This window comes from Myotis nattereri, assembly GCF_964212035.1.
Source record: "Myotis nattereri genome assembly, chromosome: 11".
In the NCBI taxonomy this organism is placed as follows: domain Eukaryota; kingdom Metazoa; phylum Chordata; class Mammalia; order Chiroptera; family Vespertilionidae; genus Myotis; species Myotis nattereri.
The window spans coordinates 12,566,410-12,781,091 of record NC_138086.1 but is presented as its reverse complement, the minus strand read 5'-3'; the positions used below and the strand labels follow the sequence as shown (position 1 = coordinate 12,781,091).

Sequence of the window (214,682 nt, the reverse complement as noted above, 5' to 3'; positions counted from 1 at the left end):
ATAGTTATTAAGCATCTACTATATGCTGGGCCCAGGGAATTAATAGAGAAGAAAATAAGCACTATCCCTGCCAGAATGAATGTTACAGCCCACATAAAGAGTTAGACTTTGACAACCAATGACAAGCGTGTTGAGTCTACAAAGGACAAAACCAAGATTCTAGATGAATACGAATCTATTCAGTATTCAACAGTTCTTTAATGAGTGCATACTATGTATAAATAACACTTTTTAAGTGCTGGGAATTCTACAGTGGAAAAGACTAGCAGAATGTAACCTGATGAGATTTGCAATCTAATATGGGAAAGAGAAACAACAAATAAACAGATAAATAAGCCACCAAATCTGGGAAGCATAGCAGTCTTATCCAACACAGAGAAACAAGAACAAAGAAAAAGCAAACACAGGGAAACAAAGAAACAGGACCCAAATGAAAGAACAGAAGGATTCTCCAGAAAAAGTGCTAAGTGAAATTCAGGAAAGCAATTTATCATAAACAGAATATAAAGTAACTGTTTTTAGACTTCTCAACAACATGAAAAAGAACATAGAAACCATGAATAACAACTAGTCCAGCGGTTCTCAACCTGTGGGTCGCGACCATTGGAAAACTCATATAGCATAGCAGATATTTACATTACGATTCATAACAGTAGCAAAATTACAGTTATAAAGTAGCAACGAAAATAATTTTATGGTTAGGGGTCCCCACAACATGAGGAACTGTATTAAAGGGTCACAGCATTGGGAAGGTTAAGAACCACTGCCAACCTTGATACTCAAGCAGGCTAAGCAGTTTCTTGCCTCGGGGCACTGAATTTATTTCCACTGCCTCGAACATTCTTAATGACATAGCTGAAATAAAGGATACCCTGGAAGAGCCTGGCTGGTGTGGCTCAGTGGTTGAGCATTGACCTATGAAATAGGAAGTCATGGTTCAATTCCCTATGGGGGGTGTGCAGGAGAAGCCGATAGATGATTTTCTCTCATCATTGATGTTTGTATCTCTCTCTCCTTCTTCCTTCCTCTCTGAAATAAAAAATATATATAGTTTAAAAAAAGAATACCCTGGAAAAAATTAAGAGTAGATTACAAGAAGTAGAGGATCTAATCAGCAAATTAGAAGAGAAGACAGAAAAGAAAAATCACTAGTTAGAGCATCAAAAAAAAAATACTTCAAAACCATGAGAATAGTGTAAGGGCCTTTGGAACAACATGAAATGGAACAACATCTGTATCATAGGGTTAAGAAAGTGAGCAAGAGATGGAGGACCAGTTAGAGGAAATAATGACAGAAAAATTGTCTAACCTGAGGAAGGAAAAAAGTCAAACAAGTTCAGGAAGAAAAGAGAGACCAAATCAAGATGAACACAAACAGACCCAAACCAAGACACATAATATTAAAATGGAGAACATTAGAGACAAAGAGAGAATCTTAAAGGCAGCAAGAAAGAGACAGTAACCTACAAGGGAGCTCCCAGCTGATTTCTCAACAGATACACTACAGACCAGAAAGGAATGGCATGAAATATTCAAAGTCATGGAAAGCAAGGATCTGAAAACAGAAGTATTCTATCCAGCAAGGCTATCATTCAAAATTGAAAGTGAAATAATGAGCTTCCCAGACCAAATGCCACCAAACCAGCATTGCAATAAATGCTAAAGGGGTGGGGAGAAGAAGGAGGAGGAGGAGGCGGAGGAGGAGGAGGAGGAGGAGGAGGAGGAGGAGGAGGAGGAGGAGGAGGAGGAGAAGAAGAAGAAGAAGAAGAAGAAGAAGAAGAAGAAGAAGAAGAAGAAGAAGAAGAAGAAGAAGAAAGAAGAAAGCAACAAAGGCATAAAGAATAAAAATGGCAATAAATAAGTACCTATCAATAATAAATTTAAATCTAAATGGATTAAATGCTCCAATCAAAAGACATGATCTATATATATGCTGTCTACAAGAGACGCACCTCAAAACAAAAGACTCACAAAGGATGAAAGTGAAGGGATGGAAAAAATATTCCATGCAAATGGAAATGAAAAAAAGTGGGGATAGTAATAATTATATCTGACTAAATAGACTTTAAAACAAAGGCCATAACAAGAGACACATAAGGCCACTTCATAATACTAAATGGATCAAATCAACAAGAGAATATAACTTGGTAAACATATATGCACCCAATATAAGAGCACCGAATTATATTTTAAAAACTCTTGGAGGACTTTAAGGGAAAAATCAACAGCAAACTCCCAGTAAACAAAAATCCTGGACCAAATGGTTTCACAGGCAAGTTTTACCAAACATTCGAAGAAGAAATAGCATCTATCCTTCTCAGACTTTCCCAAAAAATTCAACAGGAAAGAAGCTTTTTTTTTTACGAGGCCAAGATTATCCTAATTCCAAAAACAGATAAAAACACTACAAAGAAAGAGAACTACAGTCCAATATCTCTGATGAACATACATGCTAAAATCTCAACAAATATTAGCAAATCAAATCCACCAATACATTAAAAAGATCATACATCATGCCCAAGTGGGATTTGTTCCGGGGACGCAAGGCTGGTACAATATTCACAAATAAATAAATGTGATGCATCACATAAATATAAATAAGGATAAAAAAATCACATGATCAGATCAATAAATGCAGAAAAAACACTTGACAAAATATGGCACCCATTTTTTAAAAATATTGATTTTTAGAGAGAGAAGAAGGAAGAGGGAGAGGAGAGAGAAACATTGATGTCAGAGAGAAACATTAGTCGGTTCCCTCCTGTACACACCCGAACCAGGGATCAAACGCAACCTGGGTATGTGCCCTGACTGGGAATTAAACTGGTGACCTTTTGGTACACAGGACTATACTCAACTAACTGAGACAAACCAGCCAGGGATCCATCACCCATTTTTGATAAAAACTCTCAGCAAAGTTGGAATAGAGGGATCATATTTCAACATAATAAAGGCCATATATGACAAACCCATAGCCAACATCACAGTCAATGGGCCAAAAATAAAATTGTTTCTCTTAACAACAGGAACGAGGCAGGAATGTATGCTCTCACCAGTCTTATTCAGCATAGCACTAGAAGTTCTAGTCAGAGCGATCAGAAAAGAAGAAAAATATATAAGGCGTCTAAATTGGAGAGAAGTAAGTTAAATTGTCAGTATTCACAGATAACATGATATTAGACATAGAAAACCCTAAAGATTCCACCAAAAAACTTTTAGCTTTATTAAATGAATTTGGCAAAGCAGAAGGATACAAAATTAACCTTCAGTAATTGTTGGCATTTTTATATACCAATAATGATCTCTCTGAAAGAGAAACTAAAAAATATATATATTCCATTTACCATTGCAACAACAATAAAAGATACCTAGGAATAAACTTAACCAAGGATGTAAAAGACCTGTTCTGAAAAAAGTATAGGATATTGAAAAGAGAACTATAAAATAATAATAACTACATCACAGTGTTATTATAAGGATTAAAGAGATAATGCAAATGAAAGTGCCCTGTAACTAAATATACAAAAGTAAGGTATCATTACTGCTCCCTATTTGGGCATTGATCCAATGGCAGAAGTGGGTAAATTACTTGCTTAATACCACAAATGCATTCTTAAATGTAAATTTATTCTTGTATTTTTGCCTAAAATAGGTTTTACATATATCAAAGAAGTCAGAAAACTCATGTGCTTAGGTGAATTATTTTATTTACTGAAAAGTATCCTCCCCCTCTCTATACTTATTCTATTACATATGTTTGAGTTTATATAAGGTTTTAATAAACAAACCCTACGATGTTTGAAAAAAAAAATACAGTTGGACCTGCAGTCCACCAGCTATCAACCTACATTTAGTGATAGACTACAGTTGAAAAGTCTACCACTAATCTTGTCTAGCTAAGGTAGGGGGTTAGAGTAGGAGAGGCTGTAAAATATATAGATTCCCCACATATTTAAGGAGAATAAAGGTTACATCATTGCTTTGGAATATGGATTGAAATTGATGAGTTAATGCTAAGAGCCCTCTAATATCCATTACTTCCCAGTGTGGTCCATAGACCAATGGAAGCCACAACTGAGAGATTGTTAAATGCAGAGTTGCAAGACCCATCCAGATGTATTGAATCAATCAATATCTATTCTATATAATGAAAGCCTAATATGCTTTCATTATGAACAGTATCCAACTGTTCATTTGGCCATTTGACCCATAGCTTTGACACGCACTGACCACCCGGGGGCAGATGCTCTGACTGGTAGGTTAGCTTGCTGCTGGGGTCTGGCCAATTGGGACTGGGCAAGATGGGCCCAGACATCCCCTGAAGCCCACCCGCAGTCCCTCCTCGGTCCCGATCTTGCACCGGTGGGGTCCCTCAGCCTGGCCTGTGGGCGTCAGAGGAAACCAGCTCTCTGACATCTCCTGGGGGGTCCTGGATTGTGAGAGGGTGCAGGCCAGGCCAGGGGACCCCACCAGTACAAGAATCTGTGCACCAGGCATCTAGTATTTTTATAAGCTCCCCAGGTGATTTGTAGATACACTTTGGTTATACAAGCATTACTTTAAAAAATCCGACATGGGAAATTAGACAACTCAGTTCCCCCAAACATCAAGCATGCATCATCCTCTGTGGATCCATGTCTATTTTGATCCCTTGCACTTCTCAAATGGATTCAGACTGTTGCCAACTGCATGCATACACATGCTCTCAATTTGTTCATTCTTATATCCTTGGCCACCTTTGGGGTTTTTTTTTTTCCTTGTTTTATTTTTTTTTAATTTATTTTTTTATCCACCTTTGGGGTTTTAGCAGCCATTCTAGATTTCTAGGTAATGATCTTAGAGGTTCCAACATGAGTGTGGCCAGAAGGTAATCACTATTTATTTTTGCCATCCTGTCATTTAAAATGTGTTATTTCTTGGTTTTCATTATCCTGAAGAATAGTTTACCTGGAAATAAAAGGGTTAATTCATAATTCATGAAAACTGGTTTCTTTTGTGCTGAGAAGGCTGGCTGGCTCATCCTTTTGCTGAGAGAGACAGTTAATCAGTATGCAAGAGGTGTGGTTGATGTGGCATAACAGCAAAAGGTGCATCGTTTACTCCTCAATGTAAAGGCCTACTCCCTGAGAAGCAGGCCAAGAGTGGGGCTCTGTGAAGACCACCTTCTCTCATCTCTTCCAGGACCTGCCTGATTCTTTAATGTCAAATCATCTGTACCTTTATTGCCCCACTAGAGGCCCAATGCACGAAATTTGTGCAAGAGGCTCGGCCCTCGAAGCCCTGGCTTCATCCGGAAGGTCGTTCGACTGTCCGGTCTAATTAGCATATTACACTTTTATTATTATAGATAGCTTTCCCTACTTCAGACGCTCAGTGTCCTCTTTAGAGCATGTTTGTGTTGGTGGGGCAGCTTGTTCTAAGGTGAAGTTGGCACCCAGGACTGGTAAACCTCGGCTAAATTGCGGTTCAGATCCAGACCTCCACAATAAAGCCAGTCATAATCTTGTTGCTGGTAGAGGATCTTGCCTTCAATTTGTAAAAAAACGCAACATATGTGAAGTGAAATAAAGTGAGGCACAACAAAATGAGCTATGCCTGTACTTAGATTCACTTTAAATCAGCTAGGGGTTCCTTTCATTAATACCCCCTTTACTTTTTTTCAAAAGTGTCCCCACATTTACAATCATGTGAGTTATCACAAATTTATATGCAGTCATTTAAATCTCCAGCCAAGAATTAAAACAATTTCCAAATAATTTGGTAGTTTGTTTGGAGAATTATTCCATTGTGAGGAAAAGGGATGTACTAGTATTTCACATAAAATGGCAAATCTAAAAATAGTTCAGAAAAATAAGGGTTAACTTGTGAGGAATTAGGTGCTAAAAAAAGACTAGAGATTTTTAAAAGCTGCTTAGGGAAACTGAAAAGGTTTTTTAAAACATGTTCTAACCTCTTGAGTTACTTAAGAACCCCTGCTTAAATTTCTGGCTAATCTATCTTTTTAGAAAGTACATATCAGTAAGGTGGCCTCCTATGTAATATAGGTGAATTAGACTTCTTATGCACAGCCCCATAAGCAAAGTAATCTGCTGCCAAATAACCCCACAATAATTTTTATTATGTAAAAATGCATTGCATTTAAAGTTAGTATGTTTATCTTATTAATAATGCTAAAAGTATCAATATGCAAAATATGTCATTTTAAAGTTATACTTTTGTTTGACTTAAGGGCTCAGTCTCATTATTGTAAAGTCACAATTCATGTAATGGTCTTAAAAAACAATCATTAATAAATTCTAAGAGGTTCTTTGAAACATAACCACTAAATAGTTAAATAAAAAGAGTGAGCCTTTTGTAGATTATCTACTCTTACCTAAAAGACTGTCTCTTGTAGAAGATACTGAAGAGAAGATACTGAAGACAGTTTGGGACTTGAGTATCCTCTTAGGAAGACAAGGGACGAATGTGCCGTCAGCAGAGCATGATTTGGTTTTTTGAAAACTGAGATTTTTATGTGTTTTGTGTGTGAAAAACGTGTTCTGTGAAGGGAAAGATCATGGTGGTTGGAAGTTTCAGAGTATGTCTAATGAAGGCGATGGAATGGAGAGCTGAGCATGGGAAAAAACAGGAAGAAGCGGAGATGGAGGGAGCATTTGCACAGCAAAAGAACGTGGAGGCAGAAATGAGCTGACTGTGTGTACAGCAGCTGTTGGATGCTTCCCCAGCACACTTTTCTGGCCCATTTGTCCTTGTCTGCTTCTGCTTAGGATCCAGAAAAGCTAAATACTGTCCCAGGGTTTGCAGCCAGGGGTGGCCATCCGGAGACTTTGTTCTGGATGACAAGTATATGAATAAAATTCTGCTTAGAGTTTCTGCCAAAGCTCTTGCTTTCTTTTTAAGAGGAACAGCTATGGTTTATATTAACCTTTCCCCTTTTTCTTTCATTCCTGCCTCGAATATGAATATGATGGCTGGTTCTGCAGTAGCCATCTTGTAACCAGGAAGGAAAAGCCTAGAGAATGACCTTGAGGGAAAAACCTAGAGAATTCAAGAAACACAAGCCTTGTCTGGTTTGACTCAGTGGATAGAGCATCAGACTGTGGACTGAAGGGTCCCAGGTTTGATTCAGGTCAAGGGCATGTACCTTGGTTGTGGGCACATCCCCAGTAATGGGTGTGCAGGAGGCAGCTGAATCTATGTTTCTCTCTCATCAATGTTTCTAACTCTCTACTCCTCTCCCTTCCTATCTGTAAAAAAATCAATAAAATATATATATTTTTAAAAAGCTTTGAATTGTTAAGTCAACATCAGTAGACATTCACCTCCCAATTCCTTACTGTAAGGGAGGAAAAATTAACCCTTATTTGCTTAAGTCATGTAGTCAATATCACTTATAAGCAAATGCTATCCTCCTTGATATAGTATATGAGAGAAGGAGTAAAAAAAATTATCTGAATGACTCAAAAAGAATGTACGGAGTAATAGAAAATAAGATTGTCTTGAAGAGGAGGGCTAGGTTATGGAGTGCAGAAGAATCAATTTGACACTGTGGGCGTTAGGAAGCCATTGAATATTATTAAAAGAAAGAGAGAATATAGAAGAGTTACTTATTGGAAATCTTATCAATAAATAGATTATTCTAACAATAATGTACCAGATAATTTGGAAAAAGAATTAATAGTACAATATACTGAAGATGAACCCCATATAGTGTACATTTAAACTATTTTTTACTCCTCTCATTGTTAATTTGAGATAACCAAACAAGTTGTGATTTCTACATCCAATGCATGTGTCTTAGTCAGTTTAGGCTGCTAGAACAAAGTACCAAAGACGGGGTGACTTATAAACAACAGGAATGTATTTCTCACAGTCCTGGAAGCCGGACGCTTGAGATCAGGGAACCAGCATGGTCAGGTGCTTGGTCAGTGCCCTCTTTCTGACTTATAGATGGCTGTCTTCTCTCTGTGTTCTCACCTGGCAGAAAGAGAGTGAGCTAGCTCTCTGGCATCTTCTTATAAGAGCACTAATACCATTCATGAGGCGCCATCCCCCCCCCCACCCGACCTAATTACTTCCCAATTCCGAAAACCATTGAAAGGTGGGTGCAGGGAGCGGATCTCCCCCTTGCGAGTTCTTGCCTCACAAAGTTTGAAGAATAAAATTCGCGGGGTAAAAGGACTCGTTGGTAAAAGGGTGGAAATTTATTGGAAGCAAATAGACTCCCACGTAGGAAGGAGTTCCCAAGGGGGTAACCAACCAGCCCCTTTTTCTAAGGTTTATAAAGGCTGTGGTTCTTTGTCTCTTCATGTTCCCTTCTCATTGGACCCCTTCCCCATTTTATGACCCTGTGCTTTTCTCATTGGTCACTCTTTTGCAGAATATCAACTTCTGAGTCCAAAACCCACATAGGGTCCCCGCCTCTTTCTCTCCCCTTATCTTGTGTCATTTCTCTATCTCCTGAGAACATATGTTTCCCTCCTTCCAGCATCTGTCCACATTTCTCTGTCCTCTGTGAATGGATGCCTTCCTCTCCCCTTATCCTGTGGCCCCTTTCTATTCTCTGTGAGTGTATGCCTTCTGGCGGCTCCAAACCCTCACCGATGCATCCCTCCCCCATGGACCCTCTTTATTCCTAAGACTCCCTAAACCTGCCTATTCTGTCCCTAGAATTCCTGTCCCAACATATGAATTTGGGAGAGCGGGGAGGACACATTCAGTCTGTGGCAGCATAGCATAAGGTCTAACGTCAGTGTGTTAAGCTAAGAATTGCATATAGTTCAAAACACCGTGGAGAATCCCTTAAGATTCAAAGGACAAAACTTTTTGTGTTTATTTTTACATCCCCCCACCCCGCTCTGTGGTCTTGTTTTCCCTAGTGTAGTGCTCAGCAAACTTTTTCTAAAATGGGCCTAGAAAGTAAAGATTTTAGGCTTTGCAGACCATACAGTCTCCATTGCAACTACTCGATTCAGCTATTTCAGAGAAAAAGCAGTCATAGATAGTATATAAATTAGCCACTGTGGCCATGATCCAGGAAAGGGTTTTTAAAGCTGGATTTAGGCTGTAGGTCATAGTTTGACAATACCTGACCTAGAGCATTGGGAACTGGTCTTCTTCTTCTTCTTTTTTTAAAAATATATTTTATTGATTTTTTACAGAGAGGAAGGGAGAGGGATAGAGAGTTAGAAATACCAATGAGAGAGAAGCATTGATCAGCTGCCTCCTGCACACCCCCCAATGGGGATGCGCCTGCAACCAAGGCACATGCCCTTGACCCGAATCGAACCTGGGACCCTTCAGTCCGCAGGCCGACGCTCTATCCACTGAGCCAAACCAGTTAAGGCGAGAACTAGTTTTCTTTAAAGTGGAGAAGGGCCATGAATAAATTAAGGGTGGAGGCTATATAATTTAATTTGCATAATATACTGGTAAATGTACATGAAAATCAATTCTACTTTGTATAATGTAGTAAATAGTTATATTTATTTCCTGTAAATTTCAGGGTCTTACTGATAAATAAATTGTATCTAGATTCAGTAATTTTTTAAACCAAAAGTTATTAAATCTTAGATTAGGCAAATCTACATCCAACTTCTAAAAATTTATTGTTTGTATACTTTTTATGCATCTAAGGTAGTATTTTTTCTCATTAACGTAGTTCACTATCTCCAGGTAATGAATAGCATAGAATTCCACAAAACTATATTTATTTTAAATATTTTTTTCTAATTGAAACTTTTAATTTTATAATTTCCCCAGTAATTTAAAGATCAAAGTACTTCTTTTCTTTTTTTTTAAATTCCCTTATTTGCCTGGAGGGAATAGGTGATGCTGTGGTTGTAATTGCCCATATCTCAGTGGTGAACACGATGAGCATTGTTTTTCACACGCAGAAGATCTCTGAGGCTTGTGTCATCGAGGTAGTGACTCAAGGATATGCCTGTAGCTTTGCCATGTGGGATTGTCTACTTCTAGATCCCAGAGCAAGGGAAAGAGGTCACAGCCAATCTCTGTGCTTTGGCCTGGAGGTTATATGTGTCCCTTCTGTTTATAGACAGGTTACCAGACTAACTAGTCACTTGACCCCAAACAAAGTCCCTGGAAAGCTGAGAAATGCCATCTTCCTGTGTAATCGAACGGCCTTAGCAAACACACAGCATTGCCCCTGACACATTTTTATTCTATCATATAAAAGGCCATAAAAAGTTATAGTGATTCGGTGAAGGTTTAAAATTTAAGCTAAATACCCAACATAACATAGAACAGTATATGAAGACATAATATAACCCTGTAAAAAGTCAAAGATCATTACCCAGTTTTGTTCCCCCGTTAAAATGGAATTCCTTGATGAATCACCAGAAGGATGAGTTGAGAATTATACTGTAGAGTGAGATTTCTATTCAAAAGATGTCATGTTACTTGACAAGCACAAAGGCTATGTGGTAGGGTACTAATACTTATTCCACTTCATTCCCTATGCGGATTTAACGATCATCCTTAGCCAGGCATAGTTAAGAGAATACCCTTTGTTCTGCACCATCCTTCTGCCCCCCTCCCCCCACTGCCCCCCCCCGCCTCCATTAATCCCGTCAGGAGTCTCACACCGTTATTATTATCACTGATCTGCATGCTAGTCCTGTTTCTTTAGATGACAGCCCCACGTTTCTATTTTCAGGATATCTCAAGTCTTTGATTATGCTTATAGTCTGAGGTCACTTTTAAGCATAAGATCGTTGTCAGTAGGGGGGCCAAGGATGCCTTACTTCCCTCTAGTGAACTATGTGAATCCGCCGTGTGCTTTGCATATGACTCCCAAAGTGGCAGAATGCTACCATGTCTACCTGTTCTCTAAATCTGAGCCTGTTACTCTGTAAACAGCCCCAGGTTTTCAAGCCAGGGCTGGTGCTAGATTCAGTTCTCTCAGGAACAGTGATGCTCACCAGGGAGGCATGGATTTCTGGGTTTCGAGGTGGAAATTAGAATCTCTGGAGGTAAATGCAGTGTGTGTAGTCAGAAAAAGCATATTTAGCATAAGAATGAAATTTTTTTGTTTTGAAAAACAATTGTTTTTTGTTTTTAAAAAAATATTTTTATTGATTTCAGAGAGGAAGAGAGATAGAAACATCAATGATGAGAGAGACTCATGGATCGGCTGCCTCCTGCACGCCCCACCACTGGGAAATGAGTCCGCAACCTGGGCATGTGCCCTGACCAGGAATCAAACCGTGACCTCCTGGTTCATAGGTCGTTGCACAACCCCTGAACTACACCGGCCGGGCAAAAAACAATTGTTTTTAGGATTCAAAGTCCTGGAAGTAAACTTTAACCATCTCCTTTGTGCTGGAAATACACAAATGCCAGTGACTTTCAGCAGGTTTGGGAGAATGTGTTTCTGAATCAGCAGGGAATCAGAGTTTTATATTTATTAAAAGGCGCATTGGGTTTAAAATGTGGAGAATTTTTTTATGGTGGAAAAAGCTAAGAATAGATTCTCTGCTGCGCAGAAAAAAAAAGGAAGCCATGGCATGATTGGGAAATCTGAGGACAAGGAGGTCAAAGGTAAGGCTTTTGAGCAGCAGGGAAGGGACTAACATCAGGGGACTGAAAACACCTCTAGGAAATCCTTAGAAATAAAAAGGAGGGCACTGGACATACCAGAGTGGTGTGGGATGAGAGCTCACATTATTTCATTCCGATGTTAAAAGAAGGCTGTTCACGTTGTGAGCACTAGAACTGCATTTCTGTTTGAAGCATAAAAGGTGCCCTCCTGTGAGTCCAAATCACAAGCCCATCTGGGCCTTAGTTTCACCTATAAAGTTAGAGGATGCATGACAGCCAAGGTCTCTTCCATTTAAAGGTTCTGTCATTTTCTGAGAAACACCCCCCACCTCCCACCATCACATATACAAAATCAAACAATTAGCCAACAGTCAACAAACAAGCATTCATCAAACCCACATAATGATCAAAACATTGTAGGCCGAAGTCTTACCAGGGTTGCAAAATAGGATATAGACTTTTCTGTCTACAGGGGATTTACAATCTAGTTGGGGACACAAGGTTTAATTGTAAATAAAGCAAGACAGACATAACTTCCTGTTAGGCTAGGGGTAAGCAAAACGTGGCTTGGGAGACAAGTCTGGCCCAATACCTACAGCAGTCCTCACATCGCATGCGGCAGAGTTGAGTCACTGTGTCAGAGTGGCCCACCAGCCTAACTAATTACTACCTGGAACTTTATAGAAAAAATTTCCAATACTTAAATTTGGATAATCAAACAATGTCACAGGGCAAAGTAGGATTGATTCCAAGTGGCTAATAGGACAGAGGTATTGGAAATGAGAGAGGAGGACCAGCCTCTGAAAGAGTTGAGGCAGCCAGATCCTTGAATCAGAGAGGAGAGCATGGAGATTCCAGGTAGTTTCTGGAGAAAAAAGAAGGTGGAATAGGAGGATCCTTATAATTAGTAGGAAAATGCTGTATAACTGCATATTGTGGTTGTTTTGTTTGTTTTAAATATATTTTTTATCTCAGAGAGAGGGGGAGAGAGATAGAAACATCAATGATGAGAGAGAATCATAGATAGTTTGCCACCTGCATGCCCCCTACTGGGAATCAAACCTGCATGTGCCCCGACCAGGAATTGAATGGTAACTTCCTGGTTCATGGGTGAATGCTCAACCACTGAGCCACACCAGCCAGGCTACATGTTGTTCTTATTATACCCTTTTATTATTATTATTTACCCTGCTGGCCCTCAAAATAATTTGGAAAAATCTAATCCTTTTAAAATTCTTCACAATGCTCTTCCAAAATCAACGTTGATTAAAAATTCACCATCCCTCTCCTGAGAAGCAAGAAATATTGCTGCATAAATGCTTTTAATAACGGAAAATTTGTGATTCACTCTCAAGATAATTAGAGGAATATATAAATAAGTTTCAAGGGAAATTAAGATAGAAAAATCTGGAGTTCTAGATCAAATATCAATATTTATTGTATTTTTGAGAATTCTATTACTATCTGTCCTAATTTGTAGATCTATTTTATTAACCATCATAATTTTTACAAATAAAAATACCTGAAGATAAATGGTAATTGTTACAGATTCAGGGCCTAATTATTTTTCACTGTGTCAAACTGCTATTGTGGAAAAACAGATATGTTTCTTTTGATGCCTTTAAATATTTCTCAGGGCCTCAAGCCCTTTAAATGCTGTGAGGTAACATACTAAAGGCCACTCATCCAGGCCTGTCCTCCCCAGACAATGCCCTGTTCCAGAATTTTCCTTGCTCTTTTCTCCTTGCCCCAATTCAAATTTATTTTCCTGTATTTGTTCAGTATCTTGTGTCTTGGGGACCTTGCTATAGCTACTTAAAGACAATTAGGTGAAAATGAGTTAATACAACTTTTAGCAAACATCTTCTAGGGTTAGGATACAGCCCTAGGATATGGAAAATTTCATTCACTCCTAAAGTTTCCTTGTGCTTGGTAATGTGCTGAACCCAGGGGACACAAAGATAAATATGAGCTTTTTTGGTAGCCTTCTATCTTTAGCAGTGTGCCCCAAAAGGTGGTTCCTTGGCGATCTCCAGCTGTATATGCTAGGCTACTTATTAAAATGCTAGAGGCCCAGTGCACAAAATTCATGCACGGGAAGGGGGTCCCCTCAGCCCTGCCTGCACCCTCTCCAATCAGGGTCCCTGGGATCAGGCCTAATCTGGCAGTCGGACATCCCTCTCACAATCCTGGACCGCTGGTTCCTAATCGCTCACCTGCCTGCCTGCTTTGTTGCCCCTAACTACCCCTCCTGCTGGCCTGATCACCCCTAACTGCCCCCTCCCTGCCGGCCTGGTCACTCCTAATTGCCCCCCACCCCCACCAGCCTGGTCACCTCTTACTGCCCCTCCCTGCTGTCCTGGTCGCCCTCAACTGCATCCCCCCCACCAGCCTGGTCGCTCCTAATGCCCCCATTCCCTGCTGGCCTAGTTGCCTCTTACTGCCCCCCCCCCCCTGCCAGCCTGGTTGCTCCCAAATGCCCCCCTCTGCTGGCCTGGTCGCCCCTAACTGCCCCCCCTGCTGGTTGCCCCACACAGCCGGCTGTTCAGTTGTTTGTTCATCCCTCACTAACGCCCCTGCCAGCCTGGTTGCCCCACGCAGCCTACTGTTCAGTCGTTTGGTTGTCCCTCACTAACCCCCCTGCTGGTCATAGGCAGCCATCTTGTGAGGGCATGAGGGTTAATTTGCATATTACCTCTTTATTATATAGGATGCCACTGCTTAGGCCGAAAATGGGGCTTACTCAATGGGGCTACCTGGGGAGGCGACTTGGAATCCACATTTGAAGTGTGCTGCCTCTTTCTGTACTTTAAGGCCAGGGGAAGATGATGAGTGGAATAAGGGCATCCGTCAATCAGAATACTGGTAGCCATGGTCAAAATTGACTTGCAGATATGTTTTTAAAATGGGGAAATTTCATGTAAACATTTTTCTCCCTTCTCTTAAAAATTAGAAGCTCTGATATCACTGGATTTCATCTCTTGACTCCATTCAAGGAATTTTCAACTTTAGTTGGGCAGGCACTGTGTGTTCCTGATGGCTCAAGACCCCACCATTCTCTATTGTCTTACACATTTGTCCAGTTACTCAGATGTCCTACATACTGTCATCATTTGATTTAATAACCTGCGATTTAGATTCAAGTGGATAACTACACATTTTTAAAGAATCAACCCTGTTAATGTTATTCCAGTTTACCTGTGTTCCAGGTAACGTTGAGCTGGGAATTAATTCTATGCACAACCTCTTGAGTGATCTTAAGAAGTGGGAATTTTATATTCTAGAGCAGAGAGTGGTCAAGGTATTTGAGGCAGGTGGTCACTTTCAGTCATCTGGCTGACATTGGTTTGGCTTATGATGTTGAACATGGGTAGCAGGAAACAATTGAAATCACCTCATTCCTTTCTAAATCCAGCATTTCTATAGTGATTGTCACCATGGTATCTTGATGTACTCTGAAAGGGGAAATTTGACATATATATTTTTACAAAACAACCACGTGGTAATGAGAGAATGAGAAACTCCTTCCATACTTTAACCCCAGAGGCATTTCCTTAAGGGAGAACTCAGAATGTGTGTGTATTTAGGACAGACGTTCCTCCATGCTCTGACCTTCCCAAGGGCTGGTGGTGTCTTTTAATGATGATTCTTTCAGGCGTCCAGCTGAAAGAGTCCTTGAATCTGAAGCTGGAGGGTAACTCAAGGCCATTAATATTCCTTGTGTAGCTGTTTTCAGTATTTGAGGCACTGCTGCATGTAAATCGTATTTAATCCTCGCAACAACCCATCATTTCCATTTTACAGAGAGAAATGAAAAGATATTTACTGAGGATCATTCATTTGCTTCAGGTCAAAGAGGTCTTCTAATACCTAATCCCTATGCTTTTAAACTACAGCCGGTGTTTTCTTATGATATTCAGCCTTCACAGTCTTCTGTGGATTATGGATGGGTGCTATTTACACAGACCACCAGACAAGTGGAGTTGTACACTGTGGGTGGTTCTGAACCCTGGCACATTGATGGGAAATATCTGTATGTGAAGTACACTGCAGTCATAAATAAGACATGTGACAAGTCTTATGCAATTCATGGAGGGCTGGCTGTAAATCCTGTTTTTCTGACTCATGAAAATATATCCAAAATCAAGAAAATGAGATGATATAGAAATGAGCCAAGTTCAGTATGCCCATCATGAAGGACACATTACTTGTGACAAACTTGCACATAACAAGCCCATATGTCAGCACACATGCACTAGAAGCACCAAGGCACCCCATGCTGCCTCAAATCTACCCATAACTTCTTCACCGAGCTGGTTGATATAAAAAGTCTCCTGTGGGAGAGTAGAGGAGAAATGAGTTCATTCAGAACAGATGCTACATGAGTTTGCTCAGGCTGCCATAACCAAGTACCACAGACGGGAAGGCTCAAACAACAGAAAATAATGTTTTCTCACAGTTTTGCAGGCTAGACGTCCAAAATCAAGGTGTTGGCCGGTTGGTTTCTGCCGGGAGCCGGTCCATCCTTGCTGTTTCAAAGGACCTGGCATATATGGCATACTGTTCTTAATATGTTTGCTCACTTTCTTGGCACTATGTGTTTTAACCAAGGTCTCTGAGAAAGGTTGTTTCCCCAGGTAGGGATTTTCCCCTGAAGTTAGGGAGGGAATAAAACCTCTTAACTAAGTGCCAGGCGGGTAATTAATCACTTTAACTGTGAACAATCATGCTTAAGCTACATAATCTTTTACTCCCTGGAATGGAGATAAGAAATGCCCTAACCTTTGGAATAGAGATTGATAGGATTGGAATCAACTGGTATAAATACAGATGTAACAAGACAGAACTTAGAAGACAGAACTTAGAAGACAGAACCTATACAGAACCTAGAGACAGAAGAACCTTGCTGGAGAGAACATGGCAAAAGATCCTGGACTGAACCTGACTACAGAAATTGGCAAGAGAACCTGACTAGAACCTGGTGACTGAACCTGGTGACTGAACCTGGCTGGAGAACCTAGCGAGGGAACATGGCTACAGAACCTGGCTGGAGAACCTGGAGAACCTACAAGAGAACATGGACACAGAACCTGGCTGGAGATACGAACCAGAACTTCGCTGGAGATCCAGACCAGAACTTGGCTGGAGATCCTGGCTAGAGATCCTGGCTAGGCTGCTGATCAACTGAACACTGTCTCCGTGTCATTCCTTCTTCGCCGACTCCGTCCACACCTTTGGGGACCCCTGGACCTGCTGGGGTTGGACCCAGCAGGTTTCCCCCTGAGGCCTCTCTACTCTGCTTGTATATGACCATGTTCTCCTCTCACAAATGGTTTTCCCTCTGTGCCCTAATCTCTTTTTCTAAAGACACTAGTCATATTGGATTAGGGCCCACCTTAAAGACCTCATTGTACCATAATTACCTTTGTGATGTTTCTTTCTCCAAATACAGTCACATTCTGAGGTACTGGGTGTTAGGATTTCCACACATGAATTTTGAGGGGGACACAATTCAGTCCATCACAGAAGCATAGATCAACCTTTTTCAGAGGATTTAGGAATTGTTAGCATGCATTTTGATGATAAATGGCAAGATAGTGGCATCACCAGCACTTAAACATGTTTTTATGTCCAACTTTCTTCTATTTTTCTTATTTAAATAAGATGTAATAAGTCTTAGTAATCACATAAACTACAATGTTTTGCATGAGGGATTATAAATGAAAAACTTATGGAAGACAAGCAAGTAATGTCTAATGGGAAACACTAAAGTCAAGTAAAATATAACAGGTCAGATATAAATTCCAGCCTGCTGGAGAGGGCATGGCTCAGTCTCTAAAGGTCTCAGTGTGAGCCCAGTGGTATATTGTCCTCGGAATTTTTGAGAGGTTGGAAAGTTGAAATTTTATGTGAATGAAATTCCTCGTTTTTTAAATGTTGGATTTAGTATTTTTTTTTTTTTAAAGAAAGACATCATATGAGTCCAACAAAACATGTCTGCTTCCATGATTTAGCCTGTTGGCTTGAATTAGGCTAGCTAGATTTGAATCTAATGGCCTGGGCTAGATCAGAGTTTGTGATCCTGGCTCTACATAACCCTAGTTATATTTTTGAACAAATACTATGTATTAATAAAGATTTATGTTCTCATTTAATAAAAACAGGCATGCCCTAAATGTCGCAACAATCAATTTGACCGAAACTGGTTTTTAAGACCTATCGCACACTTCTCTATTATGACTTTTGCAAGTACTTACGGAGAGTTCTTACTACTTACTCTAAAATCTTGAAATATTTGGTTTAAAATGAAAAATTTATACAAATAGCTTTGTTAAGACTGTTGTGCCGTTGTAGAATTGTTTTACATTCAATAAATTATTTCTGAAATTGCATGTCTTTTAGGGTGACTATTCCTTTTCTTACAGGTTGTGTTAAGTAATGAGCTGAAAACTTCACAGTGGCCAGACACTGTTGTAAGTGCTTTAAATGAATTTATTAATTAAATCTTCTCAACAACCATAGAGGAAAGAGCCATTATGATGACCACTTAAGTGATAACTGAGAGAAGCACTTGTCCAAGATCACACAGTTAGAAATAGGATCCTAATCATGTAACGCTGTACTTAGCCATTACTCTGCAGTACCGGACTTGAGTTGTTTTGCTTGGAATGAAGGAGGGATAGCATTTGAGAGTCTTTCATCTCTCTCCTCTGCATACCCTACTTTGCCTATCACATCTAAATTTTAATCTCCACCCTGATAATATATATATACCTTTTGCATAAATGTACATTACATATAATATACATAATTCATATATGTCACTAAACATTTAATATTTTAATTAACATGACATCCCCCTAATATCTATAGTGTAAGGTTCTTAAACAATGGAGTTTATGGATAGAATTCCATAGGAACTCCTTGACAATAAAAAGTGAATAAATTACATTTTCAGGTTCACTAACCTTCAACAGTTAGAATTTACTTCAATTATGAATTTAGGTAACAGACCACAACAGACCTGGCAGTACATGCAACTTTGTCACATGGAAATCATAGATATTTTAAAATCTCAATATACCACTTATAGTCATATAAACTTCAAAATTATATTAATTATTGAGTCCACCATTATATCATGTTAGTTATTGAGATAATAAAAATACATCTATTACTACGTGAGAAAATTTTTATATGCAGAATTTTGATAAATAAATTTGAATATAACAGTTTTCTTTATGATTCTTTGTTTTGCTTTATGCATTTATGGGTTTTTTTCTGAAAAAGAATAAGTTTCACTACAATTACAAAGAGGCCAATGTCATAAAAAAGTAAGTAATAATATTTACTTCATCCATTTATTCATCTATCTTTCCTACTATCCATTCATCAGTTTCATTGAATTAAGTTGATTACATATTTATTGACTACCAATTTGGTTGGAGTTAATATTCTTCTGGACTGACCTAACTTCATCAACCTTTAAGTCCAGAAAATCTGCCAAAGGTTTCCAAAATGTACCAGGATCTTCACAACCGAGATGCCTTTTTTCTTTGAAAGACATCCATTTAATCATCAGTCTCTTCACTGAGGGAAACCCAAGGCTACCCTCACACTATCTTCTCTCCTTTGCTTTTCAATCTCTAACTATTCTCTCATTTTCTAAAAACTATGAAGGCATGCCACTCCCTAGAAATAAGAGGAATATTGCTACATTTTTAAGACTGGTTATAGTTTGTCCATCACAGCATTAATATTCTACTGCTGCAATGGCATCTTTTATTGTCAATATGGTTTTTCATGTCTTACTATAGATGAGTTAGCTGATCAGTGCCTTTATTTTGTTTGCCAATGGCAACTGGAGAGTCTGGGTAGGTTTACTCCCATCCCTACTCTGCAAAATCAAACAATACAGCCCCCTGGATACAATCCATTTAGACAAGGGAACATTAAGAAGTTTCATTAGTTGTAAACACTCTTTCTAAAAGTAAACACATGTGGTTTTCAACTGTAGTTCTAGTCATATTGGGCCAACTCTTCTACTGAAAGAAAGAAACAAACAAAAAAGTGAAACAATATATACAAAACAATTGGTAGAAGAAACTGGCATGCCATGAATGCTGGCAGGACCTGGGGAGCCATGATTCTGGAGAGAAGGCCTAGGATGGCATAGGGACAGTTGAGGAATAAAGATGAATTTACTGAGCTAAGGAGATAGAGGTCAGGACTTCAGGGTTACCAAAGTGTCTGGGATTTGAAGGACAAAGTGCCATAAAGGAAGAAATTTAAGAGAAAGAGTCCAAAAACTCTGTACACAATTTCCTCTCAAATTTTAGGCTGAATTCTAAGCGAAACATGTGCAGGATGAGAATCCAAGAAAGCCAATAGAAAACAGCATCGAGGAAAGCAAGGTGCTGAGCAAAGACTCCACAAACAGGACACCAAACACTAACCACACAAGAAAAAGATCGATAAGTTAGATCGCATTATAAGTGAGACTTTATGCTCTGATTTACAGGTTCATGAAAATATTTTTTAGAAGAGTTGTTGCTTTAACACTCACATATGAATCTATGATTCCATTTTCTTTGTTTGTTTGTTTTTATATCTCTAAAAATGATTTATTATAGGAAATAGAACCATATAATGTGATATTTGTAAACGAGGTGCCTTTACCCATTGCTCAAGTTCAGGGGGTCTTGAGTAGATCCAGTTCAACTTCTTTCCTGCCACCACCTCATATTTTAATTTCTGAGAATGGGGCTCCCACCACCATTCCAATGGGTACACATTGGGGAGAGGTGCAGGGCTATCCAAGCAGAAAATGTCAGGCAGAGGTGTCTTATGATCCAGATGGCATTATGCCTTTTGGATGGCCAATGGCCAGGAGGTGAAGGCTGAAAGCTGATAAAGTGATGTCCTTTGCAAATATGGAAGGGAGGAAAAAGTAGTGGTAATTACATCTCAAGTGAATTGATTTTTTTTGAAAAAAAACGTTTTATTGATTTCAGAGAGGAAGGGAGAGGGAGAGAGAGATACAAACATCAATGATGAGAGAGAATCATTGATCAGCTGCCTCCTGCACGTCCCCTACTGGGGATTGAGCCCACAATCCCGGCATGTGCCCTGACCAGGAATCGAACGGTTATCTTCTGGTTCATAGGTGGACCTCAGTCACTGAGCCGTGCTAGTCAGGCTAAATAGATTCTTAACAAAGAAGATGTGAATGCTAAAGTGAAAAGTTATGAGCATTAAGTGTTGATGTAATGACAAAGAGATGCTGATTCTGACAGTAATGGGTAGTATGGGCTAGTTCTGTTTGTCCATAAGGAAAATATATTGTATTGCTAGCATAAAACTACTTCAGTGGTTAAATGTTTCCTTAATTGCCAGAATAAAACATTCCATTCCATTAAACCTTAATGTTGATTTGTCAGAGTTATCTTTGTTATTCTTTAAATGACTTCACCTTCCCTAGAATGAAAATAACAACACCAATTATTTTTTTCCTTTTCAGTTCTTAAATCACAAATATAATTAATCTTTCAAGTCTAGCCATGACATTTTTATAAATATTATGGATTAAACTTTCTTTTTTTAAAAAAAATATATTTTATTGATTTTTTACAGAGAGGAAGGGAGAGAGACAGAGAGTTAGAAACATCGATGAGAGAGAAACATCGATCAGCTGCCTCCTGCACACCCCCCACTGGGGACATGCCCGCAACCCAGGCACATGCCCTTGACCGGAATCGAACCCGGGACCCCTCAGTCCGCAGGCCGACGCTCTATCCACTGAGCCAAACCGGTTTCGGCTAAACTTTCTTTTTATTTGTTGATTAATTGAATAACTTCTGCTATGTGTATTTATGTTATTTCTTTTCAAATAATGACATCACATTTCCAGGTGATTTTAAATGAACCCAACTGATTTGAATCAATCAAAAATGTCTTGGGTGGACAAAAAACTATGGTCATCAAGTGGGCTGTTGGGCAGTGTAAAGTAGCACTTATTCCAAAAAATTCCAAAGATATTTAAAAGGGCATTCACTTGGTATATGCCTAATGACTACGATTATCTGGGAAATGTTGATGTATTGGTTTATTTCACAATTTTACATGGGACAGCTATACATTTATGGCTTTTCTCCTGCTTTTTGTATCATAAGTAAATCATCACTGACTCAATCATAAATGTCATCTGTATATTTATTAAAATTCAAAGGCATAATCTTTAGTTCCTTACTAATGCTTCAAATACCACATTTCCTTTTGAACTGAACAATACATACCCACAGTGAAAAGAAAATCTCAGCTTTGGTTTTGTAGCTACCTCTACATCTTAATCAAAGGAGAAAGGGATCTGATCTCACAACCTATTTATATAGTTTTAAAACTTTCTAAGAAAAATAAAGCTTGCTATAATTAATGCCTAATGGCATAAACACCCCTGCATTAGTGGTTGCCTAGTAACTACATACTGCAGGCTTGTGGGGTTGCCAAAGAGGCTGAACACACAGAAATATTCAGATTCCTTTCTAATTCAGGTGGATGAGTGGCAGCAGCGGGCCAGATTCTTTATTAAAATCGATTTTCCATAATGGTTTTCCACTAAAACACCCTCCTGCACTAACACTTACTCTTGTAAATGACTTCTACAGATAAGAGTCTAAACCAACAAGTAATGGTATTAAAAATATTTAATAGAGCAGAACCAAGACTGCTTTATTGTTCTGCATTTGTCCCAGTTTCTGTTCTTAGCGTGGCTAGACTGGGAAAAAAATGTTATCACTGTATTTTTGTTGTAACGTACCCTGTGAATCACAGAAGGACGTCTCAAGAAGTCGAATTAAAGAATCACATTTATTGCAATCCGGGACAATGAGGGGCCATTCCCAAATCTCATAGCCATAAGATGGTGGCAAAACCATTCTTATTTAGACAAAAATCACAAAGGTATTGATTACATCCCAGGGTTTGGAATGAGGCACCTGGCTCACAAAAAAAGCAGATTACAGAAGCAGAATTAAGCATGTTAATTACAGTTTCAGGTCTCAGGATCACTGAGTTGATAGAAACACATTATCTAGAGCCCTCGGGTCTCCCGACCACTGAGTTGTCAGGACAATTTAGAGTAATTGTGCTGTCCTGGTCTTGGGACCACTGAGTCACCACCTGTGGCCACTAAAACAATTTAGGGTAATTGTGCTGTCCTGTTTCCAGGTACAGAAGAATGTGCTCTCTAAGACCAGTATGATAACAGTCAATGGGATAGTCATTCAATCGATAAGGCATTTAATTGAATGGGATGACTTATACAATTTAGAAAATCAAAGTAACTTGTCCATTGTTAAACAAAGCAAATAGGTACATAAGCCAAACAGTAGGGTTAAACTATAGATGGTAGCTATCATACTTCATTTTAAGTCTTCAACGAGGTCTTATATTTGGATATCACTTTAGCATTGAATGGTCAAATGCAGATCCCAGCTAGAAGTTAGTATTAAAAGGGGCTGGGAGTGATTATAATGTCATATTTATGTTAAGCTCTGGCTTGCTTCCTACCCAGCAGATTTCATTTTCTAATTACGTTTTTCTTTAGCTTAGGTAAAATTAGCTTGCATTCTCATGGCGCAAGCCAACTACAGTGGTGGAGGAGGCCTCCCAAAACATAGGTTGTTGACAAGAGTGGCTAACTAAATTAGGACCAAACGTACTGAGTAAAATCCACAAAGAGCTAAGCCAATGTAGATAATGACTAGGTGACTGTGAGGGAATGTAGTTCGGTCATATGAAAACTCGTTTCTGGCAATGTCTTGGTTTAAAAAACGTGTGATAGAGACATAGCACTCAAGCTCATCTGTGCTCTTTTTTAGAGTTCCCCATGTCAAGCTTTGGGACTTCTTAAATTGGTGGCAGTGGTGCAGACAGGGATAAGCGTAGTCTGGAATATTTAAATTACATAACTACAGCCTTGTAGATACAGTCAGAAATTATTTGCTACTCCATAATTTTGTCATTTGGCAATACTAAGACATGATATGGTTTGCTCTTTGGAGTTAATGTAAATGTTGTTATTTGACTGAAATAAAGAATTCTCTTATTCCACAAGGGAAACTGTTTTAGGATGTGTGCATGTTCCTTTATCTTTCCACATGAGAGGAAGCATCCCATTGCATCATTATGCATAACTCTCTGAGTTTGGGGTTTAGTGGATTGGAGCATGTGGCTGAGCCCCCCCCCCCCGCCCCCCTGCCGCACACACGCATGCAGTCTGCATTCCTAGTTTCAGCAACCCACTTCATTGGTGTTAAAAGAGAACTTTGAAGAGTGTGCTCTGGCTGAGCACAAACAGGGGTCAGAAAATAATTTGTGTAAATTCATTTGTCGGGTCATCTACTTCATTATGTTTAAAGTTGAAAAAAATGTAACTCGTTTTCTCTGCCTGCAATATATTTAGCATCTCTCCTTCCATTTTAAAGCTGAAGTTAATTTACTGATTAAAAATCATTTTTCATTTTTGCTACAGGGATTTCTTCCTGCTTATACTTTCATCTTTCTTCTTTTCCCCTGCCTTTCAGAAGCTTTCACTCTAGTCCTGGGATGTCTTTTTTTTTTTTTAAAGCTGAAAAATGAAACTTCAAAAGATTTAATTTCTAGAACCATCAAGTCACTACTCTCTCAGATCTATTTGGTTTGACTTTAACAGTGCCCATGTCTTAGGGCAAAGAAAGTCTCTCAGAAAGAGTTAATTTGCGATCTCAGCCTCAACAGAGGCTAATTCTCAGGAGAGAATGGAAATTAGCAGCAAGTGTCCTCTCTTTAGAGTAAACTCCTCATGTGCCACTTCTTACTGTAGGGTGGGACATCCCTTCTACCCCGGGCGAAGGGCAGTGGCAGCTGTAAGGCGGAGACCAAACACTGTTTATTTTCCTTCCGAAGTTCCTGGACTTTGGCAGTTAAAAAATGTGCCATCCTGTGATTTTTCCCCACCTGTTTATTTTTTTATTTTACAATAAATACATAAATACATAAATACAATTTTTGAAAAAGATGAGAGGGAAGAAACCAACCACTCAGGAACTGGCTAATTGATGCCTTTGAGTTGTGATATGCTTGAATTTTACTTGGACTAATAGAAGCTATTTCATCCCAATGATTTTTAAAAATTGAGCTGCACGTATGAAATAATTTGCTTCCAAGAAATATTGCCATGTTATGTTCTTAGTCCTTAACCCCAAGTGAAGTTGATTATTTTATTCTTTTACCACCCCCTCCCCCCCCCAGAAGTGAGTTGGTTAATTTCTTGGGTAGCAATTTAACACCAGGATCAAGTATCAGTATCAAAAATATGCATTGCCTTGTTATGTGTGAATATACATTTTGAAAACAACAAGGAATGCTTTTGGCTCCAACTTTAAATTTTTGCTGTCAGTTCAGCATCTAAGTTTAAATGTCAAATACTTCTCTTTCATCTTATAAGGAATCTAATTATTCTAATATTGAGCAATAGCAGAGAAAATGTTGGATAAAAGAAAGTAGTATAATGAACAAGGATGAAAACCATAGGGTGAAGGGTGGGTAGCTATAAAGTCAAAGAAAGTAAATCACTGAGCACCTCTGCTTATGCAGCGGTTCTCAACCTGTGGGTTGCGACCCCTTTGGCGATCGAAGGACCCTTTCACAGGGGTCGCCTAAGACCATCCTGCATATCAGATATTTATATTACGATTCATAACAGTAGCAACATTACAGTTATGAAGTAGCAACGAAAATAATTTTATGGTTGGGTCACAACCTGAGGAACTGTATTTAAAGGGCCAGAAGGTTGAGAACCACTGGCTTATAGGCTACCCCTGAGGAGATTTCTAAACCTGTGACCCTTAACTCCAGAGTTCCAGGTGAAAATTCTCTCCGATTGTAGACCTTTCTGGGAGGGAACTTTTCACAATTTATTGAACAACCCTTTCAGAGCCTTTGCAGAAAATATTTTGTCTGCCCCGGTTGGTGCCATATTTAGATCAGTTTGGGAAGTGAAGAAATTCAAGTGCCCAAAACTTTCAATAGGAGTCTGCCATTTTTGAAACTCAGCTTTGATCTGTAACCGTTGCACCGAATTTTCCAGACATTCATCTTCCAGAATTTCAAGTCCAGGAGTTGGTTGTAGTTTGATTTTACTTCTTTGAGACACAGCTTGAATGCCTCCATTTGATTTTGTGCTTTCAACACAGTTTTGCGTCTGGTGATTGGGAAGGCCTGTACCATCTGGTCTCGATAAGGTGATAGATTTTCATATCTTGGGAATTGGCAGGAAAGGGTAGCAACTGAATGAGAAGTGAGAAGGGGAAAATTGAGAATTTGGGCTTAACTCATTAATCTCATGTCTTTTAAGATCTCTGATTCTCGTTAAATCGCTTTTTGGTAAAGTTTTTGTTTTGTGTGTGTGTGTGTGTGTGTGTGTGTGTGTGTGCGCCCATCGCACAGAGATAATTCTTTTAAATTGTCTTAAAAGTCGAGATTCTCCTTTTATAAGCAATGGCACTTAGCATTTCTTGATCAACTCTCCATAAAACACCTGAGATTGGAGTCAAAAGGGGCCCTGTTTCACCATTCTTGAAAAAGAGATTGTACAGAAAGGTATGGGCCGAGCGTGCAGGTGCAGTGAAATAGTGTAGCAAGACGCATTTTGATTTGGGAATGGATGGTTTTTAGAGGACAAGATGCAACAATACAATAAAACAAAGCCAGATAGATATAACAAGAAGGTTTTAAAAAAAAAGAGCCGCCCTGGCAGCAGCCTTGCAAAAACCAAATAAACAAAAAAACTTAAAAAAGAACAGCGTGCCTTCTGCGGTTCCCAGCGGCGGGAGAGGGCAGGGGAGGATTTCCTGATCTCACCGAGAATTCCGACCCGAGGCCTGGCGCGGCCCCGGCCTGTGTGCGCACCTCGCCCAGGTGGGGACGGGCTCGGCTTCCTGCCTCCGCCGCGGGGGCTGCGGTTCCCCAGCTGCACGCGGGGCCCCGCGGGGCGGGCGCGCGCCCCGGGCCGGCATCTGCAGGACCAGCATCTGCAGGACCAGCCCGCGGGCCCGCAGCCGGGCGGCGCTCCGGCGCGCAGCGGGTTAAGGCGGCGGGGGCGGCCGCGAGGGGCGGGGAGAGCGCGGCGGCGGCGGCGGGGCTGCGAGGCTGTGAGCGCCCGCGCCCGGGACCGCGGCGGGGGAAGCGCCGCCCGCGCCGAGAGGCTGAACCTGGAGCCGCCGCTCCGAGCTCGCGCCGGGACCCCGAGGGCTGGAAGATGGCGACAGACGGCGCGAGCTGCGAGGCCGGCTTCTTCCGCGGCCCGGAGGACGCGGCGGGGGCCACGGCGGAGGCGACGGTAACCGAGGTCCCGGGGCGCGCGCGGGGGGAGGGTGGGCGCGGGCCGGGGTCCCGGGGGGAGCCCGCTTGCTCCCGGGGTTTTGCGGGAGCCGGGTCCCCCGGGGCGCCCCTTGCCCGACGCGCCCCTGCCTTGGGGTGTCCTCCTGGTCAGTGGCCGGGTCCCCGGGGGGCGAGGCGGCCGCCTGGGCTGGGGGTCCGCCCGGTGCTTTCCGAGCCTGGCGGGCAGCAGCCGGGCCGCCCGGGTCCGGGGCTTCCTACGTGCGTCCGGCGCCCCCTGCGCCCCCTCGGTCGGCCGCTCGGCTTCGGCCCGGCTGAGGTGGGCGTGGGTTTCCCGGCAAACTCGCCCCCCTCCCCATTGTTCTCTCGCCTCTCGGTGGCGGTGGGCGCTTGTCTGGAGGGTGTTGGGCATCTCTCTGCGGACCCAGGAAGGCAGGTGCGGGGTGCCCAGTGGGCGCGCGCGGGAGGCCCCCGGGCGAGGCCCGGTGCCCAGCGGCGGGCATCGCTGTGCGCTCGCCCCATCCCTGGCCGGCAGTGTTGGGGGGAGGGTCCTCGTTCTTCCGGAGAAGGCGCCCGCCCGCCCGGCAGCGGTGGAAGCTCAGCACCTGGTACCGACACAGCGGTCTTTGGGGTCCAGAAACCCAATGAGCTTCGGCTCCTCGCTGGTCCCCACTTTCACTCCGGAACGTCCGCGCGCACAGGCTCAGTGGCGGTCTGCAGCCCTGCCTGGAGCGCTGGACCCGCATTTCCTAGGAAAACAAGCTTCTCGGGATTTGGAAAGGAGCTTGGCGGGAGCTGCGGGCTCTGCATAAAGGCAGCTGGGGTGCGCCCGCCGCCCAGGGCGCGATCCCACCCGCCAGGTCCCGCCGGGTGCCGGGGGGATGGAGCGAGAGGCGCGTGGTCGTCCCTCAGCTGTTCTGGTGACCTGAGCACGGTCGGTCCCCAAGCAGCAGAGGGAGGGCCAGCCCTGTCCTGCCAGGGCGGCTTTGCCTTCCCCCTCTCAGTTTGGAGGTGAGGCTTTCTGGAGCGGGAGAGGACAGAGCTGGGGGAAGCCACGGGGACGCGAGAGGAGCCAATCCTGGAAGGAAAATTGAAGCAGCGGGAGGGAGAGGAGGAAGAACGGAGGAGGAGGAGGAGGGCTGCTGATTGCCATTTGTGAAACTGGCAAGTTTTGACTTGAAACTTTAAGAAAAATTGATTTTTTTCCCTGAGAAAAAAAAAGAGAGAGAGAGAGAGAGAGCGAGCGAGCTTTCTTAAGGTTTCAGATGAAATCTGCCCCCTTGTGATGCAGTGAATCAATCCCCTCTGTGAAGAGCAATGAGGAAGCTTGCTATCAATACAAGCCTCTCTGGGTCGCTGGGAAGTTGAAATGATTGGGTAGCTTCATCCCCAAGGGATGGTGAAGGGGAGGGAGTGGGGGGAAAAAGAGGTGATGCGTGTGTTTCTTGTTGTTGTTTTCAGGAAGGTTGAATTTGTCTGTTTGGTCGACTTAGAACAGGCTTCTTTCTACTACTCTCGGTATTTTAATCACTTGACAAACCAAATAAAAGCACCTGATTTATGGTCTGTCGTTTTATTTGGTTAGATTGTGAACAGAACCATGGGTTTTTGTGTTAACAAGGTCCGTGTTCCCTTTCTGATGTTGACCATTTCCAGGAGTCTGATATTCAGACTGCGTATAGGTGGGGACTGGATCATTTCACCCTGGTTAGTTGGAGTAGCCATGGGAAATGTGTGACAGTCAAGTCCTCTGTTTTTGCCATAGAATTCTTTAGGGTTCTGAGGAGATGCAGTAAGGATTCTTAATCTAATAGTCTTTTAGTTTTTTAATAACTTTGGACTTTATAGTAAAATTTTGATGATGCCTTCTATGCTGTTTTTCACTTAACAAGGTATATGGTCTCCCCATGTCAACCACTTGTCCGGTAGACTGATTTTTAAAGAAAATCTACGTTGAGGAATGCTATTTGTCATTGTAACTGTTCCTTATCTAATGATTAAAAAATCGAAGACATTTTAATGCATTTTGCGTTTGTGGCAACTGAGGGTTTACTTTTTTTTGTTTTTAGTGAATAAATTTTTTTTTTGTTGCATTTAAGAGATGTATTTCACTTCAGATGTATTTCAGTTTACGTACGACGGGTTTTTATACGTGCATTTGACAGTAATGAGCCAGTGGAGACTCGGAAGCAGTAGGCTATTTTTGAAAGTAAGTGTTTTTACTAAGTTTTGACCATTTAGATTGTTGCTTAGAGACAGGTTTTCAGCATAATATGCTTTTCAGTGGAGGAGTGTTTTAAATTTAGTTTGTGATCCTTATTCTTAGCTGTTTAAACCCTGAAAGCATCCCGAGTGTAACGCTGGGGACCAGCTACATTGTTCAGTAGGATCACAATAATAGTTCTTTTGCCGTGAACCACGCCGAGAGACCTGGGTTATTTTCAGTGCCTTAGCCAAATGTGATGACTTTTATAGGCTGCATTGCTCTTTCTACTCTGAAAATAACTCCTAATGGGTAAGGCAGTATGGAAAACAGAAAGCTTTCTGCCCTTTATTGTCACCAGAGAATTATTTAAGAGTGAAATGAAAAGGGCGATCTTTTTAGAGCTGTGTTTAGGAAGCTGACCAGCATTCTTGCCATCGTGGCCTTTCCTGGAGCAGCTACTGTGCAAAAAGTAGATGTAAATGTTATTGTCATGGTGATCGTGACAAGAAAAAAGCTTCAGCGGTGAATTTTTTTAAAAAAATGTACAACAGTGATGTTAAACAAATACACAGCTAGTACCTTTAAATTTTTGTTTTCAGACACAGTGCTGAATGTTAATGCAGTGAAAAGAACCTTCTTAGCCAGTTTTGCGAAGCTTTCTTTAAACTCAATTGAAGTAATATGGCAGCTTTCGAACATTGAAAGTTTCCCAGCATCAATAATCTAGATTTAACACATATTACTGAATATTTACTGAGATGGAGGCATCATGAGTAACATTTTTGCTGTCCGTGAAGTAACATTCCAATGATAGAAACTGACATATACCAAGGAGTCAAATCAGAGATGATGGTGTCAGGAGAGGTGCCAGTAATTTTCATTAGGAGACTGGAGGAAGAATTATGGAGAGGATTCCTAGTGGAAGATTCGGGAAACATTCCACATCAGGATGGCATTTGAGCTGGGCCTTGGACAGGGAGATCACAGGGCTGGGATTTTTTTTTTTTAGAATTCCTTGAAAGGTGAACCTGGACCACATGTGAGGGGCTCTCAAAGATGATCATGTAAGTTTTAATTTCAGTATCAATTATGTGCTTTAGAAAAATAGCCTAGAAGCTGAGGAAGTAGACTAAAATACTCCCCCAAGATTAGACTATAATTGCTTCCAATGTGATGCTTTTCACTTTTCTTCTTCTTACATAATAGGTTGTGCATATCTGTTTGCACCTGTTGTTTAGACTTTATTATTGTTGTTGGTATCCTTGCTATTATTATATTTCTCACAGGAGCAATTTTGTTTAGAGAAAAGCAGTTAATTTATCCTCTCTGTGCTTGAATGCACGCCTAACCTAGATTGCCAGTTGGTTCTATTCTCTTGTGTTTCAGGTGATTTTTCGAGGTGAGAAAATGTTTCACAGACTTAGTACTGAGCCATTGACAAACATCTGCTGTTTATCATATGGAGAGCGAGTCTGTGGCTGGGAGGGGACAGCTTCTTCCTTCAAGAAGACCTGTGTGGGTTTGTTTTTAAAAGCAAGCAGAGGTTGCTTAACACAGTGTCAGGAACATGGTAGGTGTATTTATTGAACGAAGAAAATGTGCACTCACCAAGGAGCTGTGTCATGACAATTAGCGTTGATTGCCTAAGTGGAAAATTTGTGTGTTTTCAGATTGTAATGAAACGATTAGCCTGTGATTTGTAATAATTAACATTATAGATATCACAGATCTTGTTTCAGAAGTATGAACCTGATTCTTTTTTTATTTTCATTCGTATGTGGTCCTTTTCTGAGCTGCTTTTGTCAATAACATTTCAGATATTTTACATATTTTTTTAAAATTTAATATCCAAAATTATTAGTTTTTCATTTATATTTTTTTTCTTTTCAAAATACTGATTGAGGCTGGAAATGTGGTGGGATGCAATCCTCCCATCCTGAATTCTTCTTGTAAGAAGATCAAGGCCCAATCACCCTCATAGTGTCAAGACAGAAATACAGGGAAGTTTGGAAACAGGAAGAGGTAATGAAATGAAAAAAAAATGAGCAGGAAGCAGGAGTTGGTAAGGTGTTGGAATCATCTTCAAATGCCCAGAAATATGGAACTAGAATTCCACTTTGAATGTGCCTGGGAGGGATGGGGCAGTGTCTCTCCCTTCTACCCCACATCCTTTGCCACCTAAGCACTAAGAACATCTGATATCGATTTAGAAGACTTCATTTGAATGTATTTAATTGTATTCTCTGTTGGAGCTCCTTTGTAAGACTTACATAACATGGAAAAGGAAACTTGTCTTTTGTCTTTGACAATTACATAATGAAATGAAGACCGGTTATTAGATGATGATGGTGATGATGACATTGATAGCAAAGGATTTTTAAATTTTTGTTTTAATTAGTTGTAAATAACTTATACAGAAATGAGATCATGGTATTAGTGCCATGCACAATATGATGCCATCCCTGTAGAAACCCCGATTTTAAGGGGAAAAAATGTTGTCTGGGAATAAATTCTTAGTAAATAACCAAATAGGTTGAGGATGATTACAAGGTTATTACTTGTCAAGGTGACTCTGCTCTGTGGAGGGAATACTTTTTTGTAAATGATTTGGTTTTGGCCTTTTCATCTTTCATTGAAAAGGCAACAAGATGATTCCAAAGACAACAAGATGATTCAGAAGGGCTTTGTAACTGTAAGACTACACTTTAGCTGTCCACGTCTCAGCCTCTTTAGTTGAAAGTCGGCATGCTGATGTTTGCCACCTGCAGATAATCCTAGATGATCATCTTTGGTGCATTACAAGCTTCTTAAGGGACTATTACGGGAACTGGATGCCAGCTTGCACGTGGAGATGATCCATGTTGCATCTAGGACTGAGGTAACATTGAGAGGCTGAGTTAGGATGGAAATAAACATTTGTTTTATCTGAACTCTGGTCCTTTTAGTCCAAAGAGAAGGTAGAGATCTGAAAGGAGGAAAAGAGTGGTAGTTGTCCTTAAGAACTGAGTCTGCCTTCCCTGACCGAGCCAGTTTGCTGCTTTTCACTCCAGTTTTCTGGTAATACTTAAAATTAGTTACATCCTTTACCAGGTTTCCTTCCTGACATTATATTTATTTGTCAGTTTCACCTTCTTCCAATATACTGAGTTATTATTCTCTTGCTCGAAAGACCCTGTGCAGGTTTGAAGTCTGTGGTCATAGAAAGCTGACCTCAAGTTTTCAGTGTGTTGCTTCAAAGGCACGTATTATTATTATTCTGAATGGTTTTTGAAGCAGTGAAAGGAAATGATTGAATTATAAGTTACTTAGTTGCCTCTATGATTTACATGCTTTGTAAATAGTAGGGCATTTTATACCAAAAGGAGAGGCATACATGTTAAGTAAAATCACGTAAAGATGTAATGCTCTCGTCCTGACACATCTAGAAGAGGTGAGAAAATAGAGAGTTAATACGGACCAGTTTAATATAATGAGGAAATACACACTGCAGGACATGATTAATTGCCAAATGAAGTAATAGAACAGACTCTGAGTCTGAATTGAGAGCTTTCTGGAGTGTGGGAAGACATATGAAGGTGGGATTTGAGCTACGTCCTGAAAATGAATTGGAGGAGGAAGTTGTTTTAGAAAGAATGAAATCAGGAATATGCAAACCCTGTCAGGAACACACTTTCCTCTGTGTAGAGAAAAATCAGGAGAAATAATCTCAAACTAAAACGTAGCTTCAGAGATTTGAAATAGTTTTAGAGTGTGAATACATGTACTTTTTCTTCATGAAAATCTTCATAATTGTCTATATTCAGATTTTATTAATATTGTAAATGTTCTCTGTACTTAGAAAGTTGGATTTAATTTTTTCATGTTTATGATGCAGTTTTCAAATCTCAGGGTAAGTTTGCTTGCTTTTCCCTCCTTTACAGCCTTTCTTATTCATCCCCAAAAGCATAAATCCTGGGTACACAGAAAGTTCTAAATACATTGTTATTTATTAGAATGCGCTATTAAACTGGGAAGGAAATGCATTTCTGTAACTTCTGAGCAAAAAAAGTAAAAAGAATTTTCCTCAAATATTTCTCAAAGTTGGAGGGACTGACCTAAATGTCCTCAGCCCAGTCATGCAGCCACCCTGCTGGTCTGTGAAGTCAGGACAAATAGAGGCTGGAAGAGATTTTAGAGATCACTTAGTACATTCTCATTTTACTGCTGGAGACCTCAGATCCACAGAGGAGGCCAATCTGCTTCTCAGGGCCCACCTCCCTCCCTCCCATGTGGTATATTCATTGATGAAACGTAGGTACAACTCACTAGATTTGAAATTGGAGGAGATGTTCTTGGTGTTTCTGGAAAGAGCCAGAGGACATGTCTGGCTTTGTGTTTGGTCACTAGTATTTCATCATAACCAATAGGTTTGGGCAAAGACCTGAGGATCACTTCTGTCACTGTAGCTCATAATATTTTCTAAAGCTTTTTGACAAACATCAATGTGCTAACTCCATTAATTCTTTTTTTAAAATCTGTATTGTTGAAACTATTACGTTGGTCCTTCTTTCCCCCATTAAGCTCTTCCAGCCCATTCTTGTCCTCCCCACAGCCCCAGGCCCTCACCACCCCATTGTCTGTGTCCATGGGTTATGCACATATGCATAAAAGTTCATTGGTTGATCTCTTCCCATCCACCCTTCCCTTGCCTTCCCACTGAGGTTGAACAGTCTATTCATGCTTCTATGACTCTGGATCTATATTTGATCATCAGTTTATTTGGTTCATTAGATTCCACCTATGAGTGAGATCATGTGATACTTATCTTTCTCTGACTGGCTTATCTTGCTCAGCTTAATATTCACTAGGTCCATCCATGCCCGTTGCAAATGGTAAGAGTTCTTTCTTTTTTATTGCCACATAGTATTCCATTGTGTAAATATACCACAGCTTTTTTATCCACTCATCTACAGATGGGCACTTGGGCTGTTTCCAAATCTTAGCTATTGTAAATTGCGCTGCTATGAACGTAGGGGTGCATATGTTTTTTTCTGATGAGTGTTTCAGGTTTCTTAGGATGTATTCCTAGAAGTGGGATCACTAAGTCAAATGGAAGTTTCATTTTTAATTTCTTGAGGACACTCCATGCTGTATTCCACAGTGGCTGCACCAGCCTGTATTCCCACCAGCAGTGTATGAGGGTTCCCTTTTCTCCACAACCTCACCAATACTTGTCATTGGTTGATTTGTTGATGATATACATTCCGACAGGTGTGAAGTGATATCTCAGTGTCATTTTGTTTGCATCTCTCGGATGGTTAGTGACTTTAAGCATTTTTTTATATGTCTCTTGGTCATCTGTACGTCCACTTTGGAAAAGTGTATATTTAAGTCCTTTGCCCATTTTTAAATTGGATTGTTTGTCTTCCTTTTGTTAAGTTGTATGAGTTCCCTATATATTTTGGAGATTAATCCCTTATGAGATGTTTCATTGTCAAATATGTTCTCCCATGTAGTGAGGGTCTCTTTTTATTTTGATGATGGCTTCCTTTGCCATGCAGAAGCTTTTGATTTTCATGTAGTCCCATTTGTTATTTTCTCATTAGTTTCCATTGTCTTAGGAGATGTATCAGTAAACATATTGCTATGGGAGATGTCTGAGGTGTTACTGCCTATGGTTTCTTCTAGGACTTTTTTTTCAATCTTTTATTTATTTATTTATTTATTTATTTATTTATTTATTATATATTTTTTTAATTGTTTAAAGTATTGCACATAGTAGTGCATATATCTCCTTTTTCCCCCCATTGCCCTTTCCCCAGCCTCCCCTACCCGCTGTCGCATGCCTTCATCCCACCTCCCCAGTGTCTTGTGTCCATTTGTTGTGCTTATATGCATGCATGCAAGTCCTTCGGTTGATCTGTTTCCCCCCCTCCCCAACACTCCCCAGCCTTCCTGCTGTAATTTGACAGTCTGTTCCATGCTTTACTGCCTCTGTATCTATCTTTTTGTTCATCAGGTTATAATGTTCTTTATTTTCCATAAATGAGTGAGATCATGTGGTATTTTTCTTTCATTGCCTGGCTTATTTCACTTAGCATAATGCTCTCCAGTTCCATCCATGCTGCTGCAAATGGTAAGAAATGGTAAGAATTCCTTTTTTTTTTTTTTTTTTTAGTAGCAGCGTAGTATTCCATTGTGTAGATGTACCGTAGTTTTCTAATCCACTCATCTGCTGATGGGCACTTAGGCTCTTTCCAAATCTTAGCTATGGTGAATTGTGCTGCTATGAACATAGGGATGCATATATCCTTTCTGATTGGTGTTTCTAGTTTCTTGGGATATATTCCTAGAATTGGGATTACTGGGTCAAATGGGAGTTCCATTTTTAGTTTTTTGATGAAACTCCATACTATTCTCCACAGTTGGCTGCACCAGTCTGCATTCCCACCAGCAGTGCAAGGGGGTTCCTTTTTCTCCACATCCTGGCCAGCACTTGTCGTTTGTTGATTTGTTGATGATTGCCATTGTGATAGGTGTGAGATGGTACCGCATTGTCGTTTTGATTTGCATCTCTCAGATAATTAGTGACTTGGAGCATATTTTCATATGTCTCTCGGCTTTCCTTCTGTCTTCTTTCAAAAATTATCTATTTAGGTCCATTGCCCATTTTTTAATTGGATCATTTATCTTCCTTTTATTAAGTTGTATGAGTTCCCTGTAAATGTTGGAGATTAAACCTTTATCAGTGATAACATTTGCAAATATGTTCTCCCATACAGTGGGCTTTCTTGTTGTTTTGTTAATGGTTACCTTTGCTGTGCAAAAGCTTTTTAATTTGATGTAGTCCCATTTGTTTATTTTCTCTTTAGTTTCCATTGCCCTAGGAGCAGTATCAGAGAAGAAATTCCTTCGGCATATGTTTGCGATTTCGCTGCCTGTGGATTCCTCTAGTATTTTTATGGTTTCCCGTCTTAACGTTTAAGTCCTTTATCCATTTTGAGTTTATTTTTGTGTGTGGTGTGAGTTGGTGGTCTAGTTTCATCTTTTTGCATGTATCTGTCCAATTTTCCCAACACCATTTATTGAAGAGTCTGTCTTGACTCCATTGTATGCTCTTGCCTCCTTTGTTGAATATTAATTGGGCATAGTGGTTTGGGTTGATTTCTGGGTTCTCTATTCTATTCCATTGATCTATATGTCTGTTCTTGTGCCACTGCCAAGCTGTTTTAAGAATAGTGGTTTTGTAATACAGCTTGATATCTGGTATTGAGATCCCACCTACTTTGTTCTTCTTTCTCAGGATTGCTGCAGCTATTCGAGGTCTTTTTTATTCCAGATGAATTTTTAAACGTTCGTTCTAGATCTGTGAAATATGCCGTTGGTAATTTAATGGGGATTACATTGAATCTATAGATTGCTTTGGGTAGTATGGACATTTTGATGATGTTGATTCTACCAGTCCATGAACACGGTATGTTCTTCCATCTGTTTATGTCTTCCTCTATCTCTTTTTTTCAGTGTCCTGTAGTTTTTCGCATATAAGTCTTTTACCTCCTTAGTTAAGTTTATTCCTAGGTATCTTATTTTTTTTGGTGTGATGGTAAATGGGATTGCTTTTTCAGTCTCCCTTTCTGTAAGTTCACTATTGGTGTAAAGAAATGCCTTAGATTTCTTGGCATTAATTTTGTATCCTGCTACATTGCCAAATTCATTTATTAAGTCTAATAATTTTTTGATGGAGTCTTTAGGGTTTTCTATGTACGGTATCATGTCATCTGCAAATAAGGATAGTTTTACTTCTTCTTTTCCAGTTTGGATGTCTTTTATTTCTTCTTCTTGTCTGATCGCAATGGCTAGTACTTCTAGTACTATGTCAAACAGGAGTGGTGAGAGGGGGCATCCCTGTCTTGTTCCTGTTCTTAGGGGAAATGGTTTTAGTTTTTGCCCATTGATTATGATGTTGGCTGTGGGTTTGTCATATATGGCTTTTATTATGTTGAGGTATGATCCTTCTATTCCTACCTTGGTGAGGGTTTTTATCAAGAAAGGGTGTTGAATTTTGTCGAATGCTTTTTCTGCATCAATTGATATGACTGTGATTTTTATCTCTGAATTTGTTTATGTGATGTGTCACGTTTATTGATTTGCGGATATTGTACCATCCTTGCATTCCCGGGATAAATCCTACTTGGTCATGGTGTATGATCTTTCTGATGTATTGCTGGATCTGATTTGCTAGAATTTTGTTGAGCATTTTGGCATCTATGTTCATGAGGGATATTGGCCTATAATTCTCTTTCATTGTGTTGTCTCTATCTGGTTTTGGTATTAGGGTGACGCTGGCTTCATAGAATGAGCTGGGAAGTGTTCCTTCCTCTTGAATTTTTTGGAATAGTCTGAGGAGGATATGTTTTAGTTCTTCCTTGAATGTTTGGTAAAACTCCCTTGTGAAGCCATCTGGCCCCGGGCTTTTGTTTGCTGGGAGCTTTTTGATGACTGCTTTAATTTCTTCCATAGTTATTGGCCTATTGAGATTTTTAGAATCTTCCGGATTGAGTTTTGGAGGATTGTATTTTTCTAGGAATATGTCCATTTCCTCCAGGTTCTCTAGTTTGTTAGAGTAGAGTTGTTCACAATATTTTTTTAACAATTCTTTGAATTTCTGAGGGGTCTGTTGTTATTTCGCCTCTTTCATTTCTAATTTTGTTTGAGTCCTCTTTCTTCGCTTCTTGGTGAGCCTGGCTAGAGGCTCATCAATCTTGTTTATCCTTTCAAAGAACCAGCTCTTGCTTTCATTGATCTTTTGTATTGTTTTTTTTCATCTCTATGTCATTTATTTTTGCTATGATCTTTATTATCTCCTTCCTTCTGCTCACTCTGGGCTTTTCTTGTTGCTCTCTTTCTAATTCTTTGAGTTGTAGAGTTAAATGATTTACTGTGATTTTTTCTTGTTTTTTTGAGGTAGGCCTGTAGTGCTATAAACTTCCCTCACAGGACTGCTTTCATTGTGTTCCATAAATTTTGGATTGTTGTGCTGTTATTGTCATTAGTTTCCAGGATGTTTTTAATTTCTTCTTTGATCTCATTGATAACTCAATCATTATTTAGTAGCATGCTATTCAGCTTCTGAGTTTTTTGGATTGTTTTTATTGTAGTTTATTTCTAATATTATGCCATTGTGGTCTGAGAAGATGCTTGGTATGATTTCAGTCTTCTTGAATTTGGGGAGACTTTGCTTGTGACCCAATATGTGGTCTATTTTTGAAAATCTCCCATGTGCACTTGAGAAGAACGTATATTCCGTGGCTTTGGGGTAAAATGTTCTGAAGATGCCAACTAAGTCCATCTGATCTAGTTAGTCATTTAGGATTGCTGTTTCTTTGCTGATTTTTTGTCTCGAGGATTTATCCAGTGATGTCAGTGGTGTGGTTAAGTCCCCTACTATGCTTGTGTTGTTGACCTCTCCCTTGTTATTTCCAGGAGGCTTTTTATGAATTTGGGTGCTCCTGCATTGGGTGCATATATGTTCATCAGGGTTATATCCTCTTGTTGTATCGATCCCTTTAGTATTATGAAGTGGTCTTCCTTATCTCTTATTATGGCCTTCACTTTGAGGTCTCTTTTGTCAGATATAAGTATTGCTACCCCAGCATTTTTTTTCATTTCCATTTGCTTGAAAGATATTTTTCCATCCCTTCACTTTCAGTCTGTGTGAGTCCCTTGTTCTGAGGTGGGTCTCTTGTAGACAGCATATATGTGGGTCATGTCTTTTTATCCATTCAGCCACTCGATGTCTTTTGATTGGAGCATTTAGTCCGTTTACATTTAAAGTTATTATTGAAAGGGACTTGCTTGTAGTCATTTCTATTTTTGTGCCTGTGTTCTTTCTTACCTTTATGTTTCTTCTTTTTACAACATTCCCTTTCGCATTTCTTGCATTGCTGGCTTGGTAGTGATAAACTCCCTTAGCCTTTTTTTGTCTGCAAAGCCCCTGATTTCCCCTTCAATTTTGATTGATAGTCTTGCTGGATAGAGTATTCTTGGATTCAGTCCTTTGCTTTGCAACACTTTGTATACCTCCTTCCATTCCCTTCTAGCTTGATGTGTTTCTGTTGAGAAATCATTTGATAATCTGATGGGGGAGCCTTTGTAGGTAACTCTCTGTCTCTCTCTTGCAGCCTTTAAGATTCTCTCTTTGTTGCGTACATTTGCCATCGTTATTATGACGTGTCTTGGTGTGGGTTTTTTGAGGTTCATCTTGCTTGGGACTCTCTGTAATTGTATAACTTTTTTCTTACCCATATCTTGGAAGTTTTCTGTCATTATTTCTTCAAATAGATTTTCTAATCCTTGTTGCTCTTCTTGTCCTTCTTGCAGCCCTATTATGTGTATGTTACTTCGTTTCATGTTGTCCCAAAGCTCCCTTAGGCTCTCCTCCTGCTTTTTAATTTTTTTCTCCGGTTGCTGTTCAGATTGAGCTTGTTTCTCTACCTATCTTCTAACTCACTAATTTGGTCCTCGGCTTCTTCTAGTCTACTGTTGATACCTTCCATGGTGTTTTTGATTGTAGCTATATCACTTTTCATTTCTTCCTGATTCTTGCATAGGTTGTTGATTTTCTCATCCATCCTGTGAATGAATTGTACAACCATTACTCTGAATTCTTTTTCTGTAATGTTGCATGATTCAATCTCATTAATTTCCTTTCTTGGCGACTCCTCATTTTCTTTCCTCTGGGGGTTGTGTTGTCTCCCCATTCTCATTATCTCCAGATGGTTCAAACGTCGAGTTGCTGGGGCCTGGGCCATGTGCAGTGGGAGCTTCGCACCACCCTAATGTCACTGAAGAGCTCTGACACTAAGATGTGTGGTTGTGGTGGGTTGGTGGGAACCAGGCTCGCTCAGAGTCAGTGTTACCAGCGCTCAATGTGGCCTCGTGGGCGCTCTTAGAATCAGGGACCCTGCCTGCACCGTGCTGAAACAGATCCCCCTGGAGAGTGTTGCAAATCAGAGCCCCCCTAGCGTGCGCCAGGAGTCAGAGTTCCCCAAGAATCCAGTATCAGAGTCTCTGTTGCTTCGCGCAGCCTCGCATTGGGAATCAGGGTCCCTGTGTGCACATGCACCAAGAATTGGAGTCACTGGCTCTTAGTGTGAATGCACAGGGAATCAGGGATCCCAGGCGCAGATGATAAGAAACACAGTCAAGTCACTGGTGTTTGGTGCTGCCTCCTGCCCGGAGAATCGGGGCCCTGGGGCCCGTGCTGCGCGGGACCAGTTCCCGGTGTTCTCGCACTTCCAGGCTAAGGTTCCTGCAGCAGCACTGAGGCCTGGGCAAGGGGTGGGTCTACCAGTTACTATGGCACTGCCCGCAAGCCTGCGCGGAGGGGGATGGGCTCTGTTGCTCACGGATCTGCTGCGGGGATTTCTGGACTCTTGGTGTCCGTGGGTCTGTAGCTGTGGTCGCAGGTCTGTGTCCCCAGTGGCTGCAGGGTCCTGGTTTGCGTCTGAGACCAGACTGGGTGGTGCTGAGGCCAGGATCCTAGTCTCAAGCAGCTCTGTTTCTCAAGGTGGCGTGGTCTCTGTGCCCGTGCTGGCAGCCCAGGAGTGTCCGCGCAGGGAGCGGGACTCCGCCGCCTAAGACTGCCCGGTTTAGCAGCCCCTTAGGAGACCTGCGGAATCTAACTGTCCCTAGCTCATACACACACACCACACACGTCCACACACTCCTCTATCACTCCCTCGCGCTCTCACACCTAAACAATACTTTCTTAGTGATTTCTTCCTCAGTTCTTTAACTGTCCTTTTGTTCTTTTATTTTTCTCTTTCATGGATGCCATGTTCTTTGGAAGCTTGTTTAGACCAAGTTAATGGCCTTTTAGCCTTCCTCCACGTGAATAGGACTTTACTTTTTGAATAATAAGAATTATATTCAAAATATAATTATATTTCAAAATATAATTATATCCGGGGGACATCAGGGTTTTAGAGATGCTTAGGTGGGGGATGGCCAAAAAAAACTTGGGGACCACTGGTCTAATGTATGTGCAAAAGGAAACAATTTTAAAAGGAAAATCCTAAAGTCTTCCTTTGAAGAAGCAGCTATTTCTGGTTTCTTTCCCCTTAAATTATTATAACCTTCCAGAAGAAGGTTTCTTTGAAATTGAGAAGGCCAGTTTCTGATCATGCCTGTTTGAAAGCCCCTGGGATCATTTATGGGCTTTCTGTGTTTACTTCTGTCTTAAAGGGATGGTGTAGGGTCAGGTGTATAAGTGCTAAAGTAGTTCTTATTAGCTGATTGATAGAATGGCGGTATTTTTCATCTGGAACGTTTGCACTGTGCCACTAAGTGTGCAGACAAGTCAGGCCCTTAGCTGTAGTTCTGCCATTTCCTGGTTGCCTGATCTGAGCACATTATCCAACTTCTCTGAGTTGTGGTTTTCTTAACTGATGCATAGGATGATTTCTTACAGAATAGATTTGGCTCTTTGAGAATACCTTGGAAACCGCTGGGTGCCATACAAATGTGAAGAGACTTTTTGTTGGATGGGCCAACACTGTAACCATTTAGTCACACAGGCCAGGGCCTTTAGAATTTTTTAATGTTGGCTGAATAAAAAGGTAGAACACTTTGTGGCCCAAGGAACACACATCTGTGGGCCAGATTTGGCTGAAGGCTGCCAGCTGATGGCCTCTGCTGCAGTGTTCTATAAACATGACCTGTTGTTATTGGATGATCTGGAATTTAAATAACCTTCCAGGAGCCTTTCCATTAGGGCCCTTCTAGGAATATTTTCTTGTGCTCTCTTGGCTATCCTTGCAGTGTCTCCCCAATATACTCTGGGCCTGTTTTGTTACAAATTCCAGGGATTTTCAGTTTGCATCTCCATTTGAAGACATTCTGAACCTAGATGTGCAGGCAGGCTGGGAAAACAGATCTCCCTAGCGGAGAGACTCACTATGTTGGTGTGAATGGTTTCTACCCCTCCTTTTTTTGAAGGTCAGGGCATAGATTGTCTGCTGCCAAACAGGCCCCGGTGCTTCTTGAATTTACTGAGCCACTGGGACAAAAGATGATCTGTTGCATACCTGTGTCTTGTGTGTGTGTCTGCAGATCTGTGTGTGTTGGGGTTGGGTAGAGCATGTTCCTTCTAAAGGGGCTGCGTACATGGACATGTGTGTTGTTCCTAAAAATAGTTTTTTCATCGTTTTTTAAAAATTTGTGTTACAGAAAAAAGAGTTTGACGTGGACACGCTCAGTAAATCAGAACTCCGTATGCTCCTCAGCGTGATGGAAGGGGAGCTGGAGGCCAGAGACCTGGTCATCGAGGCCCTGCGGGTAAGAACTTTCCAGTGCCGAGTCCCATTGCTATGGCAACTTCTTTTGTCAAAAGGCCAATGGTGAAGCTTCTTTTTCTTAGTTTCTCAATCATGTAGATTTAAAATGTTTCCTCATGTTAAAATGTGCACGCACTCCAGACATCAACCCGTAATCTTTGTAAATCCAAACACTGAAGTTATGGGAAACTTGAAAATTAAGTGCTTTTGGTTCCCCAGTCCTTTTATGTTTCATGCATTTATTTGGTTAAAGACGTAAGTTTTCAGAATATTGCTAATTTGGTATCCTACATGTATTATGAGGTCAGTAAAGAAAAATTAAGAGAATCATTTGTAAAAGATATTGCTGATAATAGAGCCTTTTCCTTCCTATATAAATTATAAATTCTTATTTTCAGAAACTCAGAAGAGTTAAAAACTAAATGTTTATATTTATCTTCAAATGGTTTTGTTACTTTTTCATCTGATCTTACAGTAATTTTGAAATGTTTATAGTAGCTTGTGAAGCATTATATTCTAACATATTTCTTAAATACCTTAATACAGTTTGTTGTTGTTTTTAAAAAAATGTTGTTAAACTTTCTCAATGAAGAATTTTCTAACTGGTTGTTCCCAATCTTTCAGTTGTTTTGGTTTGTGAGCCAAAGTTAAACTTGTTTCCTCTCTCTCTTACATTTAGCACTTTGTATGCAATCAGATATTTCCTGGCTCTTGGTCATTTTGACACGATGGGTATATTTATTATACGTGGAGTATGGATATCTTTTCTCACCAGGGAGTACTTCCTCAAACTTTGCCTTAGGGAGTTCATTTTAACATATAAAAATCTGAGGAATGTGAAAAAATCATTGCCTCCGATTGGCACTAATATGGTGGGGGGAAGAGGTAATAGTGGAGGGTGGTCAGACATAATGGAGAAGGTGGATATGCTGAGAATCCAGGTGTGTGGCGAAGGGGAGACACAGTTCCTGAAAAAGACTTCAGTACATTTTCACAAACTGAAAAATGAATACAATGGGGATATGGATTATTCCTGTCTGATGACAGAGCATGATTGCCTCAGAAAAATGGGAGTATAGTTATATCATCTGCAAGCCAGTGTTTCAGCTGAAGGTGTTGCCTTTTGAATGACAGGTGTTGCTAAGTAGACGTGGGCAGTTGGTTTATGAGAGGTTTTCGTCCTGCTCCACATTTGGAGCGTTTGCATTGCTTGCAGATGTATATTTTCTTGAATGAACTTGTGGGAGAAATGCTAAGGCAAGTGTATCACTAAATTGTATGACCCCCAGTCTAGGAGAGAACAGGGCGCCATCACCTGTAAGGCCAATAGGTAGCCTCTTGAGACCAAACGGATGTGAAGGTTCCAGTTCTGCCTTAGGTATTTCCTTTCTTTCCTTTTTTCAAATACATGATTTTCTTAAAGTTGATTTGAGAGCGAGAAGCATCGATGTGAGGAGAGAAACATCGCATCGGTTGAACCAGCAACCTTTCGGTGCACAGGACGATGCTCAACCATCTGAGCCATACGGGGCAGGGCTGCTTTAGTTATTCTTCTGTCTGTCTCTATTAACCTGTAAAAGGCATCATCGCCATGACATTTTCCACTGCTCCCACAGATGTTTAAGAGTGTAGTGGAGTCCGTACTTTTATGTATCACCTTAGCAACCACATGTATTTCTCTTTTTAACTTAATTGCAATACTTTCAAATGTAAAAGTAGAGGTAAAGAGTTACTTAGGATCAGGGCTTGCCAAAGTGAAAGTTTTTCACAGAATCAAGGAGTGTTGGAGATGCAAGGCGCCTTACATGATATTTTAGGTCAATGTTTTGCATCCCTATCAGATCTAGTGTTTCATTTTCATGAAGTACTGTGTATTACTCTTGCTATCCTGCAATGAAATTCATGGATAATTGCACGTGTAAGTAGGTTGTGTTAAAAGTAACCAATATATCGCCCTAATTGTGATAGAAAGTAACAGGAAAGAAATTTATAGCATAACATTGTACATTTCATTATATAAGTGCTCAGGCATGATTCTACTGGAAGACATGAGAAGGTAGGTAGCTACTTGCACCTCTTAATAGGGTTGCCCTGAATGCAACTTTTGTAGAAGAATCCTGATCCAGATGTGCCATGTTGTTGACTCAGATACAGTGAGCAGATTTGTGGTGGGAGAGGTGAATTTTCTGAAATAGTGGTGATTCTTGATAAACTTCATACAGAAGTGCATATTTTAAAAAATTTATCTTTATTGTTGAAAGTACTACTAGTATAGTGGGGTACTTTTTCCCCATTGCAGAAGTGCATATTAACATGAGAGGTGAGTCCCTGGAAAATTCAGTGTTTGTTAAAACTGAAATATGTGAAAAGGAGTTCCTCTCTAGGCTCAAATAGGCATACTGAAAGTTCAAGTGAAAGGAGTGAACAGAAGGACATTTGGAAGTTATTGGGGACATTACTGGATGTATGGCAGACCCCTAGCTCCGCCCCCTGGTGCCAGTCACTGGGAAGAGTGAAAATGCTCTCACCTATTTCCAAAATGCCTTCTAGGTACTGCCCCTATGGGGAACAAGTGGGTAATACTAGTCTCCTTTGTTTATATCAGTGGTTCTCAACCTTCCTAATGCCGTGACCCTTTAATACAGTTCCTCATGTTGTGGTGACCCCCAACCATAAAATTACTTTCGTTGCTACTTCCTAACTGTAATTTTGCTACTGTGATGAATCGTAATGTAAATATCTGATATGCAGGATGTATTTTCATTGTTACAAATTGAAGATAATTAAAGCATAGTGATTAATCACAAAACAATATGTAATTATATATGTGTTTCCCGATGGTCTTAGGCGATCCCTGTGAAAGGGTCATTTGACAACCCAAAGGGGTCACGACCCACATGTTGAGAACCGATGGTTTATAGATTAAAATCAAACAAACAAAAAAGAAGCCCCAAAAGATTATTACTTATGTCAGGTCAAAATATGGCATGCACAAACTGGGCGTATTTGGAGATTCTTAAGGCTTATTGTCTTTTTTTAAATTGAGAATCGTGATTGATTTAGATGATTGTATTGTTAAGAATACGTAATAATGTCCTACTCATATACTAGTCATAGCTGTCATAGCCTCACTGGGGTGACTTACTGATTGACTGTTATTCTTCTGGGGCATTCCCTGGAGCTGGTGAAACTAATTAAATATTTGGGTCCAGATGTGTGATTATGTTGCCTTTTCCTTTAATAATAGAGTATAATTTAGTGTCTGGCCAATGCTCCAGAAAGAAATTGGGCAGGAGAGAGGATGGGAAAGTTTTATTTTTATTTCATATTATGAGCTAAACTTATTCCTAAATTAAAAGTCAAAATCTACTCTATCAGTAATAAGTATGCTGCTATTCAGTACATTCAGTTGTTTTTTTTTTTTTTTAGATATATTTTTATTGATTTCAGAGAGGAAGGGAGAGAGAGAGAGAAACATCAATGATGAGAGAGAATCATTGATCGGCTGCCTCCTGAATGTCCCCTACTAGGGTTTGAGCCCGCAACCCGGGCATGTGCCCTTGACCAGAATTGAACCCGGGACCCTTCAGTCCATAGGCCGACACTCTATCCACTGAGCCAAACCAGGCAGGGCAGTGCATTCAGTTTTATTAAAAGAAAGCAAAAGTAATATTTTTCTGAATATAATAAATGTTTTTGAACCTAATATATAAGTTGTGGGAGTTTTTAAGATATAAATATACCTAATTTGTACCATGAAATTTTCTGTTGTTGTTGTTAATCCTCAACTTAGAATATTTTTTTCCATTGATTTTTAGAGAGAGTGGAAGGAAGGATGGGAGGGAGACTGGAAGGTAGGGATTGAACCCACAGCCTAGGTATGTGCCCTGACTGAGAATCAAACCTGCAACCTTATGGTGTATGGGATGACACTCCAACCAACTGAGCCACCTGGCCAGGGGTAGAATTTTAGAAAGTTTAAAAAGATATTTTATGCCAAGCTATTTTACTTTTAAAATCATGTTATCTTGATGCTTTTGATTTTCATATTATCATAAAAATTGCATAGATCATTGAATTGTTGGCGATGCACATTTTAGTTCAGTCCATAAATGTGATTTTTGGAGGAGGGTGTTGTTAGGTCTGATCCAATAATCAAACCAATACTCCTTCCCCTGGGAAACAGACCTTTAGATCATTTCGCAACGGACATTCTTTTGCTTAGATCACATTCCATTTACTAAGACCAGTCACTGTCCCCTCCTGACTTGCCCAGGATCCAGACCTGCCCAGATAATTCCCTGCCAAAAAGCCCGCCTAGAGTCCTTTAAAAACTCCCACTCCTGGTTCCTGGGTGCTGATGGCATTTGGGGGTAGCCTATCTGATTTCCAGATGATTTAATACATTTATTATTCTTTACCACTTTTGGCCTTGTGCGTAACTCTTTTCCGCGACCCTAACAGGTGTTATGAAATTACAGTATATATCTTGGTACAATGTTAGGGTTGCTGAAGGAGGAAGGCACAAGGCCAAAAGCGGTGAAGAATTATGAATTTATTAGGTCATCTGGAAAACCAGATGGGCTGAGCCCCAAAATGGCTCCAGCCTCAAAGATGGGGAGTCAGAGGTTTTTAAAGGACTCTAGGGGAGCTTTTTCTGGGTGGAGAATTCTCTGTGCAGGTCTGGATTCTGGGAAACTCCAGAGGGGAGAGAGAATGGTCTTAGCAAGTGCAATGTGGTCTAAGCAAGTGGAATGTCCATTGTGAAGTGACCTGAAGGTCAGTTCCCAGGGAAGGGGGTATCGATTCAATTATTTGATCAGACCTAACAGGTACTTTGTTACAATTTTTATAAAAATATTTCTCAATAAGTTCTTTTTCCTGATGAACATTTACCGTTAGTGAAGGAAAAAAAATAGAATACCAGGTAAAATAATGCTTTTTCATATATTAAGAAGTGAAGGTGATGTGCCGTGAAAGCAAAATATTTGTCACTACCATTTAATAAGCAACTGAAGTTACTCGAGCAACATTTTCATCAGGGTATCTTTGAGAACAAACTAAAGATGGGGCTTTTCCAGCTCAATGATGTACTATTTGACCCCCACCGGGTGGAAGATAGATTCAGGGTTACAAATGGGACGAAATCAGGAATATATTTTTGTACCCCTTGAAAAGGGTCCTGTCAGTTTAATTAATAGTTCCTTTTTAGAATTAGCTCCTTCTGATCTGAAAACACAGGGTGTTCCCTTGAGGCAGTGGTTCTCAACCTTGGCTGGGAATCTTTTTAAAATCCTGATTTCTGGGCCTCATCCTCCAGAAATTCTGTTTCTTTGTTATGGGGTGAGACCACAACATTAGTAACAAAGAAACAGAATTTCTGGAGGATGAGGCCCAGAAATCAGGATTTTAAAAAGATTCCCTTCTAATGTGCAGCCAAGGTTGAGAACCACTGCCTTGAGGCATTCTGACAACATTTTAACCACCTGGTCAGAATTTCCTTGGCCACATTGCTGATTGTGTGTCTTGATTATAAGAGGAAACAAGGGGCTGAAGTAGTTCTCTCAAAAGCCTACTTACCTTTCTTGTTTTTGGTTGTTGTTTTGGAAAGAAAAATTAAGAGCATTCACCTTCTTCCTCTCTAGTTTTCTGAGTCAAAATGTAAATAATCGTTGAACAAATGAAATAAGAAAGGGAAGGTTATACCCCGTATTTCCAATGGTATTTGAACAGGATGGGGATCCTTGCACTTATTTATTCAGCTGATGTTTACTGTCTTTGGCATGTCTTGGACTTCAGGGATGGGGAACGCGGGGCATTTCATTTCGTTCTTGGGGGATCTTAGGATCTAGTGGGAGAGATTGACATCAAACCAGTAAACAAACCGTCTAGGTACAAATTATGTTCATGGAAGAAAAGGAAAGAATGCTGTGAGAGGGTTTAGGAGCAGTTGTGCTCTAGGTTGGTCAGGAAAGGCTCCTCTGAGGAATGACATCCCTGAGACCTGGAGGAGGGATATCGTGGATCCAGTTGTTGGAAAGAGTGTTCAGGCAAAGGGATCACATACACAAAGACCCTAAGAGAGGAAGGAGTTGGCAACTTACAGGAACTGTGAGAAGTCAGAGTTAGAGAGAGAATAGCGCAGTGTAAGGTGCAGAGCTGGGCTGGGACCAGACCGTGTGGAGGGTAAAGGTGAGGCTGGGTTTCATCCTGCATCAGGTGGGTAGCCACTGATGTGTTTAAGCTTGATGATGCCAGGGATTTGACATGCGTTTTCTAAAAGATCACTCTCGTAGCACAGTTATATAGTGTTGTATTTTTTGCATTAAACGTTTTAACTTATTAAGCGTAGATATGTAAAATGTGTCACCACTTTCAAGGGAGCATTTACAAAGATCACCCTCACTGCTAGGTGGACAAAACTTGCAGAAGAGCCAGAGCGAAGACAGAATGCCATAGTGACTGTCTAAGGAATGTGAGCATTTCAAATGCTTCTAATTATTGCCCTTTAAGAAGGCGTGGAAAATGTGCTTCCCATTCCTCACGTTTGTCACCTAGCCGTGAACAGTGTTTTTCTTCAGACTGTTAAGATGAGCCGACTATGGATTTTAGTTAAGGTGTTGTGCACCTAAAATAGGATTGGGAAGGTTAAGTCCTCCACTTGAACTTTATTAAAAAAGGCAAATTGGTATCTGCAGTTTTATTTTTCCAGCCCAGTTCACCTCATTTCAGTTTAGATATTTAAGTTAAATGAATTTTATTGTTAAAAGCTCTCTTCTTTCAGATTTTAGGATTACTATATATTTCTAAAGGCTTACTTGTTATAAAATCAATTTTTAAAAGCTTTTCAACATATGGTTAGGTAAAGTAGCAGAACATTGCTTCACATGGTGCCAAAGGTGACCTGACAAGAATGTGAAATATATTTCAGCAGTGTCTGACTTCGCTATAAGCAAACACAGGCATGTGGCCTATTTTTAAGTGGAAAATGGCAGGGGTTATGTTCTCATAATTACCCCCTGCAGAATTAAAAAATGCTAGAGCTGACGAGCTCTTCAGTAGCCCTGAACTCTCCCATGAAATTCTTCTGTGGAAAACAGACAATGGACAGGGTCCTGTCGTGGGGTCAGGTGCTGTACTAGAAACCTTACCTGTATCAAAGTGGAGACGTGGCTCCTATGGCTTTGGGTTCTAATGGTTAAAACATGGCAGATGATAAACCCTTGGGAAGCTCTGCACTTATCCATAAAGTACTTTAAACATGGTTTTGTATCTTGAGGTAGTAATGTTTACGCACAGTAGAAGTTGAGACTCAAGTTAGGGGGAAATGACACCTCCATTTGCTGATGTCTGGGCATTGCAGCCATTCTGCCTTTAAGGTGGCCTTTAAATCCCTACATAAATGCGGTTTGACAGGTGCTTTATTATCTCAACTCTCTGGTCTTAATACAGAGCTATGGTTTTGTTTGAATTGTAAGGATCAAATGGGATAATGTGCTACACAGCACCTAGTCCAGGATCTGGTACAAGTAGGCGCTTGAGAAAATATTTGTAGTTGAATCCTAGTCTGTCTGAGTGGAAAGATTTCCCCTTGAACTTTCTCCGTCTCACACTTTGAAAACTGTAGGACAGATCTTGGCCGCCTGCTTCCTGTCTCGGGAAGTGAGCATTACCTCTTATTCCTCAGGGTGGATGCCGTACTCCTCGAGTTGGAGGCTGCCAGATGGAAACAAAGGCTAAGCTCCTCTATTAATTTACCTTCACAGCAAGCCCACGGCGAGTGGGAAAATATGCAGGAACATGAAATCAGATGGTAAGGCTGTGGGCTGGAAAGAGCTGGGGATAGCATTATTTTCACGGGCTCAGGAGAGAGAAGAGTGACTTGTCAGGTGTTGTCCAGATAACAACATTCTCTAGAGCAAAACTACCTGTCCCCACCCTGCCCCCTCCCCTCCCCCCAGCCAAGGAGGGCTTAGGAATTTTGGAAACTTATAAAGTGTATTGGGAATATGATAGGCATTAGTTATTTTTAAAACTAACGTTATGTGTGTAGGAATGGCATAAAAATTAGACCTATGATTACTATAAACATTTATTCTCAGCATGTCAATCCATTCCCCACATCTCCATATTTAGGCAGCATATTCTTTATTCTGCTCAACCTCTGATTTTCAGTGGCATTATTTTAAATTTTGCATGAATAATGCTGTTTACAATGATCTCTGTTCACAGCCATCTGTAAAAGTGAGGAAGAGGGAGGTGATTCAGTCCTTTCAAACTAAAACAGTTTTTTTTTCTTCAGCCCCCTCCCTCCACCCCAGGATTATGGGTTAGGCAGCAGACAAACCAAAATCAAGAAAAGGGGCGATTCCCTTTGTCTCATGCGCTCAGGACCATCCTGAGCTTATCTGCTGTTTTCAATAGGCTGATGTTGGAGCAGGTCATGGAGGTGGCATGGGACTTAACATGGTTGGGTTTTTATTATGTGCCGGGCACTTTGCATGCATTATCTCTTGGCACCTCTATGAAATCCCTTGAGATCAGTGATCATACCTGACTTTTTATTTTATTTTATTTTTTAAATATATTTTATTGATTTTTTACAGAGTGGAAGGGAGAGAGAGATAGAGAGTTAGAAACATCAATGGGAGAGAAACATCGATCAGCCGCCTCCTGCACATCTCCTACTGGGGATGTGCCCGCAACCCAGGTACATGCCCTTGACCGGAATTGAACCTGGGACCTTTCAGTCCGCAGGCCGACGCTCTACCCACTGAGCCAAACCGGTTTCGGCGATCGTACCTGACTTTTAGGAACAGAGAAACAGGCTCAGCATAATAAGCCATTTTCTGTCTGACTCCTAAGCTTGGCTCTTACCATGCCTCTGCTTCAAAGGCAATGGTAGTGAAGTTAAGCACTTTGCTAGAGCTGGAGGTTGTCATTCGTAGATTCTTTATTTACTTTAAATGCTGTGAATTCCCATAACATTTCCTGTTATGTGTTGTAAATATCAAAAGCTGCACAGAAATGGAAGTGACCCCGTAATTGTTTATTAGACAGTCTTCTATCTTTAATCATTCATTTGCTCTTCCCTCTCATTGACTGCAGCTAATTATAAACAGAAGTAAATCCTGAAAGACTTCTAAGGTCTTATTGAACGATTATTATGATATTAGAAGAACATCATTGATCTTTTAATGTTTTCTTCTATCACACAAAGTACAGAAAAGTTTGTGCTTTTCTGTACTTACGATATTCTGTCTCCTGGATGCAGACATGTTGGAGCATGTGTGAATGCTGCATGACCCAAGTTTAAGGAAATGAAGATTTATGAAATGGACAAGGATACAGTAGCTAAGGAGCTGCTGTTTTATACCCTGATTATCTTTCTACATTTCAGTCATTAGAGCTATCTCTTATAGTTACATTTCCTATTTTGATTTTTTTTTTCTATTTGATCAACTTGTTTTTCTGTTTTCACTTGCATCCAAAAAATGGCAGATGGTAAATTGAGTCATCAAACAGGAATTTAGTTTGGTTTGCATGAAAGGCTGTTGTGCTGATTTTCTTGAGGTATATAATCCTTTGATTCTTCCAATCAATAGAGGTAGCAGAAAATTTGGGAAATCAGATTATATAATCATGATAATGTAGATTCACCACCAATGATGAATTTAATATTCCTAATAATTAGTGCAGTGAAATGCAGATATGTCATTGGTTTTGTAAGAAAGTTCACATTTCCCTTCACAAAGGCTAAATCAATAGATCTAATCTATATATATATAAAAGGCTAATATGCTAAGTGCCTGACCATACAGATAATGAAGTCATGTAGCAACGCCCGGCTTCCTCCCCCTAGCAACTAGCCTCCTTGCGGTTTCTTTAGCCCAGGAACATGACTTGTTTTATAGTCAGGTGCAAACATTTCACACTGTAACCAAATGTCTATGAAGCATTTTCCCATGCCTCATCGCATTTGATCCTCACAGAAGTCCTGGAGTAGGTTGACCCGACTAAAAAGAAGTTAGAAATGGTGGACCTTGAAAATGACTTCAGGTTTTCTCGATGCATAGAACAGTGATGGCGAACCTTTTGAGCTCGGTGTGTGAGCATTTTGAAAAACCCTAACTTAACTCTGGTGCCGTGTCACATATAGAAATTTTTTGATATTTGCAACCATAGTAAAACAAAGATTTATGTTTTTGATATTTATTTTATGTATTTAAATGCCATTTAACAAAGAAAAATCAACCAAAAAAATGAGTTCTCATGTCACCTCTGACACGCATGTCATAGGTTCGCCATCACTGGCGTAGAATATAGTCAAACACTGCTGCAGTTAAATATTTTACCTTTTGTTCTTCCTGTGTGATCTACAATAATAATCTGCTACATGCTGATATTTACTGCTGTGTTGCTGACAATTATCTGAAAGAGAAGTTGGGGTGCTTCACTGGGCTGGGAAAAGTTTGGCTAAATCAGGAAGCAGGTCTAATTAAGCAAGTTTATTCTTAGCCTTCTTATCTATAGAAGGCTAAGTTGACTCGCGCATGTGCAATACGTATAAAGCTCTCGCTGGCACCAATCGCACATGTGTGTTTCAATCTGTCATTGTCAGTCGTGAATTTGGTTGGCACTTCTGTTATAGCGAATAGCGATATTAAAATATTTCTTCTAATTAATTTCCTTTCAAAGTGCACAGATTCGTGCACCGGGCATCTAGTAGTCTTAGATAAGATGATCTATAATAATAAACGCGTAATATGATAATTAGACCGGACGTCCTTCCATACGACCTCCCATACAAAGCTAGGGCTGCAAGGGAAGCCCAGGTCCCAGGTGCCAGAGGGAAGCTCCTGCAGGCAGCTGGGGGAAGGAAGGCCTACGCTTGCATGAATTTCATGCATTGGGCCTCTAGTTTTATATAAAACCCTAAGTAATGCCTAGAAGTTAACTTAGAGTTGATAATGATTTTCTATTGATGACTCTCTTCCCATGAATGACGGGGGGTAAATCTTTCATAGCCACTCTGAAAAGTACATTGGGCCTTCTTCTGGAGTGTCATGACAAAATAATGAGACTTCACTGTTGTGATTGAGAAGACATCATCCATCATCTCTGCTTAGCTACATCAGAGGTTCTATGCATTTTTGTGCTCATTTGGCAGGTGGAAATAAGATATGAGTTTGGTTTGGAGAGGTGGTAGGTGCTGGGACTGACCAGCAGACCCTGAGCAACGAATGAATGGATTACTCTGACACATGTTTCTGTGAAAGAGAGGCTAAGGGACTGCTTGGCTATAGCAACCAAACAGCCCTGTTTGCCCGCCTCCTTAGGCTTTTCTTGTAACAACAGCTTGAACTAAAATTAACTATTATATACTATCAGCAGGGTAAGCACCCTTGAGAAGACACATGCATCTGCAGTGTCCTTTAAGCAAGGACGTTTTGAAGTCTAAATATAAAGATTCTAGTAAAACACCCGGGGGCTCAGACTTGTTTGGAAAAGTCAAGGCAGGGGCTGCTGCCTTCGGCAAGGTCCCCCTAGAGGCCGCCGACCTTTTGGAGATTCCTCCTTACAGACTTTCCAGTCAAGTCTCGTGCTTCCCCACAGGCAGGTAGGACAATTAATGGAAGAGCTTTGGAAACCCTTAATGGGAATTGTTAATGTGTCAAACTCTTTTTTTTTAAAAAATATATATTTTTTATTGCTTAAAGTATTACAAAGAGTATTACATATGTCTCCTTTTTTTTCCCCCCGCCCTTGACAATCCCCTGGCCTCCCCTACCCCCCAGTGTCTTGTGTCCATTGGTTATGCTTATATGCATGCATACAAGTCCTTCGGTTGATCTCCTACCCCCTTCCTGCCCCCCCACCCTCCCCGGCCTTCCTGCTGTAGTTTGACAGTCTGTTCGAGGCAGCTCTGCCTCTGTATCTATTTTTGTTCATAAGTTTATAATGGTCTTTATTATCCATAAATGAGTGAGATCATGTGGTATTTTTCCTTCATTGACTGGCTTATTTCACTTAGCATAATGCTCTCCAGTTCCATCCATGCCGTTGCAAATGGTAAGAGTTCCTTCTTTTTTACAGCAGCATAGTATTCCATCGTGTAGATGTACCACAGTTTTCTAATCCATTCATTTACTCTTAATGAATTTAAATTTCAAACAGTTGACAATTGAGATTCACGTAGGCTCTGAGGTGGGAAAGGATGTGATAAAAACAGTGTTTAAGGGAGATTACTAGTATGTTAACAACTTTGGAAGCAGGTTGACAGAAAAAGGGAGAGAATGGTTCTGAGGAAGCAATTGCAGTTGACATTTATTAATGGATGGGTTTTGTAAAACTCTGAATTGTGGTAGATAAATCTGAATGTAGGTGACATCCTGTTGGGGAGTATTAAAAGGACTTGAATAGATGGAGAGGAGATTGTGAATAAAAATAATTCCTCCAACATAAGAGCTTATTATTTTCTCTAACTTGTGACAGTAACCAGTTACTTCTAAAGCAATTTCAGTGTTGAGGTCTAAACCTTATTTATTTATTTATTTATTTATTTATTTATTTATTTATTTATTTATTTTTAGGATATTGTGTTTCTGCTTCATGTGAATTCATACTTAATCTAGGAATCATAAACTTCAGTTCTTTAAATTGCCTTTTTAGTGCTAGTCATTCAACATTCACCCAACAAATATTTATGGAGTGTATTCTGTCATGCCATTTGCTGGGCCTTAAACTAGACATTCCCTGTAGTTGAAACTGGACACAAAACAGGTCCGGGCCACCTGTCACTACTTGAGCCAAATTAAGTAAAGATGGGGTTGAATCATATATGAGCATTTATTCCAAAAGTGCTGGCAGTGTAGAGAGCAGCAGGTCATCCTACAAATTCTGCTCTAACCTCCCCTACCAGCTGGCTGATTATATATGGACTAGAGGCCTGTTGCACAAAAATTTGTGCACTCGTGGGGGGGGGGGGGTGTCTCTCAGCCTGGCCTGCACCCATTTGCAGTCCAGGACCCCTTGGGGGATGTCCACCTGTCGACTTAGGCCCACTCCCCGGAGGATCAGGCCTAAGCTTGCAGTCAGACATCCTTCTAGCAGCCAGGGAGCCCTTGGGGGATGTCCGACTAAAGGCTTAGGCCCCCAAGGGATTGGGTCTAAACTGTTAGTTGGACATTCTTAGTGCTGCCACGGAGGTGGGAGAGGCTCCTGCCACCACCACTGCGCTGGCCAGCCATGAGCCAGCTTCTGGCTGAGTGGCACCCCCCATATGGAAGTGCACTGACCACCAGGGGGCAGCTCCTGCATTGAGCATCTGCCCCCTGGTGCCAGTGCACATCATAGCAACTAGTCATTCTGCCATTCAGTCAATGTGCATATTAGCCTTGTATTATATTATATAGGATGTCCCTATTTCCCCTTTTGCCCCCTCTACCCAGCTCTTGCCCCCCACTTCTCTCTGGCCATCACCATACTGTTGTCTGTGTCCAGGTGTTGTGCATACATTTTCTTTGGCTAATCTCTTCTTTAAATTCACTTCTTTAAATTTGTATTTTCAGATAAGTGCTTATAACTGCACTATTATATATTTTCTATTATATCATTTAGAATTAAGATATTTTTTAATTGAACCCTTGTAAATTTTAGCACAATTTAATAAATTATGCTAGAAGCAATTAGGAGATTTTTCATGTAATGCATACACATTTCATTTAATATTTTATTAATTTTTAATTTTTTAATATTTTAATTTGAAATAATCTCATACATGTAAAAAAAACTATAAAATACTACAGCATATTATATGTACCCTTCACCCAATTTCTTAGGTGTTAATAATTTAAACATAACCATTATACAACTAACAAAATTTGGAATATATTTTTCTTATAATCTCTTTAATGTTACTTAATCCATTTATTTTGTTTTGTTAATCTTCACCCAAGGATATTTTTCCATTGAATTTTAGAGAGAGTGAGGGAAAGGGAGACACATTGATTGGTTGCCTCCTGCACATGCTTTGATAGGGACTGGGGATCAAGCCAGCAACTGAGGTACATGCCCTTGACTGGAATCAAACCTGGGACCCTTCAGTCCATGGTCCATGGGCTAATGCTCTATCCACTGAGCAAAACAGGCTGCAGCTTAATTCATTTACTTTTAATCTATATGTGTCTTTATATTTAAAGTGGGTTTTGTTTTTGATTCACCCTCATAATCTGTCTTTTAATTGGTGCATTTATGCCACTGACTTTCAGAGTGCTTACTGATAGAGTTACTGCCATATCAGGTGGCTTCTGGAGCTTCTGTTGCCGGCCTGTGGCCCAGGATCGGATCTGATCAAGGGCAGCTGGCAGGCGGCTTCTGGGGTCACACAGGGGGGCCTGGATGGTAGTTTGCGCTGTCCCGCCCTGCCTGCAGTATGCAAATTAGCCTCCATCTTTGTTGGTTAATTTGCATATCACACTTATTAGCCAATGGGAGGTGTAGCGAAGGTACGGTCAATTATCATGTTTGTCTATTATTAGGATAAGGAAGTAAGGCTACATGCAAGGGGGAGGAGGGGCAGGATAAGGACTGTATGGTCTGTGATCTGTATGTCTCCTTCTAGGATCTTGAAGTTCGATAACAAGGTAGTTAATTTTCAATGGTGTTAAAAACAGCTCCACCCATACCTGTGACTGGAGAATGATCAGCATTCCTGAGGCAAACTCCTGGAGGGGGTCAGCATCCAGGCACAGCAACCAAATCAAAACCTGTCCTGTTTGTTCCCAAAATGTATTTTCTTTTCTGAGTTATGGACCCATCTGGACTCTGAGGCATCTCTTGTCTTTTTACAGCTCTGTTTTTCTCCTTGCAACACAGTCTCCTGTTTCCCAGCGTCTGTAAGAACACCTCTTATCTATAGTTAGTAAAGCAAAGAATCATTAAACAACTGTGCATACCCTTCCCCCTATCACAGTCATGGGACTTACTTTCTAGGGGAGGAGCCTAGCCATGGCTGACAAGCCCCATTTGTGATAAGTGCAGCAGTGAAGTACTGGGCATTATGAAATGTACCCTAATTAAAAGATCAATGATGCTCTTCTGCATTATCATTAAGTACCATAACTGATATGTTTCTAAGACCCACTGTGAAGGGCTGTGTAAAAATATATCAGGGACAATGCTAGTAACAGCAGAATGTTAACATTTTAAATACATTTAATGAAAGGAAAATAATGCCCTAGCCAGTGTGTCTCAGTGGTTGCAGCATTGTTCTGCGGACTGAAGGGTCCCTGGTTCGATTCTGGTCAAGGGCACATACCTCAGTTGCAGGCTTGATCCTTGGCCCCAGTCAGGGCATGTGTGGAGGCACCAATCGATGTGTCTTTCTCACACTGATGTTTCTCTTTCTCTGTCTCCCCCTTCTCGTCCACTCTGTCTAAAAATCAATGGAAAAACATCCTTGGGTGAGGATTCACAACAGCAACAGCAAAAAGGGAAAATAACCATGTTCCCCTGTTTTAGTCCCTAGATTTTGTGCAACAACCCGAAAGTTATTTCTGAGTGTGTGTGTGTATACCAATTGCTATGCTGTCTCCTTCTCTTTCCTTAGATGCAGATGGTGGCCTCCTGATTCCTTGCTTTGCAAAGTGGATGTTAGGCTCCCCTATTTAGCATTCATTGGGTTATTTGAGATCATTATAAAGCAGAACTGCTATTTGTACTCCTGACTTTGTAGAGATTTTTTTTTTATAAAGCTCCATTATGTTTATCAAAGCTTCAGTTTGTTAGGGTTCTGCCACAACTCTGTTGTGGGTTAGGTGAGTTGTATTTTTCTCAGATTAAAATGAATTCTTTCCCAGGGAGTTCTGTGTTTATTCACAGGAAGAAATCTCCTGGGAGGATTTCCCCTCTGGAAATGTCTGAATCTTATTATGAACACTCTTACAGATCCTAACCTGCGATCCTCTCTGCTAGAGAGAAGAAAGTCTGCAAAGATAATGACATGTTCCTGCTTGTCATCTATTGCTTTGCCACAAACCACCCCACGACATAATGGTTTTAAACAACAACATTCAGTCATTTTGCTCACAGATCTGCAATTTAGGCTGGGCCTGGTGGGGCCAGCTCATGATCCACATCTCATGTGGCTGAGGGAGTGGTGAGGTGTTGGAGGAGCTACTTCCAAATGCTGGCTCCCTCATTGTTTGATTCTCTGGGGGTGGGGGAGGGGATCAGTGGGGGTGGGGGAGGGGATCAGTGGGGGCGGGGGAGGGGGTCAGTGGGGGCTGAGCGCTGGCGGCTTGGGTTCTTTTCCATGGACGGCTTGGACTTCCTTGTCACAAAGTGACTGGGATCCACCCGCGAACATCCCAAGACTCAGGAAATAGGATAATCTGCCAGTTCTTTAAAGTCTCAGTCACAAAGTCATTTTCCATTATATTCTATCTGTTAAGTAGTCACAGGGCTCAGATTCAAGGAGAAGAGACCTAGGCCTCATCACCTGGGAGGAGTGTCAGAGGATTTGGGGATAATGTGTTTCAAACTCTAGTAAACGGCTGCTCTTGTTTACTGAGCCCTGTCTGCCAGGAGAGCTATTTCGCACTTTCTGTGGATTATCTCATTTCATCCTCACCCTTCTCCTTGGGAGGAGATACGGTGGAGGAAAAGGAGCGACCTGCTAACCTGACTAGTAGCTCAGGGGAGGCCTGTGCAGCGACCTTGCAAACTCAGAGACCAAACATAACCACAAAGGATGGTCTGAAATTAAGATTTTTTAGCTAAAAGCAGTTTATGGTGGGTAGTCATGTCCTAGGCCAGTATCTTCCCTGACAAAGGTCAATCTTTACCTTAATTGAGCCTTTCTGTGTCTTTTTGCATCTGTGATAACATATGGTTGGAATGTCAAAGTAATTTCCCTTTCCCGGACCCCTCAAAGCACAGGAGACTGGGTACAGTAACAAAGCAATGGATTGCCGCCGGGACAACAAGCTAAGCTGGCTGTACGCTGGACTGGACTAAGCATTAATATGACACAAGATCTCTGGACATTGACTGTGTTTCTGGCCCTGATTTTCATGGCAGGACGGGCAGAGATGGGACATTGGGGAACCAGGAGGGAGACTCCTTTATTTTGCATCACAAATAAACCTTTCCACACCACAGTCTCCCACGGGTGGGTCATTGCAATGCCTTTCTTGAGATCCCTTTGGAGAGCCTGTTTCCCACCAAAAACACTTCTACTGGTTCCTGTTCTGGTTTTTATGCTTTGATTTTCTATATTCTCTTTAGTACCTCCGTTATTTTTCAACCATCATGGGTGGGGGGGTGGGGGGAGTAATCTTTTATCTGACCCCACCAGTTAGTGTCTCTAGCTTTCTGCATGTGGCATATAATTGTGCACTCCCCTGGCCCTTCCCCCTTCTTATGCATTCATATGCATGCGACTGCTGGTGGGAAGAAGGGTTTCCCCCAAAAGCCCATAGCTGTGCATTTGAGACTTTATTCTTGGAAAGGTGTGGGGCAGGTTCTTTTAGGGTCCTGAGGCTACCACCACAGTGACCTTGGATGTTTGAGGGTTGCTGTTCTCTCACTAACTTTCTAGCACCAGTGTATACAGAGGGCTCTTCATTCTCTGTAGCAAAACTGGTACATGTCTGAAGTCTTGTGGAAGACTTAATGAAAGGGTAGGGATAGAGGGAAAATAGAGACAGAGAGTGGTAGAGTGTAGACCAGTGGTTCCCAACGTGGGGCACATACCCCATAGGGGGGCAATTTGATTTTTTTGGGGGGAGGGGGGCTATTCAAGAATGAGTTATTAATAGTGATTTTTTTGCATTTCTTATGGTTCTAGGGGCCTCAAATACAGTATATAAATGTATATTGTGACATTTATGCATTTCAGTTTTCTCTTATATGTTTTGAAACTTTATTTGTTATTTTTTTCATAACACTCCATGTAATTATTATTTTTTAACAATTTCTTAGTGATTTCTTCCTCAGTACTTTTCTTTTTCGTGGATGCAGTGTTCTTTGGAAGCTTGTTTAGACCAAGTGAATGGCCTTTTAGGCTTCCTCCATGTGAATAGGAGAAATTAGGACAATTATAAGTCACGGGGGGGTGGGGGTGGGGGGGGTGGGGGGAGGGGTGCATCAGGATTTAGAGATGCTTAGGTGGGGCCAGACCAAAAATGGTTGGGAACCACTGGTCCAGACCATCTTGAGAGCTGTCCAGCATCCTCAGAATCCCCAAGACCTTTCTCAGTAGTCCAGGAGATCAAAACAATTTTCTTAATCGTAGACATTATTTTCTTATGTCATCCCTTTCTGTCATGAGTATACATTGGAGTTTCCCAGAGGCTGCATGATGTATGACTTTGCAACAGATCAAATGAAGAGGCGGATATGAAAATCTGTTATGCATTAAGCCAGATGTTAAAGAAATTTGCAGAAATATAAAATAGTGCCATTCTTCTCACTTAACTTTGTTTGGTTTGGAAAATATAGTGATAAAACATATTCATGTTAATATGCGATGGATTTGTTATAGTTTTAAAATAATAAGTAGATTTACATTGTTTTAATTCTAATAAGATAAATAGCTATAACCCACATAGACAAAAGTTCTTTGGGCCTTTAATAATTTTTTAGATTATAAAGGGTCCTGAGACCAAAAAGCCGGAGAACCACTGGTCAGGTAATTTGTCTTTTGAAATATACTTTACTCATGTCCAACCATGTTCTCCTCCTCTGGAGCCCACGCCAAACAGTCTCTCGGTTACCCTCCCAGTTTAGATTTTCTGCTGGAAAACATAGCTTTTCCCAGTGATACTAGAAATAATTACCTGCAGGAGAAGCCCAGGCTCCTTTCCAAAGAGATAGAACCATACTCCTCGCAGCTGCAGAAGCTAATTCTATTAAATGTCTGTGCAGCATCCCTGGCTGTGCTTATAAACGATGTGCCCGTGTGATAATATTTTACGTATGTGGGGAGGCTGTTAGGGGGCAGGAAAAATGCATTTGTACGTGTGTTTCTTTTTGATCCTGTGATGTGCCTGCTTCAGTTTGATGCTGGAGATGCTGACAAGGATTAGAAATACACCCCTGCTCTGACTCTGACAGAGGGGCTAGTTGTTGCTGAGTGCCCTGCTTTGCTCAAATACAGTCCCCCCCTCCACCCTCCTTCTAGCTTATTTCTAGGACTAGAAACCTTTCAAAAGCCAATGGGTTCAATAAAGCTGTGATATTTAGTTATGGTTTTGTACTTTTCAGCTTTCAAAAACCTTTAAAATATACCCTAAATATTTATGTAATCTATGAACAGGTATTTATATGTGTATGTGTGTATGTATTGTGTGTATAACACACAAATATAATTATGCAATTGCGTTTGTTACTAATTTCTACACCCCCCATAAATTAGTGAATCTTTTAGTCAGGAAAATAATTTGAGTCATAACTTTAGAAGTTCAAGTTAATCAAATTTTATTAGTTGGTGATTTTTTTTATTATTATAGAGAGTAGTTAATGGTTATTTAAAAAACATTTAATAGCTAACTCCTGTTTTAAAAACCATTTTGGGGGAATTTTATAGATGTAAATGTGTTACTCCATAGGACCCTGAGGTAATTGTGCTGTAGGTGATAAAGCTGAGGGTGGAAGGCAGGGCTGCAGGTCAGAGTCCTGCAGTTGGCCAGGACTGGAGCAAGATGTAGATCTGGGATCTTGCCACTCTACATGTTGCTCCTGAAATCAGAGGTTTTGACCTATTTCTTCTTTAAACAGAAGTAGCATTTTTATTAAATTGTGGCCAAAATGCTCATAAAACACATTAGTGAAGATGGCTGCAGAGCAGGAGGAAGCCGCACTCACCTCCTCCTGGTGCCAGACTGGACTTAAAGCTAACTTATAGAGCAATCAACCTGAATAACCGGCTGAAGGCCAGCTAAACTGAAGTATTAGTAACCAAGAATTTACAGAGAAGCCGCATAGAGACTGGTAGAAAGGGTGAAGACATAGAAAGGACTCCCCTGCACACACATGCAGTGACGCAGAAGCCAGAGGGATATCTCGACTGCGAAACTCCCTTCCCCAGGAGCATGTGGGCTCAACCCCCTGCAGGGATCCCTGACTGAAGCAACAGAGATGGGAAGAGGGGCCCACATAGCATCTGGTGGTAAAAACCAGTTGGGATTCAGTCCACCTGGGAGAGAAGGGAGTCTGCTAGAGACCCAGATGCCACCTCCTCAGGGTTAAGCACTCCTGTTATTATAGCACCAGCCTGGGCAGTACACTACTCATTGTGCCACCTTCTGAGGACACCACGGTGCCATGCTCAAATCCTGCAGAGGGGTCTGCTGACTGCACTCCGCAGGGGCCTTCGAGGGGCTCTTTTTCTACAGAAGCTCTTAGTGGAAACTCAATGATTAATGATTAGTTTTGGAAAGGGGACCATTCTTCCCCACTTTGCATGCAGCTGGCGCCTCCCCTCTCTCCCTCCACACACATACCTCCCTGTGGCCCCACCCTGCTGAGGACAGTCACCCTGGGGAATCCAAGTTCTGTGCAGAGCAGTGACCTTTGGAACTCAACTCCTTAGGAAGCTTTTGTCAGGGAATCAGATGGGCAGGTGCTGGGCTGTGTGGCTACATCACAGGGGGAACCCCTGCTATCTCCCCAGGAGCTCAGCTTGCTCTATTCCCCCCAATGGAAGACTCATTGACCTGTCTTTTCTACTGAGCTCCGCCCCGCTGAGCTCAGTCCCATGGGGAGGAGTGGAGAGCTGCTTGGAACAGAGGCCTTTGGAGAGTATCTCCCTCGAAGGCTCTGGCTTGGAAATATTTCTCTGGTATATCTCCTCGGGCAAGAGAAACAAAGGGAAAAATAAACTTACAGCACAACATCAACTAAAAGCTTGCTGTACAGCAAAGAAACCATCAGCAAAATGAAAAGGGAATCTATTTTGTCAGGTATAAGTATTGCTATCCCAGCTTTTCTTTTCATTTTCATTTGCATGAAATATCTTTTTCCATCCCTTTGCTTTTAGTTTGTGTGTACCTTTTGTTCTGAGCGGGTCTCTGGTAGACAACATATATTAGCATTTAAGCCATTTACATTTAAAGTGATTTTTGGCAGGTATGCATTTACTGCCATTTTATTTTTTTTTTTACTATAATTCTTTGTTCTTCTCTTTTCCTTCTTTCTTCTTTACCCTTTAACATTTCTTGTAATACTGGTTTGGTGACACAAACTCGTTTAGGTTTTTCTTATATGAGCAGCTTTTTCTCCTGCAATTTTAAATTATAGGCTTGTTGGTTTTAGGTTCTTGCTTTTTGTTGCTTTGAATATCCCATGATTGGAATCAAGACAAGGATGGCTGCTTTCCTCACTCTTATTCAACACTAGAGGTCCAATGCATGAAATTCGTGCATGGGTAGGGTACTTAGGCCTGGCTGGCGATCAAGGCAGATCTGTGGGGAGAACAGTGGGGCAATTGGGGGTGCCCCCCACTGGCGCCAGCCTGGTGCCGATCTCTCGTCCACCCCGCCCCCTGCTGCTGCCAGGGGGCGACTGGCAGGGTGATTGGGGGCAACGCTGGCCTGCTCACCAGCCAGCCCCATCCCCCAGCACTGCCTGTTTGCCTGCTGGCCATTCCCCCCACCACAGCTACCAGTCGCCTCCCTCTGTGGGGTGATCGGGGGGAGGGCCCCCGCTGGAACCTGCCTTGGCTGGCCTGGGACCTGCGGGCTGGGGGCAGCTCCTACATTGAACATCTGCCCCCTGGTGGTCAGTGCACATCATAGCAACCAGTCATTCCAACGATTGTTCGGCTGTTTGGTCTATGGGCATATTAGGCTTTTATTACATAGGACTAGAGGCCCGGTGCACAAAAATTTGTGCACTCGGGAGAGAAGGGGGGCTCCCTCAGCCTGGCCTGTGCCCTCTCGCAGTCTGGGACCCCTCGGGAGATAACAACCTGCTGGCTTAGGCCTGCTCCTGGGTGGCAGAGGGCAGGCCCAATCCCTAGGTGCAGCCCCTGGTCGGGCTCAGAGCAGGGCCGATTGGGGAGTTGGGGCGCTGCCCCGTCATGCACAGAGCAGGGCAGATTGGGAGGTCGCAATGCCACCCTCAGTCACGCTCAGGGTAGGGCCGATTGGGGGGTTGGGGCACCGCCCCCGTGACACTCAAGGAAGGGTCAATGGGGAGGTTACGGCGCCAACCCCTGTCACGCACAGAGCAGGGTCCATCAGGGGGTTGGGGAGCTCCCCCCTGTCACGCACAGAGCAGGGCCCATCAGGGGGTTGAGGAACTCCCCCCTGTCACTCACAGAGTAGGGCCGATAGGGGAGTTGGGGCACTGCACCCTGTCACACACAGAGCAGGGCGGATCAGGGGGTTGGGGCGCCGCCCTCTATCACCCACAGAGCAGAGCCGATCAGGGGGTTGGGGCGCCGCCACTCTCACACTCAGGGCAGGGCCGATGGGGAGGTTATGGCTCTACCCTGTCACACACAGAGCAGGGCCTGTGGGGGGCGGGTTGGGGAGCCGCACCCTGTCACACACAGAGCAGGGCCGATCAGGTGGTTGGGGTGCCGCACCCTGTCACACACAGAGCCGCAGGGCGATCAGGGGGTTGGGGAGCTCCCCCGTATCAGGCACAGAGCAGGGCTGATCAGGAGGTTGGGGTGCCTTCCCCTGTCACGAACAGAGCAGGGTGGATAGGGAGGTTGTGGCCTCGCCCCCTGTCACACAGAGAGCCGCAGGGCGATCAGGGGGTTTGGGTGCTGCCCCCTGTCACGCTGATCCCGGTGCCGGGAGGCCTCTCTGCTCCGCTGATCCCGGTGCTGGGAGGCATATAACCCTTTTACTATATAGGATAGAGGCCTGGTGCTTGGGTGGGGCTGTCTGGTTTTCCCTGAAGAGTGTCCTGGATCAGGGTGGGGGTCCTCACTGGGGTGCCTGGCCAGCCTGGGTGAGGGGATGATGGCTGTTCGCAGCTGGTCACACACCCTTCAGGGTGGGGGTCCCCACTGGGGTGCCTGGCCAGTCTGGGTGAGGGGCTGAGGGCTGTTTTCAGGCTGGCAGGTGACTGAAGCTCCCAACTGCTCCTTTTTTTCTTTTTTTTTTAATTCTGGGCCAGCTTTAGCTCTGGCTCCAGCTCTAAGGCCTCTGCTGCTGAAAGCAGGTATCTGGTTGGTTTGGGTTCTATAATCGAAACAATGTATAACTCCAGCTCTGAGCTCACTGAAAGCAGGTTTCTGGGGTTTTGTTTAGCTTCTATATTTGTTACAATGTTTCAGACTGCAGGCTCAGAGGCCGGCAAGGCAGGCGGGGAACGTTGGTTTCCTCCGTCACTGAAGCAAGCAAGCCTCATGTTAGTTTCAAGCTGCCTGGCTGCCGGCCGCCATCTTGGCTGGCAGTTAATTTGCATATCGCCCTGATTAGCCAATGGGAAGGGTAGCGGTCATACGCTAATTACCATGTTTCTCTTTTATTAGATAGGATAGTACTGGAAGTCCTAGTCACAGCAATCAGACACGAAGGAGAATAATTAAAAAGCATCCAAATTGGAAAGGAACAAGTAAAACTGTCATTTTTTGCAGATGGTATTATACTTTATAGAAAACCCTTAAGATTCCACCAAAAAAAATACTACTAGAACTGACAAATGAATTCAGTAAAGTAGAAGGATGCAAAATGAATATCCAGTTGCATTTTTATATGCCAATAATTAACTATAACTAAGAAAGCAGTCCAACACACAATTGCTTTAAAAAGAATAAAATACCTAGGGATAAATTTAACTAAGTGTGTAAAAACACTTGTACTTGGAAAATTATAAGACACCGAGGAAAGAAATGAAGAAAAAACAAATAAGTAGAAGCATAAACCTTGTTCGTGGATTGGAAGAATTAACATCATTGAATTATCCATACTACCCAAAGCAATCTATAGATTCAGCACAATTCCTATCAAGATACCAATGGTGTATTTCACAGAACTAAAACAAATATTGAAAAAATTTATATAGTACCACAAAAGACTATATAGACACAGTAATCTTGAGAAAGGAGAATAAAGTTGGAGGAATCACACTACCTGATATCAAACTACTAAACCATTGTAATCAAAACAGCATTGTACTGCATAAAAGCAAATATATAGATCGATGGAACAGGATAGAGAGCAAAGAAATAAACTCCCACTTTTTGGTCAATTAATACTTGAGGAAGGTGGCAAAAACATACAATAGGGTACAGATAGTCTATTCAATAAATGTTATTGGGAATATTGGGCAGATACATGCAAAAAAATTGAAACTAGGTCACCTTTTTATATGATAGACAAGAATAAACTCAAAGTGGGTTAAAGACTTAAATGTTAAGGCTGAAACCATAAAAAAATCTCAGAGGAAACATAGGCAGTAATATCTTGGACATTTCTTATAGTAATATTTTTCGCTAATATATCTCTTTGGGCAAGGGAAACAAAAGAAACAATAGAATATGGGACTACATCGAACTAAAATGTTATTGCACAGCAAAAGAAACCACCAATAAAATGAAAAGACAACCCACTGAATGGGAGAACATAGTCACTGATACAGCTGATAAGGAGTTAATATCCAAAATTTATAAAGAACTTAAAAACTCAACACCAAAACAAGCAAACAAAAAAACACACAACAAAACAATCCAATTTTTAAAAATGGCCAAAGGACCTGAATAGATACTCCTCCACACAGGACACACAGATGGTTAACAGACATATGAAAAGATGCTCAACTTCACTAATCGTCAGAGAAATGTAAATTAAAACCACAGTGAGGTATCAGAATGGCAGCTATCTATAAATCAACAAACAAATGTTGGCGAGAATGTGGAGAAAAGTGAATCCTCGTGCTCTATGGGTGGGAATGCAGATTGGTGCAGCCACTGTAGAAAGCATAGAGTTTCCTCAAAAAATTAAAAATGGAACTGCCTTTTAACCCAACAAGCCCAATTCTGGGAATATATCCGAAGAAACCTGAAACACTAATTGGAAAGTATATACCTACCCCTGTGTTCATTGCAGTGTTACTTACAATTAGCCAAGGTCTGGAACTAGCCCAAGTGTCCATCCGTAGATGAATGGATAAAAAAAGCAGGTACATTTAAACAGTGGAATACTACTTGGCCATAAAAGAGAAGGAAATCTTACCTTTTGTAGTAGCATGGATGGACCTGGAGATTATTACGCTAAATGAAATAAGCCAGTCAGGGAAAGACAAATACCATGTGATCTCATATGTTGAATCTAATGAACAAAATAAACTGACAAATAAAATAGAAACAGAGGCATGGATACATGGAACAGACTGACACCTGTGAGAGGGGAGGGGGTTGTGGGGCTGGATAAAAAGTTGAAGGGATTAAGCAAACAAACAAACAAACTAAACCATAGACAAATAGACACAGGCAACAGGGTGGTGATAGCCAGAGGGAAAGGGGGGAAGAGGTAAGTGGAGGTTCACAAAGGGGGCATAAAGAGGGATGGAAAGAGACTTTGCTTTGGGCAAGGGTGCACAAGGCAGTGTGCAAATGATGTTGTTTTGAGTGGTACACTTAAAATCAATAAAAAAGAAGGCATAAGCAAGAGTCAAATGCTTGGATACAAATACAATTAATAATCTAGTGTAATAAATATGATTTGTCCCATTATAAGTGTATTGAAGTTTCTCATTTATTGTGATCCCTTTAGTCAATTACTAGAGTACCAACTACCGGATGGTACAGTTCTTTAAGTCAGTTCTGGGGTACTAATTAGGGCTTTGGAAATAAGTCCAGACTTTGCTCGTATTAGCTCTGTGACTGTTAGGAAAATTATTCCCATATTTTAAATCTCAGTTTACCATTTTGACAAATGGGGTGTAAATAGCTATCTTAAGGTGGTTGTCGGGATTTATTAGTAATGAGGCTGCATATGCAAACTCTAATAGTTAAAGCTGACGGTTTTCTGGCCCTTGTGATGTGCCAGATAGGGAGATGGGAACAAAATGTGGAAAAATATTAGTAATTGTGACAAGATTTTGTGCTAAGAAAATAATAGGTAGACTCCTAATTTAAATTGAGTGGATAGAGAGGACTGAATATGAATTTTAATATGTTTCTCTGGGAAATGATCATGAACTTGTAGAAATTGCAATTTGGAGGGTTGTTTTTTTTAAGCCTCATTTGGAATATCCATATACATTATTAAACTTGTGGAAAACACTTTAAAAAAATGAAGAAATTCTAAATAATAAAATGGTGCAGTGGTTCCCAGATGCTGCATAATGTTTATTTATTTATTTATTTTTTATTTTTTATTGATTAAGACATTACATATGTGTACCCTCTACCCCCCCCCCCCCCCGCTCATCCCCTCACCCCCCCCCCCGTTGTCCGTGTCCATTGGTTAGGCCTATATGCTTGCATATAAGTCCTTTGGTTGATCTTTCCCCCTTGCCCCCACCCTCCCCTACCTTCCCTCCAAGGCCCGACAGTCCAATCAATGCCTCTCCGTCTCTGGATCAGTCCTTGTTCATCAGTTTATGTTATTCATTATATTCCACAAATGAGTGAGATCCTGTGGTATTTATCCGCTCTCCAGTTCCATCCATGCTGTGGCAAATGGTAAGAGTTCCTTTTTCTTCTTCCTCTTCTTAAAGAATACCTTTCAGCATTTCATATAATGCTGGTTTGGTGGTGATGAACTCCTTTAGCTTTTTCTTATCCGTGAAGCTCTTTATCTGACCTTCCATTCTGAATGATAGCTTTGCTGGATAAAGTAATCTTGGTTGCAGGTTCTTGCTATTCATCTCTTTGAATATTTCTTGCCACTCTCTTCTGGCCTGCATGGTTTCTGTTGAGAAATCAGCTGACAGTCGGATGGGTACTCCCTTGTAGGTAACTGACTGTCTTTCTCTTGCTGCTTTTAAGATTCTCTCTTTATCTTTTGCTCTTGGCATTTTAATTATGATGTGTCTTGGTGTGGTCCTCTTTGGATTCCTTTTGTTTGGGGTTCTCTGCGCTTCCTGGACTTGTAGGTCCATTTCTTTCACCAGGTGGGGGAAGTTTTCTGTCATTATTTCTTCAAATAGGTTTTCAATATCTTGCCCTCTCTCTCCTTCTGGTACCCCTATAATTCTGATGTTGGTACGCTTGAAGTTGTCCCAGAGGTTCCTTACACTATCTTCATATTTTTTGAATCTCTTTTCTTTTTTCTTTTTCGGTTGGGTATTTTTTGTTTCTTTGTATTTCAAATCTTTGACCTGATTCTTGGGATCCTCTTGTCTGCTGTTGGATCTCTGTAAATTATTCTTTATTTCAGTCAGTGTATGCTTAATTTCTAGTTGGTCCTTTTTCATGTCCTCCATGGTCTCACTATACTCCTTGAGGGATTCATTAAATTTATCGGCAGTTTCCATAAAATTCTTGAAAAACCTTATAAACGTGGCCTTGAACTCTATATCCAGTCGTTTGCTTTCCTCCGTTTCTGCCATTTGTGACCTGTTTCTTTGTCTCTGCATTTTGGCTGCTTCCCTGTGTTGATAGAGTGGCCCTGTGCTCCAGGTGTCCTGTAGGGCCCAGTGGCTCAGCCTCCCCAGTTACCTGGGGTGGACACTCTTGGTGCACTCTTGGTGCCTTGGTTGTTGTAGGATCACTGGGAGGAATTGACCTCCAGGCCAATTGGCTGTAGGAATCAGCTGTGTCTGAAGTGGGAGAATGGTCCCCCTCTGACCACTGGGTACAGTGGCTCCTGGATCTAAGGAGGTGCTAATTCAGCCCCTGCCTGAGGCCACACAGAAGGAGCCACGAAGAGGCTCAGCTGTGAAGCAATGCAAGCCGCTGCGGGGCCTTGGGCCTTCTCTTGGAAGTTCCGGGTCTGCCTGGCTGGGTTGTAGTTAGGTACATTCACATGCAAAAGCCTCTGCTGCAGCCTGGGTGGGGCGGGGTCTCAGGGAGTCAAAAGGGCGGAGAGAGCAGCTATGGTGATTCTCCGCGCCGGGAGCAGCGCATCTCAGTGTCCCGGTAACGGCTGCAAGCACCTCTGAGGGAAAGCCGCCCTCAAGTTCGCCCGCTGCCGCCTGATAGACCAGCCTCTCCCCGTATGAGTCCTGGGTCCCCAGAGACTCGCCGGAACCGGAGTTCAGAGCAGTCGGGAGCTTGTGATCCAAAAAGACAGCCGCGTCCTCAGGTGCCACCCCCTTTCCGCGCGCACGAGACGCCGTACCTCTGCACTTCACCTCCGCAGCTCCTCTGGCTCTCAGGGTGCTTTTCTTTTCTTCTAGTTGTAGAAATTACACTCAGCCAGTGTTCCTGTTGTTCTGGACGATGTTTGCTCCGTTCTTTGGGATATTTTTCAATTGTTGTGTGAGGCGACTATTTCCCGGTGTTTATCTATGCCGCCATCTTAGTTTCTCCCCTGCATAATGTTTATTATTAAAAAGACTTATCACCCAGCCAGAGTGGCTCGGTTGGTTGAGCATTGTCCTGTACACCAAAGGGAGGGCACATTCCTGGGTTGCGGGTTTGATCCCTGGCCAGGGCACTCTCACATCGATGTTTCTTTCTTTTCTCTCCCCACAACCTCTTTCGCTCTCTCTCAGCATGTCCTTGTGAGGATTTTTTTTTTAAAAAAAAGACTTATTATAAGAACAAGCCTAGAGAAACTATAGTTAGTCCCAAAGTCTTTATTTTCATGCAGGTTTCTTTCGTTTTTTTATATGCCACTCTTTTCATTACATTTTCTGTAAAGGCACAATCAAAGGTGATATGTAAGAATTGGACCCTGTAAATGAAAGAGTAGATTTTGGAGAATTTCTGTCCCCAGTCCTCCAAATTGGATCACTTGTTAAAATAGCTGATCATTTGTTAAAAAAAGACTGAATTTCATATCTATAAATTTGTTTAATAGCTAGGATAGTTTTCAAAGATTGGCCTATAATTTTGCAGAGTTAATATATGTTAATGAATTTTTAAAATTCTTCTTTCTGTGCTTGTACAATGATTAGTGTCTCAAGCGAAGAATTACTTATAGTTTTCTAAGTCATTCCCCCAAACAAGGCGTCCTATACTATGTTAGACTCTTTAATGGTAATACTTGCAATAGAGGCTATGCTGATGTTTTGTACCCTGCGTTCTGTATAATGTGCCCATTTTACAGGGGGAAACTGCTGCTCAGCAGGTCAACACGACATTGGTTGTAGTGGCAGAACTCTGATCTTTGGGCTCAGAGTCTACGTTTTTTTCCATTTTACCCTGCACCCTGGTGGCTGCTAACACCAAAGATGGGTTCCGATGCTTGGGAAGGAAGTCTGTGTATCTCCCCTCAGGAGATTGTATCCATTAGGCTGATATTTTAGTGATCTGTTGCCATATAAACAATACCCCACATTTTTTTTAAACAATGATTTGTTCCTATCATGATGGTCTTTGTGAATTGGCTGAGCTCAAATGTACTAGTGGGAGGGACAGGGTAGAAGGAGGTGAGGCTGAGAAGGCTGATAAAGGTCAGATGATGGAGGACCTTGTGGGCCACAGCTTCAGGCAGATGCCAACTTTCTGGGGCTTCTAGGCCATTCTTTAAATATGGGTAGTTTGTCTTTCCTTAACTGGGAGAGATTGGTTAGGGTAAGTAATAGGAAGAATATAAGAGCAAAGAAGGTAGCCGAGGTGTATCAAGAGAGAAGTGGAAATCAGAAAGAATCTGAAAAGGCTGCTGCCAGTCAGGGTGAGAAGGCAGCTAAAGTTTCTTGGGCTGGTGGATGTTCATAAGTGAGCATTTGTTGTTATTGGTGGTATTGTTGTAACAAACATGTGGAATTAAGTGTCACTGTTAATCAAGAAATTTTTTTGGTTGCAATTGACCAAAGCCAAATGCCCGCCTCCCCAAGGAATATATTGGCTCATGTAACTGAAAAATCACAGGGATAAGTCTAGCTTGTAGGTGTGGCTAAACCCAAGGACTTAAGCGATGTCCGTCAGAACTCCGTCTCACCACGGTAGGCCCTGGCTTCTCTGAAACGTACAGTGGTAAAATTGGAGCATTACTGAACTCAAGGGGCTCACCACTTGGAGTGCTCTATTCAAAGTCAAGACGTGGTTGCCGCACATAGTTTTATTTTCTCGCAGCAACTAAAGGAGATAGGATTCATATCCAAAGCTCTGCTTCCCTGAAAGGGGGCTGAGCCATGCTTATATTCACTATTTAGTCAACTGAACGTTGATTTCAGTTGGCTACATTTGCAGGGTTGGGTTCTTGTCAGACTCATCCTCCTTATAGCTGGTTTGCAAAATACAGTGCTTCATTTTAACATGTAGCATGAACAGCATCAGTACGAATGGCCCAGATCTTGAGACCCTTGTCCTAACAGTATCTTCTGCAAGACTTACATTTATTAATCCTCTCAGTCAGTATTCATAAAGACCATTCTTAAAGAGAAACATGTAAGAGGGGAAAAACATGAAACTGTTACTGGTGAATCTGGAGGTCTTGGGCTGCCACGAGGAAAAGAATTTCCTGAGGCCCCCATGGGAGGAGTGGCTTTTGTGGAAAGCTTTACTGATGATGTAAAATTAAGGGGGGGTCCCCTCCAAGGTCCCATCTCTGTCCACCTTGTCTTCAGCAGGGGCACGGCCCAGAATTTATGTTCCATATTAAAGTATAGTCCAGTCCAGCGTCTGGCTAGCTTAGCTTGTGTTCCCAGCCGCAGTCCATTGTGTGTGGAGTCCACAAGGCTAGCGGCCATGCAGCTGCTTACGGCCACATGGCTGTGCTGTGGAGAGAGAACAGGCCAGCGCACTGGCAAGTGCGGGTCACGGAGCCAGAGAGAGCAAGCACAAACAAGAGCACAAGAGCCAGAGGACTCTTTGGGGGTTTTCACCTTCCAAGATTTCATGCACTCTAGCCCAGTGGTCCGCAAACTGTGGCTCGTGAGGCACATGCGGCTCTTTGGCCCCTTGAGTGTGGCTCTTCCACAAAATACCGACTTCTGCGCATGGGCCACGAAGTTTCAATTGCACTGTACACGCGCGCCCGCACGTGGTATTTTGTGGAAGAGCCACACTCAAGGGGCCAAAGAGCCGCATGTGGCTCGTGAGCCGCAGTTTGCCGACCACTGCCCTAGCCAATCTATTGTTCCCAGGCTAGTCTGACAGGCAGGCATTTTCACTGCATCACTCTGACTTTACTCCCGCTTTGTTCGATCCCTTCCCCCAGTGATCTGCAGCGGGTCCCTGGGGAGAGTGAAGCTGTGGCTACCTGGTGCCGCTGCCCAGATGACCATGCTTATCATGTCTGGTCTCCCCATTGCTCTCTTCCTATTGTTAATACTAATAACTAGCTAATTATGACAATTATAAAATATGTAGAAGCACTACACACCTATGAGAATGCCAAAATCCAAACGCTGACAATACTAAATGCTGGCGAGGATGTAGAGCAACAGGAAATCTCACTCATTACTGAAAGAATGCAAAATGATACAGCCACTTTGGCAGACAGTTTGGAGGTTTTTTACAAAACGAAACATACTCTCACCATTAAATCCAGCCGTCGTGCTCCTTGGTAATTACCCAGAGGAGTTGAGAACTTATGGCCCACCCCCAAAAAAACCTGTATACGGATGTTTCTAGAAGCTTTTTTCATAATTGCCAAACTTGGACACTACCAACATGTCCCTCAAAAGGTGGAACATTAACCAGACGATGGAATATTAAGCAGTGCCAAAAAGAAAGGAGGTGTGTCAAGCCATGAAAAGACATGAGGAACCTTAAGTGCATATTGCTAAGTAAAAGAAGCCACACTGCGAAAGCTGCCTGCTGCGTGATTCCAACTATATGACATTCTGATGTAGGCAGAACAGGCACAGTCCAGGGATCCCTGCTTATGGCAGGAGTGAAGAGAGGGGGAAGGATGAACAGGTGGAGCACAGAGTATGTTCAGGGCAGCACATCTACTCTGTCTGATACTATAAAAATGGGCATATGTCATACATTCGTCCAAACCCATAGAATGTACAAGATCAAGAGTGAACCCTAAGGTAAACTTGGACTTTGAGTGATTATGCTGTGCCAGTGTAGGTTTATCAGTGTGTCTTGTCCATGTTAAAAGTAAGTTGTAGCAAATGGAGCACTCCGGTGGTGGGTGCTGGTCATGGGGGACGCTGTGCAGGTGTAGGGGCAGGTGGTGTATGGGAAATCTCTGTACCTTCCTCTCAGTTTTAATGTGGCTCTAAAACTGTTCTAAGAAAAGATTCTGAGAAAATTTAGCAGCAGGTCTTTGCTTGCTAATCCAAGAACATTGCTTGTGTTTAAAACGGGAAGTAGCAGGAGGAAGTAGGGGCATCAGTCTTGGTAATGCCTCCTGGAACCTCTCTTTCAGCCCAAACTTAGCCTGGGTAGTTTGTAAGTGGTGTGTTAGTGATCTCATCCTCTCTTCCTGAGAGCAGCAGAACTGAACACTTGTCGTCGTGTCAGGCAACATGCTATGTATGCACTGTCCATTAATTATTTTTTTCAGCCTTACAGCAATCCTATGAGCTAGGTGTTATTATCTCTATTTTACACATAAGAAACCGAGGCTTAGAGTGGTTAGCAACTTGGCAGAGGTCAGAGAGCTAGGAAATTTTGGAGCCAAAATCCAAATCCAGGCAGTTGGCAACTAGGGTCTTCACTCTGGAATGAATTCTGTGGTTTTGCATCTCCAGAATCTCCAGTCCTTTTCCAGATGCTCAGCCAGACCCTCTAGCTTTAAGCAAGATGAGCCATGCACGTTCGTGTACTTATTTTTAACGTGGACAAGACACACTGATGATTCATTGTGCCCTCCTCGGGGCTCAGAGAGAGGATTGCTTCTGCAAACACTTCCCAAGGCAACCTTAGCCGCCCCTGTGGGAAGCTTGGTGGTCAGAGCATCCATCCACACATGGCAGCTGGCCTACTTGGGTTGAGAACTGCACCAAAGGACCTGAGCACCATAAGCCGTTTTCCTTTATTGATGCTAGCAATTATCTAAAGAGAGTCGGGAAATTAGAACACTATTGCATAACTGTGAGTCACCTCTAAATAAACAAGTAAAACCTGCATCTTTTGGCTTGCGTAGCTTTGGAAGGACCAGAATTCTTTTGTTTTGAGAACATAAGTAAACTCAACCTAGCACCTTCCTTTTCCTGTGTTCAAAACAACATAGATCAAATTATAAAAAGCTCATCACTTCTTTTTTTTTTTTAAATATATTTTATTGATTTTTTTACAGAGAGGAAGAGAGAGAGATAGAGAGTCAGAAACATCGATGAGAGAGAAACATCGACCAGCCGCCTCCTGCACATCCCCCACCGGGGATGTGCCCACAACCCAGGTACATGCCCTTGACCGGAATCGAACCTGGGACCTTTCAGTCCGCAGGCCGACGCTCTATCCACTGAGCCAAACCGTTTCGGCTCATCACTTCTTTAAAGCAGTACATTGAATGCCCTAGATGAGATTTCTCCAAATGTTAAGATGCATAAACTTATGGTCAACACTTCAAGAAGTAATGTTTGTTCATTTTTAATGTTAACTTTATTACAGTTCTTTAATAAATTGACATAGGTAAATACTATTTTCTCCAAACTATGTGCTTACCCTGAAGTCTAACAGCGTAACATTGAACTTTTAAATTGCTTTTCCTGAGGAAGAAAGGAGGCATCAGTTTGTTTAGATGTGTGTTTTATATAGTTTCCTAAATGGAGTGAATTACCAAAAAAAAAATCTTAAGCAGTGACATAAAAAGACAAATAATTTAAGTTCCCAGTTAGGTCAGAATCAGATTGTCTTCTCTGATATTTGAAGGTATTGTATTGTGGATTCTAAGGTCATATCACATACCCGTAGCCAAGTATCTGTATAAAAACACATTCTGAAGTCACTCTATTTGACTGGTTGAGCCACCAGAAAATGTTAACCATATCTATCTACTTACCTATTTATATTTTTTGATAGTTTAAATGATTGAAAGTAAGCTGTATAAGGTTATGACTAGTCAATTTTTTCTTCCAGCTGGACATTCTTAATCAGAACAGTCTATTTCGAAGCAGCAAAGCTGGTCATTAGCATTCAATACTAACACTATTGATGTACATTTAACTTAATTTATAAAGAATTCATTGAGATTTTTAAAAAAATATATTTTATTGATTTTTTACAGAGAGGGAGAGGGACAGAGAGTCAGAAACATCGATGAGAGAGAAACATCGATCAGCTGCCTCCTGCACACTTCCCACTGGGGTTGTGCCTGCAACCAAGGTACATGCCCTTGACCCTTGAGTTTGCAGGCTGACGCTCTATCCACTGAGCCAAACCGGTCTGGGCTCATTGAGATTTTTATTGTGTACTGGGCTCAGTACTCATAATAAACATGAGTATGGCCTGATATCTTTCCTGTAGTTTGCAGCCTAGTTTTTTTGGAAGAAAGGAGAGAGAGACTTTCAAGCAGATACCTATGTTGTGGTGGAATAGCAAGTGTTCAGCCAAAGCTGTGTGCAAAGTACAGTGGTGGCACAGAGAGAAGGGGTTCATCGTTGGGCTAGTCAGAAAAGGCTGTACAGAGAAAACAAACGAGAAAGTGGGTCTCATAGGAAGCGTACAACTTACGGCCGCTCACAGAGGTGTACAGCAGCATGGGAGGCTCGGGGCCTTGTAAATAGTTTTGTTGTTTGAGCATGTTTTAAAATGTACCTAGGATTCTTTTCATCAGATGTGGAAAGACACACAAACATGAAAATGACTGTTGTGAAGGAAGGTGTTTTTATACTCAGATCCCTAGAAACAGGAAGCACACCATTGCCACACAGGGCCATCGGGGGAAGCGTCAGCCAGGAGGTAGAGGGAGTGAGGCAAAGCCTTTATTGTGGTTTCCCAGTGAGGGAATGGCTAACTCAAGGTAAGCAGGCTTAGTTTGGCGAGGTTGAATAATTTCAGAAGGCTCCAGGATATAGGGACAGCCCCTAGTCTGGCCCTGGTGTGGTTAGGCCCAGGGATAGTGGCTTGAAGTGTGAGAGTTTTATAAAGGGGGGCTTGGGCTCTAGATTGATTGGTTTGTACATGTAAGTCACATTCCCCAGAGAGTCATTTGCCATCTAATCATCAGCTAGCCCTGGGAGTGTGTTTTTGCTATTGAGCCACAAAATCACACTAGGAGACCAGCATCAAGGGCTCCATGGGTATCTTCTAAGGTCAGGATAATAATCAGAACCTTGACATATTAAGAATCTACCCTAGGATTCATAAGCCCATCAGCCCATGTCTGAGGGAAAGGACCACAGATACATCAGAACACACTATGCATGGCATCCCTGTTTCGTTTCTCTCACTCTTCAAGTGTGAGAACTGGGAAATAAGAATTGGAAATGAGAGTGAAAAATTAGAAATTCAAACACAAAGCCACTGGGTGGAATGCGGTCCTCATAGCTGGAAGAAGTAGTTTTGGTCAGAGTACTGTTTGTAGCAACTTAAAGATAAAAGGAAGTCCAGAGGGAAGAGAAAGCATAGATAGAATTAATTAACTTTAGAGACAAAGAAACAGTTTCCTGTGAGAAAGATAAGGGAAGGGACAGAATTTTGAGAGTGCTGGAAAAAAAAAAAAAAGATTACCAGTAGGATGAGGAAAGCAAGGTTGCATGTCATGAGGAGGACAAGGATGGGTTAGGACAGTGATGGCGAACCTTTTGAGTTCAGCGTGTCAGCATTTTGAAAAACCCTAACTTAACTCTGGTGCCATATCACATATAGAAATTTTTTGGTATTTGCAACCATAGTAAAACAAAGATTTATATTTTTGATATTTATTTTGTATATTTAAATGCCATTTAACAAAGAAAAATCCGCCAAAAAAATGAGTTTGCGTGTCACCTCTGACACGCATGTCATAGGTTCGCCATCATTGGGTTAGGAGCATAAAGAAGTTTTGGAATGTCCACTGTTTAAGTAGGGACATGTAGAAGGATCGGACTCCTCTTCACCAATAGGATTCACTAAACCTGTAGAAGTCTTGGTTCCATGAGTCCAGATGAGTCTGTAGACTTCAAAAATATATTGGCTTTAAAATATACTGTTCTGTGCTTTAACACTGCTCAGCCTTCTAAGAAAGCACAGATGGAAGATTCTAGATAGACCCAAACTTACAGTGTCCTATATAATAAAAGCCTAATAATGCTAAGGGTCCGGTCATCTGGTCGGCCGTTCAACCAATCAAAGTGTAATATGCTAATGATACGCTAAGGCAGCTCAACTGCTTGCTATGACATGCCCTGACCACCAGGGGCAGATGCTCTAACCGGTAGGTTACCTTGCTGCTGGGGTCCGGCCAATTGGGACAGAGCGAGATGAGCCAGACATGCCCTGGAGCCCTTCCGAGGTCCCTCCCCGGCTAGCCAACCTCCTGCGTCCCTCCCTGGCCCCAATCATGCACTGGTGGGGTCCCTCGGCCTGGCCTGCACCCTCTCGCAATCCAGGCTGAGGGACCCCCCCTTTCCCTGCCCCATCAAGTGCATGAATTTCATGCACCGGGCCTCTAGTTGAGAAATAATGGTTTGAAGAAATAGCATCTAGAGACACATGAGCTCTACACTGGATGGAGATGAAAAGTGTTCTGTGGGAGATACACTGAGGGAAAGGAAGGCACTGAGCTATTTGGGTAGTTCTGATGGAGGCTGAGGATATGTGGATGTGGCGGAGAGTTCTAGTGAAAGCTGTGGGAGCCAAGGACATTAAGAAATTGTGAGCTCTGATAATTTTGCTTATCCATATGATTCAAAGCCTCCTGAATAACTAAACTCTTAGATAAGCCATTTTGTTTTCTTTTTCTCTAAGGCTTTGAATTTAAAATAAAAATACAATAACCAGTAAATATTTTATCCACAGTTAGAATTATACCTTACCTTACCTAAACATCCATTACTTTAAAAAAAACCAAAAAAAAAACTTACATGTACAAACATCATTAGCCTTTTTCTTTGACCATTTGGTAATCTGGGCTATTAATTCCCTAAGGGTAGTGCAAATATAAATTTCAGTTATGACCTTGTGAAACAGAGACAATCATTACTTATTCAATTAATTCAGACCGAAAGCTGTTTATTTCCTATGAGGAGCAGGCAGCCTCCAGGGCCATATATCCAGGGAAGAGGGTATTTATTCTACCGATGAGTTCTTTGTCATGAAGGAAAAACAGTCCAATGCTCTTGCAAAACCATAGCTGTTTAGTGGCTTTCATTTCTTCCTGGGACTCTTCTCCCTCCAAGAAATGTTTCAGCTTTGGGGACAACGTTTCTCCCAGGGGCTGTAAGTTTGGATTTCCAGTTCTTCACTCGCATTTCTAATTCTTACTTCCTAGTTCTTCACACTTGAAGAGTGAGAGAAACGAAACAGGGATGCCATGCATAGTGTGTTCTGATGTATCTGTGGTCCTTTCCCTCAGACATGGGCTGATGGGCTTATGAATCCTAGGGTAGATTCTTAGTATGTCAAGGTGCTGATGAATTTCTTGACCTTAGACGATACCCATGCAGCCCTTGATGCTGGTCTCCTAGTGTGATTTTGTGGCTGAGTGGCATCATGGCAAAAACACTCTAACACAGATCACGTTTAGGAGGGATTTATTTGATTATTACCCTTTATGACATAAAGAGCAGCTGATTGTCTGTTGTACACTTCATGTGGTTGTGTGGGTTAAAAAAAAAGTCTTTTGTTTGTTAGGGTCATTTTAACACTGGGAAACAATCTATACTAATAAAAGGGTAATATGCTAAGTAGGGTGATGTCTTCCAGACGTCCATCCAGACACAGCCACAGCGGCTGCGAGGCCTGGGGCTCAGGCAGCCATGGGCTCAGGCAGCCGTGAGCCCTGGCGGCTGCAAGACCTGGGGCTCAGGCCTCACAGCTGCTGTGGCTGGTAGTGGCAGCAGCAGCAGGCTGATGGGGCAGTGCCTTCCCCTGATAAGCCGGTCGCCTCCTGCAGAGGAGTGGGCCTAAGCCATCAGTAGGACATCCCCTGAGGGCTCCTGGACTGTGAGAGGGGGCAGGCCAGGCTGAGGGGACCCCCTTCACCCCCCCAGTGCACGAATTTTCATTCACCGGGCCTCTAGTAATAAAGTAAAGACTATTACTAATACTAAATTAGGTTCAGAAAGAAATATTTTGGCAGTTCTATTTTTAATTTTTTGAGGTAACTCCGTACTGATTTCCACAGTGGCTGCACCATTCTGCATTTCCACCAACAGCGCATGAGGATTCACTTTTCTCCCCATTCTCACTAACACTAGTTTGTTGAATTATTGATGATAGCCTTTCTGACAGGTGTGAGGTGATACCTCGTTGTGGTTTTAATTTGCATTTCTCTGATGATTAGTGAAGTTGAGCATCTGTTCATAAGTCCATTGACCATCTGTATGTCCTCTTTGGAAAAGTGTCATTCTACTCTTTTGCCCATTTTTAAATTGGAACGTTTGGGGTTTTTTCGGTGTTGAGTTTTATAAGTTCTTTGTAAATTTTGGATATTAACCCCTTACCAGATGTATCATTGGTGAACGTGTTCTCCAGTGAGTTGTCTTTTCATTATGTTGATGGTTTCTTTTGCTGTGCAAAAGCTCATGACCCAGCAATTCCACTTCCAAGAATTTATCTGAAGAAACCAGAAACACTAATTCAAAAGAATATATGCACCCCTGTGTTCATTGCAGCATTTTTTACAATAGCCAGGATTTGGAAGGAGCCCAAGTGCCCATCAGTAGATGAGGGAATAAAAAAGCTGTGGTACATTTACACCATGGAATACTACTCAGCCATAAAAAGGAAGAAAATTTTACCCTTAGTAACAGCGTAGATGGACCTGGAGAACATTGTGCTAATAAGTGAAATCAGCCAGAGAAAGACAAATACCATATGATTTCACTCATATGTGGAATTTAATGAACAAACTGAACCAACAAACAAAATAGAGGCAGACTCATAGATAGAGCAGGCAGGGGGATGTTAGGGGAATGGAGGGATTAAGCAAAAAAAGAAAAGAGATAACTCATGAACAACAGTGTGGTAATTTTAGGGGGAGGGAGGTGGGTAGAGGTGGAAGAGGGCTTAGAAAGAACTTATGGTGATGGAAAAATATTAAATTAAATCAAATTAAAAAATTTTTTAAAGAAAATTATTTTGGAAATAGCCTATTAAGATTTTTCCTTCAATAAATTGTTTTTTTGGGTCATTTGGGGGGACTTTTCTGTTGATACTTTTATTTCTATGTAATGGAGTAGGAATAGTTTCTATGGATGCTAGGCTTAATGTCAAGAAAGTACATATAATTAGTTACTTCTTAAACACAGCTGCAAGTATCCATGTGCCTGGTACCAGTATATAAAAATAGACTATACAGGCAAAACAGTCTGTGCATTAACTTCCAAGCGCGGGATTATTTTAGAGGAGTCTTCTGAGTGCATGGCTGTACTGCGTCAGCTCAGCCAACTCTCACGATGCCTCATATGTACCCTGACAGATCCTCTTTTAGGAATTTTGATGTGCAGTTAGGTCAGTTGGTATGACTGCGGGGCAGTGACCAGTTCTCTGGATGTGATTCCCATTTGAAGCATTTACTTTAGCACCAAGGCAGTAAAATTGCACTTGAGTCCTTTCCTGCTGGCTAGCCCCATGGAACAGTCCCTCACAGGAACGGGTGACAAGCATGTCTGGACACCGCATTCCTAGTCCTGGTGCTCCTGGAGATGTCCTCTGAGACATTTCAGAGCATCATCCGATCTTGTGGACAAAGCGAGGGCATTTGGAGGAAAAGGACATGTGAATGGTAGCATTATCTGCCCTGGCTGAGGGACTGTGACCACAGGCTTTAGTTCTGTGTAACTTCTCTGGAACTAATCAGAGTTTGAGAGCTTATCTGGTTTTGGCAAAGGCTGATGACCTTAGTCCAGTGGTTCTCAACCTTCTGGCCCTTTAAATACAGTTAGTTCCTCAAGTTGTGACCCAACCATAAAATTATTTTCGTTGCTACTTCATAACTGTGATGTTGCTACTGTTATGAATTGTAATGTAAATATCTGATATGCAGGATGGTCTTAGGCGACCCCTGTGAAAGAGTCGTTCAACCGCCAAAGGGGTCGCGACCCACAGGTTGAGAACCGCTGCCTTTGTCCCATCCTAACTAAATTTGTTATTTCACTGTCCTTGTGTTCTCCAGGAATATTAACGGGAGATGAGGGATATTCGAGGAAAAAAACAGATGACTTCAGGAGCTGCTCCAGAATAGAAGGGGGTGGAAATGGCAGGGTGCTGCTCTCCTTCCTGCAGCAAATTCCAGGGAGCGCCGTCATGTGCTGCCTACACAGAAGAGCCATGCCATCTGGTCCGAGGCCATGGCGTCTTTTAGTGTGAAAGTGGGTGGCATTGCTTGGACAATAGAAATTGGATTCTTACAAGGATAGACGTTAAAACCACAGTTCAGGTTTACTCTTCAGAAATTGATCACAGCCAGTCATAAATCATGCTGGAGACTCAAGAAATGATTACCATTCATCTGGGCCTGAACTCCTTTGGAGGATACGCCACTTTTCACTGTTTCATAATGTATAACACATGTTTACAGTGTTCTGTAATTTATCCTCTATTTCAGACTAGTTAAGTACTCCCTTCCCATTCTGCTCACAAATGCCCAGCAGAATAAAGAAGGCAAGGCAGCTGGTTGCTGAAAAAATGGCCCATGTGTAGACCTTGCTTGGATAAATGATGAAATGTAAAAAGAAAGTCCAGCAGAAGCACAAATAGTTGAGCATTTTTTACTGATGTGAACCAACACAAACAGGCCTTGATAAATGACCAGCTTCATATTAATAATACCAGCTAACCTGTGCACCACAGTTGATGGTTTACAGAGCATTTTCACAGCTATCCTTGCCTCAAATACAATAAAGGAAGACAAGTTTGCATGATCGGAAATAGCTTCTTACCCTGTTCCTGCAAATGACACTTGTCTTGTTGAGATCTGTCTGTTCCTTGAAAAAGATCAGCTCTCACCTTTTGCCTAATAGGTCCCTGTGCCTCTGACTTGACTTAAGAATAGCTTAGGAGTTTCCAACCCCCAGTTCACACATCTGCAACCTGTCCCAGGGACACACATCTTTATTGCAGGCATATGATGAAGTTACCCTCCAGGGACTGTGCCTCTTCCCAGGCATGCCCTGTGATCCGTGTAGCAAATCTCTCTTAGCAACTGCAGCCATTTTCTGGTTTGCTGTGGGGCGTAGCAGCAGGTAGGCATTCAAGAACTGGGGAACATTTAATGGTGGTAAAAATTGCTGGCAGGGTTTGAATAAAGACTGCTTTCAAACCATTGGCATTCCTTTTCCCTTGATTGTTGCTGACAGCAAGTAAATCCTTTCAGCTGGTGGAAGGTGAGAGTGGTAAGATCTTTCTATGTTCTCCAGTTGCTCAGCAGTTCTTGTGACTGGTGAGCTACTCCTCAGTGTCCAAGGTTGGAGTGGGGAGGTAGGGGTTTGGGGGGAGGGCACAGCACCAAGAGCAAAACTGTCTCCATCATTCTCTCTTTGTGTCCTGGGAACTTTTCATTTTATTTAAGAGAACTTACGTTTCCTGCTGCTATAAAAGGGAGCATATTTAAAAATTTTCATTACAACCTCTGCCCCCAGAAATCATCTGTTATATTATCCCCACTAGACAAGAGACTGCCTTTAATTCTTTGTTTTTCACTTTTTAATTAGCGTGTGTTAACAATGTTAACACATTTCAAGTCACAAATTAGTAGATATTTCTGAAATTACCATGTTAGCGAACTACATTGTTCCTGAAATATTGAAGCATTTCAAGGAAGCTACATGGCATTTTTTTTTTAAATTTTTTGTTAGGTTTGGTTGGTTATTTGGATAACTGCTTATATGTTCATTTTTAGGAAAGATGTTTAATGCTGTTTTTTCTTTCTTGGTATGACTTAAAAGTCCTAGGTGATTAAAACCAAATAAGAAAATACTTCTGTGCAGTCATGATGATGTGAATAACACGCAGGTGGGGGAGAACCTGTCTGGGGATTGTTAGAACACGCATTCGGTCCAGCACCTGTGAAGGGGTGTCTGCAGAATCCCTCTCAGAGTGCTTGGCACAGGACTCTTCAGCCCCCACAAGTGGCCATTGCTTCTCTATACAATATGTGACCACTCAACAAAAGCCTGTATTTCAAACATTTATTTTAAAAATCAATGAGCAAGTCAGTTCTGCTCTCCTTTTAATCATTGCAAACAAGTTTTCTTTCACATATTCTAAGTCATCTTTTTACCAGGAGCGGTTATTTTGCTGGTTCACTATAATGTCACGAAATTTGATATGTTTCTGATGGGGTTACTTATTTTGTTGGAAAAGTCTGCCAATTTACTCAGTATCTAGACACTTTAGAAAACTTAGCATGAAGCATATGACTTAGAAGTTCAGCAAATGAAGTACATTTATGTTAGCGCCACAAATAGAATATTTATCCTGAAAATTCACCCCGAAAGCTCCAAATTACACCCATTATTAATGGCAAAGCTTCTAAAGTTAATGGCATAACAGTATCTTCTTTCTCTACATGTGGTGCTTCAGAACACATCATTTGATTTACATTAGAACTGATTTTATGTATTAAAGGGTGTTGTTGAAATAGGATTCTGTAATATTTTGTTCTAAGTCTTTGCTTTTTGCTCTGTAATCCTTTTAAAAAAATATCTCAAAAGAATTTATTATTTATACTAGAGGCCAGGTGCACGAAATTCATGCTGGGGGGTGGGGGTCGGTGTGTCCCTCAGCCCAACCTGCACCCTCTCCAATCTGGAACCCCTCAAGGGATGTCCGACTGTCCAGGCCTAAACGGGCAGTAGGACAACCCTCTCACAATCCAGGACTGCTGGCTCCCAACCACTCGCCTGCCTGCCTGCCTGCCTGCCTGCCTAATTATCCCTAACCGCTTCTACCTGCCAGCCTGATCACCCCCTAACCAGTCCCCTGCCAGCCTGATCAACGCCTAACTGCTCCCCTGCCAGCCCCAACTGCCCTCCCCTGCTGGCCCGGTCACTCCTAACTTCCCTCCCTTGGCAGCCTGGTTGCCCCTAACTGCCCTCCCCTGCCGGCCTGTCGCCCCTAACTGTTGTCCCTTGCAGGCCTGGTTGCTCCCAACTGCCCTCCTCTGCTGGCGCGGTCACCCCTAACTTCCCTCCCCTGCAGGCCTGGTACCCCCCAACTGCCCCCCCTGCAGACCTGGTTCCCCCCAACTGCCCTCCCTTGCAGGCCTGATTGTCCACAAATGCCTTCCCCTGCTGGCCTGATCACCCACAACTGCCCTCCCCTGCTGGACATCTTGTGTCCATATAGGGGTGGCCATCTTGTGTGTTGGAGTGACGGTCAATTTGCATATTACCTCTTTATTAGGTAGGATTTTCTCTACCCGTGGAGTGTCATATTCACACGTGTTTCTGTAACTGTTGGATGATGATGAGTTCATTTCCACCCATGGGCATGTTGATTCTTCTCTTGTGTAGCGATTCATGCATGTACCCACAGTGCTTGGCCTCCCGCATACACAGGGGGGACTCTAGAATAATGGACCTTAGAAGCACAGCCTTTTCCCTTAAGGGAGGTGATGCAATAGGAGAGACAGAAGAGTAGTACATGCATGGACACATGCCTGAAAACGATCTCCCAGCACACTACAGGCTTCGCAGACTTCTCCTGAGGGCTCTAAAGAATATGGAGACTTCGGCCCTGGCATCTGATCCCCAACTTGCCATTTCCGTGACATAATCTAAAGGATATAAAAATAGGCAAAGACAAGCCAGAAAGAGTGTCATCAGTATTGAAATGATAGCTATCACTGCATGTTCATGGTCGTCCAAGCATAGCCAAGTGCCTTACATGCATTATTTCTTTAATCCTTCAAAACAACAAGAACAACAAAACCTTGGGTTAGGTAGCTGTTATCCTCATGGAACCAGTGAAGGCCCAGGAGAATACAGTAATCAGCCTAAATTTACATAACTTGGAAGTGGCAGCGTCTGTATTCAAATGCTTTGCAGGGCTGTGGCTCTAACTTCCTCTTCTTCTCAGCTGAAAGGAACACAGCCATGTAAATTGGCATCAGTCTGCCCACTGAATCCCTTTAGGAGAGAAGCACATTAATGGCAACCAGCTGAAAAGTTAAATATATTCGAAGAAACTCTACCTGCCCTGCTTATGGATAAACACCAGATATGGGTTGGCTCCTACTGGTCCAAAGATGGAGTAAACAGGATAAAAAGAAAAAGAAGAAGAAGAAGAGGAGGAGGGGGAGGGGGGAGAGGAGGAAGGCCTGGGAAAGAATTTGCAGCCTAGAAAAAGGAAAATGACCTAACACTTAAGATGCAAGGAAACAACCTACATCTGACAAAATTATGAGAAACAAATTTTAGAAAGTAATTTTTAGACAGCATCTGCTTTGTGTCTTAAAATTCAAGGAAGCAGACTCTGAAGTGACTGCATGGTGGGTAAGCCATATCGTGATGAAGAGAGAAGACTGTCTGCAAAGCTGAGGAAAGCAAGCAGAGAAGGGGGCAAGATCCTGGGGGCAGAGTGCTGGAGTGCGCCCTCGGTCCGCCACTTCTAGCCATACAGCCTTGGACAAACCCTTGCCCTCTCAGCGCTTCAGTGTCCTTCTCTGCAGTGTGAGACTACCTGCCTAATAGGGTTATTATAAGAATTTAAAATGAACTAGGAGAATCGAAGCATATATTAAAGTAACAGTGAAAAATCAACACCATTAAAAAATTGAATCCAAAACAAAATTAAGATCTCCCAGAATCCAGAGGAAAGGAATAAAGTGATAGAGTAGGAAATAAGATTTCATATATATATGTGAAAAAAATATGCATACACATATATACATATACATACACATATACATACATACACACACACACACACACACACACACGAGAAAATGGAGGTCCACTAGGAGAGAAATTGATGTTTTTGAAAGAGACTGGAACAAATGGAATGATGGATGCTGCAAACAAAATGTAGCAGAATCTTTCGATTAAAAAGGCTACAGACCAGGACAATGCCAGCCAACACTGGGAATAACCTTAAATGTTATATATTAATTTTAAGGGTAGAAAAAGAATTGATTTAATCAGGTGGAAAAGCAGAAGGCTTACCTGAAAGCGAGAAAAGTCTGCCTGGCGTCAGACTTCCTTGCTCCTGTGCGCTATGTAGAATGCCGGACACAGGTGACTGAACAATACGTATTCCTATGGAAGGATACCCCCTCAGAATGTTTTTACCCAGACAAGGTGGCGTTCATGTAAGAAGGAAGGAAAAATCATCCTCAGAATGACAAAGGTATAAAATATTTGAATCCAAAAACTGCTTGGAAAATAAATGATCTAAAGACTTACCTAGTTAGAAGTCAGCATAAAAATAAATAATGGTATAAAAATGCAAAGAGGAGCAAGAAATTGGTTATTCGTTCTTATCCTTGGCTTGGGCATCTAAGTGCTTAGGAGCCTCTTGGTAGATTTAGCGATTGAGTGTTGGACAGAGCTGAGTGTGTACGCTTACACAGGTGATTCTGATGAGCAGGCAGGATTGGGAACCACTGCTCTACCAATTTTAATAAAATATGTACTGGACATAGATAACGGGAAAAGTGGGGATGTTGCCAAGGATATATAAAAAGGATCCCTTTATTCAATTTATGCTAACAGGTTTGAAAATATCAAACTTTTATAAGATATATAAAAGCAAATTCTAATAAATAAAAATGATTATTTCCCAATAGTAGGACTCAATTTTATGAAAATGTCTTCTTTCTCCCAATGTGTGTCTAATTTATACATAATTTCAGTCAAAATTATAATTGCTTATTCTTAGAAGTTGATAAAATAAATTGAAATTTTATCTAAAAGAATGAGCTGGTAACTTAGCAAAGAAAATTTTGGAAACTGATATTGTGAAGGAGGCTTGTCCTACCAGTTGGTAGCATTTAATAACACAAAGTATTTGTACTAGTGAATTATGAATAGAAAGATAAAGGACACAGATAAAAAACAGGCCCCATATTACAGAAATAAAAAGGACAATTCATCACAAAGACATAATTGCTTATGTGAATAGTGACAAAACCTCAACATGTATGAAACAAAAATCAACAGAATTGAAGGGAGAAACAGACAATTTCATAAGCATAAAATTTAATATCTCCATCAGTTGTTCATAAACAACTAGTAGTTGATAGTAAAAACAAAATACGAATAACATTATCAATCATCTTAAATAACTGACATTTGTATTTGTATAATGTATTCAGTGACCGCAACAGAATTAAATGAGAAATCAATACAATAAGCTATTTAGGAAAGCTCTAAATATTTGGAATTTTTTGAAAAACATTGCTCTGTAATTCATATGTTAAACACAAAATCACAAGGAGCTCAGAAAATAATTTGACCTGAATGGCAGCAAATACAGAGCCACTACTTCTACTCTCAAAAGAGCCAAATGTGTGTATCTTGCACTTTGTAGTAAAAGTTAAATGTCAATCTCTATTTGCAAAGAAAATGATTGGCAGTTTTGTGTTGATGATCCTGAACACAATTCAACATTTCCAGCAGAAAAAAAAATTGCCCACATTTGACAATGTCACATTGGGACTATCAGTTAAAGTTAAAACAAAACCAAACCCAGCAAAACATACACACAACTGTTTCACACTGGTTAAAAAAAAGGATTAAATATTTTCTGACCATAAAATTTATTTAAACTGGTAATAGGGCCATGATTTAACCTATTTATCAAAAGTTTGCTCTGATTTAAGAAGAGCCTACGTGATCAAGAAATGGCTTGAATGTGTTAAAAATATTGTACATCATAAAATAGGTTGGATGTATGAGTAGACATCAAGTAATTATTATTGGTTGTTAAAATATAAGTTTCAGCAGGGGACCCATAATGATAAATATCGGATACTAAAGTGAGGACCAAGATACAAAATCTCCAGGAGAAATTTTGAAATCCAGTTTTGATTTTTAAAGTCCTTTCCCGCATCCTATATAATAAAAGTGTAGTATCCAAACTGTTTCCTCTACCGGGAGTTTTTCCAGGAGTTTGACCAGAGGGCGAGACTGGCTGGGGGAAGGGAGAGAGTACCTGGCCAGCAGGTGCCAGCCACTAGGGACCCTACCAGTGCATGAATTTCATGCACTGGGCCTATAGTTGAGGCAATAAAATAATCTAGATGTCGGAGATTAAAGAGAAAAGTTCTTATGAAAGAGCTTTTCTTTGGAGAGAATTGTGCTGAGTCCTGCCCCATCCAGTTACTTCTCCCTTCATTTCAAGTTGAAAGAAAAGGGCTTCAAGGACACAAGTTAATGACTTAAATTTTTCCTGAAGGCCTTGGTAGCCTGAATGAAGGTGGAGATGAAAAGCAGGAATCCTGTGGAAATGACAGAATGGTGATTTCAATGGCCATCTTGAACTGCCAGATTTTGTTTACCTGAAGATGCATAAGTGTTTCCTGTAGACTACGTTAGGCCATGGGCATCAAAGAGTCGAAATGAGATTGATTCAGGCCCTATTTAATAGAGGAGTCTGGAGAACATGGGACCTCAGCCCACTAAAACTGCTTTCTAGATGTTATTCATAAGGAATGTGTGCAAGGCTAGCTTCATAGGTGTGCAACCTATGTCATGGCAAAGGGCATGCACTTGGAAGGGGCATGTTTGGTTCAATGGTGTGCTGCTACCATCTTGAAATTCTTAATTTCTTTAACAACTTTGTGTTTTAATTTTTTACCGGACCCCGGAGATTATGTATCCTGCCCTAAATGTATGACCTACATTAGGAAACTATGGATGAAGGGACCTCAGCAGTGGGAGAAGGCGTGGCCCTCTAAAGTTACCAAGCGCTCAGAGGGAAAGAGTAGTCTTTAAATATTCACCACCTTCGTTGGTAAGGCTAGCGAACCAGTCAGGTGGAATGTTCCTGCTCCTCTCACCTCCATCTTCACCATCTACCTCCAGTCCTTTCCAACCTGGAGAGGGCTAAAACACTTAGAAAGGGCGAGCAGATTTGGGTAAAAAGAGAGCGGTTTTCATAAACTCTCCCTTCCCAGGTGGTGCATGTTAAACCTGCTGCAGAGCCTAGTCTGCTGGGGGAAGGGAAGCTGGCTTAGCACTAAGCTGGATATTCTGATAGCCAAAGGGAGACTGTTTTGTGTCTTAAAGTGACTATAAGACTTGTATTAGGTAAAAATAATTGGAAAAACCATGGGGCTTTCTTAGGTTTTCATCCAGGGCTAAGGGATGAGTTACTTACATTAATACAAATTAAGGAACAAGTGAAAGACAAAATGAAACTTCTTTTGAAATTGCATCTCTGAAGTGATTCTTATTCAGTGTATTGATTACATAAGAATCTAGAAATGTCAAATGTTTTTTGATTCATAAATCATGTTAACTTTTAAGTTTCAAATGATGCTCTGAAAGCCAGCTTAGATTTAATGGTGCAATTGAACTTCTTGTAAACAACATCTCCTAACTGATGTAATTTGGTAACAGGAAAAAACAATGCCATTTGCACTTGTGTTTGTCTAGTTGTTGGCTCTCTGACAGTGGTCTGAAAACGAAAAGTTTAGTTCAAAGTGGTTGCTTCCAAAGTGAGGAAATGTATGTAATATATCCTTAAAACACGCTTAACATTTTGACAGTTAAACTTGATTTATAATAAAGTAATTTCATTTTCCACTAGCAGTGACATAGAATAAATTTTTCCTATGGGCTCTTCTAAATGACCTGAGTTGGGAAAATGTGGATAGTTTTCAATATATTTCTACTGCTATTTCCAATTTTATGTGAAGACTGTTGTAGGGTAATTATCTAAAATTGCATTTAGTGCCATGTGGATGTGCAATTAACTTTGACACTGATAGACTGACAGAGTAAAATGAGGTTGCATTCTTTCCTGGGATTCTATGAGCTATATTTTAATGCCCTTCAATGATGAGAAGGGCATCATTTATTTACATCTTCTTAAAAAGATACGTACTTTTTAGAATTGATTTGAGAGAAACAGAGGAAGGGAGAGAGACAGAGAAGGAAAAAGAGACAGACAGAAACGGAGAGAAACAATGATTTGTTTTTCCAGTTATTTATGAATTCATTGGTTACTTCTTATATGTGCCCTGACCAGAGATCAAACCTGTAACCTTGGTGTATTGGAATGATGCTCTAATCAACTGAAGTACCTGACCAGAGCAAGATATTTACATCTTCTTAAATTTTCTGGAGTCTTTTTATTTTTAAAAATATGTTTCCATTGATTTTTTTTTTGGAAAGGAAGGGAGAGGTATCGAGAGATGGAAACACTGATGAGAGAGAAACATTGATTGGTTGCCTCCTGCACTCTTCCTTTTGGGGGTTGAACCTGCAACCTGGGCATATGCCCTGAGCAGGAATTGTCCTGGTGACCTCTTGTTTCATAGGTCAGTGCTCAACCACTGAGCCACACCAGCCTGGCTCTGGAAGTTTTTTATAATCGTTCAAACTTTACAGAAGAGATAGTCTAATAAAATTTATTTCACCATTATTAGTAGTATATGTCTTTTCTCTGTAGTTATATCTTTTGCATGTTGTGAATGTGGATTTTTTACAAAAAAATTTCATGATGTAATTTCTTTTTTGGCAAATATCCTTATCAATTCTTTCTGGCTATCCAAAACTTGTAGGAGATTTATATTTTGTGACTTGGTAAGTATTCTGTGAAATATAACATATGAATGTAATAGAGATAATTTTGTTTTTGAACTTTTGGTAAAACTTATTTTAACTGTTGATCTTTCTAATTTTATTTTAAATTAGGGAAGGCTGCACCTAAAATTCAGTTCCTTGAAGGAGTGGACATAATGGGAAAATATATATTTGTATTATGTGTAATTTAAAAATCAATTTAAAAGTACTGTAGACGGCAGCGGCATGCCAGATTATCAGAGGTTGGGGACACATTCCCCTCCCGTCTTGCTCACCGCCTGACATCACACTTTAGCCATTACTCAGAACAGTTGTGAATACCTTTTGGAAAAGTAATCACAGAACCTTCTTATAAATATCTTACCGTTTTATTTCTTCAGTGCATTCCTCTGATTTTGTCTTAGGCTCGCAGGAAGGAGGTGTTTGTCCAGGAACGCTATGGAAGATTTAATTTAAATGACCCGTTCCTGGCGCTGCAGAGAGACTACGAAGCAGGTGCTGGTGATAAAGAGAAGAAGCCAGTCTGTACCAACCCCCTCTCCATCCTGGAAGCAGTCATGGGCCACTGCAGAAAAATGCAGGAAAGGATGTCCGCACAGCTGGCTGCTGCTGAGAGCAGACAGAAAAAGGTATTGAGACTTTCAAAAGGTCATTTCCCCCCAAAATACGGTGTAGAAGGCAGAAATGATCTCTGAGGTTATCCTTTGTTCTTAAATATTGTATTTTCAGGAAGAGTTGGAATGAGTACTGAGAAATGCAAAATTCTGACCAATTCTGGTGGTGGTTTTGAAATATCACTCAAAATTAAACAAACAAACAAGCACAAAACACTAAACCAGAAAGGATGTCTGATAAAGAAATTATGTTTCCCATTAAGGTGACTTAAATACTTTCTTTAAAATAATAATTTTCCTTCTTTGAATTTCTCTTTTCTACTGCTATAAGACATGTTTAACTGCTAGGTAGGTGACCTAGTAATGCAACCAGGAAGGACTCTGATCATATGTGGTATCCCCAACTTACTTTATCCAGCTTCTGTCTCAAATATTTATTTAAAATTAAAAATCGCTTAAATTATTTCTTTGGAAAGTGAAACTAGCATGAGGAGAAGTAGAATGAAAGTTTGCGTGCAATCTCACTACATGTCATCGTGAAGTCCTGGTTAGTCTCAGACTCGCCTCTGGGGTCTGATAGCTGTGCATGCTGCAGACCCCCAGGCTCCTGCTCACTCACATGCCTTTCATTTAAACCAACTTCCTCCCCACCCCGCGCCTCCCCTACCAGCACACACTTGTTTATTGTGCATGAGTAGATGCTTCAGAGTCCTGAGTGATAAAAGCTTACTATCATCAGCCTGCGGAAATAGAAGTTTCAAGTTTGTCCTTCCAGTATACAGACAAGCTATGAATTCCCTTTAGAAAAGAGAGTGAGGAAATTGTAGAAGCTAATGATGTCTAGTGTAATTAGAATTAAGAGCAGTATGTTCTTTCAACCATCATTAAAACATAAAATGTTTGTTTCTATTTGTCCTTTTCAGAGAACTTGTTATAGCTTACATGTAACACCTGCTTGATAATCAACCTGAATGCACCATATTGTAAATATTTATGATACTGTCATTGATGTGTATCTCTTTTCTCTGTAGTTATATCTTTGCATTAACATATGCATGCCAGTGTTCTGGGGTGGGGGTTGAGTAAAAGCAAACATTTTCATCAGGATGTCAAATAGTAAGAAAATAAAGCACTGGGTAAATTAGTAAAGAAGAAGGAATTGAAGGCTTTCCATGGATGTGAGGTGGAATCAAACAGTTTTACTGAGGACGTTGCAAACCCTCTACAAAGCCCAGCAGACAACCACTCAGGCCTCTGGAAATTGTCAAAAATTCCCACAAACCACATAAGCAAGAGTTAATATATTTTAGCTGATGTCACTGAAGCTCATTTGTATTTCTTGGATGATACACATTTCATTTATGCTCTAAACATGTCAAATGAGCTATTTCATCATAAAGTTTTTCTGGGTTTTCTGCTGTGTTATCAGAAGTCAAGAAAATACTTGTTTTCATTGTAGTTTTCACTTAATATACAAAAATGCATGCTTTCCTAAATTTTACTTCAGTTTTGCATTTTATCATTTCTCTTGTAGAAAAAGAAGAAACTCATTTTGAGATCAATGAAAGATTTTATTATCTAGCTTATTTTTGTAAATCAGCTTACATCCTGTTTGTTTCTGAATGGCTGGGTCATTTCCAACCTGGCTGGTCGTGAAAGGAAATCGTTTCTGTCCTGTGAGTCCTGACAGGCTAATATGAAATGAGCCAGTGATCTTTCGCTCACATATAACAGGGATACAGTGGTTCTTTATGGCCAAATTCATTGGCTGTGTAGTCTCTGACAGGCAGCGCTATCTTCTGTCCCTAAAGGGATAGTCTGTTCTGGTAGACTGTAGCATGTAAAAAGAGTTACAGTTTCTACTCGTATCCTGAATCTTACAAAGAAAATACCACATCAAGTGATAAGGCCACAAAACAAAGAAGACATCTTTTTAGCAACAAATCTACCTGTCATCTTTAGTTTTGAAAGTTTTTTTTTTAATTTTTATATATTGAGAGAGAGAGAGAGAGAGAGAGAGAGAGAGAGAGAGAGAGAGATATGTTGTTCCACTTGTTTATGCATTCATTGGTTGATTCTTGTATGTGCCCTCACCAGAATCAAACCCACAACCTTAGCGTATTGGATGATGCTCTTAACTGAGCTACCCAGACATTTTCAGTACCCTTGCATATAAAGTAAATTGCAGCTTTAGAAATCTAAAATCAGTAAGACAAGAAAAAATCCATTACTTTCCATCAGCCAGTTCTTTAAATTACTGTCAGAGCAAAAGCCAGGGAAAGCAAAGGCCTTATTATCTACAATTCAAGTGTTTATTACCAGACACCAGGTACAGCCCATGGGTGATTCTAACACATTTGGCCGGAACGCTGCTCTGCTAGGCCTCTCCAGAGGAGAGAAGGAGGCTGCTTGCTCATTCAAGCATTGGTTCCTGCTGAGACTCCTAATAGGAGGGTTAACTGGTCATTTGTGTGCCAGGAAAATTTGGGCAAGAATAAATTTGGGTAAGGACAGAGCGCTTAAAGCCGTTTTGAATAAGCTAATGAGTAATCATCATGGGAAACTTTGTCTCCAGTAATCTCTACATTTTGAGCCTGTAACCTAGGTAGGTTAGAATGATATTTGGGGTTTTTATTACTTATCTTGTACATAATCTGTTAATAGAGTTTCTATCCTAATTTATTTTCAATCATTTTACTCACACTTAGAAAGTGTGAGTTCTAAGTGTGAGTAATTTCTAACCCTAAAATAGGAGGGACTTTATAATTTGAGCAGAGCCTTTAAAAGTAAGAAGCCAAGATAATAACTAGGAAATTCCTAAGGGAGCAATATTTTTTCCACCAGTGAAAAAACTAAAAGTAGTTAGCTCTGTGTATTGGGTATAGCTTCTTCTAGGTGGCAGCTCACTGTAATGAGGTCAGTTGCATGTCAATAGATGCTTGCATGTCAATAGATGCATCAGGCAGGGTTTTAGTTGTGAGCAAATGAAGCCAATATTGATTGAGTTAAGCAGAAAAAGCATTTATTGGTTGTTTTACATTATGGTAGAGCCTGGCTGGGCCAGCTAGGGGACCAGCTCTTACTAGCCAGCATCACCAACAAATGCTCATTATAGATGCAGTCTGAGGTGGGTGATGTTTTTGCTCATGAGAGCTGGATACTGCAGCTTGCTGACTCCAGACAGCACCACTGCCATCACTGCTCTGGGTCTTGACTGGTGCTTCCCTGGCCCTGCTTCTTTGCATGCGTCATTTCCCACTGGAAGCCTAAGAACAGGTGCATTTCATTTGTCAAACCTAAGCTCCACACCCTCTCCTCAGCTACAAGGGGGACTGGGTTAGCTCCCCGACGTTGGACATATTTCACTTCTGTGGGGAGAATAATAAGGGGAGAGAATTCTCCCTGTCAGGAAGCAGTTTCAGGTGCTAGACAACCAAAGAAATGACAGTTGAGCCAGAAAAGAATAATCAAGTTGTTCTAATTTCTTTCATAGGCTCCGTCTTCCTCTTACAGCTCATTGTACTGCACTGCGACTTGTACAGTGCTCTCTACTTCATTACATAATGGTTTATAACATATAATTTAATTTTAAATTGCTTCCTAGACTTTCATTCAAGGACAACATGGTAGAGAACCATCTAAAATAACATTTTTAGAAAGAGTATTTAGGACATCTTGTAAATGAGTGATTGTTTTTAGCTCATTCCTGAGTCTTTTTTTTTTGTATGACTCATTGTTAAATTTCAACATGTATTTGACTTCCCAGACACATTGCAGTGAGTGTTAAGAGAGAGCTGGAGATGTGTCTTACGCTCCCTCTCAAATAGGATATTTTCTTTTGCTCTATTTTCAAATTCGTTGTCCTTTATAACTCTACTCCCTCAAGTCTGCTATGTAAGCCCATTCAATTAACTTTTTTTCATTTTATTTTTATTGTACTTTTATTTTTTAAAGTTTTTACTTATTTCAGAGAGGAAGGGAGAGTGAGAGAGACACAGAAACATTAATGGTGAGAGAGAATCATTGATAGGCTGCTTCCTGCACGCCCCACACTGGGGACCACGCCCAAAACCCTTGGCATATGCCCTGACCGGGAATTGAACCATGACCTCTTGGTTTATAGGTCGACACTCAACCACTGAGCCATGCCTGCTGGGCAACATTTTTTCATTTTATTATGCTTTTTAGTTCTAGTTTTTCATTTGATTTTTTTTTCTTAGTTTCCATTTCTATGCCAAGATTCCCCTTCTGTTCTATCATTGTGACCATATTTTCTTTGACAATGGCTCCTTTAGGTCCTTGTCTGCTAATGCCAATATGGATCATCTTGGACACAGTTTATATTTGAGTACATTTATTTTTACAACGGACCACTTTGAGTTTATTCGTGGGTATGGTATAAGTTGGTGGTCTAGTTTCATTGTTTTGCATGTACCTGTCCAGTTATCCCAACACCATTTATTGAAGAGACTGTCTTCACTCTATTGTATGCTCTTGCCTCCTTTGTCAAATATTAATGGAGCATAATGGCTTGGGTCGATATCTGGCTTCTCTGTTCTGTTCCACTGATCTATATGCCTGTTCTTGTGCCAGTAGTAGGCTGTTTTGATTACTGTGGCTTTGTAGTATAATTAGATATCTGGTATTGTAATCCCTCCACCTTTGTTCTTCATTCTCAAGATTGCTGAGTCTATTCAGGGTCTTTTTTGGTTTCATATAATTTTTGGAGTATTTTTTCTAGATCTGTGAAATATGCCATTTTGGTATTTTCTTGTGTTTTTTTTATTGCTGCTTCAATTTCATCAGTTGTCATTGGCCTATTCAGCCCACTGCTTTTCATTACTTTGTATGCTTCATGCCACTCCATCTGGCCTGAAGTGTTTCCATTGATAAATCAGCTGGCAAATTGAGAAATCATCTGGGGATGTCCCATGTAGGTAATTTTCTGTCTCTTCCTTGCAGCCTTTAGAGTCTTTCTTTGTCTTTAATGTATACCATTTTAAAAATGATGTATAGTTGTGGGTCCTTTTGGGTCCATTTTGCTTAGGACTGTGTGTTTCCTGAACTTTAGTGACTTTATCCTTCACCAGGTTAGGGAAATTTTCTGTCATTATTTTTTCAAACAGGTTTTCTATTCCTAGCTCAGGTTCTTCTTTTTGCACTGTTATTGTATGAATGTTGTACCAAAGTTCCTTTAAACTCCCCACCTGCTATTTAATTTTTTTCCCAATTGCTGCTTTGAATGCGTTTTTTTTTTCCCTACCTTGTCTTCTGATTCACTGATTCAGTCTTCTTCTATTCTACTTTTGATTCCTTCCAGGGTATTCTTTACTTCAGCTGTGTTATGCTTTATTTACACTTAATTTTCTGTTTGTTTATCCTTACATAAAAATATTTTTCCCATTTTTAGAGAGAGGAGAAGGGAAGGATGGAGGGGAGAGAGAGAGAGAGAGTGAGAGAGAAACATTGATGTGAGAGAGACATTGATTGGTTGTCTCCTGCATGTTCCCCAACTAAGGCCTGGGATCAAATCTGCAACCCAAATATGTGCTCTTGACTGGGAATCGAACATCCAACTAGTTTGTTAGCAGCACTGGGCCCAGGGATGGGTCAGCAAACATCCCGTGGTTCTCCCAGCTCCACCTCTGCTGGTCTTTGCCAGCCACCAGCAGAGAATCTTAGTCACTCAAAAGTCTGTTTCTGACCAGGATGGCAGTGTAGGTAAATGTGGTACATGCCTCTTCCCAGAGCCATGTCTAAAATACAGAACAACCATCATTAAGAACTGCCTGAATGCCCTGACCGATTTGGCTCAGTGGATAGAGCATTGGCCTGCGGACTGAGGGGTCCCAGGTTTGATTTCAGTCAAGGGCATGCAGCTTGGTTGCAGGCACATCCCCAGTGGGAGGTGTGCAGAAGGCAGCTGATCAATGTTTCACTCTCATTGATGTCTCTAACTCTCTATCCCTCTTCCTTACTCTCTGTAAAAAATCAATAAAATATATATTTAAAAAAAAAAACTGCCTGAAATCCTGAAATCTGACTGAATGGAAGCCCTAAGTGACCGGCCAACCGGCTGACCAGCTAGTAGGTATGATGCGCACTGACCATGAGGGGGCAGACACTCAACACAGGAGCTGCCGAGCGACAGCAACTTTGCAGAGTGCCCTCTTGCACTCCAGGACCCCTCGGGGAATGTCGGACTGCCAGTTTCAGTCCAATCCCCCAGGCCAGGCCGAGGGACCCCACCTGCCAGAGGAACCCAGCTCACTCCGCAGATGCCCTTCGAGCTCCTGAACTGCCCCAGATGCAGCCAGCCAAGGGAGGTTGGCTCCAGGGTGTGTCCAGCCCATTTTGCCCAGTCCCGCCTTGCCAGCCACCTTCTAATTATTTTCCTTTCAATGTGCATGAATCCGTGGACCAGGCCTCTAGTAATTAAAGAAGGAACTACACTGAGACTGGTAGGAGGTGCAGAGGTGTGGAAAGGGTTGATCTGACACCCAGATGTGGCCTGGGAGGGGTATCTTGGCTGAGGAGGCCTCCTGTGAGGAGCAAGGGGTCCCAGCCCCACACCAGAACAGTCAGCCCTGAGTTCCAGTGCCGGGAAGAGAAGTCCTTGTAACATCATGCTGTAAAAACCAGCGGGGATTGTGGCAGAGTGACATGGAGGCAGCTGGAAACCCAGGCAGTTCCTCTTATAAGCCCCACGCACAAATGTACTTGGAATCACTCCCTCTGAGCTCCAGTCCTGGGGCAGCAGCTTGAAAGGATCCAGGGTCATACAGTGAGGATCTAAATTGTTTAGCATCGGGCAAGACCTGTGGAACAGCTTTCTCCCAGACAAAAGGACTGACAGAAGTCATTGTTCCTCTAATGAGATCTCCTACCCCTCACAGAGCTGACTGGCAGGCGCCATATCTGACACTCCATCAAGCTGACCCACAATGTTCACCCTGCCCTGGGGATTACCTGAGATTCTGTCCAACCCAGTTTGTAGCTGCACCCAAGTTGTTTTGCGTGGCTTTTCCATATGAATTGCCTGTCCTATCTCAGGATTCAGACTTTCCTAAAATCTCTCAAAAAAGTAGAGCTGGACTCAGCTTCCCTATACCTCTAGATAAGTGGCCCTAGACCTTGCACTAGCAGCAGCCTGCCTTGGTTCACAGCTTGGCCTCTCCTGGGCACCTCCAAGCCCAACACAAGTAACAGCCATCTGCAGATCGTTCAATAGCTCAAGCCAGGTGGCCCCAATGAGAGCACAGGCAGTAGCTGACTTTGCACCTCCCAGGAGGCCGCAGAGCCAGTGCACCTGGTGGACAGCTTCAGACAATGCCAGATTACAACTCTACCACTTTCATGAGTGACACACTCAAGAGAAGAACTTAGTGAGCAACCAAGCCACACTGAAGCAAGTCCTGTGCCATAGGGTGTCTTCTGTTGTAGCCACAGCTAGTCTTCATAGCCAGTTGGCCTGGGGGTCAATCCCTCCCAGTGATGACAACAGCAATCAAGGCTCAACTACAACAGGATAGTGCACACAGCCCACATAGGGGCGCATCTAGAGTGCCTAGCTCAGGAGACTGGGGGGGCTGAGCCATTGGGCCCTACAGGACACCTTCTACACAGAGCCACTCTACGAAATTCTGGAGATGTAGCAGCTACTTAATACATTGAAACAAACACAGAGAAGCAGCCATAATGTAAAGAAAAAGAAAAATGACAAAAAAAAGACGAAATATCCAGAAAAAGAACTAAATGAGATGGAAGCAAACAAACTACTACATACAGAATTCAAGACAATGGTTATAATGATGTTCAAGGAACTTAATGAGAGCTTCAAGGAACTTACTGAGAATGTCAAGGAACTTAGTGAGAATGTCATGGCACTTAGAACATCAAACACATAAAAAGGGACCAGTCAGAAATTAAGGATTCAGTGGCTGAAATGAATAATGTAAAGGAAATCAACAGAAGAGTAGAGGATGCTGAGAATCAAATTAGCGATTTGGAATATAAGGAAGCAAAAAACACCCAATCAGAATAGCAAAAATTAAATAGAATCCAAAAATATAAAGATAGTATAAAGAGCCTCTGTGACAGCTTCAGGCATACCAACATTAACATCATTCAGGTGCCAGAAGGAGAAGACAGAGAGAGTAAGAAGTTGAATATCTATTTGAAGAAATAATGACAGAAAACTTTCCCTACCTGATGATAAAAATAGACTTACAAGTTCAGGAAGTACAGAGAGTTCCAAACAAGATGAACCTAAAAAGACCCACAGTAAGGCACATCATAATTAAAATTCCAAAGGTTAAAGACAGAGAGAGAATTGTAGGAGCAGCAAGAGAAAAGCAGTTACTAGTATTTCCCTACAAGGGAGAGCCTATATGACTGTTAGCTTGCTTCTCAACAGAAACATTGCAGGCCAGAAGCAAGTGGTAAGAAATATTCAGTGATGAAAAACAAGGACCTACAACCAAGATTACCCAGCAAAGCTATCTACACTAATAAAAGAGAAAAATGGTAATTGGCGTACGGCGATACCTTTTTCATTGGCTAATCAGGGCTATATGCAAATTAACTGCCAACTAAGATTGACAGTTAACTGCCAACTAAGATTGGCAGTTAACTGCCAACAAGATGGCGGCTAATTTGCATATGTAGGCACAATGCAGGGAGGCGAAAGGGAAAGCAGGAAGAAGCCCCCTGCCACTGACAGTGATCGGAAACCCAGGGGGGAGCTAAGAGCTGGGGGGCAGGGCAAAGGCGGCCCTGGGGCCGCCTTTGCCCTGCCCCCCAGCCATGATCAGAGAATCAGGTGCCTTTGCCACCCTGGCCAGTGATAGCAGGAAGTAGGGGTGGAGCCAGCGATGGGAGCTGGGCACGGTTGAAGCTGGCAGTCCCAGGAGCTAGGGGTCCCTTGCCTGGGCCTAAAGCAGAGCCCATGATCGCAGCGCCCCCCACTGCCACTGCAGGTCCCCGCTGCCTGGGCCGGACGCCTAGGCCAGAGGCGTTAGGCCTGGGCAGGGGCGGAGCCTGCAACCGCGGGGAGCTGGGGGTCCCCTGCCCAGGCCTGACACCTCTGCCGGAGGCCTCAGGCCTGGTCAAGGGGCCGATCCGGTGATTGGTGATCGGAGGGTGATGAGGGTCAACTCCTCTGGCTGAGGCATCAGGCCTGGGTGGGGGGCGGAGCTGGGGATTGGGGGGATATGATGGTCCCCTTGCCCAGGCCTGAAGCCTGGGTCAGAGGCGTCAGGCTTGGGCGGGGGGTGGAGCAAGCGATCAGAGGGAGATGGGGGTCCCCTGCCCAGGCATGATTCCTGGGCCAGAGGCCTCAGGCCTGGGCGGGGGCCAGAGCCAGTGATCGGGGGGAGGTGGGGGTCCCCTGTCCAAGCCTGACACCTCTGGCGGAGGCGTCAGGCCTGGGCAAGGGGCCGATCAGGCGATTGGAGGGTGATGGGGGTCAACCCCTGAGGGCTCCCAGTATGTGAGAGGGGGCAGGCTGGGCTGAGGGACACTCTCCCCCCCCCCCCCCACACCCAGTGCACGAATTTCGTGCACCGGGCCCCTAGTCATTTAGAATTGAAGGTCAGATAAAGAGCTTCATAGATAAGAAAAAGCTAAAGGAGTTCATCACCACCAAACCAGTATTACATGAAATGTTGAAGGGTCTTCTTTAAGCAGAAGAAGAAGAAGGGAAAGGGAAAGGGAAGGGGAAGGAAGAAGCAGGATCTGGATGGAGGAGGGCAATGGAGGGAAACGGGGAAATCTGTAATACAGTGGGGCCTTGACTTACGAGTGTCCCAACTGATGAGTTTTTTGAGATACCAGCTGTCTCTCCGCCGATTTTTTGCATTGAGTTGATAGAGTAATTTGAGTTAACGAGCTCCTCAACGAGCTCGTCCTCAGAATGAATTAAACTCGTTAAGTCAAGGCCCCACTATACTCTCAACAATAAATATATTTTAAAAAATAAATACAGAAGAGGTATATTAGTCTGAATTTTCTTGTTAAAATAATCTATTAGGATAGACTGAGAGTCAGTTGGTCATTGGCTGAAGTTTTGGGGAGAGTTGCAGAAATTTATCCCATGAATGAGGTAAATTGTAGAGGAAGCTAAACAAAGGTAGATAGAGTGATTGATGATTGGGGTTCAAAGTGCAAATGAATTTGGAGTCATGTTTCTGCAGGCACCTCAGTTATGTGGTTTACTCTGTGTCCTGCTATCTGTGATAAGATTTTAAAAGACCCATATTAGTCTGAGATAGAATTCATAAGGCACGAATGATGGCAGGACAAAGATACAAATGAATTATGGGAGACTTACAGTTTTCTGTATAAATATCTGAGATAAGTTGAGTTAATCTTCTGTTGGAAGTCAGTCTTCAATTGGATTCTGAAGTATAAGATGAAAGTTATCATTTCAAAAATGAAGTGTGATTGATCCAAAGTAAGGAAATTCTATGGGCAAGATGTGTGATACGGTGATAAAAGCTTGAGACAAGTGGAACCCTGAGTGAGTGTCTTGATTCTGACACTGATTAACTGGATAACATCAGGAAAATCACTAATTTAGCCTATAGGTAGTTTTGTAAAACAAAGGTAGCCCTTAGAGTTCTGCAAGACATCATTTTTCTACCTTCAGAGCTAAACTATGAAACTCATATTTTAAAAATAAGCTGAAAACTGACCTAGTTTCTGCTTTTTTTCTACATTGTTGTAAGAATTGGGGAGGGGTGCTAATATAAAATATATTTTAAACTTTCTCATTCTAATTTTGTGTATGCCTTCCATAGCAACCTATTATTTGATGTATTTAGAAAAGGTAAATGCTACACCATAGCTTTAACTATAAATGTTATTTTTTATGATGACTAAAACATGCCTGTAAATATGTTTTACAGTACTATTGTTCTCCAGATCTCACCTAATCTACTTATAAAGTTACCCTTACAAATTTTATACAGTAGAATAGAGTGTGTGTGAATAAACAATAGTCTCTAATTATTCTTGGAGAATTATGTGTATTCCCGATCACCTATTTCACCTATTCATGGACCCATTGCAATGTTACTTAACAACTTATTCAAAGCAGGAGACAGCCAAAGTAAATAAATAACATGCCAGGCCCTCGCTGGGCAGTGAGCCATTCTCTCCTTTTGGTCACTGCCTAGTGCAGGAACCCCACATAAAGGTGTGCATTGGCATTCTAGGCAGAGACAACAGCAAAGGCAAAGACCCTGAGACAAGACCACGGTTATGAGTGTTCAAGAAACTCAAAGGAGGCCGATAGAGTGGGAGCTAAGTGAGCAAGTGAGGCTGACGTAGGAGATGGGGTCAGACTTTTGGGTTCACTGACATTGATTATAATTCTAATAAGATATTTCTTTAGCTCTTTGTAGTTTTCAAAGAACTTTCATATATAATTTTATGTGATTTCTATAGCAACCCATCGCAAGAACCTCGAAGTTAAAAAAAAATGCTAATACAGTTTGCAAATAGAGGAGATTAGTATTTATTTACTGGTACTTATTATACTGTACCTCAACGATCAGTTAGTAATTTTAAAACATTAAACCTTTAAAAAAGTAGTTCCCTTACAGAGCTCTGATTTTACAAAAACAGAATGTACTGAACTCTGTGCTGTGAACTGAAGGATGAGATTACTATTCTGTTCTATAGTTAACTTTAGTAGATTAAGAAAATTCTCTGTTGGTGTAACTTAGATGTTTTTTATAAAATTAGTTACATTTATTTTCTCATTTTAATGAGTCTAAAATATTTGTTTCATATCACAATACACTTTAGAAAATGTGGTATTTTAGCTAACCCAAATCATGTAATTGTAAGAAAAATCTCACAAGAAGCACTTCTTTGGCTAAAAGAATTTTCTGCATATTAATAGAGCTGTCTTGTGAATTTCTTCCAGCTGGAGATGGAAAAGCTTCAGCTACAAGCCCTTGAGCAAGAGCACAAGAAGCTGGCCTCCCGCCTGGAGGAAGAGCGAGGCAAGAACAAGCATGTGGTCCTGATGCTGGTCAAGGAGTGCAAACAGCTCTCCGGCAAAGTCATAGATGAGGCCCAAAAGCTAGAAGAAGTAATGGCCAAACTGGACGAAGAAAAGAAAAAGACCAGTGCATTAGAAGAGGAACTGTCTGCTGAGAAACGAAGAAGCACAGACATGGAAGCTCAGATGGAAAAACAGCTCTCTGAGTTTGACACTGAACGGGAACAGCTTCGTGCCAAGCTGCATCGAGAAGAAGCACACACCACTGACCTCAAAGAGGAGATAGACAAGATGAAGAAAATGATTGAGCAACTGAAAAGGGGAACTGACAGCAAACCAAGCCTCTCTCTCCCCCGGAAGGCGAAAGATAGGCATTTGGCCTCTATATCTGTGGCAACAGAAGGACCTATGACAAGATCTGTTGCTTGCCAGACAGACCTACCGACAGAAGGCGCTGACCACGTGAAGAAGTTGTCTTTGACTGTGCCTGTAAAGCCTTCCACAGGGAGCCCCCGAGTTTCCGCAAGTGCAAAAGGGAATGTGTGCACCAGTGCCACCTCGGTCAGACCGGGTATTGACAGGCAGACTTCCCAAGGTGACTTGATTGGCTCCGCTCTGCCCACTGTCTCATCTCCAAGTGCAAATAGAATTGAAGAAAATGGACCCAGCACTGGTTCAACACCAGATTTAACAAGCACAACCCCACTTCCCAGTAACGCTGCCCCTCCCACCCTGCAAACACTAGGCACAGCTCCCCAGAGCTATTCGCAAGCTCCGCCTGTGCACAGTTTACACTCACCGTGTGCCAACGCGTCTCTGCATCCAAGTCTAAACCCACGTGTCCAAGCAGCTAGATTTAGGTTCCAGGGCAATGCTAATGACCCAGACCAAAATGGAAATACCACCCAGAGTCCTCCATCAAGAGATGTCTCTCCTACAAGTCGTGAAAACCTAGTGGCCAAACAACTGGCTCGGAATACTGTGACCCAAGCGCTGTCAAGATTTACAGGCCCTCAAGCGGGAGCACCCCCAAGGCCTGGAGCGCCCCCAGTAGGGGATGTTGGCACCTACCCTCCTGTTGGTCGGACCAGCGTAAAGACTCCTGGTGGAGCACGAGTTGACAGAGGCAACCCTCCTCCTATCCCTCCAAAAAAGCCAGGGCTCTCCCAAGCTCCTTCCCCACCCCACCCCCAACTCAAAGTTGTTACGGATAGCAGCAGGCCCTCCAGTGCTGGCGCCAAAGCGGATAACAAAACTGTGGCTTCACCTCCTTCCAGTTTACCGCAAGGGAGCAGGGTCCTAAATGAGGAGAACCTCCCTAAATCCTCCTCTCCTCAGCTGCCACCAAAACCGTCCATAGATTTAACTGTGGCGCCGACAGCCCTGGCCACGTCTCAGGTGGGTGCCTGGCCTGCTGAAACCCCTGGACTGAGCCAGCCTGCATGTGCAGAGCGTTCCCTTGTCATTCCCACCACCATTGCCTTTTGCTCTTCCATAAACCCTGTTAGTGCCTCATCCTGTAGAACAGGTGCCTCAGACAGCCTCCTGGTAACAGCCGCAGGTAAAGGGATTGCCATGTTATGCCCTTTTTAAGAATGTGGCCTGCCCTCTTGCCTTAATTTCTTTCACATCACCATGGAACTTTTTTTTAATTTGATACTTTTTAATATATATTTCTTTCCTCTTTTTTTTTTAATGACTCCAGGGTATGGTGATTCATCTTGCAGTGTTGTTATGCTAAGTGCTTTCTTTCTTTTTTCTTTTTTTCTTAGTAACCTGAAAGTAGTGGTTTGGAGCACCAGGAGACCATAAATTTAGAGAGATGAAAGCATTTCCATGGGAAGATAGACTGTTCCTTCTTATTAAATTTATCTCACAGACTTTAATATCAGTGGGTCATCACCAGGCAGTGTGTGTTCAGTTCTACTGCTTCTGAGATGACATAAACGCAGTCCCTTTAAGTAGTTATTAACACTACTCTCCAACTTGGATTACCAAATTGATTAGATTTGTTCTGTAATTGGTATGTTCTAAATTTTAATATAAGCTTGGTGTTAACTATTTTTAACCTCAAAAATTGAGTGTGTATGTTTATCAGTCTCTGATTTAAGAGTAGTTTATTTCTAAAGTCGTTTACTCTTATTTAGAGCTATCTTCTGCAAACACTTGAGCACAGGTGGTTAGCATGTGGCCTATATTAGTGAAGGTGCCCGCTGCAGACGTGCTTTCTGAAGTCACGGAGTATGGGACTCTTGAACAAAGAAGTCGATAAAGATCTGGGTTTTTTCCCTTTTGTTTTACAGTACTAGAGGAAGCACTTGTTTTTTTTTATTGACATGAACTGGATTCGTTTTTATGAGTAAATGAGCATCCAAGATACTGTTATGTTTCAGAGTTCAGTTGAAACTTTAGAGAAGTCTTGCCTATCTCAGGATCTTAATGGTTAGCAGAGATTACTTGTTCTAATGAGAAGAAACTTCAAGAGTTAAAAGAAGATTTGAGTAAGTTTTATTTAAAGTAGGTTTTATTTAAGTAGGTTTTATTTAAGATTGAGGAGAAGAGTGGAAGTAAGGAAAACAGGTAGTTGGTAATCATCAGGGTACGAGAGCAGTACATCATGACTTACCTATACAATTACAAACTATCTCCTTGAAATTAAGTTCCTTTAGAAGCTGCCTTCTTATGTTCTGGGGCAAAATTGGAAACAGCAGGGACTTTGATATCAGTCAGATTTGTTTTGGAATCTGGGCTTTGCCACTTACAGTTGTAGGTTTGGGTTGCTTGTTCTTGAACTGAGCAAGTTTTCTTATTGGAACTTAACCCTACCAATGTGGGGAGGGTGGCTATCAGGAGGATTTAATGTAACGTGTGAGGAGCATAGTATTGAGCTTAGAGCAGCGTAAGTGATGAGAAAATAGAGATGCTGTTACTGCTTCAGGGATATCGTTGCTAAAAGCATTTTTGAAAATTTGCTTGAGAATTGACTTCAGTATTACTTCGTGATGTCTTTACGGGCGTATCTATGTGGATATATATTTTATCCAAAATGGTATTACGCAGCTGGTAGCCTTCTCCTTGCCTGACATGATGTTGGCTGTTTCTCACAAGTTAAACTCGCCCTCCAAGGAGGGATTTTTGCTGCCAGTCAGGAAAATCAGAGAATGTGCTGTATGGTTGTAAGGCAGTCGCAAAACAGAAGTTCCAAAAACATTCAGACAGTGGAGTGTTACTGACATAAATGCACAGACTGTAAAACACTTCCTAGGATATATAAAGTTTGTCAGTTATTTTTTAAAATACAAAGCTGTCTTTACTTTGTACCTTGATGCTTTGCCTGTAGTTGCTTTTGTCATGGCTGTGCTTCAGGGTTAAGCTGCAAGGGCCTTTGGTTTCAGTAGATAAGCCTTAAAGCCAGGATCCACGATGGAGGATTATAAATTAACATTTAAAGACAGAGAATTCCTAGTCCATGATACAGGACTGGGCAAAAGTAGGTTTATAGTTGTGAGTATGCAAAATAGGGTTTATTCTTGTATTATCATTTATTAATTATTGTATTTCCATGCAAACAACTGCAAAACTACTCTTACCCAACCCTGTATATTCACCAGAATGACCTGCGTAGGATACAGTGGAATTTTAGATAAAGGACCCATTTTAAAAAATGCCCTTGGCTTGTGTCTAGACTCTAGAGAGTTAGAGAATAAATTCGGGAACTAAAGAAATAGCAGCCACTGAAAATGCATGAAACTGGTCCCTTATTTCCTGTTCTCTGATTCTGTAATTTGCCCAAAATAGCTTCAGAACTGCGTTTTTACCTTTGGTGGGATAACAGGTTTCTATTTCCTTTGATTAGAAGATGTGGTTTATGAGTCGAAACGGAGGCTGTGGAGGTAGTCATTCAGCACGTGTTCACTGATCCTGCAGTGTATTCCGGAAATGGAAATGTTAATACTACGCAGTGGGGGGTGCATAACTCCCCCATGGGTGTAGCTTAGCCTATAGGATTTTGACTCTGTTTCCCAATTAGATTGCCCCTGTTTTTGCCACCCCGCTCACTGCAACTAGGAAGCACCAGCGCTCCCTCCATCCTGCTGCTGAACCCATCTGTGCCTGGGTGAGTTCCTGCCTCTGCAGAGCGTAAGCTCATCGCAGGGTATTAATCTTCTAAGCAGCCACTAATGCGTTGTGGTTGGAAGGGCAGGGCCTGGGGACAGCACACCTGCCCAATGCATGGTAGATGCTGGCTCCAGTTTCAGCCGGGGACAGAACACTGCGTAGAAGAAGGCAGGGTTAGTCCCTTTCTACGTATCACCCTAAAGAGCACATTTACGCTGAGCCATTAGTTTTTCCATCTAAACATGAGAGCATTGAACCAAAAAGTAATAGTAGTTCCAAACCAAAGAGATTTGTTAAACTTGCCTGTTGAATTTTCAAACAACAGTTCACTACCACTCCCTCCTTGGAGAACCACTAGATCCCATGATCTTTCAAACTCTAAAATTCTGTGTTTCCGTGTCAGCTTATATTCGTGAGAAAGAATTCTGATTAACAAAGCACTGAGAAGTTTGCAGTGACAGAAGGTACCACTTCAATGAATATCTTGTAAATTACTCTAACCCTGTCAACAATGTCTATGGTCAAATGCTAATTTTTTAAATAATATTTTTAAATTTTAAGTAAATTAGTTTTTCTTGTTCCTCATGAACTTGACAAGTGAACACATCTTAATTATTAGATAAATAGAAGCCTAAAACAGAAACCACCCCAGGCAGCTGAGTTTCCATACCCTTGGGAATATTTTTAATTTTGTTACATTTTATTGGTTCAGATTTTTTTTTTCTTATTTAAGCATTCATTTTAAAAATTATTCCCCGTGTATGATTGGCTTAAAGCCTACATCAGAAAACGAGATTGATCTGAGCTATGACATTAACCTTCTCCACACCCTGAAGCTGATGCCAGAAGCTGGCCTCCACTCTTCCTTCTGCCATGGCACCTTCTGTCTGCCCCTTGTCACTGCATGTCTGTCAGACGCTCACCGTTACTGATGTGTGCACATGGCACTGCAAAGCTGAATGAATGACCTTTTCTAACATCATTAAAGTAACTGTGTGACCGCAGACCTGTCCTATCATTGCTTCACCATTACTTAAAAAGTCAAGTAACTGTTACCATTTTTATCATTGTTGGGGATCTCAAATGAGGAATAAATGATCATGGTAAGGTTTTATTTTTCCCATGCTTATAGAAGGATTTATTACAATAACTTAAGTTTGTCTGTGCTAGAGAAAATTGGAAATGATAGTGCAGACAAAAGATTTATTTAAACTTTAACAATACTTGGTATTTATAGAGCATTTTCCTTTGTAAATCATTTTTAAATGTATTGCAAACCTCTAACAAAATAAGGAAATTAATGTATATTTTTCTGCAGTTTTGTGTAACAGAGATAGAACCATAAGACTCTTCAGTGGTCTAAAGATTGAAAACATTTTTGAATAAAATATTTTATCTTATGGATAGCTTTTCATTAAACATAGAGTTTCCCAGGAAATTACATCCATAGTTGAATATTTCCATATAAAGAAGTTAAAATATAGTTATTAAAATTTCCCCACAAGCCTAGAATTGTATTGGAAAAATGAAAACAAATCCCCAAAGAATAGCAAATCATTTATTAGATACTGTTGATATTCTTAAAGGGATATCAATAACCCAAAATCCTTGGATGAGTTAGAGGGAAATACAGAGAGGAAGGGAGGAAGGAAGGGAAGGGTGGAGGGGGGAGGGGGGGAGGGGGAGAGAGAGAGAGAGAGAGAGAGAGAGAGGGAGGGAGGGAAGGAAGGAAGGAAGGAAGGAAGGAAGGAAGGAAGGAAGGAAGGAAGGGGAAAGAGAAAGGGAGGGAAGGAAGGAAAGAAAGGAGGGCTGGAGGGAGGGAGAAAGAGCATGAGCCACATTCCCTCCTATTCCACGGAGGTCCACGGAACAATGCTTTCATATTGCTTTTGTGTTTGCTTTGCAGTCAAACACCTTGGTGTTTACAAGTTTTGTTTGCCATCCATTTCTGATAAGTACTGATTTAATTTTTGTGGGCTTGTTTTTTGTTTGTTTTTAAGAAAATACACAAGGTAAAATGTACCAGAGAGGAGCCTTCTTGTAAGTATGAAGTAAAAATACTACTTTTGTAAGAAGAGAAAATGAATATCAATGGGAGAATATCACAAAGTTTAGATAAATATCTAATTTTAGGACCATATGAATTCTGTATGTCACTGCAGTCTAATAGGGTACCAGCAATAAATTATTTATGGACCCAGATAAATTAGGAAGATATAATGCTCAGCTTTTAATTAGCAGTTCTAGTTTCATTTGTATAAACTGCTTTGCTTATTACAAAGAATTTTTAAAATATTGAGACATCCTTTGATATTTAATATTTATTGAAATAATTTAAGGCCAATAATTAAGATTCAACTATAAAGATTGAATATTACATACATAATAATGTAATTAATACCCATATACCTAAAAATGGTATCCTGATGCCAATGTGTAAAGAATAGAAAAGCTTCATCTATTACACGTTACTACATGGGATGTTACCAGATATCTGTAGAAACTATGCCCCGAGGAGTGACAATGTGCACGTATGCCTTTATATGCACACCAGCATTGCTTAGTGGTGTTTGAGGCTCCATAGGAAGAAAATAAAATGATGTGTTTTGAAAGTTAACTGTATTTAAGCCAAAAATACAGGAAATACCTCTATGTCACATTAAATAAATATTTTTTTACTTTACTGTTTTTACAGCTTTTTGATCAAGGAAGAATTCAGAAAATTTTACATGCTATATGCAGCCGTCTTCACACACTTAACAGATTCTCTCCTAAAGCTGCTAAATACTGATGAAAAATATCTAACTATGATAACTTTTTGTTAAATCTATATTTACAGTGTCCTGTCTTGTTGGCTGCTTAAAATTTTCTGGAACACGTGCTATAAAGATGGCCAGATGATATAGTCTTCAAAATTATGTTATTTGTAGTGGTATACTTTAGATCCAGTCATATATGTAGTGCTTCTATTAACTATTGATATTGAATAGTAGTTGGTCCCCATTATTTTTATTCTTAAATGAGGGAATTCAAGGAGTATAAGTGGTTCCTTGACAGTATTTGGTCCATCTCAATGGTTTATGTAAAATTAATAACCTTGGAAACATTGTCAAGAAAGAAAAATCTCTGTTTCTTACAACTATTTCTATCTTGTACCTGAAGATACCAGTTAACTTTTTGAGATTGATACTGAATTTGTACATCATTTTAAAAGGCAAATTGTTTTGAAATCTTGAAGATGAATTTGAACTTTTAAAATGAGACAGTCGTCTTCGTTTCCTAAAACCAATCCCCACTTTAACCCTGATCTGTGCAAGACTGATGTCTAAAAATAACTTGTGACCATGCATGTTAACCTAATTAGCAGATAGGAAATTGAAATGACAGTACAGAGTGGTGCTAAGTAAATATTAACAGACTGATAATGTTAGAAACCACATAATCCTCCAGGAATCCATGTTCCTATGTCTGTGTGTGTGTGTGACTCCGGAAGGAGTGGGTAAGTCTGTCGCTTGTCCTTGCCCCTGTCCTCTAACGAGACTCGCTTTAACCCACAGGCTGGTCACCCTCCCTAACCCCTTTGTTAATGAGTGGTGGTCCTGCCCCCCTGGCTGGCAGGCCCACCCTTCAGCAAGTTGCTGCCCAGGGAAATGTCACTTTATTATCAATGCTGCTTAATGAAGAAGGACTGGACATTAATTACTCCTGTGAAGATGGCCATTCTGCCTTGTATTCTGCTGCTAAGAATGGACATACAGGTAAAGAGGGTGATAATATCACCGCACTATACTACCCACTTGCAAAAGGATAGAGAGTCGAAGCCTTTGGAACCACTGTCAGGAGCCAAGAGTTTCCTTTGGTGTCAGTTTCCCCTTCCAGGTGGTGGATAATTTTTTTTTAACATGATTTAAAGATTTTGTAAACATTTTTAAAAATCCAAATTGTACAGTTCTATAATATAAAATTTGGGGCAGCTAGGAAAACAAATCATCTTTGTTATATATGCAATGAAATGTGTTGTGTAGATAGAAATTTTAGGGCTAGTAACTGTATAGCACATTTTAGAAGAAAGCCCTCCATCTGTGATCATTTTGGTCAGGACAACATAACCCTGATTTTGTCTGTTAGAAATACTTGATGTGTGTGAAAGTCAGAGAGGGAAAGTTTTAGTAGTTAGGAAAGATCAAGAGTCTGAAATTGTTCTGAAGTTGAAACAATTTATAGTTATTTGGATTTTTTTAAAAGCTGAGAAGTTGTACAACTATAAATGACATATTGATGAAATCTAGGAATAATTTTTGTTCTTTATCATGCCGATCCTATAGTCAAATATTCTGAAACTTAGGGTAGTGAAGAACAAGATGATTTGACTGCATATGCAAAGTCAAATAGCATTGCCTCTGGAAGCCGCATGGTTGTGGAGTAATTCCGACCTTGTGGCTTCCCTGGAAGTCTACAGAGCTTTACTGTGTTCAGGTGGATTAAATGGAAGATTCTAGTGAGCTGATAGAGTAACTCATTATTTTAAAAGTACTTTGGAATTTTTTACTTCAAGAGCTCTATGGGAATTTTTTTAATATAGAGAAATCTGGTAAATTACAAGAGGAACATGAGGTCCATGTGCTATTTATGCCTGGGTCAGGTGACTATGGTTTCACTTGTATTCTCATTCATGGAGTTAAGTGTAGGATGACTACTACACAAGAGCATTTTAAAGATTAAAACAGAGTAAGAATTTAAATATCAGGAATGGTATTTCAATTTGGTAAATGGATTTTGTTCTCTATCCAATAACATTCTCTGGAATAGTCTGGTAAGAAAATCTGGTAAAGTGTTTTATGGCACACGACAGATGGTTCTCTCACTCCTCAGCAACTCTTCCCAAAGCACCAACAGGAAATAAAAATCACATCTTAGTGAGCCTGGGGTATTACAGTCTTCGGGAAGAGAGTCTGCTTTCCCCAGAAACAGTCTGTGGACTCTCACATTCGCCGTGATAGAAGTGATAGAATTTTCAGGTGAACTGTGCATGGGAAAGGTCCTTTGGATTTAGTATCTGTCTACAGCTTTTATAGAATTTGGCTCACCAATGCTCTAAATGGGGGATTGAAGTGGCTTTCTGTTAAAACCCACAGATTGTGTGAGATTGCTGCTGAATGCCAAAGCCCAAGTCAATGCTGCTGATAGAAATGGCTTTACACCCTTGTGTACTGCAGCTGCTCAGGGACATTTCAAGTAAGAGATGCTCTTAATTTATTTTACTATAAAAAGAGATTCTTTATATTTTGCTTACATATCTTAGTTCTGGCTGAAGGTGCAAACCAGTGCTTAAAATCAATTGGCAAATAAACTTACTAAATATTTTTGAAGATTTAAACACAAAGTAGGATCCTAAAGTTGCTCTTCTTAATAATTGGTGAAGAGTTGTATATGAGGGGAGTGAAGAAGGAGAAATATGCTGTGTCCAAACCTCACATGAATGGACTTGATTCTGAAGAAGATAATCTTTTGGTAGCATATCAACAATAAAATGAACTGTTAGACTTTGTTCTTCACTAATTCTCACCCCCCCCAAAACGAAGCTTTTTTACTTATGATCGCATTAAAAGTAGAACATAGATCTATATTATTTGTAACAATCTTAGCTTTCTAGTAGCAATTTATTCATTATTAAATCTCAATTATTTACCTGATCATTTTTTAAAAAAAAAATGAAGCAGAAACTTTACATATTGAAAGTAATTAGAGCACAAAACCAAAAGAACCTATCAATTAAGATGTACATAACTTCAGCAGTGATTCCTTTATTAGCTTACTAAGGCAGTTGAACATAGTAATGATTTTAAAAATTGAGTCATATGTTACTAAAATAGAATATAACTAAGTTTTTTCTCTGTGCTGAAAGGGCAGGTGGCAGAGATTATAAGCTATTTTCAACTTTTTACATAACTATCCTGATAGAAATCTTCAACAAATTTCTGAATTCTTGAAATAGAGGTTTTAAGGTTCACATGAATGTTATCCATTATAAATGGAAACTTTTCAAAATGCATCCTTAAAGCATACAGTTTTCATTTTTTTCTGCCGTTATTGAGGACCATAAGTATTGCTATTTTTTTCTGTATGTCTTGAGTCCTCCAAGAGGGATTTCTTCTGGGCTGTACTTTACCTTTACTGTCACCAGGTAATGTGTAGGGCCGCTCACTTGGATAGTATAACAGTCATGGGAATAGAGGTATGGATAGTTTTACAAAAAGGAAGAACACTGGGGTTGATTAATTTAAATGTGCATGAGATACACACACATATCAGTATGTAAGTTATTTTTTCAAATATGTATAAACAAACCAAACGTTTTCAAGGAAAGCCAAGATACATGGAACAGATTGTTGTCAGAGGGCAGGATGAAAGAAGGTGAAGGGATTAAGCAAAAAAAAAAACCCCACCATATATATAAAACACATAGACAAGGGCAACAGTATAGTGATAGCCAGAGAGAAAGGCAGGTGGGAGGTGGAAGTGGGCTAAGGGGGGACAGAGGGGACAGAAAGAGACTTTACTTTGGGCAATGAGCACATGATGGTGTATGCAGATGATATTTTGTTGAGTTGTACACTTGAAACCTGTACTTTTTGAAATTTATCGTTATTGTTGAAAGTATTACGGATCCAGTGTCACCCCAATAAACTCCATTTTAAAGAAAAAAGAGAAAACATGCATCTGAAGTAAAAAAAAAAAAAAAAAATAAGATGATGTGAATTGCTTCCTAATTTGACTATGATTTATTTAGTCCTCTCTTCTAAGTTTATTTTCATCTAATTTTATAAACTCAAGCTTTCGGTGTTTAGCCAGTTAGTAAGAGCCACTGTGTCTTGAATTTACCTCATTTCTTTCCATCTTGATTTTCAGGGCAATGAGTTTCTGCTTAGCCATGTCCTCTTCATTGCAAACTAGCACCCACCCCTTCAGGAGGCAGGAACCCTCTGCTTCCTTTTCCCCCAGGCAACCATTTTCCCTGCCTCCCTGCTGCTGTTTATAGTGGAGGCGCATGGTGCCCTGCTGTCTGCGCTATTTATAATTACTTACTCAAGTGAAAAGTCTCAGAATGACTCAGCAGCCTTTTTTTCAAGGTTCAAACTGTTTTGAACCACAAATAATATATATGTCGAGCACAGTTAAATCATTCATCCCAGTAAGTTAAACTATTCCAAGGACTCCACTGTTACAAGTTGGTTACAGCAAAGTGTCATAAACCAAGTTTCAGCGCTTGACCAAGGTTGCTGTTTTAAATTTTCAGGGGAGTAATTAAGTTTGTGATTAAAATATATCTTCTAGCCTTGTTAAAAAAAAACAGGATCCTACATAATAAGACCCACAATAATTTATGACATATATTTAGATATTAGATACATATAGATGCAGAATGACTTTAGCATTATTATCTGTATTTCATATCTCAGGTGGCACTTCAAAAATCAAACGGAGTTTCTGTATAATTAATCATAATCTTGTGTTTAGGTGTGTAGCATTACTAATTGCATATGATGCTAACATTAATCATGCTGCTGATGGAGGACAGACACCTCTATACCTGGCCTGTAAAAATGGAAATAAAGAATGCATTAAACTCTTGTTGGAAGCTGGAACTGACCGAAGTGTAAAAACCAGAGTAAGTACCAGTCTTGTTTGTTTTGTTTTGGGGGTGGGAGGCAGGGGGGAGGTTGTTTTATAATTTACAGTGTGTCTACAAATTCCACAGCTAGAAAAATAAAATATGTTAAAATAGAGGTTGCTTTGCTTTGTTTTGCTTTTAGGATATTGGGTAAGGACAGTGTCTGTTCTCAGAGTCTCTAAAAGCCTTGTCTAACCAGACCTTTACCTCTGAACCTCCATTTATTCATCTTTAAAACAGGAAAATAAATACCTATGTCCTGACTTTTTTCAGAATTAGGGGAGATAATGAAGGTGTACGTTTTTATTCATTTAACAAACATTTCCCGAGTACCAGCTGTCCTAGGGACTAGAGGGACAGCAGCAGCCAAACAGCCCCTGGCCTCATCCATGTTATATTCCATTATTGGGGGCAGGGGGAGGGCAACAATAAACAAATAAGTGAACAGATAGTAGTTGGGTGTTTAGGAGATGGCAGGACCTGGGGTCATAAGAATTGGTCAGAAAAGTCTTCAGTGAAGATGTGACAACTGAACCAAGCCCTAAAGGAAGCAAGAGCACAGCCCATGAAAGATGAGGAAAGCTGTGTGCCCGGCCTGAGGAAGAGGAAGTGCAGAGCCCTCAGGTGGAAGAGTGGGGCACCCTCAGTGTACCTCAGTGAGGCGTGGGCCGTGAGGAGGACTTAGGGTGAGGCTGGATGGTTTTGAACAAAACATGGATATGGACTAACTCTTTTTTTAAATTCTTGCCCAAGGATATGTTTTCATTGATTTTTAGAGAGAGGAAGGGAAGAGAGAGAGAGAAACATTGATGTGAGAGAAAAGCATTGAGAGTTGCCTTCGGTATGCATCCTGACCGAGAATTGAACCCACTACCTTTTGGTATATGGGATGACTCTCAACACAACTGAGTCACCTGGTCAGGGCATGAGTTCATTCATTTTTATAAGAATCCCTCTGGCCCTGACCAGTTTGGCTCAGTGGATAGAGCGTCGGCCTGCGGACTGAAGGGTCCCAGGTTCGATTCTGGTCAAGGGCATGTACCTTGGTTGCAGGCACATCCCCAGGAGGAGGTGTGCAGGAGGCAGCTGATCAATGTTTCTCTCTCATCGATGTTTCTAACTCTCTATCCCTCTCCCTTCCTCTCTGTAAAAAATCAATAAAGTATATTAAAAAAAAAAAAGAATTCCTCTGGCTGCAGTGATAAGAAATTGTAAGGGGAAGGAGGCCGAACAAATGCATGGAGGCCTGCCTGTCAGAAATCTGTTGTTTTAATCCAGGGAAGTAGTAGTTTGGATCAAGGTTGAGGGGTAGAGTGAGGAATGTTCCAATTCTGGATGTATTTTCAAGGTTCATTATATATTTTATAAAATTCTGTAGAAGTATAAACTCTGGCGACAGTGACCATGACCGTAATAGAAAAAGTGGTGCATAATGGCTGAGAGGTCAGGCTCCAAAATAAGACCTTGTGGCTTGAACCTTGCCTCCATGATGCACTGTCACTTTGGGCGTGTTATCTTCTCTGTTCCTGGGTTGATTCCTCTACAAAATAAGGCAAATAATGGTAGCCATGATTAGGGGTATTAAAATGAAATAAGCCTGTCTATATAAGATGGTTGCTGTACTGCCTGGAAATTGTAAGTAGCCGACCAAAGGGAGCTGTCATCATGGTCAGCAGCAGCAGCATCCTCAATAGCAGTCAGTACTCAGTTGTAATGTGTAAATGAAAGGGAGTTTGTGATGAGGTTTGTCTTTTATTTGTGTTGACTGTCTCTCCTAGGACTGAGGTTTGTTATTGCTAAGTAAGATGTAGCACCTCACAGAGTTCAGGGTGCCTGTCTAATTTGCTTCAGAACTTGAAGTACTCTGGAAATCCACTGTAGAACCCAGCAGGCTGATGTAATAACTATTGACCTCACCCAGCTCAGTTCTGCTAGCCCTGTACAAGCTGCACAGATGAAGGGAGACCTACTAGTAAAAGGCTCAGCCACATAGATATGCGTTTGAAATAAAACTTCCCAGTGAGCCCTCTGAAATGTGTCTTCATCAAGATACTGTGATACACTTGTAGACAGAGAAATCAACTCTGTCCACTGACATGAGTTTCTCTGACCGGGGCCCAGCTAAGGGCTGGAGGAGTGAAGGAGCTTCTACCACAATCCACTCCTCATTGGGCTCAGCTCAGGCAGGATTTTATTTTTGTTAAAGTTGGAATAATCACCACCGTCCAACATAGTCCTGATGAAAGGCAAGTGTAGACATTTTAATTTCCAAAGGTTCTCTGTACCATAGAGCTCTTCTCTTAATAGAGAATTGACTATACTGGGCAACCATTTCACAGGAAACATCCTTAAAATTGTTCAGGATACTAAGGGTGCATTACCTGTTTTATAGGTCACTCTTAGATCCTGGGCTTTCTTAAGTAATTTCCAACGAACCAACAATTAATGGTATAACCAGTGATATAAGTTAGCTATAAACATTTTCCATTGAATCCTATTGCTAGAGGTTTTTTTTTTTTTAAATCTATTTTTTGAAAATCTGAGAAAATAGTCCAGTTTTATACTTATTCATGTTATTTTATATATTTTATCTAAGAAATATATTTTATCTAAGAAATCTGTGGTGTTACACACATGGATTTCATTATGAAATGATGAAATCCTGCCTTACATGTGAAAAATGAGTTTTACAACACAAAGCTGCATGAAAAATAAGGAGTGCCACATAAAAATTTGTCACATCCTATAAGTTGGAGAATCCAGAACTACATGCTCTCAAGCAAGTTTTTAACGAGCTGAATAACACTGTTGGAAGTACAGAGGTAAACAGTATAATTGATAGAGGATTTTAAGGCAATATTTCTTGTGACTCTTAAAAAGAAATCAAAGGAGAATGGGAGATGGAAAGTTTTTCAGGAACAGCTGTGTGACCTTTGTAATGTAAATTAGGGATCATTATGAGCACTTAAGCTCTGGTGCCTGCTTGAGGCTGATACCCAAGTAAAGGTGTCCTCAGCCCAGCACGGAGCAAGCCAAGCCTTGCAATGCTTTACCTCTCAGGAGCCCTCCAGGGCCACGGAGAAAGTTGACCTCTGTACTTGAGCTCTGGCTAGGAAAAGAATTCAGAGACAGGACCCAAACTCAAGAGAGAACATTTCTTAAACAAGCAAAGAAAAGGTACACTCACGGAGAAATTTTGAGTGGGCGTCTCAGAGAGCTGCTCTAGGGTGTGGGCTAGGGTTCCTTTTAACCCCTGGGCAGCTGGGGGTGTGGGGGGTGGGCGTGGTTAATACTTCTTAAAGCTGACCTATCACGGCCTGTCAGGTCATCTGCTGTCCTGGTATGAAAGTTAGACGGGGCTTTCCTGCAGCCCCCTTGTTCTCCTCTAAGGGTGGGGGTCTACCACACGACTTAGCCATATGCCAGGAGAGTGAAGGTCAGGGGGAGAATCTGACCTGCATGCCTGGAGACATTCTAGAACAGTGGTTCTCAACCTTCCTAATGCCACGACCCTTTTATACAGTTCCTCATGTTGTGGTGGCCCCAATTTCATTGTTACAAATTGAACATAATTAAAGCATAGTGAATAATCACAAACACAATATGTAATTATATATGTGTTTTCCGATGGTCTTAGGCGACCCCTGTGAAAGGGTCATTCGACCTCCAAAGGGGTCGTGTCCCACAGGTTGAGAACCGCTGTTCTTAAGGAACAGAAGATGCCTTAGGGGTGAGGTCCCCATTAACAATACTTATCTCCAATACTTGCTGTACCAGTTTCTCCCAGTGTTAGCTATCCAGGATGTTCTGCCTTGGTGACCATCTATAACTGGCCCATCGTCCACGCTCTGTCTCACTGCCTACCACAGGAGGACTACATGCTATTTCAGTTGTTGCCCAGCCATGGTCTTGTTTCAGCCAAGTTGATTCATTGGTATGCGGTGCAGAACCAGACAAAAAGCCACATTATCAGGGGACAGCATTAACAAATGATCAGACTGTTACCATTTATGGTCTAGTTTTCTCCCTTTTTTTAAAAAAAAAATGTATTTTATTGATTTTTTACCGAGAGGAAGGGAGAGGGATAGAGAGCTAGAAACATCAATGAGAGAGAAACATCTATCAGCTGCCTCCTGCACACCCCCCACTGGGAATGTGCCAGCAACCAAAGTACATGCCCTTGACCAGAATCGAACCTGAGACCCTTCAGTCCACAGGCTGACGCTCCATCCACTGAGCCAAACTGGTCAGGGGCCCCCTTTTTTTTTTAAATCACAGAACAAATTATATGAGTTTTGTTTTTTTTTTCTTTTTTAAAAATTTTATTGTTGAAAGCATTACATCCTCCTTTTACCTAAATCCCATTAACCCAGTGGTTCTCAACCTGTGGGTCGCGACCCCTTTGTCAGTCAAATGACCCTTTCACAGGGGTCGCCTAAGACCATCCTACATATCAGATATTTACATTACGATTCATAACAATAGCAAAATTACAGTTATGAAGTAGCAATGAAAATAGTTTTATGGTTGGGTTATAACATGAGGAACTGTATTTAAAGGGCCAGAAGGTAGAGAATCACTGCATTAACTTCTTCCAGCCCACTCCCTTCCCCTCCCCTGGGCCCTCACCACCCCATTGTTTGTGTCCATGGGTTATGCATATATGCATACAAGTTCATTGGTTGATCTCTTCCCAGCCACCCTCCCCTGTCTTCCCTCTGAGGTTCAACAGTCTCTTCATGCTTCTATGACTGGGTCTATGTTTGATCATCAGTTTATTTGGTTCATTAGATTCCACATATGAGTGAAATCATGTGGTACTTATCTTTCTCTGACTGGCTTATTTCTTTCAGCATAATACTCACCAGATCCATCCATACTGTTGCACATGTTTAGAGTTCTTTCTTTTTTATTCCCACATAGTATTCCATTTTGTAAATGTATCATACTTTTTTAATCCACTCATCTGTGTTGGGCACTTAAGCTGTTTCCAAGTGTTAGCTATTGTAAATTGCACTACTTTGAACATAGGGGTGCATATATTCTTTCTGATGAGTGTTTCGGGTTTCTTAGGATATATTCCTAGAAGTGGGATGAATGGGTCAAATGGGAGTTCGATTTTTAATTTTTTGAGAAAACTCCATACTGTTTTCCACAATGGCTACACCAATCTGCATTCCACTAGCAGTGTACTAGGGTTCCCTTTTCTCCAAAACCTCGTCAGCATTTGTCATTTATTGATTTGTTGATGATAGCCATTCTGACAGGTGTAAGGTGATAGCTCATTAGTGTTTTGATTTGCATCTCTTGGATAATTAGTGACTTTGAGCATTTTTCTTTTTTTTTATGTCTCTTAGCTTTCTGTATGTTCACTTTGGAGAAGTGTCTATTTAGGCCCTTTGCCCTTTTTAAATTGGATTGTTTGTCTTCCTTTTATTAAGTTGAATGAGTTTCCTATATATTTTGGAGAGTAACCCCTTATCGGATGTATCATTGGCAAATATGTTCTCCCATGTAGTGGACTCTCTTGTTATTTTGTTGATGGCTTCTTTTGCTGTGCAGAAGCTTTTTATTTTCATGTAGTCCTATTTGTTTTTTGTCTCCTTAGTTTCCATTGTCCTAGATGTATCAATAAACATTGCCAATGGGGGACATCTGAAATTTGGTGCCTATGGTTTCTTCTAGGACTTTTATAGTTTCACATCTCACATTGAAGTCTTTTATCCACTTTGAGTTTATTCTTGTGTATGGTGTAAATTGGTGGTCTAAGTTATTTTTCTTTTGTACGTACCTTTTTAGTTTTCCCAACACCATTTATTGAGGAGAATGTTTCTGCTCCAATGTATGCTCTTGCCTCCTTAGTCAAATATTAATTGAGCGTTGTGGCTTTTGGTCAATTTCTGGATTCTCTGTTCTGTTCCACTGGTCTATATGCCTGTTCTTGTGCCAGTAACAGGCTGTTTTGATTACAGTGTCTTTGTAGTATAACTTGACATGTGGTATTGTGGTTCCTCCAACTCATTTTGAATACGTGGATTTGTAATATAACTGGATATCTGGTATTGTGATTCCGCAACTTTGTTCTTTCTCAAGATTGCTGTATTTGCGGTCATTTTGGTTCCCTATGCACTTCTGGAGTGTTTCTTCTAGGTCTGTTAAATATGTCATTAGTATTTTAATAGGGATTGCATTGAATCTATAGATTGCTTTGGGTAATATGGACATTTAAATGATGTTGATTCCACCAATCCATGAACACGTTGTATTCTTCCACTTTTTATATCTTCCTCTATCTCTTTTTTCAAAGTCCTGTAGTTTTAAGTACAGGTCTTTCACCTACCCAGGTTATGTCTATTCCTAAGTGTCTGAATGTTTTTGTTGTAATGGTAAATGGGATTTTTTTTTAAGTTTCTCTTTCTAAAAGTTCACTATTGGTGTATAAAAATGCTATAAATTTTTGGATATTAATTTTGTATCCTGCTATGTTTCTGAATTCATTTATTAAACCTACTAGTTTTTTGATGGAGTCTTTAGGGTTTTCTATGTATAGTATCATGTCATCTGCAATTAATGAGAGTTTAAATTCCTCCTTTCCAATTTGGATGCATTTTATTTCTTCTTGTCTGATCACTATGGCCAGGATTTCTAGTACTATTTTGAACAAGAGTGGTGAGAGAGGTCATCCCTGTCTTGTTCCTGTTCTTAGGGGAAATGGTTTTAGTTTTTGTCCATTGAGTATGATGTTGGCTGTAGTTTGTTATATATGGCCTTTATTATGGTGAGATATGTTCCCTATTACCAGTTTGCTGAGAGTTTTTATTAAAAAGGGTGTTGCATTTTGTCAAATGCTCTTTCTGCATCATGTGATATGATCATGTGATTTTTATCTTGCTCGTTTTACTGTGCTGTATCACATTTTATTGATTTGCGAATACTGTACCAGTCTTGCATACCCAGAATAAATCTCACTTGGTCATGATGTATGATCTTTTTAATGTATTGCCGGATCCTATTAGCTAAAATTTTCTTGAGGAATTTAGCATCTATAGTCATCAGGGATATTGCCTTGTAGTTCTTGTTGTGTCTTTATCTGATTTTGGAATTAGGGTAACGCTGGCCTCATAGAAAGAGTTTGGAAGTGTTGCTTCCTCTTGAATATTTTTGAATAGTTTGAGTAGAGATGTTAGTTCTTCTTTGAACATTTGGTAAAACTCCCCTGTGAATTCGTCTGGGCCAGGGCTTTAATTTGCTGGAAGTTTTTTTATTGTTGCTTCGATTTCATTAGTTATCAGTCTAATCAGGTTTTCTGATTCTTCCTAATTGAGTTTTGGAAGGTTGTACTTTTCTAGGGATATGTCCATTTTGTCCAGGTTGTCCCATTTGTTGGAATAAAGTCGTTCATAGACTCTTTTGTTTTATTTTTTTACAATCCTTTGTATTTTTATGGGGCTAGTTGTTACTTCCCCTCTTTCATTTCTGATTTTATTTGGGTCCTCTCTATTTGTTTGCTTGTGAGCCTGGCTAGACCAGTGGTTCTCAACCTTCCTAATGCTGTGACCCTTTAATACAGTTCCTCATGTTGTGGTGACCCCCCAACCATAAAATTATTTTTGTTGCTACTTCATAACTGTAATTTTGCTACTGTTATGAATCGTAATGTAAATATCTGATATGCAGGATGTATTTTAATTGTTACAAATTGAACATAATTAAAGCATAGTGATTAATCACAAAAACAATATGTAATTATATATTCAATATGTGTTTTCCGTTGGTCTTAGGCGATCCCTGTGAAAGGGTTGTTCGACCCACAAAGGGGTCGCAACCCACAGGTTGAGAACCGCTGGGCTAGAGGTTCATCTATCTTGTTTACCACCTATCCTTTCAAAGAACCAGCTCTTGGTTTTATTGGTCTTTTGTATTTTTTTTTTTGTCTCTATGTCATTTATTTCCACTCATATCTTTATTATTCCTTCCTTCTACTTGTTCTGGGCTTTTCTTATTGTTCTCTTTCTAATTCTTTAAATTGTAGTGTTAGATAACTTATTGCCAGTTTTTCTTTTTTTTTTTTTGTGGTAGCCCTATAGTGTCCCATAAATGTTGCATTGTTTTGTGTTCATTTTCATTTGTTTCCAGGATGTGTTTTATTTCTTCTTTGATCTCTTTGGTTACCCATTCATTGTTTAATAGCATGCTATTTAGCCTCCATGTATTTGATTGTTTTTGAGCGTTATTATTGTAGTTGATATCTAATTTCAGGACATTGTGGTGTGAGAAGATGCTTGACATGATTTCAGTCTTCTTGAATTTGTGGAGACTTAGCTTGTGTCCTATAATGTGGTCTATCTTTGAAAATGTCACATGTGCACTTTAGAAGAATGTACATTCTGTAGCTTTGTGAAGGAGTGTTCTGATAATATAAATTAGTTCTGTTTTCTAGAGTGTCGTTTAGGATTTCTGTTTCCTTGTTGATTTTTTGTCTAGAAGATTTATCCAGTGATGTCAGTGGGGTATTAAAGTCCTCTACTATTATTGTATTGCTGTCGATCTCTCCCTTGATATCCTCCAGAAGTTATTTTATATATTTAGATGCCCCTGTATTGGGCCCATATGTGTTTACTAGAGTTATAGCCTCTTGTTGAATCTATCCCTTTAGTATTATAAAGTGGCTTTCCTTTTCTCTTGTTATGGCCTTCACTTTGAGGTCTATTTTGTCAGATATAAGTATTGCTACCCCAGCTTTTTTTTTCATTTCCATTTGCCTGAAAAATGTTTTTCCATCCTGTCACTTTTAGTCTGTGTGAGTCCTTTAAGGTGGGTCTCTTGTAGACAGCATATATATATGGGTCACATTTCTTACATATTCAGCTATCCTATGTCTATTGATTGGAGCATTTAATCCATTTACGTTTAAGGTTATTATTGATAGGTACTTGTTTGTTGCCATTTTTATTCTTTATGCCTATATTTCTTCTTTCCTTTCTATTCCTTCATTTTACAACAGTCCCTTTGCATTTCTTGCATTGCTATTTTGGTGGTAATAAACTCTCTTAGCCTATCTTTGTCTGTGAAGCTCTTTATTTCACCTTCAATTTTGAATGATAGCCTTGATGAATAGAATATTCTTGGATTCAGTTCCTTGCTTTTAATCACTTTTTATAGTTAATTTCATTCCCTTTTGGCCTGATGTGTTTCTGTTGAGAAATCCATTGATAGTCTAATGGGAGATCCCTTGTAGGTAACTTTCTGTTTCTCTCGGCAGCCTTTAAGATTCTTTCTTTGCCTTTTAATTTTGCTAATTTAATTATGTGTCTTGGTATCAGTCTTTATGAGTTCATCTTGTTTGGGACTCTGCTTCTTGGACTATGTGACCTTTTTCTTTCCAAAGTCAGAGAAGTTTTTTGTCATTATTTCTTCAAACTGGTTTTCTATTCCTTGCTCAGCTTCCTCTTCTTCTGGTACATCTATTATGCAGAAGTTGTTTCGTGGCATGTTGTCCCAAAGCTCCCTTAGACTCTCCTCCTGCTTTAAAATTTTTTTTCCAGTTGTTGCTCTGCTTGGGTGAATTTTTCTACTTTGTCTTCTAACTCGCTGATTCGGTCCTCAGCTATTTAGTCTACTGTTGAAACATTCCATTGTGTCCTTTATTGTAGCTATTTCATTCATTTCCTCTTGATTCTTACACATGGTGAATTTCTCATTCAGTTGTTTGAGCATCCTTATAGCTCAGCCGTGGGCAAACTACGGCCCGTGGGCCGGATCCAGCCCGTTTGAAATGAATAAAACTAAAAAAAAAAGACCATACCCTTTTATGTAATGATGTTTACTTTGAATTTATATTAGTTCACACAAACACTCCATCCATGTTTTTGTTCCGGCCCTCCGGTCCAGTTTAAGAACCCATTGTGGCCCTCGAGTCAAAAAGTTTGCTCACCCCTGTTATAGCTATTACTCAGAATTCTTTCTCCAACAAATTGCTTGACTCCATTTCATTTAGTTCCTTTTCTGGTGATTCCTTGTTTTCTTTCATTTGGGGGTTGCTCCTTTGTAATTGTTTCTATGTATTAGTTCAAACTGATATGCCACTCAGAGTTTTTTGGATTGGTCTTATGTAGTAGATGTTTTGTAGGACCCGGTGGTGCAGTCTCTCAGGTCACCCTCAGCTGGGTGTTCTAGGGAGGCCTCCTACTTGAGCTATTTGGGTTCTCCTGATGAGTTGGGTCTTGAATGTTATTGTTCCTTTCATGGATAGAGTCTCCTCTCAGGGTGTCTGTTTATGTGGCTCGTTCCATACCACATTGTGCTAGTCATTGTGGAGGTGCTGACTGAACAGCACAAAATGCAACACGAAAAGATATGACGCAAAAGGAACAGTGCAATAATTGGTGTATACAAGACACCAATTACCCCAACAAAAGTGACCACCAGAGAAAAGAGAATTAGGAAAGATAAAATATGAGAGCAAGAATGATAGGAAAAAAAAAGAAAGAAAGAATATTGGACTAAAACACAACAAAAGAAACAAACAAAAAAACCACCAAAAGGCATAAATGAGAACACCCAGAAGATGGGGGTGGGGGGGTCAGAATCTGTATAGATGCAGAGCTTAAATAAAGAAAATAAGGCCCAGCTCCTGCTCCACCATTGTTCTCAAAGGCAGCTCCAAGCAGCTGTCCGAGAAGGACCTGCTCCTTCAGGAGTTCAATCACATCCTCTTACCCAAGTGCTCCGCACTCTTTTTTGGGAATGCCTTCATCGTGTTCACCATCACCATTTGGTTATACTGGCGAATATGGCATGTGGATCTTATTCAGTCTGCTGTTCTGTATAGTGTGATGACCCTTGTAAGTGCTTATTTGGTAGCCTTTGCCTACAAAAATGTGAAATTTGTGCTCTACCACAACATAGCACAGAAGAGGGAAGATGCTGCTTCCAAAGAAGTGACTGGAAAAATTTCTGAAGCTGATAATGCAAAGATGTCTCCAAAGTAAAAAGATGAAAGATTCTTGTTGGAGAAGAATGAAGTTGCTGAGTATGAAGCTAGATTTTCCATCTTCTGTAACAACACCCTGTTCCTGGTCTTGGTCATTGTTGCATCCTTCTTTATATTGAAGAACTTCAACCCCACAGTGAACTATATTCTGTCCATAAATGCTTCATCAGTTCTCATTGCCCTCCTGTCTACTGGCTCCAATAGACCATGTCAGCTTCACCCTTGGCTTTGAATCTATGGGTGGTCAGTGCTATCTGGAAAAGTAGTCAGATGGTCAGGGTGGGAGACACATAGATCTTTTTATAGTCTGGAGCTTGAGGGTTTGAAAGACCCAACAAAATGTAATTCAGTATTTGTTTATTGGCTCTTTTTTGACAAACTGTTGAAAGTACATGAATTGAATTCCAGGACATTTATTACTAAGGAAAACATATCTGGCAATGTCCTATAATCACAAGAGGAGAAAATAACTTGTTTCCTTGATCTGTCAGAGGTCACTGTTATGCCCAGATTTCAAGATCCCCAAAAGACCACCAGGATGCCAGCCTAGTCCGATGCAAAAGCAAAGAGTCTTTATTCGAGCTAGCTCGGCTCCCCGACCACACTCACTGATGCAGTGGCAAGCGGCAGAGAGAGAGTGAACTCTGTGTGGAGAGGGGTTTTATAGGGGGATTGGAGTAAGGGGAGGAGAGAGGACTGTGGGCCCTGCCGATTGGCCAGGCGCAAGTCGGTGTCTTGTTACACAGGATGTGGTCATATCTATGGCGCACACTTCCCTTGATTGTCATTGGTTAGTTTAAAGAAATCCTGGGTGTGGCTCGCAGAGGCTTGGGCTTCCGGGAAGAAGCTCCTTGCCGAGCACATGGCTAAGGCTGCTGCCCCAAAATGGAGGATCCAGGGTAAGATGGAGGGCATAGCCCTCGCCCTGGGGCAAGATGGAGGGCGTAGCCCTCGCCCTTCCAGTCACAGTAACCTGGACTGAACTGTTAGAATTTGTTACAGTAGCAAGGAGTTAATAACTGGTTCTGTGTGTTCCAAGCACAATATTACAACTTTTTGGGAACCATAAATATCAGAATGAATCCTCTTTCCTCTCTTTCCCCCTGCCTGGGGGTGAGATTGAACTGCATGTTTACAAGTCTCTGAATTTGTGACTTGAAATAACTCAATTAAAGTTAAATACATGGTTTCTTCAATTTGGGGGAGAAAAAAAAGGAAAGGAGGTTAAGGAATTGGAGGGATAGGGGAAGGACCATGGTTTAGAGTAGAGGAGGGAGAAAAGAAATGAGAAGATAAGAAGAAAAATAAATATGTTTTTTAAAAGAAATAGTGGAGAGAGCACATACACCTGAATTTAGGAAGTGAAACAAGTTTAAAAATTAGGAGAAGAGCAAGAGAAGAGAGAAAAAAATTGAGTAGTGAGGAAAAAGAAAAGAAGGGGGAATGGGGTAGGAGCAGGGAGGAGAAAATTATATATGAATTAACCAACAGAGACTGGCATAACAGATCAATGAGCAGATAAAGAAGATCAATTTTAAAAATGGGGAAGGAAAGAAATACTAAAACAGAGAAAACGAGAAGGAAAATGTGAGGGGAAAAAGAAGAGAGGACGAAAAAGGTGCAAAAAATAAAACATAATTAAAAAATTTTTAAATAAAAATAAAAAAGTGAAGTGAAGGGTCCTTTCGCTTCAACCGAGTTTTAATGCCCCATGAGAGCTGGTTTAGGTCCCCACTCTTCTGTCTGTCTGCCAATTCTGGGCTTCCTGTTTGTCAGGCACTGTCTTTTGGCATTTAGCACCCTGCCTGAAGCTCCAGGTGATCCACAGGTCCTCTGCTTGTGTCTGTCTCCACAGGCATAGGCAGCAAGTAGGCGGGACCAATCCGCCCTCTTTGTCTGTTTCTGACAGGGCTTTAGGTTGGGCTGTTTCACTTTCAGGGAATATGATGAATGTTTTTTCCTGACCTAGAGCTACTCCTCCATGAGTGGCCCAAAATATTACTCTGTCCTTGTTTGGACAGCCATCCTTGAATGGCATTCAATGGGGTTGGCTGGCAATCTGGAGTTTTTATCAGTCTGGTTCCCAGGGCCTCTCTTCCAATCCAGTCACTGAGGACTCCTTGAGACTATTCAGACACACAAGCTTGGTCTCTGCCTTTGTTTCCTCTGTAAAGCTCAAATTGCAGGGTGTGGCAGGCTGTATCTCCTGCCCTGAGGTTACTGGGAGGGGCTAGCTAGCTTCTTTGGAGAGAAATGGCCATTTAGGTTTGGAAACCTAAGAACTTCCCAGTACAGGACTCCTGGCCACATCTCCCAGCCCTGCTTCCCTTCTCAGGCACCTCAAGTGTGTGCCCCCAACCCTGTCACCCCTCGCAAGCCCTCGCCACACTTCCTACCAGTCTCCAGGCATTTTCTGTCCTTCCTTAAAATTGCCTCCTGAGCTGGGCCTAATTTGTTACTTCCGGGTGGATTTTCTCTGATTTAGTTGTATTTCCAGTCTGGCCCCGGATGAGGTGCACTACACATCTGCCTATTCCTCTGCCGTTTTTTCTTCCTCTTCTCCCTATCGTGTACCCTATTTTTTAAGTGCTGAAGCTCACTAAGAGATATTTAGCATAGCAATATGAAATGCCACATGAAAAAAACTTGCCAATGGGAAAATAAAGATAGGAAAAATAAAATGAAGCTAAAACACAGATCACCAGAATAAAGCTCAGTACATTTTTTGTAATGAAAGTCTTAAAAATTTAATGAAGATAGGTACATGAGTAGAAGGGAGACCCATCTCTGTATAAAAAATGTTTTGCTTTACAGGAGACCATATTTTCCCTAGAATAGTGCTTGTCACACTCTAGTGCAGTGGTTCTCAACCTTCCTAATGCCGTGACCCTTTAATACAATTCCTCATGTTGTGGTGACCCCCAACCATAACATTATTTTCGTTGCTACTTCATAACTGTAATTTTGCTACTGTTATGAATTGTAATGTAAATATCTGATATGCAGCATGTATTTTCATTGTTACAAATTGAACATAATTAAAGCATAGTGATTAATCACAAAAACAATATGTAATTATATATGTGTTTTCCGATGGTCTTAGACGATCACTGTGAAAGGGTCATTCGACCCCCAAAGGGGTCGCGACCCACAAGTTGAGAACCGCTGATCTAGTGCATCAGGATATCCTGGAGGGCTTGTTAAACCGCAGATTGCTGGGCCCCATCCAAAAAGTTTCTGATTCTGTAGGTTTTGAGTGATGCTCAAGATTTTGAATTTCTAACAAGTTTCTGGGTGATGCTGATGCTGCTGGTTTTGGGACCACACCTGAGAACCATTGCCCTAGAAAAGAGTTGAGTCTATTCCAGCAACCAGCAAGGTGAATGATTGCGGCTTCCAAGTAACATAGAGAATAGGCCCACTCATTGTTAGTTGGAACATTTTGTAAGTTTGCATGTATCAGTGCAATCACAGAACACTCAATAGAAGCCCATGGGCACCCCAGGAAGTACTTTGGCTTTGTTTTCCTGTATGACTAACTTTTCCCTATTATTGAGAATCTTCTGGAATTATTGACATAAAGTTTTAAGATCACTAGAATTAGGATTCTGCCCTATAAGTAAAACTGGCGTATAATAGCATTCATTTAGTACATTACTAATAACATTATAGTTAGATATACATTTCAAAAAATCGTTTTATGCTAAAGTTCATTCTCTTTTGTAGTATTAAATTGAGATTGGGGTTTTCCATACATAATAAATACTTCATTACTGGTTTGGGTAGTGTCTACTCACTTCGATTGGTTAATATTAAGTTGAAATTCTTACAAAATAGCAAACATGAGTCATAGCAATGAGAAATACACTTACTGACAGGTCAGAGAACTTCTTAAGAACTCAATTCACCAGTGATATTCAGGATTGGAACGCCTGCTTTTCCCAGCTCAGAGGTCCAAGCCCAGAAACATTTAGAGGTGAACTTCAAGTAATGCTGCTCTCAATATTAGTGTTGTAATTAACTATTTCCCTTGGTCATTTTATTTTCAGCATGGCTGGACACCAGTTCACGCAGCTGTGGATACTGGTCATGTGGACAGCCTCAAGCTTCTTATGTACCACAGAGCACCAGCTTGTGGAAATTCCTTGCATGAGGAGGAAACCAAGTCAGACCTCTTGGACTTGGATGGAGAAGAAGAGAGTCCTGAAGGCACAGCCAAACCTGTTGTTTCTGCAGACCTCATTAACCATGCCGACATAGAAGGATGGACTGCTGCCCATATTGCTGCTTCAAAGGGTTTTAAGGTGTGTCAGGTAGCAGCTGACCTCATTACACAGCTGTAATTTGATGAGTGGCAAAGTTGTCTGCTGTTGACTTGTGTGTATGTCAGTGGAATAATAGAAGATTAAGTGGTACCATTGCAGGAGATGATTAGCTACCTATATGAACTGACATTTTTCTGTCCAGCAGATACGATCAAGAGTATATGAGACTTCTTGCAAAAAAATATGTTTGGAGTTTGTTAACAAGAAATGTGGGAGTAATTTTAGCTATTTTGTCTCATCTAAAATTAGGAAAAAATGGTTGGTATTGATTAGTCTGCTGGGTTGTTTGATTCAGTACCAAGGCCATGATACTAGTTAGAGGGAAGGCCAAGTCTCAAATACATGCCCTCTAACATGAACAGCCTCATTACACCTTATATGTGCTGGCCTATTAATAGAGGGGGCTGTGGATTCTGATTATTAAGGAAATAACATAGTATGGTGAGCCATCTATTTGTGCTTCTTTTTTCTAGTTAAGCCACTTTGGAAAGAATATGCTCTAGCAATAATAAGTTATTAGAAAGCTTTTGAGTGTAGGACACTATGTGTGATATCATTTGTAGGGATCATTTATGCCATTAGGTCCAGTGGTAAGGGTGTGGAATACCAGAAAACTGTAGGATAAGAGAAGTACAAAAAATTAAAACAAGGGAATAGAATGTCAACTATAATTGAAAATAAATTTCCTAAAAAGTAGGGTAATAGATGTGGTTAAAAGAGGATAATAATGCACATTTTTTATTTTTGTGGAAAAAAGGGAGAGAGTGCATATATTTCAGAGAGCAGAGTTGCAGGGATGTTGGGTTCATAAATGACTCATTCTAGAGGAGATAGAAATCATTTGGAGCCTTGCAGAGTGAGTGAGATTTGCCATCATCACTGAGGGAAAGAGTAGTTCAGATGAAGGGAGCAATGGGAACAGAGAGTGGGAAGGGCAAGTGGGTAACAGCTCCAATCGAGCTAATGAAGAATAGTGAGAAGAAATAAGACTGGACTGGGAATACCATATGATGTCATGGACCTTCAGTGACATATTAAGTTTGGGCTTTATTTCCTAGTCAGAGTAAAGCCATTGCAAGGAGCAAAATAATCAACTAGGTTAAAGATGACGAGAGTGGTAGAAATAATAAGAGATATTATAGGCTAGAAATATCCTAAAGATTGAAGAGATTAGATATGAGAAATGAGGGTGCTGAATAGAAGGATAACAGTGATGTTTTCAGAAAGAGAAAGGCGTCATTGTGATCAAGAAAATAGAATATGAGTTTAGACATGCTGAATTTAAGTGCTGTGTTATGTCCATCCAGATGGAGACATCGCGAATAGCTAAAAATGTGTACTTGGAGCTCCTTGTTGGATAACTTCTGTTATTGTGAATTGCATTGGATGCCAGAAAGGAGCATGAAAGGGGTGGCTTGCAACCTGTCTTCACCTCTTAAAGAAAATCTTTGAGTTTAAAACAATATGTTACTGATAAGAGGGGGTATACGTGTACTCAACCTAAAGGCAAAAAGCAAAAACAAAAGAGTGAAGCAGAACCTGAGCATGACTGATCTAGAATATTCAGCTAATGAACCTCATGCTCGGCAGAGAGAGGAATCTGCTCCCCGACTGGTGTCACCCTGCAGTGTAGGGCGCAGTGTTGCAGCTCAGCTCCTTAATTAGGACTCCTTATTAGGCCTGGTGCTTTTGATAATCAAGGATGGCTTATGGATACCCAGGCCCCTGGCAAGTGTGGGTGCTCTGTCATCGTTGAATAGAGGGAACTGTAACCTCTTTCTCTCTCACTTAGAAGATGTCTCACCCTGTATTCTCTTACTTGAAGAAGCATAAGATGAATTTTGAATAAGAAAAGAAATATTTTAAAAAATGAGATTGACAACATTCACACACCTCCAAGTAAAATGATAGATTACAATAACTTATTTTAGCCCTGGAGTAGATACATAATCTTCCAGTCTAACTTCATTTTATGATTTTTATGATTATAAGTACATTTAAGCCCTGGAGAGATTAATAGATAGAAGTTGGGAAGGAAGCCCAGATTGCCTGATTTAATTACTCTTCACACTATACCGTGCTGCCTTCCATCCTAGTGAAAGGCATTGGAAAATATTCTTGAATCATTTGCCTCTTACAAAGTTTATATTCTGACTGAGGTAGCTCTCCATAGAGGTAATCCATTTACAACTAAGTTATAAAGAGAAGTTTTCTGTGGGAAAAAAATGTCTGAAGTAATCATGTGAGTGAAAAGGTTCTGCACTGACCACAAGCTGAGGCCCCAAAAGACAAATATTTTTCCTCTCTATGGTAGTCTATATGTGTCCAGACTATGTAAGGTAGTAGTACTGTCACCCAAGAAGAAGACCTCAGTTTCCACTGTTTTTCAGTAAAGCATCATGGGATTTCAGAGTTCAAAGATACATAGCTCATCCAGGCTAATCACCTCGTCTTAACAGATGAAAAAATTAAGTCTTGGAACATTGCATAACTAATTCTCCAAGGTTAATTCATAGGAGATCAAATTCCCAAATCAGTACTTTTTCCATTTTTGTCCTTGGTCTTCTTCCCAATGGTTAAGCAGTTTATGCAGATTGCAATGTAGTATTTGGTAATAGGAGCTCCTCACAGTAAAGCTGGCCTGTGACGGCTCCAGAGCTGAACCAGTCACTGAGGGTGAACCTTTGTTTCATCACTTAGTGTGAGCAGGCAGAAAAGTTTCTTAGCGAAACTGTTCGGTCATGAGAACTTTGATACGTCAAGTTCCTGCAGAGAAACATATTAGGGAGATTGTGTGCATCTTTGCTGTTGAAGCTCTCATATAAAGAGAGTCTTTTAAAAAATATATATGTTTTTATTGATTTCAGGGAAGAAGGGAGAGGGAGAGATAGAAACATCAATGATGAGAGAGAATCATTGATCGGCTGCCTTCTGCATATCCCCCATGGGGATCAAGCCTGCAACCTGGGGCATGTGCCCTGACTGGGAATTGAACCATGACCTTTTGGTTCATAGGTTCATGCTCAACTACTGAGCCACATCAGCCAGGCTAAAGAGATTTTCTATTTGGGGGTGTGTGTCTTTTTTACTGCAGGAGTAGATTGTATAATTTATATATTGCCAAAGCAGTTGCTTCTTACCCCTCATGTTCTTATGTGGTCTCTCTGGGTTAACTGTATAATGCCAACTCCTCCCCCAAAACTCTTCCATTCTTTGTTTCCACTCTGACTTTGATAACAAGGTATTTTTCTTTGTTTTTCCAGATTTTTCTCTTTTGTTTAACCATAAGCAGCTTCCAAGCTCCATTCACAGCTGGCTAGTCCTGCTTTTTAAGAACTCACCCTGTCTTTCAGCTTTAACTGGGCTTCTGCTATAACTAGTCCCAAACCCAAATCTCCACATCTGGCTTTTTAATTGTCTTCTGGACATTTATTTCCAGCATCCTAGAAATCATCTCTGGGCAGGCAGGTGTCCTCTGGTCAGGTGGTGGTCTGCCTGATGCATTTGTTGCTTGTAAACAGGTGAGTGTCAGGCATTTCCTCTCATACTGTAGCATCTACCCAGCTGGGTGGTCTGGAAGAAGTGTGTGTCTCAAGTGCACAGACCCACGTGGAGCCCCCAGATTTAGATTCCCCCTTCATAGGAAATGGCTGAAAAGAGAAAATGACGATTAGGAGTCACTAAATCTCTTCCTTGTCATATAGAGTTGGGTAACTGGCTGAGAGGAGAAAGACAGGGTACCTATGAAGTTGAACCATGATAAATCATGATAAATAGAACCTCTTCTTTGGAATCTGTTTTTTTGTGCTTTTGATTCTCCATGATTATTCCCTTAATTTTTATAAAATTATATTTGAAAGACCAGACTCACTTAGCTCTGTGTAAACAAAGGGAAGGCTATTTTTTTTAACACACATTCCACAATGTTCAGTGCAGAGAATGGTATTCTTGCTTAATTTGAGCAGCAGTGATTAACTGACAGAACCCTAACGGATTCTAATGTAAACTTAGTCAACTAATTTATTCTAACATAAACTTCTAACAAACACACTCCACCCTTCACCCAGGACGTGGACTTTCCAGTGTTTTCCCTAATGCCTTTCATTGACCTGGATTTTGACCCTGTTCTCCTCACTCTGTACTTTCTTGCTTGAATGATCTTATTAATCCCCAAGATACAATCTATTAGAAATTCCAAAATCGTCCCTCTGGCCCAACTTACTGTTTTCTGAATCCATCCAGGAAAGTTCTATCCAAGATGGACAATTTATAGGGCATTTCCTTAGTAACTAGAGGAACAGACTTCCCGGTCTGGCCAGTACAGTCCTTTATTATGCCTGTCATCCCAGTGTTATTAATAACTGTTATTATTAACTTTTTACACTTAAAAGTGTCCCAGTTTAGAAAATTATATGGTAACCTTGTTGATGACCAAATTAGTTTGTGCTTCTACCAAACAGTTCCAAGTGGGTGAATCCTTGGGCTCCCACGTTCATGCTCCTCAGCCAGTCTGCTGCATCTCTTGTTCTTCCTCTGAATCTAAAAACATCACCTGCCACTATATTTACTTCTTCAATCTTTCTAATTTAATGATTTCAGTTGATTAATACAACTCTAGATTTTATTCTTTGATAAATGAATTTTGAATATGTTGCCTCCTCCGTGCCCCATGAGGCACCCTCATTATCTGCTGTCTGGACTTGTGCGGGCGCCTAGCGGGGTCTCCTCAGCCAGTCACTTCCGCTCTTTACACTGCCATTCAAGGGGCCTTTCTAACAGGGAACACGGTCATGTCATTTACCTGCTTAATGTTTTTACAAGGCTCTGTCACTTCCAGGATAAATGTCACCTTTATCATGACAGATAGGTCCCTTCCTGGCCTGGCCTCAGTCTACCTCCTGTCTCCTCCCCTCATGCATTCTGTGATCTAACCATGCGCTGCCAGCTGCTGTGCAGACATCCCGCGCTTTCTCTGCTCTCCCAGCCTTTGCATCTGCTGTTCCCATTACCTCAAGTGGCCTCCTCTCCTGTCCTGACCCCTCCCTGCCTGGAAAACATCTCAGCTGAAGTCTTGGCTTCCGGGAGTGAGATATTCCCAGGGCACCTCTTGACACTTAAGAGAGCTTGAACTTCAAAACTGTAATTGTTTGCATGCTTCTCTCCCTTTCTGCCTCCTTCCCCAAATCACTTTTCCATCTTTGTATATGCTGTACCCAGCAGACTTTCCGGCCCTAAAGTACCAATTGTTTGCCCAGCCAAACAGTGGACTGAGTGGCTCAGTGGACTGAGTGTCATCCCATGCACCAAGAGGTTGCTGGTTCAGTTCTCGGGCTGTGGTCAGGGTGCATGCCCGGGTTGTGGACTCGATCCCCAGTAGCGGGTGTGCAGGAGGCAGCCGATCGAGCTTTTTATCTCTCCATTTCCTTTCCTCTCTCTCTAAAATCAATAAAAACATATTTTTAAAAAAGTACTAAATGTTTGTTGAATCAATTCATTCTTTTTAACCGATCTCCTTCCTGTCACCCTGTTTCTTGCGAATATATCTTCCAAATGCACCAGCTGGTTTTCAGAGCTGAGCCGACCATGCCACTGGCTACCTGAACATACGCTCATGCCTATAGAGACGCATCCAAACTCCTCAGCACTCAGCCCTCCGCAGCTGACTCCAGCCCTCTTCATTTCTGACCACTCACCCCAAAATCTACTTTTTGGCTTATGCCATCGCTTCCCATTTTTACGGCCTTCAGCTCCCCTGCCCTGCAAAACGATCCACTCACACCCAAGGTTGTTCTCGGAACCTGCACTGGACCTTACCTCCTGGCCATCTGCAAATTGCTTTCACATTTGCTCTCTCTGTCCGGTCTCAGACTCTCAGCTCTCTGCCTTGACTCTGACTTTAGCTCTTTGGACTAGGGCAGTGGTCGGCAAACTGCGGCTCGCAAACCACATGCGGCTCTTTGGACCCTTGAGTGTGGCTCTTCCACAAAATACCACGTGCGGGCGCGCACATAGAGTGCGATGAAACTTCGTGGCCCATGCGCAGAAGTTGGTTTTCGGCGTGGGCGAGTCTGTTTTGAAGAAGTGGCGTTAGAAGTGGGGGGTGGCCATATAGAGGATGAACGAAAGGAGATAGACAAAACAAGTATACAAGACGAGTGTGGATGGGCGAGTTGGAAGGGGTCGACCTCAGCGAACGTACCTCAATCAGATTGAGGACGTTTTTAGCAAAGTCCAGCTTAGAGTACCCTAATTAAGTTAATAACAATGTACCTACCTATATAGTTTAAGTTTAAAAAATTTGGCTCTCAAAGGAAATTTCAATCGTTGTACTCTTGATATTTGGCTCTGTTGACTAATGAGTTTGCCGACCACTGGACTAGGGGTTTCTACTTAGTCCCCTTGGCACTGGCCCCTTGTTCCTCAGCTTTCCTTAAAGGGCCATGGTAGAGTTGGTTCATTGGCCCTCACCATCTCTTCTCCTGTTTCCTCTGTAATAACGGATCCTGCAGTTTTCAGAGGGGCCCCTGGCCACCCAAAATAAAGACTTGCCTTCTGCAGCCTCCACTGAGGTAACGGTGGCCACCTACCTAAGTCCGGGTACATGGGATGTGGGCGGAAGTAAAAGCTGGAGCCTACGCTGCTGCTCCTTTAAGCCCCTGTTATTGCAGATGTATCTGTATGGTGACTAGGACTTTGGCTTGAACGCATCTAGGTCTCTTGCTCTTCTACTAGTATAGGACACCCTGCCCCATTGAGGCCCCTGGGAAATCCATTTCCAGAAGCAGGGACTGGCATCACAACATTTATCCTCTTCACACAATGCCACCTATCAGGAAAGACCTTAGATTCTTTTCTTCACCTTCCCTCCTCCACCTCCTCCTCGTAGTAAAATTTTGTCCATCATTGCAACAGCCCCCTTTCCTGTGTACAATTTCCCCATGTCTGACTTCGCTACATTTTGTGTTCCTCCATAAGGAGCAGAACTGTTATCTTATTCATTGCCACAGTCCTTGGCTCTAACATAGCACCTGACACATGCTTCGTACCTCTTTCATAAATTGTGTGCATTGATGAGCACCAAGTGCTTGTACAGTAGTTGTACCTGTTGTCACACAGCAGTTGTGTTCACCACTGAGCCCAGCGTATTGCTGTAGAATTCACACCTGTAGCAGTGTTTTGATATGTGATATCCTATTATCTTTCTGGCATTTTGTGCTTCATTAAAGAGACAGTCACTGCTTGTATATATTGCCCGCTGACTTAACTGAGCCATAATACAAATTATATATAACATTCTTTATGGATCAGAAATAAAAATCTTGCAGATTTGGGTTATATCTTTTATCATTTCTGTTTGTAATTTAAAGTAACATCACCCAGAATTATATTGAGATCAGTGACATTTGTTGATGTGATGAATATTCAGGCTCTTTTCTAATTGGTGATGATTATGTTGATTATAATAACAGCAGCTAATAAATATCGAGAGTTTATTAAGTGCTGAGAATATGAGAGCTTTGTATGCATCTTTTCTGTAAGTCACATAACAACTCTATGAAACATAAATATTTGAAATGTAGATAAGGAAACTGAAGTAAAAAATGTTAAATGGTTTACCAAAAACATAGATAAAATAATTTATATTGGCAGGGTTATAATCCAAGTCAGTTTTGTCTTTTACCTGCTTTTGCTGTAGGTGCTAACTTGACTAAGAAATGTATTGTTTTTCTCTTTTATAATCTGGGAATTCACAAAGTTTAGTGCTCAGACTGCATTCTACTTAATCCTCATTTTAGAGTTAATCTCTAAATCGACATTTCTGAATTTCTCACTATCTTATGCATTCACAGGTCTTGTGAAAATTAATGAACAGTTTTATTAGAATTGTTATTTATATATTGACTTTGATTTCACTTAATTTCTTAACTTAGTGACTTCTTAAATCTGAACCCCAGCCCCACAAAGCCAGACTGCGATTACAGTCATAGAGGAAACCCCTCCCACCTGGGAGGGGCGGTGAGAATCGGGTGTCCTGGCTGATTCCCTTTTCAGGCAGGTGATTGTCTCTACCCAGGGGTCCTCTGGTTCTGCTTCTCCATTTTGTGGGTCCAAGGGCTAGTCTCCAATCGCCACAGACTCCAAAAGTAGTCTCTACACCAGCTCTGCTCTTGAACCAGCACTGGCTTCCTGTTCAAATTTCACTTAATTGGTGGTTTCAGCTTACTCTTTGGTTATCTTTCTAGCCCTTAGGGATTTCCTGTACTTCCTTGTGAATTCTGGTTGCATTTCAAGTATGTTTGGGGGGCAATATGAGGCAGTTGGAACATACATGTTCTCCTGGGGGGAGTGGAAATTGCTGTGGCCACTTCTGAAAGCACTTTGCAATGTATACTAACATAGAACATACGCATACCTTGTGACCCAGCAGTCCAACTCTGGTTCATACACTCCACAGGAATGTGGGCCATAGTATCTACCAAAGGACTTGTGCTAGAATTTTCATAGTAGGACCCAAATGTCCATCCATAAGAGCGTAGGTAAGTAAGGAAATTGTGGTATATTGACACTAGAGAGTGCCACGTGGTAATTTTAAAAAGTGCAAAACAAAAAGATGAACAATGACTACTCCCAACACATGGATAAATTGTATAGACATTATGTTGACTGAAACAAGCCAAATATAAAAGTGTGCCTGCAGAATGACACCATTTATATAAAGTTCATTAGCAAGCTAACCAATCTCTAATACTAGAATCAGAACAGTAGATACCTAGGGGGCACAGGTGGTGGGGGAAGATAGGGAGAGAAGGGAGGGGGCTAGAGATTGAGATGAACGCTTACAAAGTGCTCCTTACACAAGTATTGTACTTTGTGATCATTCTTCAAGCTGAATACTTGTGTACTTTCTATGCGAATACTATATGCTTCAGTAAAATATTCACATAAAAAAAGTGTGTTTTGCCAAACAGAAAGTGTGTGTGTGTGTGTGTGTGTGTGTGTGTGTGTGTGTTTAGGGAAATGATGAGAAGGATGTTGCTTGTTTTGGTTGTTAGTTCCTTGCCATAGATCAGTGATGGCGAACCTTTTGAGCTCGGCGTGTCAGTATTTTGAAAACCCTAACTTAACTCTGGTGCCGTGTCACATATAGAAATTTTTTGATATTTGCAACCATAGTAAAACAAAGATTTATATTTTTGATATTTATTTTATATATTTAAATGCCATTTAACAAAGAAAAATCAACCAAAAAAATGAGTTCGCGTGTCACCGCTGACATGCGTGTCATAGGTTCGCCATCACTGCCATAGATTCTGGTCTGTTCAGTTTTGTGCTTATTTTTATGGGAAATCAGGAAACAAAACATAATGTGGTAAAAGTTGAGCTAGTAGAGTTCCTTAGTAAATATCCGAAGGTAACATCCTGCTGGACAGTTATTTATTAGAAATGTTTGCATTTATTTCTACTTTGGTTTTGAAAATAAGACTTGTCAGTTTGTAGGTTACTGATATTTTTTGAGTGAAGATTTCCTTAAGCAGCATAAAAGAAGAAAAGCTGAAAAAGAGAGGGAACATAACTTCAATATCTATTGGGAATGTTTTTCTCAAAATACAACCAACATGGTCTTTATATATTTAATATTTAAAAAAAACAACAAAACAGACACAATAAGATCTGAAATTTTAAAAAGTGCTTACGAAGACTCTGGGACAGAATTGTTACAATTGGAGCCCCATACTCACATGATCAGGAAAGCAGTTCATAGTCCAGTATTCAGCAAGCAGCATCCAGTTGTAGCAAAAGCCGTTTTGCTTTATGTTGTGAAATTAACATTGAGGGATACTGTCTGCCAAAGTCAATTTCTTTCCTAATTTCCCTCTGCAAATTGAGTAATTAGTAAACTGATTTTTTTCTCTTGATACAGAAGAGGCTGTTCTGTGGAGCATTGTCTTGATCCTGTGATTCACAGTTCAGTGAAGCATTCTTTGCTTTTCATTTTGGGACATCGTTTAGTTTGAGTTGCTGGGGAATTCCTGATTTGTTTGCTGTGGGCAAATGACTTTTCCCGTGGGGTTTTAGCTCAAGTTTCTTAATTTGGACAGAAGGTAATAGAGCTCTTGTCTTTACAGAATTGCCTAGAAATTCTGTGTAGGCATGGTGGGCTTGAGCCAGAAAGGAGAGATAAGTGCGGTCGGACTGCACATGATGTGGCCACTGATGACTGCAAGCATCTGCTGGAGAATCTGAGTGAGTGCCTTCACAGCCCCACTGTTCATCCTGCATCCACAAAGCAGGGCCTCAGGGACCATGGGTAAAATATTAGTGCAACTCAGTTTCTCATTCTCTGTTTAGCTTTCTTTGAACCCGAGCTGTTATAAAAACACTTTGCTGATGACAACTGTGGTAATTATTTTTCCATGTAGAATTGCTTTTTACAGAATGAGTTGCTATTCAAATAATGCAAGATCTTCCTTGTATTTTACTTAACCTAGGGAAGCATTCTAAGTCATTCTTCTGACTTAGGGTATCACTCTTTTCTTCTGACTTAGGTTGTCTTTGTAGACATGAGTCTAACAGGGTATGAGAAATCATGGCTGGATACTTTGCCATTAGTTGGTTGTATGAACCCAGGCAAGTCAGTTGTCTCTCCACATCTATTTGCCTACCTGTCTATGAAGATAATTGGTGATCTTCCAACTTGAAGAATATGTGCTCTCAGCACATTTTATGAAAGTTTCATTTGTGGGTTCATGCATACAAAATAGTATGTATGACCTCTTAGGTTGAGATTTTCACCCAATCCAGTAGACATAGCTAATTCATTCTAGGGTATGTAAGATGATATTGTGCACTATGGAAAACATTAAGGAGGTTGGGAGGGTTGGGAATGGGAGTTTTTAAAATGGGTTTGGAAGTTTCAGTTTTTAAAATGATAGACAGGGTTGCCTCACTGATACCAAAGCAAACACTCGAAGGAGGTAAGGAACTTTCCAGGCCAAACATCCTGGTGGACAGAGGCCCTAAGGTAGGGTCATACCTGCATGTCTGAGGAACTGCCAGAGTGACTGGGTTAGAATGAGCAAGGGGAGAGAAGAAGGAAAGCAGGTCAGAGAAGTTCCAGGATGTGGTGGGGCTAGGATCCTGATCTTGTTGAAAATGTAGCATCATAGGGACTTAAGGAGGAGCCATGTCAATGTTTGAGTATAGAAGTGATAGGATCTAAAGTACATGTTAGTAGCTCACTGACTGTGTTGTTGAGAATAGGCTATAAGAAGTCACAGGTAGAATCAGAGGACTTCTTAGTTCACTGATGTAGCATTCTAGGTAGAGACAATAATGAGGACTCAATCTAGGATTGTAGCCGAAGAGTTAGCGAGAGGTGGTTTGGTTCTGATATAGCTGAAGATAGAGCCAAGAGAACCTTCTGCTGGCTTGAAATTGATGTATGAGAGAGGGGAATGAAACTTATATAAAATGATAGTGAACATAAACTGTAATTGGAAACTAATTTTAAAGTATGAGAGAAGGAATGTGTGGAAAACTCCAGGTTTTCAGCCTGAGCAACCAATTGGCAGGATGGAGTTGCTGTCAGCTGTCCAGGGGAAGGCTGCAGGTGAAGCAGCTTTTGCTAGTGAAGACCAGAAGCTCAGCTTGGGGTGTATGAATCTGAGCTGTCTGTCTGGTGGAACTACATGGAGATGTCAAGTCATCAGGAATTCTAGAGATGAGTATGAGCTCGATATGCGAATCTGAGAATCAGCAGTCTATAGATGATACTTCAAGTCAGAGGACTGAATGAGATCACCAAGGAAGTGAACACAGATAGAAAAAAATGAGAAAAATGAGCCTTCCAACACTCTGTCATTAAGAAATCTGGAAAAAGTGGAGGGACCAATAAAGGGACAACAATAAAGAGTGACCAGTGATGTCTGACATGAGGACATCCAGTAGAAGTGTACATCAGTGAGCACAGAGACATCAATTGTGTCAGTTGTTGGTGGTAAGTAAAATGAGGACTGAGAATTGACAACCTGAAAATAAAATTATCCACTAGTTGGTCAGTTAATGGGAGAAGCCAGTTTAAGAAGGGCATCATGGAAAATGCACATTTTATTTTAATTTAAAGCATATGAAGTGATATTTCACTAATTTTTGGGAAGAAGTCTTCATTTTAGTGTATTTCTACGATTGAAGTTCCACATACTATTCTTGTTTGAACAGACCACACGTTTCATGCTTCACGTATGATTTCTAGTGTTTGAGGACGTAAGCATATTTGTTAGCAGACAGAGGATTTGGGAATAATCACATGTGACCAAGCATATAATTCAGTTTGTAAGGATGGAAGTGCAGGGAGTGCTGCCCACCTAGGTGGGACCTCAGTCAGTTGGTGTCAGAGAGAGATTAGAAAGATCGTTTTAGAAGCACTGTCTGCCATTTATCAAATTCTTACTAGTACTTACCATGTAATTGTATGTTAAATTCATTTAAAATGTACACACCTTGATTGTACTTCCCTTCCATTTTATAGAAGAAATTGGGGTATAGAGAGATCAAGGTAAGCTCTCCCAGCTAATAGAAGGCTGACCTTGAGGCTGAGAACAAAGGTTGTATGGCTGAAGCCACCATCCTAAGCACACTGACCTATAGAACTATGTGTATGTTACATGCCATTGAGTCAGCTCCTACTCCTGGCAACCCTATGAATAGTGGTATCCACAATGTCCTGTCCTCAGCAGCCCTGCTATGCCCCTGTAGACTCACGCTGTAGTGTCTTTTATATACATGTTGTTTATGTTTCTATAACCTGCCTCAATGAAGGTGAAGAGAATGGACAATACAGAGAATTCAGGGTCCAGAGAGGGCCCTAATTTTCTCAGATTTTTTTTAAAGAACTTGAGAATCTTGCTGAAGGGAAAGAGTCAATGAAGTAGAAAAGGCCGAAGATATAAGGAAAGATAATCAGTTCAAGCAACCTGGTTCCAAAGAACGCGTGAGGATATAGATGAAAGACCAAAGTGTACTCCAGTATTAAGAACATCGAATTAATGTTATTTAAAGAAGTATTGAAGCTGCCCTTCTGTTTGCTTATAAAATGTTCACATTTGCTTATTTCATAGAATCATTTTGCTGTTTTTCTATCAGAATTTTTTAAATTTCTAATTGCCTTATTCTTCTAACAGATGCTCTTAAAATACCCTTAAGGATTTCAGTGGGTGAGATTCAACCAGGCAACTATAGTTCCAGTGACTTTGAATGTGAAAATACAATAGATGCTCTAAGTATCCGCAAACAGACATCCTGGGATGATTTTTCAAAAGCAGTGAGTCAAGCTCTGACAAGTCATTTCAAAGCCATCTCTTCTGATGAATGGTGGAGTCTGGAAGATGTGACGGACAATAACACCACTAGCTCCAGCATCGGCCTCAGTGCAAGCAGTGTGCAATCCATCATGCTAGGTATCAACAATCCTGCAATGAAGGGGAAGTTAGATTTTCAGGTTCATTTATGTTTATGGGCTTTATAACCTGAGAATTTACTGATTAAACACATTAAAAACTCACTGTGGCAGCTGCTGGTGCTGACACTTGAGTATTCACAATGCAGCCATTACATAACATTAGTATAAATGCGTTTATGCCTCAGATGATACTCAGAGAGTAAAGAACATGAAAGCCCTTGGTGTGGTATTGTGATTGCACTTGCTCTTCTAGATAAATGCGTGAAACTAACCACATTACAGCTGCTTGCTAATGCACAGGTTCTGAACACAGCTCCAAATTTGTACTTGGGCTATTCCAGGATATCTGTAATCCATTAACACCTTACCTCCAAGGACAGGAGTCTTAATGAAGTCTAGAATTGGAAAAAGCATTTTAATGAAGATATATTCAAAGCTCCCACATGGGATGAATCAGGATGATAACTGGTTATTCCCGTTCAATAGGCTCCATGAAATAGCCTCTGAGGACCTTCTGAAAATAACATTTGCTTTCTCGTGAGCATAATAAGGGCTCTGTAAAGGCCAGTTATCCCTGGCTGGTTTCTTTTCTCCTAAACCAGGAGAACAAACATCTGCAGGAACCTGCTGCCACTATGCCAGACCTGTGCTGGCCGCTTTATAGCAGCACCTCAGTGGGTCCCTGCAACGGGCTCATTGTACAGATAGCTAGACAAGTTACATGATGGCCTTCCTGAAGGCACAGCTAACGAGCGAATGAGGCAGGACTCAAACCCCAGTCTACCTGGTAGGAAAGCCTGTACCCTTTCCACAGCACCATGTTGCAAAAGCATGGTCCAGTTTGAGGGAAGGGTGCTTTTCACCATGCTATTCATGTGTAGGCTTGTTATAGTAAAAAGTGCCTTTGTCAGTTCACTCACAAATGCTAATTCACTTTCAAAACATATATTACTGCTAGATTTTAAAGTAAATTATTCACAGCCATGCCAGCATGGCTCAGTGGTTGAGCGTCAACCTATGAACCAGGAGGTCACGGTTCGATTCCTGGTCAGGGCACAGCCAGGGCTCGATCCCCAGTGTGGGCGTGCAGGAGGCAGCCTATCAGTGAGTCACTCTCATCACTGATGTTTCTATCTCTGTACCTCTCCCACTCTGAAGTCAATAAATATATAAAGAATAAATAAAGCAAATTATTCACAACTTCATTTTATGGCTCTTTGGCATTTTATGGCTCTTTGGCAATAATTTTTATTAAAATTACCATAATTATCACAAAATACATATAGTTAAATAATTGCATTAAGAAATCAGAAATGATTCTCTGGGTCACATTTTGCCCATTAAACCAAGTGTTATTCAAGGGGTAGGTTAGCCTTAGGGGTCTAATAAATGAAGTCAGCACATCCATGTTTTGAAGGTAATGGGCCCCTACATCAGCCTTCATCCAGTTAATCTGGAAACTGACAAAGGCAACTGGGTATTCACAACCAGTGGATAGATTTACCTCTGAGCCATGGTTTCTGTTCATACTCATCAATGAGGGTGAGGTACTCCAGTAGAATTCCAGGTCAAAAAGCATTGATGTTTGTTGTTGCTGGGCTTCATTTAGCACCTGGCTGTAACCACGAATAATTGTAACTACACTATTATTGTTATTAATATATGCATATAAGGGATTTTACTGTGTTGATAACCCAAGCTAGATTAAAAGGACCCAGGCCAACAGATAACAGGAAGTTACAGGTGGGGTAGGCACCTGTATGTTAGGACATGCTGAGAATGGGTATCTAGGAATTGATCTGTGGGAGGGAAGAGAGGAAAACAAGTTCTCGAGAGGGCCCAGACTCTGGGAAGGCTTCTCTTATCCTGAGCACCTGAGGTTATGTGTGTGTGCTTTCTGGAATCTAAAGATTAGCTGGAGAGGGAGGCAGGGACCGGGTTCAGAGTGTGTGGCCTTTATGAAGCAGGCACTGGAAGATCTACGAAAGTCCCTCTTTAGGACCGCTTTGGAGAAGCCTGTAGTTTGAAGGTCTTCCTCTTGACCTTCAATAAAAGTTAACTCCCTGTGACCGTTCACAAATTCTGTACATGCCTTTGGATTCCTTAGAGTTCTCACAGAGGAGATCATGCATCAACCCTTACAAGAAAAATTCCTTTTCATCTTCTCCTGACATTTTCATTTTTTTGAACTAGGAAATGTGCCATGGTCAGTGGGTCAGAGCCACACCCTGCCCCCGTGGGAATTCATGAAAAAGAATAAAGCAGAGCAAGTCACTGTGCTTTTGTCAGGTAAAGATATTCTAAACTGAGATAACGTTGACTGCTATGATTGTCAACTTTTATGATTGTTTCGAAGTACCAGTTCTTAAACCTGCATGTTTTTGTCCTGCATTCTCTAGCCATGCGTATAGGACTCCCACTGCTAACTAATCAGTGTTTTTTGGAACAAGGAGAGGAAAAATCAAAAGCCAAGTTGTTGACACCGGTGGTGATGTCTTGATTGTTGATTCCTATGATTTTGATTGCATCTCATTAGGAATAGACCAGAGGCCAAACTGGTGTGCTGATAAGAGAGTGACAGAAAGTTAAGTTTGTTACTGTCAAGTACAGTGTATGATTAATATGATCATTATAATGGTACAAATTAATGTGTCGTGAGTACGCCCTGTTGTGTATGGCACATTAAAAGTATAAATTCACTAAACCCTTATAACAACCCAAGAGGATACATATTTCTGTTTGTCCTCATTTTTATATACAAGGAAATTGAAGGCTATAGATATCATCATGTACTTCCTAGACTTGGGAATGGAATCTTTACAATTTCAAGTAATAAAGTTTGATTTTGTTGTTTTAACTATACTTATTGAGGTTTAAAAAAAAAAGTGTGAGACCATCCTAGAAAATCCCTTTGGGCTCAAGCAGTGTATTGAGAGAATAGCAGAACTTACGGGAGGGGGTTCGGAGGGAGGGAGTTAGAGAAGAGATCTAAAGGGAGACCCCAGTCTGGTCAGCGTGGCTCAGTGGTTGAGCGTCGACCTATGAACCAGAAGGTCATGGTTTGATTCCCGGTCAGAGCACATGCCCGGGTTGCAGGCTTGATCCTACGTGTGGGGCATGCAGGAGGCAGCTGATGAATGATTTTCTCTCATCATTGATGTTTCTATCTCTCTCTCTGAAATCAATAAAAATATATTTTAAAAAATGAAAAATAAGGGAGACCCCCCTCCCCCCCCCCGACCTGTGCATTAATGCCGGGCAAGGCTAGAACTTTCCGAGGATTGGAACTAAGCTCTGCTAACATTTGCTTATAAACAGTGAAATATTGAATCCGGCAACCAGAGGCAATGCTCCTCTGTATTTTTCCTTCTTGCAGGTCCTCAGGAAGGCTGCCTCAGTAGTGTGACGTACACATCTATGATCCCTCTTCAGGTGCTGCAGAACTACCTAAGGCTGGTAGGTGGATGTGTTGTAGGCACCTCTCGCCGACACCCGAGAGCTGTTCCCGGACAGGACAGCCCCCTGAGTCAGTGGGAGGGGGCTGTCCCCAACCTTGATCCTTGTCTTCTCATATAAATGAATTTATAGGAGAGACCTTGACTGCGTTGTGAAAAGCCAATTCATTAAACCAATTAAAGCATTCACCTTTATTGAAAAAGCAAAGCAAACCCATACATCTGGCTTATGAAGCACAGAAGGGCTCTCAGTTAATCTGAAGAGCAAGTTGGGTGGTGGTCTGAGATGTTATATACCCTCCTGTCTATAGGTCTTGAAATTCCTCTGCTGACTATTTTGGTACAGATTCATTCTCAAGGTCCCCCCCACCCCTTTTTTACTTGGTTGTGGCCTCCCCAGAATTCATGAAAGCACCTGGCAACTTTACCTTGCCAAGCCTTGAGACTGCTGGTTCCTCCGCCTAGGGAGTAAAACTGCCCTTTTTTCTCTTCCCCCTCCCTCTCCGCGTTCTCTCATTAGGGAGTTTTGCTTTAACTATTTGCTCTGTGTCCTTGCTGGGGAAGATGTTAGTTACAAGCTGGCTGCAGATTGCCCAGACTATTAGGCCTTGTTTTATCTTTCCTGCCTCGTTTCCCCATCTGTGAGTGTTAAAATCAGAGCAAGAGGAAATGGTCCGTCCCTCACTAGTACTTGACATCAAATAACTAATCAATATGGAAGAGAATGGCTGTAAATATTAAGATGCCTTGCTGTAGACTTTTATAATTGAAAAATGAGTAAATGTCTAAGCATTAATTAGTGTATTGATGTAGCCACTTTAACAGAAATCAAAAAATTACAGCTTACACAGTGTGAGAAGTTTATTTTTTCAAATACAGAAGGCCTACCTAGCAGGTGACAGATCCAGGGAGGGCGAAGGTGCCGGGAGACCTTCTCTCAGTGCTACTCTATCCCCTGAGTGTCACCACTGCATAACCAGGCCCGTGCAAGAGGGAGAAGAGCCTGGAGGGCAACCCTCTGCCTTTCAGGGGGGTGCACACATCATTCCTGCCCACCCCCACGGACCAGAACTTAGACATGTTCAGGTGGGACTGGCACATGTGGTTTTTGGCTGCACAACCCTGTCAATAGTAGGCAGCTCTGGTACTAAAAGGCAGAAGTAGGGAGTATGGTTATCAAGAGGAAGTAGCAAATTCTCAATACAAAGTGGATAACTGTAATGCTTTGTATTTGTTCAGTACAGTGGAACCTTGGTTCTCGAACTTAATTCATTCTGGAAGGCTGTTTGAGACGCGGTTTATTCAAAAACCAAATCATTTTTCCCTGTTAGAAATGAAGTAAAGTGAATTAATCCGTTCCAGATCCCCAAATCATTCCCTGCTTTAACCTTTCTTATATACAGAACATGTCTAATGTAGCATTTAATCTATAAACAAACACTTCTTTTCTTAAATTTATTGAACGACTCCCCACGGGCCTTAAATCACTTTCTGCATTCGTTCCAAGGGTGCGGCAGCTTCAGTTGTTCACATGCCATTGCCTCTGAAATACTGCCACCAGCTAACTGCTTTTTGTTTATACAAATCAACAGTTTTTCTATCTCTTCCATTGCCTGTGATCTTTGTTTGGTGAGCACTTTCATACCCTTAGCAATATCAGCACCCCTGATGGCCTTTCTTTGTTTCAAAATTGTGCTAATCATCCATTTCACCAGCAATGAAAGAAAAACATATTCATAGCACAATTTTCTGAGATGTTAACAACATAAGATTTAGCAGTAAACTGACACACATTCTCTCCTTTATTTGTGACCTGAGAGAAGCTTTTTGATAACATCGGCATGAACGGGTTGCCAGGTCAAGAACTGAAGTTGTGTTCCAAATGGAGACATGTTTTCCGTAAACAACTTGGTTGAGAACTGAATTGTTCGAGATGGGAGACATTTGAGAATCAAGGTTTGACTGTACTCATTAGATGCCAGGAAATATGTCTTATTTATTTATTCCGGAAAACATCCCTCTAAGGTAGATAATATCACCCATTTCGTAGATTAGGAAACTGAAGCAGAGTGAGGTAAAATAGCTACAAGGCCACATAGCTAGTGAGTGATGAAGTCAGGATTATGCGTTCCCTGATATAGGTGGTGTCTGTGTGTGAGAGATCTATCTGAAACTAAGATGTATTGATGGTGTAAAACATTAACTACACAATCATTTTGTTTACTGCTTTTGGAAGGCTTTTTTAAAAACAATGAATGGGTTTGACTAAGACCCTTTACAAAAATTGTGTTCATTGACCATGAATTGGCATAAAGTGGGGCCTTGACTTACAAGTGTCCCGACTAACGAGTTTTTTGAGATACCAGCTGTCTCTCCACCGATTTTTTTACATTGAGTTGATAGAGTAATTTGAGTTAATGAGCCCCTTAACCTAAGTCTCGGAATGAATTAAACTCGTAAGTCAAGGCCCCACTGTATTTGCTCCTGAGGAAAGTAAATTGTGTGTGTGATCAGAAAACATTTATTACTTAATATAATTGAAGTTGTAAAAAGTTAGCCTTTTTTCTCATGTTAGCACTCAATTTCTGAGGATTCTAAGACAATTAACATAGAATTTTAAAAAGCATTAATAATCCCTACTGTAGCAAATAGTATATTTTGTAGTTCATCACTCTTAATCTTTCAATAAACATAGGATTTTAAATAAATGAAAACATACCAGTTTTCATAATCTTAAAATCTAGTTGAAACAAACATCCTTATGTCCAATAATTTGTGAAATGTAACCAGGTCATTGGGCCAGCATACTAGCATACAACTTCAACAATTTCTAGCAGCAGAACACCTGGAATAGTGATTAATAAATGTATTCATTGGATTGTAAAATAATTTCTTTTAAGAAATTATTAATTTCTACATTTTAAAAAAATTATAGTTCAAGTGCAAGCAAACATGAAAGATATCAAAGATTTTATTTATCTCCATGTTTCCTCTGGCATCAGGTGCAACTGGAACCTTACTAATTGCAACAAAAATGGATTCAAAGGCAGCCTCCAAAGAATCAGCAGCTGTGGCTCCTTTAATTAGTGTTGTGTGAGTCAAAGATTGTTGCTGCTTTGAAAATCGTAATGAATTCCAGTGTTTTTCTACCTCTTTTTTTTTTTTTACCAAGAATTTTTGCATAATTAGCAGGCATAAGTCCTGCTGTTTGATCATCAGGACTAGCATTTATTGATCTAGTTGGGATTAACTGTAAAAGCAGCTACAGTCGAATGGGAACACTCAAAAGCCTTACAATTTAGGAAAGATGGTGTCTTCTCAATCTGATACTTTCACTTTTTTTCTTTGCTAGTTGTTCTTTCTCTAATGCATCAAAGTAAGCCTGTGGGTTTTATACAGATGAGAAGGAGATCTGTCTCATTCCTTGTATAAATGAAGGGTAGAGTTGTGTCACCAACTAGTTTTCAGGAATGTGAGCCTCATGCTCTCAGTGGAGTCAGTTCCTACAGCCACTTGCTTCTCCCTCCCCCTCCTCAGCATCTCTGTACCAGACAAGATTATGACTCAGAGCTTCTCATTCACCTGTTTAGATGATTAAATGAATAGAAAAGCAATGCATCTGAATTACAACTGCATATTAGCCTTGTCTGAGTAGATCTGTCAAATGAAATATTTGTTAGCCGCATTCCAATTGCAATTAAGCATGTACTTCGTGATGCACAGGACATAGTTTGACTACCAGAGACTAGATGAACACTGTTGTTACCTCTGTTCTCAATTTAATGAATGTACAGAACAGGCTTTTTTAATCTAACAGTTAACTCTTGGATGAAGATAAAAACTAACACTCACTTTAGCAATCACTTCAAAATTTAAAGTGAGTGAGGCAATCTATAATAATAAAAGCATACTATGCTAATTAAACTGGACAGCTGTACGACCTTCCAGACGACCTTCCAGATGAAGCTGGGGCTGTGAGGGCTGAGGCAAGGGCCAAGCCCCTTGCACAAATTTTGTGCATTGGGCCTCTAGGGAATTATAATAGTTGTCAATGTTTCTTCTTCCATAAAAGAGTGTAACCCCTTAAGGAGATAGACCATATGTTATACATATTTGTATCTTGTTTAGTTACTTAATTCAGTTGTTTGACAGCTATTTATTGAGAGCCTCCTAAATGCAGGCAGTTTTAGGAATGTAGGATATAGCTATGTGTAAATAACATGCATTTTCTAAATGCATGGAGCTTACATTCTAGTGGGGAAGATGTATTAAAAAACAAATGCATAAATACCTATAATGTGAGGCCAGCACTAATTACAACTATAGAGGAAAATAAAGCAGGAAAGAAGATAAATCACTAGTGGAAGGAATGGCAGAAAGTGCTTTGGATGGAGTTGGTAGCAAAGACCTTTCTGCAGGGACATATAAACAGAAGACCACGTGAAGTGAAGGCCTGTGGAGGGTGTTTAAAGCAGAGGGAATAGCAGGTACAAAAATACCTAACCTGGCAGTGATGTCTGAGAGAGAACCATAAGCCAGGTCATGTACCATACTTTTGTCCATATCCATGAGTTTCTCTCTCTCTCTCTCTCTCTCTCTCTCTCTCTCTCTCTTTCTCAACCCCTCTCCCCAATACCCTCTACTAGAGCTGTTTGCCTGCTCTTTATCCATGAGTCTGTCTCTGTTTTGCTTGGTAGTTCACTTTGTTCATGGCAAGGACTTTGAATTTTAGCCCAGGTGTGATAGGAAGCCACTGGTAGGATTTGAGCCAGGGAGTGACATATCCACTTAGTGCCACAGTAATTACAAGGCACACTGGTGTGTCTTTGAATTGTTGAAAATCTGTACAATAAAAAGCAAGCCTAGTGATATCTGACTTTTAATGAGTATTTAATGTATGCCAAATTCTGTTCTAAGTATATAGATTGTCCCATTTGATCATTCTATGAGGTAGGTACTTATACCAGTTACTCCCATTTACAGATGAATAAACCAAGACGCAAAATAATTTGCTTAAGAACCTCAGTAAGTGGTGGAACCTAAAGAGTTGAACTTAGGTGGTCTTCCATTCTCATATATGTAATCATAGTTTATACTGGTTACTAACCTGTTGGTTAAGAAAGAATTGCAGTAGCCAGTTCTCACTGTGTATGTAAATGTGTTCTATAAAATGCATGTATTAAAGCCCTTATGCAGAAAACCAAATGGAGTGAAGACTTTAAATCAGCCTTTTAAAATAAATGATGTTATTTTTAAATACTTTCATTAAATAGTTAAATAGATACAAATACATTTTAAATCTCTATCTTTGAATTTATAAGGACACATTTAACTTATTTGAGTTTTTAATCACTAATTATTTATAACAGTTGAACTTTTTGCATTAGCTCAAATTTATCTCTTAACCAATTTGTAATTTTTATTAGCTTATTCTTAACTTTTCTGCTAGTTTATTTTATTTTTTCCATCACCATGTATTCCCTCTATGCCTTCTTCCACCTCTACCTACCCCCTACCCCCTGCACCCCGCCCCTGGCAATCACCATACTTTTGTCCATGTCCATGAGTTCTCTCTCTTTTTTTCTTAACCCCTCTCCCCAACACCCTCTCTACCAGAGCTGTTTGCCTGCTCTTTATCCATGAGTCTGTCTCTATTGGGCTTGATAGTTCACTTTGTTCATTAAATTGCACATATGAGTGAAATCACATGGTACTTGTCTTTCTCTGATTGGCTTATTTCACTTAGCATATGTTCTCCAGGTCCAAATCCCTGCTGTCACAAAGGGTACAATTTTCTTCCTTTGTATAGCCGAGAAGTATTCCATTATGTAAATGTACCACAGCTTTTTTATTCACTCATCTACTGATGGGTACTTGGGCTGCTTCCAAATCTTGGCTATTGTAAATAACGCTGCAATGAACAGAGGGGTACATATATTCTTTCAAATTAGTATTTAGGGTTTCTGTGGATAAATACCCTGAAGTAGAATTGCTGTGTCATAAGGCAGTTCCATTTTTAATTTTTTTGAGGTAACTCCATACTGTTTTCCACAGTGACTGCACCAGTCTGCCTTCCCACCAACAGTGCACAACGGTTCCCATTTCTCCACATCCTCACCAACACTTCTTGTTTGTTGATTTATTGATGGTAGCCATTCTGACAGGCATGAGGTGATACCTCATTGTAGTTTTATATTGCATCTCTCTGATGATTGGTGATGTTGAGCATCTTTTCATATGTCTATTGGCCATCTATGTGTTCTCTTTGGAGAAGTCTCTATTCAGGTCCTTTGCCCATTTTTTAATTGGATTGTTTGTTTGTTTTTGTGCTTATTCTTAAGTTTTTATTTTAATAATTCAGTGACTATAAATTATTATTATATTAGAAAAATACTTGATTAGGTGATCCTAATCTAAGCCCTATTTTAACATGTAGGGCTCTGAATCCCTCAGGACATAATCCATGAGATTCTTCCATCTATTGGCTGTCCACTCCAATCTTTGCTGGGAGATTATACTTAATCTTCATACATCCCAAGATAAAGTTGCTATGTTTCCATAAAAATAAGGTCATAAGTGATGGTTTTGTATCTAGGACAGCCCACCATAGCTCCGTCAGTCTCTTTAGCAAATGGCAAGGTTCAGCCTGATCCTTTTCAGGGTGTAGAAGAGCAAGGCTGGGTAAGGTCCCAGTGGAACGAGGAAGCTGGTTCCTTCATGTGAAGACGAGGGGGCTTCAATACCAGTGGATCTTTAGGTTCCCACGGTCGTGGTGGAAGATTCTGGCCAGTTGGGATAGTGTCAGCCCAGAGGAGGGCTGGAGCAGGAGGAGTTCATAAGAGCGGAGCCCGGGTGACAAGGGAGGGTTATGTTCAAGATATCTCTAGTTTTATCTTTTTAAATAACTGTAACACATACCCAAGTTATTATGTCTGTATTAATAAATGAGGGCCTACCTTTATTTGAGTTTAGTAGCCAAGTCTAAAAGCTTGGCTTTTACAGTTTCAATTAGGTAACTTTTAAAAACAGAAAATATGTGTGTGTCCATGTGTGCACTGTAATTTCTCTTGAATTTTATTCTCTTATACCTATTCTATTAAGAGGGACCTTAGCAAATGGTTAAAACCTGCTCTAACAAGAAAGACTCCAGTTTTGTGACTTCTGATGCTGAATGTGCCAATATTGTTTGGGGGATTTAATATTAATAAACTGATAGTAACTGTCATCTGGGACTCTAAAGTCATATATGAACTGTTTATTTAAAATTGAGTGTCAAAGATGTCAGAATGACAGTCCTAGTGTCATCAGTGGGGAGCTCTCTGTGTCCCCATCTGTTGCTAGGGGACATGGGCTTCTTGCGATGTCACGAGAAAAAGGAATTTTTTGAGACTCACAGGAAAATGAGTGATAGTTATTTTCATGGGTTAGACCCCTGAGTTTCCAAGGTGCTTATTTCCTTCCGTCCCACCAATGAAATAAGTCTCATTTTGCTTTTAGCAAAGCTAGGATTAAGGCCATTGCCTAGAGTTTTCATTCCATGTATGCACAGTCCAATCCAGCATCAAGCTAGTTTACTTGTGTACCCAGCTGCAGTCCATCAGTCCATTGCTTGTGGGGTCCACCATGTGGCTTCTAGGAACATAGGCAGGAGCAAAGCCAGAGAAACAAGAGAGCCAAGAGTGAGAGAATTCCTTTGTCTCAGAATTTTAACTTTCTAAGATTTTGCACACTTGCCATGGTTCCACCCCATCTGGCCAGTTATTTTTGTTACAGGCTAGACTGACAGGCACCTTCCCTACATCACCTGCATTCACTGTGCATGGTCCATGTTCCCTTTCCCCCAGTGATTTGCAGGGAATGGACCAGTGGTTCCCTGGGGAGTGTGAAATTGCAGCTTCCTGTTGAAGCTTGCCCAGGTGGCCATGCTTGCAATGTCTGGCCTCCCTTTTGCTCCTTTCCTATCTATAAAAATAAAAGGGTAATATGCTAATTAGACCAGGTCAACTGGACATCTTCCAGATGTCTGACTTCCTTCTGGACAAAGCCACAGTGATGGGGGCTGAGGCAAAGGCAGTTACAGGGTGATCAGGCTTGTAGGGGAGCAGTTAGAGTGTGACCAGGCTGGCAAGCAGAGGCAGTTAAGGGTGATCAGGCAGGCTGGCATGGGGGCAGTTAGGGGCGGCCAGGCCAGCAGGGGGGCAGTTAGGGAGCGACCAGGCCGGCAGGGGGGCAGTTAGGGGGCAGCCACGCTGGCAGGGGGGAAGTTAGGGGGTGATCAGGCTGGCAGGGGACCAGTTGGGGGCAATCAGGCCAGAAAGCAGAGACAGTTAGGGGCAATCAGGCAGGTCGGCAGGTGAGCAGTTAGGAGCCAGCAGTCCAGGATTGTGAGAGGAATGTCGGACTGCCTGTTTTGGCAGTCAGACATTCCCCAAGGGGTCCCGGATTGGAGAGGGTGCAGGCCGGACTGAGGAACCCTGCCCCCCCGCCCCCTGCACAAATTTCGTGCACCAGGCCTCTAGTCATTAATAACTAGCTAATAACAATGGTAATGTTGCTGGAGGAATTTGTGGGCCAGATTTCCCAGACATGACTAGGTGTGAGGTTCTTGGGGTATCGCTGACATAAGCATTTTCAGAAGCCCCCACGGGAGAATGAGATGTGGTGAAAGGCTTTACTTGCAAGGAGTTACATTCCTCTGGTTAAAAAGTCCTATGTCCTTTAACCCAGTCCTGAAAGAGGGGGAGCTGGGATTCCAGTAAAGCCAAAAGGAGGGCCAGTGTCCAAAGCTTTCGTTCCATGTTGCAGCCGGGTCTAGTTCAGCATTCAGGCCAATTAAAGTCCATCAGTCCATTGTGTGGGTCCCATGTGGCCATGAGCCACATGGGCGAATGCAGAGGAGTGCGCCCCGTGTGGCAGGAGTTCCAAGAGAGCTAGAGGGTAAACACCAAGAGCATATGCTCCTTTGTCTAGGCGTTTAAATATTAAGGTTTGGCACCCTTGCAGTGGCCATGTCCAGTCCCTTCCCCCATTGATCAGTGGGGAGTGTGAAATTAGCAAAGCTGTTTAAATGGCATGCCTATATCATCTAGTCTTTCCTTTACTCCTTCCCTGTTAAAAATAGGCAGACTATTACAATGTTATCAGTAACACTACTATAAAGCATTATACCTTAAGCTATGGCCATCCCAATTTTATTGGCTTGGGGAAGACCTTTTATTTTTCATTCTTTTTTGAGTTCAACATCTCACCGCAATCTGGCCTAAAGTGGTCTCAAGACAGTAGAAGCTTTTCCTCAGACTCTGACCAACAAAACTTCAAATAAAAGGTTAAGTTTATTGCTCTAAAATTATGCCACTAGTCTGAAGCCACATTACAGGTGCCACATTGACCCGAGTGGAAACAATAGCTCTTCTGGTAAACTCCTTTCTGCAGGAAAACACTGTGGAGGGAAAAAATAAAAGTATGGATGGGCCTTTGTTGAGGTTATTGTTCCCATTTAATCCAGAATTCATTTGCCTCACAAAGCACTAATTGACGCGTGATGAGAGCTTTCTGAATAGGCTGTGAAGACAAGAATAAAAGGGATTGGTACCAATTGTGATAATAAGGCCCTGTCCCTTTAGGAATAAGCCAAAAGGTCACACTCTAAGCATGAACTTAGGGATAAGGGGTAATTCTGACAACTACAATTGACCTTTTAGAAGTTAACTTTGATTTTATTTTTCAAAGAACATATCTCAACACGATTAAAATATTTAACTCTCACACCCCAAAATCTGTCTGCTTTCCATCTACCTACTGTCTATCTTTAGTGCCCTCTGCTGGAAGCACGTAGCATGTATATTTATTATACCTTAGACCTTGCTATTTAGAGAAATATAAATAATGCTAGAATAGATAAATATGTTTTCTTCGCATAGCTTTGCATGTTTTCACCAGTCTCGGTAGAGCAATATGCTCCCAGCAATTATTATTATTATTTTTTTGGTTCAGATCTTATATGGTAACCAATACAATTATATCATTTGACAAGATAGACAAAATAACATTAACAAAAAAACTGATAATACCTGAAATGAGGGGAAACCTACTAATGGAATGCATTCATTAGAAAGTATGAATGACCTGGAAGTTTGTACATTTGTTTTTCCCTTTATTTACTTATTTAGTTCACTTATTTATAGTTTACCTTTTCCCAGAAAGGATATTAGTCTAAACCAGTGGTTCCCAAACTTATTTGGCCTACCGCCCCCTTTCCAGAAAAAATATTACTCAGCGCCCCCTGGAAATTAATTTTTTTAAAAATTTTAATAGCAATTAAACAGAAAGATATATTTATTAATGTTTCTACCTTTTTCGTAAAATATAGTAAAGAAAGGTGTAAATTAGAAACCTTGAAGTTTGAAATTATGAAACTATTTATTGAACTCAGAATAGAAAGGTAATACAAAAAAAGTTAAAACAAATGCACCTGTGGCCATCACCGCCCCCCTGGATCGCTGCAGCGCCCACCAGGGGGCGGTAGCGCCCACTTTGGGAATCACTGGTCTAAACAAACACAAAATGCTTACTGCTAGCGAATGGCCGAAATTTTAAATGGAGTGTTTCCTGCTTATATTTGTCAAACACCCACAGTCTGAGAACAGATGAGGTATTGATATCGAAGGCAGTTTATCTGTGAAGCTGGGTCTCTGGCTGTTATATGATCTCAAAAATCAATCTTAAGAAAGTACAGGCGGTATGACAGGATAGCTGTAATGAGCAGAGAGCACTGTTGTTTTCAGAAATAAGACAAGATTAAAGAGCAATGCTACTTGAAGATCTCGAGTAGCATATTCCATAGATCTTGAAATTCTGTATTGAGTTTCACTGGGGCAAAACAGTCTGTTCCTTGTGAGAGAATTTCCACCCAATAAGTCATGGCAGTTTGAGATTAACTTGGAGAGCTCAGGGTTTATGGTTTAAAATTGGACCTGGCTAGCGGTACCTAATATGCTATTTCCCACTAAAGTACTTTTGAAAAGTGACAAAGCTTCACAAAAACGGAAAAATAGAACTGAAATCTCCCTTTGGCAAAAACCTAGAAAAACGTTTTTCTGCCTTTATAGGGGCAAGAGACTGTTAGGCCTACCTATTAGCAGCCAACTGGAAATTAGGTAGGAAAACACTTTTAATACCCTTCTAATGCTGGTGAAACTGTTACCGGCAATTGAACCTCGGTTCAGCAACCTCGGTACTTGAGTTCTGGCTATGAAAGAATCCAGAACCAAGACAAATACAAGGGATAGAGGGGGTTGGGGAGGCAAAGGGAGAGGGAGCACCTTGGGGAAAGAAGGGGCTGGGCAAAGGCGAGGGGTGTTCAAGGGAGACCAAGAGCAAGTGCTGAGTCCCTTGTCTTGAGGGTATTTATCTGGAGACCCCAAGGGAGGATCTCAACAGAATATTCATCAGCTTCCTGGGTGTGTCCCTGTCCTTTCAGGGTTGCGGTCTCTACTGATGGGTACCTGCCAGGTCTACCACAGGTTAGGGGAGGTCCACACTGCAAGACCATTGATATGAAAGGTCAGGGGTCTATACCACATGGCGAGCTTTATGCTAGTGGGGGAAAGGTCACCCTGGGGGTGAGGTTCCACCCTACAATTGTCCATTTTTAGGCACCTTTGGGTATCTGGCCAAAGGTGCTAATGCCTGTCTAACTGCCTACTACACCATTATCATCTTACTAATATTAAAAAAAACAAGATTTATACTAGTTAGAAAATTGAAGGTTTAGCAATAGTGGAATAGTATTTGAACCTAGAGAAAAATCATTGGTGGCTGCCAGATATGTTGTTTTTCAGAGCCTAAAACCCAGTCCCAAGTCCAATATAAGGAGCCCCTTAAAGGACCATTTCTCTGTTTAGCTCATGGTCTGACACCTGGTAGTCAGGCGTCATTTTTCTCTATTTTCCAGGAGTTCTCTAAGCATGTCATGGTCTCCTTAAAGGCCAAAGCTCAAGTCTTAAAGGCCCTGGGTAGGAAGGAGTTCCCTCTTCCTTCCATGCTAAGGCCTTTTCCTCAAGCCTTCCCTTCATATCCCAGAATGTGCCTTTCCCTGAGCCAGGGGCACAGTCACTGTCTTCACAGAAGTCCATCCCAGTCACCCTCAAAAGATGCGACCTTCTGTGATCTCAAAGGGACAACTTCATCAGAGCTCAATAGAACAACAGCAACACAGAGATACATGTGCATGTGCATCCTTACATTGTCCCATTCCAAATTATAAAGAGTAAACAGAGCCTTTGATATTTAACATTTCTGTAAGTGTGGGTGGCTCAGTCTTCATACATGAGCTCCTCCAACAGTATCAGTTAGGTTGGCCCTTCACCTGCCCAGGTCCTTTACTGTAAGACCGTCCCAAGAAGAAAGCTCCTCCCAGGCATCTGGGCTGGGAGTGGGCGCTCACCCCTGGAATGATGAAGGGGGGAGAATGACCTGCCCTCCTCTTACTCCTGCCTTTGCCCTATGTAGAAGGTCATCGGCTTTTCATCCAGTATATGCTATGTCTCTACATGTTCTCAGATGAAGTAAGTATCCTTATACGTAAGGATAAAGATATTTTTTAATCCTGTAGGCACCCAGGTAGGATATTTTCCTTTACAAAGTAAAAGTGATCAGCCTCGCCCTAAATTTCTTTGGAACACCAAATTCCAAACTGGAATAATATAGGGAGTTGATCAAAGAGTGTATTAATACTCATCAAGATATCATTTACATAAAAAGTCAAAGATACTCTCTGATATACAATGGTTATAAAAAAGATTACAATCATGGATTCTTTTTTAATTATATGTTTATTGATTTCAGAGAGGAAGGGAGATGGAGAGAGAAATAGAAACATCAATGATGAGAGAGAATTGTTGATCAGCTGCCTCCTGCACGCCCCACACTGGGGATCAAACCCACAACCCAGGCATGTACCCTGACCTGGAATTGAACTGTCACCTCCTGGTTCATAGGTCAATGCCCAACCACTTAGCAACACCAGCCAGGCTGCCCATGGATTCTTAAAAAACATACAAATACACACATCAACTGTGCAAAGAAAAAAGCGAGAAGGAAACAGGTATTTGCAGTGGTTACTTTAGTGGTTTCTGTTCTGCTCCTTAGTGATTTTTTATATTTTCTAAAATCCTCATAATGAGATTCATTGCTATTTTAATCACTGAAAAGTAAAATAAGCATTGGGAAAACTCAAAGATTATCTAAAAATTCTGGAACATCTGCAAGCGACAAAATATGCTAGGAACCCTGTTCCCAGCCAATATGCTGAACTGAACATAGAGAATAGAACAAGGAGTTTTCTTTTTCATAAAATGCCATCTCTTGCTTTAAGTATATAAACACTATGTAAAATACTACGTAAGTATATAAATACAGTATTTGCCAGTGTTTCACATTAAAGTGAAAAGCATGATGTGCTGAAGGAATAAAGCTAATTAATTAAAATATGATTTTTAATCTTTTGAAAGGCTGAGGACAATCAGACCACTTTTATTTTTCCTCTGAACTTAGCATTTCCATCTAAGTCCTCTTCTTGGTTTATTAATAGGTCGAGCAATATCACACTGTCATTTTCCATGGCCCAGAAGGAAGCTTGCAAGATTACATAGTACATCAGCTTGCACTCTGCATGAAGGTATCGATGACTTGCAGACCCTCTCCCTTTTTTGAAAACTTGAATGTGTGTAGAACTAACCACTCTGTTCCTTTGCCACAGCACAGACAGATGGCTGCAGGATTCCCTTGTGAGGTTGTGAGAGCTGAAGTGGATGCTGACTTCTCTAAGGAGCAGCTAGTAGACCTGTTCATCAGTAGCGGTAAGACCACTTCAGCAAACTGAATTATGGTAACCAAAGGGCTTGCTCTTCAATGACGCCATTAAAAGGAAATGAACTTTGTTGCTTGGGGATACATTTAAGTCAACTTTTCAATTATTCAGGGGCCCTAGTTGGTTTGCCTCAGTGGATAGAGCGTCGGCCTGTGGACCAAAGGGTCCTGGGTTTGATTCCATTCAAGGGCATATACTTCAGTTGCAGGCTCCGCCCCACCCAGCCTAGGCCCTGATCCTGATCGGGGTGTGTGCAGGAGGCAACCAATCAATGTGTCTCTCTCACATCGATATTTCTCTCTGTCTTTCCCTCTCTTCCATTCTCTCTAAAAATTGATGAGAAAATATCCTCAAGATAAGGATTTAAAAAAAAAAGCATCTATGGCAGCGGTTCTCAACCTGTGGGTCGCGACCGCTTTGGCGGTCGAACGACCCTTTCACAGAGGTCGCCTAAGACCATCCTGCATATCAGATATTTACATTATGATTCATAACAGTAGCAACATTACAGTTATGAAGTAGCAACGAAAATAATTTTATGGTTGGGTCACAACATGAGGAACTGTATTGAAAGGGCCAGAAGGTTGAGAACCACTGATCTATGGGATGAAAATTGGGAACTCAGATGAATATTCGCAAAAAAATATTTTTGTGTATATATATTATATCATTGCACTTACTGTACTTCCTGCATTGTCTTCCCTTCTTTTTCTTATCTTTTGTTTATAACTCATCTGATGTGAGTGCTGTATTACTGGCACCAGAGGTATACCAAGGGAGGAGGTGGTGGGAGCAGTCCGCCCTAGTGGGACTGAGAATGGTATCACTGCTGCTGTTTAGAATTGCATAGTGATCATGAAAAATACCTCAGTTATGGTAATTTATTTTATTTATAAATTTCCTACAACCAAAACACCCTTAACCGCTGTACCAGGGGTGAACTGCTTTCTCCACGTCACCTTTAGTAAGCTATTGACCTTGACTTTGCTAAACACTTTGCGGATATTTCATCTCTGTGACAGCATATGCCAGTGGGTATAATTCTCTTCATTTCAAAGGTGGGGGAACAGGCACAGAGAAGTTCAGTAACTTGCCACAACTACGCAGTGGCAGAACCAGGATTAAATGTGTTTATTAATACAACATTTTCATGAAGTTCTATATTAGGTTTCAGAGCTTAAGACGCTAAGCTTCACCACAGGTGCAGTTAGCATAGTCCTGCATAGCATAGCATGTCTAGTGACTATGGCGCAAAACTGAAAGAACCAGACTCCAGTCTCCACTCGATTAGAGCTACAGAGAGCCCTGGGGAGCAGGTGACGGAGGGAAGCAGAATCCATGGAAGGAGCTTTGAAAAGCAAATTCACATCTCCCTTTTGGAGGAGGGGTGCTTCTCAGCTTTGGGTGAGATCTGATGGCTAGGGCAACTGTTGACCATGCTTAGGAAGAAGGAAATAACCAACAGTTCCCAAATCAAGAAATAAAATAAAGCGGCAGCTTTGGGCATGGACAGAGGATTCCCAAACCTAGAAGCACTTTGTGGGGACAAGAAAATCCTACTAGAATCTGAATGTTGCTGTAGTACCCAGCCTAGCCTTTGGCCAGAAACTAGTGAAAGTTAGCTACAGAAAGCTGTTTTCTCTAAAGATACTACTAATAATAGCTAACATTGATTAAGCTCTTCCTCTGGTAGGCCCTGATCTAAGCAATCCTGATTTATAAACATGAATCATGAGAAAACAGGGTAAATACTTTGACCAAAAGATCTCACAGCTAGGACACAAAGGAGGAGTAGGACTCAAACCCAAGCATCTCACTCCTGAATCTTACCTTAATCAGTGCCAGGCACTATTCTTTAAAAACGCACCTGTGCCAAAATGTCTGTTTCCCCCTTAGTTATGTAACAAAGGCCCCCTACATTTTTCAGCTTTGTCTTGTTTCATCTCAAAGTTAGAAGCTAAAGTCTTTTGTTCTCTCCCTATTAGATAGATAGCAACTACAGGCTGAATTCTGCTTAAGCTTAGCGAGCTAAAAACATAGGAGAGCAGTGAATTAGGTCATGAGGTGACCTCAGGTAGATGGCTCAGCATTTCTAAATCTCTGGGGAGCATCTTCTTAAAAAGAGCTCCTCTTCTTGGCTTCCAAATTTGCTGAGTGGTGCAAGTCTTTTGGCCCCTCACACTTCAAACTCAGGTCTTATTGACAAGCTTGAAAACCTAAATGACCCCAAGTGCCAACAAGCCACAGGAAGGGGTGAACTGACTGGGTGGGGCTAGGGGAGGAGGAGGAGGGACATCTCCAGCTACCTGAGGGCAGCTCTCAGCTCCAGCAGCTTGTTGCTGGCAGAAGTGTAGCGTCAGTGTCCTGAAATCTTGTAATTTTTAGGAAAAAGCCGGAAGTCTAGGTATTCATGTAAAAATGTAGGGTTTTTTTTCTTTCAATGTTGTCAACTATTTCAAATTTTTCTTAATATATTTTTATTGGTTTCAGAGAAGAAGGGAGAGGGAGAGAGAGAGAGAAACATCAATGATGAGAATCACTGATTGGCTGCCTCCTGCATGCCCCCTACTGGGGATCGATCCTGCAACATAGGTATGTGCCCTCACTGGGAATGGAATCAGCGACCTAGATCATAGGTCAATGCTCAAGCACTGAACCACACAGGCTGGGCTCAACTATTTCAATTTTTAAAGCAATATGAGGGCCACATAGAACCCCACGGTCTTCTCATTCATGGACCCCTCATCCCTCTCCCATAGCCAGTCCATGGTTATATCTTGCCAAGTTGGCCTCAATGCCCATCCCCAGTGACATCATCTTACCTTCTGCCTCCTTTCCTACATCTCGTGTTCTTTTCTGTAAATGGCTGTCTGCCTACTGCTTCTTTTCCCTGGACGCCCCTGAGAGACCACCAGACCCTAAGTAAAAGCTCTCTGTGGTTCTTGCCTCCCAAGTTGCTTATTTGAACTTTATTTTTTTATCTAGATATAACATTGCATATGATTGTGGTGTATAATGTAATGCATTGATTTGCAAAACGATTACTATCATAGCATTTGTTAATACCGCCACCACGTCATATAATTACCCTTTTTTTTGTGGTGAGAACATATTAGTTTGCCCTTTGAGCAACTTTCAAATATATAATATATTGTTAACCATAGGCACCATGCTATACATTAGATCCTCAAAATGTATTCATTTTATATTTGAAAAGTTTGTACCTTTGACCAACATCTCCTCATTTCCCCCGTCACTCCCCAGGTGCTGCCAACCACCACTCTACTCTGTTTCTCTGAGTTTGGCTTTTTTAGATTCCACATATGTGATATCATGCAGTACTTGTCTTTGTCTGTCTCACTTACCTCACTTAGCAACTTAGCATAATGCCCTCCAGGTTCATCCATGTATCACAAATGGCAGGATTTTCTTCTCACTTTATGGCTGAATAATATTCCTCTGTGTGTGTGTGTGTATGTGTGTGTGTGTGTGTGTGTTTAATTTTCTGTTGTTTCCATGTCTTGGTTATTGTAAATGATGCTGCAGCGAACAAGCGGGTGCAGATATCTCTTCAAGATCCTGATTTAATTTCCTTTGGATATATACCCAGAAGTAGAATTGCTGGGTCATATGGTAGTTCTATTTTGAATTTTTTGTGGACCTCCATACTGTTTTCCCTAGTAGACACATGAATTTCTATCAGCAGTGCACAAGGCTTCCCATTTGTCTACATTCTTGCCAACATTTGCCTCTTCTCTTTTTTATAATAGCTAGCTATTCCGACAAGCATGAAGCAAGATCTCGTGATTTCGATTTGCATTTTTCTGAAGATTAGTAATGTTGACTTTTCATTTACCTGTTGGCCATTTGTAAGTCTTCTTTGGAATATCTGACTTTTTAATAGATGTCTATGCTCCAGTAAAATATGGTGTTTATACTCCTTACACTTTTTTTGTTTTTCCACTCTCCATATCTTTGTTCAAGCTACAATTTTCATCTAGAATTTTAGAGTGAACATACAACCCCAGCACACACTACAGTTGACACATGGCAGGTACTATGCAGAGTATTATATATACCAGTGATGGCAAACCTATGACACTCGTGTCAGAGGTGACACGCGAACTCATTTTTTTGGTTGACTTTTCTTTGTTAAATGGCATTTAAATATGTAAAATAAATATCAAAAATATAAGTCTTTGTTTTACTATGGTTGCAAATATCAAAACATTTCTATATGTGACACGGCACCAAAGTTAGGGTTTTTCAAAATGCTGACACGCCGAGCTCAAAAGGTTCGCCATCACTGATATATACAGTACTGATTAAAATAGATATGGTCTCTGCCCTTCTGGAAATGACAGGAAAAGTCCCCGTTAAAATGTCTAAGGACATCTCAAATGAAAGCTTACCTGATCCCTCCAGTATGACAACTCCCTTTAATGAACAGTAGTAGGCTCTGTTTATACATCGGGGCCCCACCTAACTATAGGTCAAGGCACTGCGGGTATTATGTGGGCTTTTGCCTTGGCCCAAACAATATTATATTGTAAACTCTTTGAAGGCTAGTCATGTAGCTTTTTTTAAAAACTTCATATGGAGAATAAATGGGTGAATCTCCTAATACGGGACATAGCATGGTCAAAGAAAAAGAAAATGCTAGTCATATTCAGGTGCAGCAATCAGAAGAACTTGCTTGGAGTAGAGGCAGAAAGATGTAAGATTAGAGAGTATAGGAGTTGATCAGGGAGTAGTTGATGATAGGGCATAAAAATAAAGTTAGATTTGAAAATGGCATATTTTTTAAATTTTATTTTTAATTGAGATATAACATTAATTTCAGGTATATAACACTTCAGTATTTGTATATATTGCAAAGTAATCACAACAATAAATGTAGTTAGTTAACACCCATCACCATACATAGTTTAAAATTTTTTTTCTTGTGATGAGAACTTTTAAAATCTACTTTCTTAGCAACTTTTAAATATGCCATACAGTACTATTCACTGTAATCACCATGCTGTACAATACATGAAAAATGAAGTTTTTGGATAGTAGACTGAGGCCCAAACACTCTCCACTCTAACTATTATGTAGCAAATAGTATGTCATCTCCAAATATGAACGGGTTTTTGTTCTGTATTTGAAGATAAGTCATTGTTATAAATAAGTAAAGGATCAGTAATTTATAAGCATCAGATATCTTCCTTCTCTTTATAATAACAAAACTAAGACATAACGTTTATTGCTAAGACCTTGAATGCAGTTGCCCAAGTTAGCAGCCTGAGCATTATCATCGATTCCTCAGTTTGCCTCATTTCCCACATCTGGTCAGTCCTGAGTTCTGTTGAATCGGCTTCATCTATCCCCTCTCTTTTTCCTGCTCTACATTCCCTCTACCAACTCTTACTTCTTACTCAAGAAACTAAGGAGGCCTCATCACGAACCCTTCCTGTTTGCTCCGGACTCCCTCCCTTCATGGGCTTCCAGAGAGCTCAGTCTAGAAGACAAAACCGCTCATAGCAGTTCTCTTTCGTTATGCTCCAGTGGTTCCAGAATAAAAGCTGAAGTTCTCTGAATGTTAGGTTGTCAGGAACACTATGGTCTGCCCTCTGTCCGACCTTGCTCTTGCTGATGTCCATCCTCATCTCCTAAAACCCCCTCCACCATCACTTCCATTTTCTGTTGACCAACAAAGAGCTCATGGAGAACATACATTTTAGGTCCTATAGATGGGATACCAAGTGCTTCTGAGCAGTGCCAGGGGATCTCGTGAACTAGGCGGGTAAGATCCATCAAGGGTGTGGTGTCACTTTTAAAGTGCAGAAACAAAGCAGTGTGTTCTTGCGGCCCAGAAGTGATGGGAAAGAACAGAGAGTAGAGAAGAAAAAGATATTCCTACTCTGTTCCGCTCAAGCTTTGAGAATAATGAGCGGATGGGAATTATCTACCAGTTACTCTCTTGCTTTTTTAAACAAGAAATTACATTGGTCAAGTTATATTACTACAAGTGAGAAATGCACTGATTCTTAAGGTATTCCATGCTTACTCTTGGTTTTTAACCTTTTTCTTTTCTTTAATGAAATAGATTTAAACAAGTTGGATTGGGCTAAGATTCGAATGCTGAAGTTTATCTTCCACTGTGCACAGCACATGTATTACCTTCTTTGTTCCTCTCTGTGAATCTGTAAAAAGAAAGCCAGTGGACAGAGAATGAGTAAATAAGGTGTACAAGCAAAAAAATAGATGCCCTAAACAGTTTGGCTCAGTGGATAAAGCGTCGGCCTTCGAACTGAAAGGTCCCAGGTTCGATTCTGGTCAAGGGCATGTACCTTGGTTTCGGGCACATCCCCAGTAGGGGGTGTTCAGGAGGCAGCTGATCGATGTTTCTCTCCCATCAATGTTTCTAACTCTCTATCCCTCTCCCTTCCTCTCTGTAAAAAATCAATAACATACATATTTTTTTAAATTAGAAGAAGGAAGAGTAGCAAATGTGTTTTAAATAATGTTTTAAGAATTTAACAATTATATGGAGTTTAAAAATGCTACCAGTGAAGAAAAAAAGGTAGAACAAAAGAATACTTCAAAAAGAATGACATCGCACTTATACTAGCAAGAGCTATTCTGTGTTTCTTTTAAAATAACATCTTCCTTCTCAGGTTGCCTTTCGTGAGAGATAGTCATGCCACATGCCTCTGTTGAATGTAAGGAGGCTGTGAACACGCACTAGACTTGTGTCAAAATTTGCCTCAGTGTAAGGTAGGGAGTTAGGTTAGCAAAACAGATACTTTTTCAAATTACATGTGACAGTAAGTCATAAAAAAAAATTCAGCCCTAGATTAATATTTTAAAATAATACTTTGAATTCCTAAGTGAACTCTCCTTTTTAGAAGTAATGAGGATGGAATGATGTACAACAGGAGGCGAGTGTGCTCACTGGCATCTACATGGCTGAGTTCACCTCCCTAGATCCTGCATTACATCCAGAAGGCTCTTCCAAGGCTTGCCCCTGGCTCCTCATCTGAACTCTCAGAGCCTCACCCCTGCCGAGCCCTTCTTTCAAGCAGACAGTGTAAAAGATAGCTGCTTTCTCCTCCCAAGGGGAAGATTGTAGACTTAGGGTCACTCTAGAGACACAGGAGTTTGAGTTTAACTATAAATGCTATGTCAAACATTTTTAAACCAGTGAGTGTTGTTCTAGGACTGACTCTTTGGAACTTTTAATACAAGGGTGTTCAAAGCTGCAGTGTAGCCCTGACCTAGCCCAGGGGGGTGTCTGTTTACGATTATCAACCTGTAGGAGAGGAGCAGGGCTGACATAGCCTATAAAAAAGGGGGGGAAAAAGGGGGAAAAAAGAAAAAAAAAAGAGTAGATAAGTTTCTGAAATAGGACTTTGAAGTAGCATAAGGCAAAAGTATTCCAAGCGGTTAACTTTCTGGCATCAGGCCAGAAGGACTCTCCAGTTCCAACACAGAGTGGGTAGCCTTTTGTCTCCATAAACCCTGATCAGAGAGAGGCTTAACCCTTCAAACTGGAAACCGTAATGACTTCCTGCTTCTATGGTTGGTTAAAATAATAGGCCTGAAATTACGCTAAATAACCTGAATTAGACACATGCTATTTCTCAACTAACATAAAATTTGCCTTTGGACTAAGTTGTTTGAGGATGTTGTACTAAATGGTCAGATGGAGAAATAGGTGGTACTGAAAAATGGAGGAAATGAGACTGGCAGTGTTGAAGACGAAGCTTTCACTGGAGAAACCCAGTCTGCTTGACCCTTGCTGGTACCTCCTGGGAGACTAAGGTAAACAAAGATGAGGGCGAAACCCAACCCAACTGTTAGGAACAGCAATCCTGTTTAGGACATGAATTTTACAGTAAATGTGGGATTAATGAAGTCATTAGCAACTCAGTTCTTGCTTGTGGATCCAGAGGAATGAGTTTGCCGTCTCTTTTCTGTAAACTCATTTATTTCATTTGCAGCCTGAATCCTCACTTGCTGCTCCCATCCTCACGTCCCACCACCTGCTGGACATCTCAGAGAGGCTCTGTACTTTTCAAGCACATCAGGCCTGGACCATAAATTAGCACCCCCACCCCTTCTCCGAGTATACTCTTGCTCATGTGCTCTCTGCCTCCATTCACTGCACAACCTCTTTTCTGGTGGGAACCCCGGTTGTCAATGATATTTCCTCTCTACCCCCCTCTCTAGACTGCTACCCCTGAGCCTTATTGACCTCTCTCCAGATGCCTTTTCATCCTCTGCCCTGGATGAGGTCCTTCACTTCAGCAATAAAAGCCTGTCGGTGCATTCTCCTGTATCTTTCCTCTCCAGTCAGTTCTTTACGTGAGAGTAAGATCTCTTTAACATTGGATGTCATACTGGTTTGGTGGTGGTGAACTCCTTTAGCTTTTCCTTGTCTGGGAAGCTCTTTATCTGGCCTTCAATTCTACCTGATAGCTTTGCTGGGTAGAGTAATCTTGGTTGCAGGTCCTTGCTATTCATCACTTTGAATATTTCTTGTCACTCCCTTCTGGCCTGCATAGTTTCTCTTGAGAAATCAGCTGACAGTTGTAGGGGAGCTCTCTTGTAGCTAACTAGCTGCTTTTCTCTTGCTGCTTTTAAGATTCTCTTTGTCTTTAACTTGTGGCATTTTAATTATGTGTTTTGGTATGAGAATTTTTGGGATAATCACTCAAGTTTTATAATATCTAATCACTAGAGTTACATATAATATTGTATGTCAACTATAATTGAAAAGCAAACAAAAAAATAATTTATATGAAAATGTAAAAAGACAAAGTGAGATCTCAAAGCAGGAATCAAACCCTGTTGATCTTCCTCCTTAAAGAGTTCCACTGGTTCTCAGAGCTGGTAGTTTCTCCCTCCCAACATGGCATTCCACTTTTCATTTGTGGTCAGATTGTGATCTTAGCAGCAGGTCTCACCCTGGATGCACACAAAGTGCTCAGGCCAAGCACAGGCCAATTAAATCATAGCCTCTGGGAATGGGTCCCAGGTGATTGTACCATGCAGCCCCAGCCCCAGGAGGACACAGCCTGCTGTGCTGCTGCTACATCCCATTCCACCAATGTGGCACCACACTAAGCTCCCAGCCAGTCCTGACTAGAGGGAAGTATCAATTTTGAGTCACTGTTAGGCAGCTGTTCTCACTTTTCTGAACTGAGCCCTGCCCAGCCTCCATTCTCTGCCTATGTATGCCATTTCTTAAACCTAGAAAGGCTTTTTCTAACCTATTAAGATGTCATTCCTCATAATAGTTTAGTTTAAAATGCCACGTTCCCAATTAGAATTAGTCACCTATGATAAGACATAACACTTAACATGGGACATAAAGTTAGGGAGCACTGGATAAATGTTTGTTGAAGTGCAGTTACATGTTTCTGAAGATGGATTCTGGCTGCTGGATACTGAAGCTTGAGGACCACTGGAACTAGCCAGACAACAAACACTAATCAAGGAAAAACCTTTAGTCCTTAGTTACAGGAAAGTGGATACACAAATCATTCAAGCTAATATGTTTTTTATTACTGGTTTGTTAGTTTTTCATCATTATTTTAACAAGCTATAGATTTATCATACTTCCATAATCAATGTATTCCTGAGAGAACGTTTAAACACTGAGATGCATAGTATTTTAACACTTTTTACTGAATAACTTGGTTGAAGGGAATCCAGCACACACCAGACACTAGTGTAACAGTTCCCACAAATACAACTAAATTGAGAGGTGGTTGTTACTGTTTCTAGTCTAATTTTTAAACCTTCACAGCATACAGAAAAGCTGTTTTAGTCTGAGAAGAGTAATCTTGGCTGTAGGTCCTTGCTATTCATCACTTTGAATATTTCTTGCCACTCCCTTCTGGTCTGATATGTTTCTGTTAAGAAATCAGCTGACAGTCCTATGGGCTATCCCTTGTAACTAACTGCTTTTCTCTTGCTGCTTTTAAGATTCTCTCTATGTATTTACCCTTGGCATTTTAATTATGATGTGTCCTGGTGTGGGCCTCTTTGGGTTCCTCTTGTTTGGGATTCTCTGTGCTCCCTGGACTTGTAAGTCTATTTCTTTCACCAGGTAAGGGAAGTTTTCTATCATTATTTCTTCAAATAGGTTTTCAACATCTTTCTCTCTCTCTTCTCCTTATAGCACCCCTATAACGTAAATATTGGTACACTTGAAGTTGTCCCAGAGACTCCTTACATTATCTTCATATTTTTGGATTCTTTTTTCTTTTTGCTACTGTGATTGGGTGTTTTTTGCTTCCTCATATCCCAAATCATTGATTTGATTCTCAGAACTTATACTCTACTGTTGAATCTCTATAAATTATTCTTTATTTCAGTTTGTGTATGCTTAATTTTTTACTGATGTGTGTGTGTTTTTTTTCGTGACTTTGACATTCTCACTAAAATCCTTGAAAGTCTCATAAAGAGCCTTGAGTAACCTTATAACCATGGTTTTGAACTCTGTATCCAAGTAGCTTGCTTTCTTCCATTTCTTCCATTTGTGACATGTTTCTTTGTCTCTGCATTTTGGCTGCTTCCCTGTGTTTGTTTTTGTGGATTAGGTATAGCTGCTGTGTCTCTTGGAATTGGTAGAGTGGCCTTGTGTAGTAGATGTCCTGCAGGGCCCAGTGGCTCAGCCTCTGCAGTCACCTGAGCTGGGCACTTTAAGTCTGCCCCTGTGTGGGCTATGTACAGTTTTGTAGTTGAGCCTTGATTGCTGTTGGCATCACTGGGAGAAGTAAACTTACAGTTAATTGGCTGTGAAGACCAGCTGTGACTATAGTGGAAAAGCTGCTTTGCAGAAAATACCCCTATGGAGCAGGACTTGCTTCAGTGGGGATTTGGTGCCCATTGAGTCTGCCTCTTGAGTGTGTCACTTGTGGATGTGTAGTGTTGTAATGTGCTATGATCTGAAGCTGTCCACCAGGTGCACTGGCTCTAGGGCCTCCAGGGAGGTGCAAAGCCAGCCACTTCTTGGGGCCACCTGGCAGGAACTACAGAGAAATCTGCAGATGGCTATTTCCTGTTTGTATTGGGCTTGGAGGTGCCCAGGCAAAGCCCAGCTGTGAAGCAAGGCAGGCTGTGCGAGTGCTGAGTCTTGGGCCTTTTATTGATAGGATTGGGGCACTCTGGCACCAGCTGCAGCTTGTTTGAGAGATTTTAGCAAAGTCTGAAGCCTGAGCCAGGACAGGCCATTCATATGGAAAAGCTGCTGCGAACAGCTTGGGTGGGGCTTATTGGATGGGACGGGGTTTCAGGGAATCACTAGGTGTAGCAAACAGTGTGCTCTGGACTGATGAAGACTCAATAATGGCTGCCAGTCAGGCTGTGACAGGGGAAGTCACAGCACAGGAATAATGACCTGTATGAGCATCCCTGTCTGGGAGAAAGCCACCCCCAAATTCCTGCCCTGATGCCAGCAATCCAGTTCTTCCTCATATGTGTCTGGGTCCTCTGGCGCTAAAGCTCAGAAGAAGTAGGATCAATCATGTAACTTTGTGCACTCATCCTTTAAGAGGAACACCTAGGATTCCAGTCACCTCTTTATCACTCAGCTACAATCCTGAAGTTACAAGGACTTCTCTTCCCAGCTCTGGATCCCTGGGCTGTGGCTCTGGTGTGGAGCTGGGGCCCCTTGCTCCTCATGGGTAGTCTCCACAGAGACGATCTCCCTCCTGATTAAAAAAATGGCACACGTGTGTCAGACCCACGGTTATGTGCCTCTGCCCCTCCTACCAGTCTCAATGTGCTTTGCTTCTTTACTTCTCTATTTGTGGGATTTCTATTCAGCCAGCTTTCAGGTGGTTCTGAATCATGGTGGTCTGTATTTTAGCTGTAATTTTGATGTGGTTGTGGGAAGCGGCCAGTACGGGCTTTTACCTATGCCACCATCTTGATTCTTTCTGGGAAATTAGAGGATGTCTCTGCCAAAATGAGTGAATAACTCTATAAAGAGACAGAGATGAAATCCAGAAAACAGCAGATCCATTCAAAAGGAAGCCTATTTGTTCACTTTAATATCCATTGCATGAATATATTCCTATTATTCCACTCTACTGTTGGTGGACAGTTGGAGTGATTCCATTTGGGATCTGCTGTGGAACTGCTATTGGATGGTTGTGTGTGTGTATCTTCACCTCTATTAAATAGTGCCAAACTGTTGGCCGGAGTCCTTCTACTGGGTCAGCAATTGAAGAGCATTCTTAGTATGTCACATCTTTGCTAAAATTTTATATCTTCAGACTTGGTAAATTTTGCCCATTCATATTTTGTAAAAGCTTGAATCACTGCATTTCATTTCTGACCACAGCTTATCTGATCCCAGTGAAACAATCTCCTGTTAATAAGAAAATCATCATCATCTTAGAGAACTTGGAGAAAGCTTCACTGTCTGAGTTATTGGGAGATTTCTTGGCACCTCTGGAAAATCGCAGCACTGAAAGCCCCTGTACTTTTTCAAAAGGTAAAGATTGTGGCGAGCTGAGCGCATGCTGAGAAGCAAGCTCCCGTGAGACCATTCTACGTTTTCTCTTCCCCGGAATACATGCTAGACTTCATGTTCTTTCTTTGACTTATTGTAATTCGCATGTGTCCCATAATATGGCTTATTTTAGGAAACGGAATGCCGGAATGTTACTACTTTCATGAGAACTGCTTTCTGATGGGCACCATTGCCAAGGCCTGCCTCCAGGGCTCCGACTTGCTGGTGCAGCAGCATTTCCGCTGGGTGCAGCTGCGGTGGGATGGCGAGCCCATGCAGGGCCTGCTGCAGAGGTCCTTAAGAAGGAAAGTTGTGAATAAGGTAACAACCCACAGCTGCAGCCTATTGTTGGGGGGGGACGGGGCTTTGGGAGACCTGGGCTTTTGGTTCTGTCTTTTACTAATCGTGTGGCCTCAGGCAAGTGCGGTATTTGGATAGTCAAGGGTTAAATAAGAGAACGCATATAAAACCCATAAAGTTTCTGGACTATGTTAAGCTTTTTGAAAAAGGCAAATAGGTTTTACCATTATTAATTCTTCTCAGGGAGTCTCACCAAGTTCTAAGTTCTGTGGAAGACTAGATTGGAAAATTACTCTTCTTAAGGAGAAGCCACTGCTACAGGGGCCTTCAGAATATTATCCATCTACTCAAGCTACTTTTAATATGACTTAAACCTGCCACAGTAATACTAAAAAGTGACATGAAAAATTAGAATTCTCTTTTGACACATTTTATATTTTTAACATTTTTTTTATATTTCAATTACAGTTGACATACAGTATATTAGTTTCAGGTGTACAACATAGCAATTAGACATTTATAAAACTTATGAAGTGAAGACCCCAATAAATCCACTGATATACATGCAGGTTGCTTCATATCTTGTCTATCCTATATAATAAAAGCCTAATATGCTAAGTGTCTGGTTGGCCAGTCAGCTGTTCAACCAATCAAAGCATAATATGCTAATGATATGCTGAGGCCGCTCAACTGCTCACTATGACGTGCACTGACCACCAGAGGGCAGACAGTTGATAGGTCGCGGTCGACCAGTTGCTGTGACATGTACTGACCACCAGGGGGCAGATGCTCCGACTGGTAGGTTAGCTTGCTGCTAGGGTCCAGCCGATCAGGACTGAGCGAGATGGACTGGACACACACAAATTTCATGCATCAGGCCTCTAGTTGGTTAATAAAATTATATAGGTTTGAGGTTATATAAATATACAGTACATCATCTGTATACTGTATTGTGTATTTACCACCCCAACTCAAATCTCCTTTCATTACCATTTAGCCTTCCTTTACTCTCTTCTACCCCCCCCAAACCCCTTTCCCTCTGGCAGTCACTATACTGCTGTCTGTGTCCATGAGTCTTTTTTTTTTATTTGCTTAATACCTTAAGGGTATTGTTTTGTTGTCCATTCAGCCACATATGTCTTTTGATTGGAACATTTAGTCCATTTACATTTAAAGTAATTGTTACCATTTTATTCATATATTTGATCTTTTTTTTTTCTTAAAGAGTCCCTTTAATATTTCTTGTAATACTGGTTTGGTGGTGATGGGCTCATTTAGCCCTTTAAACGAGTCTGGGAAGCCCTTTATCTGTTCTTCAATTTTCATGTCTGTTCTTCAGTTCTAAATGATAGCTTTGCTGGATTGACTAATGTTGCTTATAAATACTTTGTGTTCATCATTCTGAATATTTCATACCACCCTTCTGGCCTGATATGTTTCTGTTGAGAAATCAGCTGACACTCGCATGGAGGTCCTTTGTAGGTAACCAACTGCTTTTCTCTTGCTGCTTTTAAGATTCTCCCTTTGCCTTTAACCTTTGACATTTTAATTACAATACATCTTGATGTGTGCCTCTTTGGGTTCATCATGTTTGGGACTCTGCATTTCCTTCACCAGGTTAGGGAAGTTTTCCCTCATTATTTCTTCAAATAGGTTTTCAATCCCTTGCTCTCTCTTTTCTCCTTCTGATAACCCTGTGAGGCGAATGTTGGTATTCTTGACGTTTTCCCAGAGACCCCTTAAACTATTCTCATATTTTTAGATTCCTTTTTTTTTTCTTTTTAAAATATATTTTTATTGATTATTTAGAGAGGAAGGGAGAGGGAGAGAGAGATAGAAACATCAATGATGAGAGAGAATCATTGATTGGCTGCCTTCTGCATGTCCCACACTCGGGATCCAACCCACAACCCAAGCATATGCTCTGACTAGGAATCAAACCATGACCTCCTGGTTCATAGGCCAGTGCTCAACCACTGAGTCATGCAGGTCCTTTTTTCTTTTTGCTGTTCTGATTGGATGTTTTCTGCTACCTTATCTTCCAAATTGCTGATTTGACCGTCTACTTCATCTGATGCACTGTTAATTACCTCTAATGTATTCTTCAGTTCAATTATATTCTTCATATCTGACTAGTACTTTTTGTTTTATATGTACACTAGAAGCCCGATGCACAAAATTCATGCAAGAGTAGGCCTTCCTTCCCCTGGCTGTCGGCACCGGCTTTCCTCTAGCACCTGGTACTCAGGCTTTCCTCCGGCCATCGGCAGGCACCCAGGACCCAGGCTTCCCTCTGGCCGATGGCCGTCGAAGCCCCAGCTTCATCCGGAAGGACATCCGGTCTAATTAGCATATTACACTTTTATTATAGATTTTTATGTTTCCTGCCTCTTTGCTGAAGTTCTCACTGAGTCATTGAGCCCCTTATAACCAGTATTTTGAACTCTGTATCTGGTAGATTGCTTGTCTCCATTTTGTTGAGTTCTTTTTCTGGAGTTTTTTTCTGTTCTTTCATTTGTAACATGTTTTTTTGTCTCCTCATTTTGGCTGCCTCCATGTGTTTGTTTCTATGAATTAGGTAGAACTGCCATGTCTCTTAGTCTTGATAGTGTGGCCTTATGTAGTAGGTGTCCTGTGGGGCCCAGTAGCACAATCACCCTGGTCCCCTAAGCTGGGTGCTCCAGCTGTGTTCCTCATGTGGATTATGTCTGTCCTCCTGTTGTAGATGAGCCATTAGTGCTGTTTGACCATAATTGAGAGGGATTGATCCTCAGGCTGATTGGTAGTGAGGACTGCCCCACTATAGTGGAGGAGCTGTTGTACAGGGGCTGACCCTACAGAGCAAGATTTGCTTTAGCAGGCTTTGGTGCCTGCTGAGTCTGCCCTTCGGGTGAATCATTTGTGGAAGTGGTGGGTGGTGCTCTGCTGTGATCCAAAGCTGGCCACCAGGTGTGCTAATTCTAGAACTTCCTGAGAGTGGCTCTGGTATAGGCCATGGTTAGCCGCTGCCTGTGCCCTTCCCCAGGGCCACTTGGTATGAGCTACAAGGTGCTGTGAAGATGGTTGCCACTTCTTCTGGGATTGGAGGTGCCTGGGAGAGGCTAACCTGTGAACTGAAGCTGGCTTCCACTATTGCTGGGCTTGAGGTTGCCTAGTAAGAGGTATGAGGCATGTGAGACCAGATGCTACTTGTTTGAGCTTGTGATCCTTTGAGTGATTTTTGGAAAGACTGGAGCATGAGCCAAGACAGGCTTTTTATATGGAAAAGCCACCGGAAAGAGTATGGGTGGACCCACAAGTTGGGTGTGGTGGGGTGGGGTCTCAGGGAATCACCAAGGAGAGCAAACAGTGTTAGCCATGTTGATGGAGACTCAGTTACATCTCCCACCTTCTCGTGCAGGTGGGGGGCTCAGGAAAGAAACAGTGGCCTCTTGCCAGCACTTATGTTAAAGCCAGCCCTCCTGCTAAAGCCAGACAGGTCAGTCCCACCTCATACGTCCCTGGCTCCTTTTGAGCTTCTGCCCCAGCACTGTATTTCACAGTGAGTGAGTCTATCAGTGAATAAGTTTGTGTGCAGGATCTCTAAGAGGAACCCCTGTGACTCCAGGAGCTCTTTGTCTCAGCCACAATCCCCACTGGTTTTCACAGCCAGAAGTTGTGAGGACTTCCTTTCCTGGCACTAGAACCCAGGGCTGGGGAGCCTGGTATGGGGCTGGGATTCCTCACTCCTCAGGGAAGACCTTTGCAACTCAGATATACCTCCCAATTTTTTACCACCACCAAACGTGGGTATGGGACCTGCTCATTCTGTGTCTCCGCCCCTCCGACTAGTGTCAGTGTGGCTTCTGTATATCCTTAGTTGTAGAACTGTTCAGCTAGTCTTCAGGCGTTCTGAATGGTGTGGTTCTGTGATTTGGTTGTACTTTTGATGTGGTCAGGGGAGGAGGTGAGTACAGCATTTACCTTCTCTGCCATCTTGACCAGAAGCCTCTTTAAGCACATTTTTAAGAGTAATAATAACTTTTAGTGATTTTTCAGAATATTAAAACAAATATTCTATATTCACCCAAATTACAAAATTAACTTAAGGCTAACCAAATCTAGTACATTACTATTTAATTTAACATTCTTAAGTTTGGCCAGTAGCTGAGTGTCTAGGTGGATTTTAAATAAAAGCTTGATTTAGCCTCATTTTGTTCATTTAATCCTGCACAATGGGACTCCTTGGATCAGCACAGTATTTTCAGGCTGTAACTAACACAATACCCCAATGCTAGCTGCTCCACAAGAAGAGGCTTTTTCCCCTCACCATAACCAAATGTCATATGGTAGGTTTTGCCAATGTCAGTTAAGCACCTCACCATGTCACGTGCCGGGTCTGGGGGAGTCTCCTGATCTCCCTTCAAGAGTGTAGGATGTCTGTCTGCAGGACTTCAGGCACATACTCCCTCAAACATGTTCAAAGATAGGAAGCAGGGTATGTAGCAGATAAAATGCTTTGTTAATCTCCTTCTTGGAGAGGAAAGCACCTTTTTCTGAACAAAATTGTGTCTGTTGTCTGAGAGCGGTGGTCGGCAAACTGCATGGCTCGCAAGCCACATGCGGCTCTTTGGCCCCTTGAGTGTGGCTCTTCCTAAGCCTTAGGAGTACCCTAATTAAGTTAATAACAATGTACCTACCTATATATATAGTTTAAGTTTAAAAAATTTGGCTCTCAAAAGAAATTTCAATCGTTGTACTGTTGATATTTGGCTCTGTTGACTAATGAGTTCGCTGATCACTGTCTTACAGGATATGAATGAGCATGCATTTGTGCAGGGGGAGTGGGGGAGGGGAATGGCTATGGTAATTCAGTGGACAGTGGGTACCACTAGTGATTTGAATTGCTTTCTGAAATTCCTAATTTAATCAGAGAAATATTCTACCCCAAGCTATGTTAAAGTCAGTTGGCTGGTTATAAATATACTAGAGGCCCAATGCATGAAAATTCATGCAAGAGTAGGCCTTCCTTCTCTTGGCTGCTGGCACTGGCACCAGCTTCCCTCTGGGACCCGGGTTTCCTTCCTCTGACCACCTGCAGGCACCTGGCACCCGGACTGGCTTCCCTTGGGCCCCGGCTTTGTAAGGAATGACGTCTGGAAGACATCTGCTCTAATTAGCATATTACCCTTGTATTATTATAGACTAGTGGCCTGGTGCACAAAATTCATGCACGGGGGAGGGGGTGTTCCTCAGCCTGGCCTGCACCCTCTCCAATATGGGACCCCTCGAAGGATGACCTACTGCTGGTTTACAGAGATCGGGCCTAAACCAGCAGTCCGACATCCCTCTCGCAATCCGGGGACTGCTGACTCCTAACCACTCACCTGCCTACCTGCCTGCCTGATTGCCCCGAACCACTCTGCCTGCCGGCCTGCTCGCCCCCAACTGCCCCCTGCCTCTGGCCAGCTTGCCCTCAAATGCCCCCCCAGCCCCCCCCCCCGCCAGCCTGATCACCCCCAACTGCCCCCCTGCTGGCCTGCTCACTCCAAACTGACCCCCCCCCCGCTGTCCTAATCACCTCCAACTGACCCCCACTGATGGCCTGCTTGCCCCCAACTGGCCCCCCTGTTGGTCTGCTTACCCCCAATGTCCCCGCCCCCCACCAGCCTGATCACCCACAACTGCCCTCCCCTCTTGGCCTCTTACTGCCTCTACCTCGGCCCCGCCACCATGGCTTTGTCCAGAAGAATGTTCGGAAGATCTCCTGGAAGGTCTCCCAGTCTAATTAGCCAGCTGGTATGCCCTGAAGGGTGTCCCGGATCAGGGTGGGGGTTCCCTTGGGGCATGGAGTGGCCTGGGTGAGGGGCCTGTGGTAGTTTGCAGGCCGGCCATGCCCCCATGGGGTAAGGGTCCCCTCTGGGGGGGCGTGGCCAGCCTGGGTGAGGGGCTAAGGGCTGTTTTCAAGCTGGCCACACCTCCTTCAGGGTGGGGGTCCCTGCTGGGGTGCCTGACCAGCCTGGTTGAGGGGCTGAGGGCTGTTGGCAGGCTGGCCACACCACCTTCAGGGTGGGGGTCCCTGCTGGGGTGCCTGGCCAGCCTGGGTGAGGGGCTGATGGCTGTTTGCAGGCTGGCCACGGCCCCGGGCAACCCAGGCTTCCAAACCCTTCTTGAGCGGAGGCCACAGCAGCTGGAAGCAGGTATTTGGGATTTATTTATCTTCTATAATTAAAACTTTGTAGCCTTGAGTGGAGCCTACAGCCAGCCAGGGCAGACGGGAAGCTTGGCTTCCTCCATCGCCAGGGGCAACCCAAGCCTCCTGTTTGCTCCAGCTTCATGGCTGTGGCCATCTTGGTTGGGTTTATTTGCATACTCGCTCCTGATTGGCTGATGGGCATAGCTTGTGGGTATAGCAGAGGTACAGTCAATTTGCATGTTTCTTTTATTAGATAAGATGCTTGTATGTCTTCAACCAGTAGGAAAAAAGGTGAGGTAAAGACCATGAAAAGTCATTAGCTTTTCAAATTACTGATACTTCTATTAACTCATCATTATTAATACTTGAATGTCTTTTCCCCAAAAAAATTACATAAGTAATCACAAGACACCCAAGTTTTTTTTGTTTTTTAAATATTTTTTTATTAATTTTTAGAGAGAGAAAGGGAAAGAGAGAAACATCAATGGAGAGTGAAACATTGATCAGTCGCATCCAGCTCGTCCTACAGGGGATCTAGCTCACAACCTGCTGGGGTCCAACCCGAGCAGGTCCAGGGGTCCCCAAAGGTGTGGACGGAGTCGGCGAAGAAGGAATGACATGGAGACAGCGTTCAGTTGATCAGCAGCCTAGCCAGGATCTCTAGCCAAGTTCTGGTCAGGATCTCCAGCGAAGTTCTGGTTAGGATCTCCAGCCAGGTTCTGTGTCCATGTTCTCTTGCTAGGTTCTCCAGCCAGGTTCTCTTGCCATGTTCCCTCGCTAGGTTCTCCAGCCAGGTTCTGTCCAGGTTCTCCAGCCAGGTTCAGTCACTAGGTTCTAGTCAGGTTCTCTTGCCATGTTCTATCCAGGTTCTGTAGCCAGGTTCTGTTTCTAGGTTCTTCAGCCAGGTTCCCTTGCTAGGTTCTGTCTCTAGGTTCTGTGGCCAGTTTCTGTCCAGGATCTTTTGCCATGTTCTCTCCAGTGAAGTTCTTCTGTCTCTAGGTTCTGTGTAGGTTCTGTGTCTAGGTTCTGTGTGTTGTTGTCTTGTTACATCTGTATTTATACCAGTTGATTCCAATCCTATCAATCTCTATTCCAAAGGTTAGGGCGTTTCTTATCTCCATTCCAGGGAGTAAAGATTATGTAGCTTAAGCATGATTGTTTGTAGTTAAAGTGATTAATTACCCGCCTGGCACTTAGTTAAGGGGTTTTATTCCCTCCCTAACTTCAGGGGAAAATCCCTACCTGGGGAAACAACCTTTCTCAGAGAGGTGACCTTGGTTAAAACACATAGTGACAAGAAGGTGAGCAAACATATTAAGAATAGTATGTCATATATGCCAGGTCCCTTGAAACAGCAAGGATGGACCGGCTCCCGGCATATTCACCCTTTTTTATTTTTTAAAAGCAGGCATTAAAAAGAAAAACCCCAAATGCTCTCTTGTATCCATTTTAAGAGTAGGATTGGCGCTTTCCGCTATTACCTGAGTCCTGATCTATCACCCCAGGGAGAGCTTGCCAATCCTGCACTTTCCCAGGGTGGAATGGCTGCAGTGGGGTTAAGGATAAGGCTCCTTGGGCCTACCTTCTCCCATGCCTTTACATTTACCTTTCCTTCCTCAGAAAAGCATGGACATACTTCTTGTGTAAAACGTTCTGTCTGACTGGGAGTAACCTTAATTCCTCTGCTAGCAAGCATATGTGTTAAAAGATCAATACAGAGTCTTATTTCTTTAGACTCAGTATGGCACATCTTCTTAATCTAAAGATCAATACAGAGTCTTCTTTCTTTGGACTCAGTATGGCACATCTTCTCAATCTAAGTTCTGTACTATCCACCTTCTTACCCTACTTATCCTCTATAGGGGGGTCTGCAGTACCCTGGTGGAGTCCTATCCATCCCGAGTGTGGGGGTTCTCAATGGGGGGGCTTACCCAGGGGAATCCTGTTCCAGGGGTTCCCAAAGGTGTGGACGGAGTCGGCAAAGACTGTCCACCCTCTTCCTATGGTGGAGTCTTATCCATCCTGAGTGCGGGAGCAGGGAGGGGCGGGGGGGGGGCCTTACCTAAGGGCCCCACGTTGGGTGCCATGTTTGGGCGCCAGATGCTGGGGTCCATCCCCAGCAGGTCCAGGGGTCCCCAAAGGTGTGGACGGAGTCGGCGAAGAAGGAATGACATGGAGACAGCGTTCAGTTGATCAGCAGCCTAGCCAGGATCTCTAGCCAAGTTCTGGTCAGGATCTCCAGCGAAGTTCTGGTTAGGATCTCCAGCCAGGTTCTGTGTCCATGTTCTCTTGCTAGGTTCTCCAGCCAGGTTCTCTTGCCATGTTCCCTCGCTAGGTTCTCCAGCCAGGTTCTGTCCAGGTTCTCCAGCCAGGTTCAGTCACTAGGTTCTAGTCAGGTTCTCTTGCCATGTTCTATCCAGGTTCTGTAGCCAGGTTCTGTTTCTAGGTTCTTCAGCCAGGTTCCCTTGCTAGGTTCTGTCTCTAGGTTCTGTGGCCAGTTTCTGTCCAGGATCTTTTGCCATGTTCTCTCCAGCGAAGTTCTTCTGTCTCTAGGTTCTGTGTAGGTTCTGTGTCTAGGTTCTGTGTGTTGTTGTCTTGTTACATCTGTATTTATACCAGTTGATTCCAATCCTATCAATCTCTATTCCAAAGGTTAGGGCGTTTCTTATCTCCATTCCAGGGAGTAAAGATTATGTAGCTTAAGCATGATTGTTTGTAGTTAAAGTGATTAATTACCCGCCTGGCACTTAGTTAAGGGGTTTTATTCCCTCCCTAACTTCAGGGGAAAATCCCTACCTGGGGAAACAACCTTTCTCAGAGAGGTGACCTTGGTTAAAACACATAGTGACAAGAAGGTGAGCAAACATATTAAGAATAGTATGTCATATATGCCAGGTCCCTTGAAACAGCAAGGATGGACCGGCTCCCGGCATATTCACCCTTTTTTATTTTTTAAAAGCAGGCATTAAAAAGAAAAACCCCAAATGCTCTCTTGTATCCATTTTAAGAGTAGGATTGGCGCTTTCCGCTATTACCTGAGTCCTGATCTATCACCCCAGGGAGAGCTTGCCAATCCTGCACTTTCCCAGGGTGGAATGGCTGCAGTGGGGTTAAGGATAAGGCTCCTTGGGCCTACCTTCTCCCATGCCTTTACATTTACCTTTCCTTCCTCAGAAAAGCATGGACATACTTCTTGTATAAAACGTTCTGTCTGACTGGGAGTAACCTTAATTCCTCTGCTAGCAAGCATATGTGTTAAAAGATCAATACAGAGTCTTATTTCTTTAGACTCAGTATGGCACATCTTCTTAATCTAAAGATCAATACAGAGTCTTCTTTCTTTGGACTCAGTATGGCACATCTTCTCAATCTAAGTTCTGTACTATCCACCTTCTTACCCTACTTATCCTCTATAGGGGGGTCTGCAGTACCCTGGTGGAGTCCTATCCATCCCGAGTGTGGGGGTTCTCAATGGGGGGGCTTACCCAGGGGAATCCTGTTCCAGGGGTTCCCAAAGGTGTGGACGGAGTCGGCAAAGACTGTCCACCCTCTTCCTATGGTGGAGTCTTATCCATCCTGAGTGCGGGGGCAGGGAGGGGCGGGGGGGGGCCTTACCTAAGGGCCCCACGTTGGGTGCCATGTTTGGGCGCCAGATGCTGGGGTCCATCCCCAGCAGGTCCAGGGGTCCCCAAAGGTGTGGACGGAGTCGGCGAAGAAGGAATGACATGGAGACAGCGTTCAGTTGATCAGCAGCCTAGCCAGGATCTCAAGCCAGGTTCTGTGTCCATGTTCTCTTGCTAGGTTCTCCAGCCAGGTTCTCTTGCCATGTTCCCTCGCTAGGTTCTCCAGCCAGGTTCTGTCCAGGTTCTCCAGCCAGGTTCAGTCACTAGGTTCTAGTCAGGTTCTCTTGCCATGTTCTATCCAGGTTCTGTAGCCAGGTTCTGTTTCTAGGTTCTTCAGCCAGGTTCCCTTGCTAGGTTCTGTCTCTAGGTTCTGTGGCCAGTTTCTGTCCAGGATCTTTTGCCATGTTCTCTCCAGTGAAGTTCTTCTGTCTCTAGGTTCTGTGTAGGTTCTGTGTCTAGGTTCTGTGTGTTGTTGTCTTGTTACATCTGTATTTATACCAGTTGATTCCAATCCTATCAATCTCTATTCCAAAGGTTAGGGCGTTTCTTATCTCCATTCCAGGGAGTAAAGATTATGTAGCTTAAGCATGATTGTTCGTAGTTAAAGTGATTAATTACCCGCCTGGCACTTAGTTAAGGGGTTTTATTCCCTCCCTAACTTCAGGGGAAAATCCCTACCTGGGGAAACAACCTTTCTCAGAGAGGTGACCTTGGTTAAAACACATAGTGCCAAGAAGGTGAGCAAACATATTAAGAACAGTTTGCCATATATGCCAGGTCCCTTGAAACAGCAAGGATGGACCAGCTCCCGGCAACAACCTAGGCATGTGCCTGAACGATAATCGAACTGGCAACCTTTTGGTTCATGGGACGATGCACAAGTAACTGAACCACATCAGCCAGGGCCTAGTTTATTTTTCTTAAATTCCTTTTTTTATAAATTTTATTGTTGACATTATTACAGATGTCTCCCATTTTCTCCCTTTATGCGTCCATCCACCCAACCCCCTCTCACCTGCCTCAGGTTTTTCTCCATTCTATTGTCTGTATCCATGGGTTATGCTTATATGTTCATATGTTCTTTGACTAATGTCTTCCTGTGCTCTCTCTTCCAACTCCCTTTCCCCCCTATCACTCACACACACACACACACACACACACACAGGTCTATTATTCTGCTTCCTGCTTCCATACCTCTGGCCTTTTTTGTTCATCACTTTATTTTGTTCTTTAGATTTCACTTATAAGTGAGATCATGTGATACTTGTCTTTCTTTAACTGACTTGTTTTGCGTAGCATAATATTCTCTGGGTCCCTCCATGCTGTTTCAAACAGTTATCCTTTTTTTACAGCTGCATAGTATTCCATTGTGTAAGTGTAACACAGCTTTTTTTATCTACTCGTCTTTGATGGGCACTTGGGCTGTTTCCAGATCTTAGCTATTGTAAATAATGCTGCTATGAACATAGGGATGCATGTATTCTTCCTAATTTGTGCTTTGAGATTCTTAGGATATACCAGTATTCCCAGAAGTTGATTGCTGGGTCAAATGGCAAATCCATTTTTAATTTTTTGAGGAACCTTCATACTGTTTTCCACAGTGGCTGTAGTAGTCAGCATTCCTTCCAGCAGTACTGGGATTCCCTTTTCTCCACATCCTCGCCAACACTTGCTGTTTGTTATTTATTGATGATATGCATTCTGGCAGGTGTGAGGTGATACCTCAGGATACAAAATTAATACCTGGAAATTGATGGCATTTTTATACACCAATAATGAACTTTTAGAAAGATAAACTGAAAAAACAATCACATTTACCATTGTAACAACAACAACAAAAAAGAGATAGGGATACCTGGGAATAAACTTAACCAAGGAGGTAAAAGACCAGTACTCAGAAAATTATAGGACATTGGAAAAGGAAATAGAGGAGGACACACAAAAGTGGAAGCATACACCACGTGTGTGGACTAGAATAATTAACATCATTAAAATGTCCATTCTACCCAAAGCAATATACAGGTTAAACACAATCCCTATTAAAATACCAGTGGCATATTTCACAGATCCACATAGAATATTCCAAAAATTTATATGAAACAAAAAAAGATCCAAAATAGCTGCAAGAATATTCAAAAGGAAGAACAAAGTGGGAGGGATCACAATACCAGATATCCTATACTACAAAGCCATTGTAACCAAAATAGCCTGGTACTGGCACAAGAACAGGCATATAGACCTATGGAACAGAACAGAGACCCCAGAAATCAACCTACACCAATATGGCCAACTAATATTTGACAAAGATGATAACAGCATACAATGGAATAAAGATAATCTCTTCAATAAATGGTGTTGGGAAAATTGGACAAGTACATGCAAAAAAATGAAACTAGACCACCAACTTACACCACACACAAGAATAAACCCAGAATGGATAAAAGACGTAAACATAAGTTGTGAAACCATATAAATCTTAAAAAATCTTTCTTTCTTTAAAAGAAAACATGGGCAGGAAATCTGAGACATCTCACGTATCAGTATTTTCACTGATACATCACCTAGGGTAAGGGAAACAAAGGAAAAAATAACAAATGGGACTACATCAAACTAAAAGCTTCTGCACAGCAAAAGAACCCATCAACAAAATGACAAGGGAACCTACTGTATGGGAAAACATATTTGCCAAGGACATACCTAATAAGGGTTTAATTTCTAAAATATACAAAGAACTCATATACCTCAATACCAGGAAGACAAACAATCCAGTTTAAAAATGGGCAAAGGACCTGAGTAGATATAATTCTTATCAGACCATGGGTGTTACACAGTATTTAAAATTTACACATTTTAAAATTTGGAAACAAATTTCTTCATATCAGCCAAGCTCTATACATTTTGAGGAAGTTAGCATTTTAGTTAGGGAAATTAAATTAATTCAAGGTGAACATGACACAGATCCTGATGTACCATGTGGATCTTATCACCCAAAAAATTCAAATATTTAATGTCATTTTTTACTTCATTAATTCAAAATCCTTTTATGAATATCTACTACTTGCAAGGCCTGTGAGGTCCTTTATATACATGTGAATAATGTCGCCTTCCAGAATTGTTTTAAGAATTCATCCAAGGTTTCTCCTTAGCCTATTTATTGCTCCATCATGTCTGAACTTGTTTCATATGATAAGCTACAGGTCTCTTTCTCATGCTAACACACATAATAGTGTGTTATTAACTATCCCTTCTTCAACCACTCCAAGATAAAATCATATTCAGCTACATTTTTACTTTGTAGTTTTCAACGTTTACATTTTTAATTTTGGACTTTTTAAAAACAAAAGGAAAAGGCCCAGCTGGCGTGGCTCAGTGGTTGAGCATCAACCTATGAACCAGGAGATCACAATTTGATTCCCAGTCACAGCACATGCCCAGGTTGCAGGCTTGATCCCCAGTGTGGGGCGTGCAGGAGGCAGCCAATGATTCTCTCTCATCATTGATGTTTCTATTTCTCTCCCCCTCTCCCTTCTTCTCTGAAATCAATAAAAATATATTTTTTTAAATAAAGGAAAAGAAGCACTGTTCTAACCCAACCCTCGTGTTTCCCCTCCCTGTCTCTCTAGCTCCGAGGTCGGGTGCCCTCTCCATGCGATCCCATGTGCAAGACGGTGGACTGGGCCCTGGCTGTCTGGCGCCAGCTCAACTCCTGCCTGGCCCACCTGGGCACACCTGAAGCACTTCTGGGGCCAAAGTATTTCCTGTCGTGTCCTGTTGTCCCAGGACATGCCCAAGTGACAGTGAAGTAAGTGTCGTTTCACCTTACTTGCCTTTTTAACCTAGAGCCGTGGCTAATTTGTTTGTGCTACCTCCTGTCATCAGCATGGAGTGTCAGAGGACAGCTGTGACTTGTCGGTTGGCTCACTCCTAAGGAAACTAAGAGTTGGATAGCAGTTTCCCCCTTTTATAAAACTCTCATCAATGTCACGTGTGACTCGCTGTGCAGGGTCGCCTGGGCAAGGCCCACATGAGAGATTCAGTCAAGTATCCTATAACCACACAAACCAAAACCTTACATTCTACTGATGAATTAAAAGCTTCTGCTATGTCAATGAGACTTAGGTACTTACCATGCTTTTCTTTGCAGCAGCTTATGAGAACAGACATATAAATAATAAGGTTAATGAAATAGAAAATCAGGATGAAATTGAAAAGGAGAAAAAAATTTGTCAAACTCCAGCTTAGTAAGGGTTCTGTGATCAGCTGTCAGCTTTGTTCTGCAATTTCTGGCATCCTGGGCAGAAATCCATTTTAGAAAGCAGGGATGCAAATAATGTATATTCTTTATTATAAGACAAACTGTCAATTAAAGCCGATTGGGGGAAAGGAAGAATTACCATGTTTAAAATATACACAGCATTACCTTGCTAAAGAGCAGAAATACAGCCCAGCCAGCGGCTCAGTAAGAAAAGAAGCAGTGTGCTAGCCCAAGCCCTCGTGTTCTGCTGGCTCAGAGGTCAGGCGCTCTCTCCCTGCCACCCCATGTGCAAGATAATCAACTGGGCCCTGGCCTCTGGCCCCAGCTCAACTCCTGCCTGGCCCGCTTGGGCACACCTCAAGCACTTCTTAGGCCAAAGTATTTCCTGTCTTGTCATCCTGTCTTGTACACCAAAAAGGTTTCAGGTTTGATCCCCAGTCGGGGGTGATCAATGCTTCTCTCTCTCTCCCTTCTTCTCTCTCTAAAAATCAATAAACATATCCTCAAGTGAGGACTTTAAAAAAGTAAAAATACGTTTATACCTCTAATTATGCCCTTTTTCATCAATATTACAATTACATTTAAGCCTTTCACATCCAGAGTCTCAAGATTCTTAGGAGCCAACTTTGGCCTTTCCTATCAGGAGCACAGTCACTGTCAAGAACTGTCGAGGCTCTGAGATTCGTACCCTATTTGCAAGCTAACAAGTTATTCTGCCACAGGTTCAGGGTTCGGGATCAGAGGCCAAGGACTTCATCCCTCACAACACAGCCCAGCCCGGGCTTCATATTTCACTGGTTCCCCGAGCTCCTCAAGTCCCCCTGGGCAATGCACAGTGACCCAGGTGGATTCTGGCTTTGCAGGAGTCACAGCTGCAGAGCTCCCAGCTTGGGAATCCCCAGGCTTCTAAGGCGGGTGCTGTCAGACCGGCCCACCCTTTGTCCTGGAAGGATACATTCCATTTATTATCCTGGCCAGGACACACATCTGCCCACTGCTCCAGGAGACACGGGCTCTGTCTTCCAAGGCTGCGTGCTCTGCTGACATCCTTGGAAAGATAGTCCAGAACAAAGCTGACATACAGTGTGAAATAATGTCGTGGAGAAATGTCTCCCAACGGCCATATGAACTCATTTTTTAAAAAAATTATCATCTTTACCCCTTTAGCACTTTTGGAAATAACTGTGCAAGTTTGACTCATGTGGTCGAATACAAGATTTTTTTCTATATTCTGTATTGTTGGGGTTTTTTGCTTGAATTACATATCACCAGGCAGTAACAGAGAAGCTTATGATAGACAGATGTGTGATACTTGGGTAAGTTTTAACAGTCTTAAAAGGCTTTGAAAAATTTCCTCTTCTGGGAGATGTGGGTTTGGCTCTATAACCTTAATCAATTAAGGCTACAACAAAATATAATCTTTTTTTGAAGGAATGTTAATTGGTATTAGTTACTCCAAATTTGTTCCACTGCTACAGTCATTAATGCCAAGGTCTGCCTGAGGCTGGTTGACCCGTCCCCTTTCTGCAGGACTAAGCCCACCCGAGGGCAGAGACTGAGCCCTGGCCTTGGGGCAGGCAGATATAATTTGCCAGTGATTATTAGGTGGATCCCAGTTTCAGAAATATTATTAAGGAAATAAACACAGACCTTCAGGCATATTTTTTCCAGACTTCTTCTGTCTATAAATTTACCTTTCTTTCCATGTATTATTTTCTTTTTTAAAAAATACTTTATTGAATTTATTGGGGTTACATTGGTTAATAAAACTATATAGTTTTCAAGTGTACAGTTCTATGATACATCATCTGTAGATTGCATTGTGTGTTTACCCAATCTAAAGTCAGATCTCTTTCGATGTATTTTATTCATGCATTCATCCAGTGCACACTTGGCATCGATTCCTGATGACAAGGATCTTATAAAGTAAAAGGAGAGGGACATGTAAGCAGTCAGTTTCCTTTGAAATGCATTGTATTTATGAGGCAAAGTCAAACTACTTTGGGGTTAGATTATTACACTTGTCCCAGAACTTACCTGGGAAAGGAAGTATATCTTTAGAAACACTTATGTTTTTTTATGGTCTTCAAACTGTCCTTTGTAGAGTTGTGTATAATTCCTGCGCAGCCTGGTACTAACTAGGGGTCCACCCCTCTCTTGCAAGGTGGATGTCTAAGCTGTGGAATGCTGTCATTGCACCCAGAGTTCAAGAAGCAATATTGTCAGCAGCCTCAGTGAAAAGACAACCTGGCCTTGTGCAAACAACTGCCAGGAAGCACCTTAGCCAAGGACAGCGGACTGTGGTGAAAGCTGCTCTCAGCATCTTGCTCAGTAAAGCCGTTCTGCGTGGCTGTCCCCTCCAGAGAGCAGGTATGTGGGTTCCTGCTGGGACGAGAGGAAATCCACACTCTTAGGTAAAACTTGTTTACTTTGTTACTAGGGAGCTCTGTGTTTCCTCCTTATGAATGGAGAAATTATCTCAGCCTTAATAAACAGTTCACACCATCGGCCCAGAACAGTCTCTCTGTCTTGCCGTTACTGGCTCATGTTTAAATTGTAGGCCTCCAAGTAAAGTGTGCTGGGTCACAAAATTCCTGCTTGGGTATTAAGCAGGCCCGTGATTTTGAAGAGTCTCTTTCTTTGAGAATTTTGCCTGACTATGAAACTGCAATACATGCTGGAGTTTTATAATTATCCCAATTGTGTGTTAATAAATTGTGATTATTTTTTTAAAAAGTGATTGGATAGAAAGTCACTGAATAAAATGAGAATTTTACTGCATTATCACTACCTTCCTTTTGGCAAAACATGATTTGTGTTGTTTCAGAGCTCCACCAACATGCAGTTGATTTCAAAGGAGGAAGTTTCCCTTTGTTCCTAGTTTCAAGTTACAAGAGTTGTAGCAAGAAGAAAGGAGAGAGTGGTGCCTGGAGAAAGGTGAGCACCTGTCCTCACAAGAAACCTGGCCAGTTCTCTTCCCTGACCTGGAAGAAGCCAGTCCTGAGTGAGAAAGGTAAGAGGGGCCGGCATGCTGTCTAGAGGTACCAGGGCACGGGGTCTCGTTTCTGAATGTAAATGTGTTTTTTATTCTTTTTTTCACTGTGCATTCAACAAAATTCTGAGTATCTCAAAGCACATTTTCATAGAATAAAAAAGTATGTAGTAGGTACATTTTCAAAAATATTTTGGAGCCCCTTTCCTGAAAATAATTTTTCATACTAGAATTCTGATATTAAATTTATCGTTACTGTGTTAGTGATCTTTTTAAAAGTATTTGATATTTGTGGTGTCCACATTTAAATTTTTGTAATGCAATAATTGCACTTTGGCATATTTCTCTCCTGTTATGTGTCACCCCTAAGTCAACCTTAAATTTTTAAAAGTATGTGTGCAGACATATTTGATGCCATTTAAGACCTTTATATGTGAATTGTTTTACATATTTCTTTTTCATATGATTTGCCCAGTTCTATTCTAGGCAATGGAAACAGAACACAAAACATAGCGATAGTCCCTGCCCTCATTGAGTTTACATTCTAATGAATCATTAAACAGACTCTAAGTATTGGGATGGCACATATAAAAAAGAAATACCTAAGTTTTCATCTAACGAAGAAGAGATAACATTTATCTCTGCTGTTAGACCTCTCTCTTTTGGTTTTGATAATAAGATAATTATACAAATTATAAATGTCCTCCCTTAAAGAAAATCCATATTTGGAAAAGATGTTCCAACCTCATAGACATGGTGGGTTTCTGATACATGTAATTAAGTTTAGGTCTTGAGGAGCCACCTGCAACTATTCTGTTGGGTGTCATTATATGCCAACTGTACAGCAGTAGGGTTGCTAAATAAGAGAATACGCTTCCTAAAATTTAAAACTTAAAAACATTTTGTTCATCAATACATTTTCATAGTTTAGCTTACATTTTGATATTTAAGAAAAAAATTAGTATGGTTTTTAACCATAGTAATACATGCTGGAATTTTATAATTATCCCAATTGTGTGTTAGGGATTATTTTTTTAAAAAGTGATTGGATAGAAAGTCACTGAATAAAATGAGAATTTTACTTATACTTTTTTGTTTTATGTGTTGATAATAGGATACATTCTGATCCCAAGATCTTGTTGTTACTTCCCAAAGGATGTTTAAGTCAGGGAATAAACTAGATTCCAGTCCCCCAATATACCACAGAGATTCCCCAAGTAACTCTCTGCAGCAAGAATTATACCTTTTACTTGTTTATCCCAGTATGGTATAAAAAAGAGTTCTAAGATGAGGATTATCACCTTCATTTATAGATAACAACCAGGATGTTCAGAAACCCTTGGCTACCTGCTCAAAATCTCCTCTCCTGGAGACAGTGTTTTTGTTTGCAGTGCAATGCTGTTTTATGACAATCTAATCCTGTGGCACATGTAATAATCCATAAGTACCCAGATAAGTAAACACCCATCAAGACTTTTTTTAAATATATTTTTTATTTATTTCAGAGAGGAAGGGAGAGGAATAGAGAGATAGAAACATCAGTGATGAGAGGGAATTATTGATTGGCTGCCTCCTTCATGCCCCGTACTAGGGGTTGAGCCCACAACCTGGGCATGTGCCCTTGACTGGAATGGAACCTGGAACCCTTCAATTCACAGGCCGACACTCTATCCACTGAGCCAAACTGGCTAGGGCCCATTCAGACTTTTTATTATCCTTTCCAAGTTTATTCCAATTTCTATAGGATTTAGGACCAACTTATTTCTTGAGATAAATAATTACCTAAACAGTAATCATTGTCAATATATATACATGTTGACAAACAAAATCAATAAAATGAATATAAATTTAAAGCAATATTATGGAAATACTAGTATATTTAACTCAGAAAACTGAATTAGAAATTATTTTTTAATTTATATTTTTGGTGATTATAGTTTTAAAGTATTTGACATAATATATGCTTTGAAACATGAAACTTTATTTGAAAGATTTATAAAATTGTATAGTTTACATGGATTTCAACAAAAAGTTTTATAAAATCTAAAAACTAATTTTACGGAGGGTCAAGATGATGGCATAAACACAGTTTTCTTCTCCTCCCAAAATCACATCAAAATTACAACTAAATTGCAGAACAACTATCATTCAGAACTACCTGAAATCTGGCTGAATGAGGTCCTACAAGTAGAGAATTGAAGAAGCCACATTGAGACTGGTAAGAGAGACGGAGGTGTGGAAAGGGCTGGCCCAACACCCACACGTGGTGTTTTTTTAATCAGGAAGAATATCTTGACTGGGGAGATCTATATGAGAAGCAAGGGGTCCAAGCCCCAACCATCTATGGGAGGCTCCTGTGGTGGGAAGAGAAGTCCTCAAAACTTGGGGCTATAAAAACCAGTGGGGATTGTGGCTGAATGACATGAAAGCTGCTGGAGTCCCAGGCAGTTCCTGCTAAAGGGCCCTTGCATGGACTTACTTGGACTCACTCCCTCTGAGCTCCAGAACTGGGGCAGCAGCTGAAAGGATCAGGGGACATATGGAAAGGAACTAAATTGTCTGGCATCAGGGCAAGAACTAGTGGGCAGCTTTCTCACAGACAGAAATACTGCCAGAGGTCACTGTTCCTATGCTGAGACCTCCCCTGCTACAGACCCAACAGGCAGGCACCATATCTGAGTCTCCATCAACCTGGTCCACAGTGTTTGTCCTGCCCTGGTGATTTCCTGAGACCCCATATCACACAGTTTGCAGCCCCACCCAAGCTGTTTGCAGTGGCATTTCCACATGAATGGCCTGTCTTGTCTCAGGCTTCAGACTTTCCTAAAATCTCTCAAACAAGCAGCAACTGGTGACAGCATGCCCCAAACCTCTTGATAAGTGGCCCCAGGCCCAGCACTAGCAGCATCCTGCCTTGTTTCGCAGCTTGGCCTCTCCTGGGCACCTCCAAACCCAACACAAGTAGCAGCCACTTACACACTGCTTGATAGCTCTTGCCAGGTGGCCCCAAGCAGGATACTGGAACTAGCTGATTTTGCACCTCCCAGGAGGCCTCAGAGCCAGTGCACCCAGTGGTCAGCTTCAGACTAAACCAAATTACAACCCTACCACATCCATGAATGACACACTCAAGGGGTAGACTCAGTGAGCACCAAAGCCCCACTGAAGCAAGTCCTGATCCATAGGGATGACTCCTGCACAGCGGCTCTTCCACTGTAGTACCAGCTGGTCCTCATAGCCAGTTGGTTTGGGGGTCAATTCCTCTTAGTAATGCTAACAGCAACCAAGGCTCAACTACAATAAAACAGTGCACACAGCCCACACAGGGGTGTACCTAGAGTACCTCCTAGCTCAGGGGACTGGGGAGGCTGAGCCACTGGGCCCTACAGGACACCTACTACATACACAAGGCCACTCTACCAATTCCAGGATACATGGCAGCACTACATAATACATAGAAATAAACACAGGGAAGCAGCCAATGAGAAGACAAAGAAACATATGGAAGCAACCAATGAGGAGACAAAGAAACATGTCGCAAATGAAAGAACTGAAGAAATCTCCATAAGATAAACTAAATAAAGTGTTAGCAAGCAAACTACCAGAGGCAGAATTCAAAACAATGGTTGTATGGAAGGAAGTTCATGACAATTTCAAGGAACTTAGTGAGAACTTCAAGGAACTTAGAACATCAACGACATGGAAAAGGACCAGTCAGAAATGAAGGATACACTAACTGAAATGAAGAATAATTTACAGGGAAGCAACAGGAGAGTAGAAGATGCTGAGAATCATATAAGCAATTTGTAATATGAGGAAGAAAAAAACACCCAATCAGAACAGCAAAAAGAAAAAGTAATTCAAAAATATGAAGATAGTGTAAGGAGCTTCTGGGACAACTTCAAGCATACCAACTTTGCATCATGGAGGTGCCAGGAGGAGGAGGAGGAGAGAGAGAGCAAGATATTGAAAACTTATTTGAAAAAATAATGACAGAAAACATCCCTTACCTGGTGAAAGAACTAGACATACAACTCAATGAAGCACAGAGCCCCAAACAAAATGAACCCAAAGAGACCCCCACACCAAGACACATCACAATTAAAATGCCAAAGGTTAAAGGCAAAATCATAAAAGTGGCAAGAGAAAAGCAGTTAGTTACCTACAAGGGAGCGCCCATACGACTGTCAGCTGATTTCTCAACAGAAACTTTGCCAGCCGGAAGGAAGTGGCAAGAAATATTCAAAGTGATGAATAACAAGGACCTACAACCTAGATTACTCTACACAGCAAAGCTATCATTTAGAATTGAAGGTCAGATAAACAGCTTCCCAGACAAGAAAAAGTTAAAGGAGTTCATCCCCACCAAACCAATATTATATGAAATGTTAAAGGGTCTTCTTGAAGGAGAAGGAGAAGGAAGAGAGGATCAAAAATATGAACAATAAAATGGCCATACATACATACCTATCAACAATTGAATCTAAAAATCAAAATAAATGAGCAAGGAATCTAATGAACAAAATAAACTGATGAATAAAATAGAATCAGATGCATGGAAACATGGAACAGACTGACGAATCTTAGAGGGAGGGGGATAGGAGGGGCAAGAAGAGATTATCCAAGGAACTTATATGCATACTAGAGGCTCAGTGCACGAAATTTGTGCACTGGGGCAGGGAGGGTCCCTTAGCCCGGCCTATGCCCTCTCACAGTTCGGGAAAACTCGGGATGTCCGACTGCCATGGAGTTGGGACAGGCTCCTGCCACTGCCGCTGCGCTTGCCAGCTGTGAGCTGGGCTCAGGGCTTCTGGCTGAGCGGCACTCCCCCTGTGGGAGCACACTTACCACCAAGGGGCAGCTCCTGCATTGAGCATCTGCCCCTTGGTGGTCAGTGCATGTCACAGCGACTGGTTGTTCTGCCATTTGGTCAATTTGGATACTAGCCTTTTATTATATAGGATATGCATTACCTGCGGTCACAGATAATAGGGTGCTGAAGTCTTGGGGTGGGGCAGGATCTGGGTGGAGGGGGTACTGGAGGGCAGGGGGACATCTATAATATGCTCAACAATAAAGATTTTTTAAAAACTAATTTTACAGAGTGAAATTCATGGGCCTTGAATTTTAAGCAACATCATGATTAGATGAATAAACCAGAGATTGACATATCTTTCTGTGTATTGTATTTTTTTATAACAGAAATTTGTTTCCCAATAATTACACTTGATATAGGGTTGATTTGGGGTGGGGTTTTTTACATCGTTTCTTAAAAATATCAAAATCGGAATCACTCTACATTCCATGCAGATCACCATGGAAGATCCTAAAGTTATTAGAGACACCTCTTTCTTTCCTGACCTCAAACAGAAAAGTACGATGTCAGGTCATAGGCTAATGGACTGCAGGACCCACATCTGGGCACTTTTGGTCACTAGAGAAAGGCACTAGTCAATGCTTTCTGACAATGACAAAAGTATGAGTAAAGAAACTAGTACAGCCCTAACCAACCGGTTTGGTTCGGTGGATAGAGCGTCGGACTGAAGGGTCCCAGGTTCGATTCTCGTCAAGGGCATGTACCTTGGTTGCGGGCATATCCCCAGTGTAGGGGGTGTGCAAGAGGCAGCTGATTGATGTTTCTCTCTCATCGATGTTTCTAACTCTCTATCCCTCTCTCTTCCTCTGTAAAAAATCAATAAAATATATTTTTAAAAAAAGAAACTAATACAGAGATTATGTCTGATTATTGGCTTTTAATGAGGATATATTCAATTTACTTTTCAAAATTATTCTTTAGAGCAGTCGTCGCCAACCTTTCAGACCTCACAGACCACCAGTGGCCTGCAGACCACCGGTTGGCGACCACTGCTTTAGAGATAATGTATACTAGCAATATTCATACAATTTTTAATTCAATCAGAAGCAACTATAAAGCTTACGAAATTTAGTGTATTATAAAAACAGACTTTTTTTTGGAGTCTGAAATAGTTTTTAACAGTATTTTCTCAAACTTTTTTTACCATAACCCACAGTAAGAAATTTGTTGTGCATCATTACCAGTATACGCAAACCTATGCATTTGTGTGTATATATAACTGATACCATCGATATATTTACTGCAAGCAATGCAATCGGATATTTTCTATTTTATATCTTTTTGTACACTGTTCATATTTTCCTTGCTGTATAATGCATAGCAGTTAAAAGTTAAGTTTCTACAAGTACACTTCTCATGCCACACCCACTGTGATACATTATGGGGGCCCACACATCAGAAACCGCACTTGATCGGCCTGGTCAGTGCTGGAAAGTAAAGGTAGAGAGGGAAGGGCTTGACTAGTGAGAAGAAGGACCATTGATAAAAGCAAAATTCAGGATCCTGAATTGAGCTTCAGGTGGTGTTAGTTGGACTTAATTCAGGGAACCTTCCCCCAGTGGCTGTGCAGGAAGCTACATCTGGAGACTCTGCCCTAAGGAAAACCCCTCAGGAGATGGATTCAGTTAAAAAACAGTTTAGAAGTGCAGCATAGTCGTGCTGCATAGACCATAGTCTGTTTCTTTCAAATACAGAGTTCAAGATGCACAGGGACAGGGATTCATGCTATTGAAATGATTACATTTTTCCTTGCAGGTGTCAAAAATACGGCGAGATCACAGCTGAACTATAACAGGGGTGCTTCTCTGTCAAAACAAAAGTAAGTTCCCTTTCAGATTAACTCAGAGCAAACAATACACACACTCGTTTTAGTTGTGCAACTATTATACTATTAATATAATTTTAAAGCAATTTGTTGAAAAGATTAGAAATATTATTAGCTTCATTTTTATCAAACTTTGACATAAGGATATGGTAAAATCCTGTATTTTTACATTTTAAAAAGACTTTAGATGACTGATTCTATTTTTTTACAACTGTCTGCTGTCCCACCTTCCTCACCTGAATTTTTCCCCAAAGAGCAAACACTGAGTTTTATCCCAAAAAGCAAACCATTTCTAAATTAATATTGTTTTATTCCCCCTGGAATTTATTTCTGTTTCTGAATAAAATGCATATGCTTGCTGTTCCTTCATTTACCCATTTTAGATAGTATCTGTTGTTGCTATCATTGAAGATAAAAACTTGGGAGGTACATTGTTTTTTGAGAACAGACATGTCTTTTTTTTAACAATTTCACTCTTAGTTTATGTTATCAGGACATATATGTTGTGGGTTGGAAATAATTTTCATTTGGAATTTTAGGCCTATGGCTCCATTTTCCTCCAGTTTCCATTTGATTTCTAATGTTTTCATTGCTCCAATCCTCAGAAACCTATTGGACTTTTTAAAGTCTTTATTGTTGAAAGTATTACATGTCCCCCCCCCAAGTCAAATCTTCTCCTGTCATCTTATATTAGGAGCTCCTTCTCCCCCATCCCTTTCCCTCTGTCAGCTACCACGCTGCTGTTCTTGTTCAGGCGTTTCAGTTTTACATCCCACATATGATTGAAATCATATGGTTCTTAGCTTTTTCTAACTTACTCATTTCACTTAGCATAATGTTCTCCAGGTCCATCCATGTTGTTGCAAATGGCGCTATTTCATCCTTTCTTGTGACTAATATTCCATTGTGTATATAGACCACATCTTCTTTATCCAGTCCTCTAGCATGGGACACTTTGGTTGTCTCCATATCTTGGCCACTGTGAATAATGCTGCAGTGAACATAGGGGTGCATATATTTTTGTGAATACATGATTTCAAGTTTTTCAGGTATATACCTAGGAAAGGATTGCTGGGTCGTATGGTAGCTCTATTCTTAATTTTTTGAGGAATCACCAGGCTGCTTTCCATAGTGGTTGTACCAGTCTACATTCCCACCAGCAGGGAATGAGGGTTTCTTTATTCCACAGCCTCTCCAACACTTGTTATTGCTTGTCTTATTGATAATGGCCACTCTAACAGGTGTGAGGTGGTATCTCGTAGTTTTTTTAAAAAAAATATATTTTTATTGATTTCAGAGAGGAAAGGAGAGGGAGAGAGAGAGCTAGAAACATCAATGATGAGAGAGAATTATTGATCAGCTGCCTCCTGCACGCCCCCTACTGGGGATCAAGTCCACAATCTGGGCATGTGCCCTGATATGGAATCAAAACGTGACCTCCTGGTTCATAGGTTGATGCTCAACCACTGAGCCATGCCAGCTGGGCTTTCTAGTTGTAGTTTTGATTTGCATTTCCCTAATTGCCAGTGAGGTTGGACATCTCTTCATGTGTCTATTGGCTGTGTGTATGTCTCTTGGGAGAGGTGTATTTTCAGGTCCTCTGCCTACTTTTGATTGGGTTGTTTGTTTGGTATTGAGTGTTATGAGTTCTTCTTATATTTTGGAGATTATACCTTTGTCTGAACCACTATTTACATATATCATCTCCCACTGATTTTTTTTTTAATATATATTTTATTGATTTTTCACAGAGAGGAAGGGAGAGAGATAGAAAGTTAGAAACATCGATGAGAGAGAAACATCGATCAGCTGCCTCCTGCACATCTCCCACTGGGGATGTGCCCGCAACCCAGGTACATGCCCTTGACCGGAATCGAACCTGGGACCTTTCAGTCCGCAGGCCAACACTCTATCCACTGAGCCAAACCGGTTTCGGCGCCACTGATTTTTTTTAATGCCAGATTTACAGAAACATATTTGCTTCAGATGTTAAATGTTTACAGTGATAATATTATTTTCTTATTGCTCTTAGAGAATTGTTGATTATTTCAGCTTACAAATTTTTAGGTAAAGAATGATTTGGTTAACCATATACTAGAAATGTTGGGCAGTTTGCAAATAGCTCCTCATTATGGCCCAATAAATGCTGTGCCCTATTATTATCAGAGAAATGCCTGGATGGCCTTTCTCTGTTGCTAGCAGAAATAGGACCCTTATCATCTCAAGAAAAAGAACTTTGAGACTCACACCGGAGGACGAGTGCTCTTTACTTGTATAGAGTTACATCTTTTCCAAAGTCCCATTTCCTTAATCTAGTCCTGGAAAATATTCAGCTGGGGATTCAGTGCAGCTAGAAGCACAGCCAGCGTCCAGGTTCCGTTCCATGGTGGAGCTGGGTCTGGTTTAGCAATAGGCTGCTTGCACATTAGTCCATTGTATGGCTCACATAGTCCGTGAGCCACGTGGGCGAGTGCAGGAGCGTGAGAGTCCCACAAGCCAGGAGTCAAGCACAAGCAAGGAAAAGCTTACAAACCAACAGCAAGAGGGCAAACTCCTTTGTTTAGGGGATTAAATATCCTAAATCTTCTCGGGCCAATGACCTGTTGCCAGGTGTGACTAACAAGCAAGTACTTCCCTAAGTCACCCAGACTTTCCTGGGCGTGTGTTACACTGCAGCTTCCTGGCAAAGCTGCACAGGTGTCATGCCTATAAAATGTGGCCTCCCTTGTTCCTTTCTGTTCATTTGTTACCAGTTAATTACAATGGTATAAAGACGCAACTATTATATTTCATGAGTTGTAATCTCTAGGCCAAAGTAGAATTGACTCTCTTAACTTTGCTGAAAATGAATGGGAATACTTATGCCTTGGAAAAATAAGGTTAAAATTTTGCAGGTAACAATTAGGACCCTGTCCCTGGTTTACAGGATTACAGATGCAAAGAGAGTGAAGAGAGAGGAGAGAGATAAAGGGAATGGCATCACATGCTTCTTTCTGTGAGGCCTGTTATATATATAATTTTCCCAGTAACTCCATAATGCAGCATAAGGAATCCATTGCAGAAGGGAACCCAGAAACTGAGGTGTTAATCGGTGGGAGGAGCAGAAAATGAATCTGACCCATGGCTACATTGCCAGTAAGTGGCAGAGCCAAGTTTGAAATCCTTATTTGTTCCATGATATCACACTGCCCCCTGTACCACAGTGTATAGTGTCTTAGCTTTACCCAGCATTGGAGACAAAGAAGGAAAGGGAGGAGTAAGGAGACAGGAATGTTGTCAGTCAAGACTTCTTTGTGAATAAAATTTGCTCCTGTTGAGAATTGTGTGGAGGAGGTATCAAAATCCTGTGAAAGAGGGTTGTTGCGTTAAATGACATTTAAAAGATTTTTTTTAAACAATGTTTCTACCGCACATCAAATCTTAAGACAGGTACGGTGTCTAGATTTTCATATTAGGGGTTGGGTTGTGGCTCTCACTTTAAAAACTCTTTTCTGAACTTTGTGTTAGGTCTTTAGAGAATGACCTGTCATTGAGGTTGAACTTGGATCAAAGACTCTGTCTGGATTCGGATGATGAAGCAGACCTTGCCAGGGAACTTCAGAGGATGTGCTCCAGCAAATCTGAGTCTGATCTAAGCAAGGTAAGCAGCACAAACAGGGAGGATGTTAAGTGACTCCATCCAGCAGTGGAGAGGCTTCTGGGAGCTACATTATAATGCTCATTCCCTGAAAGAAGTCCCTTAGGGAACAGCGTGGTTAATGCTCCAGATCAGAGCAGCGCTTGCCTTGCTCTGAAAAGCCCTTTTTTCCAAAATATTATTTATGCAGTAGGGGTCTCTATTTAAGCACAGATTGCTTTTCTAAACTCTGAAAAACCTGAAGCTAAAATTGCATGTGTTCATTGTAGCTCAAATCACACCAGCACCTTCGTGCAGCATTGGGTTAAGTCTATTCGTTTCCTCAGGCTTTTCTCTAACATTGGCAGCAAGTCATCTACCAGTAAGAGCATCACAGAAAGTGGAGCAACTGCAACCACTTTCCTTACAAATAAGAAACATAATCGGCCTGTATCATGTCCATAGTCATAGCCTTTATGCTGTGAAAAGTGAGATCCAGGTATGGGTATGTATCAGTGACCCACAATCTGAAAGAAGGCATTAATAGCATAAAGTGCAGCCTGGTTCGGCATGCCGATATCTGCAGCAAATTGGACCAAAGTTCCTCGATAAATGCCTTTAAGTTGAGAGGGAGCATAACTTGTGCAGCTTCCACTGAAAGACTCAACTATAATATTTCATGAGTTGTAATCTCTAGGCCAAAGTAGCATTGACTCTCTTATTTAACTTTGCTGAAAATGAACTGAAATACTTATGCCCTGGAAAAATAAGGTAACGATTAGAATTTTGCAGTTTTTATATCCTTTCGTTTTTTTGCCAAGTGATTTTATTTTTCTTTAGGGCTCATTTGGTCATTTTTGTACTTTTTAAGTAGGCACTCCTCCCTCTGTTATGGGGTGAGGCCACAACATTAGTAACAAAGAAACAGAATTTTTGGAGGATGAGTCCCAGAAATCAGGATTCTAAAAAGATTCCCAGGTGATTCTAATGTGCAGCCAAGGTTGAGAACCACTGCCTTAGGGCATGTTTCTCATGCATTTGCTGTTAACTCGCATGAAGGCTTCAAGTCTGCCATGGGAACAGTACAGGATTGAGGGTACGTTCTGCAGAGCTACTGTCTGTGGATGAAAGAAGAGAAAGAGAACACTTCTGCTGCTGCTTTTCCATTGACTTTAAATTGTGCCTTGAGTGTTACAGTCTAACTGTGAAAACACGACTTGATTCGTAGTATATTTTCCAGATTGCAGATTCCAGGGATGATTTAAGGAGATTTGATAGTCCAGGAGACAACCCTACATTTTCACCAGCTGTTCATAATCTAAGAATGCCAGTGTCACAAAAGGTAAGTGTTCATTTGCCCCCAGAATCAGACAAACACGGATAGCTTCGGAATTGACTTCACAAACCTTCTTTCAATGTAAATCACAAAGTTATTTTTAAACCACAGCTATGAAGTGAGAAATAGAATAGAGGTCAATATGTTAACTAGTTAAGCAAAGTTGTAAAGCTTACTGTTTAGATAATAACTTGAAAGAATGACCAGAAAAGCATTACTTTTAATCCTCACCTGAGAACATGCTTTTTTGTTTGTTTGTTTTGTTTTTTGTTAATTCACACCCAAGGTTATTTTTCCATTCATTTTTTTAGGGAGAGTGGAAGAGAGAGGGAAAGACAGAGAAAAACATCGATGTGAGAGAAGCACATCAATTGGTTGCCTCCTGCACAAGCTCTGACCAGGGCTTGGGCCGGGGAGGAGCCTGCAACCCAGTTACCATTGCCCTTGTAGGGTTGTTTCCTGGACTATCAAGTCTCCTTAAGTCATCTCTGGAATCTGCAGTCTGCCCTTGACCGGAATCAAACCTGAAACCCTTTGGTCTGCAGGCTGACACTCTATCCACTGAGCCAAACCGACTAGGGTGCATGCTTTTTTTATTATTGATTTCAGAGAGAGCGACTTTAACATCGATGCGAGAGTGAAACATTGATTGGCTGCCTCCCACACTTGCCCAGACTGGGGATCGAACCCCTGACCTTTAGGTATATGGGAGGACACTCCAACCAACAGAGCCACACTGGCCAGGGCAGCAGTACTTTTTTTTTTTAATATATTTCATTGATTTTTTACAGAAAGGAAAGGAGAGGGATAGAGAATTAGAAACATCGATGAGAGAGAAACATCAATCAGCTGCCTCCTGCACACCCCCTACTGGGGATGCACCTGCAACCAAGATGCATGCCCTTGACCGGAATCGAACCTGGGACCCTTCAGTCCTCAGGCCGACACTCTATCCACTGAGCCAAACCTGTTAGGGCCGCAGCAGTACTTTTTGTTAACTTCTGTTTGAGACCTAAAATTATATTCCAAAATGTGGGGTGTCTTTTGAGACGGTCTCCATTCGTTTTCATTTGTGTCTGGGTTGCTTCATTTTAAAATGTGTTGTTTTTTTTTTTCATTTGAGAACTTTTATGATTTACTGCATTTTGGAATTTTGAAGTTAATTACAGCAAAGGGCTGAGCGATTAATATAAAGATATTTTATGTTTAAAAACTCTTATTTTTAGCTTAGTTTCTTAACTTGCCTGAACATGTATCATGTTTCATTGAGAGACTTTCCTTTAGTCAGAATGTCACCTGGAAGAGCCAGGATTCCAGAAGACTTCATCATTTACCTCTCTAAATAATTTCCACAACTGGTTTAATAAATTCCAAGAGGCGGACCAGCATGGTACTCCTGGGTGAACAGAAACAATAAACTATTTCTCAGCCAGGAGCTATTTTGTGAGGGTGCTGGTCTTGCAGAGGCATTTAGTAATATGTGGTTTGCTCACCAAGCCATGTCAATTGTGGCTCACACCCTGTTCTCATCCACTCCCCTGTGGCTTCCAGAGGCCTGTGGGGGAGTGCAGAGAGCGGGACTGTACAGTGAGGGTGGTGAGACTATTCCATTATGAATCCTTATCCGTTCACCTGGCAGCCTGGGCTCCTGTTCTCTCACTGCTCCACTAGGCTTCGGTTCCGATGAGTTATATGTGAAACTATGTGAGCTGTGTGCGTTGGGGGAAGAGGTGGAGGCCAGGAGGTAGTGGCAAGGCTGAGTCCCACATAAAAATGCATAACATGATGACCTGTAAAGACGAACATGCCCTTTCTGGCTCACCTCATCATCTGCCTGCTTTTTTCTTTGTCTTCAATTGGGAACAGTTTGGAAGCACAGCAAAAGCTTGATTTGGAGAGTGCGTAAGGGAGGATGACCTGAGGAGGTAGCCGGAGGCACTGCTGAGAATTCTGGCTAGAAAATACTTGTTCGGGAGCTGTCCCTGAGCTTTGGCTGGGAGCACATGTCTTGGTGTGCCAGGCCCACTCTTTAGGATTCCTTGTGCAGTAGCCAGTGGAAGGAGCCATGAAGGTCTAGGAAGAGCAACAAGGAGTCACTGCTTCTCCACAGGCCGAGTCACTTTCTATATAAAAATGTTGACTGGTTGTGACCGGCTTCCTTTGTTTCAATGTCGAATGGAGACCCAGTTTTGTACCTCTACCTCTCTGTCACATGACCCTGTTCAGTTGCTACAATAAGGTACTATCCATCAAAAATAGTACTGCGAGTGAAATAAGTTCTGGGCAGCTCAGGACAGCTTTGTTTGAAAAGGGATATTTTTTGAAAAGTATCCTTTTATACTCTCTGGACTCATAAAAGAAAGAACCTTGTGGTTTAAATGTGATTTGATGTGGGCCTTAGGGCAGCGACCCACAGACCACATTTGGAGGGACTTCCCCAATGGCTGGAAGATGTATTTCTAAGAACCTGTCAGCAGAGGGCAGAGTAGCACTCAGCACCCTCCTGACAGCTTGGCAGGCTCACTCCCTTTCTATCCTCAGCTGGCATTTCTTGGTTAGAGGCCCAGCTTCTTCTGTTATCAGGAAGCAATTCCCTTTAGAAGAGCTCTCTGGCTTGCTTGGAATCATTTCTACTGTGTGGCCACCATTATACACTGAAAGACATGAATGAGTAAATTACCCTCCTACTCCTCATTTGCTGTAATATAACTCATTCCTGCTCCAGCAAAGAGAGCACGGTGGGCTTTGTTAATTGCATGGCATGTTGGCCACCCTTCTAATTTTTTTTTTTTTTTACATACAAACATTTAAATCATCAATAGAATGAACAGGTACTAACGAATATTTTCTTCTTATGAAAATGCAAATAAGTCCCCCTAAAGCAAAAGTTCTTATCTTTGGCTACCTAAGGAAATCCATTTGCTATGCTTTTAATCCCCATTCCTGAAAGGTTCTGATGTAATTGATCTGAGGTACAACCTGGACATGAGTTTTCTAAAGCTCCCTGGTGATTCTTACGTGCAGCCGGGGCTTAGATCCATGGCTCTAAAGCATAGCTCTGATCTGTTATCCTTATTCCCCACCCCATTCCTTTGGGTCCTCCCAAATGCATCTTTAGAAAGGTTGCTGTACCTTCATGTAACTTATTTCTACCTGTAATTTACTATTCCCACACCTACACTTCTCCATGTCTATTTGCCCTTCTACCCAGGGAACTCTTTCTCTCCTCTTCACCTGTCACAGCCCTCTACGTCCTTGAAGCACCATCTCCAATGCCCTTTTCCCTACAGTACTTTCTGTTACTTCCTGCCCCCTACTCTACCCTCTAGAAAAGCAGAGATTATAGCAGCCTTTTCACTTTCATCATATGCTCAGTATTGAGTGAATGAATGGTTCTGAGTTAACAATATTTCGTTAAGGCTCTTTATGGACACTGCCTTCCTAGTGTGCACAATATTGACAGTAACTTTATATGTTTCACACAGAGAACTCGGGTTTTAGTGCAGGAAGCATTAAACACCATTAACTTTCCTAGCCCTGGGCTCTGGTCCTTCTTAGCTTTGGGGAAAACACCTCGAACCCTGTGCTTGGCTGCCAGGGTGGTTGGAACATGGCTCTGGGTTCTGGTCTTACACTCTCAGCCTTGAATGGATTCATTAACCTCACTGAGCCAGTGGTTCTCCACGCTGTCATCCCACCTCCTCCTGTTCTGTCCTCACACCTCCAAGGACTGATGCAGACCCACATTCCTATGCTCAGCTTCAACACCCAAACCACGTTTCTAGTTGTTGTGGGCGCTTCTTGGTACTTCATTTCACGGGGGCATTTCCCGCCTCAGACCATAAAGATGCACTCCCACCCCTTACCTCTCTACCCCCTCTACCCCACTTCATGATGCGGATTAGGAGGCAGACAAGGATACCCTGTGTGCCTTCCCTCTGCCTGGGCCCTGGCACTACGTGGACTTCCAGAGGGAGGTCAAAGATTGTAGCAAAATTATTTATAGTTACACCCGCCTCTCTTCCTCATGGGTTCTGTATACCAATCACTCTCCGTATTATAATGTGCCCTGTCTTCTGAATACTCCGTATGCTTAATTTGCTGGTGTTTTAGACCAACTTACACATTGGGATGGGCCTTCGTAGACCCACAACTAAGTCACATTTTACAGATTTCAGAAGGCACGCAGGAGAATCCAACTCCCAGCTCAGGCCCAATTGTTACTTTCCATTAAGTATTTTGCCTGTTAAATTCTAGTTTTGCGTGTTAAATCTTTCAAAGATTACCTTGCTGTTTGGTTGTGTTATTGCTTTTAAATTTAAAAAAGGGGAAAGTAATCAGTGTCAACTGCTTCAGAGGCCGTGGAGCGGCTCACTTAGCAACTCACTTCACATTTGCTGGTTGGCAGGACTTCACACACTAGAGGGGCAGACACCTTGAGTGAACCTTAGGAGCTGGAGGCCTTGTCCCAGCTTCATCACTCTGTGGCTGTGGGCAGGTAGTCTTACCTGTCCAGCTCTCCGTTCCCTCCTGGGCAAAGAGAGAGACGTGGACCATGGCTCATCCTTATGAGAGTTCTGAAACCAACACTGGGAGACGAGAGCAAGCCTGGACGGTCTGGAGGCACTGAGTCATGGGATTGCTGCGCAGAAGCGTCAATCACCATGTCCACTCCATTAGGGCAAGGACATTGCTTTTTCGTGTTCGCTGCCTGAATGCCAAGCACCTAGTCTAGTGCTCATCTGCTGGTGAAATGCTCCAAAAATATTTGTTGATTACTGAGTAGTAATCCAGGTTTTAGTTTGCAGATCTGAAAGTGGAAAGCAGAAAAGTTAGGCGACTCCCTCAGAAAAGGGAGGTGATTTGTACAGCTGCCTACCAATAGTCGGTCCCAGTTGATCATTTCTATGAAACTCCTGTTGCTGAGGAGATCCCAGGCTCTGACACTTGACTCACTGACTCCTGTATCTCGTTTGTGACAGCAGAAAGGGCCTGATGGAAATCTGTAGGAAGTTAGTCATGCAGCTTCTGTCCATTGTCATTGCCTTTTTTCATGAGAACGTTGTGTAGGGAGAAGCTTCTACATGGGTCCTCAGAAAGAGAGAGAGGAGAACGTGCTCCGACTGGTAATGAAAGTTGGTAGCAGCGTCAAATGTGACAAATTTCTTTTGTTCCTTTTCTCTGACAGGTCAGTCCTCTCAGCAGCCATCAAACCACCGAATGCAGCAACAGTAAATCAAAGACTGAGTTGGGTGATTTAAGAGTTAAATCTTTCCTTCCTGTTCCTAGAAGTAAAGTTACACAGTGTTCCCAGAACACCAAAAGAAGCAGCAGCAGCAGTAATACAAGGCAAATAGAAATAAACAACAACTCAAAAAACGAGATTTGGAACTTACACACAAAATGAACACATAGAAAAATCTAACAACTAGGCCTGCCTACAATATTCTCACTCTTAACTTCTGTAAATTTCAAACAGAAACCAAGGACAGCAAGATGTAAATACCTTCAAATGAATAAAATATTTTCACATAATATGAAGTATGAGTGCAGGACCACTATTCATTTTTTGTAAAGAATGTATTTATAACCAATAATTTGTTGCTTTTTTTCATTTCTGTAAGATTGAACTTCAATATCAAGAAGTAATGCCAACTTTTCAAGTAGTTTTATAATAGAATTATTGTAATAGTTTTAATCAACATGTTCAGGGAGTATTAAAACAAAACTGTGTGTACTGTATACCTATATATGTATATCTAAATATGTATATATTTAAGAAAGTCAAGGAATCATATTGCATCCTAAAAGTTACAAAATGTGTACAGTGTTGGCTTTGATAAAGTACCATTTTAAATGGAGATCATAATTTTATGTTCACTTGATGAGGAATGACTCAGAATGAGGCAATAACTAATCATTTCTAAACAATTACTTTCCATTAAAAGCCATATTAAGTATTTTGCCTGTTAAATTCTAGTTTTATGTTTTAAATCTTTTAATAGTTACATTGCTGATTGGTTTATCATGTATATTTATGCTTATGAGTTTGCATTATGACTGTAAAATACAAAATTATATAATGCAATAAAATGTTATTCTTTCTTATAAAAGTTTTGTACCTAAGTGGATATGAAAAAGATTACATAAGTGCTTCAATAAATTAATCCAAGAGTTAACTCCCTTTTCAATTTAATTCTGGTATCATAACTGATATTTTTTAGAACTGTTTCTTCTAAAATTAATGAAATTACTCTTACTAATACAAATCAAAGTTAAGATGCTTTGACATCAAATAAAATATTGAATTAGAGCCTGGCCAGTGTGGCTCAGTAGTTGAGCATTGACCTATGAACCAGGAGGTCATGGTTCGATTCTGGTTAGGACACATGCCCGGGTTTCGTGCTCAATCCCCAGTGTGGAGCATACAGGAGGCAGCTGATCAATGAGTCTCTTACTATTGATGTTTCTATCTCTCTCTCCCTCCCTCCCTTCCTCTCTCTCTAAAATCAATAAACATTTTTAAATATTTTCAAAAATACTGAATTAGTGAAATAATTTTGCTGTAGTTTCTATCAATAGCTCATAGTAATTTGTCCCTGCAATAATGGATATTTGTGTTCCAACTTAGGGACATTCATGAAATGTGTCCTACATGTTGGTGTTTTACTAGCTGTTCACAAAAGGGCCCACCCGTTTTAGATAGTGGGTTTAAATAAAAATAAACATTTAAATCAAGCTCTAAAAATAAGGTGCTCACTGAACAAGCCACCTTCCTTTTTTTTTCTTAGGTATCCCCAAAAAAGTATGATTTTATACTAAGAATCATTTATTTGTCTTAAAAGTATTAAAAGCCCTTTCTTGGTCAGAATGATTTACACTGAAGTACACATATGTGCATTGGTACTATATTAAACTCTTAAGGAATGTCTGCAAGTATCTTTAAAAAAGTCAAAATGTGTAGTCAAGATTATGCCATACATAAGGGGTGACGTGGAAGAAAATCTATCAGGGAAGAATTCTAACAATGTCAGCATTTTGCCTGGGCATTACCTCTGGAAGGAGAATCTTGGAGTGTATAGCTCGAACTGCATGTATAGAGAAGTGGGCAGTGAGATGGATGGGGTGGGGGGGTGGCTAGAGCAAGGGACAAGGTGGGTGGATAGAAGAGACTGGAAGGAAATAGTCTTAGCTTAATGATTAGGCACTATGTTTTATACTAGAGGCCCGGTGCACAAAAATTTGTGCACTCGGGGGGGGGGGGCGGGGTCTCTCAGCCCGGCCTATGCCCTCTCACAGTCTGGGACTCCTCAGAGGATGTCCACCTGCTGGCTTAGGCCCGCTCTCTGGAAGATTGGGCCCAAGCTGGCAGTCAGACATCCCTCTTGCAGCCCGGCAGCCCTTGGGGGATGTCCACTTGCCAGCAGGGAGCAGGCCTAAGCTGCAGTTGGACATCCTTAGCGCTGCTGAGGTGGGAGAGGCCACCACCACCACCGCTGTACTGGCAGCCTTCAGCCTGGCTTGTGGCTGAGCAGAGCTCCCCCTGTGGGAGCACACTGACCACCAGGGGGCAGCTCCTGCATTGAGCATCTGCCCCCTGGTGGTCAGTGTGTGTCATAGTGACCAGTGATTCCCAGTCGCTCTGCTGTTAGGGTCAGTTTGCATATTACCCTTTTATTATATAGGATAGAGGCCTGGTGCATGGGTGGGGGCCGGCTGGTTTGCCCTTAAGGGTGTCCCCGATCAGGGTGGGGGGTCCCGCTGGGGTTCCTGGCTAGCCTGGGTGAGGGACTGATGGCTGTTTGCAGCTGGTCACACCTCTTCAGGGTGGGGGTCCCCACTGGGGTGCCTGGCCAGCCTGGGTGAGGGGCTGATGGCTGTTTGCAGGCTGGTCAAGCCCTCCCCGCAGTGGGGACCCTCACCTCATGGAGGTCTAGTCAGCCTGGGTGAGGGGCTGATGGCTGTTTTCAGGCTGGCCACACCCCCTTTAGGGTGGGGGCTCCCCACTGGAGTGCCTGGCCAGTCTGGGTGAAGGGCTGAGGGCCGTTTTCAGGCTGGCCAAGCTCCCTGGCAACGGAAGCTCCCAGCCTCTCCTTTTTTCTTTTTTCTTTTTTTATTCTGGGATTTATTTACCTTCTATAATTGAAACTTTGTAGCCTTGAGAGGAGCTCAGAGCCAGCCAGGGCGGGCGGGAGGGAAGCCACCTGCTCGCTCCAGCTCCGTGGCCACGGCCAGCTGAAAGCAGGTATCTGGGGTTTATTTACCTTCTATAGTTGAAACTTTGTTGCTTTGAGTGGAGCTCAGAGTCCGCAGTGGCAAGTGGGAAGCTTGGCTTCCTCCATCATTGGGGCAACCAAGCCTCCTGCTTGCTCCAGCTCCGTGGCTGCCAGTTGCCATCTTGGTTAGGTTAATTTGCATGTAGTTGCTCTGATTTGCTGGTGGGCGTGGCTTAAGGTGTAGCAAAGGTACAGTCAATTTGCATGTTTGTCTTTAGTGTAGATTAGCATCTTTTCTGAAGATAAAGTTCCTATTAAAAATTGATACCTAAAAATCCATACCATTTTTATACACCAATAGTAAACTCTCAGAAAGAGAAACTAAAGAAAAATCCCATTTACCATTGCAATAAAAAATAAAATTAAGATACTTAGGAATAAACCTAAGAAGGTAAAAATCTATACTCTGAAAACTATAGGACGTTGGGAAAAAAAGATGGAGATATAAAAAAAGTGGAAGAATATAACATGTTCATGGATTGGTAGCATCAACTTCATTAAAATGTCCATATTACCCACAGCAATCTACAGATTCAATGCAATCCCTATTAAAATACTAACAGCATATTTCACAGACCTAGAAAAAACACTCAAAAAATGTTTATGCAACCAAAAACCCTGACTTAGCTGCAGCAATCTTGAGAAAGAACAAAGTTGGAGGAATCATAATACCAGATATCGAGTTATACTATCAAGCCATTGTGCTCAAAACAGCCTGGTACTGGCACAAGAACAGTCATATAGACAAATGAAACAGAACAGAGAACCCAGAAATCAACACAAGCCACTATGCTCGAATGTTTGACAAAGGGGCAAGAGTATACATTGGAGCAGAGACAGTCTCTTCAATAAATTGTGTTGGGAAAATTGGACAGGTGCATGCAAAAAAAAAAGACCTAGACCACCAACTTTTACACCATAGACAAGAATCAACTCAAAATGGATAAAAGACTTAAATGTAAGATGTGAAACCATAAAAGTCCTAGAAGAAACCATAGGCACCAAAATCTCAGACATCTCTCATTGCATCACGTTTAATGATACATCTCCTAGGACAATGGACTAAGGAGAAAATAAACAAGTGGGATTACGTGAAAATAAAAAGCACTGAAAAATAAACTATCAACAAAGTAACAGGAGACCCCACTACATGGAGACTATATTTGCCAGTGATACATCTGATAAGGGGTTAATCTCCAAAATATATAGGGAACAGATATAACTTAACAAAAGGAAGACAACCAATTTTTAAATGGTCAAAGGACCTAAATAGACACTTCTCTAAAGTGGACACACAGATGGCCAGGAGACATGAAAAAAATGCTCAAAGTCACTAATCATCTGAGAGATGCAAATCAAAACAACATTGAGACATCACCTCACACCTGTCAGAATGGCTGTCATCAACAAACAAGTGTTGGCAACATTGTGGAGAAAAGGACACCCTAGTACACTGCTGGTGGGAATGCAGACTGGTGCAGCCATTGTGGAAGACAGTATGGAGTTTCCTTGAGAAATTAAAAATGGAACTCCCATTTGACCCAGTGATCCTACTTGTAGGAATATATCCTAAGAAACCTGAAACACTCGTCAGAAAGGATATATGCACCCCTATGTTCATAGCAGCACAATTTACAGTAGCTAAGATTTGGAAACAGCCTAAGTGCCCATCAGCAGATGAATGGATAAAAACCTTATGGTAAATTTACACAATGGAGTGCTACACAGCAATAAAAAGGAAGAACTCTTACCATTTGCAAAAGCATGGATGGACCTGGAGAATATTATGCTGAGTGAAATAAGCCAGTCAGAGATACGTATCACATTATCTCACTCATGTGGAACTAATGAACCAAATAAACTGATGATCAAAAATAGACCCAGAGACATAGAAGCATGAACAGATTGTTGAATCTCAGAGGGAAGGGAGGGGAGGGTGGTTGGGAAAAGATCAACCAATGAACTTATATGCATGCATGCATAACCCATGGACACAGACAATGGGGTAGTGAGGGCCTGGGGAGTAGAGGGCAGATGGGAGCGGGTTGGAAGAGGTTAATGAAGGAAAAAGGAGGACTATATCTATTCTGTCTTAAATAG

At 41.4% G+C, this 214,682-nt stretch overlaps 2 protein-coding genes and 1 pseudogene across 3 annotated transcripts; all 3 read left to right on the top strand.

Moving 5' to 3' along the window:
• Positions 1–26,736: 26,736 nt before the first annotated feature.
• Positions 26,737–112,595, top strand: LOC308526834 (cortactin-binding protein 2-like; the record flags this gene model as incomplete). The annotated part of the gene is made up of 5 exons (XM_081102069.1): positions 26,737–26,941; positions 42,356–42,463; positions 92,682–92,906; positions 104,824–106,299; positions 112,578–112,595. The coding sequence occupies exons 1-5, from the start codon at positions 26,861–26,863 to the stop codon at positions 112,593–112,595; spliced, it is 1,908 nt and encodes a 635-aa protein (XP_080958195.1). The 5' UTR covers positions 26,737–26,860.
• Positions 111,104–210,840, top strand: CTTNBP2 (cortactin binding protein 2). The gene is made up of 19 exons (XM_081102068.1): positions 111,104–112,778; positions 114,156–114,255; positions 116,539–116,689; positions 131,735–131,989; positions 142,138–142,255; positions 145,192–145,467; positions 147,663–147,758; positions 148,846–148,925; positions 162,516–162,602; positions 162,684–162,783; positions 175,138–175,290; positions 175,442–175,629; positions 189,030–189,208; positions 191,826–192,031; positions 192,489–192,674; positions 199,285–199,348; positions 202,862–202,994; positions 204,211–204,312; positions 209,495–210,840. Exons 1-19 carry the CDS (start codon positions 112,607–112,609, stop codon positions 209,711–209,713), a joined length of 2,865 nt encoding a protein of 954 aa, XP_080958194.1. The 5' UTR covers positions 111,104–112,606; the 3' UTR covers positions 209,714–210,840.
• LOC308527254 (translocon-associated protein subunit gamma-like) lies at positions 118,358–127,984 on the top strand (annotated as a pseudogene). Its single transcript has 2 exons — positions 118,358–118,392; positions 127,317–127,984. The product of its transcript is annotated as a translocon-associated protein subunit gamma-like (transcript).
• Positions 210,841–214,682: the final 3,842 nt, after the last annotated feature.

Bases quoted from the DNA above. Each gene is read 5' to 3' on its own strand.
- CTTNBP2 (XM_081102068.1), top strand. From the start codon at position 112,607: ATGAGTGGTGGTCCTGCCCCCCTGGCTGGCAGGCCCACCCTTCAGCAA. The intron at 114,256-116,538 runs GTAAGAGATGCT...TCTTGTGTTTAG, and splicing joins GCTGCTCAGGGACATTTCAA to GTGTGTAGCATTACTAATTG. The intron at 202,995-204,210 runs GTAAGCAGCACA...TATATTTTCCAG, and splicing joins CTGAGTCTGATCTAAGCAAG to ATTGCAGATTCCAGGGATGA.